Source organism: Aedes albopictus, chromosome 2 (genome assembly GCF_035046485.1).
Source record: "Aedes albopictus strain Foshan chromosome 2, AalbF5, whole genome shotgun sequence".
Lineage (NCBI taxonomy): Eukaryota > Metazoa > Arthropoda > Insecta > Diptera > Culicidae > Aedes > Aedes albopictus.
In genome coordinates, this window is record NC_085137.1 from 263,066,552 (window position 1) to 263,305,118 (window position 238,567).

Below are 238,567 nucleotides of genomic sequence, written 5' to 3' on the forward strand. Positions count from 1 at the left end.
CCAGTATAATCTTAATTTGATTCTATAATTGCCCACTTCCACTTTAAATCAACCTTAAGTTTGCATGTAAAGTAATGATTGCACTAAATACACCGTATATCTGCATGCAATAAGGCTTCATCACCGTGGTTACTTGGGGTGGCATCATTAATTGATTTTTTTTTTGTTATTCTATCCATATAGAAATTAACTAGCAAAGATTAAAAAAAAAGCTAGCTCTCTTGACAAGCTTCGTATTGCCTATTGATTTTTTTTAAAGATATTCTACACAAAATGTTGAGTTATATTTTTGCGTTTCACGCGTCCTCTCTGATCCATGTAAAGAATTGTGAGGGATGTCGATTTCAACTTCATAGACCCTGAAAAATCGAGATTTTTTATCACAATCCGACTGGTTTTCTCTGAAATAAAGAAACACAGTCAGCCACACAGAACTATAAACCATATTCCAATGTTTTTGTTCAGCCAGAGTGAACTGAGTGCGAAGTAGGATAAATGTACCAATAGTGGTGTTATTAGTAGCTTCTTGTAGTAAAATAATTAAATAAAATTGATAATACCACAAAATAATAAGTCTGAAATAGGTAATCTGTAGTTTTCCACTTGAATTTGCTAGGAAAAATGTAAAAACCATTGTTTATTTCCGTTTTTGCTAATAAATCACTTGCACCAACTATAGGTACACGGTTCCTAATATGGAGGTAAAATTTAACATTGGTTCCTATAGTGGCGCATCCCATTGAATACTTATGGGACCCACCACTATAGGAACACTACCACCACTATAGGTGCAAAGGAGCAAAAATATTAAGGAAAATGATTGTTTAAAATAGGTTTTCAGCAAATTCTGAACACAAAACTGATTTAATGTTATTAATTAAGTATGATGCATCTACTAAAAATATCATTTGCGAGCTTTTTGATCGAATTAGTGTTAATTTGCCACTAACACCACTATATTGGTACTACCTCCACTTGGGGAGCTTTTACCCTACTGAGAAATTAAATGTAATTATATCAATGATTTCAAATAATTTACATGTATTCTTCATCTCTGATGGTTAATAAAGGCTTGTAAGTTACATGCGTGCGAAAAAGTTTAAAATAATCTTAGCCGTTGTTTATTTCTGAGTGTTTGAACTTTAGGCTTAATTATCTCGGAATAAACTTTTTGGCGCTTAGTCCGGTTTAGCAGAAACCCGGCCATATATCGTACAATAAATTTAAATCATGGTCATAAACGAAATCAAATGCACATTGGGCAAAATCAAGCCCAAAGCTGGAAAAAAATTAATAACTTTCTTAATACAAGAACCTATGTGTCCATCGATGGCTTATTCGAAAGCAAATTTTCTCAAAAAATGGTTGGTGGATGATTCATGTACGGGTAACTACACTGAAATTAATTTTGTTGTTGTTTCCACCGAATCCATGGTAAAATTAAGAACTGTACCAACAATTTTCAACCGAATGCAAAATTCTGTTAATTGTACTGAAACATTGTCAATATTACCATGCGTGAAGTACCATTGACTAAAAACATTCTTGATGTTACTATTTTGACATTGTATTTTTGACCATGTTTATCTAAGACGCGCAACATTCAAGTCTGCATGGTCGAAATTACAATGCCCAAATACTAGAACCAAGAATGTTTTTAGTCAACAGTAATACACGCATGGTAATATTGACAATGTTTCAGTACAATTAACAGAATTTTGCATTCGGTTGAAAATTGTTGGTACAGTTCTTAATTCTACCATGGATTCGGTGGAAACGGCAACAAAATTTATTTCAGTTATAGAGCCCGTTTTACCCCAGTTCCCTCTAAAATTTTAGAATTTCTGTTATTTTCCGGCATTTGTTACGGTTAAATGATTATTTCGCTGGGATACCATCGCCCCAATTCCATAGAGTAACGTTACTTTCAAAACGTCATTAAAATGTTAGAATTTTAGGGTATTGTGGGGTCTATTAGGCAATGGTATATTTGCAAGGTAGAAATTTATTTTTTTTTTATTTTTATTTATGATTTTTTTACGTTAGCCTTATAGACGGCAGCATATAGTTTTAGAGCTTAGTTTACCAAACTCCCCTATAAACTATTTTTGGAAATTTAGGGAACCATGAGATTAAATGAGAAAATATAACAATCCATAGGCTTGAATGATTTATAAGTTGACAAATAGCTTGTTTGATAGATAATTTCCAAACGAATGATTTTTGCGACATCTCTTTTTTTTCCTGTTGGGGACATAATACCACTGCGACCATTAATTTGATCTATTGTGATGTCATCCTCTTTACTTTTGCCGTACTGGAAAAACTCATCATTATGGAGAAATGATCATCCTCACAGCTATTGGCGTGTTTCCCATTCAGGTACTGCATTTCGTATGAAATCCAATACCTGTTTGGGATGAGAGGCCCAGATTTCCCAAGGCTCCATCAAGCCCTTATCAAGGTAACCGCCACGCTTTTGATGAAGTGCAGCACACTCACACAATAAGTGCTCAGAGCTTTCGCTCTCAAATTTACAGAAACGACATTTGTTATCTTGTAGTTTCTTTTGTATCACTTTCTGAGCATGGACCATTCAGTGGTTCGCGATAAAAATCCACACACTGAAAAATAGACATGAAATGATGTGCCGCACTCTATATTAAGCTGACTTAATTGAAAATAGCCTGGTGCGGAACCCGGAAAACCAGGTTCGGGACCTAAAAGTGGCCAAAGAGGCCACTTCCCGTCACCTGCCGGTCACGAGACCATCACCAATCGATTTAGCATGGTTTTTTCCTTTGGGATGCATACACTCAGTGAAAAAAACTAGCGAAATTCATCGAAATACCTTATGAAAATTTGCTATAACTAATTCTTATGGATGACATAAGAATACCTTATGAAAATTGATCGTGCTTGCTATGACAAATTTCATAAGATAGACTTATGAAAAGAACAAAAAAATCTTAAAATGATGAAGACTGGATTCGATCCATGAACGTCGGGATCTTCGAGCCCGTGTTTTATCCACACGGCTACCGACGCTTGAGAATACCATGTTGCTAAACATGAATAAAAGCCAAGCTGTGAGACGATTTTACGTCATAGAGTGACCTTATGAAATTCATCCGCATCATTATGAATTATTTAAAGGCCGTTTCATAAGTTGGGCCTTATGGAAACCTTAAGGTTATTTGGCTGAGTGTACTTTTTATTGCTTCAAATCAGCGGCAAAAATAAGTTCCGTTTTTTGGATCGATTTTGTCCACTGTGCGCTGCTTTGACAAAGCGAACTGGAGCACATTCGCTCGAAAAGTCGATCTGGAAATTGACCTTTCTGCAGACTGGATCAACGATCTGGACCGCCCGGAGAAAATCGACGATGCAATAGGCAAAATCACATCGATAGTAAAGGCGGCTGAAGAGGCTGCTGTCCCTACGCGAAGAATCCTCCCAAAAAAGAAGGAAATTCCCGACGAGCTGAAGCTGCTGATTCGTCTAAGGAATGTTCGGCGCAGGCAGTTTATTCGTAGATGTGACCCGCTGATTGGAGCGGTTTTACACCACCTGAACAACGTTATCAGCACCAGAAGCGCAGAACACCGATACAGGAACTTTGGTTCGATGCTGAAGAATCTGAATAATGGCAGCAACCAATTTTGGAAGCTGACGCGCAGCCTCCGGAACACGGTCAAGTACAGCCCCCCGCTGAACATCACCGGTAACCTCGAAGCGTTCGCAGCAACGTTTGCTGCCGCTCATAACAATGAAGAGCAAGGCGATCCGGAAACTTCGGCGGCGGTGGACACTGCAATCCATCAAATTCGCGGTGCAAGACCACCCGTTCCTAATGCAGCCCTGGTTAAACCGAAAGAGGTGAAATCAATCATCCGCACGATGAAAAACCGGAAATCTCCCGGACAGGATGGAATCCGGAACACCTGCCTCAAGCACCTACCAAGAAAAGGATTGGTTGTTTTGACCAAAATCTTCAACGCGTGCTTGGCCTTAGGCTATTTTCCGACCGGATGGAAACACGCCAATGTGATAGCCATCCAAAGATATCACCAATCCAGGTAATTACCGACCGATAAGTCTCCTGAGTAGCCTTAGTTAAGTCCTGGAAAGGGTAATCCTCGCACGGTTAAACCGTCACCTGGAGACGGAAGAAGTTGTTCCAGCGGAACAGTTCGGCTTCAAAACGGGGCACTCAACGGTGCACCAACTTGCTCGCATCACACAAAAGGTGAAACAAGGATTTCGAACGGGCAAATCGACTGGCATGATTCTTCTCGATGTGGAAAAAGCCTACGACTCCGTGTGGCAAGACGCCGTCGTGTACAAGCTCTTCCGTTCGAATCTCCAACTCTACCTGGTCAAGATTGTGCAATCGTTCCTTTCAAATCGGATTTTCTTGGTTGCTGTGAATGGTGAAAGCTCCAGCGCCCACAACATCCCCTTTGGCGTGCCCCAAGGATCAGTCCTGAGTCCGATCCTCTACAACGTCCTAACCTCGGACGTACTGATGGTAGATGGAGTATCGTACGCATTCTTTGCGGACGACACGGCTTTCCTGGTGTCGGACAAAGATCCGCAAGTCGTCGTTACTCACCTCCAAGGGGCAACTGCGCCAAATCTCATGGCAAGAGGTTGCAAGTCAAACAGAACAAGCTGCTCAAGATGGTTCTCAACTTGAACCCCTGGTACCCGACCGATGATCTCCACAAGCTGGCCGGTCCTCACCATTGATGCAAGCATCGAACGGGCCTCGAGATCCTTCAGGACGTCCTGTGAGATGTCAGCAAACCCGCTCATCGAAGCACTTTCCCTCAACATCTGTGATATTAGTTTCAAGTCATTCTGAAATCTAGGGTTTTTTTTTTGAACTCTTTTCCCTACTTATGTATCTTAAATGAATTTGAATTGTTCTCAGCTGAAAGGTAAACCAAATCTCTGAAATGTAAATGTAAATATTAAATGTAGTAACGCTGAATTCCAGAAAAATAAATTAATTTGAAAATAAAATTGAAATAGCACGGTTTTGCTTGGTTCTAGTTTCGTAATCATCATGTTGGAGCACGTGGCTGCTCTCACTGAAACAACGCGAAGTACGATGGTAGTAGTACTTTTCGGCACTGTTGTTTGAATGGTAAATTTGATTATTTATTTACACTCTTTTGTACTACAAACTAAGTAAGTTTGCCGGAAGTATATCTCCTTTATGTTCAAGCACGGATTGAAGTTCATTTTCGGCATTTTTTCTTGCAGAAGTTGAAGGAAAAGTGCCAGACCGAACTGAACGGGAGCTTGAAAATTTCTGACAGTCATCTCGGTCTGTCCTGATCAGCCGGCCTACTGAAACGCCTACTTGATTGGATAAAGGCTCAAACACGTGGAAGCCCGTTGCAACTCTAGTCTAGTCTAGTCTAGTCTACACATACACAGCCATTCAATGAAAGAATCCTGGAAAATGATAGAACCGACTACTTCTACCATTTTTCTTGTCATGATTAATGCTTGCAGTACAGGTATCGCGTACCCTCGATATTTTTTTTTTAAGAGACTTTACCGCAATGCGGCATTCGCCTCTAAGTCCCTCGATATAGCGAATTCGATATAACGTACATTTTGCTTCGATATAACGTACAACATTGAAAAATTCTATTTTTCTCACGAATAACCCTTAGATAAACTACGAAATCACTCAAATCAATGTTTTGTTGCAGCATTAGCCTTGTTACCCAGAATTAGCGCAATTTTGGGAAAAAATAGTGTAGGGTGGGGCGGGGCAAGATGGGTCACCTAAGGACGGATCATCATAACTTTGTAAATACAAATCGTTTTGGTTTGTATTCGTCCTCTACTGTTCAATACACTAAAAGTTCATTGAATACAAAATATGATATTAAACAAGCAGTTTAAAAAAGTGACCGTTTTTGCACCGTGAAAAAAGTGCGGGGCAAGATGAGTCACCTTTTAAATAATTAACATTTTCTCAACGAAAAACGGCTATATGAAAGATTTGTTCCGTATTCATATCTGCTCCATACCCATACTGAGTAAACAAGAGCTACTAGTAAACATTTTATAAATTTATTTAGAAAATAGAAAACTTTATGATTTGAGTGGTTCTAAGACGACTTGAAAATCAATGTTCTCACTAAAAAATTATCATAATTTTATGTTATAATTTTAGGCGTTCATTCCGTTTGATTGAAGTGAGTTATGAGATAGTCTTGTAATAAAAAATAAGTAATTTTTTAAATGATCCAAGCTTACGCTCAAAATCGAAGGTGACCCATCTTGCCCCGCGGTGGTTTATATGGAGAATATATGGAATGTACCGCATAAGAAAAATGGGTCAAAAACCGTTTTATTTTTTATTTCTAATGAGAGTGAATAATTTTTCAACCAATACCCTAAACTTTTGTATATTCATGCTGGTCACCTGACAAAATTATGAACATAATGAAAACATAATGCGCTCGAAAATGGCACTGACCCATCTTGCCCCGCCCCACCCTACGTTATATCGAAGCAAAATGTACGTTATATCGAAGCACAAAAAATGAAATGATTTTTTCGTCAAAACTCAAGATTTTCATTATTGGTTTTGTGAATTTCACCGAAATCATTATTTGGAATTAATTTCACGTCGAATACATCAATACTAGCATAAACAATATTAAATTCTTCTCTGCTTCGATATAACGTACACTTCGATATAACGTACAAAGAGAAAACTTTTTTGTACGTTATATCGAAGAGTACCTGGTACATCAAAAATGCATTACAAGCATCAAAGCGGCCAGGCCTACTGTGCAGCGCTATTGATTCTACAATAAAACCATTAAAGCGGGGACATCTCGTACCAACCGCTCAGTTTTATAGAGAAAGCTAACGACGTGAAAAATCGGTGGAGGTGACGTTGCTAAGAAGGTTAATGTCACCCCTTAGTCCTTGGAATCCTGGGATGGAACACAGGTATTTGGTCCGTGTCCTGGCCCTTGTGCCTAGGTTTAAGCGCCTTTGCTCGCTCTCTGAAATGAAACAAGACACTGATTTCTAGCTGAGACGAGACTCGCGAAGACGGTCTTCTTTTTCTCCCCTTTGTTATTTTTTCTTCTTCCTATCTGTGTTGACACTATGTTTTGGGCAGGTGGTTCAAACACGTACGTGACCACATCACCTCACATGCAGTGTGACTGAATCCCATTCACGCACAAAATCATGTTGAGGTGAAATTTTGCATCGCCAACAATCGCCAAGCAAAGTAATCATTGGAATATTTTGTTTTCAATTTATTTTTGATAGTACAGGAGAAGAAAATGCCGCTCGGAGTAAATTTTGGCTTCAGAATTTATCTCGGATAGCAATACTATCCTCGTTTTAGGTAACGTAATCAAACGGGCTACAACTGACAGCTCAGTTGGGCTGCACTTGACGTTGCTTTTTTTCCTCTTCGCGAGTCTCGTCTCAGATTTCTAGGAGTTGAGGAGCTGTGACGTAACAAAAACAAGTTCCTTAATGGTTTATGAACGTCGCCCCGAAAAAAAGGAAAGAAAATAAAATAATATGTGCCTGAAACGATCTCACCAATTCGCCAAAAAAACTCCGTGGAAAATCGCCATTAATGCAACACCGTCCTCCAGAAAATTCCAAGATTTTCACTAGTATCAAGTAAAGTAGCGCACGACGTCACTGCTGTCATAGCGGCATGCCTTTCCCTACTCAGTTTTTCCTCCACAGGGCTCTTATTCCCTTTCCAAGCCAGCACAAACTAACAAAATCGAGAACACCGATTGGACTTCTAACTTCGAAAACACTTTCACGGCTTTGCTATAGGTTCTCGGCGTCTGCGTAATAGATCTGTATCCTAGCCGGGAACGATTCGCGTTCCTTGCACTGGAATGCGCCACACTCGTGACGGCCACTGGACCACGAACTGTTTTTTCATTTCATTTCCGCAGCTTGAATCCACTCGCGGCACAAACTTTAGGAACGTAAAATGCTTCACTTTACACGGCTTTCCTTAATCCTCAGATCCCAATTGTTGTGATATCCACTAAACTCGTGAAAGAATTTCACCCGAATCACTTTCCGGATGGCGTAGCGCAATAGTTAGTTCATTTATCACTGTTCGAATTGGAGGTTACGCGGAATGGAAAAAAAAACGTGACAGAAATCACAAAAAAAAACTTTGTATGCAACTCGTTGCAAAACTCGATTTTTTCAGCACTCGTTGAATTTAGAGTCAGTTTAGTTAAAGTTTGGCGGACTGTCACTTTCGATCGGAGCCAATCGAGCATGACGTCACGGTGTATCATTTATCGGTGAGAACACTATGACGTCATGCTCGATTGGCTTAGGTCGAAAGTGACAGTCCGCCAGACTCTAATTATAGGGACTCTAGTTGTATTTATCCAACTCGGCAAGCCTCGTTGGAAAAATGTACAACTCGTGCTGAAAAAAATCATCATTTTGCAACTTGTTGCATAAATAACTATTTCCCAGTGTATCGATGCGTTCGTCGCGAATGTGTTTGATAACAGAAAAGAGATGGTTGGCTGTAGCGTTGATGGAGGAAGAAGGGAAATGTTGATATTGCGCCTTTTTGGTGTTAAGAAGATGATGATGGTGCACAAGACTGGTCATGACAAAATAAAAAAAAAAAATGTTCGAGTTGTCGCAATTTTTATTGATCCAGCTAATCCTTACAACTGACTAACAGTAATAACTCCTCCTGATAAAGATCAATTTTTATTTGATGACGTTCTTATTCAGTTCCTTTAATAATGCATTGAATAATAAACTGGGTAAAATTGCAAGCAAAACTATATTGTTATTTCATTATCATAATGATTATAATGGTGTATTAAATTATATCAGTTCCAATAATCATTTCTTTTAAAAAATCATCATTTAGGAATAAACAACCAAGCAAAAGGTATAGTTATCCTGTTTCTTATTTTAGTATCAACATATTTGATTATCAACCTATGCGTAGACGTAATGATAGCTCAGCCATTTTTTTTGCAATCTTTCTGCTTTTCCAGTCTAAGTTTCTCTGATTTTTTGTCCGTGATTGATTGTTCGATTTGGGTTATGTTTTTGTCGGAATTTTTTTACACAAACGGATAATTATTGGTGATTTATTTTACCATTGTTTTGGGTGATTCAATATGTTAGCTACCTGTATGAATTGGTCGGTACGTTGTATATTAGTAGGTATGTAATTGCAGTTCTTTTATTAGCTCAACGAATAAAACAGTAACATTAATGACTTCCTAGCAACAAAATAGGCGCAAATGATTTGCCAAAAATGCGATTTATTATTTAATCATCATTAAAATTAACGTTAGCTGATTTTTATGATGCGAATTTCCTTTGAATAAATCGTGTGAGTGTAGACATTGTGTTTGATTTTAGCCGTATTATTTTGTAATGCGAAATATTATAATTATTATGTTTTAGCATTGCTGGATAGCTCCTAAATCGTTGGACACTGTAACCATACCCTATATGCCTTAAATATAAGCAAAATATATTTCAGAAATGGCATGAATGGTGTTGTTAGTTTCCGTTTCACGATGCAGCATCATTCACGTGTTTGCTTTTTTTGTGCGTTATTCGTATATAAATAGACATTGCAAGACTAGCTGACAAGTTGTTGTGTCATGATCATTCTTCTTTACTATCAATCAACTTTGACGATGAATTGAATATAGAACATTTCATAGGGTTGCGGCGAACCATTATTTTTTTTTGATAAGTATGATTATTATCATGAAAAATAAATTACTAGCAAATGAATATAAATAAGGAATAGCTCACTGGAGTAGTATTATTGCGAACCATTGTTTTCTACGGTACGAGGATTTCGTTGTGTTTTTTTCCTTTGTCGAATGGTTAACAACTATAAGTATATGGTGAATAGTTTACGATGAGTGCAATTCAGGCTTTTTGTTAGATTCTCATCATATAGAATGCTGTCACATTTGATCTACAATCAATATTCTCACTTGCATTGCAGGACAAAATTAATATTGTGCTCTAAGAATGAAAAAAATAGCCAGTTGGTGAAATAATCGTTGCTGTATAGAATTGTAATTGGTAACGACAATAAATTCATTTGGCCAATGCGATTTTTGCAAGAAAATAAAGATGAAATGAAGAAAACCATAAGCTAATTGTGCAATTAATATACTCATTGATTTTGCCATAATGCACGCCATTTTTATAGAGTTACAAAAGAGGCTGAATTAAAACGTTTTTGAACTCATTAGTAAAAGATATTCGTTATAGGTTATCAAAATAGTTATTTATGTAACGAGTTGCAAAAACTTGATTTTATTCAGCACGACTCATACATTTAAAGAATTGTCGAGTCAGAATCCGGACGTAAAGTGAAATTTATTATAACGCTCTAAATTATCATAATCATCATTCTTTATGAATATTATCGAAGACTACTTCATCAAGAAGACATGCAACTCTGTTGTTTTCCCATACTAACGGCACTGCCGCCTGTTGAGTTAAGGTGGTACCTTTGTATAAAAGTGTAAGAGTGTATTGGTGCGAGTATGAAGATTTACTCACACTATCATAAAAAGTTCCACCTTTATCCGTGGTGGCGCTGGTAACAGTGACTCCCGATCTTCGGCAGTGTTGCAAGTCTTCTTGATAAAGTGGTCTTCGATATTATGCAACTCAAATGAGTTGCATCATGAAAAATATCATTGCATAACTCAAATGAGTTGCATTATGAAAAAAATCATTGCATAAAATATCGTATGGGACTCGTTACAAAATTTGATTTTTCAGCACTCTTTGTATTTGTCCAACACGACAAGTCTCGTTGGATAAATGTATGACACTTTCTGAAAAAAAACTTTTTGCAACTCGTTACATAAATAACTATTTCAGCACGAATCGTACATTTTTCCAGCAAGGCTTGCCGAGCAACTCTTTTTCATAATGCAACTCATTTCAGTTCAGTTGCATGAACCATTCGGAAAAGTAGGCCATTGTGATACTGACACGCAGACCAATCTGGAATCAATAAAATTCCAATCCTGATTGGAAATGCCCATAAGACTCAAAAGCAGCAGCAGAATCGACAAAAGACATGATGAGACCTACTCCTGCTTAGCAACGCGGCGGATGCACGAAAACTTGTTACAGTCTGCTATGTCACAGCCTACCTGATCAAACCTGATGGCACAGACAAACAGACGTCTCACTCTACTCATTTTTCATCGTTACAATTTTTAACGGTTACTTCAAAAATTAGAATAACTAGCCACAGAAGTCTATTGTCGCGACTGTTCGTGTGACTAACATCTAGTTTGCCACGCCCTTACAGCGTCAGTAGCGGTACTAGAAGTGTCAAATCAAATTTGTTTCCCAAAACAAAAGGTCCTCCTGGACACTTGAAAATAGTCAATTAGAACAATTAAAGTTATTAAAATAATTAAATGTTAAAAATGACTACAGCGACATTGAAGTTCTTGTGTATTTCTATTGTTCAAACATTTTGTAGTTCGCTAATCACTCGATCACGGCGCTCGCATCGTTTTTACTCTTGTTTGACGTTTGCTCACTACCGCCACCTACTACTGAGTAGTTTGCGTAACATAGCTTAGTTAGCATTGGTGATACATCTGTTTATCTGTGCTGATGGTTTGTGCGGTCTGATGTTTACACGTGGGTACCCTATTGCCCTATGCTTGTGAATCTACAATTACACTCAACAGATCTTTTTTGTAATGGCATAAAAAAATGAATGCAACTCGTTACAAAACTCAATATTTCAGCACTCTTCGTATTTATCCAACTCGGCAAACCTTGTTGGACGACTCATGCTAAAAAATGTAACTTGTTGCATTAATAACTATAATAAAAAGAATAGCGGAGATGATTTTTTTTTTCAGCACTAGCACTTACTGATTTCAGCAGCATTATGGACATTATGTTACTCAAATTATTTGTATAACGAAAAAAACATTGTATTTTTTTGCAACTTGGCACTATAACTTCAATTTTATATTTGCCATTTTAGTATTACAACGACCTACTTTTCCTAACTATACAGACCAGTTGAATTATGCTTTCATAACGCAATTGTTTGATCAACAATCTATTTCCACGGTAAGCGCTTCAAAATCTGTTACGGTTATAGTACGGCTTGCTTGATTATAATTTCGTGTCTAACATGATGTAAAGCATGGGTGTTGAACCATCGAGAAGCACGATGATAAAGATGGGAATGATCATATTACAGGGACTATTACTTGGCATTGCAAAGAAATTTGTATGAAACTCGTTACAAAACTCGATTTGCGTTTTGTTCATATTTATTATGTAAAAATCACGATAGAAAATTTATTTCTGACACTCATTGCATAAATATTAGAAACAATGAAAAGAATTTTTATTTCCAGTATAATGTGAGTTGACGATGTACAATCAATTGAATAGTTACCAAAAATTTCAGTAATTTTCAATATATGAATAGTAGGCGCAATATGACCATACGGGGCAATATGAGTCACCCTGAATTTAGTTTTATGATCAAGTTTTGTTTTGTTATAGCTTTAGGATCTAGGTATCTTAGGATCTAGAATGCTTCAACCATGTCTCACTGTAAAAACAGTACCAAAATTTTGAAATGCATTTTTTTTTAAAGTGTAATTTTTTGCTACCAACGCAAAAATGTTATAAGATTTGAAATTTCAAAATAAGTTTCTAATAGATAACTCCCTACTGTTCAGGTAAATATTCTACACAATTGATACTTCCAGTATTACTTCCACGTTCCACTATTACCAGTGAAAAGAATTGTCTGACAAAAGAACACAAAACAATCAACAAGGAAGGCGCGGCGATTACTCTTCATCCCACCTGGTAACAGATAATGACATGATCTCGATTTTTGTTTTTTTTTTTATCTGTATTAACGAGATTTTAAGCCCTAGACTAGTTCATCTCGGGACCCACGCTTTACTTCCCTTTCGAAGGAAGAACTCACATTTTTTTTGTGAGTTTGTCGGGAGTGGGATTCGATCCCAAGTCCTCAGCGTGATACTCAAGTGTTCTAACCATCACACCAGGTCCGCTCCTCACGATTTTTGTTGTTGTGGAAGCTGAATTTATTGCGTACTTTTCAACTCGTGAATATTCAATTATTACCAACCCAAAATCGAAACTTTTTGATGATTCAGCAGCGTTGCAGTGTTTACCGAGTCGAAGTTGCAGTTCGAAAATCACAATGCAAGACTTAAAAGTCTCTAAACTCGTGGTGCACGATCTTTATCCTATTCTGTTCAAATTGGGACAAACCTACGACGCATTGGGTAGAATGTCGCACGCTGTGTCCAAAGGCAATTATTATGAAAATCAAATGTACCTCAATGTTTTTTCCATAGAATCGTAGCTTTTGACCTCTAGTTTCATAATCTGTGCGTTTTAAAATATTTCATCTTGGGTTTTTTGATATTTTTTCATTTTTTCCTATTTTCCCATACAAATATCGAAAAAAGTCATTTTAAGGTCAATTTCGTCCCATATAAAATGTATGGAAAAAAAAACAAGATGGACTTAGCGTGTGTCGCAACAAATTCAGGTTGCGACATTATCGTTATTGTTGCACGATGGTTGAAATGTGATTCAGTGACTATTACTGAGCATTTTGTGAACACATCTGCATTTATTCGAAACTGAAATTACAATAAAACAAAAATTTTCCAAAACTAGTCTCTACAGGGCAATATGGTCATACCATCGGTTTTGTTTTGTAACCTAACCTAACAATTTTGCTGCCAAAACATTAACATTATCTGGTTCATTACGGGTGCGAGTTTACTGGAGTTTACAAGCGGCGATCGGAACGAAAAATTTGCCACAGAGCAGCCTGAACACTGCCTATCACAGGCGCCACCACAGATTACACCCAATCCGAAACGTTCAATTAAACCGGATATTTGCGATCATCGCCTGGAACGGTATCCTCCTTGATGGCAACGTCTAAGGAAGGTTGTTTTAGGAACCGACCATAAAAATGGTGTAGCATTTTAGGGTGGAGGGGGAGTCCTCGAAATTGCTACGAGCCAAGCTACGAGGGTGAAGGGGGTATTGATTGAAAATTGGTCAAAAAATGCTACGTGATTTGTAGATGCTCCCTTACTGTGTCTCCCTTCTGGCTTCGCCCGTTCATTATCAGAGGGTGAAGGATGGAACCAACGCCATGAAATATTGAAATAAAATGAAGGATGAAATCTGCTTGTGTTTTTTTTTTAATTCTTTTGAAACGAAAACAATCCAAATTGTATAGTATACACTGAACAGGTGTAGAAGAATCATATTTTTCCATGTTTCATTCTTTCATAAAAACAAAAATGTTTTAAATGGTGGCACATATTGCCCCACATAGCTGGGAAACGTATGAAAATCAATTAGAGGATTCACTCCAAACAGATTGAATAACTGCGTAAGCCATGATTATTTATTACAGAAATGTTTCATGAAATTTCGAATAAAATAATCCAAGATTGCCTTGATGATCGCGACGTTTAATCAGGATAATAATTACTTAGCGGTTTACACTGTTAAGTGAATCTTCCTAATGGTATTCATAAGTATTTCATAACAATTCAGAAAGAATTTTTCATAATTTATCGACGCAATATGAAGCGGAACACTCCTAAGCATGTTTTATTACATTTAAATAATAGGAATATTCACTAAACAGATTAAATAACTGCGTAAGCCATGATTATCTGGTTATTGAAATATTTCATTAAATTTCGCATGAAATAATAAAAGATTGCTGTGGTGATTGCGACATTTAATCAGTTTACGCTGTTTAGTGAATCCCCTGAGGGCCGATTTCTTCACCCTTGCTTAAGCGTTAAACCTAGTTTAACTATATGGGTAAGCCTGGCTTACCGGTTAAGCCGAGGTGAAGAAATCGACCCTAAATGATTTATTGAGTTGTTCTGTGCATTTCAGACCGATTTTCTTAGGAGGCCCATATTGACCCCTACGTGCGTCTCTATAGGGCTCTGCACGAAATTCCCACCCTCTCTTTCACTCTCATTGAGATTTAGTAAACAACAAGGCCAGGAAATGTCAAAATCCCATACAAAATCAAAACAGTGCAGTGCCCTATAGGGCAATGCATGAAATTATCTCCTTCTCTTTTACTCTTACAGAAATTTTGTAAACAACAAGGCCACGAAACGTCAAAATCCCATACAAAATCAAAACAGTGCAGTGCCCTATAGTGGTTTCTGCTTTTTGTGGTGTTGCGTGTGCGTACACGTTGCATTACACGAACACTACCTGAGTTACTGGTTGAAAATAGTAAACAAAAATCAGCAGATTTGCATTAGTGTTCGTGACGGCGCGCTGCGAAACCACTATAAATCACAATTTTAAGAATAAATGTTGAAACAGACACTGTTTTGTTTTTAGCGTAGAATACCCAATGGAATTATCAAGCAAGTAGTATGACAATTACCTAATCATAAATATTTGGCTTATTAGTCAGACCAATTACTTTCTAGTATCATCATCATTATCTTCATCATCATCTACTACATAACATTAAAATTTGCGATATTAATGATCTTTTACTAATCGTCTTTTACCATAGAAAAAGGAACATAATCTGAACCACTAAGCCATATTTTGTAGGCAGTTTAAAACTTGTAAATTTTGATCTTTTTCACTCCTTAGAGCAGCATTTGTTTTCATTGTGAATCAATGCCGTCGCTGTGAATTAGGCTTTACCTCATTTGACATAAACATGATTTTCCTTCATGTAGAGAACAACTATGCCAAACGAGGTAGAACCATCTGACCTTTGGCAGTATGGTAAGAACCATCCTAACTGACAAAATATTCAAATCACTTCAATTGATTGTATTTCTATCAAAGACAATATTATCTTATTTTGCCAACATGCACTAGTTAAGGGGGCATCCATAAAGTACGTCACGCTTAGAAGAGGGAGGGGGGGGGGCGTTCGTAAAAGTGTGACAAGCAATGTATTAAGTATAGGAAAAAAACCGTACGAAGGGGGGAGGGGGTTGAAAATTCCCATTTTTAGCGTGACGTACTAAATGGATGCCCCCTAAGCCGAATCATACGACAACTACTACACATCAACTGTGTGTTTGTGTGTTCTATGTAATCATAATGAAGATTCTATTTAGTTCCTTTCGAACATATATATATATAATAGTGTGATTGCCAGTTACACATGCTAACATGTTGTCACAAAATAAAAATAAATGTATAAAAATGGTATCTAATAAAATCGAAGGAACAATAATTTAGTCAGCGGCTGAATCGATTACCATCATTTGTGAGTCGATGCCATTCTTTGTGATGAGTTGGTTGTTATCGTTCTTCAGCTGTTTGTCCAAATTCAACAGATCGCTGGAGATTGAATCTTCAATGAGTGGATCTTTAACGTCATTGGCGTGACTGGAAACGACCGTTTTCGTCGATGTAATTGTTTTGCCAGTTGAAGTTGATGTTTTGGTGCTAGTTTTTGAGGCAGGCGATGAAACCGCTTTCTTCGCTGGCGATGCTGCCGTAGCTTTCCGCACAGTTGAGGTGGCACTGCTACTGCTCAACTTAGAAACCGTGGATGTTCGACTAGTAACGGAACTAGCCTTGGTTGCAGTTGTCGCGGTCTTAGATGCAGTAGTTGTTCTGGTTGTTGCCACAGTCTAAAAGAAAAGAGAAATTCAGTTTTTGTCCAAAATGTTTTCATACCGGTTTTTGAAATTACCACAGCAGTGCTGACTCTTTTGGTGACGGCGCTAGATGATCCCTGACTGGTCTTACTCGTCATCGTGGATGTTGAAGTAGCTGACGCAGTCTTGCTAGCAGTTGATGGTGCTATTCGTGGCTTAGCTGCAAGGGCTGTCGCTGGAGTACGGGTTGCGGCTGAGCTTGGTTTTGCAGGTGCGGATGTTGAAGTCCTAATACAAATGTTAAAAAGGAAACGTACATTTAATATTCCGCAATTAACAAGGGTCCACTATACCAGAAGGCCAGCTTCAGAAGCACGTTATCCTCCATTTGGGACATTTGAGCTCTAAAACAGACACATATTAGATAGAGGATCCCCAGTGAGGAGTCTAGGATAAATGTGTTAACACACCCAGATAATCGAAAACGGGGACCGGTAAATAACAAAAACAACAACATTTTTCAGCACCAGTGCTGAAAATGTCATTTCGACATATCTAGATTCAATCACTCATTTCAGAAGTTGGACCTGAAAATATGATATACAAAAAACTTGTGCGGTAAAACCAGTTCTACAATAAAGTCACGGAAAACTCGCTTTATCTTTAATTTTTAAGACAAATGACATCGACTATCTTTCGTCTAGCCGCTCAAGTTTTTCATATGCCATATTTTCAGGTTCAGCTTCTGAAATGAGTTGTAGGTGATTGAATCTAGATATCTCAAAACAACATTTTCAGCATTGGGTCAGCACACTTAATTTTTAGTTTTTTTTTATGAAAGGTTCAGAATGATACATTGGGTAAATGTGCCCATCATTGTGGTGATAGTGCAAATTAATTTAAAAAATAATCGATCGTACCACCTAATGAAGGGTTTCAAAACGTTAGTCGGTAGGTTTCCATCCAAATTTGGTTGGAAAAATATAAAAACTATCGTTTTTCTGTTTTCGATAAGAAATCGCTTGCACCAACATTAGACATTTTATGGAGGTAAAATTTAATTTTGATTCCTAATATTGCGGTATCCCATTGAATTTTTATGAACCAGTATCATACTGGGACTAGCCGTCCTGGCAAAGGTCGTACTGCCTGCCTACTGTGTTTTGGCATACAGCTTCCCCCGCAATCTCATTTGTATGGTAGCTCCCCTTACTAAAGATCGGAGAAGTCTCACACTATGTTAAGAACCTTCCCCGGCTCCAGGAACTTCCGCATACGAATTTTTACACCAATCGATCCACTTCTTGTATTTCGCTACTGGTCGCTCCTCCACCTCCTCCATTTCCTCTGCATCCATCGCATTCAATGATGTTGTCTCATTTTGTCCAACATCCCCATATGAATTGAGAATATTTAATAATTTCAGATGAATTTCAATAAACAACCATACAAAGTCGTTCAAAATTCTGATATTTTTTGTCTTTTTTATTTATTTATTTTTTGATTATTTTTATGTATTTTTTAATTTTTAGGGAAAAAGGACAGAATGAGACATCATTTCTGAATATAATAAACAAGAGATGATCTGTTTGGGGTTTTACCATTAAGTAGCACGACTTTTGAACGACTTTGCATTTTTTTTTATGAAATTCATCTGAAATTCTCAAATATTCTTAATTTATAGGGGGTAGGGGTAGGCGGGGCATTATGGACACCCGGGGCAGAATGGACACCCTCAATATTTTCAAATATGCGAACTTTTTTGAACTTTTAATGAATGGAGAATATAGTCCATTTGTCTAAAACGTAGTTTCAGGAAAGAAACATTCAAAATTAAAATTATATTTGATTTTACACGAAAAAGTTGCGTCCTCCGTTTTTTGTGCATGGAAATTATAATTTTTACACCATCTAAAATAAGATTTAGTGATTAATTTATTGCAGGTCGATTAAAACCTGATATTTCTAGAACACATGCAAGTAGTTTTGCTGTATCTACATGCTTAACATGTTTATATTTTCTTCTTTATTATATCAAAAATCAAGTTTGGAAATATCTTCTGCTGCCGGGGCAAAATGGACACTCACCTTTTTGAAAGAAACGGCAAGGGAAAAATATAATCTAAATCACAAACCAACCAAATTCTTCGATTTCAGTATATTTTCGGTTAAATGTTCACTATAGTAGACATAGGGTGAAACAAATTGGTCAAAAAACGACAGCAGTGGAAAATAGTTGCTCTAGGCACAGCTGTACATGCCGACAAAAACGAAGCTTTATCCAAAACAGCCTGAATTTAAATAAACTGAACAAAAATGAACTACTTCGGCGTATTATTCATCCATAATAGTTGTTTTGTAATGAAATGACTTTATAGGTGTAAAAAATGTACAAAATTCGTAAAAGTCTCATGGTGTCCATATTGCCCCATGGGGGTGTCCATTCTGACCCCGTATGCTTGAAGACGGTCATGAAAAACTAACATTTTCCAAAACATTTTTTGAAGTGGATAAATCATTTTTCTTCGTGAGCAGTCTTATGCAATAGATGCTTAATAGACTTTAAAAGGATACATGTATCAAAAAACTAAACTTTTTTGACATCTTGCCAGGTAAAGTTGGCAAAAACCTTAGGGTGTCCATATTGCCCCGCCTACCCCTATCTTCTATTTTTTCTCTATACATCTAAGCTTCACAGACGTACAGATTACCTGAAAAAATTGTTGAAACATATCGGTAGATTATTCTCAGAACTAGAAGATTTTTGTTCAGGTAGCCAAGAACGGACTTTGAAAACTTATATTTTTTGTAGGAAAATTTCAAAAATAGTTTCACAAACTCTCAGTGTCTGATTGCTTCGATAATGTAGGTCACAGAATAGCCTTTCAATGAAGAATAAAACATTTTCAAAAACTATGCAGACATACCGAAAAATTAGGGTGACCCATCTTGCCCCGTCTACACAATACACGTAGTTATATGGAATGTATAGCATAAGGAGTATAACGAAAAAATATTTTATTTTTTTCTGTGCAAGGAACGTAAAGAATTTTTTAAACAATATATCACTTTTTTGTGTGTCCACTTCGTTCATCTGGGAAAATTATTGAAAGATTCAAACAATATAAAGTACGGTTGAAAACGGTACTGACCCATCTTGCCCCCTGACCCATCTTGCCCCCACATACCATATAATTTTTATTTTTTTAGTCTTTTGTCTCGTCCCTAGCTTATAACACATAGGGTAGAAGCTCCAGTTTTGGCCAGCCCGGAGTTTTGGCCATAGTGCGGTATTCAGCCTGTAACGATCTAAATTGACATAAATTTATTTTTTACTAGTAGATTCTAATATAATAATATGATTGCAGCTGTTAAAACCATACATTTTGATTAAAAACCGGAAGAAAAAAAAATTTCCTTAACCGTTATGTGTCCGACAAATTTTTTGCTTTTTTCTACACCGTGCTTTTTGAATGGGCGCTGGGTACCCGGGTACCCTGTCGGCCACATAAGGGTTAAAAAATTAGATCCCATATATCTATTTTAGCCAGGGTGCTTCTAATTTGCCAGTCCCATAAGAAATACACGTGATTGGCCAAAATAGAAACCAAAGCTGAGAATATGGCCAAAACTGCGGCAAGACTTCTATTTTGGCCAGTGCCACTTTTAATACAAAAATCAAGTATTAGCTTGATTTTAGATTTTTTTTTTCACCGTGTATGTCAGATAGGAACATTTTTGAAATCCCAGTGCGAAAAATGTTGAGCTCAGTCGCACAAGGTTGACCCCAAATGTCAAAGTAGAACTATTTACCATTTTACTTATTTCGAATTTTCTCATTATTCCTCTGTTTTTCAAGTTCGAGTAAAGTACAATTCCGATTAGAATACCATGCTGGATCGTATTATTCAATATAAGCGAGATTTCGTCTTTAATTTTAGGACCCTATTGCAACAACATTTCATCTTTTTTTACCGTTACGTAATTTTTAAACGTTCCCTGCCTCAACAAATTATTGGAAAAGATGTAAACTTCACGTAGTTTTAACTATTTTTAAATTTTTGCTGAAGTGGCTTTCATTTCATCAATCAATTTAAGTTTAAATTGGTGGTCCAAAATAAAATCAGGTGGTTCAAAATAGAAGCCCGAGATCCTTCAGGAGTTTTGATACTTCTTGTATTTACTACAACAATTGTGAGCTCTGTTTGGCCTTTTTCGACAGAAAACATGTTGCTCTACGTAATTATCCATATTTTCCAATTCCGCGCCAAATCCGCGCGAGGACCAAATTTCATGAGTAAATCCGCACCAAATCCGCGAAAATCGCGAAATCCGCAAAATTCGCGCTGTTGTAACAACCCTGAGATTTGCGTCCACTAACAGTGCACGTCGGACCTCTGTTCGAACAGTGAAAGAATTGTTGAAATCCAAAAACCCGTTCGCACAGGAAATCGTGACGGGAGCGGTACATTTGGCATAAAGTCATTTGGTATAAGGTCGTTTGGCATAAAGTCACTTAGCATAAAGACATTTGACATAACGGTCATTTGGCATAATGCACACTTGGCATAACCGAAATGCACCCTTCTTTAGTATGCCAAGTGTACATTATGCCAAATGACCGTTATGCCAGGTGACCTTATGCCAAACGGCCTTATGCCAAGTGACACGGACCCAATCGTGACATACAAACACGATTTCATTAAATTAAATGAATTTTTTAGTTATATAGATATGTACTCACTTTGTAGTAGCTGTCAATGGTTTCGCCAATGTTGACTTTACAGATGTTCCAGATAATCGAGCGTTGGGAACACTGGTACTGCTGCTAGGTGTGGTAGTGATTTTTGTGGCTGCAGTTGTTTTCAAAGTAGATGATGTCAATGGTTTTCTCGCGATAGTCGTTTTGACGTCACCGTTTACAGCGGTTGTGACTGGTTTTTTAGCCAGTAGCGGCGCCTTTTTCTCGGTTACCATACTCTTATTCGTTGAGGTTCCTGTCAAACTTGTACGAGTGATCGATGAAGCTGTTGAAGGTTTGGCAGTTCCTACTGTTCTGCTAGAAGTGGCAGTAGAAGCGTGACTGACTGTCGTAGTTTTCTTCATAGTGCTAGCGGCAGTTGAAGGCTTTGGTGCAATTGACGATTTGGCGGGTATGGATTTCGATGGTGCTTTAGCAGAAACAGATGCCTTTTTGTCAGTCGTTAGAGCAGACGGTTTCGAAGCAGTTTTCATTGCTGTGTGCTTGGTAGTCGCTGCAGATTTGCTAGTTGCTGTCGTTTTGTGTGTTGCTGATTTGGGTGCTATCACAGCAAGTTTAGGCTCTTCTGATAGTTTAACTTCCCGCTCTGAAGCAGGAATAACCGTATCTGACAAATTAGTAGCTGCAGGCTCAATTGAAGGTACGGAATTTTCGTTTCCCGTTGGTACACTGTCCACGACAGTTGGTGTAGCTAATTCCTTGGCGGGTTCCTCTACAAGTGATTCATAATCAACAGGAGCTTCAGCCGAGAACACGCGTTGTGAAGGTGACAGTTCATTCAGCACGCTTTCATCTGTAATAAACTCATTTTCGGCCACAATCTCATGCTGCACAAATTCCACTAGTGGCGAAACAAGTTCGTCGGTCTCCGCAGTATGTATATTGGCGTCGTTATCTGCTGTAGTTATGTGAGGTGATTCAGTATGCTCTTCGACAACAGCATCCTCCAATGGCTTAGATTCACTCTGGTTTTCCAAACGTATCAAGATGTCATTACTCTGTTCCATCGTCACATCTTCAGTTTCAGGTAGTATATTTTCTAATTCCACAGTTTCATCTTCTTTCGTTTCTAAATCGTGATAGGCATTTAAAATGGGCGTTTCAATTTGCATTTGATCGACTAATGCAGCAACATCGTTGACAACTTGAGACGCCACTGCAAATATAGGCGCAGATAGCTCTTCATGCGCGGTTGGTTTTGACTCGTCATATTGCTCTTCCTCCAGTGTAGTGTGTGATGCAGTCTCTGGTTCTACAATTTCACCTTTATCGTCTGACGGCTTACCATCGTGTGCGGATACTACACAATCATCTGCCTGAATTTTATCGTCGTCTTCGTTTGGTTGCTCATCGTCTTCTTCTTCTGGTAGCACATGGACCTTATTCAACTCATCGGAGTTGCCCAAAAGTGCTTCATCTCGACCTTCGTAGAATGACATGTTCATCGGGTCTTGCTCCTTGTTCAAAACGTGCAAAATATTTTGTTCATTAGAAAGCTCAGATGGGCTGTCTTCGGGGACGACTTGCTTCTCATCGTTGTAATCATGTTCCAATTTTTCATCAGCTTGCATCGCCTCTTTGAGATTGAGTTCCTGGTAAGATGGTTCGCTGGCAGGTGAATGCGACCGTGCCGAAATCTCTGCACTTCCATTGACGTATTCCGACGGCTTTTCTAGCTCATGTGGCCGATTGTTCATTTCATGTTGAAAAGCGTCTTCTTCTGGAACATCGATGTTATCCATCGTGGTAGAACATTTCTTCGGACTTTGGGCAACTACGGTATCATCGTCGAGCATTAGATATGAGTTAGGTACCATGCTTGGAGCATTGGCCACTGGACTTGTCGGATTAGATCTGGTTGGTGAACTGACCGGAACAAATTCTTTTGCCTCTGGATTTAGTTTAGAAGCCATTTCTAAGCTAAGGCTATCTGGACGTACACGCTCTACGTCGGCACTTGTTTTTGATTCAATAGTCAATTGTAGTTCTTTATCTATCTGTTTGGTAACAGGCTCTTCGTTATCAAGAAGTGCTATCGTTTGCTCCACGTTTTCAGGCTCTTGTTCTAGCTCAACATCCGTAGATAATGTGTCTCCTGTCAAAACTTCCAAAGAAGAGGTGTCTTTGGCCAAAAGCTCTACTGACGGTTCCGTTGCAATTTGCACAATGTTTTTGTCCTCAGATAAGAATTCTGTAACCTTCTCCTCCGACAGATTTTGCTCGACTTCTACGGAAGGATCCTCGCTGAGCGGTGTGTGATGAATGTCCTCCAGTGGGTCTAGTGTTACCGCACTGGGAGTGGCTATCGGGGGTCCAATTTCTATATCTGCAAGTTCCTGCAATATAAGAGAATACGATCTATGTAACACTTGTTTTCATTATATTTATATCGTTCTCGTTTTTGCTAAACATTGAACAAAATTAGCGTTGATGTCTGCACTGATAGCTACTGTATGTAATCAAAAAGACTTGGACATCTACAATCCATTTTTGTTTAAGGTGTCACTGTGTAGTACTCGATCGCAAAAACAAAAACGACATTAGTTATTATTGAAGTGTCTATGATCCACTGCACGAATTTATGCTGGCCTGCTTAAATACTCTCACAGAAAATTTGTCGTTTGAGAGGTGCCGAAACGTCAAATTTCGTGTAAGCAGGCCAGTATAAATTCGTGCAGTAATCCATAATGGCATAATAAACTGCTATGCAGTGAGGTTGTTATTTGTTCATTCGTAGCCAAATTTTCTTGTCGGTGCTCGTACACTCCTTGCATAGACGCCATTTATTTGACCAGTTGACAGATAAATTTAGCAAGTTGTTTGGATCTGTTTTGTCTGTCGAATGTCGAAATAAGTGATCAAATATTTGGCATTGGTCAAATAGTAAAATGTGAGCTTTAAGATTCCAGTACACAGGGTCAAATATTTGCCCAAAAAGAAATACATGCTCAAACATCTTGTTAAGGTGCATTTAGACTGTTTGTCATGATGCCAAATATTTGCCTTTGAAGTCCGACATTTATCCAAGGTTGCTTTGATTCCCGTTGCATTGGCTTGTTTGGCCAAATATTTATTACGTCTAATGAGACCAAAAGTGCAGATAACTTTGATTAGGAAAAAGATACATCTCTAATTTTTAGTGCCAACATGGTGAAAACAAAGTTTTGGTATCCAGCTTTACGCTGGCCATAAAACAACGAGGGGTGAATTAATAGATTCAATAGTTAAATCTTAGCAGGCTGAAAATATAGGATTACTTTGAAGTAAAGTATGCTCTCCCAAAATTCTAGAAAATATAAACTTTTATGCTCCCATTCGATCATTAAGGAATAGAAACTTATTTTCTATAAACAGTCATCAAACAAATTATGCCTTGAATGGGCCTTAAAACATGATAATGTCTTGTTATAATGAACATAGCGATAGAATCGATGTAACTATGAGTAGGAACATGCTTAAAAAAGCTTTTTATGCAAGAAGTCAGGCGCAATTAGATTAATGCAAGTATAATATTACTGTAACTATTAGTATATACACAATTTTAACATTTTATGAATTACCCTGGCCAAGTTCGCAGGGGTTGACGGTATTAAAGTGAAGGAGTTTCATTTTGATTATTGTAATGTAGTGTTCTTTATATGTTTATATGTTTATTTATTTCATCAACAGGCTGGGTGTAGCCCCAATGATGGTTTAGTATGATGCAATAACATGGTCAAGAAACTAATGAAAAAAATAATACAGAAACAACATTCAACGAAACAAAACTTGGTCAGGAGTTAAAACTAAAGTAAGGGAGCATCCATTTAGTTCGTCACGCTAACAATGAGAATTTTTAACAGACCCCCCCCCCCCTTTGTACGGGTTTTTCCTATACTCAATACATTGCTTGTCACACTTTTCAGAACCCCGAGCAGACGATTGGCTGCTTCTTACGGGAGAACGTTATAACGGAACACTTGGCGGGATTAGTGAAACATATCACCTTTTTAACACGCATTAAACTCCAACGGTTCACCACGAACCGGCTGCTGCAGATGGAGTATGGCTGATCATATGCATCGGACATGCTCGATAAACACGGAGGAACCACTAGCGCTTAGTAGAGTCTGTTCCCAAGCAATAGTTCAAAGTTGGTTGGATTTGAGAAGGTTTTAATGATCGTTGCAAATCCTAATAAAGGTATTATAGGATTTGTGACAGGTTTTGGAACCTTTTACAGCCAGCTGACTTCAAAATGTTGTTTGGGCTTTCTTTCCCACGTTTCACGGTTGATTTTGATTAGTAATTAGTAATTATTGATGACATAGTCGCTTTTTTGAATTTTTACAATGTTAGTTGGTCATATTTTCTTCAAATTAAGCACTTGAAATCGACCGAAGAACTAATAGTGGGAAGGAGAGTTGCAGCACTTAAGGCGAAACTGGAAGCATTTTCTCATTTTTTTGGTTTTTGATTTTTTATTAAATAACGAAGTAATATTTTCAAAATCGGTTTTCGTGCACATGTAGAGTATGGATCAAGGTAGCTCCTGATTTTTTTTCCAGGTGGAAAATGTTTTTCGTTTTTGCAGAAACCATTTTTTGTGATATTTTGTTTAGAAATGGTTTCTGCAAAAACTAAAAACATTTTCAATCTGGAAAAAAAAACAGGAGATACCTTGATCCATACTCTACATGTGCACGAAAACCGATTTTGAAAATATTGCTTCGTTATTTAATAAAAAATCGAAAACCAAAAAGTGAGGAAATGGATCCAGTTTCGCCTTAAGTGTGCTGATAGATTCGAAGCTAACGTGCGAACACTTAAACGCATTGTTGACGTCAATGCGTTCAACGTTGGACAAAACTGACTGCTTTTATTAACTGAACAACTTGTGTATGACTAGGTTGACATTTCTAGGCTAAACTTGAGAAAATGACATGGTTTATCTAGGTAGGACCGAATTTGAATATTTTTCACAGTATTTGTAGTGGGATGAATACATAACACTAGTTTACAAAATAAAACGAAAGTCGTGAACTTCTGTCAACGACCAAAATTTTTAAAGCACAATTTAGCGCTGATTTCGAAACCGTGTTTCAAAAATTTAAAGTAGAGCAGTTTTTGAGTATTAGCTCAATATCAAGTTTTACAACTTTTCAAAATATGGAATTTAATAAAATTCAAACATCTTGCGTTTTGTTCAACCAATTTTAAATCTTTTTCTATAAAGTAAAAGCTGAATATAATACCATTTCGATAATCTCAATGTAGGTTTTGCGTCAGATTGATGAAACTCAAGATATTGAAGTGTTTTGGGACGATCTCCTTAAATTTTAGCAAAATTTCCAAAAATATTTGAAGAAATGTATTTTTTTCAATAAAAAAAAAAACAATTTAAAAATTCTTTTTCATCTTGTATTTGACATATCATACGTAGGCGAGTTACAGTAAAAAAAATTAGCTGAATCGGAGCATTCAATACGGAGAACGAAATGTGTGAAGTGATGGACTTTGCTTAAAAATAGAACAAAAATTTTAAATCATCAACCTTGTATGGAAAATCGAAAACAGAATCCGCTCTACTGTAATTTTTTCCTTCGCGTTTTCGAACTCAGGGCATGATTCTACACCAAAAACGATCATCAGATTACCGAGTTCAAAAATGCTGTAAACAAGTGTAATAGACAAGCAATCTTTATTATTTTAAAATTGTATTGCAATCAACTGACCAACTTGGCGTATTTTTGTTTATCTCTTAGATGGTATTATCAAATATACCATATTAACAATATAGGTTCCTTCGCGTTTTCACATATACAACGACATGGAGACAAAGTTGACGAATGATAACAGCACCACCTGTTGTCAGAAAATGTCATTAATTGTATTTTGATCAATTTTAGTTTACCGTGCAATGCGACATTTCTCGAAAATGATGTTACGGGTGTCCGAGTTTTTTGTTCTCAAATAATCGATTAATAATCGATTTACAATAAGGACTGTATCGGAAATTAACTATGTACAAACGTTCACAATAGCCTGAAAATAATCTGTTCGAAATAAACATAACTTTATTTTTGGAGATACTATATAAATCTCTTAAATAAAGAATGGCAGTTTTGATTTTCAAAAACTAATCATTTAGCTTGGACTTTTATCTCAAATATTGCACATATGTTTCTAAAATTTTGGACACCTCCTAAAATTTTAAAATTGCGAAAACTGTGAGAAAATATTCAATTTTTTCTCTTATTTTTGCGCAAATAGGGTGACAATGGGTATTATCGGCAGGTTTGTTCTCTTCGTCATGGGGGGTTTTTGTCAGCCAAATTGCCTTAAACTTGGCCGTATAATTCAGCTTAGTTGGGAAGGATTTGAGACCAACTCTGAGTTCAATAGGTTTCAAAAAAACCCCCAAAGACGAAGAGAACAAAACGGCCGAGAATAGGTAATTTCCCCTATATTCTTTTCCAGAATGCTCATGATAAAGGAAAATTATTTTTATCAGGAAAAATTCCCTCCGAAGTTCAGGACAATTCTTAAAAATGAAAAAAAGCCATTTTTCGAGGAACTCTTTTTTTATGCGTCTTCAAAGAACGATTACGCAAATAAAAAATACCGTGACCGGCCCTAATTCTGCGCAGTCCCTAATTCGGCGCACTTTCTCGAATATACCACAATATCACGGACGCTAGTTCAATATTAGCTTCAAATATATTTTTTGAATATTGCTTCAATAGTAATGAAAAAGTTTGTGAAGAAAAAAATTTCAAATCAACGATCATTATTTTGTAAAAAAATAAAATGATGTCGCAAGTACTGTAAATTGCCTGAAATCTATGAGCTGAAGCATTTTGCGAAATAAATAATGAAGAGAATGTCTGCTTTTCCATGCGCATTCTGTACTGCTGTCTTCGAGGAATCAGAATCGGCAAAAAACAACTGAGTTTTCTTCTTCTTTTTTTAATCTTCTTGTTCTTCTTAGGTGCGCAGAATTAGGAACCGGTATTAAATGGTGGTCCTAATTCTGCGCAGACATTTCAACACTAAGTTTTGAACATGAATTAATAAACAAACATCATATAAATGCCACCATAGTTATAACTAGGATATTCTATGTTTCTAGCAATCCGGTGAATGTAATTACGGCTCAACAAGTTAGTTTATGAACTTTGAAGGATAATTTACGATTTTTGAGTATTTGATCTGATAGTTTGACCGGACTAACCACTTGTCTTGTTTTAAACATTTGCCATCAACCTCGGGGGAAATTTTATGTATTCATGCAAGCATTCGTCAAATGCGAGATATGATGTTAGTTTACATGGAATTTTCTTAAACAGTGGAAACCCTGGAGTTAGACAAGAAAGAAGTCTCAGTTTGCAAACAAAGATTGTGCTACCTTGTCGTGGCGAAAAAGTTTATATTGCCTTTAGAAATGAAAGTAAATTTTACAAAAATGTGCATATGCGAATAACTAAAAAGCTTTACGTAGTAGTATTCGATAATGCTACAAAATCCTTTTGTGTATTATGATTAAAATTCCCTTTGCTTAGTAATCAAAGTAGGTAGTATCAATGTTGAGGACATGCAAAGTTCCAATATGGTCGTAATGTCGTATAAAAGTTGAAAATGAAGAATTCAATTGAATTTCATCTATGAATCATGTTCTCATTACAATATGTTATCTTTTTAGAGTTTTCCCCATGTGCGCAGAATTAGGAACATTAGTGCGCAGAATAAGGAACATTCCAAAAATGGGTGCGCAGAATTAGGAACAGAGACACACTTTGGAATTTTCATGATTTTACATATAAATTGAGTGTTTTGTATAAGAATTATATTTTTCCCTCATTTACAAAGCTAATATCTATGTGCAGTCAAAAATTCAGCCAAATCGGTTCGATTTGGAATTTGTTACAGCTGATTGAAATTGAAAAACTCTTAGATGCGCAGAATATGGGCCCTCCACGGTACATAAAGTTGAAAATTTGCATTTTTTTCGATTGGGTATGTATTTAAATCTATTGAAGAGGTAGTTTTACCAGAGAACGGAATTTTATAACATCTGAAGATATTTAAAACAGACCGTCAAAGTTCGACCAAAAAGTAGGTGTTTTTTGGGATAGACCATATTCTTAATGTTGGAGGTTTTTCTATCCAAAATAAGAATTTTAAAGTCGGTTTTGAGTGATATGTTATGTGTACATAACTGCTAGTAATAATCATTATTTTCCAGATTTTTCCCCGTACAAATTTTTTTCGCTACAAATGTTTGAAACGTGAAAAATTTAAAAAAAATGCATTTTGTACAGATTGTTATTTTGTGTGATAAACTTATTGTTGCTGACAGGTAGGGCTAGTGGTCATGGATTTAAATTCTTTCAGCAAATCTTAACGTCCCAGATTATTGATGGATAGGCTAAAGCTACGAAGGGGTTTTTATAACTTCAATTGCAATACGTTTCATTACCTATTTCTTACAAATTTTCAGTGAGACCAACATCCAAGCCCTATCATCCAGTTCAGCAAGCATCCACTGGCATCGGCATTTGCTATTGCCGGATCTTCTATGTGCTAGCTGCGATAGATGAAGGCTTTTGATTAGCTCAATTCACATATGAGTTTAAAAAAGAACTTACTTGCTAACTTCTAGTGAACACCACAATTCAACTTTATTCGAAATTAATTCATCCTAGTTATGTGCTCTATGGCAGTATTCTTTCTCAACTAGACTTCTTGTTTACCTTTTCTCAATCTTATTCTCAAAACCATCGCAAAATTTGTTCTCACTTGGCAATTTAACGTAACGCATTATAGTTACGAAATGCTATCGCAACACTCATACAACCATGTTTTCAATAATACTAAACATTTTCCAAATTTCTTCAAGCTGTTCTAAACTTTACTGTATTGTGAAGATTTCATAGAAGAACCGGAATGAAAAGACCAACCGTGCGTCGAGATAGAGCATTTTGAATGTTTATAGTTAATTTCCGATACAGTCCTTATACACAAACAAAATAATATTTCAGTAGATGTCATCTACGAATACATCTATAGAATAATTCGAGTGACTCCCAATTGTAGAGCCGCTAAGTGAGATAAGGAGAAAATCGTTTGTTTACATAAAAAATCAACTTTTTGTCTTCAAAATTAACTCATATTGTGCCTTGGTAGTTGCTATTTTCCATTATCATCATTCTTGATGCCCACGCCGACAGACACCGTATTGGCCAGCTAACAAAAAATCCGGAAGATCGCCCGTCGGAGGCATAGCAAGAGCTCCTTAAATTAATCACATAAATTGTTCGTACGTACCTACCGGATCTTAGCGCATCTGAAAGAGAATTAAATTTTCTTCCCAAAAATTGCTCGTTTGTTTCTCTACGATTCGGAATTCGACAATAAAAAGTGAAAAAAAAAGTGCACTTTGCCTATGCTACGCCATGGCAAATTTGGCGGAGTCACTCTTTCAATAGGGTTCTCATTCTTGCCACCAGAGAAAAGAGTGATCGTTAGAGAAAATCGAAATTTGTGTCAGCCTAAATTGGTATTATATTAGAAAAATAAACTAATCGAAATAGTTTTCTTTCGTGTGAATAATTTTAAGCTTAGTCAAATGTTTTTAAAAGCTCATTGTATAAGTCATAAATGATCAAAATTTCATTGCATTCGGTTCATTGAATCCGCAGATATAACAGCTCAAAGTTGGCTATCGGAATTTTTTGAAAAGTGAAAATTTTACCTGTCCCAGTTATTTTGAGTATCCCCTGTACATACTGAACGCCATACCATACCACAAAATCAAACAAGAAGACAAACACAAATTGTGTGATCATAACACTACATAGGCAAATCCTGACTGACTGATCAATTGAAAACTTTCCAATCTTCTACCGTAACTTTTTGAGTCAGTTTGCAACAGTGTCTTAATGGATATCATTTTCCGCGTACGGTGGCAAACTGCTTCTGAAAGATTACGTACTCTTTTCTATCTTCGGGTCTAGTGTAGAGGTTTCAACTCTATTTAGAGTGCAGCTAGCAACCTAGCAAAAAAATGTAACGGTCTACGAATTGATTGACGACAATAAATAAATAAATTGATTCATCTGTCAAAAATATTCAACGCTTGTGTTTGGAAAATGCCAATTATTTCTATCATTTTGTATCCATATCGTGTATTAGGGGTAAGCCCACCTGCTCATTGAAGGTGGGGCATAATGCGCACCTTGAAACATTTGTCAAAAAACCGTTTGCTTTGAAAAAATAGTCAAAATGCGTGACTGGGGGAATATTATGAGAATGAGCTGACCTAAAATAAGGTTTTTGGAATCGAAACAACAACGTAGTGGGTATCTATCAAGTTTCTTGATATTTTCTGGATCAATGAAATGCATTTGTAACACTTTCAAAATATTTGTATAAATATTTAGTTAAAAAAATATACTTTAAAAAGTTGATAGTAAGGTTGATAGTATGGTGAAAATGGTTAACATCCGAAACTAACGAATTTCACTTTTGGTTTTCTCCGTCACGACGCATATAGAAAGGTTGTGTCATTAATTTTCAATTTATTAGCTTGAAAAAATCAGTATATCTGTATACTATCACCGTTTAAAAATGCCTTAATAGTAAACCCCATAGAACCCCACAGTTCCCTACAAATTAAACCCCTAATCCCCTCAAATTCTCATTGGTTGTTGCCGGTAAGCTTTATAATTTACAAGAATAGTGAATTTTGCCTTTTATTGTGTACAAAACAGGGATTGATCATCCTGCCCCATCTAGGGTGCTCATTATGCCCCACCCCCAAAACGCAATCCACGATTTTATACGTTTTTAAAAACATTTAATTTTGCTACATACTCTATTAAAAATGTGATAGATAGATATAGATATAAATAGATAGATAGATAGATTTACCTGTTGAATTCTCGATTGCTCAACCGATGTGTATCCCGCTGAATAGCTTTCTTCTGGAACAATGTTATCGGATATTTCGTCCACAGGAGCAGATACTCCAACTATTTTTTCGTCCTTTTCCTCTTCCAAAGTGTCTTTTTTCTCCACACTGTCAACTAACGGCGAATCGGGCAATTGTGAATCGTATGCGATGTTCAACTCCGGCAATTCCGCTAGCACTGGCACAGATTCACTTCGTTCACTTCCTTGAGATGATTGTTTTCTAGCGAGTTCTGCTTCATCTGAACTGTGACTGTCCAGTATTTCGGAACGCTGTAGATTTTCTTCAGATTTCTTGTCCGCTTTTATGTAGTTCCATTCGTCTTCTTCCTCTTCCGTATCTTCACCAACACTTTCTTCTACACATGCTGTATCAGCCAAAAGCCATGTGTCAGCCATAAATATAAATAGATAAATATAGAAAAAATACAGTGTTAGTAATTAATATATCAGGCGCAGGCCGTTTAATATGTCAACTATTGAACGGAAAGACTGAAATTTATGATTTTAGCACTAAATTAAATCTTATCATACCCTACAAAAATCGTTCATACATACTTATACAGTTCGAGCAATAACACAGCGAAACAAAAATTAACTACTGGTCTGTCTCAAGAGCAAACTTATGTGTTTCAGACGGATTTTGGGTAGCTGAATCCGAATCCGGGCGCAGATTTGCCCCAGCACGTCACAATTTTGAGCTATACCTCAATGCTCAATTTATAGGGTAAAATATACGATTTTGGGCTTTTTTTACTGCAAGCCATTAAGCATGGAGATATTAAAAAGAAAATCGGGTTAAGTACTGTTCCTTTTAATTCCACTAATAATTTGCCTCCTTTGACAGATACGTATTTCGACCTCATAATTCTCATAATTTTCAATAGCTTTTTTTTTTCTTTTTTATTTATTTAATACTTATTTATTTTATCAGATTGTTCAAAGGCTTTGACGAAGGACGAAAATATCGACAATTTTGATTTTTTGCCCAAAAAGTTTTATATAAGACACATTCCACGCGTTACGTTTTGCGCGAGAATCAAACTTTTGCTTCCAAAAATGGTTATGTTGTTAAATACTTGCCAACCAGTATATCAAACGATCAGATTTGATTAGAAGATTCATTTAATGCTTTGCAAATGTGAATTGGAACTTTTTACTTCAAGAAACACCAAGAAATAGAGCGTAACGGGACACCATCGCAAAAAACGGTAAATTTTGACTTAACGACAAGAAATTTGCTACTTTCTCGGAACATTTATCAAAGTTTCAAATGCTACAAGAAAAATAGAAGCAATAATCTTCATTTTGGTGCAAAAAGATTAAAAATCGATAGCTGTAGCACTAAAATATCGTTCAACGAAGTTCAAAAAGCACGGTGTAGAAGTGCGTGGGATGTGTCATAAGCTTGGTAACCCAAATTGCCGTGACACCTAGGCCTGAGAGATCGTAGAGCTGTCTACATTTTTCATAGGTGTCCAAAACAAACCATCTTTTCCCATCCTTCAGCAGTCGCAAGGACGTGGCCAGGACAGTGCTCGACCATTGCGTCAGTCTTGTCTAAGAGTCAGAGATTAGTCTCAAATCTTTGTGCTTATCCACAAAGCACTTTTTACTTTTTCTTAACTGATTGAAGAAATCATATTTATAAGATAAAATATACAATGTCTGCCACACTATCAAAGTTATTCGCATTATCAAACATATTCCGTTGACCCGATGTCAATGGGAAATTTTGAATCCTGGGTTGTCGGTAATATTGGCTATGGTTGCTATTTAAGTTGCCTTTGGTGACACTGTGTTACCGCGTTTGAAACGCATTTGGACACCGTTTGCATCTTGAACGTTGTAACGTGAGAATACATCATGCGAACCCCTGCTCATCAGCCTATTTTATTTGCTGTCTCTTTGTGTGATTTTTTGTGCTCATTGCTATCAATCACGTCAGAAATAGTGAAAACAGTGGACAGACTGCACGCATCGGAATCAATGTTTCCCTGATGAAAATAAATCACCGAAGTTGTAAGTGTCCTTTAAATGTATGTACTATTTTTATGTTTACCTAATAAAGTATTTTAGCTTTGTAGCATGTGGTTAAATATGCTGCGTTTTATTGATCCTGCTGAAAGAGCGGTGTTCCTGTCCTGTTTTCAACACTACAAAGAACTTCGAGGTTCACTATCATCGCGCCGAAGATAACTTCAACTAGGAAGTCGGGATAGGTAGAGAATGGTTTTCGCGAAGCTGTGGATCAATGCAACCGCAGACATCGGGCGGGTGCTATCACTGAAAGCAGGACGCCGCTAAGGATCTTCTGTGGGCTATCACTATTGCATGTCCCATATGTTTTCAATCAAGTGCACCATTCCGGGTTGTTAGTTGTATTCCACTTCAAGCGAAACAATAGCCATGCTACGATGCCATCCTGTAGGCGCGAACCTCGATCAATAATTTATTTGAGCTGAGAATGGTTTGACCTTTAAAGCAGCAATAAAAGACTCATCACAATAATGCGCTCTGCAGAAACTGGACGACGCGGTACTAGTGTAGCACACCGTTTACATACCAACCAACTCGTGCTGTATGATCGTTTGCATACTAGTGAAAATGCATGTCCCAAGCGGTTCTGTGGAAAGCACCATGTTGATGAATTTGAGTGTTTCTTTGCTGCTGTTAGCCACGGATTCTCACATAGCTCATCGGTTCTAAACGACGAGAAGGGGTAAAACTTCGTTCACGTTTTGGCACGAAGTGTTACGGGGGGGAGTGTAACGTGAGAATACATCATGCGAACCCCTGCTCATCAGCCTATTTTATTTGCTGTCTCTTTGTGTGATTTTTTGTGCTCATTGCTATCAATCACGTCAGAAATAGTGAAAACAGTGAACAGACTGCACGCATCGGAATCAATGTTTCCCTGATGAAAATAAATCACCGAAGTTGTAAGTGTCCTTTAAATGTATGTACTATTTTTATGTTTACCTAATAAAGTATTTTAGCTTTGTAGCATGTGGTTAAATATGGTGCGTTTTATTGATCCTGCTGAAAGAGCGGTGTTCCTGTCCTGTTTTCAACAAACGTACATAGCAATATCTGCGAACTGCTGAAGAAATTTTAATGCGAAATCATTACTTTTTTAAGACACGGACACGTTCAATGTTTCGAGTTAGTTATATGCTATTTGAAGGAAGAATGACACTAGACAATACGGATAGAGCATGCCCTATCCTTTTGTACAGTACCTACTCGCGAAGTGGAAAATAGTCATTACTAGTGAAAGAAACATCGTCTACCCACGTTGGTTTGAACGACACCTCATGCCAACAAACAAGGTTCCTTTTTAATTTGAGCTTCTAATAACCACATGGACATCAAAAAGTACTCACACAACCATATGGACATCAAAAAAAAGAGGACACAAATGATGCAATATCATAATATAAGCAAAATACATCTATTAAAAATGCCTTTCACGCAGAGAAATTTCGTCTCATTGAATCAAAAAAAAAAATGTTTTGTTCAACAGTTTTGTTTCAAATTGATTTATTTTTAAATTTTACAAATTTATTTTGTACATATTTTCAAACAATTAATAATAACAATCAAACAATTAATAAGATATTTTTTTGTTTGCAATAATATTTTATTTTTGATTTTACAAAAAAATTGTCAAATCCATAAATTCATCTAGGCAGCTGTCTGAACCGTAAACAACCTTTTGTTTTGCCAGCGTATGTGTTTTGATAGAATGCAACTTCGCAAGTATGAATGGGTGCCAAATATTCACAACATTTTGGGCGCTGTTGGCAATTCTTTCAAAACATGCTCATCACATAGTGCTACAGATCATGATTGATGATTTATGATCATGTTTGGTAATACCGAAAAGCGTCAAAGGCCCACAACGTAGAAAGTACTCCACATTTATTACCTAGTTTTCAAGAACAGACGTGGTCGTGAACAATAACACGCAATCATCCATTACCATGCTATATAGAAATGAGTTCAATCCCCACTTGGCATGTTTTTGCCACATCATACAAAATATTGTAAGTTCAACAAAATATTTCTGTGGTTGATGTTGACAGCTGGATTTTTGAAAACAACAATAGTTTTTATTGAGACAATATTTATTTTTAAAATAAAAAAGTAAAACTATTAGCCGGGAAAGAATAATTATTTTTGTTGTTTTTACACAGGATTTTTTTGCGTGAATATGTACGTTAGGCCTGTCCACCTTTTCAAAAATGTTCTCTGATGCTCAAGTCCACCCCCATATTTTGATTGGCATCCTAAAAGAAGTAACTGGTCAAAATTTCAGCCAAATCCATTGAAATTAACAGGTGCATCAAATCAATTTTGTGTTTTTCGACTATTTTTGAACTTCAAAAAATCATAACTACACTAAAACTTGTCAAAACTTAATTCTTTTGGCAGAAATTGAAAGCTACACACTTAATTCGGAATATCGTATTCGGTAAATTTTTGACGAAAATAGAACAGCTGAATACAGCTATACTGTTTACCTTTTGCTCCCGGTTTTGACAGGTGGTGTACTGAGCCTCAGTAAAATCGATTATCGAAGCTACCGAAATAGTTCTGCTGTTCTATTTTCGTCAAAAAAGTGCTGAACGGGCAATTCAGGATTGAGTGTGTATACTTGTTTGAAGAAAACATGTGTAATTATCACATTTGTGATAAGAAAAACCTTAAAAAGTTGATTTTTGATAGATTTCGTTCTGGAACACCCTAATATACGTAATAAGTTTGATATTTTAGAACGGCATCATATTCTCTTATGTTTTTTGGTTACTTGCTTCTTTGACACCAATGCTGTAGGAGTTGTACACTGAATTTACTACAGCTTTCGATAGGGTCGACATAAAACTATTGCTTTTTAAACTACAGCGCGCGGAATTCTCAAGTGAACTCCTCCTGACATGGATTGAATCCTATTTGACAAACAGGATACAGTCAGTTCGGTTTGAAGGAAATATATCTAATCACGTTAATGTTACATCTGGCGTTCCACAAGGCTCACATTTAGGACCTTTACTTTTCATTTTATTTGTTATTGATGTAGCCCTCATATTGAAACGACTAAAAGTTCTTATTTATGCTGACGATATGAAATTGTACATGGAAATAAAGAACAATGCAGATTTTATAGAATTCCAACGCGAAGTTGATGCATTTCATAATTTGTGTCTAAAAAGCTTGCTTGATATAAATGTTCAAAAGTGTTACATTATATCATTTACAAGGAAACACGAGTAATCGAACTTCAACTGTTTGCTGGGTAATGAACCAGTTGTAAGATGTACCAAAGTACGAGACTTAGGTGTATTACTCAACCCGGGAGCTTCTTGACAGCTGCCGAACAACGTCAGCGTACCTTCTTCTTCTTCTTCTTTTTTCTGGCCAACTAGCACCGTTCGGCGCCAGTTGTGTTTTGCGTCGGCTGGGTCTAGGAGCTAAGCCTTAAATTCCGACGCCCCAGGGAGACAGCCACCACACCTGAGGACCCTACATATCGAACCCATCAACACATGGGCCGGGACCTACGGCTTTACTTCCTATCCGAGGGAAGACGTGATCACGGATTTTATGTCTCAGAAAATCCCATCGGCGTCGACGGGAATTGAACCCCGACCGACTGGGGTGAGAGGCAACCACGCTTACCACTACACCACCGACGCCGACGTCAGCGTAAAATTTTGGTCCGGGTGGTACTGTCAGATTCAAAGCGGCAAGCGTTACTTTTTAAAAGGACGAAAACCGACAATAACAAACCGCACAAAAAATATTGAAACATTAAACAAAAACCTTAATTTGTTGTTTCCGCTTTGTTTTTGTGGTAGATAAATGCAAATTAAGTTCGGCATGATGAATTTTGTTTACTAGAAGCGAAAATTTTATCTATAAAACGGATAAAGGCAAAATAGTCGGCTTTCATAAAATGGATAAGAAACTCATGTTTTCTTCTAGTGCGGTTATCAAGCACCAGCAAGTAATAAATTAGGTTACTTATGCTGACATTTTACAGCTACATATCTGGTGGCAAAGCCAAAATGGAAGTTAAAAATAATCATTTGTTGATGTTTTTTTCGAGTTTGATCTTCGGTTTGGTCTAGCATGCGCAGTCACCAATTAATATGGAAGACCGTTTAAACATGTGCTTTTATTACATTTCTTACAACAAATAAAAAAGAAAAATCAAAATAATTTCAATTTATTGAACATTAATTTTTGCGCTTCTGTTGAATACGTCCTTTTGATACGAAACGCTAGCCTCTTGTTGGCTTCCACTCACCACGAAACAAAAAGATGTTTTCGCATGGACAAAAATTGTTGCGTCAGTGAAGGATGGACCCGTTGTTTACGAACAGTAGCGACATCTGCGATTTGCAAGTAGGTACGCGAAACTGAGCTCATCTGTCAAGTTACGGGGGGGTTGGTATTACTGGACTCAAAGCTTTCATTTGTAGATCATTACAACTCAATCATTCATAAATCACAAAATATGCTTGGGTTTATTAAAAGATTCAGCTACCATTTTAAAGATCCTTACACAATCAAGACTCCATATGTATCCTATGTCAGATCAATACTAGAATATTGTAGCGTTGTTTGGTCTCCATATCAAGATGTTCATTCAATCCGTATCGAGTCTGTACAGAAACAATTTTTACTTTTTGCTCTTAGAAAACTAGGATGGGCATCCTATCCTCTTCCGTCGTACGAGTCCCGATGCTTGCTTATCAATTTAGAAACTCTTAAGAAAAGAAGGGAAATAGCATGTATAGCTTATGCTTATATTAACGATCTCATCTCACAGCGCACTCAATCGGAAAATTTATTAGCAAGCTTAAATTTTTACGCTCCAATTCGCTCTTTAAGATCACGAAACATATTTCAGCTCAAACCGCTACGAATATCATATGCTATAAACGGTCCAATGAGCTTATTAATGAATGTTTATAACAAATACTGCGAAATAATTGATTTAACTATGTCAAGACCATTATTAAGAAAGATTCTGTTGACGAACAAGATAGCTACCCTACACATTACTCAGCCAAGCACGATAATCTGTCGGACAAGGCGAGTCACTCGATTGGTCGCTCAACGGTTGGAACGATCTCACCAATTTGGATGACCAGTCGACCGATGATGACCAGGAGATGCTGGGAAGAGATCGCGAGAGTTTAGTTGTCCACTACCACTGCTCGCGATCGGTCACCGGAGGGCGAACCTCCGTCCGTTTAAATGTTGTTTAAATGTTCGTGAATCGTAGTTTAAGAATAAATGTTAGAAGTAAGAATAAAGTGTAGTTTTGAAAGTCCTGTGAATAAAGTGTCGTTATTATGTAAACCCTGTGTGTGTGCTGGTGTATCGAGAAGAAAGTCCTTAGTGATACGAGGACTGGAGAATCCCTGAAGCCCGGAAATACAGTACACCGATTAGAAGCAGCAAATGCAACCGGTGAAGGTCACACAGAGGACGACGAAGGCGAAGAATTCGAAAGGTATCCCAACATAAACTGGTCCTTCGAGCCGGATTCTATCGACCGGCAATTCGTTGGTTGGGACCTGGAAGCTAATTCCGCCATCGCGCTGGCACTGAAGAGCCCTTTGTGCCAGCTGAAAGGATTCGCGCCATCGTAGAGGGCTGAAAGGATCTGCGCCATCATAGGACGACCTCAAAAGGATTCGCGCCATCTAAGAAGACTTCAAAGGGATCTACGCCATCATAGGAGAGTCTGAATACCTCAGCCGCCATCCCGACTGGCTGATTCCACTCCTAGGCATTGCCCATCGGTCAGCTGCGCCATTGCGAGATTCGGAAGGACAACACAATCGTTTTGGAGAATCGATATCTAGTTGCAGCCCAAGCAAACCGACATCGATAGCTTTCAACGTAGAATTTCGAGTGCCTTTTGGACGGATTGAGGATTTTAGGACTACGTAGGCGGCCTTAGTGCTGTTCTACCACCGGTCAGGTAGGTTTGAACACGTATATGTCTGGCCGAAGCCTTCTTTCAGTGTCCTAACACGATCATTTCGATCTACTCTCGTCCTTCTACACTACGATATCGATCGACGACCGGTGTTCCAACCGGTGTGTGAGCGAGCTAGCTGATCATCACGGGATTTGCACGACGACGTGCAGTGACGATTCGTGGCCGAGGTCTGGCCAGACGTACGCCAAACGAGTTAGAGGGAACCTACGAGGCATCGACGACACCATTCGAGCTTGGGCAGTGCTGCACAATCCTGTCTCCCAGGTAAACTTATATATAGATATATGCCCAGCCGAAGCTGGTTTCTTGTTGATGCTCCACAACAATAAATTTTACCCTTTTCGACGAAATTTGGCTCAAATTTCTTACGGACGCAATCCCTATACTCAAGTGCTTCAGTGGTCGAAGCCTTGAGGTACATCTGGCGCCATCTTTAGTTCTCCAGGTGAGACTAAGAGTATATGCCCTGCCGTAGCAGGCCTCCTTTCGATATTACATTGCTGTTTTCCTCCTCTGATGCACTGGATTTCTGGTTTCGAGACGAATTGGAATTGCGCTTTGAGAACGAATGCGAACGTGTGATGCGAGTGTGGCTGTTGGCGTAATCTGTAGTTCCATAGGTGAGCTTTACAGTATATGTACAGCCGAAGTTGACGTTTTTTGAATACTACATCCGTCCTTTTTCTGCCTTTTGATTGTTCACTGGATCGCCTTGGAGTCTGTGCTACTGAATTACCCGTTTGTGTGGAGAGACGCGACAAATTTCAAATTTGGTTTCGATCGGCTTCGGGAGCGACACTGCTTTCTCTCATAGGTGAGGTGAACAGTATATGTCCAGCCGAAGCGGACAAATTCTTGAAACTACATCCACATATCTTTCGCTTCTCGGAATTCAACTACCGTGAGACTCCATCATGGCATCCAAGGACTTGAAAACATTGAAGGCAAGGCTTAGAGGACTACGTGCAACTTTTAGTAACATCCGTCGGTTCGTAAGTGATTTCAAATCAGATGTGACAACAAATCAAATCAATGTTCGGGTTTCGCGTCTGGATGAGTTGTGGCAATCAATCAACGAGACTTGTTGGGATATGTTTTGAGGTTATGGCTTTCAGTCTTGGAAGAAAAACTCAAAAACGGATTGTTAAGTCTTCATCCGACGTTTCGGTCACTATATTGTGCCTTTCTCAAGGATTCTGTGGACAATGATTTTCTTATGTTGTGTTTATGATTTTATGTGTATGTTACTCACTAACTATGCTCCGTTCTCTCGTAACATAGGCCCACAGCATAGGCCAAATTTGTCCCAGACGAACGTATCGCTGCAACAAGAATCGTGAGTATCAGGCGAACATGCTGTGTAGGCGAACAGTTTATCGTCCGGTTTACTTACTCTGCCGCCTGCGGCGGTGGTTCGGTAGAGGGGAATTCCGAAAACGATCCGGGTCGCAGAACTACGATGCAGTTGCCTGTTTGGCGCCACTTTTACTCTGATTGTATTGATTCTTGTTGTAACGATTCGTCTGTCTGTCGGACAGCCTCGCTTCGTGTATTGTTTCTCAGTGTGTGCAGTACGCCGGCATACGTATTGCTGAGGTTGTCTGTATCTGTGCGCTTGTTGACCGTGTTGTGTGTGTTTACAATATGGCATGTTTCGAGTATGTGTAGGTTCTGTTGCTTAAAACTAGAATCCACTATTCGTGTACGATCGAATGCGAAGACATGATGGTTGGCTGCCGAATGGTCTAGCAGCGCCGTCCGTTCTCGCAGCTGTGCAACCTCCACGTCCTCCGTCGTCTTGCCCTGGTCCCACAAGCTTTGTAGCCGGTTGGAACAGGAGCGGTGACTAGAGATCCTCGTTTGCAGCTTGTTCGTCGTCATGCCTACGTAACACGCAGGACAGTCTGCGCATGGGATATTATAAATCACGTTCGATCTACTGTTTTTGTCCTCGACGTCTTTCACCGGAGGCAGCATGTTACCGACGGTTTTGGCATTTTTTGAGCTAATGGTCACATTTGGGTAGTCTTTCTTCAAGATTTTCTGAATGTTTCCCGATAACTGCCCAACCTGTACCATAGAACGGTAGATCGTTTCCTCGCTGTCTGTGACGTCTTCGTTGGTAGGGTTAACCTGTCGTTCTCTCGATCGATCGATGAGGCGGTTGATCATCGTGGTGGGGTAATCGTTCAGTTTGAGCTGGGTGGTGATGATGTCACGTGTTGTGGCTGTATCGACGTTGGTTGAGAAGGTTTGGACGCGGCGGATGAAATTTTTCGCCACGTTTACCTTCTGTTTGATGCTGTGCGCCGAGTGGTAATTCAGAAACCGTCCTGAGGCGATTGGCTTCATGTACCACTCGGTTTTGATCGTTTGGTCGGGTTGTCGAACCAGTAGCAGGTCGAGAAAGGGAATTTTCCCGTTTTCTTCAACCTCCACTGTGAACTGGATTTTCTCGTTGTATTCATTGAAGATTTTCCTCACCTCCTCGATCTTGTCCTTGGGGACTGCCAGCATCAGGTCGTCCACATACTTCTTCAACACGGGGAACGGGAAATCGATTCTCGCAACGACGTTGTCTAGTAATGCCTCCATCACTAGATCCGCGATGGTGGGTGATAGCGGATTACCCATCGCTGTGCCGAAAACTTGTCGATAGAACTGTCCCTTGAACCGGAAGTAGCTACAATCGATGCAGAACTCGGTCATCTCCAGGAACAAGTCTAAGTTTATGTCGGTGTGTTGCTTGATGTTTTCCCAGTTGTGGATGACGTCACGTATCACCAGGTTCTTGGGGATACACGTGAACAACGACACGACGTCCAAGGAAATAAGGACGTAGTCCGGTGGCAGTTGCACGCTGTTAATGTACTCGCAGAACGTGTACGAGTCCGTCGCATTGTACTTGCCGGTGATGGATTTTTGGATGATTTTGCCTACGAACTGTGACAGTGTGTACGACGGTGACGTCATGCACGGTACCACCGGTCTCAGTGGTAGTCCCTCCACTCGGTACCACTCGGCGCACAGCATCAAACAGAAGGTAAACGTGGCGAAAAATTTCATCCGCCGCGTCCAAACCTTCTCAACCAACGTCGATACAGCCACAACACGTGACATCATCACCACCCAGCTCAAACTGAACGATTACCCCACCACGATGATCAACCGCCTCATCGATCGATCGAGAGAACGACAGGTTAACCCTACCAACGAAGACGTCACAGACAGCGAGGAAACGATCTACCGTTCTATGGTACAGGTTGGGCAGTTATCGGGAAACATTCAGAAAATCTTGAAGAAAGACTACCCAAATGTGACCATTAGCTCAAAAAATGCCAAAACCGTCGGTAACATGCTGCCTCCGGTGAAAGACGTCGAGGACAAAAACAGTAGATCGAACGTGATTTATAATATCCCATGCGCAGACTGTCCTGCGTGTTACGTAGGCATGACGACGAACAAGCTGCAAACGAGGATCTCTAGTCACCGCTCCTGTTCCAACCGGCTACAAAGCTTGTGGGACCAGGGCAAGACGACGGAGGACGTGGAGGTTGCACAGCTGCGAGAACGGACGGCGCTGCTAGACCATTCGGCAGCCAACCATCATGTCTTCGCATTCGATCGTACACGAATAGTGGATTCTAGTTTTAAGCAACAGAACCTACACATACTCGAAACATGCCATATTGTAAACACACACAACACGGTCAACAAGCGCACAGATACAGACAACCTCAGCAATACGTATGCCGGCGTACTGCACACACTGAGAAACAATACACGAAGCGAGGCTGTCCGACAGACAGACGAATCGTTACAACAAGAATCAATACAATCAGAGTAAAAGTGGCGCCAAACAGGCAACTGCATCGTAGTTCTGCGACCCGGATCGTTTTCGGAATTCCCCTCTACCGAACCACCGCCGCAGGCGGCAGAGTAAGTAAACCGGACGATAAACTGTTCGCCTACACAGCATGTTCGCCTGATACTCACGATTCTTGTTGCAGCGATACGTTCGTCTGGGACAAATTTGGCCTATGCTGTGGGCCTATGTTACGAGAGAACGGAGCATAGTTAGTGAGTAACATACACATAAAATCATAAACACAACATAAGAAAATCATTGTCCACAGAATCCTTGAGAAAGGCACAATATAGTGACCGAAACGTCGGATGAAGACTTAACAATCCGTTTTTGAGTTTTTCTTCCAAGACTGAAAGCCATAACCTCAAAACATAAGATCAACAGTCGATTCCTTAAGAAACTTGTTGGGATATTCAAGCGCAGGAGGAATTTGAGGAAAGTGAAGTTTTCTTGAAGGAGCAAGCGGACTTCGAATCCAACTTTTATGACGTCAAATCATTCTTGTTGGATAAGTTGAACGAACTGAGCGGTGTCGATCCTCAAAATCAAACCGTTCGAGTAGATGATGGTTCGTTTCATGGTGTGGTGGATCATGTTCGTCTGCCGCAAATTAAGCTACAGTGTTTCGATGGCAATATTGACGAGTGGCTCAGCTTCAGGGACATCTACACATCCCTGATTCACCATAAGGCAGATCTACCTCCTGTTGAGAAGTTCCACTATCTCAAGGGCTGCCTTGGCGGAGAGGCAAAGGCGCTTCTCGACCCTCTGAAGATCACTGCGGCTAACTACCAAATTGCGTGGGATACGTTGCTTAAACGTTACAATAACAGCAAACTTTTGAGGAAAAGGCAAGTGCAGGCGTTGCTAAAACTGCCATCTCTTGCTAAGGAATCTGTCGGGGAACTACAACGACTGGTAGAAGGTTTCGATAGGGCTGTCCAAAACCTGGATCAGGTAGTTGAGGCTGCTGAATACAAGGATTTGTTGTTAGTAGAACTCCTCAGCTCTCGTTTAGATCCTACAACCCGGCGTGGTTGGGAGGAACACGCCTCTGCTAAAGACAAGGACACCGTCAAGGAATTACTCGACTTTCTTCAACGGCGTATCCAGATTTTGGAATCATTGCCAGCGAAACCAGAGATGAAACGGGACTCTACGTCACAGGAAAAACGAAAACCTTTCTTCCAAAGAACGAGCCATAATGCGATACAGTCCAACAGTGCGAAATGTCCATCCTGTTCAGAAGTCCACGGATTGCACATCTGCCCCGACTTCCTGAAGTTACCGATGTCCAACAGGGAATCTTTTCTGCGTAGCTATTCTCTATGTCGAAACTGCTTGAAGGGAGGTCACATTGCGAGAGATTGTTCTTCGAAATACAGTTGTCGAAGGTGCAGAGCCAGGCACCATACCGTAATGTGCTTCAAATCCGACGAACGTAGTTCGAACCACAGTTCAACTGAAGCTGGAAACTCGACTGAAGGCGCTAAGCAAGGTCCACCAGCTTCAGATCCACAGACGTCATCGAGAACAATGTCTTCTAACATGGCTAAGGTGTCGTCCTCTCAAATACTCCTAGCAACGGCAATTGTTCTTGTTGAAGACGACCAAGGATCACGCTATCCTGCTCGCGCACTACTAGACTCGGGTTCCGAGTGCAATTTCATTTCGGAAAGTCTGAGTAGGTTGATGAAGATCTCTGCGAAGAAGGTCGACATTTCAATCCAAGGAGTTGGTCAAACAAATACGAGAGTTACACGGAAGATTGAAGCTACAGTCAAGTCTCGAACCTCGGAATATTCAAGGTCTATGGAGTTCCTGATCCTGCCGAACGTTACAGCTTGTTTGCCTACAGCTACTGTCAGGATCAACGGGTGGAATCTACCACAAGAAGTCGAGCTAGCGGATCCGGAGTTCTTCCGCTCTCGAAAGGTGGATATCGTTCTGGGAATCCAAGCTTTCTTTAGTTTCTTCCAGTCGGGGAAGGAAATATCGCTGGGCCAGGGACTGCCCACACTCACCGAATCAGTTTTCGGGTGGATCGTTTCCGGAGAAATCTTCGCACCGGTGGATGGTGCCGTTCAAAGTCGACTCTCGTGCAATATTGCTATTTCGGAAAACTTGGTGGAAATATTGACACGGTTTTGGTCCTGTGAGGAAGTAGGAACCGTCAATAGCTATTCGCCGGAGGAAACGCGCTGCGAGGAGCAGTTTGGGCGTACAGTGCGAAGGGAAGCAGATGGTCGCTACACCGTTACTCTTCCCAAAGACGAGCAGATCTTGCGACAGCTCGGAGAATCAAGGGAAATAGCAGAGAAACGACTGCGGAGTGTGGAACGACGGTTGTCAAGAAACCCGGAACTTCAAGGGCAGTATAACGATTTCATGGCCGAATACTTGGAACTTGGCCATATGCGGATGGTTGAGGACAGCAACGACGCAGTCCAACGAGTCTACTTACCACATCATCCGGTAATCAAGGAATCAAGCACCACAACCAAGGTCAGAGTGGTGTTCGACGCGTCCTGCAAGACGTCTACAGGCATCTCGCTAAACGATGCACTGTTTGCAGGACCTATAGTGCAACAGGATCTACGATCGATCATCCTACGGAGTCGAATACGACAGGTTATGGTAGTCTCCGACGTGGAAAAGATGTTTCGCCAAATTTGGGTCAACGAACGCGACACACCTCTACAGTGTATTCTATGGTTTGGACCGGACAAAGAAATAGTCACCTACGAGCTAATCACGGTCACATATGGTACGAAATCTGCACCGTTTCTAGCTACTCGCACCCTCAAACAGTTGGCGGAAGATGAACGAGGGAACTTTCCATTGGCTGCGAAAGCCATTGACGAGGATGTCTACATGGATGATGTCATTTCCGGTGCAGACGACGTGGAGTCTGCTATCGTTCTACGTTGCCAGTTCGATGCCATGCTGCTAAGCGGAGGATTTCGATTGAGGAAATGGGCGTCGAATCGTCCAGAAGTTTTGAAGGATATCCCCAAGGAGGACTTGGCCCTACCTACTGCTGATGGAATCGATTGGGACCAAGACGCTGAAGTCAAAACGTTGGGACTGACTTGGCTTCCCAACGCAGACTGTTTCAAGTTTCAATTCACCATTCCACCGTTCGTTGAAGGACAACATTTAACAAAACGAAACGTGCTAAGTATCGTTGCGAAACTATTCGATCCTCTAGGGCTGCTGGGTGCGACTATCACGACTGCGAAGGTCTTTATGCAGCGCCTATGGACTCTGGAAAATGAGAAGGATCGAAAACTAGCCTGGGATGACCAACTGCCTCAAACGGTGGGCGAGGAATGGCGAAAATACCACGAACAACTTTCGCTTTTGAATACGATCCAAGTTCCGCGATGCGTTATTACACCTGGAGCTCGATCAGTAGAGTTCCACTGTTTCTGTGACGCGTCAATGGTAGCCTACGGTGCAACAGTCTACGTGCGCAGCGAGGACCAATATGGCACAGTTTCCGTCCATCTACTTACTTCGAAATCGAAGATTGCACCCCTAAAGACCCAGTCTCTACCGCGGTTGGAATTGTGTGGAGCACTCCTGTCTGCGCAGCTCTGGGAAAAGGTGTCGAACGCTGTGAAATTGGATGTCAACGTTTACTTCTGGACAGATTCAACATGCGTGCTGCAGTGGATTAAATCTGCACCTGGAACCTGGACTACGTTCGTAGCGAATAGGGTCGCCAAAATCCAAGCCATAACGGAAGGTCGCAGCTGGGCTCACGTGTCTGGTAAAACTAATCCAGCAGATCTCATTTCTCGTGGAATCCTTCCAAACGAAATCCTAGAAAACGAACTTTGGTGGAGTGGACCCAACTGGCTTAAAACACCCAAGCATCAATGGAAGGCAAGTCCGATCCCGGATCAAACCCCTCTGGAAATGCGGAAAACGTTCGCTACTTGCACCGCTAAGGAGAATTCGTTCGTTTCGGATTTTGTAGAAGGGTTTTCGGATTACAACAAACTTATTCGAACTACTGCTTACTGGCTACGACTAATTGCGAAACTGAATCACGACAATACATGCAAGGAAGGTTTTCTAACCACTGGAGAGCTGCAACAGGCAGAGGCGTTGCTCATAAGGAAGGTTCAGGACGAATACTTCTCCAAGGAAATCAAGGCGTTGAACGAAGGTTGCGCAGTAGGTCGGAATTCGCCGTTGCGATGGTTCTATCCCCGAATCACTGAAGACGGCGTCCTGCGTGTTGGTGGGCGGCTAAATCACTCCAACAGCTCGGAGTCAGCGAAGCATCCGATGATCTTACCGGCGAAACACCATCTAACCGAGCTGATCTTTCAATGTTATCACCTAAAGATGCTTCACGCCGGGCCACAGCTCCTTCTCGCTACCGTACGACAACGTTTTTGGCCTCTTGGTGGTAGGAACGGTGCTAGGAAGATTGTTCATCGTTGTCAACGTTGTTTCCGGGCAAAACCTTCTCGTCTCGAACAACAAATGGGTGAACTTCCATCTGCCAGAGTAACCGTTGCAAGACCTTTCTCCAGGACTGGGGTCGATTACTTCGGTCCTGTTTACATCAAGGCTGGAAGACGTCGAGCGGCAATCAAGTCATATGTTGCAGTCTTTGTATGTATGGCCACGAAGGCCGTCCACTTGGAGCATGTCTCTGATTTGTCGACCGAATGTTTCCTACAAGCACTGCGACGGTTCTTCGCACGACGTGGAAGGTGTACCGATATTTACTCGGACAATGGTACTAATTTCGTGGGAGCTAAAAATAGAATGATCGAATTATACGATTTGCTACGAAATCAAGCCCACCGTGAAACCGTTACCAACGAATGCTGCGGAGAAGGCGTACAGTGGCACTTCATACCACCCGGAGCGCCCCACTTTGGCGGCTTATGGGAGGCGGCTGTTCGATCGACCAAATATCACCTTCTTCGTGTTCTTGGCGAAAATGCGGTGTCTGCTGAAGATTTCCGCACCTTGCTGGTCCAGGTCGAAGGATGCCTGAATTCTCGGCCACTAACACCCATCACCGATGACCCAACAGATCTTGAACCGTTGACACCAGCTCATTTCCTCACTGGTGGGCCACTACAAGCATTACCAGACCCAGATCTTGCATCAATCCAGCTTAACCGTCTAAATCGTTGGCAGCTAGTTCAACGTCAGCTGCAAGATTTCTGGAGACGATGGAGTACGGAATATTTATCACAGTTGCAGGCACGGAACAAGAATTGGAAGCCTGCTGTTGACATCGCTGCAGGTAGTCTTTGTGTCATCGTTGACAGCCTACAACCACCAATGAAATGGAAGATGGGGCGAATAATCCAGCTTCATCCAGGAGCCGATGGTGTGACTAGGGTAGTTACACTGAAGACCGCCACTGGAACCATGAAACGAGCAGTCACCAAAATTTGTCTATTGCCAAATCAGGATTGAAAACTACAATGAAGCGCTGCAGTAAGGATTTCATGTGAGGGTATCCAGTGCGTCGAAAAGGGGTATGTTTGTATCTTTTCAGAAGTTCCCGAGTCACTTCAGGGTGGGCGAGGATGTTGACGAACAAGATAGCTACCCTACACATTACTCAGCCAAGCACGATAATCTGTCGGACAAGGCGAGTCACTCGATTGGTCGCTCAACGGTTGGAACGATCTCACCAATTTGGATGACCAGTCGACCGATGATGACCAGGAGATGCTGGGAAGAGATCGCGAGAGTTTAGTTGTCCACTACCACTGCTCGCGATCGGTCACCGGAGGGCGAACCTCCGTCCGTTTAAATGTTGTTTAAATGTTCGTGAATCGTAGTTTAAGAATAAATGTTAGAAGTAAGAATAAAGTGTAGTTTTGAAAGTCCTGTGAATAAAGTGTCGTTATTATGTAAACCCTGTGTGTGTGCTGGTGTATCGAGAAGAAAGTCCTTAGTGATACGAGGACTGGAGAATCCCTGAAGCCCGGAAATACAGTACACCGATTAGAAGCAGCAAATGCAACCGGTGAAGGTCACACAGAGGACGACGAAGGCGAAGAATTCGAAAGGTATCCCAACAGATTCTAAATGGTAGATCTAACGACACCTAGAATAACACTCGTATATAAGTATCTATACATTAAGTATGTAGTCTACAATGTTTGACGAAATAAATAAATAAATAAATAGATAGAAACAGGAGTTGAGCAAAAAATATTAAAATTCGGGAAAGCCAAATGTGGCGTAAAAACTAGCTTTTTGGAGGCAATCCCGCTGTGGCGCGAAATTGTACTGAACGTAGTAGCTTTGCTTCCTTGTAGTTTGCCTTGGCTACCCCCTACCACGGGTGATAACAAACAAGCGTGATGACAGGTGTTGGCTATCATATCAGTGCCAAACATCGATATTTCGGATAACGGTGTTCGTTTGCGTGGGTGGGCTGCTGTTAGGCCCTACGAAGCGTTTTCAAAAAAAAGACACTAGACCTGCTGGGCCCTTTTCAAATGTTACTCCAGAATTTGCAAACTACAGAATATTTGGTTTAAATATTCTTTAAAAAAAGAACGATAAGAAATGACTAGAGGGAGACCGGAGACGTCTGCTTGTCTGTGACGAAATGTTAGAAGTGGTACGTGTGCTTGTCATTTCGTCATATCTAAATAGGACAGATAGGTGAAGTACTAGATTTGTAGTAATGAGCTGAATTTTAGTATGGTGAGAAGGTCAATTCTCCGTTTCTGCAATGAAATGGTGCAAAAAGCGTGGGTATTATGATTCCTAGCCTAATTTGATGCTGTTTGAGCAAAACTTTGGGTAACAGTGTTGTTGTTTTCTCCATTTCTTGCAACATAAACAACATAGTTATCCAAAGTTTTGCTCAAACAGCATCAAATTAGGCAAGGAATCATAATACCCACGCTTTTTGCACCATTTCTTTGCAGAAATGGAGAAATGACCATCTCACCATACTAACATTCTGCTCATTACTACAATTCTAGTACTACACCGAACGTGCCCCATTCAATAGGAAGCAATCAGTGAAGTACTAGATTGAAAGTAGTGAGCTGGATTTTTGTATGGTGAGATGATCAGTTCTCCATTTCTGCAATGAAATGATGCAAACAGCATGGGTTATATGGATTCTTGCCTAATTTAATGCTATTTGAGCAAAAGTTTGGGTAACTGTGTTGTTGAAGTTGCAAGAAATAAGTAATATAACAACAGAGTTACCCAAACTTTTGCTCAAATAGCATCAAATTAGTCAAGAAATCATACAGGGGATAGACAAAATGATCGGGACAGGCAAAATTTTCACTTTCCAAAAAATGTTCAACTAGCTGTAACTTTTCGAAAAGTGCATCAAATATTCTCAAATTTTTACTGTGAGTTCTTCAACTAGTTGTGTATCAGTGGACAAAGTTTGGAAAAGATCGAACAATTCTTAATTCTTCACGAAGTTATAAAGATTTGAGCCAACTTTGAGCTGTTATATCTCCGGATTCAATGAACCGATTGCAATGAAATTTTGACCATGCATGACTTATATAATGAACTCTGGAAAACATTTGACTTAACTTGAAATTTTTAACAAGCGAAAAAGTTATAGCGATTTTTTTTCACGATTTTTTAGTAAATTGGTCTATTTTTAATATGCATCCCATTACTTTTTCAATTTATTGGCGGCTATGTTGTTACTTTCCTTCAAAACGCATTTATATAAAAGTCAATTAGAGGGAAACTAAATGAGCTATAATTTGCATCTTGAATTTTGAAACGATGTTGATGTTTTGGATAATTTGGTGTTTTATTAGAAAAATAATCTAATCGTTATAATTTTCTTCCGTGTTAAGAATATTAAGTTAGGTCAATGGTTTTTCATAGCTCATTATATAAGTCATAAATGGTCAAAATTTCATTGCATTCGGTTAATTGGATCCAGAGATATAACAGCTCAAAGTTGGCTATCGGATAATTTTACCTTTTTCAAAAATCTTTAAAACTTCGTGAAGAATAGGACAGATCGATGAAGTACTAGATTTGTAGTAATGAGCTGAATTTTTGTATGGTGAGAAGGTCAGTTCTCCGTTTCTGCAATAAAATGGTGCAAAACGCGTGGGTATTATGATTCCTTGTCTAATTTGATGCTGTTTGAGCAAAACTTTGGGCAACAGTGTTGTTGTTTTCTCCATTTATCGCAACATAAACAACATAGTTATCCAAAGTTTTGCTCAAACAGCATCAAATTAAGCAAGGAATCATAAAACCCACGCTTTTTGCACCATTTCATTGCAGAAACGGAGAACTGACCTTCTCACCATACAAAAATTCAGCTCATTACTACAAATCTAGTACTACACCGAACGTGCCCTATTGTCCGATCTTTTCCAAATTTTGTCCACTGATACACAACTAGTTGAAAAACTTACAGTAAAAATTTGAGAATATTTGATGCACTTTTCGAAAAGTTACAGCTAATTGAACATTTTTTGAAAAGTGAAAATTTTGCCTGTCCCGATCATTTTGTCTATCCCCTGTATAACCCATGCTGTTTGTACCATTTCATTACAGATATGGAGAACTGATCATCTCACCATACAAAAATCCAGCTCACTACTTTCAATCTAGTACTTCACTGATTGTATTATTTATTTCTTACAACTTCAACAACACAGTTACCCAAACTTTTGCTCAAACAGCATCAAATTAGGCAAGAAATCATATAACCCACGCTGTTTGCACCATTTCATTGCAGAAACGGAGAATTGATCATCTCACCATACATAAATCCAGCTCACTACTTCCAATCTAGTACTTCACTGATTGCTTCCTATAGGAAGCAATCAGTGAAGTACTAGATTGAAAGTAGTGAGCTGGATTTTTGTATGGTGAGATGATCAATTCTCCATTTCTGCAATGAAATGGCGAATGTTCCCGAGAGGGAAACCAGGATTTTAGAGCGGCTCAAGTTTTTTGTAGCAACGCTTAAACTGTAATTTTATTAACAAAAACTCATTTATAATTTTATATTACATAACTTAACAATAAACTACTTACAATTAATAGGACAGATCGGTGAAGTACTAGATTCGTAGTAATGAGCTGAATTTTAGTATGGTGAGAAGGTCAATTCTCCGTTTCTGCAATGAAATGGTGGAAAAAGCGTGGGTATTATGATTCCTTGACTAATTTGATGCTGTTTGAGCAAAACTTTGGGTAACAGTGTTGTTGTTTTCTCCATTTCTTGCAACATAAACAACATAGTTATCCAAAGTTTTGCTCAAACAGCATCAAATTAGGCAAGGAATCATAATACCCACGCTTTTTGCATCATTTCATTGCAGAAACGGAGAATTGACCTTCTCACCATACAAAAATTCAGCTCATTACTACAAATCTAGTACTACACCGAACGTGCCCCATTGGTTTCCTCTGCCTTGACTTCTTTTGTAACTTCTAATCAAAGTGGTCCAATCTGAGTGACGTTACCCTAAATTGGTAGCTTTTGCACGGGTGATACAGTCCACTGACACGGTAGGTTTGTTTGGTAAATTTCCTTGTTTCAGGAATCACCCGGTACCAGAATTCGCGCAGCTTACGGACTTTCTGTTAATTTACACCGCACCTCGCGCCGCACTCTGAACTTAAACTCAAAGGCACTCACAAGTTAATTAAATTGTTAATTCCGAAACACCTACAGAACTATTTTCTTTGCTATTCTTACGATGGCGAAATTCTCCTGTTTTTATTTATTTCCCTCTTCCACATCAGTTATCTAGTCTCATTTCGCCTACCACTACCACTGCGCGCGAGAACTGTCATGTTGCGTTATGCTGCGGTTAGACGGGTCCAATATTAGACCGGCCCAGAAAACTTATTTTGTTGTGCACCATGTTGCGGCGTTGCAACACCCCAGCCCGTAATATCCTGCATTCCTGGATTTACCTTACCTTTTAACGCCGCAACCTTTATTACGCCTCGTCTCAGTACCTTACCATCTGTGTCCTCACGTTGGCTTGTGAGGCATGTCCAGGACCTATGGTTCTTGCCTTCGACCACGAATACAAGTCGCCCTCTCGAAGCGGTTGTTGATCGTCGAACCATTTCGACCGCTGGTTGACCATCGGAAGGTATATCGACGACAGTGCTTCGGTTTCGATCATGCCAGCCGCTTCTGCTTGTTGTAGCTTGCACCTCGTCCGACAACTTACGCCCCTCATCAGGCGCGCGAATCGCCCAACACTTTTTCTTCTGCAGATCGATCGTGACTTCGTCCGGACTTGTTCCATTTGCGACGAGCCTTCTCGACGGCCGCTTTTCCTCGTCCAGCTGCGGCAACAACTCGCTGCGGTGCCTCGTCAAAAACCGAGTCGAAAACGCTGGTCTCCACTTGGATTCCTGATCGCTCCCAAGACTTTCTCCTTTGCCATCTGCAGGATGACACAGCTCCAATGCGCCGGTGTCACCGGCTTCGCCTCTTCTAGGCTCCGTAGAGCTTCCAGCGAGTTGGTCATCCCGTTTCGGATTTCGAACCCACCTATTTTGCTGTTCAACCTGTCTTCTTGCGTTCGGGACCATGTTCGTGGTGGTTCTTCTGTGACTGTCCGGCTTAGGAAACGTTTTAACTTTTTGTCCGCGGGCCTTCGACAGCAACCCGGTTGTGCAGCGGTCGCCGACGAGTTGGGTGGTTCGCTCTCGTATTTCCTGGCTCCGTTTCTTCTTTGCGGTTCCCCGTGGAATTGCCACCACCAATTCTTCCAACGCATGGTTGCTCTTAAATAGCTCGGGCGGCAGACCCACGTTTGTTATCTGCCGGTGGTAACCGAGATAGTTGTCGGCCGTCGCCGAGGTTTCCTGTCGCGGCCCATACACCGTCCATCCTAGTTTGGTTCGAACCGCAATCGGTTCCACGGGCGTACCCACCTTTGCTTCTATCGGCGCAAACGCGTGGATGTTGTTTACCCCTATCAGCAACTGCGGCTGTCCGTCGTACGATTCGATGGGCAGCCCTCGCATGTGCTCGTACTGTGCTGCAAGCTCCTCCAAATCCAACTTTTGATGTGGCAGCATCAACTTGTCTACCGTGTGCACTGTGTGTAACAGCATTTTGCCGCCGGCTGCAGCGCCTGTTCCCGACGCCCAAAGACTCATTCTTCGGGAATCCTCCTCTCTCGACGTGTTTCCCGTCCACTGGATGGTCAATCGCTCTTGTACTCCGACCGCGCCCAGACGGTCGGCGAGCTTTTTCTCCACCAGCGTGACGGAAGCACCTTCGTCCAGGAACGCCAGCACTGACACCGTTTTTCCACCGTAGTGCAGCTGCACCGGAACGATCCGGAACAATACCGTGCAGTTTGTCCGGATGTGTGCACTCAGCCCGACCGTATTTTCGACCGGATGCATGAGCGGGTTGGGTCCAGCCTCATCCGAACCCTCCTCTTCGGATTGGGAATCTGCTTCGGACGGCGGCGGTGGATTGAACTCCACGAAGTCCACGTCAACGTTAGCTTCGCAGGCGTCTGCCACGATGTCCATCAGGAAATCCGTCAGCGTCCGCAACGTTGTTTCCCCTCGACCTCGCCGGTAATGGACCCACTCACGCTTTTCCCGATCCGGCAGCTTGGCGACCAGCGACTTTATCAGCAGCGGGTTGACGAGGTGTTGCCGTAGATCCGCTGCCTCTAGATGGCCGCAGAGTTGCTCCACCGTGTTTCCGAATGGAACAAAACTCCTCAGATTGTCCGGCCTCGGGGGTTCCAGCCGGTTCACCTTGTCCAGCAGGCATTGAAGCAGTTGTTCCGGGCGGCCGAAGTGCCGGCGCAGCTTCTCGATTACTTGCGGGATGGATTCGGGAAGAAGCAACTGCCCGGAAGCAACCGAAACTGCACCGCGCTCGCACTGTATACGAAAAGCGAGGTTTTTTGGAAGTGTTGTACTTTTTACAACAGCGCACGCGCTGAAGGGTTAAAGGATTTGGCAGAAATATATGAAGAGTTCCACTAAGAATGTCACCAGAATCCGTCCAAAAACTGACACATTTTATTTTTCAAACGTGAAAATCTCTTCGCCGTAAGTAACTTCTGCAGGTTTACTGAATTCGCCAGGAATTCCGATTTTCCTAAAAAGACTCAAAAAGTCCATCGTGAAATCTTGCAGAAATCTGAAAATTTCGCCTAAGAAGTATATTCTGATTTCTTTTACATGAATTTATCAAGATCCAACAGAAACTACTAAAATTTCTGAGAGGCTGTCTTTCTAAAAAACATATTCAACCGGCAACTCTGTTAATGTTGCTATCATTCTATTCAAGACTTGCTTGACACTTATGAAGTACAGATATACACCATAAAGATTTTTCCCGGTGCCTTTTACAATTTCCCGTGTTTTTCCCGTATTTTTCACGGTGATTTCCAATGGGGCACGTTCGGTGTAGTACTAGATTTGTAGTAATGAGCTGAATTTTAGTATGGTGCGAAGGTCAATTCTCCGTTTCTGCAATGAAATGGTGCAAAAAGCGTGGGTATTATAATTCCTTGCCTAATTTGATGCTGTTTGAGCAAAACTTTGGATAACTATCCTATAGGACAGATAGGTGAAGTACTAAATTTGTAGTAATGAGCTGAATTTTAGTATGGTGAGAAGGTCAATTCTCCGTTTCTGCAATAGGAAGCAATCAGTGAAGTACTAGATTGAAAGTAGTGAGCTGGATTTTTGTATGGTGAGATGATCAGTTCTCCGTTTCTTCAATAAAATGGTGCAAACAGCTTGGGTTATATGATTTCTTGCCTAATTTAATGCTATTTGAGCAAAAGTTTGGGTAACTGTGTTGTTGTATTATTTATTTCTTGCAACTTCAACAACACAGTTACCCAAACTTTTGCTCAAACAGCATCAAATTAGGCAAGGAATCATATAACCCACGCTGTTTGCACCATTTCATTTCAAAAACGGAGAACTGATCATCTCACCATAAAAAATCCAGCTCACTACTTTCAATCTAGTACTTCACTGATTGCTTCCTATTAAATGGTGCAAAAAGCGTGGGTATTATGATTCCTTGCCTAATTTGATGCTGTTTGAGCAAAACATTGGGCAAAGGTGTTGTTGTTTTCTCCATTTCTTGCAACATAAACAATATAGTTATCGAAAGTTTTGCTCAAACAGCATCAAATTATGCAAGGAATCATATTACCCAAGCTTTTTGCATCATTTCATTGCAGAAACGGAGAATTGACCTTCTCACCATACTAAAGTTCAGCTCATTACTACAAATCTAGTACTGCACCAAACGTGCCCCATTAGATAATATTAGATACTACGCATCGTCGGGCAACTGGTAGCTCAGATTTCAGTATTTTTATTTTTCATTCAAAGGTTCAACTCCTTATAAAAATCTCTGTAAAGATATCTTATGATTGATTTTTACGGCAGTGTTTCCAAGTATGCTAGTATATCGCGGAAACGCAAACAATAGGTGCGGGATGCTTAGTATTGCGTTTACTCTTACTGTGAATGCATCACCCCTATGAGGGGATCGCAGAATAATAGATCATGTCCTTTATTGTCCCGGGCAGAGAAGTGAAGAACAGTGTTGAGCAGGCTTGCCCGCACTGAGCGCATGAAAATTCTGAAATCTTTTCATCTTATCAGATAGAAGGATGTTGAAATATTTTAAATTTCATTTCGAACTGTCAAAAAAACGCACCGCAGCGCCGCACGGGCCGTTCAAAGTGAAATTCACCAGAGTGTTTTCACCCGGGTGAAAATCTCTTTGCGCGCTCCGTGTGGCTCTGCGGTGCGGTTTTTTGACAGTTCGAAATGACATTTACAATGGGGCACGTTCGATGTAGTACTAGATTTGTAGTAATGAGCTGAATTTTTGTATGGTGAGAAGGTCAGTTCTCTGTTTCTACAATGAAATGGTACAAAAAGCGTGGGTATTATGATTCCTTGCCTAATTTGATGCTGTTTGAGCAAAACTTTGGATAACTATATTGTTTATGTTGCAAGAAATTGAGAAAACAACAACAATGTTGCCCAAAGTTTTGCTCAAACAGCATCAAATAAGGCAAGGAATCATAATACCCACGCTTTTGGATTCATTTCACTGCAGAAACGGAGAATTGACCTTCTCACCATACTAAAATTCAGCTCATTACTACAAATCTAGTACTTCACCGATCTGTACTATATTTCAACATCCTTCTATCTGATAAGATGAAAAGATTTCTTATTTATGATGTGCTTGATGGTGTAAATCTAAAGAGCAGAATTTTCATGCCTGGTGTTGAGTATTGTGTTGTCTATTGATGTGATTGCATATGGTATGAGTTTTTGTTTGTTCTTCGTGGCGAAGAATCAACTAAAATTTCTGAGTGAAATGGATTAGTGGCGTTTGCTACCTAGAGGGGTGATAACTACTTTTCTTATGCTTTTTTGCATGGAAAAGAGATCGATTGTACGCGAAGGTTAATTCCGATAAATCAAATCGATTGTTCGATCAATGGGGCACGTTCGGTGTAGTACTAGATTTGTAGTAATGAGCTGAATTTTAGTATGGTGACAAGGTCAGTTCTCTGTTTCTGCAACGAAATGGTACAAAACGCGTGGGTATTATGATTCCTTGCCTAATTTGATGCTGTTTGAGCAAACCTTTAAATAACTTTGTTGTTCATGTTGCAAGAAATGGAGAAAACAACAACACTGTTGCCCAAAGTTTTGCTCAAACAGCATCAAATTAGGCAAGGAATCATAATACCCACGCTTTTTGCACCATTTCATTGCAGAAACGGAAAACTGACCTTCTCACCATACTAAAATTCAGCTCATCACTACAAATCTAGTACTTCACCGATCTGTCCTATTATAGGTGACTCCCAGATCGACAATGTATACATACGGAAAATCCAAACTACCTAATATTTGGGTCGATTTTACTCAAAATTGAGTATATCACGGCGTGTGTATGGGAAAAGTTTATAACAAAAAAATAGGCATCGTCAAATTTTTCGCTATTCAAAAATAGAGGCTTTCAGCTTTCATTTGCAGGGTCCCTCAAAAAAATCCACCGAGGGATCCCGAACAACTTTTTCAGAATACTGTTTTTCCCCATACAAAATGCACGGTTCCAAATTAATCCCTATTTCTACTTAACAAACATACCCAATTTTTGTATGAAAAAGTTCCCCCGATGGAATATTTCGATGTTGGGCTTGAATGAAAGCTGGTAGCGTCAACTTTCACGTAGCGTAAAAATTAGCGATGCCCATTTTTTTGTAATAAATTTGTTCTACCAGACACACCGTGATATCGAATAAACTCGGTACCCAAAATTAGGTTGTTTTCCCTCTCTGGCTCTCCGATGATGTCAAAAACAAACAGATATGCATCTATCCAAAAGGGGTCCTTGACCCCAATAAGCCAATTTTGGGTAAATGTCGGTTTACTCAAAATTGTGTTGAATGAGGGGGGTCTCAGGTTGAATTTATCTACTCTTGAGTATATTTTTTCAGCTGGGGGTAAAGGCAATCTACCTAGCGTGAGTTTTATCGATTTACTCAAATTTTGGCTTATTGGACCGAACTATGGAGTTCCATCAAAAGAACTCAATTTTCGGTAGTTTGGCGGTTCCGTATATAGTATCATATTAAGGATAGGTATATTCGCTTCACTCCATTCATATTCACTCCTCTTTGTGGGAGGCCATGCGCAAGTTGCTTGACATGGATCACGGCGTGTGTATGGGAAAAGTTTATAACAAAAAAAATAGGCATCGTCAAATTTTTCGCTATTCAAAAATAGAGGCTTTCAGCTTTCATTTGCAGGGTCCCTCAAAAAAATCCACCGAGGGATCCCGAACAACTTTTTCAGAATACTGTTTTTCCCCATACAAAATGCACGGTTCCAAATTAATCCCTATTTCTACTTAACAAACATACCCAATTTTTGTATGAAAAAGTTCCCCCGATGGAATATTTCGATGTTGGGCTTGAATGAAAGCTGGTAGCGTCAACTTTCACGTAGCGTAAAAATTAGCGATGCCCATTTTTTTGTAATAAATTTGTTCTACCAGACACACCGTGGGATATTCGTTGCCGTTCGTCGCAGTTTTCATCGCAAGTGAATGAATGAATGGCGAATGGTGAAGAATGCTGGTGAGTGACCGAAGTGGCTGCTGTTGTCGCTGACAAGCAAACACACAAACTAAAGCGACAATCGTTCGCTGCGATTAACCATGGAGTAGCAATCATGAATTGTGTTGCCATCTATGCTCATACTCATGCAGTGTTGCTAAATGTGCTCGATATGTATAAAAAACAGACATCATTTGTTTTTATTTTATGTTATCTATTTACGCAAGCTTTCGTGTAAATTAGATGTTTACAATATACATTACATGTGTGGCAACACTTCCATCTGCAACATCGTTGAATTGAATAAAATGACAATTGAAATGCTCATCTTTTCCAATAAACCATTTTTTTTATTGCTAACTATCAAACTAACAATAACTGTCAATAGGAAGCAATCAGTGAAGTACTAGATTGAAAGTAGTGAGCTGGATTTTTGTATGGTGAGATGATCAGTTTGGGTAACTATGTTGTAGTATTATTTATTTCTTGCAACTTTAACAACACAGTTACCCAAACATTTGCTCAAACAGCATTAAATTAGGAAAGAATCCATATAACCCACGCTGTTTGCACCATTTCATTGCAGAAATGGAGAACTGATCATCTCACCATACAAAAATCCAGCTCACTACTTTCAATCTAGTACTTCACTGATTGCGTCCTATAGGACGCAATCAGTGAAGTACTAGATTGAAAGTAGTGAGCTGGATTTTTGTATGGTGAGATGATCAGTTCTCCATTTCTGCGATAAAGTGGTGCAAACAGCGTGGGTTATATGGTTTCTTGCCTAATTTAATGCTGTTTGAGCAAAAGTTTGGGTAACTGTGTTGTTGAAGTTGCAAGAAATAAATAATACAACAACATAGTTACCCAAACTTTTGCTCAAATAGAATCAAATTAGTCAAGAAATCATATAACCCACGCTGTTTGTACCATTTCATTACAGAAATGGAGAACTGATCATCTCACCATACAAAAATCCAGCTCACTACTTTCAATCTAGTACTTCACTGATTGCTTCCTATTATCGGGTCATTTTGTCAGATAGGACCATAAACAAGAAAACACAGACAAACAGACGTAAAATTGGAGAAATTTCCACCGACCACGGTTTTATTGATGGCCAAATTTTGATCTACGTGGTTTAGGAACAGCCCCTTACGTCTGTTTGTCTGTGAAGAAAAGGTCAACAACAAGGTCGTTAGAGCTCTAACTAGAAGATGTGTATTGTTTTTATCTTGCTCACACATCTTGCAACACACATGGTGCGATTTTTCAGAGTAACCTGTACATTAGCGTGCGACACACAAAGACATTTTACTCCTGTACACTTTTTGAGCCCCATTTTGGTCCTATATCAACTGTGCAAAATTTCAGATCGATCGGAGAAACTATATTTTAGCGCCAGCCATTTTAAGTTTTCATACGATTTAGTATGGGGAAAATCACTTTTTCAAAAAAAATCGCGACAGATTGCCCCTCAACCTCTAAAAATAAATCGATGAATGATTTATGTTGGAAATTTTACGAGGAACCAACCCTCCGAAGACCGCAAAGCGATCTGAGGCATGTGAAAAAAGTTATTGACTGAAAACCGAATGACATGCAAACGCTGTTTAACATGTAAGGAATAACAATAAATAATAAAATCTCGTTATTTTATCGATCGCGTGAGGCCTAATAACTTTTTCCAGGAACGTCGCATCGATTTTATGTCTTCAGAGGTCTGATTCTTAGTGAAGTTTTCTACAGAAATCATTCGTCGACTTATTTTTAGGGATCTAGGGGTGACTCCTAGCGATTTTTCTTTGCAGGAGTAAAGTTTCCTCATAGTAAATCGTATGAAAAACTAAGAATGGCGGGCGCTAAAATATAGTTTTTCCGATCGATCTGAAATTTTGCACATTTGATATGGGACCAAAGTGAAACTCAAAAAGTATACAGGAACTTGAGTTTTTCCATTTTTTGTATTTTCCCATATAAACCGTGTACCAGGCTACTGTACATTGTCAAACACTAGAAGGTTAGGTTTCATGGTATAATAAAAAAGGTAAACTGGCAACACTGTCACATTTTTTTAAATCCTTTTTATACTCGATATTGTTTAAATCAGCACAAAACGTCTTTATATGGCATCGAACAATGTTTTTTTACGAAATTTATAAACTGCACCTGATTTTATATGATACTTCTAGATGGAGTTTAAATAAGGGCGAAAGTAACATGAGAGAGTTCTCTCCATCGACTCTCTCTTCTTCAAATTAAAGTGACAAGATGCAAGTATGGTTCCACTTTTTGGTCATAAATCGCTAGGTTGTGATGCAATCTAGCGTCTAAGGTGGTCTAAGTGTAAAAAAGTTCGATTGAATTTGCATCTTGTCACTTTAGTTTGCAGAAGAGAGAGTCGATGAAGAGAACTCTCTCATGTTACTTTCGCACTTATTTATACTCAATCTAGACTTTATATGAAAAAAAAATTAATATTTTTTCTTAAAAACGCTATATTTCAGGAATGACGCAAATTACCTTGGGAGTTAAGCTTTTTCAATCGAAAAACGTCTGATAAACACGATGGAATCGAAATTTTTCGTTTTTCGTTTCAATGATAAAAAAAAAGAAAGAGAAAATAATTTTCATATCGGCCAAAAGTTGAAGTTGAAAGAAATAAATAATACAACAACACAGTTAACCAAACTTTTGCTCAAACAGCATCAAATTAGGCAAGAAATCATATAACCCACGCTGTTTGCACCATTTCATTGCAGAAACGAAGAATTGATTATCTCACCATACAAAATCCAGCTCACTACTTTCAATTTAGTACTTCACTGATTGCTTCCTATTGACCTTCTCACCATACAAAAATTCAGCTCATTACTACAAATCTAGTACTTTGCGTGAGAAGAGGTGAGAAGATCAATTCTCCGTTTCTACAATAAAATGGTGCAAAAAGCGTGGGTATTATGATTCCTTACCTAATTTGATGCTGTTTGAGCAAAACTTTGGATAACTATGTTGTTTATGTTGCAAGAAATGGAGAAACCAACATCATTGTTGCCCAAACTTTTGCTCAAACAGCATCAAATTAGGCAAGGAATCATAATAGGACAGATCGGTGAAGTACTAGATTTGTAGTAATGAGCTGGATTTTAGTATGGTGAGAAAGCCAATTCTCCGTTTCTGCAATGAAATGGTGCAAAAAGCGTGGGTATTATGATTCCTTGCCTAATTTGATGCTGTTTGAGCAAAACTTTGGGTAACTGTATAGTTGTTTTCTCCATTTCTTGCAACATAAACAACATAGTTATCCAAAGTTTTGCTCAAACAGCATCAATTTAGGCAAGGAATCATAATACCCACACTTTTTCCACCATTCCATTGCAGAAACGGAGAATTGACCTTCTCACCATACAAAAATTCAGCTCATTACTACAAATCTAGTACTACACCGAACGTGCCCCATACCCACGCTTTTTGCACCATTTCATTGCAGAAATTTTTGACACGAATGCCACTCTAGTGGTAAAGTGTCTTTAATAAACTAATACTAATAATAACAATTGCAGAAACGGAACGTGCCGTACTAGATTTGCACCGAACGTGCCGTACTAGATTTGTAGTAATGAGCTGAATTTTAGTATGGTGAGAAGGTCAGTTCTCTATTTCTGTAATGAAATGGTGCAAAAAGCGTGGGTATTATGTTTTCTTGCCTAATTTGATGCTGATTGAGCAAAACTTTGAATAACTATGTTGTTTATATTGCAAGAAATGGAGAAAACAACAACACTGTTGCCCAAAGTTTTGCTCAAACAGCATTAAATTAGGCAAGGAATCATAATACCCACGCTTTTTGCGCCATTTCACCGCAGAAACGGAGAATTGACCTTCTCACCATACTAAAATTCAGCTCATTACTACAAATCTAGTACTTCACCGATCTGTCCTATTGACCTTCTCACCATACTAAAATTCAGCTCATTACTACAAATCTAATTGGGTTGTTTAGTGAATAAAATACTGCCATTTTCTATAGCCTAATCGAAAGAGCTCATTTTTCTGAGTATAACGTGTTTTGATTGGATTCCAATACCTTTGTTTTGATGGTTAAATCAACAAAACAGTTTTAATTTTCGTGGATAGAATGGCAGTTCAATCGATAAAGTGACAGTTCGACCCGAACAACAATATTTCCCCATACAAACTTTAAATGAATTTTAAAAATAGTTCCCGGACTCCAAAAATTATGAAATTTTGGATTTCGACTAATTTTTGGGCGGAGAATCCGATTATGAAATAATCCTGATACCCCTAAAGAACCCAATTCAGGCCGAACATTTCAATAGGTCCTATCTGCATTTGAGAGGCTCTCTTTGTTTACTTTCTCTTTCAATTACTGCAATTTAATGGTATACTTTTCTACTATTTTTGCAGTACAAATCGAAAGGCGATTGTTTTGACCATCGTTCAATGCAAGGAGGCAATCAAAATACAAATTAATAGCTGAGATACTAACGGAAGAGAGAGAAACCAAAGAGAGCCTCTCTTCTGCAGATAGGACCTTTAGACATGTTTGGCCTGAATGGGGCACGTTTGGTGTAGTACTAGATTTGTAGTAATGAGCTGAATTTTTATATGGTGAGAAGGTCAATTCTCCGTTTCTGCAATAAAATGGTGCAAAAAGCGTGGGTATTATGATTCCTTGCCTAATTTGATGCTGTTTGAGCAAAACTTTGGATAAATATGTTGTTTATGTTGCAAGAAATGGAGAAAACAACAACACTGTTGCCCAAAGTTTTGAACAAGTAGCATCAAATTAGGCAAGGAATCATAATACCCACGCTTTTTGCACCATTTTATTGCAGAAACGGAGAATTGACCTTCTCACCATACTAAAATTCAGCTCATTACTACAAATCTAGTACTTCACCAATCTGTCCTATAGGAGGCAATCAGTGAAGTACTAGATTGAAAGTAGTGAGCTGGATTTTTGTATGGTGAGATGATCAATTCTCCATTTCTGCAATGAAATGGTGCAAACAGCGTAGGTTATATGATTTATTGGCTAATTTGATGCTATTTGAGCAAAAGTTTGAATATCTGTGTTGTTGTATTATTTTTTCCTGCAACTTCAGCAACACAGTTATCCAAACTTTTGCTCAAACAGCATCAAATTAGTCAATAAATCATATAACCTACGCTGGCGCTGTTTGCACCATTTCATTGCAGAAATGGAGAATTGATCATCTCACCATACAAAAATCCAGCTCACTACTTTCAATCTAGTACTTCACTGATTGCCTCCTATAGGAAGCAATCAGTGAAGTACTAGATTGAAAGTAGTGAGCTGGATTTTTGTATGGTGAGATGATCAATTCTCCATTTCTGCAATGAAATGGTGCAAACAGCGTGGGTTATTGAGGGATTTGCTCAAAAATGCACGCGGCCTATCGCTTCCGAAAGCTACAGCCACGATTTTCATTCCCAGTTTACTTCATCCTTATGGGAAATAACATTGCGGCGTTTCCTACGGTGCGGCTGTTCCTTTCGAAAACGATAGACCGCGTGAACTTTTGTGCAAAGCCCCTTTTTGAAACATTTCAACAACCGCGCGGTGTTTACGTTTCAAGAAATCTGACAATATATGATTTCTTGCCTAATTTGATGATGTTTGAGCAAAAGTTTGGTTAACTGTGTTGTTGTATTATTTATTTCTTACAACTTCAACAACACACTTACGCAAACTTTTGCTCAAACAGCATCAAATTTGGCAAGAAATCATATAACCCACGCTGTTTGCACCATTTCATTGCAGAAATGGAGAATGGGAGGCAATCAGTGAAGTACTAGATTGAAAGTAGTGAGCTGGATTTTTGTATGGTGAGATGTTCAATTCTCCATTTTTGCAATGAATTGGTGCAAACAGCGTGGGTTATATGATTTCTTGGCTAATTTGATGCTGTTTGAGCAAAAGTTTGGGTAACTTTGTTGTTGTATTATTTATTTCATGCAACTTCAACAACACAGTTTCCCAAAGTTTTGCTCAAACAGCATAAAATTAGCCAAGAAATCATATAACCCACGCTGTTTGAATCATTTCATTGCAGAAATGGAGAATTAAACATCTCACCATACAAAAATCCAGCTCACTACTTTCAATCTAGTACTTCACTGATTGCCTCCTATTGTAATGTAATTTATTATCATAAACGTAAGCCTGGCGCTATAACCATTATTTAGTACTACACCGAACGTGCCCCATTGGAAAATCACATAACTTAGTAAAATCCTATGTGATATTGTAGTATCATGCACATGGAAACAATCCATGTAAAAATCGGATGGAAACAATGTGAAAACTTTTTTCATTGTACCTATAGTCGTTCAATCAAAACGTTTAGCAACCACTGATGTTTCTAACACATCAAAAGAAGAGCTCGTGTAAATATAACCGGCTTCTCGCCTTATGCTGCAACAGAAACGAACGCAAGAAAAAGACCAATGAATATTACTAGAATATATGCGCAAATGGGAGCAGACGGACAAACCTATGGGGAGGTCATGTAGAACGCAGTGCAGAACTATCGACGTGGTTCCTTTTCTAAGTCTAACCTCACTCATTGTTCTTTCTAACCGAGAACCGGCTTCTTCATAGGCAACCATGCATGTTGAAGGCACCGGCCGGTATAGTTAGTAGATCAATGCATTTTCGTGGTTTTCACAAATATGAACAACTCTTTTCTACCGATATCATACTTTTCAAGAGCTGTTGCTTTTTCTAAACACAGCCACGAAGGGGGAGAGGAAGCCTGAATTGCGTTGACGTAAAGCTGGAACATTTACCTTGCTGGATTCTCCACTGTTTCAATTGATAATTTAGTTCTCCTTTAAACAGATTTTACGCAACCGAATACACCTATTGTTAGACAAAAATGAAACAAAAACTTTTCACTAAAAATAACACCACTAAAGAATAAAAATCGAAGCCGATGATTCACTGGGCAAGCAAAATTCAACAGTAAGCTGCTGGCCGATTTACGACTGTTTTTCTTTTTTTTCGCTTTTGCTCTGCTGCTGGCTAATGTCAATCTTGCATCTCTCCAACGATCGTGATGTGTGAGACGGGATTGTGTGAGATGAGAAAAAATGAAGTGTATATATACATTTGTATTTGTATAAGCGGCGTTATTCTGGTATTTGGCGTTGTCGGAGGCTCTCTGAGAGAATTGCGCTGTGCGTGATAAATAACAAATAAAATTCTAGATTGAGTTTAAATAAGGGCGGAAATAACATGAGCGATGATCGAAAAAAGTTTGATCATAGTTTGATAGTGTATTTAATCAATTACGCGAACCTGTTACATTAAATGTTTAGGAGAGGTGATCATAGCAGGTTGTGCCGTTCAGTTGTCACAAATTCTCAAACCTACGTCCAGAAAGCATCAAAAAGATGATCAAAACTGAAACCAGTGCTGTAATGGTTCATTACGAAACGCAAATCAGTGCTGTAATGAACCATTAACAACACTAAATTTGGTGTGGGAAAGTACGCCTTTTCAGGCGGATTTGCGTGAAACAGTTACGATGAGAAAATTAAAAAGAAAACAGTTCTTTTTTTTGTTGAAAATCGAGTTTTACAATGTTTCAAAATATGGAATTTACTGAAATTCATATAGGGGAACCGGGGGTAAAATTAACACCTTAAGCGTTTGGCGTCGTTTTCAATGGAAATATTTCAAATCTAATTTGTGAATAGACTATTGGGCGTTCAAGTCTTCTGGTCTCTAAACAGATTGCTGGGCAGTAATTAATAAAGTACGTGCAATTTATCAATCTACAGCTAGGGTAGTGGAGGTATTTTGGCCCACCTAGGAAGTTTTATGATACATATTAAATTTTCCTCTTCTTCAGCCACTTCTTCAGAACCGGCACGTAATTAATCAATTTCACCGAAACCCATCAGTGTGGAATCCTTCACACAACTGTTTGAGTTAGCAGCTAAGTAAATATCTTAGTTGATTATTCTCAATCGAAATAAATTTACGCGCACTGATAACGGAACGATAATAGAGGCTTGCATCAAAAACATAACCTCATCGAATTCCCATACGATTTGTAAACATTGCCCTCAAATTTTTTTTGAGGGCAAGGACGGCTTTATGGACGGACGCCGAAGGAAAGAAAGAGAAGGAGATGATGATAACGTCAGCGTGCAAGCGCTCATCAAATTATGTCAGCTAAACAACACTGACTAGAAGACCGAAAAACTGCAAAACACATGTGGGGATGGAAATAATCCTTCACACTGCTACGTGGAAAGAACTTCATGTACAGTTATAGCACAATCATGGGTCACCCACAGTTATGGGACAATTCCATTTGAATTGCATAGTGAACTGACTGACTAATAATTGTGACAGAGTGACCCATAATTGTGCAATGACTGTAACACGAAAAATAAAATTCTGCTCGAAAAACACCAAAAGCAAAGAAGGTAACAAATTTGTAGTCAGCTTCGAAGAGGTATTCAATTTTATAAATACATGTTTATTTCATGTGAATGTATTGTCGGGCCGCCACCAAACCGGACTTCGCACAATCAAGTGGCGACGCGACCCAACTCTCGACGTTTTTAAATCATGTCAAAGGTAGTGCGCATCCTTCCCGTTGTTGTCAGCAACACAGCGCACTAGATGCAAACCAGTTGCGACACTTGTGGACCAAGAAAATGGCAATTTTTGATTAAATGTCGGTCTTGATTCCAACCGGATAGACAATAGTTAGGGCCTTGTAAGAACTCAAAATAAATTGTTCTTAAGCTCGGTAGAGCGATAATATTTACTAAAATAGTGGTTTGAGGTATGGCCAACATATGTTCAACATAATCAGGTGTGGACATACTTTTGGCCCACCTGCCAGATTAATCTCTCCAGTTCCTTGTAAAGGGAGAAAACATTCATGCCAACGTAATGTACTCTGAAAACAGATAAATAGAATCAGTTGGGACCTTCCGTGATCTGGCTTGTAATACGTTTATTGTTTCATGAGATTGTAATGGGTTCGATTTGTTATAACAACTTTTCGCCTAGTTGAAAATCTCAGGTGTTCAGTTATCCAGTACATATATAACAGTTATCTTTCTCGACAATTAGTTGATGACTGAGACAATGTGTTATCCTTATGCATGTTTGACAAATTACGTACCATTCTTCATTACACCAACAAAGCTAGCCATGAAAATTTTTGACAATTCAGGCCAAACATTTCAATAAGTCCTATCTGCATTTGAGAGACTCTCTTTGTTCACTTTCTCTTTCAATTATTGCAATGTAATGGTACAATTTTCAAATACTTTTGTAGTACAAATCAAAAGACGATTGTTTTGACCATCGTTCAATGCAAGGAGTCAATCATAATTATTAGAAAGAAATTATTAATTAATTATTAAAGAATTATTAAAGAACTAGCTGTCCCGGTAAACTTCGTCTTGCCAAGCTGCGGTGATTTGACAACTGTTAAGGGCATCGCAGCAACGCACTCTAGATTGTTTTAATTTTTATCACGCAGAATTTGTTCCCGGTTCAATAAAAACCACCATTTTCACTATTTTCATACTTTTTTAAATGATTTCCGTAACTTTTTCTGAATATAAACACAGCCACCATGAATACGAATCAAACCCTGCATAAGTCATCCTGATTGGTTCACCCGTTCGTGAGTTGTGTTGCCTCAAAGGGACTTCAAACTCATTTTTATATATATAGATTATTCTCAGGTCATTTTGACAGACCACACACATGCATGAAAAAGACGGATCATATATTCTACTTTATCGATCTTGTTGCCGTCCTTTTCATGCTCATGTTACATCTGTCAAAATGACCTGTGAATTGTCAGTCATTTTGAGGTTAGATTCGTTGGTGTAATAAAGAATTGTAATTATTATATTTTTGATGGCCTTTCCACTCAATACTATATGGGTGGAATGCCCTCTTATATTTACCAAAATCACTAGAATTTCACACTTCCTTTGAAGCGTTACGTAATTTATGATTGGTGACTGACGTCATGCAATAGTTAATGAATTTACGTTTTGCATAACATTTTTTTATGAAACATGATACTACAATGTTGAAAAACTGGCGATTGCAACAACATTTATTCATTATTTAACGTTACGTAATTTTTACACATTCCCTGCCTCAATAAGTGAATAAAAAGTTGTAATACTCACGTAGTTTTAACTATGTGTAATGTTTTGCTGAGGTGCCTTCATTTCATCATCCAATTAAAATTTAATGAGGTGGGCCAAAATATGTTCACTTGGTGGTCCAAAATAAAGTCAGGTGGTCCAAAATAGAAGCCCTTCAGATCCTTCAGGAGATATTTCTTGTATATACTACAACAATTTTGAGTTCTGGTTGGCCTTTTTCGACAGAATACATGTTGCCAAGCATGTTGCTCTAAGTAATGCCTACTGAAATTATCCTTGTTTTATAGGTAGTGAAAACCTTATTTTTTCGCTGAATTGTTCATCCATTTCCTAAAGGGGTCCAAAATACCTCCCTTACCCTATTTTGAATGAAACCGATCAACCAGGAGGTCGGCTCCAGAGGAGTAGAGGATGAAAACAAACCAATACGATTTGCAAAGTTATGATGATCCATCCTTAGGTAACCCATCTTGCTTCACCCCATCCTAGTAATACTTTGAATGACATGTGATTCTATTCCAGTCTGAGCTTAGCACACACACGTCGTGCATCGTAAATTCCAGTTTTCAACCGTGCTTATATACCCAATATAGTTGGGACATGATCAACCTACCTTGTTCAAAAAGTGCCGCTTCTTCATTCACAGGTTGGTTGAAAGGATTCTCGGGATGTTCTCCGAATGCGTCATCAAGTGTGAATGAGGTTTTCTCGTGCATAAGATCAACTTTCTCCGTAACATCTAGTATTTCTGAAGTTTTTTGGCTAGCGTCAAGTGTTGTCTCCATTTGTTTCTCACTATCAAGTTCATACTGTTCTTGATCTCCGTTACTGACAGCTGACTCCAACGCGTCAATAATTTTGTTGTCAACAACTTCCGAAGGACTATGGTTATTCTCGATGGTATCCTCCAACATAAGATGATCATCACTGAATTGATCAAAATGATCATTTTTAAACGGGTTGCTATCACTTAAAAAGTCTCGATTTTGCTCTGATAGTTGCTGGATGATTTTGTTTTCTAGCGAGAAGGGTTTCACCCCATTGCATAAGTTATATTCGTTGATACTGTCGTTTGCTTGTTGTTCCATTGGAGACTTGATGGTATTAGGGTCGTCCATGGCATCTACATCTGTCTCTGGGCCAAAATCATCCACAAATCGTTGATGGTGATCCACGACGTCTGTTGATTTGTCGCTGATAAGAACGTGATTGGATTCGTTGTAATTATTTTTCGTAATTGTTGGAGAAGATATCACCTGTAAAACATAATAGAAACATAAAACGGTACTATTTATTCGACATATTTGGTAGGGTGAATAACTTGATCGTTTTCTTAGACGAGACCAAAGGCTTTCGTTTCCATTTCGGTTCCTGAACAACTGCGAACTCAACTGCGATCGATTATGTCTACGTTTTACCAAAGACGGCTAATAACAAGACAGTCATTTACCCTCTTTTTCCATATACGCTGGGAACTTCAAGAGCACACTAGCGCCGCGAGCGACTTCAGGGTATATCTGCATGAATGAGTGTGCGTGAGATGCTACAGCCTCCGTGTACTTGCATGTACACCAACAATCATGTTTAAGGTTGAAGGATTCATCATCGATATAATCGTCATCATTGAAAATGCGAAAGCAGTTTTCTCGGTCAAATCTGAAATTTTCGCAGTGAAAATGCATTCACTGTGTTGCGGTTGGAGCATAGAGTACATAGTGTGAACGAGAAAACTGCTTTTGCATTTTCAATGATGACAATTATATCAATGACGAATTCTTTCTGTGAATCTTTTAGGCTTTACGGGGCGTCACCAGAATCATCAATCATTGCTCTCAAACTTTGAGGATACAAATCTTGAGTTCTACTGCATGAAATGGGCTGGAAAATTGATCGTTTGTTTGTTTACATGTGATGAAAAATCGACTAAACTTGCATCATTCCACCATCAAAATTTTTAGGATAATTATGATGAAAGAGACGGAAGATAGCAAAATTAACAGTGTCCCGTAATACCTTAATGGCGTTTCGACTATAGAGCTACAGGGGATGGCCAAAATGTTTGGGATAGGCAACTTTTTTTCTCTCACAAAAAAGTTCAACATGCTGTAACTTTTCATAGAGCGCATCAAAAAATCTCAAATTTTGACTGTTTGTCAACCTATTATATGTGCATCATTGGTACAAATTTGGGCTCGATTGATTAATATTTCGCAAAGTTAGAACCGTTCGGGTAAAACACCTTTTTTTAGACAACTCATTTTTGAGCTGTCATATCTCGGAAACCAGTGAACCGAATTGAATGAAATTTTGAACGTACACTAACAATATGTAAATGCTTCACAAACTATTAAAACATAGGTACTTTTTAAACGTTGAAAAAATTTATCATGGATTGACACTTTTTGGACTTTTCTCGAAAAAATGTAATTTTTTTACATCAATGTCAATAAATTTTAGTATTGATATCCAAAGATTTTCCACTTCTGTTTTCAAATTATCTCTAATCAGATATGTTAGAGCCTATTTAGATTGAAGGAAGAACACATTTATTATTTTTTGTGTGGTATTGTAAATTTGACTTATTTTTCTCTATATGGGTAAAAATTTCATCCCGATATAACTTTATTCTCCGTGAGAAAATATTACATTTTATAACGTCGTATTAAGTATCAATATATTGTTGGTAAACGGTAAAAAAATCATTCAATTCGGTTCACTGGTTTCCGAGATATGACAGTTAAAAAAAATAGTTGTCTAAAAAATAGTGTTTTACGTGAACGGTTCTAACTTCGCGAAAAATGAATCAATCGAGCCCAAATTTGTACCAATGATGCACACATAATAGGTTGACCAACAGTCAAAATTTGAGATTTTTTGATGCACTCTATAAAAAGTTACAGCATGTTGAATTTTTTTGTGGGAGAAAAAAAGTTGCCTATCCCAAACATTTTGGCCATCCCCTGTATATATAGATACCAGCGTGGTTCAAAAAATCGTTTTTGCTCCACACCGCGTATTCGATTCCTAATTATATTCTATGCCTTCTCCCAAAATTTGAGCTCATTTGGTTGGAAATTGAGACTGCACAAGCCCTTCAAAGTTTGTATGGGAATTACCATGGGAATATATACCATAGTGGAAATCAAGTTCAAATGTATGCGTGTTTTTTTTTGTAGATGTATATATACAGATACTGTATACAGAGAAAGATGCACACTCCTGGTGCCAACAGGAACCGATACTTTACGTGATCAAACAAAGAAGCATCACGGTCCTTTTTGTTGTTTGTGATATACAGGGAGTTAGATTCCTGAGTGCAAACTTTTACCATAAATGGCGAAAAAAAATGTTCTACGCATATGGTCATGCTTCGTTCTTGAGTTATGATTTTTCAAAGTAGGTGGTGTCTGTAGAAAATGTTTGTTTTCCACTGGAGTTTTCCGGAAAATTAGGCGGCCCTGATTTTTTTCAATATAGTTTTTGTTCATATATACCTATATGAACCCTACCTACTTATGCAAAAAAAATCATTAAATTCCGAGAACCTACGTACAAATTTGTACGATAATAAAAAAAATCCCCAAGGCGGGCTTGTAGATACAAAATAAGTGGATTTTGTTACGTAAACAACATATAGAGCTGAAAATGCTACTCATTGCTTGTTCACTCATCGAATAGCATTATCAGTTTTGTGCTCTTAAAAATGCGAATCAAAACATGTGAATGCACGAGCTTTCATGCTTTCATGTTTTAATTTAAATTTGTGTCAGCCTAGTAATAAAAATAAAAATAAGAAATGGGGGACGTATTTATATGTGTTTCCCTAATAATTTTGAATGAAATTTTGCACAAGAATAAGAAAGACCTTGATTGGATAAATCGATTGCAATGACACACGTAATTTTATTACATATATAGGGTCGGGGACCATTTGGGCAGGAGGGCCTATTTTGGGCATTTGTCGCTATAACTAAGTCAGTTTCAATCAGAATCGAAATAAAATCTACTTTGGTGACTACTTTTAGCCGCAGTCGAAGAGATAGTCACCTAAGGAAACAGATCTAGTTTTTAAATTTTCCATCATAGTGCTCTTTAATATTCCATGGAAAAGGTCACCACATGACTGGATGATGTAATGACTGCTGTGACTACACATGTTATTTGCACTGTAATTGAATTTCGACCATCATATATATAAGATCTGGAAAAGTAGTCAGCATAACTGTGTTTTTTATGCAACGCACAATATACTTAATTCATGCTTTCTCAAGACATTCTATGCCAAGAAAGCGTTTCCTAAAAAAAGTGAAAGTGACTTAGTTATAGCGGCAAGAGCCCAAAATAGGTCCTCCTGCCCAAATGGTGTCAGACTAAGTTTCACATTTTTGTTAGCTGTTTAGGTGCTCTACAAATGTTAAGTTCACTGTGTAAAAGTAAATTGTATATCACTTGTATTACCTGTTGTTCTTCTAACTCGTTGCCTTCTAGCATATCTGACGACAAATTGAGTCCACCATCCATATTGCTTAATTTGAAATGTGCTGACTGAAAATAACAACAAAAACATAAATGAGTATTTTACGTTGAGCCTGTAGTTACATAAAAATCGATGTTTCAAATTTATGATGAATGTATTTTTAACCACCTTATTTTTTTACACATCACATATTTTAATTTCTACTCATAATTAAGCTGTTAGTACACATGGTAAAGTATTTGACCAAAAAGAAGCTTAAATATCTTGTTTGACTCGATCGAATTTTCATTAGGGGTAGGCGGGCAATATGGACACCCGGGGCAGAATGGACACCCTCAATATTTTGAAACATGCGAACTTTTTTGAGCTTTTAATGAATGGGGAATATAGTCCATTTATCTAAAACGTAATTTCAGGAAAGAAACACTCGAAATTAAAATTATACCGTGAAGTCGCCATTCACCGCTCATTTAACGGCATTTTCGTAAAGCATATGACATTAAAAATCGACGTTTGCGAATATTGAACTTTAATTTACGTTAACAACAATTGAGTTTTTAAATTAAGAAAAATGTATTGATTTTTTGATTTTATACAAAAGAGCACCTTTTTCTGAACCACCATGATTTTTTTCAGATTTTTAGAACTTCATTTTGGTACCTAAAATCGCTTTCGAAGAGATTTTTCGAAATCACCTTTTGACAGCTGGCCAACTGCTTGACAGCTCCGCCCAGTACAAAATGCGACGAGGGGTGATTCGACAAATCGCTCCCAAACAAACTTCAAACTGATTTTTAAGTAGGTTCCCGGGCACCAAAATTCATGAAAATTTGGATTTCGGCTCAGTTTTGCATGCAGATTCTGAATATAGAATTATCTCAACACCGCTAAAGAAGCCAATTATGTAATGTAATGTAATCATAGAAAAAATATAAAACGATTGCTAAATATGTTTACAACCGAAAAAATAAAACTTCAAATGTGTTATCTCTTGGCTCCTATTACCGCTCATGCATCCATTCACCGCTCATAATGGATCCATTCACCGCTCACTGGATTATTTTTTCGTGGAATCACAGAAACTATTCATTTATAAAAACGAAATAACTTTTATTTACCAAAGTATTGATGATTCATGACGTTCAGTTCATAAAGTTTTGTCAACATGGAATCTTTAACAGGTTTTATCTGTTGGATATTTCTTCCGCTGTTTGCCCTGAACAGTTTCCATGTGGTCTTGCAGCGCAGTGTGAGAAATATTTTTTGAGAACGTGATTTCAGGTAAACCCATATATAAACTTGGTGAAATGAAAGTTTTCTATAGTGGCAGCATGTTACATTCACTTTTGTTACGATACTTTACTAACATTTGATCATTTTTGTATGATTGACTCACAATGAGCGGTGAATGGGACATGAGCGGTGAACGGCGACCTCACGGTACTTGATTTTACACGAAAAAGTTGCGTCCTCCGTTTTTTGTGCATGGAAATTATAATTTTCACACCATCTAAAATAAGATTTAATGATTAATTTATTGCAAGTCGATTAAAACCTGATATTTCTAGAACACATGCAAGTAGTTCTGTTGTATCTACATGCTTAACATGTTTATATTTTCTTCTTTATTATATCAAAAATCAAGTTTGGAAATATGCTGTCGGGACAAAATGGACACTCACCTTTTTGCAAGAAGCGGCAAGGGAAAAATAAAACCTAAATCACAAACCAACCAAATTCTTCGATTTCAGTATATTTTCGGTTAAATGTTCACTAAAGTAGACATAGGGTGAAACAAATTGGTCAAAAACGACAGCAGTGGAAAATAGTTGTTCTAGGCACAGCTGTACATGCCGACAAAAACGAAGCTTTATCCAAAACAGCCTGAATTTAAATTAACTGAACAAAAATGAACTACTTCGGCGTATTATTCATTCATAGTAGTTGTTTCTTAATGAAATGACTTTATATGTGTAAATAATGTACGAAATTCGTAAAAGTCTCATGGTGTCCATATTGCCCCATGGGGGTGTCCATTCTGCCCCGTATGCTTAAAGACGGTCATGAAAAACTAACATTTTTCAAATATTTTTTGAAGTGGATAAATCATTTTTCTTCGTGAGCATTCTTTTGCAATAGATGCTAAATAGACTTTAAAAGGATACATGTATCAAAAAACTAAACTTTTTTGACATCTTGCCAGTTAAAGTTGGCAAAAACCTTAGGGTGTCCATATTGCCCCGCCTACCCCTAGTGTCAAACTGATGTTGTTTCTTGAGTTCTTTCCTCACGCTAGTTCGCAAATACCCATTAAATGGGTCTGAAATATCCATTTTTTGCAACAGTACTGAGCTGTCAAAAAATGGGGCTTTTTCTTACTTCAAATAATGGGTATTTAAACCACATTACGAAGTTCTCTTTCTGCGGAAAATAATGGGTAAATAGTATGCATGATTGTTTGTCATTTTCAGAACCGCCATCGTTGGTCTTGTGATTTTCAAAAGAAACATATTTAGTTTATAGTGATTCATTGTACCGGCAAAACGACATCGCACAAACGACATGGTATCATGTGAGTATAGCGATACTGATAATTCTGAAGATATTGAAACATATATTTTATTCATTGCAGTTGGATGAAAAAGTCCCCGAAAGGATGGGTTCCCGATGCTGTGATTCTATGAACTTGGAAAGCCGGATCCGCTTAAAAATTAAGGATAATTCAATAATTAGATAATAAGATATATATAGCTAACTGTCCTTTATATTACATAATAAATATACACTTTAAATATGTACTACAGTGTCATCTTTTCTGCTTTTCCATTTTTAAAAGTCTTGCCGAATACCCTAACCTCAATCTGCAATATTGCCCTCGAAATAATGGGGTTTTATTACCCATTTTTTAATTGGAGATCAGGTGTAAAAAATACCCATTTTATGAAGTTCGTGGCCAATACCCATTAATGGGTAAACGGCAAATACCCATTAAATGGGTTAAGCCACTTTAGTTTGAAATGGGTACTAAAGTACCCATTAATGGGTATCTTCAAACTAGCGTGCTTGTCAAATATTTGACCCTGTGTACTTCAGGCCTTACTGAGCATTTTGATTTGGAAACGGTATACACATAATTTGAATTTATCTCATCTGTTTTACTCACTTTGAAAAAGTTATACTAACTTGCTACTATCTCAGTTCGGAATGATGCTATCAAAAAAAAGGTGTATGAAGTCCGTTGTAGTTTAACCTAAAAGATGCAGGGTCATTAGGCCGAATGGTCACTAGGCCGAATGGTCACTAGGCCGAATGGTCACTAAGCCGAATTGTCATCAGGATGAATTGCAATTCAGCAGAAAACTGGAAACGGATCTGTGATTTTTATCTTTTTTAACAGTTATTGCCAAAAACTATTTTAACAATAAAACTAGAAAGAATACAGTCCGGATTCGCTGGTTGGGTCACGACTGCGCCCCGATTAGCGAATCGTGTTCGTTCGTTGGGGCAACTGACAACTGATCAAAATGCACTAGACACACGCAAGTGACGAGAAATACGTCACGGAACACTCACATACACTCAGCCAAATAACCTTAAGATTTCCACAAGGCCCAACTTATGAAACGGCCGTTAAATAATTCATAATGATTCGGATGAATTTCATAAGGTCACTCTATGACGAAAAATCGTCTCACAGTTTGGCTTTTATTCATGTTTAGCAACATGATATTCTCAAGCGTCGGTAGCCGTGTGGATAAAACACGGGCTCGGTGATCCCGACGTTCGTGAATCGAATCCAGTCTGCGTCATTTTAAGATTTTGTTTGTTCTTTTCATGACATAGGTATTTTTATGGCATCCATAAGAATTAGTTATAGCTAATTTTCATAAGGTATTTCGATGAATTTCGATAGTTTTTTTCGCTGAGTGTACTTGCGTAAACGTTCTGTATACAGGAGCTGTGATGCGACGGTGGTCAGACGTCAAACTCGTTATGACATCTATTTTGACATTGACAGTGCTTTTTAGTTGGGTTTTGCCCCAACCAGTGATCATTCAACCATCGAGACAGCCCATCTAACGAGTTCTCAACGAACGAATCGTCATTGTAGCCTATGTATAAAAGAAGGAAAAATTTATGATTTAAATATCAGCAGTTTCAGTGCTAAAAACTATTTTGACAATTATACTAGAAAGAACGATATATGTTCAGAAGAAGGAAAAATCATGCTGAGGTTGGGCACTTGGTTCAATTTTCCGGTCCAGTAACTTTCCGTAAAGGAAATTCCCTTGACTTTTTTATTATAGTTTATCTTCGTGCCTGCCGTACGATATACACATACAACATGGTCATTGGAAGCGGAAGCTCTCAGCTAATAACTGTGGACGTACTCATAGAACATAGAAGTTGAGAAGCAGGAATTGTCTCAGTGGGGACGTAACGGCAAAAAATAAGACCCAATGATCATTCGGCCTAATGACCATTCGACCTAATGGTCATTCGGCCTGATGACCATTTTATGGCTTTCGTGTGCATGTGCGACTTTGATTAATTCGGCAAATTTTTAGAAAAAAAACTACAGTGTGAAAGTTCTTCATACAGCGTTTTTTTTTTTATAGCATGCTTCTGAACTGAAATAGTAGCAAGTGAGTACTGAGTACAACTATTTGCGAGTGAGTATTCCCAACCCTGGAGTGCGGACGCCATGAACACCATCGGATGCTATTGTTCGTGCAGTTGAAAATCGGAATTATTGACACGCGAAAATCGATTTTTCTCCTAAACCGTGCGTTGAACGTACCTCGGGCAAAGTGCGCTGGATAGAAGGCGGCCACATCCGCTGCCCAGCGCATTTCGTCCGACGTTAGGTTTCACTAGAAATCTTCTACATAGAGATTAGCGGAAGTTACATAAGTTACACTTACCAGCAGCTGGATGTTCAAAATTTGTGCGTGACTTTGTTGTGGTTCAAGTTGTTTTATTTACGTTTGTTTATTGTGTTCTTTAGGGGTATTCGGATAATTTTATTATCGGATTCTCCATCCAAAAATTAGTCGAAATCCAAAATTTCATAATTTTTAGAGTGCGGGAACTATTTTTAAAGTGCATTTAAAGTTTGTATGGGATTTTTTTTTGTTCGGGTCGAACTGTCATTTTATCTATCCACGAAAATTAAAACTGTTTTATTATTTTAACCATCACAACAAAGCTATTGGAATCCAATAAAATCACGTTATACTCAGAAAAATCAGCACTATCGATTAGGCTATAGAAAATAGCAATTATAGCCGAACTTTTTCCCCCAAAATAATGAATAAAAATATCAGCGCAATCGAAGAAATCTGAAATGCATTGCAAAATGTTGCGATAATAATAACAACGGCAGAAGTGAAGCAAGCAGCAGCAATTAAAGTTTTTTCGGGAAGAGCAGCGACAGAAGCTTCTTCATGAGCATGAGCTCTATAAAGCAGAATTCAAGCCTAACTTTACCAAACACCGTATGTAACATATGTAAACAAAAAAGAGTTTTTCACATAAGGTGCTGAATCTCGTTAAGGACTTCTTGTGTCACTCACCTTTGGGGCTGATTTGTGAAAAAATACCCGGATATTTCACGTTCCTAAAATGCTCAATGTATGAGTTGCTATGGGAACAGTGAACTTCCCTTTAGTTTTTCTTCTTTCGTGAATTTTGTTAGATACGGTGTTTGGTAAAGTTAGGCTTGAATTAATTAAATATTATTTTTCTACCAAATTTACATATGCCATCAATTTCTTGATAATGAAAAATAGAATAGATTGATCCATGACCAAAGATTGTCATTTTGGTTTAAAATCGGTAATTAATAAATAAGGAGTAATTCTCGCTGAAACCGGCCCATTATTTACACCTTGTCTTTAAAAATGCTTAAGGTGAAGATTTTCTAAAAGTACACTCATTGCACAATTTAATTTATGGGTCACACACAATTATTAGTCACTTTCCACTTTAATAGATAAATACTAATTAATTGCAAGCTTTTGTTAGCCATAATCATTTTTCGTACATAAGTTGATTTGTTTTGTGTCACTATACGTATGGCACACAGGCTTAAACGTCAAAACACCCATATTTTTAATATTGAGCGGTTCCATAAATAGAGTTAATAAACTATAGAGGACGAATGTCGCTGCTGTTCCCTTTGTTCTCGCTCGCAAACATGTCGGGTATCTATCTGTCAAACTGCATACTTTTTCGCTTTGACACTTATAGCCCGGCCTATCTCCGCCAGCAAGAGATGTTTCGGCAGCGACGCCAGCGACATTCTTCCTCTATAGTTTATTACCTCTATTGTTCCATATCATTTCAGCAAAGAGTAATTTTCATATATGTTTATTTGGATGAAACCTTGCATACAAGTCTTTGGGGGAGAAAAACGCCGTTTTGCATACTTGGTTCGCCATTTTGAATCTGGCGTTACTTATGGGAAGGGCCTATTAAAAATGCACATGACATCTTCAAAAAAATGTATCTCGAAAACGGTTTGTCCGATCGGTTTGGTGTCTTCGGCGAAGTTTTAGACAATTGTTGGTGCTATATGGAGAAAATATGCACGGTAAAAAAAATGTTTGGTTTTTGTGATTTGAACTAAAATATAGATTTTCCCTCAAAAGTGACATGTCAATATTTTTTTAATTATCCTTATATTATAGCTGACTTAAAATGCTATCTAGTGCACAGTAGGTTGTTCTGGAGAAAAATAGGTTACAATGAAAAAAAAAAAATGTTTTAAAAAATTACGGTTTTCAAAAAAAGCTATTAAGAAAAGTCAAAAAAATTTGTCGCCCTAATTTTATGAAAGTACATCGAATTTGCAAGAAAAAAGTACTTCGGTAACATTTTTCTAAGATGCACCGTTTAGAAGATATTACTAATTTAATATTTATTTTTTTGATAACTTAATAAGTTTTAGCCCTTTTCGGATGTACTCCGTGTTTCTCCAGTTTCAAAAGTATTTTTTTCGGAAAGATTGGAAAATTTTGAGTTAAAATGACACTGACAGCTTAAAGATTTGAGTGAAATTCTCTGCCTTAAAAACAAGTTACAAAATCCCACTATCAGGAACAATGATTTCTTCCAGTGGTTTTTGGTGCCTTCTGCTGAAAACGTGCTAAAAGGAATAAGATACAGGTAATTAGATACCAGTTAGCTGTACTACGTACAGTTGGTGATTGTAAACATGGTCTTTGTTGGAACTAGTCCACCATGGCCACGCTGGCCCAGGCTTGTAAACATTCGACACTTTTCACTACCTTCGTTTCGTTGTCGCGGTCGGGTGTCAGCTTGCTTTGTTTCATTCGAGCGCGACCGCTACCTCTTACACACAACACAAGCGGCAGAACAAAGATCAATAAACAAAAAAGTGGATCAAATCAACGTCGTCTGACACGATGACATTAGTCTAATTCCAGCTTTTCGCAAGATTTCAGCCAATTTTGATTAAGATTGGTATAATATTAGTTTATTCGTGTGTGATAAATCGATTACGACACATACATTTATCCAAAACAGCTCTCTTTATGGGAAAGACAGGAATAACAAAAACCGAACCATCTCCCGAAGACGCAATCGTGGTCAAGCGCATTCATTCGACATTTTTGTTTCGTACAGTAGTTTGATTGCTTGTGTTGCGAATGTTGGAGACAAAGGCAGCCGAATATCGACAAAATGGTGTCAAAGACTGTGATCGCTAACCAGAATGCGCTGGCCATAACGAGGCTAGTTCCGTCGATGACCGTTTCTTAATAATAAATAAAAATAACGCAGTAATCACCTTCCATCAAACTAGACGGCTGCCGACTGATACCTCAATCAACAACCGCCGCACTCTTTATTCATTCCAGGTATATACAATTTACAATCTTCTTCAATTTTTAGAAAGTTTGATTCCGCATGATTTTCTAAAAACCGAACAATCCAATTTTTTGAAAACTACAAAACAAAACTTGCAAGATGGTGAATTTTTAGCTATTTGTGACTTTTCTGAAAATTACAGCTTCGTTTTGCAGGATGAAGTTCAATCACACCATTGGAACGTGCAACATGCCACAATCCATCCTTTCTTAATATATTATAATGAAAATATGCAAATTAAACATTTTAGCTTCATTATAATTTCAGAAGAACTAAGACATGATTCAGTCGCTGTTAATTTGTTTATTGATAAAATGATAAACTTTTTACAAATTGATCAAAATAAAAACATGAAAAAAAATATTTTATGTCAGATGGTGCTGCTTCACAGTATAAAAACCGAAAAAACTTTTCTAGCCTTTGTATGTAAAGTATGGTATTGACGCTGAATGGCATTTCTTCGCAACATCGCACGGAAAAGGTCCATGCGATGCTATTGGAGGTACGATAAAACGCATGGCTACCAGAGCAAGTTTAGCCAAAGAACGCGAACACTCGATAAAGACTGCAAGAGAGTTGTTTAATTGGGCAAACAAACGAAAAGAAGAAGAACTTACAAAGTTGTCATTTTGTTTTTCTACTACAGAAGAATACGAAAATATATCTTTGCAGCTAAATAATCAATATAATAATGCAAAAACAATTCAAGGAATTCAAAAATTCCACTCATTTCTTCCTCTATCAGAAAATACAATAAAGGCAAAGCTTTATTCAAACTGTCCTGACAATGATGCCAAAATATTCGATATTGTTAAGAAAGTTGTGTAAACAATAATTTGATAAAAATACAGGAATAAAAATAAATTGATGTACAAAATATAGCGCATTTAGTTCACCACTGGACTATCGCACTAGTTTTCACGAGTGCGAAAACGCTAATAAAAGTGCGCGATTGCATCAAATCAACTCGGTGTCTTCAGAGCACTTGTTCACCATAGATTGAAGAAATAGTGCGCCGAAAACATCAACCTGATTTGATGCAAACGCACACTTTTATTTACGTTTTCGCACTTATGAAGTCGCAGTTCGCAGTCCAGTGGTGAACTAAATTAGGTATATAATGTTATTTTTTATTGCGCACAAATACCACCCCTGAAAAATAAGCCTTATTCGCTCTTTTGAATCTTGCTAATTGAGGAGCTTGCGATATGCAAGAGTTGAATGCACATTTTCAACACAATACACCAAAAACCACTGGAAGAAATCATTGTTCCTGATAGTGGGATTTTGTAACTTGTTTTTTCAAAATACTTTTAAGGCAGAGAATTTCACTCAAATATTTAAGCTGTCAGTGTCATTTTAACTCAAAATTTTCCAATCTTTCCGAAAAAAAATACTTTTGAAACTGGAGAAACATGGAGTACATCCGAAAAGGGCTAAAACTTATTAAGTTATCAAAAAAATCAATATTAAATTAGTAATATCTTCTAAACGGTGCATCTTAGAAAAATGTTACCGAAGTACTTTTTTCTTGCAAATTTGATGTACTTTAATAAAATTAGGGCGACAAACTTTTTTGACTTTACTTAATAGCTTTTTCTGAAAACCGAATTTTTTTAAAACCATTTTGTTTCATTGTAACCTATTTTTCTCCAGAACAACCCACTGTGCACTAGATAGCATTTTCAGTTAGCTATAACATAAGGATAATAAAAAAAAATTGACATGTCACTTTTGAGGGAAAATTTATATTTTAGTTCAAATCACAAAAACCAAACATTTTTTTTCACCGTGCATATTTTCTCCATATAGCACCAACAATTGCCTAAAACTTCGCCGAAGACACCAAACCGATCGGACAATTCGTTTTCGAGATACAATTTTTTGAAGATATCATGTGCATTTTTCATAGACCCTTCTCATAAGTAAGGCTAGATTCAAAATGGCGAACCAAGTATGCAAAACGGCGTTTTTCTTCCCCAAAAACTTGTATGCAAGGTTTCATGCAAATCAAAAAATACAAAAAATAAAAACTGGAAAAATTTCCCACTTGTTCGTGGAATCGCTCTATTTTTTTGTTCGGCACAAAACCATCTGTCAAAGTACCGTGCCATGCCCTAACACCGTGTGCCTCCTAATACCGTGTATTTGACAAAAACCTCAAATATTTTACTAAGTGTATTATTTTTTTAACAAAGTAACTATTTCAATCATTAGCATATTAAACCTTCTCAAGTTAGGCGTGATAAATTTGGCACATCCTTACAAAGAATAAGCAATTAAAAATATTTACAGAATATGAGTGCAAAGTACCAATACACGGTATTAGGGCATGGTTCATTTTGTGTTCCAAATACCGTGTTTCGGCTAAAACTTACAAACTGAAAATATTATTGATACTTTTTACTTTATGAATCAATTGCACAAATCTCTAGGCAACTTTTGACGCACAGGTTCTTTTAAGTATGAACTTAGTATGATTGATATAGTGATGATTCAACGGACCACCAATGTATGCGGGTCACATACACGGTATTAGGAAAAGTAAAGTATGGTATTGACGCTGAATGGCATTTCTTCGCAACATCGCACGGAAAAGGTCCATGCGATGCTATTGGAGGTACGATAAAACGCATGGCTACCAGAGCAAGTTTAGCCAAAGAACGCGAACACTCGATAAAGACTGCAAGAGAGTTGTTTAATTGGGCAAACAAACGAAAAGAAGAAGAACTTACAAAGTTGTCATTTTGTTTTTCTACTACAGAAGAATACGAAAATATATCTTTGCAGCTAAATAATCAATATAATAATGCAAAAACAATTCAAGGAATTCAAAAATTCCACTCATTTCTTCCTCTATCAGAAAATACAATAAAGGCAAAGCTTTATTCAAACTGTCCTGACAATGATGCCAAAATATTCGATATTGTTAAGAAAGTTGTGTAAACAATAATTTGATAAAAATACAGGAATAAAAATAAATTGATGTACAAAATATAGCGCATTTAGTTCACCACTGGACTATCGCACTAGTTTTCACGAGTGCGAAAACGCTAATAAAAGTGCGCGATTGCATCAAATCAACTCGGTGTCTTCAGAGCACTTGTTCACCATAGATTGAAGAAATAGTGCGCCGAAAACATCAACCTGATTTGATGCAAACGCACACTTTTATTTACGTTTTCGCACTTATGAAGTCGCAGTTCGCAGTCCAGTGGTGAACTAAATGAGGTATATAATGTTATTTTTTATTGCGCACAAATACCACCCCTGAAAAATAAGCCTTATTCGCTCTTTTGAATCTTGCTAATTGAGGAGCTTGCGATATGCAAGAGTTGAATGCACATTTTCAACACAATACACCAAAAACCACTGGAAGAAATCATTGTTCCTGATAGTGGGATTTTGTAACTTGTTTTTTCAAAATACTTTTAAGGCAGAGAATTTCACTCAAATATTTAAGCTGTCAGTGTCATTTTAACTCAAAATTTTCCAATCTTTCCGAAAAAAAAATACTTTTGAAACTGGAGAAACATGGAGTACATCCGAAAAGGGCTAAAACTTATTAAGTTATCAAAAAAATCAATATTAAATTAGTAATATCTTCTAAACGGTGCATCTTAGAAAAATGTTACCGAAGTACTTTTTTCTTGCAAATTTGATGTACTTTAATAAAATTAGGGCGACAAACTTTTTTGACTTTACTTAATAGCTTTTTCTGAAAACCGAATTTTTTTAAAACCATTTTGTTTCATTGTAACCTATTTTTCTCCAGAACAACCCACTGTGCACTAGATAGCATTTTCAGTTAGCTATAACATAAGGATAATAAAAAAAAATTGACATGTCACTTTTGAGGGAAAATTTATATTTTAGTTCAAATCACAAAAACCAAACATTTTTTTTCACCGTGCATATTTTCTCCATATAGCACCAACAATTGCCTAAAACTTCGCCGAAGACACCAAACCGATCGGACAAACCGTTTTCGAGATACAATTTTTTGAAGATATCATGTGCATTTTTCATAGACCCTTCTCATAAGTAAGGCTAGATTCAAAATGGCGAACCAAGTATGCAAAACGGCGTTTTTCTTCCCCAAAAACTTGTATGCAAGGTTTCATGCAAATCAAAAAATACAAAAAATAAAAACTGGAAAAATTTCCCACTTGTTCGTGGAATCGCTCTATTTTTTTGTTCGGCACAAAACCATCTGTCAAAGTACCGTGCCATGCCCTAACACCGTGTGCCTCCTAATACCGTGTATTTGACAAAAACCTCAAATATTTTACTAAGTGTATTATTTTTTTAACAAAGTAACTATTTCAATCATTAGCATATTAAACCTTCTCAAGTTAGGCGTGATAAATTTGGCACATCCTTACAAAGAATAAGCAATTAAAAATATTTACAGAATATGAGTGCAAAGTACCAATACACGGTATTAGGGCATGGTTCATTTTGTGTTCCAAATACCGTGTTTCGGCTAAAACTTACAAACTGAAAATATTATTGATACTTTTTACTTTATGAATCAATTGCACAAATCTCTAGGCAACTTTTGACGCACAGGTTCTTTTAAGTATGAACTTAGTATGATTGATATAGTGATGATTCAACGGACCACCAATGTATGCGGGTCACATACACGGTATTAGGAACAATGCTATGTTTTACGATTCTGATTTTAACCTTCCGTTAATCGCGCTGTTGTACTTTGTACAACACATGAGAATTATCGACTGTTACTTTGAAACCATCTTTTCTATCGATGTCAACCCCAAATGTATTCTACAGGAATCTTATTTGGAATATTATAAGACCTTTTTTGAAAACTGTATAACTCCTTATAATGCGGAAAATTGAAAATCGCAATATGAAGAACGTACTTTATTTAAGATAAGATAGACAGTTGAATGTGAATTAGTGTATTTTAAAATCTAAATGATCTAGAAATATGGTGTCTTCGGCAAAGTTACTTGGGATATCAAGGGCCTTCGCGATGTGATCTGAGAAATTCAGATTTCAACCGATAGGCGGCGCTAGTGAGCATGTAATTTTTATATCCCATATAACTCAGGATCCGGAGTACTTAGAAAGATGGTGTCTTCGGCAAAGTTGTTTGGTTGGTTAAACACTAACTGATGGAGAGCCGTTTGGTTTGAAACTCCACATCTAGGTGGCGCTAGTGGGCATTCAAATTTTATAACTCATACATCTCAGGACCCTGATTACATAGAAAGATGGTGTCTTCTGAAAAGTTGTTTAGTAGATCAAACACTAACTGATGAAGACAAGTATGATGTGGAATTCCACATCCAGGTGGCGCAAGTGAGTACTCAAATATTATAACTCATATATCTCGAGATCCTGATTACTTAGAAAGATGATGACTTCATCAAAGTTGTTTAGTAGATCGAACACTAACTGATGGAGAGCCGTATGATTTAAAACTCCATATCTAGGTGGCGCTAGTGGGTATTCAAATTTTATAACTCATATGTCTCAGGACCCTGATCACTTAGAAAAATGGTGTCTTCTGATCTACCAACCAACCTTGCCAAAGATATCAACTTCCCAGGTAATCAGACTCGGAGATATATAAGATATAAAATTTGCATACTCATTAGCACCACTTACTGGCGAAATATTGATTTCAACAACCCATCAACCAAATGCACTTAACCTATTTGACAACTTTGCCGAAACCACCATCTCTCTTCTAGTAACCAGGATCCTGAGCAGGGAGTGAAATTATCAGCAAATTGAGACGAAAAACAGCGTTTATCGAGCAACCGATTTTTTCTGTTTTTACTTTTCCTGTGAGAAATGTTTATCGGTCGTTGCTGTTTGTCCCCGATCAAAGATAGCCGAAAACTGGAAATCGATCTTTTCATTTTTGCTATCCAACTTTATCGCCTCTGCAAAGTTATCGCGATAATTATCAGAAGGCAAATAACAAAAATTTGCCGCTAACGGGATTCGAACCTAGACCCTCCACAAAAATGTGTATGAGCGCGCACCATAACCACTCGACCACACTAGCTGCACGAGAGAGGACAGAAATTTTATACATAAAAGCTACAGCCGGTGACGACGGGACTACGGAAAGGCAAACAAAGAGCAAAAAGCAAACCAGTCAACTTTTCATTGCTGATGATAATCGATTTTCGGCGCTGCGGAACGAGCGAAAATACATTCTCGGGAGAAACCCGGGTCTGAATTTATCGCACGTCTTTTTTCGCCGATAATGCGTGTGGGAGAGTTTTCAACTATCGCGATCGTGATCGATAATTTCATTCCCTGATCCTGAGAACTATTGCATATACATTTTTTATGTTCACTAGCGTCATCTAGTGGTGAAACTACGATTCAAACGGACAACTATCTGTAAGTTTTCGATCTTTTAGAAAGTCGGCACGAGAGGTAACTTTTCCTCCATTTGGTCTTTGATCTACCAAACAACTTTGCCGAAGACACCATCTTTCTGAGCAAAGTGGAGCTTCGTGGCCGTTCGGTTAGCGTTACCAAGTGTGTAACCGCACCATGCTATCCACTGGTGCATGTAATGTATGTCGTGTCCATGGTCTAGTGTTGAGTTCTGTTCAGTCTGTACAGCCTCTGGCTGAAGACGGTGTCCCGTGCCTTTTTAACGGGATTCTGAGCTACATGAGATTAAAAATTTACATGCTCACTAGCGCCTCCTAGTGGTGGCATTTGAAATCAAACTGTCACTCATCTATAAGCCCTTGATATACCAAACATCTTTGCCGAAGACACTATCTTTCTTAGTAATGAGGGTCCAGAGATACATAATATATAATATTTACGTGCTCACTAGCGCCGCCAAGTGATGAAATTTCAAATTAAACTGCGAATCATCCGTAAGTACTTAACCTACCAAACAACTTTGTCGAAGACACCATCATTCTAAGTTATCAGGTTCCCGAGATACATACGATATAAAGTTTATTTGCTCACTACCGCCGCCTAGTGGTGGAATTTCCAATTAAACGGCCAATAATCTGTAAGCCGTTTACCTACTAAACAACTTTGCCGAAGACACCATCTTTCTAAGACATCAGGATCGTGAGATATAAGATATAACATGAAATTGCTCACTAGCGCCGCCTAGTGGACGTATTACGAATCAACTTTGTCAGCATCAAGTAGCCCATGAAATTTACAACAACTTTGCCGAAGACAGTCCTTTTCTGAACAATCAGGATCCTTAGATATTTCAGAATGTATGGGTGTTGTACAAAGTACAACGCGCGACTGCTCGCGTAACAAAAATTGGCGCGAGTACTGAAAGGTTAACAATGGATTAAACATTTGGAATTCAATTAATCATATTTATTATACATAATATACACAATAAGCAATAATATAGCGTTTGAAAAATCAAGAATAATGAATTATTGATTTTTGCAGGGCTCTTTGAAGTGAAGAGCGTCCTTAAGGTCACGGTATTAGGGCATGGCACGGTAACGCTTCGATTGTGCATATCGGAAAGTGCGTGCCCTGCCTTTGTAAGCTCTGTAAAAGCGAGCTATAGTGGTTTTCAAGTGCGAAATGGTATCGCCACCAGAACAAGGGTATAATTTACGTTCTAAATGTAGAAATGCATGTGACTGCAGCTAATTAAAGCATATTTCAGGCAAAATTTAAGTGACTCATTATTGTGCCAAGGAACACCGAAAATCACACAATTATGGGTCACTGTTTTGTGCAGTATAATATTGAGTGTTCTGTGTGCATGGGCATTGCATACGTTTAGGCGTTTATCGGTGGTTGTGTTGGAGATTTTATCCCAATTTTGAAAAATTGATTCCGAAACGTGGAAACACGCTTCGTTAAGAGGTTTGAGACCAGTTTTAGATTCTACTATAGTTGATCTATCGAAAATAAGCGAAAATTGAAAAAATAGAAAAAACATTATTGTTGAGACGATTCCTCTTGAGTGACCCATAATAGGCAACAAATTGACCCATAATTGTTACACAGCCAATTTTGACCCATTATTGTGGTTTTCATTATTCACCAACATTTTAGTAATTTTCATCGTTTAGAGTGAATTTTACAAGCAGATTTTTATATAAAACGATAAAAAGGAGTTTCAATGAAGAGAATATAAAATAAAAATAATGAAAGTGTTATTTTTGTATGAAAAACGATTCATATTATGAAATGATTGTTCCTTGAGTGACCCATAATTGTGCAATGAGTGTACTAGCCGAAGAAGTAAGGAAAATGAATTTGGTTACTCAAATTAATGGACCCTTCGTTAGTTGGAGCCACAACAATTTTTGATCAAATTTGGTCAAATGTTGGCTCATTTGAACTGTTATACCTCAACAGTTTCTTCTAAAACTCCCTCAAAAAGAAACGCTGTTGAAAAAAGAGGAAAGATAGAGCTACTATTTACAATTATAAAAAGTTGGGTCGGCCATATTGGGGTTGGCCGCCATCTTGGATTTTAATACCAAAACTTTTTTTTTACCATGTTGGCAACCACCGATTTTCATTTTTTTTTTTGCATGAATTGAAAGCTGAGACATTTATTCACAACATATCAAAAAATTGGAGATGTCTTTTTCTTTTTTCAAAAGTTATCTGCTGTTTTGTTAGCCACCGCCACTAGCACCACGCTTATGTTACAATACAAATACAACAGCGCGATCGCTCGAGGATTATGTTTCATTTGTGGGGTGGTTTTTCCATATGAAGGAGGGGTCTCGCACCGCAACAGAAATTTCTTGTCTTTAAAAAGCTCTACATACAAAATTTGGTCCCATTAGTTCTCAAGTCACAGATACAGATAGCTCGACTGTTGCGATTTACAGAGCTACTAATTTTGACACTGCTGTCTTGGTGTTAGAGTCTTCTTCAGGGGATAATTTTGGATATTCGTTTTTCGTTTGGGGTGACATATATTGTCGGTACCTGAACTATTAATAGATACGTTTTAAATTTTGACTATTGATTCTTATCCATTACACATAATAGAAAAACTGGCATCACTATCACATTTTTAAACACAACTTTCTGCTTATCTTGGTCTAAATCATCTCAAATCACTTTTAAATTGCATCCATTGATGTTTTCTTTGCAAAACTTGTAAGTTGGACAAATTTGATAAAAATAAAAAAAACGTTTTCCAAGCTTTAAAAAGCCGTATCTCTGTAACGGCCTAAAAGACTCTTCGAGGCAACACTTCCGTCAATATTAATGTTTGCATAGGTACAATGTCAGTTGGAATAAGGATCATCTATGTATATAAATGAGTTTGAAGTCCCTTTGAGGCAACAAAAGTCATAAACGGCTGAACTGATCAGCATGAATCTTGCACGGTTCGATTCGTATTCGTGGTGCAAACTTTTTAAAGGGTGATAGAGGACCATAAATGGTGAAAAAAATTGTTCTACGCATATGGTCAAATCTCAACCGTTACGTAGTTATTGAACTTCCCATGTTTTTGACTCTTATTGCCTTAACTGGCAATAACTTGAAAATGGTTAAATTTATCGAAGTTTTTTTTACCCTTATTAGAAAGATTATTGAATTTTCTATCAAATGGCATCTTTGAATTGATTGGTTTAGTTAAATAGCTAAGTTTTCTAGTACAAAATAGCTAAAAATAGTGTATTTTTATTGGTTTTTGTCAATTATCTTTGAAACATGCGTAATAAATTAAAATTCTTTCTTTGGAAAAGTTGTGGCCCCTATTACAATCTACAATTCGTTCTTTGACACCAAACTTCTAGCTCTTATCGTTTTCTTGCAATTTTGATTTAAATGTGCGGCACAATGCGCAAAAAAGTGCTTTCCATGACAGTTGCTAATTTATGATCTGAAATGCGATGTTAAAATCGAAATTGCAAGAAAACGATAAGAGATAGAAGTTTGATGTCAAGGAACGAATTGTAGAGTGGAACAAGGGCCACAACTTTGCCAAAGAAAGAATTTTAAATTATTACGCATTTTTCAAAGATAATTGACAAAAACTAATTAAAATACACAACTTTTAAGCTATTTGCTCTAGAAAACTTAGTTATTTAACTAAACTAATCGGTTCAAAAATGCCATTTGATAGAAAATTCAATAATCTTTCGAATTAGGGTAAAAAAACTTCGATAAGTTTGACCATTTTTAAGTTATAGCCAGTTAAGGCAATAAGTGTCAAAAACATGGGGAGTTCAATAACTACGTAACGGTTGAGATTTGACCATATGCGTAGAACAATTTTTTCACCATTTATGGTCCTCTATCACCCTTTAAAAAGTTTGCACTCAGGATCAATAAAAAGTTACGAAAATCAACTAAAAAGTAGAAAAACTGTGAAAGTAATGATTTTTTATGAATCGAGAAGAAATTCAACAGGATCGAAATGAAACCAATATAGAGTGCTGTGCTAAAATGACCTCCACAGTTGTCAAACCACTGCAATCTTGCAAGACAAAGTTTGCCGGGACAGCTAGTAATATATACATTTTGAATTTTAACAATTTCCAGTAATCCATTCCAATAAATCCACTATTGATAAACTGGCAACACTGCCATTTTTAAATCAGCCCAAATCACCTTTAAAATGCATCGAATAATGTTTTCTTAGCGAAACATGTAAGTTGGATCAATATGATATATTAAAGAAAAACTTTTCCAAGCTTAAAAACGCTATATCTCTGGAACGGCCCAAAAGACCTAGGGGAGTTAAGCTTTTTCGATTGGAAAATGCCTGAGAAACACGATAAAAAAAATCAAAATATACTCATTCGACGAAAAATCGATTTTAAATTTTAAAATAGAAAAATAACATATTTGGCAACACTGTATCCAAAAATAATATTTTTCCTGAATTCCTCTGATAATTTTCTTCGAAAAAACGAAGGTCAAAAAAATATATATGTTACAGTTTCAAAGCTATAAATTAAGGAAAGGAAGGGAAAACTTGGATTTTTCTTGTATTGGCAAAGACGAGGGGTGCTGCTGCCACGGGCCGAGGGGTGATCCGATCGGCATCAAAATTTGATTTTTTTTCTCCCTCCATTTAAACAAACATTCCAACAAAATTTGATCAAAATCCGCGATGGTGGAAAACACGTTTCCACTTTTTCTCGGCCACTTCATATGGAATGACCCCTATTTGGATATTAAGTGAAACGAAGCGTTTTTACTTTTTGATTTTACTTAATGAAGCAATTGATTCCTTTGCACTACACTTCTGGTGGAGGTAACCATTGGTTTGAACAATCTAAAACTTTCTTTTTAATTCCCCAAGACTGCAGTGCCGAAATTAGTAGCACTATAATTCTTAACCCAAGTAACTACGCTGTTGAAGCTGCACGTATTGCATGCACATATATTGGCATGCATTACTCTACACTCAGGAATATTGCCTCATACTTAATGGCAAATATCCATGTGCCAAACCACATCCAAAGTATATGCAACCAATACCCGATTCCTCAGGCAAATTAGCGCATGAATAGTATGTGCTCTAAATTGTACGAGTCGCTGCTGTATGTTGCCTCATTAAAAGTATGAATCACACTAATGGAAAACATTTGTTTACCCCCATTGCAAAAATCCATGTCCCGGACACATAGAAGGAATACAGACATTTTTCCCAGTGTATATAAACCATTAAAGTAGAATTAAAGTGGGAAGTGACACCACTATTTTTGAATAATGATTATTATACCAGTAAAATCGTAAGTCAGCAGTAGTGGCGCCACTTGCCACTTTATTTGAACATTAATGGTTAATATAGGGCAATGCATGCCAATATATGCGCTTTATATATGCAATACGTACAACTTCAACAGCATGGTTACTTGGGAAGTTATGTAGAATTTTTCTATTCATTTGTATGAGAGCCCCCCATTTCCGTTCCATTTTAAGAACCTTCCCTGCCCAAGCAACACGCATGTTCAGGGATGCCAGATGATTTTTTGAAAAATCTGTATCGCTCTTTCCAAAAATCTGTATCCTATACAAAATTTGGGTGAAAAATTTATATCCCATACAGTGAAGAGAATTGTCAGACAAAAGAGGCACAAAACAAGCAACAAAAAAGGCGCGACATTACTCTTTATCCCTACTGCTAACAGACAATGGCATGATCTCGAATTTTTTTGTTGCAGACAAAACGGAAGCTGAATTTTTTGCGTACTTTTCAACTCGTAAATATGTAATCAATAATTGGTGATTTGATGTTGCATGAAGAAGAAGAAGAAAAGCGATGATGTTTTGAAAAATCGCTATCCCTGTAACACAGGGGAAGATTTTAAAATGCTTCTGTAAAATCTAAAACAAAATCTAATTAAAAACGGTTTGATGTACGGTGTTAGACTTTGGACGGACGGTGTTAGACTTTGGAGCGGACCTGGTGTGATGGTTAGAACACTTGACTATCACGCCGAGGACCTGGGATCAAATCCCACTCCCGACAAACTCACAAATGTGGGTTCTTCCTTCGGAAGGGAAGTAAAGCGTGGGTCCCGAGATGAACTAGCCAAGGGCTCGTTAATACAGATAAAAAAAAACATCACTTCCCTCCTTGTAATATTTTTTTACAGCTCCGCACTATGAAACTACTTTTATATTTACTTGTTAGTGTAGTGATACCACCGACGAACCGACGTGACAGCTAGAACAAACAAATTCAAATTTGTTGTCCGCGACGCCATGATGAAAAATAGCCGAACACTATCGCCACCTCTATAAACGGTTCGCGTTGGTTTGCTTTGATCCCAAACCCCCGTGTGTTCATATAGGAAGAGGTGCGCGTCTGCGCTTATTTGACAGAAGGGTTCGCTCGCTTTGCTGGTCGACCGTTAAATTGAGGGGCGACAGTTTTGAAACACCACTGTCACGTTGGTACGTCGGTGGTGATACAACAGCTTCCTATGCTTCCTATATTCCACTAAATCAATCAGTCGCATAGGGCACTGCACTGTTTTGATTTTGTATGGAATTTTGACGTTTCTTGGCCTTGTCGTTTACAAACTTTCTGTAAGAGTCCACTGCACGAATTTATGCTGGCCTGCTTACTCTCACAGAAAATTTGACGTTTTAGCGGTGCCGACACCTCTCAAACGTCAAATTTCGTGTGAGAGTAAGCAGGCCAGTATAAATTCGTGAAGTGATCCATTATGATTCATGATGCAGCTAATTTTGGTTGCATTAGCCTGTGCAGCCTTCGATGCTGTCTTGCTCTCTCCCACAGGAATTTTGACGTTTACTGAGGTCCCCGTTTTCAAAAATTAAGAAGGAGTGAGGAAGATAGTAGAAACTGGTACAAAGGCTAATTATGAACCATGGTCCACTGCACGAATTTGTGCTGGCCTGCTTACTCCCACACGAAATTTGACGTTTGAGCGGTGTCGGCACCGCTCAAACGTCAAATCTCCTGTGGGAGAAAGCAGGCCAGCACGAATTCGTGCAGTGGACCATAATACGATTGTTTGATTGACAATCCGAGTTTCCACGGACTTGGAAAATTGTGACGATTATAGCACGGCTTGCTTGACCCTAATTTTATGCCTAGCATGATGGAGCACGTGGGTGGTCTCACTCAACCATACGCCAGCGCTTGAATCTCAATGAAAAACACGACCTGTAATATCAGCGCCAGCGACCACTACGAACGAATACGCAAAAGGAGCGAAGAGAAACCGAACTAACTGCGACTGCTGTTCCTCATCAGTTGGTTCGCTCATGAAGCAAACTGACTGATGATCGTTCATGCTCAGTTACTGCGGTGAGTGTTGATGGAGAAATGATTCAGTGGTTTTATTTGTTGCTCAAAACTTGTAAAAACAATCATTGTGTTGATATGGGAATGCAGTTCGTGACTATTGTAATCGAATTTTTTTTCAGTTTATGATATTTGCACAGTAATAACGGGATGAAAACTAAGTATATTCATTGCCGTATGCGCTGGCAAAGAGAAAGATTAAGAGAGCCACCACGCATATGAACCATTGTTTCTCACTCTCAGTAATAAATGTGATTGCTCATGCTCCCACTTGCTTCTAAAGCATGTTAGCCAATGAAGGTATACATCTCAGTGTTGCCACATTTAAATCTGTATTTTGCCTTTCAAAAATCTTTATAATCTGTATCACCACTTTTTGTCATAAATCTGTTAGAAATCTGTAATATTTCGCGAAAAATCTGTTTAAAATTCTGTAATTTTCTTAAAAATCTGTATAATCTGTATCATTTCCAAAAATCTGTAATATTGCACTCTTAAAAAATTAGGAATTTACACGCGACGTAAACCATCAACGTACGTAAACATTTCATGATTGAATGGCAAATTTTACTCAATTTTACATCCATCATGTAAGTTTGAGTTGGTTGCACAAGATCACAAACCTATCTGACCAGATTGGTAGAAACAGTTTTACATTTATCGTTTGTCTCACAACTTGGTGATACAGCCGAGAGGTAAAGTACATGCCTCTCAATCAGCAAACCAGAGTTCGAATCCAGCTAATTATTTTACTTGCATATGTTTTATCACTCGCTTCGGCTCTAGCGATTGCTAGCTCGACTTTATTTGTGATACAGGGTTGTTACGAGAAGGGTGGAAAAAAATCCGCGCCAAATCCGCGCGAGCCAAATTTGAATCCGCGCCAAATCCGCGCGATTCTGGAATCAAATTCGCGCCAAATCCGCGAGAGTGTGAAGATAAATTTGTGTTTTTTTGCTTTACGTTATTGAAGAAATCCATTAAACTGGAATGGATCAGTTGATTGATTGATTGATTTGTCTTTATTAAAGAGACTTTCAGCCCTTGGCTGGTTGGATCAGTTGAGTTGAGAAGAATGAACTTTTGATTTGTAAATCAACGGAACTCATCTCGATTATTGTAAGCTTTCTGCTGGAAACTAAGGACATTTCTGCAAAACTCCCGTTCTGTTTATTTCAAAGTTTTTTTTTTACAGAAATAAATTTATTTCAATTTCTCCAGTTTTTTATATTTTTTCCACGAATCCAGTACCTAGTTCTGGGCAGCTTTCTCCTGAGATTTTGTCTAACGATTTTTTTTGCTAAAACATCCCTTAAATATATGTTAAACAATTTTTGATAAGAATTCGTTACACGCCGAGGACCTGGGATCGAATCCCACTCCCGACAAACTCGCAAAATGTGAGTTCTTCCTTCGGAAGGGAAGTAAAGCGTGGGTCCCGAGATGAACTAGCCTAGGGCTAAAAATCTCGTTAATACAGATAAAAAAAATAATAATAAAAAAAAAAGAATTCGTTAGACAAAATCTCAGGAGAAAGATGCCCAGAACTAGGTACTGGATTCGTGGGAGAATATAAAAAAACTGGAGAAATTTAAATAAATATATTTCTGTAAAAAAAAAACTTTGAAATAAACAGAACGTGGAGACTTTCTTTAAGTATTTCTGAATATTTTTGGAGACAGTACCCAAATATAAAACTTTTAAAAGAATTTTTAAAACCAATTAGAGAATTTGAATTTGAGAGTATCCTCATAACAAATTCTTAAAAGATCACTTCGATTGTTTTGCCTTTTTCAAAAGTTTTCTCTAGGATTCCCCTCAACTGATTTTTCCCGAAATAAACTAGGTATTTATCTAGAAATCTCTTTTAAAATTGTACCGGTAATTCGGGCAGATTTTCTCGGAACTAGTCTTTCGGCTTCTGATGAATGGAATTTCTGGGAACAAATTTGATTTTTTGAGAAACTTGTTTTCTTTGACAGTTGCATTTAGATACATAACATACCCACAGAGAAACAGACGTCACAGTCTGCTCGCTTCTCATCGATCATCTTTTTAACAGTTGATTCAAATATTCAGTAGTAGGTCGATTAGCCACTCGCGGCGCTGGCATCGTTTTTGCTCCTGTTTGACGTTTGCTCACTACCGCCACCTAGTGGTGGCCCGGCCAAGCACAGTATATTTAGCATTGGGCGATTGCTTTTTCGCGATGATCTTTTTTAATGAAATTTGTTCTAATTGTACGTCTGTTTTTCTGTGACATAGCCGTAATGGAAATATTGTAGGATTGTTGCACAACTTCTTCAGATAAATATTTTGAAGAACTGATGAAAATCGTAAAAAAATGTTGTAAACCAAAATGAAAACTTGCTCTAAATTCTTCACTAGCACACAGCGCCTTCTCAAGCACATTCGTCCGCTCCAAAATCCGCCAGAAGAAAAACGAGAAAACAGAAACCAGTCCCAAAGTTTCGCTTGCTTTGTGTTTTTTTTTTGTTCGGATTAAACAATAAGACCACCGGTCCTATTTCATACAAAATGGCCAAGTTTGACAATATGGTACTCGGTTTTTAGTGAGCCGATTGGGCTGAAATTTTGGCAACCGACATGAATTTACGGGAAATTTGAATTGTATTGAATTGATTGAGTTCTGTTCACTACTTCTAAAGTTACAGATATACGGTGCGACAAAACAATAACACCAGACTTTTTAGGATGGTTATGTGTGGTCAATTCAATAAAAATGTCCTCAAGTTTAAATGACATGCTTAATTATAGTACTAATATATCAATCATCGAGCATCAGATACTCTGATATATCCTTTGGTAAAGGCAACCTAAAAGTGGTCCTATTGTTTTGTAGTTTGCGTTGGCCATTTTGTATAAAAAATAACAGGTGGTCGTATTGTGTTGTAAGACACTGTATATATAAATACAATAGCATACGTAGGACCACGCATAACTCGTAAACGAAACGTCCGATTCATCGACTTTTTGACTTGGACTTGAAACGTTAAAAAACGCAAAGTTTGCCGGAGACAGCTGGTTTAACATATTTCTGAAATATATCGACTACCCACTACTATATCCAACCCTGGTAATTTAAACAAACACATTTCATATTTTTTTTTATCAAGTGTCGATAATCTTTCAATTATATCGCTATACATACACACTACAAAAATCAATTTCGCGCCAAATCCGCGCGAAGGCCAAATTCCATGGGTAAATCCGCGCCAAATCCGCGAAATCCGCGAAATCCGCGAAATTCGCGAAATCCGCGCTGTTGTAACAACCCTGGATAGTAGACGTAAATTTGTGTCAAACGGGCCGCTCCTTTTATGTGCATCCAAGTGAACTTAAATTTACAAGATTTTTTCTAAGAGTGGTATACAGAATTCTGTATGAAAAGCAGCAAGAAAATCTGCATGATTACAGAAAAATCTGTATATGTGGCATCTGTGATACATCTACCGCTCTGGTTGAAAAGCGTCAGTCAAAGAGAAGAAAATTTTGCTTCGTTCGGGGGGAAACACTTCATTTTGCGAGCACTACATACCGCGAAGCACGATGATACTGATGAGTATGATCATATCTCAGTGAATAGTTTTTGGCATTGCAAAAAATGTTGTATGCAGTGCAGATTTCACTCCAAATTGGACTATCACACTTTTATTAAGACGCCTAAAAATGTGATAAAAGTGCACATTTACCTCGTATCATCTCGACGTCTTCGGTGCACTTATTCCTTCATTTACAAGGAATAAGTGTACCGTAAACCTCAACTCGATCCGACGTGGTCCTGCGCTGCAATCACACTTTGAACGTGCGTGCACACTATTGTGTCAGTCCAATTTGGTGTGCAGTCAGCAATATGCAAAACTCGATTTTTACAGCACTCGTCATTGATTTGATTGATTTGTCTTTATTAAAGAGACTTTCAGCCCTTGGCTGGTTCGTCTCTAAAACACTCGTCATAATTATCCAACTCGGCAAGCCTCGTTGGCTCGTGCTGTAAAAATCTTCATTTTCCACCTCGTTGTATAAATAACTATTGTATGAAACTGCAACTATTTTTGTATGGCACGTAAGATTTTTCAAACTACTCCCCCTCCCTTATAAACCCTTACGTAGTTAATGGACGGCCCCATACTAGGCCCCATAGCAAACCTGGTCCTCTTACCACCCGATGTACGCCCCACGCACGATTTAGGAGAAAAATTGACTTTCACGTGTCAAATTCCGTTTTTCAACTTACGAACAATAGCGAAAGAAAGAATCGACGAACGCCAGTTGGGCCTTGGAAAACATTATTTTCGATTAGACATGTAGCCTTAAAGTGGCCAACGCTGTGCGGGCACTTGAGCAAGCAGACTAGAGTTTAACTTTTCTCATAAGTGTTGGGTCACTGTGGACAATTTTTGCAAAGATGTTTTGGATGAAATAAGGAATCGAAAAGCTTTGTAGAAAAAAACACCAATTTGGTTCCGTACACACTCAATCCTGAATTGGCTGTTCGGTACTTGACGAAATTAGAACAGCAGTACGATTTCGGTAGTTTCGGTAATTGATTTTACTGAGGTTCAGTACACCAACTGTTAAAAACGGGTGCAAAAGATAAACAATCCCAAGAACAATCCATTATTGCTGTATTCAGCTGTTTTAATTTCGTCGAAAAATTACCGAACACGGTACTCAAATTTAAGTGTGTATATTAGATAGACTATCAAAAAAGTTTTATGTAAGTTAATATTAAAATCAATACTCACATCATTGTCAAAAGTACTGTTGGTATTATTTTTATCATACGTTGCTTCCATTTTATTTAGCCAGGATGATTTTGCTATTAGATGAGGGTCCTTAAAGAATACTACCACAACAGTGATATTATCCGACGTACCCTTTCTAGCACGTTCGACTAGTTGCTCGGCGATTGAATCTGCACACTCTGTAGAAAAGAAACAGAAAATCCACAAGTGAATTAGATAACATGTAGAAATTAAACAGTAAATCATTAAAAAGGCATACAAAATGAGTCAGAGGATGCGCGATTTCCGTTCACATGAGAAGAGAAGAAGCGCTCCAGAGTTATTCAGTATTACATTCTCAATTTAAAACTATAACCATGCCTTAAAAAACTAAAAGCTGTCCATTTATAACCACTCTACTGGTATTTTTTTATATTTAACCCTAATATTTTTGTATAATGATTTCGCAAACCTTCACACTTATTTTAGAGTCGCTTGTTCACTTAAAACAATAAATCCTATCAAGAAATGAGTTATGATGTTTCTACCACTTTCTGTATGAATACAATACAAAAAATGTGGGAAATCATAATCAACTCGCTGTACATATTACGAAGCGCGTAGGTTCTATACAACGACACGCGTCTAAAATAACGCTATATTTTAGAAACAACGCGCTGGGCTTCATGAGCTAATGTCTGCTGATATTTTCCCGCTTACAAACATCCAGTGGTGTAGCCGTGCTGGTAAGAACACAGAGTGCTGGTAAATTAAAGTAACGTTCTTATTTCGGTAAAAGTTCATAATAACCTAATTTTCAGTAAAACATTACCGAAAATCGGAAAAAATGCCGAACGTTCGGCAAACTCTACCGAATTATCCGTAATGTTCGCCGAACATTCGGTGCAAAATAACTGAACTTCGGTAAGACTGTGCTGAAGTTCGATAATCCGGATTCGATTTACCGGAAATAGAACAGCCAAACAAGCGGCTCAAAAATAAGTAAAAGTTGGCCATAATGATACTGAAATGAGTTATATAAAATGAAAATTATGACACTTAATTGCAGAAATATACACCCGATTCTTTTTTTTTTGCGCGAGGGAAGCGTACCGTGCAATAGTTATTTATGTAACGAGTTGCAAAAAGTTATTTTTTTTTCAGTACGAGTCGTACATTTATCCAGAGCTGCCACATTATCTGTATTTCGTACACGAAAAAAGTTGACACCCTCTCGTTTATTTTACTATCTCAAAGTATTTCACTAGGACTGTAAGCTTATAAAATAGTTTCAAAAATATACTATTTTTGGAGTTAGCAAACTTGTTCCACTGCCTTGCGGTTTAAAAATAAACGAGGGGGTGCCAACAATTTTATCGTTTACAACCCTGTGATGTGACAGCTCTGCATTTATCCAACGAGGCTTGCCGAGAATCGAGAATCGGGTGTAGTTATTTATACAACGTGTTGCAAAAAGATGATTTTTTTTTCAGCACGAGCCGTACATTTATGCAATGAGGCTTGCCGAATTGGATAAATACGAAGAGTGCTAAAAAATCGAGTTATGCAACGAGTTATAACTCGTATGTTGCATGTAATGTATACATACAACATTTAATAAACGATTAAAAACATTTTTGTTGAAAACAGTTGTATTATTAAAAGTGGAATTTTTGCCCTACCATGTATTGTTTTCCCAGTTTAAACATTATTGAAAAAAAAACATTAGTCTAAAATAAATAAATTATTTTCATCGGCCTCAACACACGTGATTATGATTAGACATCGACACGCTGATCGAAGAAACCTCTATTGTGAAAATATGAGCGCATTATTTATTGATTAGGTTGATGCTTTTTGTTGAAAAGCTTATGCGAAATAACACAGGCGGGGTGCATCTATGGTTGCCATACAAGCGTCAACAAGATTCAATCTGGAATGTAGATCTATTTATTTTTAGAACTGTGACTAAAGTCTTCTCGGCATCTAGTATTCGTGTGGCAGTTAAAACAGTACCAAAACAGTACCATGTGGTAAAAATCCTACTTAATTTAATGCGTTTATTTGCACACATTGATGTAGCAGATAACGTCTTCGTAAATGGGCATAGTATTAATTCCAAAAATAGAACCAATGACAGCAAAAATTTGTGTTTCAGGTTCCAGTCAAACACAAGGTTCCAGTCAAACAGAAAGTAAGAGTATTCAGAAGAAAAAAAATTTTGATACCTATTTAATGTTTAAACATATTTTGTGGGATAACGTCACCCACATTCCACGCATTCGATAATAATAGTAGATCAGGATGAAAGCGTTGTTATATGCACAGACTTAAACCATTTTTTTGTGTTTAGCCCCAGACTGCCCCAGGGCAAAATATCCAAATTAGTTGAACGAAAATTAAGCACTTTTATGCAACTCGTTATAAAGCCAAATCTAACTTAACAAGCCACGTTTGGAAGCACCCATAAAAATTCGCTCTGCTTTGGGGAGGAATTCTAAAGGTACCATTACTAAATTCGACAAACACACAGCGAGCATTACTACTTCGGATTAATGTTGCCTTACTATGGCGAATATTTATCCATGTGTAATGGATTTTTTTTTGCAATTTCTCATCGTAAACCTGCTAGAAAAAGGCCTACTTTCCCACACCAAATTAGCAGTGCTGGAGTGGTTCATTACAGCACTAATTTGTGTTGCGTAATGCACCATTACAGCACTGTTTTCAGCTTTGATCAACTTCTTGATGTTTCTGGGCGCAGTTTTGAAAAAAAATGTGAAAACTGCACAGTTTAACCTGCTTTGATCAGACTTTCTTAAACATGGCTATGAACATCAGTATGCAGTTTGATGAACAAGTTTTGTTAAAAACTATCTTCAAGCGGTAATTTATGAAATTGCAAAAAACGTTATACGCAACTCGGTGCAGAACTCGACTTTTAAAGCACTCGTAGTAATTATCCAACTCGACAAACCTCGTTGAATAAATGTACGACTCGTGCTGTAAAAATCTTCATTATCTCGCGTAACTCGAGTAACTCGCGCGGTTGGCCACCACCACGCCAATTCTGAATACAAAAAGCGAGATTTTTCAACGTGTTGTATAAAATACAACAGCGCGTTCGCTCGAGGGTTAAGATTTTTTGTATGGCATCCTCAATACTGTCGTATGGCATGTACAATTTTCCAAGAGCCTTCCTCCATAATCTCTTACCCAATTAATGAATGGCGCCATAACACAAATGTACTAAAATATGCAGTAACAAACATGATTTTGTTAACCATGATTTTATTTGCTTAGTTGTTGAAATAAGACTTTTATAATATATAGGGTCTGGGACCATTTGGGCAGGAGCACCTATTTTGGACACTTGCTGCTATAACTCAGCCAATTTCAAACCGATTGACTTGTATTTTTGCACATGGATAAATAGGGGTAGTCGGGGTAATTTGGCCAATGGGGCAATTTGAGCACCACTGGAAAATCACCTAAAATCTATAATTTTTTGAAAATCCATCTAGGAGCTCCAATACTGGCCTGATATTCTTCTTCTTCTTTTTCTTCTTAATGGCTCGACGTCTCCACTGGGACTTGGCCTGCCTCACTTCAACTTAGTGTTCTTTGAACACTTCCACAGTTATTAATTGAAGGACTTTCTTTGCCTGCCATTGCATGAATTTGTATATTGTGAGGCAAGTACAATGATACACTATGCCCAGGGAGTCGAGAAAATTTTCCCGACCGGAACGGGAATCGAACCCGCCGTCTCCGGATTGGCGATCCATAGCCTTAACCACTAGGCTAACTGGAGACCCTGATATTGAAGCAATTGAAACATTAGAACGAAGTAATTTAGTCTCATAGTAAATTAGAAAAATAAAATAAATTATTGGCCAAATTACCCCGACGAGGGCTGAACAAAAACACCTCATAAGACTTCTTCTGTTTAAATACCTTAGATAACTTTCGAATTAGTTTGTTTTCTGTACACTTCAAGTTGATACTATATCGCAGACTGTGCTATATAATTCAACATCAAGCGAAGCATATTAAGTTTGTATTGCATTAGGCGATATAAATTCTACATTGAAAATAGGGTGCTCATTAAGGTGGCCCACACTTACATGAAAAACAAAAATTTCGAAAAATGCCAAGTCTTACCTCCAAAATCAGTTGTTTTGGACTCCCAGAAGCTACGTTCAAAATTTGAGCAAAATCAGTTAAGCCTAAGGGGGCGCTCAAAACGCTTGAAGTTTGAATGGGAAAACTTGGCCAAATGTATGGAGAAATTTTAAGTTTTCGAATTTTGCCGCTAGGTGGCGCTGTAAGCGTTCAATAAATAAACCCTTTGGTATTATTGTAGGTGACTATATGCCAAACAAGTTTGTCGAAGACCGCAAAGTGATCCAACGTCTGTGAAAAAAGTTATATCATAGGTAAAGTGAGGATAAACTTTATTGTTGTTTTTCCAATACATGTAAAGGAATAATATCAATAATGAAATTTCAATACTTTGCCTCACTTTGCCTAGGGTATAACTTTTTTCACAGCTGTCGGATCACTTCGCGGTTTTCGATAAAGTTGTTTGGCATATAGTCACCTACAATAAAACCAAAGGGTTTATTTATTGAACTGTGAAAAAATTCGAAAACTTAAAATTTCTCCATACATTTGGCCAAGTTTTCCCATACAAACTTCAAGCGTTTTGAGCGCCCCCTTAGGCTTAATTGATTTTGCCAAAATTTTGAACGTAGTTTCTGGGAGTCCAAAACAACTGATTTTGGAGGTAAGACTTGGCTCTACGGTGCTCATATTACCCCGACGGTTCAAAATCGACCCAAAAACAATACTTTTTTCAAAAATCATTTTTTGGCACTTGAACATGATTAGACTATGATATTTTTATGCAACTAGTATAGTATTGTCAGAAACATTCCGACCATACGATGTACGAGAGATTCAACGTTGTTTTCTGCATCTTCAATTGACTTTTGCTTAAGGTGGCCAAATTACCCCGATTTACCCTACTGTGCGTAGCTGATCCTGTCTCAAAAATCAAGTCAATCGGTTCAAAATTGACTGAGTTATAACAGCAAGTGCCCAAAATAGGCGCTCCTGCCCAAATGGTCCCAGACCCTAGTTGTTTGACGGTGCAGTCTACCGCCAGCGTGATTACGACGTTTTTCTGGCATTATCACGTTTTTCAAATTTCTATCATTCGACACATTCCTTTCACGCTTTTCTTCCAAATAAGCCATATTTTTGCTGCGCTGTTGGCGCTTTCACTCATTTCTCTTGTATCATTCAGCCACTGTGCGTTTTCCACTGGAACAATTCACCCGCAATCTTCAAAGCCAAAATATACACTTTTTGGGGCACACAGCAGCACAGTGCAAAAGTAATTTAGCCACGGACTTTCTATTAATTTGCCGCATCGGCGACCTGTCGGATTGAACGTATTTGTGATCATGTTCGGTGAGATGAAAGATTTTATTAGCCCTGATTTTGCCAACCACGGTTATCATATTGAATATAAGTTGACTCATAAACCAATAAATGCCCCAAACTATATTAAATACGTACGTACAAGTATTTAAAACCAGCGGTTGACCATCAGACCTCGACATTGAAAAAAACATGAGTGGCGTGCAAGACGTTTTCCAGCTGGTCATTCATCCGCGTGCTTTATGGTGAACGTGAATGAAACTACAGATAGGGTAGAAGGATGTTTTGACCATAATACGTTATTCAGCCTGTTGCGATCTAAACCAGCAAACATTTGATGCTTACTGCTAGATCCTAATATACTATGATGATTAAAGCTGTGAAAAACATTGAATTTGATGAAAAAATGCGAAATAAAAATAAAACCATAACCAGCTCCCATGTTGACCAGTGCCACTTTTAATGCAAAAATCAAGTATTAGCTTTATTGCTGCATTTTTCCTATAAAATATAGTGAACTTCACATTTGACACATTGGTAGTTTTCATAGGAGTATTGATTATTCTATTATATTATATTCTTGTGCTTGCACAGACAGTATTGAAAAGCATTCTGGATTATTGGTTATTTTTATAAAAATTATTTCCCTTAGAATGGCCAAATCCGGTGGCTGTACCCTATGTGATTAGTAGATAAGAAACCGTTTTGCAATAATTAGACTTTTTGCCGATGGTTTCAATAGTGTGTCTGTATGAGCATATATTTTTAGATCATCGCAAAGCAAATCACTCTTCGGAACATGATTGGCCATTTACAGCAAACGGAAGGGGTGGTTTGGTAATGATCATTTTTGAGAGTTTCTCTTTTGTAAAAATGCATATGCTTGCCGGAAATTGACAGGTGTTCAAATGATTGCAATAGATATCAAAAGTGTGTTGAATTAAATAGATTATTAGGGGTTCTCACTAAACAGATTAAATTGCATCGTAAGCCATGATTTTCTGATTATTTGAAATGTTTCATGATTTTGCGAATGAAATAATCAAAGATTGCCTTGGTGATCGCGACGTTTAATCAGTTTATTCGGTTTACGCTGTTCAGTGAATCCCCCTATTATCTTTATTAGGAAAGTGTTTGGTAAACTGGATACATGCCGTACTTTCTTCCATACTCAATTAGAATTATTAATATGAGTATTAGCATTGAAATGAAAATAGACGATTCACGGCATATTAGGGACTCTGTAAACGTCAATTCGATAAGTCAATTTGTTTTAGTTATCGTGCATCAACCGGCCATAAAATAATCCACCTATAAACCCTTCTTACACTTATTAAAATTATTGTTGTATATATATATATATATATATATATATATATATAAAGTCTGCACACTTTAGAATCGGTACACTTTAAACCGGCTGCAGATCAAAAACGGTGTCACTTGGAAAAAAGTTTTGTTAGAAGCAGTTGAAGCTTATCTATTGTAGTTTATAGGAAAATTATAAAATTTGCTGTTTTTATTTGTTTAGATGAATCATTGATCTGACTTCGTAAATAGTGCCAGTTTTTTTTGCACAAATTGAACAAAAACTAATCATTGTCAGATTCAAGATTTGTGTGAGGGCCCATATAGCCGAGGCGGTAAACGCACGGGTATTCAGCATGACCATGCTGAGGGTGACGGGTTCGATTCCCGGTCGGTCCAGGATCTTTTCGTAAAGGAAATTTTCTTGACTTCCTTGGGCATAGAGTATCTTCGTGCCTGCCACACGATATACGCATGCAAAATGGTCATTGGCAGAGGAAGACTTCCACAGTTATTAACTGAGAGCTCATAGAACACTAAGCTGAGAAGCAGGCTTTGTCCCAATGAGGACGTTACGCCAAGGAGAAAGAGAGAGAGTAGGAATATAAAATTGCCGAACCCACCAATTACGTAGTATAGAATCGTTTTAGGTATTATGATTGTTGATTAAAGGAGGTAAAATATTCCATGGGTGTTTTAAAAGTACCAATATTGCTACACTGAGGATACTGCAACTCCGAAAATCATACGATTCAACTATGATTTTTTGCCACAAGAATTTCTTGCGAAAATCATAGTTACGAACTATGATTTTGGATTCAAAGCGCCAACTATTATTGTCATACTGTTACTGTATAAATTTCATTACACTCACGTATGAAAATCATATTGATAACGTATACAAACTGAAACTATATCGTATGACTATCATACATATTTTTATGAAATATTTTGCACAAATTAAAAAAATCGCAACCTGGAATCGAACCAGGAACGTCAAGGTTGGCGAGTGCGTGCTTTACTCATACGCCCATCGACGCTTCGGAAGTTGAAGTGGTTAGAAGCCAATAAAAGGTTTTGTTGTTTTCTAGCAATGGTGTTTCATAACACATCTTATGATTTTCATACGATGCTTCTTATAAGATTTTTCATACGACAAGTCTTATGGATTTCGCTTTTCAATGTATGAAAAACATACGAGAACTATGAAATGATGAAAAAAATAAAAATGATTGATTCATAAGATGTAAACTATGAAAATCATACGAACAGTATCCTCAGTGTATGGTAAGCCTTTGAAGGGTTTTATGGAAAATCATAGGCTGTCATAGATATTTAAGGTCAAAAAATTGTTTTCGCATAAACTTTAATTCGGCAAATGCGCATACGGGAAGGATACTATAAGAATAGTATTGGTATACAAGAAACCCATGTTTTGACGCAGAACAATATGAATAATCGTGGCTCGAAAGGACGATTGCTGACGACATTCGTTGGATGTGTTTTAATGGCGTGATATATCTAACGAAATTGTTTAATAAAACTGAATCAACAGTGAAGTTTTTTTTGTGATCATAGAAATACATCTATAGTTTCATAATCTGGTTTTCAGTGTTTTATCCATGAAAACTTTCTTATTTTAGGTTTATAAGGTTTCGCTATGAATTATGTTAGGCCACTTGAATCAGGGAATTGTAGATCCAAAACATGATCTCAGGAAATATTTTTTCATAAAAAAGGACTATGAATAAAATAATGCTTTGAATATAGCGCGAATGGACAAAAAGACTATAAGTTTATTATGGTCTTGTGAACCATATTTGTCAAGAGTTTAATGTCGTAACTTGTTTCGAGCATATCTTTGATGATGATCTTTGAAAATAATTTTGTTTCTTGTGGAAATACCAGCCCGTAAACTGTGAAATTCGCAAGTGTTGAGGATCATTGGTTTGTGCAGAATAAAATGGCATGAATTTCACAATCAGATCAATATTTTCTTTTAAAGAAGTAAAAACTGCATTTTTCATATTTTTCCTACAAAATACAATAGATAAGCTTCATTTGCTTCATACAACATTGTTTTTCTAGGTCAAACCGTTTTTGATCTGCGACTGATTCAAAGTGTACCGATTCTAAAGTGTGCAGGCTTTATATTGTGTTATTGACCAACAGTTCTAGAAAATATTGTGGATTTGGCATCTAGTGGATTGGTTTCCACTCCATTTGGTGCTAAGAGAACTCAAATCGGTTCTCGGCTGAGATATTTATTATGATACACTTGGTCAAAAATCTCTCATAAAGTTAACCTGTATTACTCCCAAGTACTCTTTGAAAGATATCTCGGTAACCAAATGTCCAATCCTAATAAAATTGTATGGGGTTCTGCTAGGATATTTTAGCTTTCATTTGGTGCAAGGAGAACCGAAATCGGTTGACAGACGGCTGATATAATTATCATGATACACTTAGTAAAAAATCTCAAAAAGTTTAGTTGTATAAATCCTAAGTACTCTTCGAAAGATATCTCTGTAACTAAAAGTCCAATCGAAATAAAATTTCAGAGCGTTTTACTGGGATGTTGTAGCTTTCATTTGGTGTTAAGAGAACCCAAATCGGTTGACAAACGGCTGAGATATTCATCAATATGCTTTATGTCAAAAATCTCTCAAAAAGCTAACCTATATTACTTAAAAAAGCTCTTCGGAAGATATCTCGGTAAACAAATGTCTGAAAATTTAATAGGGTTATACTAGGATGTTGTAGCTTTCACAAATGGATAAATACGATTAATGGTAAAAAAAAATCGAGTTTTGCAACGAGATGCATAATTTTTTTTGTCATTACGAATGAGGTTTGAATAGTATTTTTTCTAGGTTACATACTTCTGTAGAGTGAGGTACGACCAAGTATCATGTTCAATCAACCTTATTTAATATGTAGTTCATCCTACTATTGATTACACATACAAAAATGAAACAAAAATTTATGTTGGCAAAAGTTCCGGAAAGTGATATTATGATTTCGGTTGGAAATCAAAAAACTTTTTTTAAGAAAAATATGTTTGCTAATTTTGGGTTGTTTACAACATACGTCGGAAGTGACGTATATGATAGTACATCATTGAATGCACACAGCGCACTGCACCCGGTACTGGAAAAAAGTGTCGCTAGTCGAAAAGTGTCGCTAGTCAAAACGTCGCTATTCGGTTTGGTGCTGGCCCCATAATACTTTTCAGCACAAGTGTCGAAAAGTAGTACTTTCGGCACTTTTGTTTTAATGAAAAAAGTAGGCCGTTTAAGCGCTCTTTTGCTCAGTGAGAAGTTGATGTTTGCGCAACGTAATGACAAAAAATTTTCTTTCCCTCTTCCTTCATTCTTCATTAACTCCTCGAGAGAAACGTATCTAAAGGGGACCCCACACGAGCATCAATACTTCATCAATATTGGTACTTTTTGTCGGAGTTTTCACACGAGCATCAATACTTCATCAATATCGGTACTTTTTGTCGGAATTTTTCGAGCTGTGCAGTTTGCTCTGTTTGCGTTTTCGTTTACTACGTATAGTAGGTATTCTTTGGGCAAGCCGAGCACATTAGTGTTCGGTTGTGCGTCTTCGCGTCGTTACGCGCGGCAGCACGAGTGAAGTCGCCAATCGGATCAGAGACAGAGCACGCTCGGCTTCACCGTTTGCATTTTCGCCGCTCAGTATTTATTCTTTGACATGCAAAGCGCGGGCGGTGGTTGTTGACGGTTGTGCGTCGTCATACACGGCGCGCGACAGAACCATGACTATAGCAGAAGTTTTCACGAGTGCGGAAATGCAAATAAAATTGCGTGATTGCATGGAATCTACCCGATGTCCTCAGAGCACTTATTCATCGTAGTTTGCAGAAATAATGGACTGAAGACACCAAAGTGATTTGTTGCGATCGCGTACTTTTATCCAGCGTACTTTTGTAAGTACGCAGTCCAGTGGCGAACTAAATGTGCTATATAAATCCACAAATGGTGTGTAAGTAGAACGGAAATGTGCAAAAAAAAAAAAAATCAAAAAATGCGTTTGATGAAAAATTGAAACTGTTGCCAAATGGCAATGTGTGTTATCGCAACCGGTTCAATTGGTAGATATTCCATATTAAATATTACAAATTTGGTCCACCCAGTCCACCAATTTCAAAAGTTTAACCCTTTATAAGGCCGAGAAAACTAGAAGAGTTGTCAACGCATACTATTATGGAAATGATTATATACATGATTACATGTACAAAACAATTTTTGTTTGAAAGAAACTTTCAAAAATCTAGGTGGCAAAATAGTTGCCACTGCCCGCTAAGGCGAAACTGGAAGCATTTCCTCACTTTTGGGTTTTTGATTTGTTTATTTAATAACGAAGCAATATTTTCAAAATCGGTTTTCGTACACATGTAGAGTATGGATCAAGGTATCTTCTGATTTTTTTTGTGGTGGAAAATATTTTTCGTTTTTGCAGAAACCATTTTTAAACAAAATTTCACAAACAAAATGGTTTCTGCAAAAATGGAAAATATTCTCCACCACAACAAAATTCAGAAGATACCTTGATCCATACTCTACATGTGTACGAAAACCGATTTTGAAAATATTGCTTCGTTCTTGTACCGACTTTTCTAACCCTCTAAGCAGAATACCCTCTTCGAATGAGTGTAATCAGTTTCGTACCTTTAGGGCGGAATTAAAAGGTACGAAACTGATTACACTCATTCGAAAATTGCTTCATTATTTAATGAAAAATCAAAAACCAAAAAAAAAATGAGGAAATGCTTCCAGTTTCGCCTTAAGCCCAAAACGCTGGTGGCGAAATAGTTGTCACTGCCCGTTTACCCCAAAAACGATCTTTTGAGGTGGCAATATAGTTGTCACTGCCCGTTTAGACCACCAACGCTGGTGGCAATATTCTTGCCACTGCCCGTTTAGGGTACTTTTCTTCTTTTGGCTTCGACAAAAAGCCGGAAAAGAGAATTTAGAGTGGATTAGGTCTTAACCCATAATATAAACTGCGTAGTTCAGCTCATGTCAACCCATAATTTGATTATTTCTTAAAATATTTACAATAATCTATAATCTATATATGTTATTGTATGTCTATAATGTTACAATCAGTTTGAGCTAATTTTCTTCACGCGGTCAAATTTAGCCATTTTTGAGACTACAAATGGCTCCCATATTGTTTTAAAGCTTTTTTAGTACCAAAAAAATACCAGGCGTTGTTAGTAATCCCAATTTTACGTAAACCAAAACAAAGTTCGAAATAAATTGTTATAAAACAGAAAAAAATACAAACAGTAGGTGACAATATAGTTGGCATTGCCTTATAAAGGGTTAATGAATAATGTATCCGATTGAAATAAGTGAACATTTCGCAAAATTTGTTTAATTTCCAATTAATTATTCATGGCCTCACTGATTTTTACCCTCACTTATCCGATTGGTCGGAGTTCTATTCGAGTTCCATTTGTTGACGATTGGAAAGGTATGACGCGACCCATTTAAGAAGACCTGGACCAAACCCTATTTTTTTCTAGTTTAAAAATAATCAACATTGGTACGTCAATTCGACCAAAAGCTTTACTGAAACCTGTATAGAGAACTTCCACGTGATTGCCATTGTCCATGGCCGTTAACGAAAAATGTATGAATTCGAGCAAGTATCAAGTATGTGCATGTTCAACGTTCTTTGAAAAACACGTGTTGCGTGTGAATTAATCTGTTTTTAACCATGTCGAATAAAGTTTTATTGATTATTGCCTCAAAGATCTTCGAAATTCAAGAGATTATAGCTACTCCACAGTAATTACGTACCTACGTCGGAATTTTTACCGCTTTTAAAAATCATCACTAATAAACTTTTCCACGTTTCAGGGAAACTACCTGATTCCAGTGACATGTTATAAAATCAGTATAACGGGGATGTAAGATCTACTGATACATTTTTCAAGAATACTGGTGGAATCCCATCCGGACCAGCACCTTTGGAGGCATCTAGACTTTGATGAACGTTGATGTCTTTAGATAGCTCAGGAAGAAATGAAAAATATTCATGATCCCGATTTTCCTCCGAATGTGTGGTGTAGACTTCTTAAAATAATGTTGCAAATAACTATAGATTGGTTCTTTCACCCGTGCTGTTGTTTGTTCGCATTGTTTATTCTTCTAACAAACATTTCACACGCACGAATAAAGCAGAAACACCAAAAATTGACAACACAAAAGGAACTCCGATGCATGTTGTCGGGTTTGAAACAGGGGTTCACAAGCCTATTCTCACGGCCTATGTTAGACAAAATCTGTATAACAAGATAACATATTTTGATATAATTTTGTTATGATCCCCTAGTCGGTATGTCAGTGCAATTCAGTGCTGTTTGAGCAAAAGTTTGGGTAAATGTGTTGTTGAAGGAGCAAGAAATAAATAATACAACAATTTTGCAATTTGCTCAAACAGTATCAAATTAGTCAAGAACTCATTTCATTGCAGAATAAACGAATAATTAATCATCTCATACAAAAATCCAGCTCACTACTTTCAATCTAATACTTCACCGATTACTTTATATAGGATATTTTTTTTCCTTCTAAACCATAGGGGGATAATCTGCTCAACAGACACCCTAACAGAAGGTTAGGGTAGTGTAGGTCTGACAGGCCGTCTTCTACAACAAAAGTAAAATCCAGGACTACTCTCTCCTCGTACCCACTAAACCATTCCTATGGTCGCCAAACCCTACGTCTCTCCGGAACCACCAAGAAGGGGGCTAGTGCACCAAGAGAGGGGCTAGTGCACATCGCACCCACAAGGTTAGCTGCGTAGCCTGCAGCAACGAACATCGATGACTCGCTTTGGAGAGTCCATCACGGTAGCATGCTGGCGCTTAGCCAGTTTCCCGAGTGGTCCTCGCCACTCCCTTTGTCCTCGGAAGGCGGGCAGGGTCAACCCCGCCCGCGCCCTACTGCTGAGCGGACATCAAGAACTGATGCCCACGTGCAACCCGATCTGACCTGCCCGTAAGGAAGGGTATCACTACCCTTCAGGCCCTATCAGATGCACCCGTAGGTTGCAGACAGCAGGATCTCACCTACCCCGACCCTTGCCGGGGACCCCTTTCCAACCGCGGGCTCGGATCCAACCCAGTAGACCGACGCCACGACAGCACCGCTACCGGGACTTCCTCTCCGCGGCCACTTAATCGTTGTAAGGGTCGATCTCGACCGCAGGGCACCGGTATGACCTACGAAGCCGACTCCGAACCCCTGGACCACCTCTTATATAGGATATAGGAAGTAACCAGTGTAGTAGGGTGGGGCGGGGCAAGATTGGTCAGTGCCATTTTTGAACGCATTTTTTATGTTTTGATAATGTTGATAATTTTGTTAAGTGACCAGCATGAATCTAAAAAAGTTAAGTTTATTGAAAAATTATCCACTCTCATCGGACATGACAAATAAAATGTTTTTTTTTTTTAATTCTTAACCACAACCTATTTCACAGCTCTTTTGTCCACTAGGGCACTACGTGAGCGATTCCAAATGGCGGCTGCACTTACATTTTGTACAGCACCTAAATGTATTCTATTATATTCTTCTTTGTGCTACTTTCTCTTTTCTACCCTGTCCTTGATAGAATGATGAGCACGATGATGAAAAAATGTGTGGCCTAGTGTGTGGCTGTTGTTGTTTTCCAGTCCGATTGGGGGTTCATTATGGGTTGCCGTTCGCCGATATCCAATTAACCGGGTCCGTTTAAGCTATGAGAGCTCAGAAGAATGTCAAGTGCCAGCTGCTCTCGGGGGGAAGAGCAAATGACGAAGTGCCGGGGCTGGGATCGAACCCATGACCATCCGCTTATGAAGCGAACGTGTAGCCACTGCGCCACGGGCCCCGGCATAAAATGGTCTTGGCCATATAATCTCCATATAAACAACCGCGAGGCTTTTAAAGTTTTTTTTTATTACAACTTAGTTCAAGCAAGCGGAATGATTTATGATATTTTTTTGCGAAAACATTGATTTACAAATTATCTATTATCCACTAAATCCGCAAACTTTTTTTTTTAATTTTCCAAATAATATATTAAAATGTTTACAGGTAGCTCTTGCTTATTCAGTATGGATATGGAGCATAACCGAATACAGAAAAAATAATGTATTATGCCGTTTTTCGTTGAAAAACTATTAATTACTCAAAAGGTGACCCATTTTAGAAGTGTTTGTTCAATACTTGTTTTCTATTTTATTATGTTTTTATCGACTTTCAGCATATTACATCAAAAAACAACTTTCGTAGCGTGAAAAAAACCACCAACAGTTATCACTTGGAATTCCCAGAATGTGTTACACCTTGGAACCAAGGTTTAGTAATCGACATATGGAGAGAAAATGTAGAACTAAAACGAACGAGATCACTCCATCAAGAAAAAGAGAGATGTAGAGATGTAAAATGTATACAGATTGAAGGGACTAACTAAACTATTATAATAGGGAGAGATCTAGAAATAAAGCATATCAGAACATCTCCTTTCATCCTCCTAAGATGTTAGGCTAGGCACACCACGACAGCGTACAAAACTGAATTTCACTACTGAATTTCAGTTATATGAATAGATAAAGGTCTGAACTAGCATTGGGAAAAATTGGCTAAAATATTGATTTTTGTGAATCGATTCGAATCGGGCTGCAGAATAAATCGAGTGCTTTAATATTATTCGATATTATTAAATTTTACAAAATTATAAAATGATCAGTTTGCATCATGGTGTACAAGTTCAAGGGATGTTTTATATTTCTAAATAAATGCAATATCATAATTTGAGATTGTACATCGAATATTTCACGACCCTGGTTTGTAAACGGATATAACGTTGAGATAGTGCATTCTAAAAAAAAATAATATTTATGAATCGAACGAAAAACCGAATGTAAAACATCGATTCGGTCGATTTCGTAAGGCTTCAACACCGATTAAAAAAATCGAATAATCGGAACAAAAACATCGATTCAAAATTGCTCAACGCTAGTCCAAACTCCAAACCCAGGATGCTAAGGTTTCATTATTGCTATAGGCCTTTTCAGGTGACAGGTCCGTGTATGCCACTGTTTACAACTGCCGAACAAAGGCGCAAACGCTGAATTGTCAGTTTCATAGGAGAACTGTCAAACACCCCCAAAATCAGCTGATTTTAGACGTCAAATCAAAAGGCCCATTGGTCCATCAGTCAATCCAGCAATCGTATTGTTCGTGCAGTTGAAAATCGGAATTTTTGACACGCGAAAATCGATTTTTCTCCTGAACCGTGTGTCGGACGTACGTCGGGCACAGTGCGCTGGATAGAGGGCCAGGTCCGCTGTCCAGCGCACTACGTCCGACGTTAGGTTTTACGTATGAATTTTGAGATAATTCGATTGTCGGGTGTGGGGAAACTTCGGGTTTCAACCGCGACGACAATACTGGCAGTTGCCTTTTGTTTGCAACGTTAGTTGCTTACATAGCTTGTTTTAGCAGCCTGAGCGCTACAAATGTTTAATTAGCGATCGGGAACATATTTACAAACGAAGGTATAATGTATAATACAGAATAAATAAACGTTCAGGACTAATCCGAAATTTGCACCCATTTGGACTCGACCAGAATTCATTATTAACAGTCGAAATTCGCACACGACTTCGCAGTGGCTAACATACACACATCGTCACACATTTGTTACAGGGTCGATACCTATTTTACAAACGTAACAACGTGTATTCAAAATAAGGAGAAGAAAATCTCCAAACGAAATTACCGTGCCATGCCCTAATACCGTGAATGCTCTTCATTTCAAACAGCCTCGTTCAAATGAATTTTTCACGTATAGTATCATACGGGCGTATCTACGGTGCTCAATTTCTCTTCATCGATTTACTCTTCGGAATATTCCGGGCAAAAGGATCAGTATTCGGACAATCTCATTGTGCGTTTTAGTGAAATAATAACTAGATAAACAACTGAAAATGATTTACAGACCACGTTATTAACCAAAATAGTTATTTATGTAACGAGTGGCATAAAGTTGATTTTTTCAGCACGAGTCGCATTTATCCAACGAGGTTGGATAAATACGAAGAGTGCTGAAAAAAAAACGAGTTTGGCAACGAGTTCCATACAAAATTGTATGCAATGATTTTTTTCATAATGCAACCCATTTGGTATACAACTATTTTTCATTATGCAACTCATTTCAGTTGTTCGGAAAAACTGGCCATTATGATACCAAAATGAGTTATATAAAATGTAAATTATAATACTGAATTGCATAGAGAAAAATCTATCACTAAGCGCGAGATTTACAATGTTTCTTAATTTTTCAAACGCTATATTGCTTATTACATGTATTATGTATAATAATTATGATTAGTGGAATACCGAATGTTTAAGCCATGATTAATCAAACTTATAAAACGCAGCATTATTCGTAATACCGTATATACTGCCCATATTCGCATAATAGTTCCATGTTTGCTGGGTTTCCTATTCACATGGGGCTGTTGTGCGAATGGGGTAGTATATGACCCGCATACAATGGAGGTTCTTTGGGTCAAACATACTAAGTCGACGAAACGACAACAGTGGTGATATTGATATTCACAATCACGGGCTTGGACGCAATCTCCAGTCAATTTTTCATTCATGAAATGAGCGATCAGCTGATACGAAACGTCTCGTAAAATGGCTTCAATTTGCAGTTTTAGCTGAAACACGGTATTTGGAATACAAAACGAATCATGCCCTAATACCGTGCATTGGTACTCTGCATCCACATTCTGTCAATATTTTTAATTGCTTGTGTTTGTCAAATGTACCACGCCTAACTTACACTGCAAATTTTGTTTGCTGGTATTCAGCAACTGAGTATCAGCAATTATTTTTCAACTTGCTGAACCATCCAACAATTTTGACAGCAATTTATTTTTCTGTTTTTTTTTGTGCTGGAAGCATTAAAAAAAAAAAGAATGGTGTGTAAGATGGCTTAATATGCTATCATTTGAGACTAGCTCGTGTAGTAAACAAAATAATACGCTTAGTAAAATATTTGAGTTTTTTTTACAAATACGCGGTATTAGGGCATGGCACGGTACCATTACTTAAAAAAACATTACATTTTATTTTCGAAATTTTCTTTTTGTACGACCGATTGAAGTTGTGTTTTTGAATAATAAATTAAAAGCTCGCATTAGGTAGGGAGGAAACAAATAAATGAAGGTTTGGTTTGCCAGCTAGGCTGCCTAATCATGAATTGTTATGACTATCATCCTAATTTGCCAAGAGAAAACACTTCTTCACAATTCGGTAACAGCTTTGAACGAATCGCGTGTTGGAAAATTCAGAGCTGCCTAATGGTACGAGTAGATATAAAGGAGAGAAAGCGGCAAACGGAAAAGAGGTTATTCGGCAATAATGGCTCAAGCGAAAACTGATCATAATGAAATTCCAGTGGATCTGCACAATAACAAAAACCTTAATGCTTCACGTCCCAACTCTACAAAGATTGGACTGATACACGCTATGTCCAAAGGGAAGTATTATGAAAATCGAATGTACATCAAATGTATTTCCCTAGGATCGTAGCTTTGGACCTCTAGTTTCAGAATCTGTGCTTTTTGAAATATTTCATTTTGTTTTTTTTTTCTACATATTTTTCTTTTTTTTCCTATTTTCCCATACAAATATCGAAAAAAGTAATTTTAAGGTGAATTCCGTCCTATATAAAAATGTACGAAAAAAAAAAAAATCAAGATGGATTATTTCAAACCACACATTTTTGGAATCTAGAGGTCTAAAAATATGGTTCAAGCGAATAATTTTTGAGGTACATTCACTTTTTATAATACTTTCCTTTGGACATAGCGTGTGATATACGATTACAGTCACAATTTGACAATTCAATTTATGATCGGTGAGATACACGTAGTTGAGGATTCAATAAAAAGATTAAATAACAGCGTAAAATTTGGTCATCTCAGAACCTTCCCCTGCCCCCTCGTAGACTTGTGTCCATACAAAAAAATGTATGGAGCGTACACTTTGGCAAGACCTACCTCCCCTCCCCCCCCAAAAAGTCTACGTGGTTAATGAACGGCCCTTTATTGAAATGTTTCATGAAATTGCAAATGAAATAATTAAAGATTACCTTGATTATCGCGACGTTTAATCAGGGTGATATTTAATCAGCGGTATACGGTGTTTCTTGAATCCTCCTAGTATTTAACCAAAAAAATCATTTCATTTATTTTAAAAATGTCTTAGAAATAATAAAAATGTACCCCAACCAGATTCGCTGGGCTGGTGGTCCCACACCCTGTGTTCGAATGGGTATTCAATCTGGTTGAGCTATGAGCTTACCTTACTTTGTGATTTCAGTTGTTAGGTTGAACTGGGTTAAATTAATCACTATTTAAATGCTTAAATGGCGAGAGGGGGTTTTTTTGTTAACTATGACTCATAGTTTATTTTATTTTTTCTTAAAAGTCGTTTGACGTATTGCATTGTGTATCTAGCCATATTTATTCTTGACAGCCATTTGGCTGGCCTACTATGACTTGATTATATATGAAGTCCTCACTCATAAGTCTCATAGTTGGTAGTGAGTGCCATACGCAGTAAACCATATATAGCTTTCGTTTTTTTTTTTGGAATCTAGCACTGAAGGCGTGAAATTCGGTGGGCGAACAACACCACTAGTGCAGCAGGCAGAACCCAAAGTATGAGGTAATCATTTATTTATAATTTCTCTACCAAACTCATTGCGGCTGAAAACTCCAACCGAGATGACACGCCGCAAGTGTAAGGCAATAGACCGGAAAGGTCAATAAAATTTTAAATTATGACTACCCTGCCCAGCTTACCTTCTCACTGGATTATCTCACTCAACAAAACTCCAATTGTGTTTGCACGTTATTTTTTTTTATTCTGGTTGTTATGGTAAAAAAACTGGAAACGCCCGATTTTTGCACTCCTTTGGTATCCTTTGTAATGCGATGACCTGTGTTGTTTTATTCACAGCCCTTGGTGGATTCTTTTCGCTTTTTAACACTTTTATTACAATTTTATCACAATCACAAGTGCAGCAATTTTAGGCACAGCGATGCACACTCACTTTCCAGCTCCAGAATTTTAAATTCGATCTACGATTCTATTTCACACAATTGCACTGATCAAAGCACCGGTACATTCCAAGTGGGTAGTATTTTTTTTCTAGTTGTCCAACATTGAATTTGCTTTCGAACAACCAATTGGAACTATACAATTGATCTTTAGTTAGAATCCATTTATTTGTAATGGACAATTGGAGTTCAACGATTATCCGGTAAGAGTAGCTACTTTCAAAATGTGTTAACTGTACAAAATTTCAGGACAGACTGAATAAAGTAGAGTTTTTTGATTAACAATAGTTGCACTACAGTCTTTAGAGGCAAACGCCGTATGCTTCAGAGTAAATTTTGCTCACGTTCGGCTCTGAGTCATTCGAACACACAGTTGTATGGAATTCAGTTAACCGGAACCAACCCACAGAGAGAACGAGCGAGAGTAGAGAGATACTTGAGTGGTAAAGTTAAAGAGGAAGAGAACGTAAGCGGAAGAGAGTGGGAGCGATGAAAGAGAGAACCATGAATCATCGTTGCAAAAAAAATCGCACATTTGTGCATACACGCCGACAATCCCTCTTTAGTATAAGCGATGAAATAAAAAAAAAACTAAAAATCACCAACATGCATATTCTTAACATTTTGAAGCTGTATGGATTAACTTGTTACAAATGAGAGTTTTTGATACAGTGGTTAAACGAGAGGGATAACACGTATAAACTAAACAGCTTTAACCCGCTGCTTGAATATTATCCTGATTAAATGTCGCGATCGCCAACGCAATCTTTGAGTATTTCATTCGAAACATTTCAATAATCAGATAATCATGGCTTACGCTGTTATCCCCCTTAATAAAGTATTCCGACTGTCGGTGCCATCGTATACCAATGATTGGTAAAACATTCGGGAGAATTGGAAAGTCTTGCTAAAATGATTAGCAACGAACACTCCCATACGATAGAGCGGTAGATGACATCATGATTCTACATTTGGTGCAAATATTTTTTGGGATGGCGTGTGCTCATACCTAGAGTGTTGTGTGTTGCATTTTAATTATTATTAAGTACCGCCACAAAGTATATTAAATATCTTCAGAAACCATTGTGATATTCGTCGTAATAGGTCAACGATATACAGGAACAGTGGGGGCCTGAAAAATAAACCTGAGAAGTCACGGTTCGCTACAAAATTTAGACAAGAATCACCACATGTGAAGCCGACAACGTTTGCCTATTGCGACTCAATCATGAACTTGATTAGATTGAGGTTTGCGTTAATTGAGCCTGTACGAGTGAACTGGATTTGATCAAACAATTGAGAATGTGAAAATGTTAAATGAAATGACTAAAAAATGACGTAATCGTTTCACATGTGTAGGTTAGGCCTCAAAATAAAATTGAATAATTTGAAAACTTATTACACATAAGAATTGAATATTTATTCAAACAAGAAGTTAGCATGAATCAATGAATATAGGGGTAGGTGGGGCAGTATGGACACCAGGGGCAGAATGGACACTCTCAATTTTTTTTTTTAATAATGCGAACTCTTTTGCATTTTTAACCATATAGGGTATCGGGATGCTTCGTTGGCATAGTCCTCTCGTTCGGCCTATCTCAACGTAAACCAAAAACTCAAACAAACACGCATAACTAGATATCGGAAAAGCTATGCGCCAAACAACTGTAACATTTCGTTTCAATTTTAACACTTTGGAGCATTAAAATTGAATGAAAATGTCACTTTGTATAGCTTTTGTAGACGCCATGATTTATCGGCTTAGTGGGTAGTCTATACACATGATCATAAATGACATGATTCTGGAACATTTCGAATTGAATTTTCAAAAACTGAACATTTGATGCGACGGCCAAAGACGCTATTTTGAACTTGTAAATTTGTTTTCAACTAATAATAACTATTTTACAAATTGAATGTGGGTCGAATATTGAGGACATTTTTTTTACTATGTACCCAAATCTTGGCCCATCAGTAAAGTGACGTCAAAAACACCGATAAAGTGACGTCAACAACATTGCTTGCGAAAAACCAGAAAGAACGAACAGGAAGAAAGATTTTGTGTGTGGTGACTGTAAAAATATAACACAATAAAAGGGTTGCGTTGTTCTCGTTACTAAATTAAGAAAGATTTAAAAATTTAAAAATTTAGAATTAAAACTATACTTGATTTTACACGAAAAGCTGCGCACTGTTTTTTTTTGTGCATGGAAATTATAATTTTAACACCATCTAAAATCAGGTTTAATGGGTAAATAATGGACTACCCGCTTGGCGCACACCCACAGTTGATCAGCAGGAGTAAATCAATTTTATTTTGTATGGTGAAAAGCATCTAAACTTGAATTACTTGAAATAGAAAGCTTTTACTGAAAAAATATTTGGTAGGCTTAATAGTACAGTCATACCTCGATATAACGTAACCTCGATATAACGTAACCTCGATATAACGTAACTCGATATAACGTAACTTTTACCTCGATATAACGTAACTTTTTTTTGGTTCCAACTTTTCACTATTTAAATAATTAGAGTGATTTATAAAATTTTCTGTATGATATTACACCCCTCCTGGAACCAAGCCTGCTATCCAGTTATAGGTTATACGGCCAATTTCAAAGTTTTATAAGAATTTTCGGTGTCACTGTTGATGACAGCTCTTCACGGAACAAACATTACATCTTCTACTTATTATTGACATTACATCCCTACTGGAACATAGCCTTTAAACTCCAAGCGTTACCATTTAAACCTTTAAACACCAAGTAGTTACCATTGTGCACAACCACTACCAAATATTTTTTCGAATAATGTACTCCACTTCGATAAATTTGCCTTTAGATGCTATTCGCCATACAATATTTTTGCGGTTTACTTTTAGCGATTTTTTGCGCATAGAAGCTAGCGCCACATTGGTCGATGCGGAGAGTAGGAAAACAGCCGATGTAGTTAATTCATATATATATATATATATATATATATATATATATATATATATATATATATATATATATATATATATATTAGAGTGGGTCAACGTTGTATGGAGAAACTTTAAATTTGATCGTATCAACCCGGAACAAAGCTGCTTCAATCTATATTAGCGCCCAAAACAACTGTGCAAAATTTGGGAGCGATTGGTTGCGTCCCCGTATTCCGCATTGCGATTGAAATTTGTATGGAAATTAGTATGGGAAAACGTCTTTTTTTGCATTTTACTCATAACTTCTTTTTTTGCATTTCACTCATAACTTACTCATACTGTTACATGTAAAAATAATGAGAAAATTCGCTGAAAAACTATCAAAGTTACCCCATTTTACGGTACGTATAATATTATTTTTTTCCGGCTGAACTCCATTCAAAAAAAATTCAGTCCTTGTTTTCAAACATTCCAATTTTAATCACTTCACTTTTCTAAAAGCTGAATCAAATTGATAAGAACACTATTGAAGTTATAATTAGTAGATTCGCACAATCCCAAAACATGTTTGTTCTGCGTAGGCGTTGATTGTCATAATCTATATTATTATGCTGTTATCAATAATTTTCTAGCTAGACTGATATTCAAGATAAAGTATTAATAACTCACCCTTCTTTCCATGTTCTGTCAGCTCATTGTTATTTTTCTTACAGCCTTTAGATCAGTCCAGTCTGCTATATTGTGACGACATGCTATTCATTTTTCGTTAAATCATCAAATCCATAGTGGTTCCTCTCTCCGATGATTGTAATATCGGCATTGAATCCATTCGCTTCGGTCTTGACTTCGCTGCTATGCCTTCCATATAAAAATAAAGTCAATAGTCTACTAGAGATTTTCAATGGATTGATCTCGCTACCTGTACAGGGTGCGGCAGGAAAAAATGCGAAAATTTCAAGGCACTAGTACACGCTAAATATGGGATATATATGACTTTTTTTTTTCATGACGGTGTATCAGTCAATGTCTATACTCTAGCACTGAAAAATAAAAATGAACATAGGGAATCGCGCTACTTGGGCGGTGGCTTCTATATTCGTCTGTTTTCCACTATAACTCAGTCAATCTTGAACCAATTGACACAATTCTTGGAATGCGGTGAGATAGGTATAGTATCTACCCGTGTACAAAATTTCAAGTCAATCGGTTCAAAATTGACCGAGTTACAGTGGAAAACAGACGAAAATAACAGACGAAGAAAACCACCGCCCAAGTAGCGCGATACCCTATTTGATGTTTACCATGTGATAATGTAAGCCTAATAAGCGGGTGTTTTTTTTTTGCTGGCCACACTACGGTTAATCGGAGAACGACTGGTTGTACAGATCGCCGCTAGTTTGGCCTTATCCACTACCCACTTCCCGAATCAGACCTCTGAAGACCGCAAAGCGATGCAACATTCGTGGAAAGAGTTATTAAGCGTTACCCGATCGATAAAATGACGAGATTTTATTATTTATTGTTATTCCTTACATGTTAAACAGCGTTGGCATGCCATTCGGTTTTCAGTTAATAACTTTTTCCACATGCCTTAGATCGCTTTGCGGTCTTCAGAGGGTTTGTTCCTCGCAAAATTTCCAACAGAAATCACTTATCGATATATTTTTAGGGGTTAAGGGGCAACCTGCGGCGATTTTTCTTTTAAAAAGTGATTTTCCCCATAGTAAATCGTATGAAAACTTAAAACGGCTGGTGCTAAAATATAGTTTCTCCGATCGAGCTGAAATTTTGATCAGTTGATATGGGGCCAAAATGGAATTCAAAAAGTGTACAGGAGTAAAATGTCTTTTCGTGTGTCCCACGCTAGTGCCCAGTTAAAACGTAGCCCACCTAAACGTAGCCCAACGACCGAAAGTTGACTGTAAATGAATCGTGATACCACAGATAAACAGACGTAACACTTGCGAAATTACCATCGACCACGCTTTTAACGATCATTTTAAGACTTCGTAGTTGTTGCATTCACAACCAGAGGCGCGCGCATATTTTTTCTATACGTTTGCGTTTCACACTAGCGCCTTATGTTGACGACATTGCACAACGCTGTATTTCGTGAAACATTTCCACCAGGTGATGGTTGTGTGAACTGGGGGATGGATTTTCACGAAAATAGTTGTAGGTGTTACGTCCGTTTGTCTGTGGTGATATGATTCTTCCCATGCCTGCCGCTTACTTTGTTTTTTGACATACAGCCCCATAGACGAGGGCACCGCCTCCTGAAAGTTTGTTCATTCGGTCAGCGAATTTTGACACCACAGGCTGGTCCACAGCGGTTTCGACTCTCAGCAACTTCTACCCAGCTAAAAATTTGTTTAATCTATTTCATCTTGTTTTCGCGATGAAGTTGCAAAAATATGGACTAGTGTATTAATTACATGCATATACGTTACTTCAAATGAGTATTCATGCTAGAATTCAAAGAAAAAAAAAACTATCAGCAAATTTTGATAATGCATGTCTGTATAGAAGTTGTTAAAAGTCGACCCCGCTGTGGTGTCAAAAATTTTCAGGCTCAGTGAACTCATTGTTAATCGGTGCACTCATCTATAGAGAAGTGCTCCGCAAATTCATCTGTATGAAAGCCATTCTTTCCAGAAGGGGAGGTGTCTCAGCCTCAAAAACAGCTGCATGCAAATTTTCACGCCAATCGGTCCAGTAGTTTCCAGGCAGGCAGACAGCCTGTAATTCTTTTATACACGGGTAAAATTCTACTACCAGAACCAGAAAAAAGAATCACGATTTCATTACCCTAGTGCATTTTCTTTTCATGAATATACACCATGATTTATGATCATGATATTATGATCCATTTGTCATATAAGTTAAGTAAAGTTAAGTATTTAAATTAAATATAGCTGTCCCCGGCAAACTTTGTCTTGCCTACTGCGTTTTTTAACGTTTCAAGTCTTAGCCAAGCGCCCAAGTCCCTGTTCAAAATGTATGAAAACCCAATTTTCAAAAACTTGCAATTTTCCCATGTTTTAGGCCCCATAAACCAACAGAACAAAACTTTAGTCGGACCATCCGTCCTCAAGTTATGCGCGGTCCCACGTATGCCACTGTATTCATATATATTAGACTGGGTCAACAAAGTCGATTTTTTGGAACAAAGCTTTTTCGATTCGTTTCAGCGTCCAAAGCAACTGTGCAAAATTTGGGAGTGATTGGTTGCTTCCCCGTATTCCGCATTGCGATTGAAATTTGTATGGAATTTAGTATGGGAAAACGTGCTTTTTTGCATTTTTCTCATAAATTGAAATTTTTCGTCTAAAACAGTCTAACCAATGACGGTAAAGTATAGCCTAGGATATGCCGAAAAACTTTGCCGAAGACCACAAAGTGATCCGACACTTGTGAAAAAAGTTATAACTTACAGATTGCCCAGTGGTGCTTAACATTTAACATGTAAAGGAATAACATCAATAATAAAATCTCAATTTTTGGTCTAAGTTACCAGGCAAATAACTTTTTCCACAAGCGTCGGATCACTTTGCGGTCTTCGGAAAAGTTTTTCGGCATATCTTAGGCTATACTTTAACGTCATTAGTTACATGGTATTAGACAAAGGAATTCAAGTTATGAGTAAAATGCAAAAAAAGACGTTTTCCCATACTAATTTCCATACAAATTTCAATCGCAATGCGGAATACGGGGACGCAACCAATCGCTCCCAAATTTTGCACAGTTGTTTTGGGCGCTAATATAGATTGAAGCAGCTTTGTTCCGGGTTGATACGATCAAATTTAAAGTTTCTCCATACAACGTTGACCCACTCTAATATATATATTTATATATATATATATATATATATATATATGAATACAGTGGCATACGTGGGACCGCGCATAACTTGAGGACGGATGGTCCGACTAAAGTTTTGTTCTGTTGGTTTATGGGGCCTAAAACATGGGAAAATTGCAAGTTTTTGAAAATTGGGTTTTCATACATTTTGAACAGGGACTTGGGCGCTTGGCTAAGACTTGAAACGTTAAAAAACGCAGTAGGCAAGACAAAGTTTGCCGGGGACAGCTATATTTAATTTAAATACTTAACTTTACTTAACTTATATGACAAATGGATCATAATATCATGATCATAAATCATGGTGTATATTCATGAAAAGAAAATGCACTAGGGTAATGAAATCGTGATTCTTTTTTCTGGTTCTGGTAGTAGAATTTTACCCGTGTATAAAAGAATTACAGGCTGTCTGCCTGCCTGGAAACTACTGGACCGATTGGCGTGAAAATTTGCATGCAGCTGTTTTTGAGGCTGAGACACCTCCCCTTCTGGAAAGAATGGCTTTCATACAGATGAATTTGCGGAGCACTTCTCTATAGATGAGTGCACCGATTAACAATGAGTTCACTGAGCCTGAAAATTTTTGACACCACAGCGGGGTCGACTTTTAACAACTTCTATACAGACATGCATTATCAAAATTTGCTGATAGTTTTTTTTTTCTTTGAATTCTAGCATGAATACTCATTTGAAGTAACGTATATGCATGTAATTAATACACTAGTCCATATTTTTGCAACTTCATCGCGAAAACAAGATGAAATAGATTAAACAAATTTTTAGCTGGGTAGAAGTTGCTGAGAGTCGAAACCGCTGTGGACCAGCCTGTGGTGTCAAAATTCGCTGACCGAATGAACAAACTTTCAGGAGGCGGTGCCCTCGTCTATGGGGCTGTATGTCAAAAAACAAAGTAAGCGGCAGGCATGGGAAGAATCATATCACCACAGACAAACGGACGTAACACCTACAACTATTTTCGTGAAAATCCATCCCCCAGTTCACACAACCATCACCTGGTGGAAATGTTTCACGAAATACAGCGTTGTGCAATGTCGTCAACATAAGGCGCTAGTGTGAAACGCAAACGTATAGAAAAAATATGCGCGCGCCTCTGGTTGTGAATGCAACAACTACGAAGTCTTAAAATGATCGTTAAAAGCGTGGTCGATGGTAATTTCGCAAGTGTTACGTCTGTTTATCTGTGGTATCACGATTCATTTACAGTCAACTTTCGGTCGTTGGGCTACGTTTAGGTGGGCTACGTTTTAACTGGGCACTAGCGTGGGACACACGAAAAGACATTTTACTCCTGTACACTTTTTGAATTCCATTTTGGCCCCATATCAACTGATCAAAATTTCAGCTCGATCGGAGAAACTATATTTTAGCACCAGCCGTTTTAAGTTTTCATACGATTTACTATGGGGAAAATCACTTTTTAAAAGAAAAATCGCCGCAGGTTGCCCCTTAACCCCTAAAAATATATCGATAAGTGATTTCTGTTGGAAATTTTGCGAGGAACAAACCCTCTGAAGACCGCAAAGCGATCTAAGGCATGTGGAAAAAGTTATTAACTGAAAACCGAATGGCATGCCAACGCTGTTTAACATGTAAGGAATAACAATAAATAATAAAATCTCGTCATTTTATCGATCGGGTAACGCTTAATAACTCTTTCCACGAATGTTGCATCGCTTTGCGGTCTTCAGAGGTCTGATTCGGGAAGTGGGTAGTGGATAAGGCCAAACTAGCGGCGATCTGTACAACCAGTCGTTCTCCGATTAACCGTAGTGTGGCCAGCAAAAAAAAAACACCCGCTTATTAGGCTTACATTATCACATGGTAAACATCAAATAGGGTATCGCGCTACTTGGGCGGTGGTTTTCTTCGTCTGTTATTTTCGTCTGTTTTCCACTGTAACTCGGTCAATTTTGAACCGATTGACTTGAAATTTTGTACACGGGTAGATACTATACCTATCTCACCGCATTCCAAGAATTGTGTCAATTGGTTCAAGATTGACTGAGTTATAGTGGAAAACAGACGAATATAGAAGCCACCGCCCAAGTAGCGCGATTCCCTATGTTCATTTTTATTTTTCAGTGCTAGAGTATAGACATTGACTGATACACCGTCATGAAAAAAAAAAGTCATATATATCCCATATTTAGCGTGTACTAGTGCCTTGAAATTTTCGCATTTTTTCCTGCCGCACCCTGTACAGGTAGCGAGATCAATCCATTGAAAATCTCTAGTAGACTATTGACTTTATTTTTATATGGAAGGCATAGCAGCGAAGTCAAGACCGAAGCGAATGGATTCAATGCCGATATTACAATCATCGGAGAGAGGAACCACTATGGATTTGATGATTTAACGAAAAATGAATAGCATGTCGTCACAATATAGCAGACTGGACTGATCTAAAGGCTGTAAGAAAAATAACAATGAGCTGACAGAACATGGAAAGAAGGGTGAGTTATTAATACTTTATCTTGAATATCAGTCTAGCTAGAAAATTATTGATAACAGCATAATAATATAGATTATGACAATCAACGCCTACGCAGAACAAACATGTTTTGGGATTGTGCGAATCTACTAATTATAACTTCAATAGTGTTCTTATCAATTTGATTCAGCTTTTAGAAAAGTGAAGTGATTAAAATTGGAATGTTTGAAAACAAGGACTGAATTTTTTTTGAATGGAGTTCAGCCGGAAAAAAATAATATTATACGTACCGTAAAATGGGGTAACTTTGATAGTTTTTCAGCGAATTTTCTCATTATTTTTACATGTAACAGTATTTCCCCGAGCTTTATATTTTTAAAACAAGTACTGGGGCATCAGTTATCAACTGCAATTAAAAGATTCGACCATCTGAAATATTTTGGATAAATTTTAGTTTTTCATAAAACCGAAAATCAGATTTTCATTTTGGGGTAACTTTGATAATGCCCTAAAAACACATCAAATCTAAAAAAATAATCACAGATTTAAATCTTAGGAGTATGATCATGATGAGAGAAGGCTATCAAAACATTGATTTTTTTACTAAATTCTACATATAAAAATGAATTTGTGGAGTATTGAGTGCAAAACACAATAAATTTAGCTATCAAAAATCATTATCTTCGTAATAATAAATGCTTAACGGTACATTAACATATGATTACATGCTATCCATGGTTAGTCTTCTTCTTTTGGGTAGTTTTTTAATGTTTTATTAATAAATTTTGAACAACACAGATTTATCTACATGAAATTACAAGGGCATTGCATACTTTTAGGCGTTTATCAATGTATGGAGATTAATATCCCAATTTACAAAATTGCTTCCAATTCGTAAAAACACACTTCGTTAAGAGATTCAAGGCCAGATTTGGAATCTACTATGATGAATCTATCGAGAATAAGAGTCCATTCATTGAAAAAATAATTGTAACGAAGTCGTATAGCAGATTGTTTGAAGGGGTTGATAAATGACAAAAATATCAACAATTTTTATTTTTTGTCCAAAAAGTTGTATATAAACTAGATTTTAATGAAAATACGTCTAAGATGAACTTTCATATGTATAGAGTTGATTTACATTTACCTTTTTTTTAACTGGTTGAAGGAATCATAGTTATAAGATAAATTACACAATGCCAGCCGAACTATCAAAGTTACCCGCATTATCAAAGATACCCCGTTTTACGGTATCATGAACAATTCTGCTCCCGGAAATTGTGCATTGTGAATTCAATTCTATAGCGCTGTTTGCAGTTCAGAAGGAATTTCTCTGCCTATGTTGATGCATGGGAAATTCCTTGCCTTAATCGCACAAGGAACCGTTTTTCTTCGATCGCAGTACGCAGTTGCGAAGAAATGACAATTCAAATGGGAACCACAGTAGACAATTTCTGCCAGGAATCGGTCAAGAAATTTCTTGAGCGATTTCTTTTGAGCTCGAAACTAGGCTTATACCTTAAAACTTATGGTATTCATTGCAGTAAAATATAAATTTGTCACACTACACATATTACAATGATTCAACCATTTTATTCAACTTTTCCAAGAAGTTTGGAGATGCTTCTCATCACTATGCAGTGTAAAATTATGTAGATTACAAACGTGATCAATGATCGAATAAGAAAAGTTGATGGAAAATTGAAAAGTAAGAAATGTTATACAGCAATCAAATAATTGATTCGGTTATTATGGAGATTAGTTGACGTATATTAACAACCCTCAAAACTCTCAAAACCCTTAAAAATTTCTCAATCAACTTTTCTTTTTGTTCAGTAGACAATAAGTAAAAAAAATAAAAATAAAAACGAGCTGTAAATATCGCTTTACATGGTAATATACAGTACTTGTACTTTAGTCTGCCACACACGCATTTATTGCTTAGCGAAAATCTCATTAGTTATGAGATTGAAATATCATTCTCAGAAAGTCATGATGATTTACTATGTATTTCTATACTTTGTTGAGATACAACTCAGATGATTTTGCTTCTATCATCAAAATTTCTATGAAGACTAAAATAATAAAAGGAAATATTTTGGAATGATCGACATCAAACCTATGTATTCAAATATGCAATTGTAAATTAGGATGTTCGTACAACAGTGAAAGTTGATGATATAATATATGGTTCTATTTTTGTATCGTAAAAGTTTATGTTCAGATCACTTCTACATTTTATCCGCCATTTCAGATATTGACTAGTATCGAGGCCTCGGCAGAAATAACCGGAAGGTCAAAGAACTGGAATACGATCATCTTACTGGAAGGCTGCTAGAATTGTTTTACGGACGCATTTCATACTCTGACCAGAGGGAAGCCTTTGGCACATAGAAACATGGGTTGCAAATTAGAAGAAACTTTTTTCAATGGACTACCCGCTTTGCGCGCAGCCACAGTTGATCAGCAGGAGTAAATCAATTTAATTTTGTATGGCGAAATGCATCTAAACTTGAATTACTTGAAATAGAAAGCTTTTCCCGAAAAAATATTTGGTAGGCTTAATAGCGGTCACCATTGTGCACAACCACTACCAAATATTTTTTCGAATAATGTGTTCCACTTTGAAGAATTGGCCTTTAGATGGTATTCGCCATACAATATTTTTGCGATTTACTTTTAGCGATTTTTCGCGCATAGAAGCTAGCGCCACATAGGTCGATGCGGAGAGTAGGAAAACAGCCGATGTAGTTAATTCATTGCTGACGATGTGGGTAAAGTAGATTTTTACTATTTTGGTCGATAAAATAGCTCAAAATGATAACTAAATGTAATGTTGAACAAAATATTGTATAACACAATTAGTTATCAACTTGAACTCAATGACTTCTTATCATTTTGGTATTCGAGGAGTAAATTTGAGTTATCATTTTTGTTATGTTGGCTCTTAATTCAACCTAAACGATAACAAACTCTATTATCAAAAGAATGATAACCCGGTAACAGAACTTGTTATCATTTTGTTATCCGTCTTTGCTCGGTCCTTATCTCTCCGAGCAGAGATATTGAATTTATTCGCGTTTTATACCTATTTTTTCCATTGTGCAACGGCTCAACTGAAGACACAATTCCAAAACAAAACCGTTGCTAGAAGACTTCATGGTATCCTTGAACGGTCAGTAGGGGAGACTGGGGAGACTTGATCCCTTTTTCTTAATTTACCTGAAACTTAAATAAAAAAAACCAAAACTAGATCCGATTTCCGTACAAAATGGTAGGTAAACATCTATTGCAAGTTAATACACAACAGAAGGCCTTTAAATTATTGTTAAAGTTTTCAAAACTGTGTTTTTATGGAGGCATGTCTTATGATGTATTTTTCAAAAATGGATGACACTTGATCCCCCTTTGAGCACATGGTTTATTTAAAGGGAAAATAATTCCAGAGTCTTCCTATTCATTTTCTTTTCGAGTTTTATTGTATTTTCGATGAATTTGGAGTGTTTGAAATTGTAAGATTTCCTTAAATTTTTAAGGATATGCCGTATTTTCAAAACGGGGAGACTTGATCCCCCTTTTCTTAGTTTGTACTAAAGTTATAATTATCTGACACATTTTATCGTTGAATAGACTAGAACTCCAAGTAAATAGAGGCTTCCGAATAGAATTTTATTTTTCACATGTATAATGTGTGTGTAATCCTCGAGGGATCAAGTCTCCCCATGTCACTGTTGTGTATACTAAGCTGAATTAATTAAAATATGTTAACAACAGCCTTATTTGGATAAATAAGTTTGAAAGTATTCTATTTAAACTATGTGCTGTGAAATTTTGACACGATTTGGTTCAATTTTCACAAAGTTATTGAGATTTTTCGGAATCGTCCAAAAGATTTCTGAAGAACTGAAAACAAACCATCAGCCGTTAAAAAATAATACAATGCACAATCGAAATCACTTGTAGCCAAAACATAGTCGTTTGTCCAGGAGTAGTTTTGGAAAAAATATGCTAGAAGAAAAATGTTTTTGATTCCGAGCAAATATGGGGGGAACAAGTCTCCCCAGGGATCAAGTCTCCTCAGTCTCCCCTATAGCAAAAACGGGTTTATTTTGCGAATGAAAATGTTTCTTATTAAAAAAAAAATCTTTAAAAAAATGAAAAAAATCATAACCCTGATATGCAAATTTTAATAAAAAATAATAATCGTAAGCATAATAGCGAACACTCAAAAAAATGGTTAATCAGTTGAGAACTGTTTCCGCAATCGTATTCACCACACTGACGTTTTCTGAAAAACAAGATTCCGAAGTAATCGCTTTCAAAGTATCATGCCCGTAAGGGAGCGCATAACGCTATATCTTTGCTTCTACTGCTTGAATATTCATGGACATTTGATACAGAATTTGTAAAAACCAATACCAATGATAAAGAATAAAAAAAACGATTTGAGCCCGACCTCAACATTGTACATATAACCCCTTAAGTCTAAATCTTTTTCATTATAAAAGTTTATGAGTAAAACCGAACAGAACAAAAAAGAACAAACATAACGGCTTAAATTTGTTGTTTCTACATAATTATTGGTTGGAAATTTGCTATCAGTACAAATACAAAACGTTTACTGAGGTTTGGCCTTATGTTATATCAAACAATTGTGCCATACATTCATCCAGTAATTATTGGCATTCTATCGTACAGTGAGATGCATGAAAACAAATCTAATGATGAAACGATAGCCTGTGTGTATTAATAGTAATTGGATATTGAGTTGGCCACACTTGGCTGCTCACTTGCTTTTGCGAATGATCAATATGATGTAAGCAAGCAAAAAAATTGGAAGGCCATTCAACTGGATCAGCAGTGGTAGACATAACGAAAATCATTCAGGTTTTTTTAAAGCGGTTGATCATGGCTTTTCCCCGGACGTTACATTGCATGTTTCTTTATGCTAATTCTTATCAGGCTTTCAGAGGGTCTATGGAATGCATGTCTGAATTTGGATGCTTTCTTTTGATTTGATACATCGTACATCATGTGGAACTTTTCCGCATTGGAAGCGCAGTTAAAATACATATTTTTCTCATGTTTTAAAATTGAATACTGACAAAGTTATTTTTGCAACAAGTTGCAAAAAGATGCTTTTCCAGCACGAGTCGTACATTTATTCAACGAGGCTTGTATGTCTTACTACGACACGCTATCTTAAAATCCTAGAACATAGTTTTAATAAAATATCCATTTCCTTATGCCCGCTTATTCCCGCGTTCGATTAGGAGCGAAATACGATCATTTTTGAGTGCTCTATCGAATCAAGCATATAACATCACCTTGGTTTGGGTCCCTTCGCATTGCTCGATCTTGGGTAATGAGCAAGCGGACTTGCTCGCCAAGGTGGGCGCTATGGAAGGCGATATTTATGACCGTCATATCGCCTTTAATGATTTTTTTCGATTGCTCGTCAGCATGCCTTGGTCAGTTGGCAACAAAAATGGGATGAAGGGGAAATTGGTATTCAATTCTCCCACAGGTATCGAAGATTCAAGATAATGTGTCGACTTATGTCCATGTCCAATCACTACTTCCTGGGCTCACACTTCTATCGAATAGGGCTCACAGATAACAATCGCTTCTGTGCTGTGGTGTAGGCTATCAAGATATCAACCATGTTGTGTGGGAATGCTCCGAATACGGTATTGCCAGATCCGATTTATGTGCATCCCTCAGGGCCCGAGGGAAACCCGCAAAGGAAGACATTAGAGATGTGTTGGGTAAACTAGATCTTGAGTACATGAAGCTTGTGTAAGACTTCTTGAAGCAAGCTGAAGTATTCGTTTGATATCCCCGTCTTACTGTTCCACTTGTCCCCCTCGTGTCTTTGTTTGATATCCCAGTCTTGTTCCTCCGCTTGTTCACCTCGTGTCCCTTCGAAAATCGTCTGTTTGTATCGTTACAGGTTGTTTGTCCACTCTACGTTTGACCAGCAGCAATACGCCACACCATGCTGTTACGTGTCATCGAAAAGCCCCATCACCCTACCCTTTCCTCAAATATTTTTGTTCGCCCCAACCTCGACCAAACCGCGAGTTTTTCGGTTCCCCAAAACTAACAAAGTTTATAAGTCAAAACATGAAATTGTAAATAGTTTTAACTGAATTCGGCTCCGTTATGCTTGGTGGCGCATGAGCCTAAAATAAACGTTTAAGTAAAAAAAACCTGTATCCGCAATAATTGGGACACAGAAGTACGGCTGTAGCTCCGTAACGAATCGGTAAAATTGCCCAAGTAATTGACTGAGAACTCGTTGGTAGCATAGCATAGCATAGCATGAATACTTGCACAAATCTTGGATGGAGATGCAAAGTTGAATATTTCCATTGACATTGCTGATGTCGTTACTATCTACAATGTCATAGATTCACTCAGCTCCACACACCTGGCCAAGTCCTTGCAAGCATTTATAAACCCCTTCATCAACTTAGAAAGAGCCCAGAACTGAAGCATCTTCCAATAGATGAAAGGATGTTGAAAATAGCGAATTTTCAACTTATATGCAGTTATAAAGTATATATACTGAAGTAGAATTATTTATAAATAAATAATATTGGAAAGATCTCACCAACTGTTGTGGGGTTTTTGTGGTTCAATGCCGATCATCTAATTGTCTTGATTAATGTTCTTTTCTGTAAAGAACAACACAACACTCAGCAAAGAACAACACAATACTGAACACTAAACACCCGCGTATCTATTGTTTTGATTTTCACTCGAGACAATAGCGAACGCGATCGATTATGCTGCCATACTCACCCCTTACAGGAGTGATGCATGCACAGCAAAGAACAACACAATACTCAATGAATTAACTACATCGGCTGTTTTCCTACTCTCCGCATCGAACAATGTGGCGCTAGCTTCTATGCGCGAAAAATCGCTAAAAGTAAATCGCAAAAATATTGTATGGCAAATAGCATCTAAAGGCAAATTTATCGAAGTGGAATACATTATTTGAAAAAAAATATTTGGTAGTGGTTGTGTACAATGGTGACTGCTATTAAGCCTACCAAATATTTAAAGCTTTCTATTTCAAGTAATTCACCATACAAAATAAAATGGGATTTACTCCTGCTGATCAACTGTGGGTGTGCGCCAAGCGGGTAGTCCATTGACTGAGAACTCGTTGGTGTATATTTATTATTTGTGCCAAATTTCATAAAAATCGATGCATTACTTTCAACTGTGGATGAAAAACAAAGACACGTGGTTTTAAGCATTTTGTACAATCATGACCAATTTTCATTCGCAAATATAGATGGTTCTTTTACACTACAGTTCAAAGTTCTGTGATGATAATTATGAAATTTCGTTAGCAGTTATGATACTTACAGATTCAGTTTCTTGCAAAATTTCATTAACTTTGATCAATTGGTTTGAAAGCTACTGGTGTTTGTAGGGGTGAGTGTTAGTTCAATTTTTTCGTGGTTTTCATGTGCGATGTTTGTCTAATCATAACTTTTGAATTTATTTGTCAATTTTCATAAAATTTTCACAGAAGGTAGTTGATTATGTGTTTATTATGCATGCAAAATTTGAGGATTATTGGTATAGTACTTTCAATAGTACAATCGAAACAATAAAGGGTGCTGACTAGTTGGGGCCTGTCCATAAACTACGAGGGGGACGTGGGGGGTCTGGACAAAGTCGACGGTCCTTACAAATTTCGAAAATTTTGTATGAACGAAAGTCTACGAGGGGGGAGGGGGTCTGAGATTGGCAAAATTGAGTCTACGTAGTTTATAAACAGCTCCTTGTTATCGGAGGGGCTAGAATCACATTCAGTATCAATACATGTTTCGACTATAAAACTGATGATAGTACATCGATTTTTTTTTAAATTTTGCCTATGCAACAAATGTAGATTGAGCGGTTTATGTTCAAAATTTCAGTCATTTCTTTTGCCAAGTTCAAAAGTTACAGCGCTGACGAGCAAAACTAGGGGCTGTACAAAATTCAATGGCGCACATTCTACTCTTTCATAGGTACAAAAAAAGTACTGCACCGATTCACATGAAATTTTGTAGGTGAAATGAACTCATTTTAAGATGTTTTTAGGCCAAATTGGAGCAATTTAAATGTATATATTGCAGAGTTACAGCTGTATTCCTGTGCCCCGATTATTGCGGATACCGGCTTTAGAAACCAAGAAGTAGACACAAAATTTGGCTTGGATTCAATGAGAAATACTGTAAAAAGTTTAACCAAAAAGTTATTACAAAAAAGTTTCGGAGATTATGTGAATGGGGGATTTTCAGAAGGAAACAAATGTTTTTCCGGTGTTGTGGGACCCCTCCTTTCTTTGAACAGGGAGGCTCCCTCATATATGAAATGGACATTTCTGAATAACTCGAGAATTCATCAAGCAAATGAAAACAAATTTGCTACGCGGAGGTTTTAGAAAGCAATAAATGTTCCGATGGTAGAGTGAGACTCCTCCGCCTCCCCCTCGAAAAGAGGGTTTCCATACATATGTAACGGAAATTATTGCTGTGTGTGTTCAAGATGCAAACGATGCCCAAATGCGCTTCAAGCGCGGTAACACAGTGCTACCAAAGGCAACTAAGCAACCATGGTCAATATCACCGCCAACCTAGGATTCATAAGCTCCCATTGACATCGAGTTACTTGTTAGAACATCTTACCGCATTTGGTGTCCCCGCATTTGATATTTGCATTTTGAATGCACACAACAATACTGCATAACTTGAGTTTTGGAAGCCAAAATACGTTACTATGGTAGGGTCTTTGGAAAGGGGGGGGAGCTCCCATTCAAATGCAAACTCGACAATTAATCAGCCATATTTGACATGTAAAGGGTTTAGATGGTAAGAAATGCTTTCATGATAACTTGAGACCCCTCCACCTTTTGGAAAGAGGGGGCTGTCAAACAAATGAATCGAAAAATTCTTCATCACTTAAAAGCCAATTAAACAAACCGAACCTAATTTGCCATGTGCAGATTTAAGAGAACAATGATTGATTTTATGATAGCTTGAGACCCTTCCCCGCGCTGTTAGGACATATCGTATACACAGACGCGCCAACTTTGGGGGGAGGGGGGCGAAACCATGCTTGCAACCCCCCAGCCCCCCCCCCCCCCCCCTAAATTGGCGCCTATGCCAATACAAATGAATCAACACTTTTCTGAATATTTTTAGAACAAATCAACCTAATAGAAAGGCAAGAAATGTTTCTTTGTTAGCGTGAGACCCCTTCTTTTTTTGGAAAGGGAGCTCCTACACAAATGAAACAGAAACTTTCGCATAAATGAAGACCAAAGCAAATGGAACTAAATTATGAATGTCGTGGGTTTTGAAGGCAAGACATGTTTGAAAAGTCGTGTGCGACCCCCATCTCGCAGGACCCTCCTCCTATTCAACCAAAAAAAAAGAAGGGCGGCTGTACCAGTTATAACACTACCTAAGGAAAACTATTTCTACATAAATAAGAAAAAACCTACGAAAGTCAACAATATGTCAAATCATAGCTTAGTTTCCATACTTTAGAGGAAAATATAGAAACGGAGCCAAAACTGCTTTTGATATTTATTACGGCGTGTGCCAATGATAGGAACCCTGTACCTGTTATGGATACATTTGTTAATTTTGGTTCCACTTCGTACTATTTGCTTGCATTCCTTATGAGACTTGCCATAACTGGTACTCTATGGCAAAATAAGGTGCAATGGAGCTGAAATTTTAAGAAAAATGATTTATTTTTACTATAATTTTAGCAAATGTTGATGTTTTAATGAGCTTATCCATCTTATGTGAATATGACCTTTTGTTCACAAATTTTTTAGTGTTGATTTGCATCTTTAAATGTTGAAAATCAACTATGGCCAATTTGAGGTACAATAGCCATAACTGGTACACTGAGCCTGGCATAACATGAGCAGTAAAATGCAAAGGAAACGAAATTTAGCATCTGGTGGATTTTAAAGGCTAAAAATGTCCGTAATATCCATTCCTGGAAAGAGAAAAGGTATATTTTGGAAGTGATGTCCGTCCGACGGTTATTAGGCCGAACGTCGTCCAGCCGAATGCACAATGTTCCGAATAAACATTATGTAGAATGATCATTATGCCCTCATTGTCACACAGGTTGTTCTTCCTGCTCCTTATACTGCCACTCAGTCACACTGTTACATTTTTTTCGTGGCCCAACTGCTGAGAATGACAACAGAAATGTTTTCTTCTTTTAATCAAAGTTTTTCTTTCGAGTGGCATTGTTGTGTAGCTTATTAAAGTTAAACTGTTAACTCTATGGTAGATTTTCTATTTTAAGGCGAATCTTGACCCTTATGCATTCGCAAACTACTGAATCGATTGGTGTGAAATTTTGTATGTGAGTAATTTTGGGGCCGGAGAAGGTTCTTAGCTTGGTGTGAAACCTCCCCGGTTTCTGAAACGGGGGGCTTCTATACAGATGATTTTGCGGGAACGCCCCTATAGAGCTGTATTTCAAAAAAAAAACACAGTAGACGGGCAATACGACGTTTGCCGGGACAGCTAGTATATATTAGCGTGGTTCAAAAAATCGTTTTTGCGATTATTCGATTTGTAATCGGATTCTATGCCTTCTCCCAAAATTTGAGCTCATTTGGTTGAAAATTGAGAGTGCACAAGCCCTTCAAAGTTTGTATGAGAATTACTATGGGAAAACGATGTTTTTCATTCAATCGACCGTAGCATTTCCCCAAGTGCCCTATAGGGTTAGTTCACCCTTGGTAATCCTAGGCTATTCTATCAGCTACAACTTTGCCGAAAACCGCATTCACATTGCACGCCTCATTCATTAGTTATCGATTTGTATCCAACTGGACAAACTATAACAGTGATCCACCAGCTTCCCAGCAGTCATCATTGCTGCATATGCCAAAATAGCACACTGAAATTATGGCTGCTATGTTTCACTGCAAAATGCAGTGATGCCCACCGATTAGTTTAACCATCATGAGTAAAGATTTCGATTCTGGATAAAAATCGGTAACTAATTAATGAGGCATGCGATTTGAATGCAGTCTTCAGCAAAGTTGTAGCTGATAGAGTAGCCAAGTCGTAACAAGGGTCAACAAACGCTCCAGGACACTTGGCAAAATACTACGGTCGATTGAATGAAAAACATCGTTTTCCCATAACAATTCCCATACAAACTTTAAAGGGCTTGTGCAGTCTCAATTTTCAACCAAATGAGCTCAAATTTTGGGAGAAGGCATAGAATCTGGTTACTAATCGAATTTTTTGAACTACGAATATATATATATATATATATATATATATATATATATATATATATATATATATATATATATATATATATATATATATATATATATATATATATATATATATATATATATATATATATATATATATATATATATATATATATATATATATACAGTATGCGGCAGGAAAAAATGCGAAAGTGTTTTTCAACTTCAAACCTCATTTTCGTCCATTTGACATTAACCAATCTATGTTTCAACGTTCCATGATCTATAATAGGCTAGTTTTCTGAAAAGTTAATTAAAAATTTTCCCATTTTAGTCACTAACCTTTACAGGGCGGCGCCTGAAGATGAAGACAACCAGAATTTTCAAACCGCAGAAAATCACACAGGTCGCTAAATTTCGTGTCTGATAAAACAAATTTTTTGATTTTCTCTACAATATCATCAAATATATGTACTTATTTCATCTAGTATGTGAAACTACATGGCTCTGGATCAGTGTGGTCTGGTTGTTTATCGAATTTAAGCTATTTTTTTACTGTTATAGTCATTTTGTTTAATGACCATTGGGCGCGCATTTTATTGATACCCGCTTATTAGGCCTACATTAACACATGTTAAACATCAAATATGTTCATTTTTATTTTTCAGTGCTAGAATATAGACATTGACTGATACACTGTCATGAAAAAATAGTCATATATATCCCATATTTAGCGTGTCATAGAGCCTTGAACTTTTCGCATTTTTTCCTGCCGCACCCTGTATATATATATATATATATATATATATATATATATATATATATATATATATATATATATATATATATATATATATATATATATATATATATATATATATATATATATATATAATATATATATATACGAAAATATATGTATATATTTTATATATATACAGTAGGCCTGTCCACATTTTCAAAAATGTTCTCTGATGCTCAAGTCCACCCCCATATTTTGATTGGCATCCTAAAAGAAGTAACTGGTCAAAAATTCAGCAAAATCCATTGAAAGTAAGAGGTGCATCAAATCAGTTTTGCGTTTTTCGAATATTTTTGAACTTCAAAAAATCATAACTAACTAAATCTAGTCAACTGGGCAGACAACTGATTCGAAGCAGTCTAACAATGGTGTGCCTGAACGTTAACCAAGCGTATCCTTTGGAGTTTACCCTTCCACTAACAACACCCAAACTCCCGTGACACCTAGGCCTGAGAGATCGTAAGTTGTCTACATTTTTCATAGGTGTCCAAAACTAACCATCCTTTCCCATTCCTCAGCAATCGCAAGGACGTGGCCAGGACAGTGCTCGACCATTGGAGAATTGCGTCAGTCTTGTCTAAGAGTCAGAGATTATTCCCAAATCTTTGTGCTTTGGTTCGGACGGGAAGGAGGCAACCCTCAACAGCGGTCTAGGACTGTAATGTAATTTTTGAACTTCAAAAAATCATAATTAACTACATCTAGTCAAAACTTAATTCTTTCAGCACAAATTGAAAGATATACTTGTTTGCTACAACTTCTCCGAACAACGTGTGCCAATAAAATTGAAGGAAACATGTGTAATAGGCCTGTCTAGCTTTTCAAAAATGTTCTCTGATTCTCAAGTCCACCCCCGTATTTTGATTGGCATCCTGAAAGAAGTGACTGGTCAAAATTTCAGCCAAATCCATTGAAATTAAGAGGTGCATCAAATTCATTTTGTGTTTTTCGAATATTTTCGAACTTCAAAAAATCATAACTATACAAAAACTTGTCAAAAATTATTTCTTTTGTCACAAATTGAAAGATATACTTGTTTGCTACAAGTTCTCCGAACAACGCATGCCAATAAAATTGGAGGAAACATGTGTAATGTGTAATGTTTTATGGTTATTTGCATCTTCGACATCAATCCTGTAGGAATTGAGCAACAATTATTAAAATTCGTGAAAACCAATTGGGTCCTGAAAACTAGCTTTTCGGGGGCAATCATGCTTGGGCGCGCAGAAAGTGGCATCGCGTCAGCATTGATATTGATGGCCAACACGCTTGTTTGTTGACACCCACGATAGGGCACTGCATGAAACTCTCTCCCTCTCTTTTACTCTTACAGAAATTTTGTAAACAACAAGGCCAAGAAACATCAAAATCCCATACAAAATCATAACAATGCAGTGCCCTATAAGGGGTAGCCAAGGTAAACTGCAAGGAAGCAAAGCTACTACGTTCAGTACAATTTCGCGCCACAGCGTGATTGCCCCCGAAAAGCTAGTTTTTGGAACGAAATTTAAAGAATTTTAATATTTTTTGCTCAATTCCTACAGCATTGGTATCAAAGAAGCAAATAAACAAAAAACATTATCGAATAGGTATGATGCCGTTTTAAAAAATTCAACTTATCAAGTATATTAGGGTGTTCCAGAACAAAATCTATCAAAAAATCATCTTTTTAAGGTTTTTCTGATACAAATGTGATAATTACACATTCCTTCACTTTTATTAGCAAACGTTGTTCGGAGAACCTGTAGCAAACAAGAATTATGTTTTGAGAAGTTATAGTGTAGTTATGATTTTTTGAAGTGTAAAGCTTGAGTTACAAAACCCCGATTTATCAGCAAGCGGAGTATAGTTTGTAAATCTCTAGAAATTATAGTTTTAATTTATCTCCGTTCCCTCCAATGCACATTGCTGCATAACCTTAATACCCACATTGATTTCATATTTACTGGTACATCAGGCGCTCGAGATTCGTAGGCGTTTCGTGTCTCAAGGGTACTGACAGACAGAGCAAGGGACAACCCAGACAGAAGAAAGTGAGCAACTTTGAAGCAAACCAGGTGGGTTGAACAAGTTAAAAGGCGTTCATTGCATTTTGATTTTTGCAACATTCAGTACCTCCAACATTGAGTATAACAACTACTTATACAACGAGTGGTGAAGAAATGTGTGAATTTAAACTGTTCGGATTCCTATTGCCTTTTATCATTCGTCTGATTCAGAAACAAACGAGGGTGCACACTCACTTATAAAAATACTTCCATAAGAGAAAAAAACAACAGAATTTTACTTCGTTACTTTGAGTAGGATTATAACACTGGTTAGTCGGAATGATATTCCTAACAATTTGTGGTAAAATCGCAAAAAATCAAATCAATCTTGGAATAGCTACACACTTAGAAAATTATACCGAACTCGGTTAAATTTGAACCGAGTTTTTATCTGCTGAGCTCTCGGTTGGCTGTTCGGTTGAAAATGAATGAACCGAGTGTTCGTTACAAATTTAAACCCTAAACGTCAAACTTACCGAAGTGGTCGGTTTGAGCTAAAGCAAAAAAAGAAACCGAAGATCGGTTGTTTTGGAATATCTTCGGAGTTTTTGAACCGAGAAGTCGAATAAAAATAAAACCAATTTAATTTCTTTGCATATTTTATTAATCACTCATTTGAATCCATTAAAAGGTTGCATTTTGTTTAAAGCGATACGGATTCCAATACATTTTCGTTCGAAATGTTGGCTGGTTCCATATTACCGGAGGAGTTCGCTCGCATCCGGATGTTGCGCGGGTATCAACTGGAACAAAGTAGGAAAAATAGAATCAAGCACACGTTATTTTGAATATAGATGGTAATATTCAAATTATAAAACCACTTACCGTCATTCTCAAGCGGACTCCTTCTGTATTCGCAAACATCGAGACTAGTTAATCCACAAATCACTGGAAAATTTCAGCGTGACAAACGTTGAGTAAAACAAACATGGCTGACCGAACGTTGAGCTCGCCAGCACAGTGAACCGAGTTTTCTCGGTATCTGTTCACCGAATTTGTATATTCTCCAGAAGAACCGAGCTTTTCGGTAGTTATGACATATGAATCTGTCATTTCTAACGAACACTCGGTTCCAATCAACAAAATATCACAAACATACCGAATCCCTCGGTTCATCAGTGGCAACCGATTAAGTTCGTTTAAAAATTAAACCGAGTTCGGTATTAAAAACTAAGTGTGTATGCATTTATTTAGTTAAAAGTTAGTGTTGCATAGTTATATAGGATGGCAGTACCAGTTATGGATGTAGTGAATCGCAACTTTTTCGTTCTGATAACTTTTTCGGTGTTTGGTATCAATTGTAGGAACGTAGTCCGGGACGGGCAGAGTTTGACAAACATGAATAATACATTTTTTTAGGGGATTCACTAAACAGCGTAAATCGCTGATTAAACGTCATGGTCGCCAAGGCAATAATTGATTACAGTGAGGACCCGATTTTGTCAGCCCCATTTTATGACAAACTTTTCCTTCTCATTGTCTTACGGTAAAGTGACCAGACGTCCCGGAAACGTCCCGGATTTAAACAATTAAGCAATTATATTCATGTTAAACATTTTTAAAATAAACTTCTATCTTTCCTAGCTGATTGAAAAAATAAATAGTTTATCATAGAATTCTGCTTAAGATATTATATTATGTTTTTTTTATTTGCCATGTAAAAAAATCATTTCCATTCCGATTTGTTTAATGTATTTTATAAAGTTGTTGTTATTTTAAAGTCCTTCCTGCCTGATCATAAGCATTATTCTGTGAATTTTGAAAAATATGAAACTTCTGGAATTTTTGGGATGTTTCGAAATTGATACAATGGTGTTGTTTCCCGCGTAATGGTGCAACATTTACTCTTGTGAACACATCAAAAGGCTGTGCAAAAGGTGTACTGAAAATATTTGAAAAACATAATTGCTATGATATTTTTGAAAAGTATTTGTAATCAATTATTTTATTCTGAGTGTCAATAAATGTAGCACTCCAATTGTTGGTTTTGTACAGTGTCTTTTTTTTTTCATTACATCCTTGTAGTTACGTAGTCAGGGGGAGGGGGTTTCGAGCTATGCCTGTGGAACAAATTTTTAGTTTGAAACACTTTCTAACTAAAACATTTCGCGATAGCACTGATATATATGGCTGCATCATTCGTTGCTGTTAACGCAATGTGATTACATATTAAATTTAAAAAAATGTACCATTAGACATCGAAAACCAGTCCCAAATTTAGTCCTTACTGGAAGAAACTTACGTAAGGTTTAATGATTAACATGTTGTCCCGCATTTAAGCAAAATACAGGGGATGGCCAAAATGTTTGGGATAGGCAACTTTTTTTTCTCTCACGAAAACATTCAACATGCTATAACTTTTCATAGAGTGCATCAAAAAATCTCAAATTTTGACTGTTTGTCAACCTATTATATGTGCATCATTGGTAAAAATTTGGGCTCGATTGATTAATATTTCGCTAAGTTAGAACCGTTCGGGTAAAACACTATTTTTCAGACATCTCATTTTTGAGCTGTCATATCTCGGAAACCAGTTAACCGAATTGAATGAAATTTTGAACGTACACTAACAAGATATAAATGCTTCACAAACTATTAAAACATGAGTACTTTTTAAACGTTGAAAAAAGTTATCATGGATTGACACTTTTTGGATTTTTCTTGAAAAAATGTAATTTTTTTACATCAATGTCAATAAATTTTAGTGTTGATATTTAAAGATTTTCCACTTCTGTTCTCAAATTATTCCTAATTAGATATATTAGAGCCTATTTAGATTGAAGGAAGAACACATTTAATAATTTTTGTGTGGTATTGTAAATTTGACTTATTTTCCTCTATATGGGTAAAAATTTCAACCCGGTATAACTTAATTCGTCGTGAGAAAATATTACATTTTATAACGTCGTATTAAGTATCAATATATTGTAGATAATCGTTAAAAAAATCATTCAATTCGCTTCACTGGTGTTCGAGATATGACAGTTCAAAAATTAGTTGTCTAAAAAATAGTGTTTCACCCGAACGGTTCTAACTTCGCGAAAAATTAATCAATCGAGCCCAAATTTGTACCAATGATGCACATATAATAGGTTGACAAACAGTCAAAATTTGAGATTTTTTGATGCATTCTATGAAAAGTTACAGTATGTTGAATTTTTTTGTGGGAGAAAAAAAGTTGCCTATCCCAAACATTTTGGCCATCCCCTGTATATCTGGTCACTTTATCTTACGGTGAAACTTTGAACAATTAATTTATGTTTATCATCAAACCACAGCTTCAATGCAGAACATAGAGGAATAAAAAGTTTGAAAAACTGTTCAGGTTTTAAAGGAGAGCAAAAAATGTGTTCTGAAAAGGGGCTGACAAAATCGGGTCACTTATGTATTTCATTCGCAATCCAGCTTTCCACGCTCTCCATAATTTGACAATATCTGGCTCCACATTGAGAAAATTTTGTAAGGAAACTTTGACTATTGGAAGAATGGTTGATAACCGAAAAAAGGTACAAGGAATCAAAAAAACATTTCAATACATTGTTTTAAATTTTTGATTAAGTTTTCTAAATTTTAGGTCTTATTTTGCGAATCTTTTTGCAACATAGTGACATAAAAACATATGATAGAAAAAAGCCGCAGAAAATCCTTGTTTTTCGAGACCATAAGTTACCTAAGATCCCAACTTGTGATTTCCAAAATCTTGGGAAAATTTGCCAGACAAATATTTGGCCAAATAAGCTCAACAAATGACCAACACAACGTGAATCATAGCAACCTTGGATAAATGTAGGGACTTCAATGGCAAATAATTAGCATAATGACAAACAGTCTACTGGCACATTCAAACGTTAAAATTCCACGACCTAATGCTTTCGAGGTACCGTAAAACGGGGTATCTTTGATAATGCGGATAACTTTGATAGTGTGCCAGGCATTGTACAATTTATCTTTTAGCTATTATTATTTCAATCAGTTAAGAAAAAGGCAAACGTAGATCAATCTATAAATATATATGAAAGTTCATCTTATACGTATTTTCATTAAAACCTAGTTTATATACAATTTTTTGGGCAAAAAATAAAAATTGTTGGTATTTTTGTCATTTGTCAACCTTTTCAAACAATCTGCTATGTAAACCTTTTCGTTTCAACTATTTTTTAAATGAATAGACTCTTATTCTCGATAGATCCATCATAATACTCTCCAAATCTGGCCTTGAATCTCTAAACGAAGTGTGTTTTTACAAAATGGAAGCAATTTTGTAAATCTCCATACACCGATAAACGCCTAAAAGTATGCAATGACATTTTAATTTCATGTAGTTAAATTTGTGTTGTTCAAATTTTGTAAATAAAACATTCAAAAACTAACAAAAAAAACTAATCATGAATAGCATGTAATCATATGTTCATGTACCGGTAAACATATATGTTTACAAAGAAAATAATTTATGACGGCTCTAAATTAACTGTGTTTTGACTCAGTACAAATTCATTTTTATATCTAGAAATAAGTAAAAAATCAAGGTTTTGAAATAAACAATTCTATCTGATATATTCCACAAGCCTTCTCTCATCATGTTCGTACTCCTAAGATTTCAATCTGTGATTATTTCTTAAGATTTGATGTGTTTTACAGGGCACTATCAAAGTTACCCCAAGATGAAAATCTGATTCTCGCCCATATGAAAAACTAAAAGTCACCCAAAATATTTAAGATTATCGGATCTTTCAATTGCAATTGATAAACTGATACCCCAGTATTTATTTTAAAAGTATAAAACTAGGAAAAATACTGTTACATGGAAAAAAATAGGAAAATTCGCTGAAAAACTATCAAAGTTACCCATTTTACGGTATTTGAGAAAAATGGATGGAATATGTTTCCTGGTTGTACATTTGTTAATAAATGAAAATTGATGCGGGTTTAGTTTACGCGATTTAAGATGAAACAAACTTAGATTCAGGCTTATAGACTAAACTCCTCTGAAGCCGATGAGCCTGTTTGGGGCTGTGGGAGGTAATTGAAGCCGATGGATTCGCCATATGGCGACGCTGCGAGAAGCGGCACATATTAATAAAAAATATAAACTACACAGTCATCGACTTTTCAAGCGAAAAAAAATCACACGATCACAAAATGCACGCAAGTCATCCATGACACGCCTTTCACAGAAAAACCGAATTAAAAATGCAGTGTACCATCACCGTCTTTTCAAACTTTTACCAATCGACGAACGAAGTCTTCCTCTATTCGGTGTTCTCGCGTTGGCCGCTGATTTAGATTGCGCTCAGCGGAGGGGAAAATAATAATTGTATCAGAAAACGGTTGCAGTTATAATGAAAGCAAAATCATTCGAAAGTTTAACGAGTATATAAGCAAGAAAGGTGAAAAGGAAAGAAAAAATAGGAGAAAGCCAAATAGGGTATGTGTGCCATCAGTAATCTCATGCTCCCATTTTCATCCTATTCGAAAACAAGCGATTACGGCACCGATTGATTCCGTTCTTTTTGTTTTCATGGGTGCTCACTTCTAACAAAAAATACAAAAATAAGAAACAAAACAAACAGCGCTTCAATCCTTTGTTTTTCGTAGGATGAAAATGGGAGCCACATGCTTAATAAGGGAACCAATACCCTAGGTAGATCACCATAGTGTAGCGTTTCGATTCACCGAATTAAAAACTAACCACACTCACGCTCCTATGCACAAAAAGCAGCGTGTAGGTACCGTTCACCGTGAACACTTGATTCTGCAATCAAGTGACTCGGTTTGGTGCATTCCATTCGTGGGAATTGGAATTTTCATCCGAAAAAAAATAAAGTCCTCCTACTTTATCTTTGAGATGAGATTATATTGAGACGACTACTCATGCAGCCGTCTTTTGCATACATACATACAAGAACAACCAACGAAGAGCATGCAGTCTATAGAGCCGATCCGCGTGGTTGCAAGCAGCGTGAACATTTGCGGGTTTAGATTTTCTGCGCATTCGGGCATAACATAGGAGGTACCTGGTTCCAAAAACAAATTCCGCGTTGCCTTAACCTTACTCTTCTTAGGTACACCCTGAGACGGTATACCGTAAAGTGTCTTGCACTGTTTATTTTGTATTAAACATTGAAAATATATGTGGGTCATATAATGTCAAATGAACAAAATGTGAAATGGTGTATGTTAGCTTTTTCCAACCCTAAATTAAATACATGGCATAAACTGGAACTGGAATAAGAATACAAGCCTAACTTTGCCAAACACCGTATCTAATAAAATCCACGAATGGAGAAAATCGAAGGCATCCAACACTATAAGGACGCAGGGTTTCAAATTTTTATAACGTATGGTAGTATTCAAGATAAATACCTTGATATGTTATTCACTTGTTATTTTCTTCTGCTTGGGTAGTGGTATCACTCAACCTCCTACAAAACTAGCAGAGGGGCATTTTTTTTATTATCGTACAAATTGGGCCGAAGGGTCTCAGATTTTCATGAAACTTTTTCCACAGGCAGGGATCATGGATATATGAACAATAAAAAATTGAGGAAAATTCAGGGTAGCCTATTTTCCCGGAAAACTCAGGTGAAAATTTTTTGTTTTCACCTGACAGTATTTACTTTGAAAAATCATAACTCAAGAACGAAGCATCGTAGAAACAAAGTTTTTTTTTAAGAAAATGAAAGCAAATTTTCTCAGAAATCCAAAAAAATATGAACTGGAAAAAGTTTCCCACAATATTTTCCACAGTTGAGAAAATTCGTAAAGAAAAGCCGGAAAAACTATGCCCGAACTCGTGGAAAATTTTCGAAAAAATATTTTTGAGAAGCTTATTTCATAAGCTTTAATCGCTGAAATTTTTGCAATGCACTTTTTTTTTCGTTTTTGAGTTATGGCCAATTTTGTTGAAAAATGTCCAAATGTGCCCTAAAAGCCTTTTCTTTGAAAAATCATAACTCAAGAACGAAGCATCGTAGAAACAAACTTTTTTAATGAAAATGAAAGCAAATTTTCTCAGGAATCAAAAACAAAATATGAAGTGGAAAAAGTTTTCCACAAAATTTTCCACCGTTGAAAAAAATCATGAAGAAAAGCCGGAAAAAACTATGTCCGAACTCGTGGAAAATTTTCAAAAAAAATATTTTTGGGAATGTAATTTTATAAGCTTTGATCGCTGAAATTTTTGGAATGTACTTTTTTTTCGTTACTGAGTTATGGTCAATTAGGGGTGTGGATTGTGGAACCATCTCGGTAGGGGTCCTATTTTGGGCACTTTTTTGCTAAAACTCAGCTAATTTTGAACCAATTGACTCAATTTTTGGAACGCGGTGAGATACGTATAGTATCGTATACGTATAGTGTACGTATAGTGTACAAAATTTCAAGTCAATTGGTTTGGAATTGACTGATTCATAGTGCAAAGTGCCCAAAATAACAGCCACAGCCCAAGTGGTTCGCTACACTATGTGAAAATGACCATGTAAGCCTATATTAGCGAAGGCTGAGTTAGCACTTTTGGAAGTCTGTAAGTTGATCCAATTATATTATTAAATCGCAAATGAATGTATTCCCTTCTATGATTACTAGGCTAACACTCGCCAATAGCGCCAACGGTACAGATCTAGGTTGTTCAATTTAGTTCAGGGTGTAAAGAAGGGCGATCAAATTGGACAGATCAGTGAAGTACTAGATTTGTAGTAATGAGCTGAATTTTAGTATGGTGAGAAGGTCAATTCTCCGTTTCTTAAAAGTCCACAATGATGGGCTCCTTGCTGCCCTGTTGGCAGATGGCCAGTTTCTGTCAATAATTCGCTGCTTCTTTGTCCTAGGTGGTGCGGTCCGAAAGGATACGTTAAGGTGACGAAGGAGAACATCGACAAGTACCTCGACCTGGCGCTGGACAACTGGTTTCAGTATTGCTGGCGGTCCGTAATAGGAACGCGGAGCAGCACCTGGATAGGTAGCAGAATAGAATGTGGAGAATGAGAAGTAGCTGGTTCCAGTGAGAAACCGTTTTATAATAAATGGTTTTACAACACTTCTTATTTGCTGGTTGTACCTTTACTTTTTATTAAGCATTGCATTCACTACTGGATTGCGCAGTCAGTCATCTTAAGTACGGAAATGCTAATAAAAATGCAGGATTGTATCAAATCGACGTCTTCGATGCACTTCTTCGGTTTAGGAAGAATAATTGCGGTGAGGACACCGGAATGAGTTGATGTAATCGTGCAGTTCTAATTGCGTTTCCACACTTTTGAAACTTCTGCGATAATTCAGTAGTGGATTTAATGCGCAATTACTTCTTTATTACCTCAATCATAGTACAGAATTTTTTTAACGAATTGAAAGGCGGCCATCTTTGGTTTCTAACAACCTTGTCCTTAGGGTTCATTTACAAATTTCATAACGCCAGAATTGGCCTTTCCTGACACCCCTTGGTACACTGAACAGCGGCATGCGGTGAAAATTACTATTCTGAGGGTTAATTTAAATACACAACGCCACTAAATTTGTGCAGACTGAGTTTCGTTTCAATTCAACAGAATTATGTTTTCAATTTTACCATGGACTCGATTTTCAATTAAAAAAAGTTTCTGTTGGCAACCGGATTCGAACCAAGAACCTTGAGATCACCAGGCTCGCACGCTACCACTCGGCTATCGAACAGGTTGATGTGTGAAGAGACAAAACGCACACAAGAAGCGTTGGTGGGTCGATGATCATGTTTTGCCATGGTAAATTTAAGCAGAGGTTCACAAAAAAAAATACCGAGTGCTCAGCAATTTCTCTTTTTTGACGAATATATCCGCTTAAAAAAGTATCGAATATCGAGTATGGAATTGCGTGAAAGTTGACTATTTTGTCTGAAAATTGGCTTTCATTGTTATTTTTATGAACGCACTTGCAACTTGCAAATGGTATATAATTTCGTTTTGATCGTAAGCAGCGCGGCGAAGAAAAGTAATTTTTATCTAATATCTAACAGACCTATGTTTATTGAACTTTTTTTATAGAATTCAATTTAAAATTTATTGATCACCTTTCAACCATCCATTGAGTGCGATCTGATAAAATGTGTCATTCAAAATGCACTTTCTTTTGGCCCCAATTTCGTAAGCCCAATTATCAGCCAGTTACTGAACCAAAAATGAAAGATATGATTGGGCTAGAAATGGATCATTGAGAGAAAATGCACCTTTTACTTCGACGTATGTCATGTTAAGCTGAACGGCCAACGGACCATGTACATGGCCAGCGTTCAGACGTTTAGATATAGGGTACCGAGCCACTTGGGCCGTGGCTGGTGTTTTAATCACTTTTCGCTATAACCAAACCATTGGCTTGAAATTTGGTACACGGCTAGATACTATGCACGGAGAAACGAAAGTACCCAAAAGCGAGTTCTTTTCACCAAACTTCGAGGTTGCGTGCGGGAAGCCAATTTTGAGTTGATGGAATCGATGTTGAGGTAGGTAATTTGCATTTAGGCGTATACGGTCAAACTACCTAGAGTCGAAGTTCTTTTAACTCAACCGTCAGTTAAAATTACTCAACTTTCGATACTATATCGCTTACTCAATTTTGGATCGTGGAGACACTGGGATTTCCGGTCTCCATAACAAGAGGCCGTCCATAAACCACGCGGTCAGTGTAGGGGGGGTTATGTCAAAGACCATGGCCCGTAGAAAATTATTTTTGTATGAACAAGACCACGCGGGGAGAGGGGGGATTGTTTCGAAATTCCCAGAAAAATGACCACGTGGTTTATGGACAGCCCCCAACGGTTGTCTTACTAACAATCCCTTCCCGATGGACACGTCCTTACGCCAGCGCCAGTAAGGTAGTCCCAAGACCTATTCATTAATTACTTGTACAATTTCGATTGCTCTGGTCAATCACGGAGTAACAACTACGAATTGTGCAGTCATCTATGCTCATGCTCATGCATGCTCATATATCACTTACTCAGTTTTGGCTTCCCGCATCGAACTCTCAAAGTTGTGTTGTTTTGCTATTCATTCTCTGACAACAATAAAAAGAGCGAATGAAAGAGGATGCCGAAAAGAACTCAAAAGTGAGTTTAAAAATACTCAAATTTGGGTTCTCTTGTTTTTCAGTGTACGTATCTCACCACGTTTCAAAAATTGTGTCAATTGATTCAAAACTGATTGAGTCATAGCAGAAAAGTGCCCAAAATAGAAGCTCTGCCGAGATGGTTCCACTTCCCTAGATACATGTTTGCTGTACAACTTTGTCTATCGTCTGTGTAGTGTTGTGATTACTGGTTATCTTGAATACCGTAAATCCAGGAGAAGTTGACCATTTTTCAACTGTTCTGTTTGATATGCATATTATCTACAGCAGATGTTGTCGAAACCACCGTACGAACGGTTCTTACTAGTGTGAGTACCGAGGTAACACAATTTGACGTCTGTCATATAAGAAGAGGTCCAGCATAGCCTAATGTCATGTGGAGCAGACAAACGTGGTAAACCTAAGTACGGACCCGATTTTTTCAGCCCCATTTTGCGACGAGCTTTTTGCTCTCATTATCTAACGGTCAAACTTTGACCAATTCATTTAAGATCATCATCAAACCACTGCTGAAAGGCAGAACATAGAGGGATAAAAAGTGTGAATATCTGTTTAGATTTTTGAGGGGAGCAAAAAATGTGTTCCGGACAGGGGCTGACAAAATCGGGTCACTTATGTATTTAACTCGAACTGGATTACGGATTACGATCTAGAAGCTTAGTTAAACAACTTAACTGTTTATGCGAATAAGGGGAGCAGTTTAGTTAATGCGTTGTGTAACACTACTTTATCATAAGGTGAATTTTGATTAAAAATACTGTTTACCTATAGTGTTTAAGGGGTTATAGGGTTTTTGACTCCTTTCCCGGCACTACATGTAAACAAAATTGTGCATTACCTAAATTCACAACGAAACGACCGTTTTCGTCCACTTCTTTCATCTGAATCAGATATCTTATTGCGCGAATTTGTTTTAAACAGTGATTGATGTTAAGATTTGCTACCGGAAAGTTGATTTTGAACAAGTTTACTGCACCTAGCAGCAATTTTCGGCATCAGTGCCGGTTCCGTACAATTCGTACGGAATGAGCGTAAACCTAAACAAATGTAGCATCTGTAAATAGTTCCTATTTAATTACCGAACGTAGCCAACGCGATCCACGAATGCGAAACACTTACCGATTTGCCACCCCCAACACGACCCACCCTGCAAAACGGTGAGTCGATAAGGAGAGTGTCCAACATAGCTCTGGTCCTCACAAGTTCCTACCTTATGCTTCCACGGGTCAAGCGATGATAAAGACCTCCAGCTAAGAATAGGAGGCAATAAGTGAAGTACTAGATTGAAAGTAGTGAGCTGGATTTTTGTATGGTGAGATGTCCAGTTCTCCATTTTTGCAATGAATTGGTGCAAACAGCGTGGGTTATATGATTTCTTGGCTAATTTGATGCTGTTTGAGCAAAAGTTTGGGTAACTTTGTTGTTGTATTGTTTATTTCATGCAACTTGAACAACACAGTTACCCAAACTTTTGCTCAAACAGCATCAAATTAGTCAAGAAATCATAATACCCACGCTGTTTGAACCATTTCATTGCAGAAATGGAGAATTGAACATCTCACCATACAAAAATCCAGCTCACTACTTTCAATCTAGTACTTCACTGATTGCCTCCTATTGTGTGCTTAGCTGGTAGTGCAGCCTGGGCACTGTTGTCCTTCTGACTTCAGCTAGATTGAGAAGGTACGATTCGAGCATTTGTTCATCAAGGAGGTGCGGCTCAAACAGCGTATGTTCTGGCATCCAGCGGCTGAGTAAGAAACGCTGCACCACGCCCAGCTAGATCTAAGGTGGTAGCCCCATCAGCGTGGTCGTCCTAGTGTTGGTTGGGACGTTAAACAGAACTGGCACGATGGCCCTCCGGCGAGACAGGAGTGTTGGCGTAGGCCCAATAAGCCACCCGTAAAAATCCCCATTGCGAATAACATAGGAGAAAATACGACTCGATACAATCGGCAACAACACACGCGACGAAATAAGGACTACGATTGGAAACTTGGAACATGGAATTGCAAGTCACTAGGTTTCGCAGGATGTGATAGGATAATCTACGACGAACTACATCCCCGCAACTTCGACATCGAGCGGCTACCTTCTACCAAAGCTGTGGCACCACCAATGAACTGGGAACAGGGTTTATAGTGTTGGGCAAGATGCGACAACGTGTGATCGGGTGGCAGCCGATCAACGCAAGGATGTGCATGTTGAGAGTTAAGGGCCGTTTCTTCAACGACAGCACCATTAACGTCCACTGCCCACACGAAGGGAAACCCGATGACGAAAGAAGCGTTCTACGCGCAGTTAGAGCAAACATACGATGGTTGCTCGCCGCGTGTCGTGAAAATCGTTGTCGGCGACATGAACGCGCAGGTAGGAAGGGAGGAAATGTACAGACCGGTAATCGGGCGAAACAGCCTGCACGCCGTATCGAATGATAACGGCCAGCGATGCGTAAACTTTGCAGCCTCCCGTGGAATGGTAGTCCGGAGCACCTTCTTCCCCCGCAAAGATATCCACAAAGCCACCTGGAGATCACCCGACCAACAAACAGAAAATCAAATCGACCACGTTCTAATCGACGGTAAATTCTTCTCGGATATAACCAATGTCCGCACATACCGCAGTGCGAATATAAATTCGGATCACTACTTAGTCGCTGTATGCATGCGCTCAAAACTTTCGACAGTTATCACCACGCGTCGAAGTCGAACGCCGCGGCTCAACATCCCGGCAACACTGTTTGTTCAACAAGCCACTCTTGAACTGCTGATAGTTATTTTTACGAAAACAAGTGTTTTTGCTGTAAATATTCGTAAATCAATCATTAAGTGATACAATAAAACGAAACTATTTAAGGGAGGCATTAGTCTCGAACTAAGTTTTGCACCAAGTACTGTAATCGTGATTCGTGTTATTGGTTATTTAGAAGATCGATAGACGAGTGCACCGATGAACTGAATTCATCGCGGTCCGAGAATTTTGACACTACAGCGGGGTCGCTTCCAATCAGAAGTGAAAGATTTCCAATCAGAATTGAACAATTCTGATTGGGAACGACCCCGCTGTAGTGTCAAAATTCTCGGACCGCGATGAATTCAGTTCATCGGTGCACTCGTCTATTGTGTGAACAAACAATAACTCGTGATCGAAGAGCTGGAGATGTAAGCAGACATGCTGTATGATTCCTCGTCAGTCACACTATGATATGATTGTGTAAACAATAAGCCTGATCCACCGTTAGCACCGCTCGTTTTTCGTGGCTGAGGAAAATGATGCTGCCCGCTTGATTTGCAATCGAATTATTTGATTGAAATAGCTGCTGTTGCTGTTGTTGTTACTGGGACATCTGCTGCTGTTGTTGGACTTGTTAGCTGCTGCTGTTTAGGAATCATGGAGGGTGAAGAGACATACACCTGTGGGATTTGCGAACGCTCCGAAACAGCATCGAACCTCAATTCTATGGTCGTATGTGATTGTTGCTTCAACAGTTACCATTTGAAGTGCAAGAAAATTAGCAAAGAAGCTCTGAATAAGCTATCTGGAACACCGTATTTTTGTTCCTCAGAATGCAGCGAAATATTCCGCAGATTTACGACTTTTACTGCGAACAAAAAACTGTGTGATGCTGACAAGGAGTACATCACATCGACCATAAAAGATGCATTGGCGGAGAAAGTAGATGCTGTACTCGGAGAAATTCGCCACCTTCAACACGGTCACGATGAGATTGTCAAGGAGCAGGATGGTCTCAAAGAACGATGTTCACAACTAGAAAATATGGTCAGCAATCTGGAGGACGAAGTAGAATTTTTGCATCGTGATAGGATCTCAAACAACGTAATGTTTTTTGGAGTTCCTATGATGACCGGCGAAAACACCACTGATGTCGTTCAAGCTACAATCAACCGTTTAACTTACGCGCAGCCCCAACTAATCACCAGAAACGATATCCTCTCCGTGTTTCGATTCCCTCCGAAGAATAAGAGTTCCTTGGTGCCACCTATATTCAAGAGTTGTGACTGTAAAGGGAAATTCATGCAAATCGTTCGACTGATGCAGAACCTGAAATCGACGGACGTGGACCCAGCGTGGATAGTGAATGGCGTCGGATCCAGAATCTTTATTCGAGACGAAGCAACAAAACTGAGTCAGCACATCTACAAGGAGCTGAAGTCTAAACAGAAAGATTGGGGGATACAGTATGTATGGATCGGCCGCAACAGTGTAGCACTGATAAAAAAAAAGATGATGCATCATCTGCTGTGACAGTTAAAAACTGGGATGATTTCGCCAAACTTCAGGAATTAATGTCTAAAGAAAAAACTAAAAGAATCAGATCAGTCCTCAGCAGGATCAAATATCTAAAAAATATTGCTCGTAAATGATTAATTATGTCTCCTTGCAAGTTTTGTAAGTTTTTGTTTTTTATAGTTTTAATGTTTTTTTCCTCTCAACGCTTTATTAAAAAAAAACGGTAGGATTAAGTTTGTAATTTAGAAATTTGCTATCAATGAACTCAAAAATATGTAATTTCAAATATACTGATGTAGATGAATTCAACTTAACTTCAAATTTAGCCTTACAAGCGAACCAGGACAGTTGTATAACAATCCTGCAACAAAATATGCAAGGAATGAATGATTTTACAAAGTTTGATGACTTTTCTCTTTTTTTAAATGAACTGCAATCTAGTGTTGATGTTATTGTATTATCTGAAACATGGATAACTAATGAAAAAGAAAAATATTATAACATTCCTGGATTCAAAAAGATCAACTCTAGTAGTGTAGGTAGGCTTGGTGGTGGGCTAATGATATTTTTTCAATCCAAATTTGATGTATAGAAAATATTGAAAAAGATAACTCTCAATTAAATTTTCAGTTTATTCGTATAAGCATAAAATTGTCACAAGTTGAGCGTTTACATATTTGTGCCGTATACCGTCCACCAGTAGCAGATATGAATGAATTTCGGAATTTCCTCGAATCTGTTATGGAAAATACTGCTAGATCGCCTACTATCATACTTGGCGATATAAACATTGCTATAAATAAATCCAACACAATTGTCACTGATTACAAAAACCTTTTAGCTTCATCTTCATGCGAAGTAACCAATACATTTGAAACTAGACCAGCCAGTAAACATATTTTAGACCACGTAATTTGTAATACTAGTAACTTTCTTGAAATAACAAATTCTACCATCTTCAACGATATTAGTGATCACATACTTATCTTATCAAAGTTTACCGTCAAATCCAAAATACAAAAGCTAAAATTATCGAGGAATATACTCAATCATACACATTTTCATCAGGAGTTCTCCAGATTTTTAGAAAATTTAACCCTGGAAGCAGATCCGAATGACATACTTATTAGCATTGTGAATAAATATAATGAACTACGTAGAGAGCATACTAGAACTGTTGAAATACACGCAAAAGTTAAAGATAATGCTTCTCCATGGATTTCATTTGATGTTTGGAAGCTAATGCAGATAAAAAACAAACTTTTTCGGAAGCTAAAACGTTGCCCGAGTGATGACCACACAAAGGTTCTACTCAAGTATGTAAATAAAAAATTGCAATCTAAATTTTATGCAGCATTGCGAAATCTAAATTTTATGCAGCACTGTTCAGCGATGGTGACTCCAAAAAAATGTGGAACAACATAAATAAATTACTTGGAAAATGCGGTAAAGTATTTTACTAAGGTTGGTAGTGATTAAGCAAGAAACTTAAGTAGTGAAAGAAACTTTAACAAATATAGAACCATATCTCGAAATGAACATTCTATATTCTTGGAACCAATATCTGCAAATGAAATAAAAAATTTGATTGCCGGATTATCACCACATAAATGCGCAGGCCCTGATAACGTTTCGATCTCAGATGTAAAAAAATATCGTGATATTTTTGCTCAAATTTTATCTAGAATTTATAATACAGTGCTATCGAACGGAGAGTATCCCAGTTGCCTGAAAGTATCCAGAGTAATTCCTGTATTTAAGGGTGGAGATCTACATGAAATTAGCAATTACAGACCAATCTCGACAATTTCGGTGTTCAGTAAACTGCTAGAAAAGCTTTTAACCACGCGTATTACAAATTTCATAAATCATAACAAAATCTTTTACAGTAACCAGTTTGGTTTCCGGGAAGGTTCCAGTACCGAAACTGCTAGCATGGAATCTGTTGATGAGATCCTGGGTGCCTTTGATTCAAAAAACATTGTAGATGGTTTATTTATAGATCTCCGAAAAGCTTTTGACACACTCGATCATAACATTCTAATATCTAAACTAGAGCTTCTAGGAATCCGTGGAATTGCTGGAGATCTTATACACAGTTACTTGAGTAGTAGGTTTCAATTTGTTGAAATTTGTAGTCAGCGCAGTACATTATGTCCTATTGTCGTTGGTGTACCTCAGGGAAGTAGTTTGGGCCCGTTGCTGTTTTTGTTATATATAAATGATATGGGAAATCTTCCTTTAAAAGGCAAATTTAGATTATTTGCCGGTGATGCAGCTTCCTTTTATGTCAGAAAAAATGTTGCAAATATTAGTGGCCCAATGCAGTCGGATTTGAATATCCTCAATGATTATTTCACTCAAAATGTTCTCTCAATGAATATAACTAAAACCAAGTCCATTGTGTTTAAATCTCAAAACAGTCGTACTCCGACAAATCTACAACTAAGTTTAGGTAACACACAAGTAGAACAAGTAACGGAATACAAATATCTTGGCTTGATTCTGGATGAAACGTTATCGTGGCGTATGCATATAGCTAGTTTAATTAAAAAGTTGTCACCACTCTGCGGTAATATTTTAGACGGAATAAGACAGTTTACGCAGCACATAAACTGTCTTATTCCGTCTAAAATATTATTGAAGATATATTTTTCACACTTCCACTCTAGAATACAATACTTGATAAGCATATGGGGATCTGCTCCAAAAACAGTTTTACAAAAACTACAAATGTTACAAAACAAAAGTTTGCGGAACGTTTACAAGCTACCATTTAGTTTTCCAAAATCTCAATTGTACATGGAGAAAGCAAAAAATATTTTTCATTTGCTAGGTCTACACGTGTAGGGGAAGACGGGGTAAGACGGCCACCCTAAGCCAAAAAAATCATAACCTAACACTGACAATGAATTACACTAGTTTCAACACAGCATATCATTTTTCAAAGTGTTGGGCATGCAAGAAAATTATTTTTCGATTCGTGCAGTTGAAACTTTTATAATTTTGAGCCATTTGAAAATGTGATTAAAAAGCACATTATTTTTTGACGACGGGGTAAGACGGCCCACCAGCGGGGTAAGAAGGACCATAACTATTTTTTTAAATAATAGTGATTAGAAATGTTTGAGTTCCATACGTTGAAATAAGATATGACTCCTTTAAGTCCCTCACATGGAAAATTGGTTAACATAATTGTCCGGGGGTTACCATTTATTATTTTTATTGGGGTATCGTAAATATGGATACTCAAACACCCATTTACATCACAAAAATGTTCTTTCTGCTTACGTCCAGCGCAAACAACGCAAATATGAGTTTATTTATTTGAAATGGCATATTTTCAACAAACAATTTTTGATAAATTGGGTGCAGCCATATTATTCTATGATCTGGGGGTGGCCGCCTTACCCCGTTCGAGGTGGTCGCTTTTACCCCGCTTGAGCAGATTTTACTTATGAAGCTAGTTCATAAGGATTTTTGTTTTCAATCTCAATCTTATTCCTCTTATGTTTTGTTAACATTCCTGGTAAGTTATGAACGGGTTACTTTTTTGGTTTGAAAACGTTATTCCGAATCAAAATCCTTAAAGTTATATGCGACAAAATTAGATCAAATACATCATCATGGAGCAAAATCTTTGCTTTGTTTATTTGTTTTGAAAATCTCGATATAAACATTGCACAAAATGGCTCAAAATGACAAATATTTTTTACTTGAACAGAGTACTAGGTGAAAGCTTATAGAAAACGGTATTTTCATGGTGAACTGCAGGTGGTCCGTCTTACCCCGGCGGGCCTTCTTACCCCGTCTTCCCCTATAGGAAAATAATTTACATTCACAAAATAACCAAAGTCACAGGAACGCACTCTAATCAAATAATTTCAAGACCTGATCACCAGCATAATACTAGGCGGTCTAGCAACTATCAAATACATAGAATTAATACCGAATATGGAAGGAAACGAATAACGTTTGCAGGAATAGTACTATACAACAATCTGCCGGATGGTATAAAAAACATGACTAATTTAAGTTTGTTCACCAGAAAACTAAAAGCTTCTTAAGTGACAATTTATTGCAGTACGTACAGTAAAAATCGTTATACAAAAATGCAATGCATATGCTTTTCACAATCAGTGTTTGCCACATATTAAAGAAAACATTAGCCTACCCTTCAAAGAACGAAATGTTCATTGGGTTAGCTAGTAGGATAAAATATGATACGATTCTTTTTGATCCAGGTCTTTATCTGCTCGGCCCCAGACGGGAACCTGCCAAAGCCCCAAGCTGCTGGTCTTGAGCCGACGGCTGCTTCCGGGGTGGGCACTCAAGGCCTCTTACGGTGACCTGGATCTCAGGGTCGTTATTTTGAGCTTGGAAAGCTAGCGGACTCACTTCCCACGCTCTTGGCTCCAGTCGGACAAACAACTTGTAGATGGCGGAACAGGAATACGTGGTTAAATAAAAAGAATAATTTAGGGGTAGGCGGGGCAATATGGACACCCTAAGGTTTTTGCCAACTTTACCTGGCAAGATGTCAAAAAAGTTTAGTTTTTTGATACATGTATCCTTTTAAAGTCTATTTAGCATCTATTGCATAAGAATGCTCACGAAGAAAAATGATTTATCCACTTCAAAAAATGTTTTGAAAAATGTTAGTTTTTCATGACCGTCTTCAAGCATACGGGGCAGAATGGACACCCCCATGGGGCAATATGGACACTATGAGACTTTTACGAATTTCGTACATTATTTACACATATAAAGTCATTTCATTAAGAAACAACTACTATGAATGAATAATACGCCGAAGTAGTTCATTTTTGTTCAGTTAATTTAAATTCAGGCTGTTTTGGATAAAGCTTCGTTTTTGTCGGCATGTACAGCTGTGCCTAGAACAACTACTTTCCACTTCTGTTGTTTTTTGACCAATTTGTTTCACCCTATGTCTACTATAGTGAACATTTAACCGAAAATATACACAGATCGAAAAAAGAGTGTAAAATTCTGTGACATATGATGCACATGATTGGAGCGTGGGATATCACAGAAGTTTACATGACATATCATGTAAAAGTCATAAAATGTCATGTAAACTTCCATTATATGTCATGTAATTCAGCATGACTCTAAGTATTTACATGACATATAACACAAATTTACATGATATATCATGTAAACCATCAAAATATTAAGTTTACATGACTAAAATGAAGTTTACATGACGTGTAAATCTCAATATTTTTATCTGTGTACTGAAATCGAAGAATTTGGTTGGTTTGTGATTTAGGTTATATTTTTCCCTTGCCGCTTCTTTCAAAAAGGTGAGTGTCCATTTTGCCCCGGCAGCAGAAGATATTTCCAAACTTGATTTTTGATATAATAAAGAATAAAATATAAACCTGTTAAGCATGTAGATACAGCAAAACTACTTGCATGTGTTCTAGAAATATCAGGTTTTAATCGACCTGCAATAAATTAATCACTAAATCTTATTTTAGATGGTGTGAAAATTATAATTTCCATGCACAAAAAACGGAGGACGCAACTTTTTCGTGTAAAATCAAGTATAATTTTAATTTCGAATGTTTATTTGCTGAAACTACGTTTAAGACAAATGGACTATATTCTCCATTCATTAAAAGTTCAAAAAAGTTCGCATATTTCAAAATACTGAGGGTGTCCATTCTGCCCCGGGTGTCCATAATGCCCCGCCTACCCCTACTCTAATCCAAAAATTTAATATTTAATCTAATTCAAAGAAATTCAATAATTTAAGCTTTATTCAAGGAGATTTTGTAGAAGGGAAAAATTGAATTGACACACCTTTTTGCTCGGGTACCGTACCACTTTGCAGCTCGGGGATGGTTAGACGCCGGGCTTCGACGCTCGCTGTGGGCTCGGATTGGCGCGCACTTGTTTCGGCCAATCACGGCGGGCTCACCAGCGTCCGAGACGTCCTTTTGGTTGGCGCCGGGACGTTCGCTCGTTACCTTCTTGCTCGCAATGGTAGTCCGCGCACTCACTCAGTCCGGTCGACTATCACCCACGTGGCACAGTCGTCAGGCACGCGATGGTTACTTTCACTGCCGGGAATCAAACTCGCACCACACGGAAACTTTCTGAGTTGAATCGTCGGAAACTCGTACGGACACTTGGTACTTCTGTTACTGGAGTGGAAATCAATGATAAAATCGCGGACTACAATATGCTTTGGTAATTTCTGTTACCGAATAAGAGCCCTGAACCAAAACTCAGGCGGTTTTATTGCAGCTGATGTTCGTGATCGAAATCAGCCTCCTCATCAACGGGCATTTTAACGACCAATGCAGCCGTTGAAAGATGGTCGTTCGGTGTCAGGGGGTATTGGATGGAGTGGAATAATTTTGAATTCAAAGTTCAATAGGGTTGTAGAGGACATCTGACACCAAGGAAAAAGGAGTAGGAATTGTGGTAGGATTTTTTAAACTAAATTATTCAGTTCATTATTTTTAAATTCATTATTCTATTTTAAATAACCACGAATTTATTTCTTATTTACAAAATATATACAATTTAATTATCTACAATATTGGAACCTAAAAAGCAGGTTACAAATATATTTGTATGATTTTGTAGTAAAGGTAACCTAATAAATCAGTTGAATATTAAAAAAAAACATCGAGCAGCTGCGTTACGTAGAAGTGGCTCAAGACTACGCGCAGCAGTTAGCAGTGGCCCTACCAACGGAAGAGCAGCTTGGCGCAGCTACACTTGAAGATGGCTGGAGGGACATCCAATCCACCATAGGTAGTACCTCGGCTACAGCACTAGGCTTCGCGTCTCCGAATCACAGAAACGACTGGTACTACGGCGAATGTGAACAGTTGAAAAACGAGAAGAATGCAGCATGGGCGAGAATGCTGCAACACCGTACGAGAGCAAATGAGGTACGTTACAGACAGGCGCGTAACAGGCAGAACTCAGTCTTCCGGATAGCAGTAGATTTCAAGGCTTTTCCTTCTTCTTGCTTCCGGGCTTCACACTTTCTTTTCCATTCATCCAGGAGCTTTCCTTTGACGTAATCCAATTTGAGGTCCTCTTCCGGGCGACCTTCTAGAACTGTTACGAGCGGACTATACGATTCCGGCAGGCTCGACAGCATAATCGCCACAACCAGATGCTCCTTTAACGATTCTCCCATCCTAGCCAAACGGTAGACTAACTCCGAAGCCTCCACAAGATGATCGGACATACTTCCATCTTCGTTCATGCGCATTGAACATAATTTTCGTAGGACGTGGATCTTATTGGACAATGATCCTCGCTCGTGGTAGCCACTGAGCTTGTCCCACATCTCTTTCGCACTTTCAGCATCCATGATGTGGCTCAATTGGTTATCCTCCAAAGCTAACCCAATCAACGCGCGAACCTTTTCATCTCTTCTCGTCCACGCTGACGTGATATCCGCCGGATCAGGCTTCGGGTCCTTCACCATCGACCAGAGATCATCCCTCATGAGCATCAATTGGCTTCTTTAACGCTGTTGAGATAATTCGATATTCTGAATCTGCATGTCAAACTGAGCCGAAATCCAAATTTTCATGAATTTCGGAGCCCGGGAACCTATTTAAAAATCAATTTGAAGTTTGTATGGGAGCGATTTGTCGAATCACCCCTTGTCGCAGTTTATACTGGGCGGAGCTGTCAAACAGTGGCCCAGCTGTCAAAAGGTGATTTCAAAAAATTTCTTTGAAATTGATTTTAGGTACCAAAATAAGGTTCTAAAAATCTGAAAAAAATCATAGTGGCTCAGAAAAAGGTGCTCTTTCGTATAAAATCGAAAAATCAGTATAATTTTCTTAATTTAAAAACCCAATTCCATCCGGAATCTCCATGTCGGCCAGTTGAAATCATTCAACCGTTCGAATGTAATCTTCACCTCGCTCTTTTAAAAACTTTTTGTTGCTCACAAATTGTCCAAAAAAATGCCGTTTTGAACCGCTGTGACACTGTTCTTCAAAATGATTCCACACCACAACAATGTTTCCAAATAATTCTCGGCGCAACAACAGCTACCACCCAGGTAACCACTAAGCATTTGAATAAGCCGTACAGTAGACCGTAATAAGCAATTTAACTGCTTCCTGCCCTACAAAAGTAGTTCGAATGCATTGCTGCCTTGAATTAGCATAAGCTGTGCTACTCAAAAGCTTTTGGCCGTTAATTAGCATTCCAACTGCTTGAGGTGTTTTTGCTCGAAAGCATTCAGAATGCCTTTCAACTGCTCTTCAAATGCTAAGAGCAAAGAGTATGGGCAATATGTTATGTGTTTGACAGCTCATGCTGTCTCTCTTTCACAGGGTTCATACCTCTGTTGACAAGTTAACACATATGAGCTGCTTATTCGTTTTTCCCTTACTCACTCAAAGGCGCAGCAGAAAACATTGCTGCAGCTGGTTTGGTTTGGAAACATGGCCATCATCATTTCTCATTTCGTCGGAACATACGTACCGAATTGGTGGATGCTTTGGCAGATTATAAGATTATTCGCAAGAGGAAATCATATGCTATAGATCGGAGAGGGAACGAAAGTGCTGTTTACAAAATGGAATATCTATTTGTTTGAAAACAAGTTTTGGGTGTTGAAACTGAAGCTATTTTCAGTTTCAGATCCTTCTTTATATTGGGGATAAAATCAGCGCACGACATCGGAACAGCGGTAGCATATCCTGGAGCGTGGAGCAGAAACTTGAGCAGCAAACATGATTGAGTAATCTCCGGATCGTAAGTTCAAACACCAATAACTGCTAAAACATGCAAAAAGTATCACCTAACATCAGCTGGAGTGTGCAAGGACCAGGAAGCGGGAACGCTGAGAGAGCGAGAAGCAGACGTAAATCTATTTTTGTTTTGTTTTGCTCGACGAGGCGTTACGCTTTTTTGACATTTTGATACGACGTTCCTGAAGGTGCTGCACTCAGACAGCCCGTTATTTTGCCAAAACCTGCTGTGGGGTAGCACTATAGACGCATATACGGTCAATCAGCATTAAATGCCTTGTCCTAAGGACTACTATAATGCTGAAGGAATGCTTTTTTAAATGCTTACTGGTTACTTGGGCACTGCTCCTCAAACAAAACGCACACACTGCCCGTATTTGTTTATTCAGTTCCGTAGTTGGCCTAATTCTCCCGCCAACGGAACGGCACTTCTTCCCTACACACTAAGATTCAGATGTTCCAGCTCAGTAATTTTTTCACTGAGTTCAGCATTTTTTTCATCTTTTTACCGAGTTTTCAACAGCAGATTTATCTCGGTACGCTCGGTTATCGTATTTACCGTATACCAGTAACGATATTTACCGTACATCAGTAAATTTTGACAGTTTATTATCTGAGCTCGGTAACTCATTTACAGAATATCCGCAAAAGAAATAACCGAGCGTACCGAGTTAAATCTGCTGTTGAGAACTCAGTAAAAAGATGGGAAAAATACCGAGCTGATCTTAGTGTGTATGTTCCGAACGTTTATTTTGTTTTGTATTGTTTGTTTTTTGACCATTTTTTTGTTATGTTTGACCCACTATGTATGTAAATGCCCAAACAGCAATTCTTCCCTTCATTCCCCTTCCCATTTGACCCATGTTCCCCCTTCATTGTAATTTGTCTTGTAAAATAGTTTGTTATCAATACCTTTCCCCAATTACCAAGGGGTAGTCGCTTGGAACATTGTGCCAAGATGTACCAAGCACACCGCCATAAATGCTGTGTGGCACACCGAGGCACATCAAGGCACAGTTTTGGCACTTGGATTAGAATGAAAAATCGAAGCAGTCTTGTGCAAATGGTCCTGCAAAATCAAAACAAACGGCTGGTTGCCTTGGTGGTTGCCAAGTAAAATCAAAACCACATTAGACAGTCAGCTACGGCACCGCAGTGGCACACCGAGGCACACTGCGGCACAATTCGATGCTTATTGGCACACTAAGAAAAGTTGGCACAAGTGAAGGAGTGCTAAGCGACTAGCCCCTTGCCAATTACACAAGTTTACAAAATAAAACGAAAGTCGTGAACTTCTGTCAACGATCAAAATTTTTAAAGCACAATTTAGTGCTGATTTCCAAACCGACCTTCAAAAAATTTAAAGTAGAACAGTTTTTGAGTTTTAGCTCAATATCGAGTTTTGCAACTTTTCAAAATATGTAATTTACTAAAATTCAAATATATTGCGTTTTGTTCAACCAATTTAAAATCTTTTCCCATAAATTAAAAGCTGAATACAATACTATTCGATCATCTGAATACAGGTTTTGCGTCAGATTGATGAAATTCAAGATATTGGCGAGTTTTAGGGACGATCTTCTTAAATTTTAGCAAAATTCCCAAAAATTTTTGAAGAAATCTGGAGCTCGATTTGAATAGGTCGTATGTGCTTTTGTCGATATAAAATTCGATCAGTTTATTTTAGGCATTGTAGCAATATGGCAGATATTTTGCAAACTTTTAATGAAGGAACAGAAAGCCTGTTTTGTGAGGGTTCTGCTGTATGTATAAACTTTGCTCAATTTCAACGGTTTTCGCTATAATAAGCGAATCCAACTGATCGAATTTTTGATCGACAAAAGCACATACGACCTATTCAAATCGAGCTCCAGAAATGTATTTTTTTCAATAAGAAAAAACCAACTTAAAAATTCTTTCTCGACGTTTATTTGACATATCATATGTAGGCGAGTTACAGTAAAAATTTCAGCTCAATCGGAGCATTGATTACGGAGAATGAGATGTTTGAAGTGAGCGACTTTGCTTAAAAATAGAACAAAAATCGATTTCAAATCATCAACCTTGTATGGAAAGTCGAAAAAATTTCCGCTCTACTGTAATTTTTTTCCTTCGCGTTTTCGAACTCAGGGCATGATTCTACACCAAAAATGATCATCAGCTTACCGAGTTCAAAAATGCTGTAAACTAGTGTTAGCATTAAGAAAAGTAACGACAGTTCTAGAAGCTTCTCCCGATTTCCAGACCATCCATTTTTTGTTGTTTTTGTTTTACCTTGTCATTCCCATTGAAAGGGGAGGAGCCTATTTGTAACACTTGCTGTCACACATCACTGAACTATGTAGTATATAAGTAACGCACATCGCGCAGAGCGCATCAGTTTTATTTTACACGTCGCGGAATAAACATCGCTAAGGAGAATCGAAGCACCGGAGTTTTCTTTCCCACCGACAAGCCATCAGTCCTGCCTCCACTGTCGAAGCGAAGCGACCGCTCACTGCTGCTGCCTACGAGATACAGTCCACCGCTCAACCGAGCAAATCCCGGAGCATTAGCGCTGTCCCTTCAGACCGCTCCACAACTCGACCCCACCAGTGGTAATCGATTGTGGATACCGGTTTGACTGCACACGGACAGACTAGTACTCCAGAAGGTGCCTACCAAACAGTCGTTGCTGGAGCACCAACAAGGAATTTTCAGTGCCCCATCGGTCCGCTCCACGATCAGAGCTTTCCGGTAACCTGTAGTGGATACCGGACCGACTTGCACACGGGTTCAACTGAACTTTCCTGGCCTGTTGGTGTTAGCCAGTGGCAAATTTCGGATGCCCTTCTTTGGTTCCGTTCCCCGTCCGGATCTGCCCACATTGTGCACCGCACAGTGTATCTTCTCCCGACAACAAAACTTTCTTCAGCTGCTAAGTCATCTCAGCACTCAATCCGCCGGGGAAGCTAATTAGAACGTTCACATGAAACACAAATATAAACCGCAGATCGTTCACACACAATGTCTCGAGTACACTTTCAACGTAATTTCTTCTCGAAACCGGAGCCCATTACCTGTGGGTTTATCCGGGCGCAGCAGATACTATCGAAAACTCCCGAACCGATCGAATATCAATTACCGTCCCGGAATTCGCATGATGGAAGAAATTAAATCAACCGAGCTACGTTTTAATTTTTTTATTGCTCAACGAGCTAGTACGGACTGAACAAAATATATATTATAATCAAAACAATAATCAGCATTTATGCTTTGTCGACAAACACATACACTCAAACATTTACATTCTTCATCTGTTGTTGTCGCTACCAGGGGCTGCCACTAGTGTTCTCCAACACTCCTCCTTAGTGCAGCCCACCTAACCTTCACCAAAATTGATGAAAATTTGGATTTCGGCTCAGTTTGGCATGCAGATTCAGAATATGGAATTAACTCAACACCACTGAAGAAGCCAATTCCCCTAGTATAAAGAGGATAGAGTTTTTATAGCGCGACCCGCCCAAAATAAAATAGTACCTACAAAATAATAACTTATAAGTATTGAAAATTAAAAATGACCAATTTTAATTGTCAACCCTTACACTCAGCGAAGTTCATCAAAATACCTCATGAAATTTATACATAACTATAAAGTTTGGATGGATGCCATAAGAATACCTTATGAAAATTGAACATGTTTATTATGACATAATCCTGGGCGAGCCCTCTGCACTGTGTCCCAAAAAAAAATTGGACAGTTTCGCTTCGTTGGGGACTACAGACAGCTCAACAAGGCCACAGCACCAGACCGCTACCTAGTACCCCATATACACGATCTGCTACATTCGTTGAATGGTAAGTGCATATTTACAACATTAGACTTAGAACGAGCTTACCATCAGATTCCCGTCGAAGAATCTGATATTTCGAAAACTGCAGTAATAACTCCCTTTGGATTATTCGAGTTTACTCGCATTCAGTTTGGTTTGACAAACGCTAGTCAAACTTTTCAACGATTCATGGATCAACTATTTGCAGATCTCGCTTTTGTGGTGGCATTCATTGACGATATAGCATAGCATCGACGTCCATAGAAGAGCATCGCCGTCACGTCCGAATAGTCCTCGAGCGACTGAGAGCAAACAGATTGGTACTGAACGTGCCAAAAAGCAGGCTTATTTGAAACAAAATGAATGATACTTACTGCATAGACATTGAACCACACATATTTGTTGAAATTTACATACTTAAACTTAACTTAAAGTTCCTCATTTTTGAAGTGTGGTGAAATGTGTTAACTTTACATAACATTTTTATATGCAAAAATCGTTAAGTTAAAGTTAAGTTAAAGACATCAAACGTAAATTTAGTTAATTATCTTTGAAATGAGTCAAAAAGAATTAAAATTGAACTATAGATGACGAAGATATCACCAAATCACTTTTCCATGTTTCACGAAAGCGACCCCAAACTTTTGGCTGATACATCATATTAAGGGGTGACCCCAAACTTTTGGTCGATGACATGAAGATTTAATTCACTTAATAACTTTTTTTCTAGTTTTTTAAGCTAAGTTCTGTAAAAAGCAGTTGAAAGCTAATAGAAAATAGGTCATATTACCGCTCTCATCTTAAAATCTGGTCGACCCAATTTCCAGCAACACTGTCATAAATTTATATTCATTTTTTAGAAAATTTGGCAACTTTGAGTTAAGTTTACATACAATTTTTTTTGAAAAAGTTTCTTTTAAATCGTGTTTAAAGTTTCTTTGACTTATTATCTTTTGAATGAAACCTAGGGTTTTGGAAATCGGACGCAAATTGGCGAAGATATGTGCCTAAAAAAAATGGCATGTTTTTGAGGGGGTTACCCCAAACTTTTGATCGGGAGTGTACCTCTACTTCGCTACAACTACAGAAACGGAATCTGCAACCTGCAACATTGCCGAATGCCTGTTTACTGCGACACGTCGATTCCAGGCCATTTGCGTCCATTCGTTCCTTTGAAGCATCGTGGCGCAATTATGGAAAAGCTGCATGGATTATCCCATTCCGGCGTACGTTCAACGAAGAAACTGATTTCTGATCGATTTGTCTGGCCGTCAATGAAGAAAGATATCGGTAAGTTTGTCAAGACCTGCTTAGATTGCCAACGTTCAAAAGTGTCTCGCCATACTATTTCGCCGCTTGGCAGTTTCGAATTCCCCAAATCACGATTTCGCCATGTGCATATAGATTTAGTGGGCCCGCTGCCACCGTCCAGATGCTACCGGTATCTGTTAACGATGATCGATCGATTCACTCGGTGGCCAGCAGCAGTTCCATTGGAGAATATGACCGCCAATTCAGTAGCAGAGGCTCATTGTTCCACGTGAATTGCGCGATTCGGGACACCTGAGTCAATAACTAGCGACCAGGGCAGGCATTTTGGATCAGAACTTTTTGCTGAGCTAAATCGGATTTTGAGAGAACGAATCACATTCGTACCACAGCATATCACCCTGAAGCAAATGCTATGGTGGAAAGATTCCATCGTACATTGAAAGCGGCAATCATGAGTACCAACCCCAAACGGGTCTGGTACGTTTGGCATAAGGACATTTGGCATAAGGACGTTTGGCATAAAGGACATTTGGCATAAAGGACGTTTGGCATAAAGTACATTTGGCATAAGGGATGTTTGGCATAAAGAATATGTGAAATATATTTTCCCTCTGGAGAAACATTAAAGAACAGCCTTCAAGGGAAAGAAGGCAAACTTGTTGTTGGTGCATTATATTGGATCTCTTATTTTCGAAATAACCTTTTGCTTCCATGAATTTGATTTTTTTCCGGAAGGGGAATGTTCTTTCTTTTGTATATAGGCTGTTCTTCATCGATACAAGCAATTTAGATTCCGGTAATGGTTCTTTCCAGCTAATCACAAGGCAAATCATCCTTGTCTGCATATTATATCCATAAAAATTAATGCATTATAATGTATTATCCTTCTTTAGAATACTTATCCTTCTTTTACGTTAAGTATGTAGTTCACTTTTTACTGAAATCATTTTATACCAAACGTACTTTATGCCAAATGTCTTTTATGCCAAGTGTCCTGTATGCCAAACGTCCTTATGCCAAATGGCATTATGCCAAACGGCCTTATGCCAAACGTACCAGACCCCCCCCAAACAGTGGTATGACCATCTTCCGTTGGTTCTTTTGGGATTGCGAGTAGCGTATAGAGAAGACTTGAAATGTAGTTCTGCGGATCTAGTTTACGGCCAAAACTTAAGAATTCCAGGTGAATTTTTCGATGAAGTTCGTCCCCATGCTAATCGAACTGAATTTGCCCAACAGCTACAACGGGCATTTGCGAATGTGAAGGCTCCCAGTACATCAAATCATGGAAAGCGGAATGCATTTGTTAGCAGTGACTTGAAGTCTTGCTCACACGTGTTCGTGAGAGTTGGTTCTGTCAAGAAACCGTTGCAACATCCATACGAGGGTCCATTTGAGGTTTTAAAACGACAGGAAAAGTCATTTGAGGTGCTGATTGGAGGTAAACGCCAATGAATTTCAATCGATCGGCTGAAGCCAGCGTTTTTATGCAGTCCAGAGATTAACTAGTATCTTCCTGATGATAAAAAAGTCAAAATTACACCATCCGGACTCCGTGTACGCTTCCTGGTGTAAATGGAGGGAGGCTGTGGATGCGCACCCCTATATGCAACCGTGGAGAAAGCCGAGTCGGCAGACATCTGCAAATTGAATCGCGACGAGTGCGGTATCATGATATTGCGCACCTCTGGTTAAGATTGATTATTTTTGACAATTTATTGCAGCACGTACCTACAGTAAAAATAGTTAGGGTAATTCGCCAATTGTTGAACGGTTAGTACTGGCATTTTTGTTTTCGTTTGTTTTTCCGTGCATAATTCCACTTTAGTAAAAAAATATCCAGTGAACGTCTAGATCTATTTATTGTTTATACTGCCCATTGGATTTGTATTCCCTTAAATTCAATTTTCTAAGAGAAAATAGACCATTTGTATGGGAAGTCTGTAACCCAAATGTTGAACGCTTCCTTAAGCTTGCTCATCCTAATGTTGGACGGTTCTTGCTAATTGTTGAACGATTGAAGCTTTGTTTGTAATTGATGACGTATAACCCGACATAAACCTATCATTCACCTGTTTTTATTTTGGGCACCAAACCCAACATAGACTCAACAGTTATCCGATGTGGGTCGAACAGTGGTCCAACATTTGATTAAATTTGATCCGACTTTGACCCGACATCCAATATTTTTTCACTCTGGCGGAATTTTTTCCGGGTTTTTCTAGTAATCCTACATTATAGAGATCTGCGGAGGCGGCCATTGTGAGCCAATCGTGCAGAGAGAACTGTCAAAGTGTGAGCCAAATGAACATGCTTATCGTTCGTAGGAAGGCGTCGTTTGAATGGTATTGCAATCGGAACTAAATAAATTAAAATTATTTATTTTTAATATCGAGAAATTGGCGGCATATGTATGTTTAGTAAAAAGATAAAAATTTATTGATTCTGCTTTCAAAAGCTCATGCTTATGACGACACTTTTGTTGCTGAACTTGTCGAAAAAACTTCCATTGCTGCTTCTTGCTTCACTTCTGCCGATATGATTAGCGTAACACTTGTGCAATGAATTCCAAATTTAAAATAGCGGAGCAATATTTCAAAAAAATTTTGGAAAAAAAATCTACCATAGTTAGAAAATGTAAACAAAACAACATGAACCACAACGAAGTCACGCACAAAGTTCGAACATCTAGCTTTGTAGCAAGTGTTGGCAGCTGTTGTAAACAAAACAAACAGCGTTGCCGAATCGACGTATGCAACTTCCGCTCATCTCTATGTAGAGGATTTCTAGGTTTTTCGTACTTTGCGCCCAGTTTGTCATTTGAGTGACAATTCATTCAAATAAGGAAGAGTTCATAAAATACGTCACGCAATAATTGTCCATTGTAACCCCCCCTCCTCCTATGTCACACTTTTTGTATGGGACCTCTGATTTTTTTGTACGGGTCGTCCCACTTTGCTGAACTCCTCTCACCTCAATCCCCCCCCCCTCAAAGCTTGACGTAATTGATGGACGTTCCCAAGGAATCGCTTCCCATTTGAAGTGAGCTCTAGTGGACTGAAAATCGTTTTAAACAGAACCAAATGCAAAAAATGGCTGAAAAGATTTGACTAATAGCAAATATGACAGAAGAAAAGAACGCCTTCGAAAGCCCCTGAAATACCACTGAAAACCCATGGGACCCAGTCAACTCCCTACAATACCCCTGGAACGACTCTGAAATACATTGACAACCCGTGGATCGCTCCTGAAAAAGGTAAAGTGAAAAAAATATCTGGCAGTCATGCTAACATCGTAGGTTATGGTAGTGTTCAACAATTGGATCTTAGCTGCATAATGATAGTGTGATGAGTAAAATATTTTTTTCAAATGAAATTACAATGCAAATGTGATTTTAAACAATGTTAAACTCTTAAGGACATCCTTCCAGTTATTGTAACTATAGTGTGACTTTGATATTTGTGGTCAATTTGCCAGCAAAGCTTATTTCGTAACAGAAATTTCTTAAAATTAATCTTAAGAATTGTGCAGTTTTCGTGTCATCAGCGGTACAAAATTTTCAATCGATATTTTTGACGTAAAATATGTATAATTTTGTAACTTTATTGGAGCAATATTATGACACACATGTATACGCATCTAGATCATACGTTTACGTTGATGGAAAATTACTTAAGTTAAATTTACAATAACATTTTCAAAAACTGTTCAACATTTGGGTAGTGTTCAACAATTGGCGAATTACCCTATACAAAAATGCAATGCATATGCTTTTCGCAATCAGTGTTTGCCACATATTGAAGAGATCATTAGCCCACCCTTCAAAACACGAAATGTTCATTGGGTTAGCTAGTAGGATAAAATATCTTTGTATGATTTTGTAGAAAAGACAAGTAGGTTTTGTACCTCAAGGAGAAGTAACGTCAAGTTAGTTACACTCCTTCGGGCTTTTACCTGCTTCAACTAATAAAGAAATACTAAAATTAAAAAAAAAAAAATATTCCCGTTCATTGGAATGGTCCACTGCACGAATTTATGCTGGCCTGCTTACTCTCACTGAAAATTTTACGTTTGAGCGGTGCCGACACCTCTTAAATGTAAAATTTCGTGTGAGAGTAAGCAGACCAGTATAAATTCGTGCAGTGATCCATTGGCTTTTTTTAGCGGTGTTGAGATAATTTCTGAATGAAATTCTGAAATTCTGAATGCCAAACTGGACCGAAATATAAATTTTCATGATTTTAGGTGCCCGGGAACCTATTTAAAAATCAATATGAAGTTTGTATGGGAGCGATTTGTTGAATCATCCCTCATCGGATTTTGTACTGGGTGGGGCTGTCAAGCAGTTACCCAGCTGTCAAAAAGTGATTTAAAATAATCTTTTTGAAAATAGTTTCAGGTATCAAAATAAAGTTCTAAAAATCTAACAAAAATCCCAGTGGCTCAGAAAAAGGTGGTCTGATTTCGTGTAAAATTAATAAATCAATAAATGTTCCTAGACTTAAAAACCCAATTCAAACCTTTACCAACCACTGCTTGTAGCTTGAGCTTGATTGACCGCCCGTAGATGCTACTCCGTTATTGCTAGATCAGCTGAATTTACACAGAGAACCAACAGATAATATTTGGGGATAATATTTATCATCAATGTGTAACTTCTGGAGATCTGACATTTTAAGCAATACCGGCGCCGGCCACGTCCGAATGCAGGTCAATTTAGGGAACGGGGAGGAACTGCTGTTGTGATAGTCGCTTGGCCCCCTCAACCGCATCACCGCCCATCCGACCCAAATAGAACAAAGTATACGATTCGGGTCAACGCGACAGTAATGCAAAAGGACGGCCAGAAAAGCCGAATATACCTCTGCACTTCCGTATCGAGTATCACGGAGTTTGGAATGATGTGGGAAAGGATTTTATGATCTGGATGCACTTTGGTAAGTGATTTCGACCGGCGGTAGGGTAGCACACTCGCGATGAAAACACTCGAACACACGATACTCTGCGCGAATAGTTTCTTCTGTTTCTATAGGCAATAACTAGACCTCTGTCTTCCCGTGATGTTTGGTGCACTTAAGGCCCCTTAGCGTGTCATCTCAAATTTTGCTCTTCTTATTTGATTTTTATTCCAAACAATCATTAAGCATGATAGTAGTTGTGTAGCCTTTCTATACCAATTCCATAAACAAACAAACAAAAATAGCAGTAGCACCTCTTTGTCTCGGTACCTTCAATGTAAACATTTCGAGAATATGAATCATTTGAAAGTAACTCAAGCAGTAAACTACTCTACTTCAATGAACAACAAGGAAACATATCCAAAGTCACGAAAAATGTTAGAAATTATAGGTATGTAACAAGCTAGAAATGATCGAATTATTTTGGTACGCTCTCCCACTGTTTATGCCAGCAGTGCTGGCGGACCGCTTGGTGAAGATTTCGTAAATTATAATGCTTTGCTTATTTCACTAACAATTGTGATAGAAAAGTAAAAAAATAATCACCCCATAAATTATTTTTTATTTTATGACGCATAACCAATGGGTTTGACTTGACTTTTTGATTGATTTCGATCAATTTTATAGATGCTTTGGCTCGCAGGATTGACATCACTGCGTGCAATGATCGATGATTGTGTGCGCCAAAAGACATCACCGCGCTGCCGCCGTCGTCGTTGGGACTGCGGTGGGTGGTAAACACCGCCAACCACATTTTGAGTGCGGTCGAAACAAATCGTTAAAAATTTCTACTTTCGAGTGAAATAATGCTTATGTATGCTTATGGAAAGAGGCTTGTATTTGAAGTAGTGTGAATACATTTTTATGCCAGATATCTTGCATGAACTTGATTATTTTATAGAATTAGATAAGCGTCGATTTTTTTACAAATATGTATTGGTGCAATGTTGTGTAAAGTTGATTTTGGTCAATGATTTTGAAGAAGCCATTTTGCGATGACACGCTAAGGGGCCTTAAAAGCCTTCCGACCTTTTATGATTCACCATAAAAATATCAAGAAATACTGTTATTTATAATCTGAAAAAAGCGGCCATTCGACTTTGGCTCCATAAACACACTAAACCGCCCCGTACGAAGATGAGCACTGTCAAATAGATGACGACGACGACGACGCGCTCGCGGCCGATCCGAATGAAAAAAGCGGCATTTCGATTTTGCCTCCAAAAACACACTAAACCGCCCCGTACGAAGATGAGCACTATTAAATAGACGACGACGACGCGCTCGCGGCCGATCCGAATGAAAAAAGCGGCATTTCGATTTTGCCTACAAAAATACACTAAACCGCCCCGTACTAAGATGAGCACTGTGAAATAGACGACGACGACGACGACGACGCGCTTGCGGTCGGTCCGAATGAAACTTTACCAAATACTGCTTGTAACATGTAAACTAAAGTATGTAAACTAAAAAGAGATTTTCACTTCACATGAGGCGCTGAATTTCGTTAAGGGCTACTTGTATCACTCACATTTAGGGATTATTTGTAAAAAAAATCCCGTATTTTTCACGTTTCTGACGTGCTTAATGTATGAGTTGCTATGGAAACAGCGAACTTACCCTTCGATTTTCTCCGTTCGTGGATTTTGTTAGATACGGTGTTTGGTAAAGTTTGGCCCTGAAGTGTAGGCAATGGATATTACGAAAAAAATAATGAAGCACTACAAATGCACATTAAAAGATACCATGTGTAGTAGAACCTTACAAATGCGTAATAAATTATGACATCACACTTGGACAAACATAACACAAAACATATATTTTGCCCTGTTACCCTAGTGGATAACAATTTCCAATCACATGATGACGAGGTGTCATAAATGTTGTTGGTCCATCAGTCAATCCTGTAATCGTATTTTCTCTGGCGGTTGCCTTTCGTTCGCAGCATTAGTTGCTTTCATAGCTTGAGTTTTATCTAGGAATTTCTAATCCTAACCCTCCATCAGTCGCATCAAAAAAAGTAACACGAGCGGTCGCGTCGTGTACTCAGTACACGGCATACGCTTTCAATTATGGTTGATATGCTTTACTAGATACAATGTTGGTGTCTTCAGCAAAAATGTCCAACTGGATAATGCGCGTCTGATAGTGGACATGTGGAACCGGTCAACACGATCTGGTCCTGTCCCGGGTGTCGGAATGGCCCTCGCGGGAACCTGTTTCGAGGACATTTCAGTTATGGCACCAAAACTAGACATGCAACGGCTCTACCTTCATGATTTTACATATCCATTATTTTAGTAACCATGAAAATGATCAGTGACCTCCCTGGCCAACCCCTGGCCACCGGAATGTGCCCTGGAGGAACCTGTTTCGAGGACATTTTGACCATGACACCAAAACTAGGCTTGCGACGGCTTTATCTTCATGATTTTCCATATCCATTATTTTAGTAACCATGAAAATGACCAGTGACCTCCCTGACTAACCCTTGGCCACCGGAATGTGCCCTGGAGGAACCTGTTTCGAGGACATTTTGACCATGACACCAAAACTAGGCATGCGACGGCTTTATCTTCATGATTTTTCATAACCATCATCTTAGTAACCATGAAAATGACCAGTGACCTCCCTGGCTAAATCGTGGCCACTGGAATGTGCTCTGGAGGAACCTGTTTCGAGGACATTTTGGCTTTGACGCCAAAACTAGTCATGTGACGTCTTTATCTTCCTGATTTTTCATATCCATCATCTTAGTAACCATGAAAAGGACCAGTGACCTCCCTGGCCAACCCGTGGCCATCGGAATGTGCCCTGGAGGAACCTGTTTCGTGGACATTTTGGCTTTGACGCCAAAACTAGGCATGCGACAGCTCTATCTTCATGATTTTCCATATCCATCATCTAGGGAAAATCGCCAATTGTTACACACCTTAAAAACTCGCCAATTGTAGCACACCTCATAAGAAGAGCATGGAGTGTGCAACAATTAGCGAGTTTCCAAGGTGTGCAATAATTGGCGATTTACCCTAAGTAACCGTGAAAAAGACCTCACGATTCCTACTCTGTATGAGGGCGGTCATGCATAAAATTTTCGCTTATAGCATGGTGAATCCGTTAATTTGATACATATTTACTTCCCAAAAGCGTTTTTTGTATTGTATAAAAATATGTCCAATCTAGTTTTGTAATTTTCGAATAGAAAGAAATAAAAAATAGTTTTTTTGCTTCACGGAGCCGAAATTTTTTGTTTTGTGAATTTGGTTACCAACTGATTTGTATACAGTCATACCTCGGTATAACGAAGCCTCTATATTACATAACTCAGTATAACGTAACTTTTACCTCGATATAACGTAACTTTTTTATGGTTCCAATGTTTTGCTATTTAAATAAAAAGCGTGATTCAAGGAATAGTCTTTATGATATTACGCTCCTCCTGGAACCAAGTCTGCTAACCAGTTTAGCGTGATACGTTTCGCAGTTATATGATAGTTTTCAGTGTCAGATTTTTTTTAGCTGCTAAACTGCAACATGTCTACGTTTCACTTTACGAATGAAATTGAGTAACTGCAACGCCTGACAGATGTTATAAAGTCATCAATTGACGTAAAATGAACGTGAACTTCATGCGACTGTTCATAGGCCAGAGGAACTTATTCACCTAGCGTGAAAGAGGATGAAGCATCAGTTACTTCTGCATTTTGTTATATGAAGATCCGTTCGTTTAATTCATCCACATTCATTCAATTCCTCCAGCCTATTAGAGCAAACATGGCACATCTTTTTGACGTTTGGCAGTGCAATAACTCCAAATTTGTTTACAGGTACAGGTAAAAAGCATTGCAGTTAAACCATTTGCACCGACCGAACGTCTACCGTACTTATTCTTGACATATCATTCCTACTGAAACATAACCTTCCAGCTCCAAAAGACATGACAGTAGACAGCAGTGGAAGCAAATTTGGTTTCATGCGATACTGCGAGTTATAACGCCGGGGCAAGTCCGCCTAGTCTTAGAATAACCCTGCAGAAAATCGCTCAAGAAATTCTCTGATAAATCCCTAGAGAAATTTCTTGATAAATTTCAGGCGAAATTTTGTGATATATCCCACGGATGAATTATTTCGGTGGAAATATTGCAAAGGTATTCTTGGTATAATTCGCAATGGAATTCATGGAATTATCAGGGAGGGAATTTCTGGAGGGATTCAAAACAAACTTCTAGAGGAATCACAGCGAGCATCTATGGAAAAGGGGAAATTCCTGAAGGAATCATTAAAAGAAATGCGTTGAAAGAAAATGAGGCATCCCTGGAGTAATTCAACCGGGTTCCTGGAACCAGCAATTTTTGATTGGATCTCTGAAGAAATTCCTGGTGGTTTTTGCCGATATCCTAGCATGAGCTTTCGGAAGAATTACCGGTGAAATCCTTGAAAAAAAAAATAGAAAAGAGTTCAAATTGTGCATAATAAGTTCCAGCAGGAATTACTGGGTGAATATCAGCAAATACTTATTGAGCAGGAATAGTTGAGGTATTAGAGCATTGCAAGTATGACTGGGAGAATCCCAGTAGAAATTTTAAAGGGAATGACAGGATGAATCCTTGCAAAAATCTCTGGAATCCCATGGGGAATCCTAGAGACGTCATAGGGGAAATTCCTGGAGGTATCATATCGAGAGCTTTTGGAGTAATAGGACAGATCGGTGAAGTACTAGATATGTAGTAATGAGCTGAATTTTTGTATGGTGAGAAGTTCAATTCTCATCTCTGCAATGAAATGGTGCAAAAAGCGTGGGTACTATTACACTGTTCGACAAAAAAAAAAACTTTTGCCGTGATCAGAGACCCCATTAGTAGGGCATAAAAGCGCATGGAAAATGTGGAAAAATGCCATTTTCAAATCTGTTGGAGCACCCCTAGAAACTTTTTGAGATGAGTTTGAATTTTATTCGTTTTTGAAGGTTCGACAAGAGCTTTAGAAATCATCATAAACACATTTGAAATACAATATCTTTGTAATGTAGTTTTGTGCACCGCTGAAATTTTCACAGATCTGAGAAGCGACTTTGATAAATAACCAGCCAAAATTTCTACCTATTACAACATTCCGTTTCATTGATACATATCCGTGAAGGCTTAACTCTGACTTATATAGTGAAAATCTTTTAGGTTTTTGTAATCTAATCCCATAAAGCACGCCAATATTCATATCCATTTAAAAAACTTCTATGCGGTAATGCCGTGCAGCGTCAGTCTTTCGGATACATCGAACGCCTCGGAATATTGGATGGATTTCCGCTCCAGTAGGAGAAAACGTTTCTTTGCAAGTTTTCCACTAGATCACTAGATGTGACGTCCGTTTTCTAGTGTTAATGTATTTTTCAGTCTCTGACGGAAGAAGATGAAAATTGTATTTCATCTGGTTTAACAAAGTATGATTCTGGAAAGCTATACGAAAAATTTTAGGATATGATTACAAAGGATTCACAGGAAGAAAGTTAGATTAATTCATTGAGGTCAGCATGAATGTTTTAAGGAAAAACTTTTCCAAATAAATTTTATGTTCTAATTGCAGTTTTCAAAAACTTTTTTGTCGCTTATGAAAATGAACAAAGTTTATTGTAACATTTGACATCAAATGTTACTTTCATAATCATGTTTAAATACCAATAAACTGCAATTTTGAATGCGATAGATGAGGATCACAATTCAAGCAAAATACACTTCGTCCACTTAAGGCGAAACTGGAAGCATTTCCTCATTTTTTTTGGTTTTTGATTTTTTATTAAATAACTAGCTGTACCCGGCAAACTTTGTCTTGCCTACTGCGTTTTTTGACGTTTCAAGTTTCTAGCCAAGACCCAAGCCCCCGGTCAAAATGTATGGAAAACCGATTTTCAAAAACTCTCAAATTTTCCATGTTTTTTGCCTCATAAACCTTCCTTGGGTGAAAACTAACAGAACAAAACTAAGACGATCAGAATCGGACCTTCCGTTCGCAAGTTATGCGCGGTCCCACGTATGCCACTGCATTTTTATATTATTAAATAATGAAGCAATATTTTCAAAATCGGTTTTCGTGCAAATGTAGAGCATGGATCAAGGTATCTTCTGATTTTTTTGGGGTGGAAAAAGTTTTCCATTTTTGCAGAAACCATTTTTTTGTGAAATTGTATTCAAAAATGGTTTCTGCAAAAACGAAAAACATTTTCCACCACGAAAAAAATCAGGAGATACCTTGATCCATACTCTACATGTGCACGAAAACCGATTTTGAAAATATTGCTTCGTTATTTTATAAAAAATCAAAAACCAAAAAGTGAGGAAATGGATCCAGTTTCGCCTTAATTCAAGGAGGTATTTTGTTTTGATCGAATTTCGAGTCGTGCCCATCCATATATCACATATGGATGAGAATGCTTTTCAATGATTTGGTGTGTACCTAAGTAGGGTCTGGGACCATTTGGGCAGGAGCACCTATTTTGGGCACTTGCTGCTATAACTTAGTCAATTTCAAATTGATTGACTTGAATGTGAGAACGTGGCTAGATACTGTGCCCATCTGATCGTGTCTCAAAAATCAAGAAAATCGGAGCTAAATTGACTGAGTTAGAGCAGCGAGTGCCCAAAATAGGTGCTGCTGCCCAAATGGTCCCAGACCCTAACCGTTCCATATTGCTTGACCTGGTGGATATTAAGCAATTCCATGTTCTTAAAAATTTAAATACCATGCGGAAAATATATTCAAATTCCAACGACCTCTGCATTGAAACAAATTTAGACTATTTGGACTTAATAAATTATATTAACTCGCCTTAGTGCTCCTGGATGGATAGTATTTAACACTATATTAACAAATAGGGTCTAGGACCATTTAGGCAGGAGCATCTATTTTGAGCACTTGCTGCTATAACTCAGTCAATTCCAAATCGATTGACTTGAATTGTTGTACATAGCTAGATACTATGCGTATCTGATCGTGTCTCAAAAATCAAGTCAATCGGTTCTAAATTGACTGAGTCATAGACACAAGTGCCCAAAATAGGTGATCCTGCCCAAATGGTTCCAGACCCTATGCCGCTGGAACTTATAAAGAAATTTTACAATCGTGGAGGACATTATTGAGCTTGAAATTAAGATTGGAAATCTTTTACTACATAACAAATTCAATTAATTTCATAAAAGTGTCTTCAATGGTAATGCCCGAACATACACATTCTGTATTGTGACACTAACTAAAATGTGATGAAAACAACAGTGCAATACTAATAGTAAATGGAGAATGTTCTCATTCTTGGCTTGCATTTTTTAGGGTTGTATTGTTTTGAACAGTCGTGAACTTAAACCACGTTTTCTGCACAATGCCAACGTCAATTCATTGTATTGAAATAGGTTTGTTTTATTCAATAAAATTATCGATTTTATCACCTTGATATGGCTAGGAGGTACTTCGAAACATTAAGTGAATATATACAACCCACGAAAACACTGGAAACCTTATTTTTTGTACTGATCGCAAAATATAAATATATTAGATTTTATTTTTATTTTTACACAGGCTTACCACGTTAGTAATATGAAAAATCGACCGCATTTTCTTCTCGAAAATTTGAATTCAATTATTTAGATCATAAATGTTGCATTTCGAAGTCAAATCAAAGTAAAATAGTTATTTTGTTATGGGTAGATAAGGATAGGGGCTTGCTTTTTGTGATTGAATTAAGAGAAAACTTCAAGTATTTGTATTATATAAGTCATATTTGATTCTTCCCGGATATATATCAATGAAATGGAATGTCGTTATAGGCTGAAATTTTGACTAGTTATTTATCAAAGTTACTTCTCAGATCTGTGAAAATTTCAGCGGTGCACAAAATTGCATTTCAAAGATATTGTATTTCAAAAGTGTTTATGATAGTTTTTAAAGCTCTTGTCAAACCTTCAAAAATGAATAAAATTCAAACTCATCTCAAAAAGTTTCTAGGGGTGCTCCAACGGATTTGAAAATGGCATTTTTCTACATTTTCCATGCGCTTTTATGCCCTACTAATGGAGTCTCTGATCACGGCAAAAGTTTTTTTTTTGTCGAACAGTGTTATTACTTGCCTAATTTGATGCTGTTTGAGCAAAAATTTGGGCAACTGTGTTGTTGTTTTCTCCATTTCTTGCAACATAAACAACATAGTTATCCATAGTGTTGCTCAAACAGCATCAAATTAGGCAAGAAATAATTATACTGCACGCCATTTCATGGTCAAAATGTCCTCGAAACAGGATCCTCTAGGGCACATTCAGGGTTATTCAGGGAGGTCACTGATCAATTTCATGGTTACTAATATGATGGATAAGAAAAATCATGAAGATAGAGTCATCGCAAGCCTAGTTTTGGTGTCATGGTCAAAATGTCCTCGAAACAGGTTCCTCCAGGGCACATTCCGATGGCCGAGGGGTGGGCCAGAGAGGTCACTGGTCCTTTTCATGGTTACTAAAATAATGGATATGGAAAATCATGAAAATAGAGCCGTCGCATGCCTAGCTTTGGTGTCAAGGTCAAAATGTCCTCGAAATAGGTTCCTCCAGGGCACATTCCGGTGGCCACAGGTTAGCCAGGGAGGTCACTGGTCATTTTCATGGTTACTAAGATGATGGTTATGAAAAATCATGACGATAGAGCCGTCGCATGCCTAGTTTTGGTGTCATGGTCAAAATGTCCTCGAAACAGGTTCCTCCAGGGCACATTCCGGTGGCCACGGGTTGGCCAGGGAGGTCATTGGTCATTTTCATGGTTACTAAAATAATGGATATGGAAAATCATTAAAAAAAAAAGAGCCGTCGCAAGCCTAGTTTTGGTGTCATGGTCAAAATGTCCTCGAAACAGGTTCCTCCAGGGCACATTCCAGTGGCCACGGGTTAGCCAGGGAGGTCACTGGTCATTTTCATGGTTATTAAAATAATGGATATGGAAAATCATGAAGATAAAGCCGTCGTCGCAAGCCTAGTTTTGGTGTCATGGTCAAAATGTCCTCGAAACAGGTTCCTCCAGGGCACATTCCGGTGGCCACGGGTTGGCCAGGGAGGTCACTGGTCATTTTCATGGTTACTAAGATGATGGTTATGAAAAATCATGAAGATAGAGCCGTCGCATGCCTAGTTTTGGTGTCATGGTCAAAATGTCCTCGAAACAGGTTCCTCCAGGGCACATTCCGGTGGCCACGGGTTAGCCAGGGAGGTCACTGGTCATTTTCATGGTTATTAAAATAATGGATATGGAAAATCATGAAGATAAAGCCGTCGTCGCAAGCCTAGTTTTGGTGTCATGGTCAAAATGTCCTCGAAACAGGTTCCTCCAGGGCACATTCCGGTGGCCACGGGTTGGCCAGGGAGGTCACTGGTCATTTTCATGGTTACTAAGATGATGGTTATGAAAAATCATGAAGATAGAGCCGTCGCATGCCTAGTTTTGGTGTCATGGTCAAAATATCCTCGAAACAGGTTCCTCTAGGGCACATTCCGGTGGCCACGGGTAAGTCAGGGAGGTGTAGCAGGCGATATAAGGACAACACGTCTTATCTGTTTTAACGTTTATTACAGAATGATGTAAATGTTCCCTACGTCAATCTATTAAAGTCAATGACTACTGTGTTCAGTGTAATGTTGGGAGTGGCCTAGTTTTGGCCTAGTTTTGGTGTCATGGTCAAAATGTCCTCGAAACAGGTTCCTTCAGGGCACATTCCGGTGGCCACGGGTTGGCCAGGGAGGTCACTGATTATTTTCATGGTTACTAAAATAATGGATATGGAAAATCATGAAAATATAGCCGTCGCAAGCCTAGTTTTAGTGTCATGGTCAAAATGTCCTCGAAACAGATTCCTCCAGGGCACATTCCGGTGGCCACGGGTTGGCCAGGGAGGTCACTGGTCATTTTCATGATTACTAAAATAATGGATATGGAAAATCATGAAAATAGAGCCGTCGCAAGCCTAATTTTAGTGTCATTGACAAAATGTCCTCGAAACAGGTTCCTCCAGGGCACATTCCGGTGGCCACGGGTTAGTCAGGGAGGTCACTGGTCATTTTCATGGTTACCAAAATAATGGATATGGAAAATCATGAAGATAGAGCCGTCGCATGCCTAGTTTTGGTGCCATAACTGAAATGTCCACGAAACAGGTTCCCGGGGGGCCATTCCGACACCCGGGACAGGACCAGATCGTGTTGACCGGTTCCACATGTCCACTATCAGACGCGCATTATCCAGTTGGACTTTTTTGCTGAAGACACCAACATTGTATCTAGTAAAGCATATAAACCATAATTGAAAGCGTATGGCGTGTACTGAGTACACGACGCGACCGCTCGTGTAACGGTCTGGTTCACAAAAAAGTCACACCAGCGGTCGCGCCGGTGTACTGAGTACACATTTGAAATGTGAGGTTAGAATTACGTATTTTTCGAGTACTTTCCGTGCATTTTTTCATTTTTTTTCTTTCTTACTAACAAGAAGAAGAGTGGATCTTGGAATAGGACCAACACCCGGTTCAATTTGGTGCGAATTTCGATTATTTTTTTGCATTTTTCTGAGACGCGTGTACTCAGTACACGCAAGCGACTGATGGTGGGCTAAGGGGGGCATCAACCAATGTCCATCGCATCTCAATTGTGACAGGATATTTGATAAGCACTAAAGCAAACATGGGTCATGCCACAATATTCCTACATAATGGAAGCAGTGGCTCAAAGGCTCTACAGATAAGGGATAAAAAAAAAGATAAAAAAAAGGGGGGCATCCCGATTCGGTTTTCATCACTAGAGTTCTATAACTTGAAGTCTGTGTCAGGGAAAGGTTTACATCTCTAGTACTTAATCACGGCCCGAAATGGCCTGAATGTTGGCAATCGAAATAGGATTGCGGGTCTCTATTCTGCCAGAGCCCTATAAATGTGCATTAATACTAGGGGATTATTTACAAGTTAAAATAGCACATTTAACACGAAAATAAAACTTGTAATATGGAGTGTACAGTACAACTACATAGGGTAATCAATGGCGATCTGGTTTTTCGGGGCGTCGACAATGCGATACATATTTGCTATCCAACAGCATAACTTCACGTTTGTCACGATTTCTCATCATTTTAAATCTTAGCCGATATGTATTATTCGCGGAACCAATTGACCGTGCATATAAAACCGAGCTTGGACTGAAGGAATAAACATAAATAATTTTTACTATTCAAAATGTTTATAGTGTAGATAAAATCAAAACCAAAAGGTATCTCGCTCTTTAGCTGATCTGCAGTTATCGGCATATGTCAGTGCCGGACATGACTTTGATTCAGTCATATTTGTAAAGCAAAACTAGTATCTTTGTAAATGCATGTGATGAACTGAGTGTCGCGGACTGACTCAATATGCTCTCTCAGCGGGAGCCAAACATTGGGAGCCAAACATTGAAGATGGAGGTTATGTTAAAGCTTGTTGAACCAGTGTGATTGATTGAAGAGTATTGTTATCTAGGTGCTGCGGATATAATCAAAGCTGTTGTCACGATATCCTCATTTGCCGCTGCCAAGCCGTTGGAAAGCGAGGAGAAGGATAAACATTGTTTTGAGCCTATTTTAGCTAATTTTGTCACAATTATCCATCAAAATTTCCATCGCGAATGCAAAATAATAAACTTTGAACACGAGAGAAAAATCGGAATGATGGTGGATTGATCATGTTTACCATTTCCGAACAGCGTCGCGACGGCGTGTTTGACAACCGCGCTGAGAGAGGTGGTTGCAAGAAAATAGAACGCTCGTGCGTGTTCACAAGCTGTGTGCCGGGATTGTGTAGGTGTGTGTTAGCTAGCTTGAAAAATAAAACCGTTTCTATTCGCACCACCTAGGTGATGAATAATCACTAACCTGAGTTCTCAGCAATCATTCGGTATACGAATAGTGCAATAAAATCTTCAGTGAGCGATTCCCACAAACCATCACTAGCGATAATCAGAAAATCTTCTTTGCCTTCCAGAGTAATCGATGATATATCAGGTTCACCAGTTATGTACGGCTTCATTGGAGCATCACCTGGAATAATAAATTAATATATATGTATTAGCATGGCTCAAGTTTGTATGGAAAAAACACATTTCAAAAAGTTCGCATCCTTCTCATTTCGAACTATATGACACCACGATGATCTGATCAATTTTTTTGTCTTGAAATGCTCTAATTTTTCTTTAAAACCGCGAGATCGATTATATAGAAATATAGCCTAGGATATGCTAAAAACCTTTTCTAAAGACCGCAACGTGATCAGACACTTGTACAAAAAGCTAAAATCTTATACATACCCAATCAGTAAGATTTTATTGTTATTTCTTTACATGTTACATGCTACGCTAACGGGTAACCATAAGATCAACCTTTCAACACAACCCAACCCAACATTCGGTTCTTCAGATTTGTGCTCTTGAAAATTAGAGGTGTGGCTTCGTCATACAATTAGTGGCCAAAATGTTTGTGATAGGCAAATGACAGATATTTTTTTGCTTTTTTATTGATTTTTCTTGGTGAGACAATGAAAACTACTGTCTCTCCTCAGAACCTAAAATTATTACACGCAGAAAAATAACTAGGAATATTTTCACTTTACTTTGGTGCACTCTAACGTGAGAATTATTACTTAATTGACGAAACTACTATTTTTCTCGGGATAAAGCCGGATAGAAATCACACATTGTCCACTTATTTTCCGCGTGCGGTTTCTTCTCGATGCCGGACTTCAATAATCTCTATTCCAAAAATCATCATCCGATCCTCACCTCCTTTCTTTCCAAAAAACTTCCTTTCCATTCTCCCATTCCCATCGTTCCTCCATTCCCTTCCTCTAAATACTCCATCCGGATTTGAAGTTGTTGTATGATAAATTTGCTCCCATTTTCGATGCATTTTCAAACGAGGGGCAATGAATAGATTTTAATACAATTTTTAAATTTAACCATCCAGAGGTTCTCAACCCCCTTTTTTAATATTTAATCAATCTAATAGTAATAACAATATTCTAAGGTTTTTATTTACATTGTTTTTTTTTTAATATTTTTTTACTAACAATAGTTTTGGGACAAATTTAAAGCTTTATATAGCAATATAAGTTAAATTATGATTATGATTATGATGAGCTGATGATCGTTTTAGGTGTAGAATCATGCCATAAGTTCAAAAACGCGAAGGAAAAAAATACAGTAGAGCGGAAATTTATTCGAATTTTCATACAAGGTTGATGATTTGAAATCGATTTTTGTTCTATTTTTAAAGCAAAGTCGCTAACTTCACACATCTCTTTCTCCGTAACCAATGCTCAGATTGGGCTGAATTTTTTACAGTAACTCGCCTACATATGATATGTCGAATGAACATTAAGAAAGCGTTTTTAATTTTTTTTTCTTATTGACTACGCGCCGGCTGTAGATTATCATTTTCTTTATCATCATCCTCCATCCGTATCCAAAGGTTTTACTATTGTTTCGTTCCTAAGTGTACATGCTTTATTAAAAATATTATCTGATGCTTCAAAAATGTATCCATGAAGCAGGTGAAGAAACCCAAACTCTGCAATTTGCGGCTTAAGCCTGGCTTAGCGCTGCTAAGCCACCTCAGAGCACCGCTTAAAATGAGCCATACTTAACGTAAACCATAGCTTTATTAACCACTAAAGCCGAGGTGAAAAAATCGAAAAAAAGTTAAGCCCGGCTCAAAATTTCGCTAAGCCTGGTTTAAAATTTAAGCCCGGGTGAAGAAATCGGCCCTAACACTCTCTGAAATGTCTGTAAAGCTTTCTCTCATAGGTTCTAGATAAGTTGTTGAAAGTACTAGCGGAAAATGGGAAATACTTGAGCGCTCTAATTGGGTTGTTTAGTGAGTAAAATATTGCTATTTTCTATTCTATAGCGTAATCGATAGAGCTAATTTTTCTGAGCATAACGTGATTTTATTGGATTTCAATACATTTGTTTTGATGGTTAAATTAACAAAACAGTTTTAATTTTCGTAGATAGAATGACAGTTCAATCGATAAAGTGACAGTTCGACCCGAACAAAGTTTCCCCCATACAAACTAGAAATGCATTTTAAAAATAGTTCCCGAACTTCAAAAATTATGAAATTTTGGATATCATTTTCATTTTGCAGCATTTGGTGGGACAATAAGAGCGCAAGTCAGTCCAAAGCCGATGATAAGGAGGGGTAATGGCTGAATAGTCTTTGCTGACCACATAAACGCCATGGGATAGGAAAAGGGTATTTTGGTTTGGGATTAGGGCGTTGGTACAGACTTGACAATATCAATGCTATTCAGATGCAAAATAATTTTAAAGCTCAATAGTGAATCGCAACCTTCCAAAACCAAAAAAAAAAACAAAAATCCACAAAATGCCAAGCAAGTCAGCCAACTAAAAAGCACCTGGATATAATAATTCAATGTTAAACTGAAAATGACAACCAAGCTGTAACTGAAAATGACAACCAAGCTAATGAGTTTTTCATTTCTTAAACTTTACTGATAATCGAGATCAATTTCTATTTCACAATTCTTAAAAAAAAACAATATGTACAATTACTTCGATTCGAAACAAATGCAAAACATCGGCAATCTTTATTTTGTCGATCATTGAAAGCGTTTTGTGCTTACACTTTGGTCCGGGTGGTTTCACAATCATCTATTGATTGATGCACCAAGCGAAAAGAAGAAGAAGTTTTGACATCCAAGCGGTGTGCCGTCGCTTAGATCCTCGTCGCTGATTGGTCGATGGATGTAAACGGCACACCGCTTGGATGTCAAAACTCTTCTTCTTACCGCTTGGTGCATCAATCAATATGTATTTTCACTTCACCACCGACTAAAAATGGGTGAAAATAATTATTTCTCGCATTGGCCATATATCGTCGGTTTCCTGCAATAGGGGCACAACTCAAAATTTGTCATTTTTGAGATTTCGATGGCAAATGATGGAAAACTATTTAAACTTTCATCTCACAAAGACCCGTTCCGAAATTCGTTGAAAAACGCGAGATTTTTGCATTTTCACCAATTTTCCGCAGTAGAGGCACAACTCAAAATCAGTCAACTTTTTCAATAGTTTTTGAAAAATAGTAATCGAAAATTCATGAAATAGATAGTCCTTCAGACCCTTGCCATGACACAACAATCAAAATTTGTTAGCTCTTGTCAAAAGATGAGAGAAATAAGTGAACTTGTTGGAGGTGCTTCAAGATTGCCAATTTTCAAACGCTCATCCTGAAAATTCACATTTTTTGAGTTGTGCCCCTATTGCAGGAAACCGACGATATGTACCGTCTACCCCCGTTGGTTTGAACGACACCTCATGCAAACCAACGGGGTTTATTTTTTAATTTGAACTTCTTATTGACCCTGTGGGCATTGAAAAACACAGTGATGGTAACCCTTTTCGCTGTTTTGTTTTGATTCTGCGTTCCGTTTCACCCCGTTCCATGAGCAGAATAACATTTGAACCATTTTTATTGTACGTGGATTTGCTAACTGAACACGACGAATCAGAACCGTCGTTTTTGGAATCGCCGTTCGAATCGCCGTTGGAATCGTCGTTCGATTGCAGAGCGAGACAGCAACCAAACTGACACATCGCTTTGACATATTTAACGTAGGAGCAACACGTGCGTGAGATTCTCTCTCTCGGTTGGTGTGGTTTGTTTTGATTCAATCTGACATTTCTTTTATGCTGCTCATGCTGCTGATGCTGCCAGCTGATGGTGGCAAGGATGGAGGAGCATAGTCGGAGGGGTGCTCCAATGTGTTTTCGGAAGAATTTGTCGAGATAAAAAGTTTTCGTTATAAAAAAAATATGGAAAATTCTAGTTTAAAAGTTCAGCATTAAACTTTTCAATGCGTGTTACATATATTATTTTACAGAGAATCAGTCTAGAGGTCGTTTAACGTAATAAGAGCATTAACATAAAAGTCTATAATTTTACAAGAACGCATTGAAACGCCCCTTGTGTGGGGGATATAATGAGTGCAATTAAACGGCGATTCCCAACCAGCTCAAACAAATTCCCTTGGAATTCATCTTCGAAGTAAAATCACAATAGTTTGAACGATGTGCAGATTAGAGGGGGTAAAAAAAAATGGTCCAATTAGATGAGGTCAAACCATCGGGGGTTGACGGTATCTTCAAAATATTTCAGTTTTGCTCTAAATGTGAAACAAATTGATTTTTTTTTACTTATTACTTCCAACCTAAACATGTCTTGAAAAAAACAATGCACACGCCCCTTGTGCTGCTGTCACTTCACCCAACTAACGAATCGAATTCGTTGGTTGGGTGGAGGTTGTGGCTCAACGAACGGGTGTCGACTGTACCACGTATCGGTATTATCAGCATTTCATTTACATAAGAATCTTCTGTTTTGTGAAAAAGAAACTAGTATGGAAAAAAAGCCATTTTTTGTATTGTTACGATACTTAACAACGTATACAATTCAATGTGAAATGCTCATTTACAATGGATCATTGAAGCCGACTTTTCCGCTACTCACCGCATCAAAAGAAAAGCGCCACCGTATATGGACGGTAACACAGTGACAGCAGTCGAGTTACGTCAAACACACAAGGCTATGGTGGCGCTATCTGTTCATTTCATAGCGGCTGTTTTAGTTATTTTAGTGATCCATTTGTTGAGTGGCAATGAGCACACCACAGACAAACAGACGTATCATTTGGAACAAAATGCGATAAAAATCATCGTCATGCAAACATAATCGCCCAATGCTAATTATGCTGTAGTACGCAAACCCACTGAGTAGATGGCGGTAGTGAGCAGACGTCAAACAGGAGCAAAAGCGATGCGAGCGCCATGAGCGAGCGGTTTGCGAACTACGGAATATTTTAATAATACGTTAAAAAGGGAAACGATGGGAAGTGAGTAGAGTGAGACGTCTGTTTGTCTGTGAGCACACCTTCATCTGAATTACATTGGCTCACCCCTCGGCATCATACCTCTATGAGCGAAAACCTTGTGCGACTGACAGCAGAAAGCGGAACGACGACCAACCCCATCAGAATCAAACGAACGGTCGTCGCGTTAACAAGTTTCTTTGTAATCGTTATAGAATAAAAGTTTCCCACTCGAAAGTAGTTTTCCCCACGTGTGAATTCTCTTCCTTTCAGCCTATTTCCGAAAATCCTGACGCTGTGTGTCCACTGTCCGCCCAATCCGCCGTCAGGTTATGGGCCCAGTTGGGATCGGAAGAGCTGGAAATTGATTTTTCGGGAGTGCGCGTCGGTTTTTTCGATTCCGCTGCAGCAGCGAAGTTCGGCCGGGAGAGCCGAAAACGTGCGCGTCGCTTGGCTCCGAAAAGTGTGGTTAGGATCACCAGCCGCGGGAAGACAAAAGTGAAGAATACCCAGAGAGGTGTGTGCGTACGAAGAACACGACAACTTTTTTTTTCGAGTGAGTGTATGTGTGACAATGGTTGACGCAAAGTTTGCCGTCCCGAAACTGAACGGGCAAAATTGGCAAACATGGAAGGTGAAGATAGAAATGTTGCTTTGCCGAGAAGACTTGTGGAGTGTCGTTGAAGAAGATGTTCCGGAAGAAGAAGACCGCAACGCTGCGTGGAACAGTGCGGACAGAAGGGCAAAGGCAACAATAGTGCTCCTTTTGGAAGATAGCCAATTGGCTTTAGTGAAAAATTGCGAACATGCGCGGGATGCTTACGTAGCATTGAAAAACTATCATCAGAAGACGACGCGTTCAGTGCGGGTGTCGCTTCTAAAGCGATTGGGTGCGTTCAATCTCGCGGAGAGTGGAAATTTGGAGCACCATTTGATGGAGATCGATGACCTTTTCGATAGGCTCGATGCCGCCGGCACGGAATTAGATACGGACACTAAAATATGTATGCTGTTGCGGAGCTTGCCGGCGTCGTTCGACCATTTGGTGTCGGCTCTCGATAGCCGGTCGGACGATGACATTTCCATCGACGTCGTCAAGGCCAAGTTAATGGACGAGTATCATCGGCGACTCGAACGTGACGGTAGTGGTTCCGGTAAAGTGAAGGTGGAGAAAGCGATGCATTCGTCCGAGGGCAAGCATAAGGAAACCCATGTGTGCCATTTTTACAAACAACAAGGGCACCTGCGCCGCAATAGCAGAAAGTTTTTGGCAGCGAACAAGGAAGGTGGAAATTCTGCGCCGGCTGCCAGCAGGGAAGCGGGTGGCGGTGCAAAGGCGAAAGCGGCACACGGTGAGGCACGGAATGTGGCGTTCACTGTCGAAGGGGAAGAACGGCTCGCTTGGATCATCGATAGCGGGGCGAGTGCCCACATGACGAACGACAAGGCGGTCTTCACTTCGCTGAAAGAGTTCGCCGGTGGGTGGATTACACTGGCGGACGGGAAGCGAACCCAGGTGCTTGGCGAGGGAAGTGGAGTGTTGTTCGGCCTAGATGGCGAAGATGAACTAGTGCGAATTGACATGAGGGACGTTAAATATGTGCCTGGACTGTCGACGAGCCTAGTGTCGGTCGGAAGATTGGCTCAGAAGAATCTAAAAGTGTGTTTTGAAAGGGTTGCCAAATCGTCGATGCGAAGAATGCCGTTGTAGCGACTGGTGGTCGTTACGGCGGCCTGTATCATCTGAAGCTGATTGGTGTGTCGATGAAGGTTTCCATGGATCAGCACAAGGAAAACTGCCAGCACCAGTGGCATCGCCGGATGGGCCACCGTGACTGGGTGGCGGTTGAACGGATTAACAAGGAGCAACTAGGAACCGGCATGAAGGTAAGCGACTGTGGGCTGAAGCTGGTGTGCGAGTGCTGCTAAGAAGGGAAAGCTGCCAGGGCTCCCTTCCCGGCGGTGATCGAGCGCAAATCCTCCCAAGTCCTTGACATCGTTCACACTGATCTATGCACTCAGCCAAATAACCTTAAGATTTCCATAAGGCCCAACTTATGAAACGGCCTTTAAATAATTCATAATGATTCGGATGAATTTCATAAGGTCACTCTATGACGTAAAATCGTCTCACAGCTTGGCTTTTATTCATGTTTAGCAACATGGTATTCTCAAGCGTCGGTAGCCGTGTGGATAAAACACGGGCTCGGTGATCCCGACGTTCATGGATCGAATCCAGTCTGCATCATTTTAAGATTTTTTTTGTTATTTTCATAAGTCTATCTTATGAAATTTGTCATAGCAAGCACGATCAATTTTCATAAGGTATTTTTATGCCATCCATAAGAATTAGTTATAGCAAATTTGCATAAGGTATTTCGATGATTTTCGCTAGTTTTTTTCGCTGAGTGTGTGGCCCGATGAAGACTACCACGCCCAGCGGGAACAGGTACACTGAGGATACTGTTCGTATGTTTTTCAAAGTTTACATCTTATGAATCAGTTATTTTTATTTTTTTCATCATTTCATAGTTCTCGTATGCTTTTCATACATTGAAGAGCGAAATCCATCGCCGTATGAAAAATCTCATAAGAAGCATCGTATGAAAATCATAAGATATGCTACGAAACACCATTGCTAAAAAACAACAAAACCTTTTATTGGCTTCTAACTATTTCAACTTCCGAAGCGTCGATGGGCGTATGAGTAAAGCGAGCACTCGCCAACCTTGACGTTCCTGGTTCGATTCCAGGTTGCGATTTTTTTAAATTTGTGCAAAATATTTCATAAAAATATGTATGATTGTCATAAGACATAGTTTCAGTTTTTATACGTTATTCGTATGATTTTCATACGTGAGTGTTATGGAATTTGTACAGTAACAGTATGACAATAATAGTTGGTGCTTTGAATCTAAAATCATAGTTCGTAACTATGATTTTCGCAAGAAATTCTTGTGGCAAAAAATCGTAGTTGATTCGTATGATTTTCAGAGTTGCAGTATCCTCAGTGTACGTAATGAACCTTGTAGATGATTTCAGTGGCTTTACTGTGACTTACCTACTAAAGAATAAGTGGGAGGCTACCGAAATAATCCGGGAATATGTACGATGGGTAGGGAACTTGTTCGGCCGTAAGCCTAGGGTCATTCCATAGACTTAATACTAAGACATAAATGTCAGGAACAAATTCAGTTCGATTTCTGACGCCAGTTTTTCCCCCATGTTTCCCCCAGTAAAATCGCCCAATACTGGTTCTCTTAAAGCGACGCTTTGAATGTCAGTTGGCTCCGCCCGTTTTCTTCAAAGCAAGACTGAGTTCGCCAATTTAGTGACCATGACAACGAGAAAGATTGCCCAATGAGCCATTTTACGAGATGTTTCGGATCAGCTGATCGCTTATTTCATGAATGAAAATTTGACAGGAGGTTGCGCCCAAGCCCGTGAGTGTTAATATCAATATCAACACTGTTTTCGTTTCGTAAAATAGACTATGACGCAGTGTCAACAATAGAGTTAATAAACTATAGAGGACGAATGTCGCTGCTGTTCCCTTTGTTCTCGCTCGCAAACATGTCGGGTATCTATCTGTCAAACTGCATACTTTTTCGCTTTGACACTTATAGCCCGGCCTATCTCCGCCAGCAAGAGATGTTTCGGCAGCGACGCCAGCGACATTCTTCCTCTATAGTTTATTAACTCTATTGTGTCAACTGACAGATTGATTTTTATACATATTTAGCAACACCATATCTTCAACCGTTGATAACCGTGTGGGTTAAACAAGAGCTCAGTGATCTCGACGTTTATGGTTCGATTCCAGTCTGCATAGTTGTACAATCTTTTTGCACGGATCATTTTGATAAGTTGTCTTCTCCTTATGGAATTCATATACATAGGTAGACGATTTATGATATTTTTTTTTTTAATTTTGGATGTACTCCGATAATTTACTTCGCTAATTGTAACATAGGGTCCACGGCTAGCGACGGTAATGGACGGATATAAGCGGATTTTTTTGATTAGAAAATGAAATGTCATTCCCCCTGGAACAGCCACACATGCCCGCTGGTTCCCGTTGGCCGAGTACCGGTCCAAACCCACCGGTCCCAAGAAGCCTCGGCGGAAAGATTCCAACCACAACGTAGTGTGGGTTAAGCCGTAAGGGCCAATGTTAACAGGAAAAGTCTGCAGCGCAATAAGCATCAATAAAAAATGTCAAATCCACACTCACTCACACACACACACACACACACACACATACACACACACACACACACACACACACACACACACACACACACACACACACACACACACACACACACACATAATTTAACAAAATTATAACAAATTGTGTTTTAATTCCTTGCCATCCTTTTAGGGTAAAAACTATTTCTATACTCATTTTTTGGGTAAATATTTTTCAATGTGTTATTCTATTTTTAGAAAAAGTAGGTGACATAAAAAAAAGTTTTCAGTACGTTATAAAATTTTCGGATCCGAACGGGATTTGAACCGAGACACCTACCTTCGGTAGCAATCTGGCGCCTCTGCCAATGAGGCCATCACAACACTTGAAGAGGTTGGTGATAGAAGCTTTACTGGTTCTACGTATTGCCAGTTTCCTCATTCAAATGCTTGTATGTCAGACGCACACGAGCGGGGTAGTATGACGTCATATTGAACTCGTTGACGTATAAAAGACTTGATTTTGTCGTGAGTGATTTTGTTTTAATCTATCACAATTATATCATATGCAGATAGTATCGACCGCGCAGAGCTATGGAGAATCATGGACGAAAACGGCTTTCCTGGGAAGCTGACTAGTTTGATTAAAGCAACGATGGACGGTGTGCAAAACTGCGTAAGGGTTTCGGGTGAACTATCCAGTTCATTCGTATCTCGCCGGGGACTGCGACAAGGTGACGGACTCTAATGTCTACTCTTCAACATCGCGCTGGAAGGTGTTATGCGACGAGCCGGGCTCAACAGCCGGGGTACGATCTTCACGAAATCCGGCCAATTTATCTGTTTTGCGGATGACATGGATATTATTGCTAGAACATTTGGAATGGTGGCAGAACCGTACACCCGCCTAAAACGCGAAGCAGCAAAGGTCGGACTGGTGGTGAATGCCTCAAAAACAAAGTACATGCTGGTAGGCGGAACCGAAAACGACCGGATCCGTCTGGGTAGTAATGTTACGATAGACGGGGATACTTTCGAGGTGGTGGAGGAATTCGTCTACCTCGGATCCTTACTGACGGCTGACAACAACGTGAGCCGTGAAATTCGGAGGCGCATCATCAGCGGAAGTCGGGCCTACTACGGGCTCCAGAAGAAAATGCGGTCGAAAAAGATTCACCCACGCACCAAATGCACCATGTACAAAACGCTAATAAGATCGGTGATCCTCTACGGGCACGAGACATGGACCATGCTCGAGGATGACCTACAAGCACTCGGAGTTTTCGAGCGACGCGTGCTAAGAACGATCTTCGGCGGTGTGCAGGAGAACGGTGTGTGGCGGAGAAGGATGAACCACGAGCTCGCTGCACTTTACGGCGAACCCAGCATCCAGAAGGTGGCCAAAGCCGGAAGGATACGGTGGGCAGGGCATGTTGCAAGAATGCCGGACAACAACCCTGCAAAGCTGGTGTTTGCAACTGATCCGGTAGGCACAAGAAGGCGTGGAGTGCAGAGAGCACGATGGGCGGACCAGGTGGAGCGTGACTTGGCGAGCATCGGGCGCGATCGAGGATGGAGAGCGGCAGCCACGAACCGAGTATTGTGGCGTACTATTAATGATTATGTCTTGTCTTAATGATGTTGAACAAATAAATGTATGTATGCCTACGTCCACGTACCTTCAGTGAAACGGAGCAAGATGGAAAGCAAGGCACAGAAGCTGATTTTTGTCGGGTATTCGAACGAGCACAAAGGCTATCGGTTCGTTGACCCGGAGACCGACGTGATCACAGTCAGCCGAGATGCTAAGTTCGTAGAGCTTGGCAATGGGACGTCGTCTGTGGAGGTACCTTTCAGGACGAGTGGACCAGCGCGGTCCGGCGAGCTAGCTGAAGAGCAAGTGGACAAGAACAATGAAAATCGTGACAACGTTGAATCCGACGAAGAAGCAGCCTCGGACTCGACACATGAGGAGTTCTACGAAGCTGAGGAAGAAGGCAACGAGGCCGCTGGAGAGCTCCGGCGTTCGCAAAGGAAGAATCGTGGCAATCTGCCACGGTACCTGGAAGATTACGTGTTGCAAGAAGTCGTCGGATTTGCAGCCAGCGCCAACGAAGAACCGGACAACTATAGAGAAGCCATGAAGGATCCGACGTGGCGAAACGCGATGACGGACGAGCTAGAGTCTCATCGACGCAATGGGACGTGGGAGCTAGTGCAGCGGACGGAAGGTTGTCGGCTCGAAGTTAGTACTGAAGTTTAAGCGGAACGAGAAGGACGAGATAGTGAAGCATAAAGCACGAGTGGTAGCACAGGGCTTCACCCAGAAGCCGGTAATAGATTTTGAGGAGGTGTTCGCGCCTGTGGCTCGGATGGCGACCCTGCGGACATTTCTTGCGGTAGCTGCCAAACGAAACTTGCCGGTTCACCACTTCGACGTCAAGATGGCTTACCTCTACGGCGTGCTCGACGAAGAGATATTCATGAGGCAGCCGCCCGGGTTGGAAGTGCCAGGCAAGGAGGAGCTCGTCTGCAAGCTTAAAAGAAGTATTTACGGACTACGCCAATCAGCACGGTGTTGGAATCGCAGGCTGAGGCAAGCACTAACGAAGCTGAGATTTGTGGCGTCCACCGCAGATCCGTGTTTATTCGTAAGAGGATCAGGGCAAACCAGTCGTTCCTGCTGGTTTATGTCGATGATTTCCTCATCGCCGCTACGAAAGCAGAGTTGGAGGAGATCAGCAAAGGCTTGCAGGAGGAGTTCGAGCTGACGTCTTTAGGTGAAGTTCGCCACTTCCTCGGGATGGAAATCACGCGGGAGGCGGGAGTGTTCAAGGTCTGCTTGCGGAGCTACATCAACAGGCTACTTGTGAAGCATGGGATGGATCAGGCGAAATCATCCAAGTCTCCGATGGATCCGATGTACCTGAAAGCAGCCGGCAACGAAGAAGTCTTCGAAGATTCGACCAAGTACCGCAGTCTGGTCGGAAGCCTACTCTACCTCTCCGTGTTGGCTCGACCCGATATCGCCGCCTGTACAGCAATCCTAGGAAGACAGTGTGACTGGACTGCTGCGAAACGTTTGCTGCGTTATCTCAAATCGACTATGAACTGGTGTCTACAACTTGGAGGCGATGCAGACCAACCGCTGATCGGGCATTCGGATGCCAATTGGGCGGGCGACCCGGAAAGCAGGAGGAGTACGTCGGGATTTGTATTCTCGTTCGGAGGCGGCGTCATCTCTTGGGTGAGTCGTCGCCAATCCTGCGTGACACTGTCGTCCATGGAGGCGGAATTCGTCGCCCTTAGCGAGACCTGCCAAGAAGCCATCTGGCTGAGGCAGTTGCTCAGCGACCTCGGAGAGCAACAAGTCGGCCCTACGCTACTGAACGAGGACAACCAGGGTTGTCTGCCTTCGTACGGACGGAGAGGTGCAGCCGTAGATCGAAGCACATTGAGACTCGGGAGCGCTTCGTCCACGAGCTGTGTGAAAGAAAGCAGATAGTATTGGAGTATTGCCCAACGGAATCGATGGTGGCGGACCTGTTCACGAAACCCCTTGGTCCGCAGAAGCACGAGCGTTTCTGCCAAATGCTCGGTTTGAGGAACAGCGAATGAAGCCGCGACTCATTGAGGAGGAGTGTTGAGTGGCAATGAGCACACCTTCATCTGAATTACATTGGCTCACCCCTCGGCATCATACCTCTATGAGCGAAAACCTTGTGCGACTGACAGCAGAAAGCGGAACAACGACCAACCCCATCAGAATCAAACGAACGGTCTTCGCGTTAACAAGTTTCTTTGTAATCGTTATACCGTCTACCCCCGTTGGTTTGAACGACACCTCATGCAAACCAACGGGGTTCATTTTTAATTTGAACGTCTAGCAACTCTGTTAGCATCCAAAAATACACTACTGGCAACCTGATTTGGTGTTTTGTTTTGGTTTTGCATTCCGTTTCACACCGTTCCATTAGCAGAATGACATTTGAACCATTTTTAGTTTGAATGATGTGCAGATTAGAGGGGGTCAAACTAAAAAGTGTTCAGATTACCGTCTACCCCCGTTGGTTTGAATGACATCTCATGCAAACCAACGGGGTTCATTTTTAGTTTGAACTTCTAGCAACCCTGTGGGCGACGGAAAACACATTGCTGGCAGCCTTATTTGATGCTTTGTTTTGAATCTGCGTTCCGTTTCACCCCGTTCCATTAGCAAAATGACCTTTGAACCATTTTTAATTTGAACGATGTGCAAATTAGAGGGGGTCAAATTAAAAAGTTTTCAGATTAGATGCGGTCAAACCAACGGGGGTAGACGGTACATGCGGTCAAACCAACGAGGGTAGACGGTAGAATAAAAGTTTCCCACTCGAAAGTAGATTTCCCCGCGTGTGAATTCTCTTCCTTTCAGCCTATTTCCAAAAATCCTGACGCTGTGTGTCCACTGTCCGCCCAATCCGCCGTCACCATTGATTCTAATGTTAGAAACGTTTGATTCTATTGTTATTTTAACATTGAACTCTATTGTGAAAACATAGTTTTCAATAGTAATCCTACATTACAGAGATATGCGGAGGCGACCATTGTGAGCCAACCGAACATGTTTATCGTTTGTAGGAAGGCGTTGTTTGAACGGTATTGCAATCGAAAATAAACGAAATATAAATTTTTATTTTTATTATCAAGAAATTGAAGCAACAGGTAAATTTTGTAGGAAGATAACACAGTGTAACAAAAATTAACTTTTGGTCTGTCTCAAGAACAAACTTATGTGTCTCTGACAGATTTTGGGCCGCTGAATCCGATTCCGGGTTCAGATTTGCTCCAGCACGTCACAATTTTGAGCTGTACCTAAATTTATAGGGGCAAAATATGCGATTTTGAGCTTTTTTGACTGTCAGCCATTAAGCATGGGAATTTTTATTCTCGAGCAATCAAAAGGTAAATTAGTCAATTTACATCTATATTAACGACTTATGCAAAATATTTCATTCTTGCTTAAAGATAGTTTCTGGAGTTTAGGGAAAGTTTTACCTATTATATTAACCATGAAAAATAAACTCGCCGCATATCACACTAAAATTGATAAAACTCATGTCAAAATAAATTTCACAAGTCAAAAACATCACAACAGCATAAACCAAGAAGCAAAAATTGTGAAAATTTGGCGAAATTTTGAAGTTTCAGAATTAATTGCTAAGTGGATCTTTTTTTCTGTCATACCCAATTTTTAAGCAATTTTCCCAATCTTATCAGAAATCATTTTATTCCTCAAGAACCAAATATTTTTCAACACAGATCACTAAAACAATGTAAAATGGATGAAGTGCATTCATTGAAAGATATATTTTATCATTTTAGCATGTATTTTTCACTGGAAACAGCAATCACTATATGGTGGATCTTTTTTTGTGCCGGTCACTGTACATCAGAGTCAGCAAAGCAAGCTGTTCTAGTCTAATGGAGAATACCGCCAACTAAGTTAAGAACTTAAGTCTATGATACCGCATAGCTGTCTAGAGTCTAAAAGGAAGATTCGTTGACGTGATGATGAGATAAGAACGACTAACTTAACATTCAATTTTTAAGATGCAATCCATGTACGGAGAAGTTCATTGACAGCTGATGCCATCAGTTCAATAATCAATCCATTCTGTCATATCCTATTTGAAAACAAAGTGTTTTTAATTTGTAACAAAAGGAGATGTGGTAGATTAGATGACTAGTAGTAGGCCGGGGGATGCCGGATGGCAGAGTGAAAAGTGCTGTCAATAAATACAGTTGCCACCTTGGTACCCACCCACCACAAGTTGAAAATTGCTGAAAATAGTGACTTTTTAGTGGCTTACACGAAAATAGTGACCAAGTCACTAAATAGTGACTCGCTACCAGGCCTGATTGCTGCTGCTTGCTTCACTTCTGCCGATATTATTGTCTATCCGGTTGGAATCAAGACCGACATTCAATCAAAAATTGCCATTTTCTTGGTCCACAAATGTCGCAACTGTTTCGCATCTAGTGCGCTATGTTGCTGACAACAACGGGAAGGATGCGCACTACATTTGACATGATTAAAAAACGTCGCGAGTTGGGTCGCGTCGCGACTTGATTGTGCGAAGTCCGGTTTGGTGGCGGCCCGACAATATTAGCGCAACATTTTGCAATGCATTTCAGATTTATTCGGGTGCGCTGTTATTTTTTCATAATTTTGGGGAAAAAAGTTCGGCTATAATTAACAAACGTAAATTAAACACACCACAAAGTTACGCACAAATTTTTAACATCTAGCTGCTGGCAAGTGTAAGCAGCTGTTGTAAACAAAACAAACAGGATTGCCGAATCGACATATGTACAGGACCTCTGCTGTTGTCTTCGCAGCACCCTCACGATTTCGGCATGCTTGTTCGACCCCTACTTTATTCGGCAAAGTTTTAGATAAAACCACAAAGCAAAAGTCGTCCATACATCGTTTCTTGGTCGCACGCTTCTGAGCTGAGAAAATAGCAAGTGAGTGTAACTCTTTGCAAGTGAGTGTTCCCATCCTTGCAGAGGTCAACAGAATTTTAGAAAATAGGTATTGATTCAGAGCATAAGATTTTTCTTATAACTTTTTTATTATGTATATTTACCGATTGCCCTGGATACAGCCAGCTGTCCATTAACACGGTAGGAGCCATTCCAGTTCAGAACAACTCCACCGAGCTGTTCGATTCGGGTGCATTCGCTCTACAAATGGTATTGTACTATTAACATCATCAGTCATATACACTCTAAGAAACTTACCTCAACAGATGGGACGTGTGGAGACACAATTTGACAGACCTTTCCTTCACACACCAGCAGAGCTTGTGAGTCACCGACCCAGCCAACGAACAGGCGTTTCTCGATTGCTCGGTATACGCAAACCAGAGCGGTGGTTCCGCAGTTTAGTGCCTGTTGGATAAGATAAGTCTAATAAATTGCCATGATTGAATCGTTTACTCATCGCATGAATGCTTCGATACATCTATATCTTCTATCTTCTATATATATAAAAATGAGTTTAAATTTCCTTTGAGGCAACAAAACTCAAGAACGGGTGAACCGATCAGCATGACCCTTGCACGGTTCGATTCGTATTCGTGGTGGCTGTGTTTATATGCAGAAAAAGTAACGAAAATCATTTATAAAGATATAAAAATTGTGAAAATACTGATTTTTTGTGAGCCGGGAACAAATTCAGCATGATCAAAATTTAATCAATCTAGAGTGCAGTGACGTTATGAGCTCAACAGTTGTCAAACCACCACAGCTTGACAAGACAACGTTTGCCGTGACAGCTAGGCTATATATATATATATATATATATATATATATATATATATATATATATATATATATATATATATATATATATATATATATATCTATATATATATATATATATATATATATATATATATATATATATATATATATATATATATATATCTATATATATAAAAATGAGTTTGAAGTCCCTTTGAGGCAACAAAACTCGAAAACGGATGAACCGATCACCATGACTCTTGCACGGCTCGATTTGTATGGTGGCTGTGTTTATATGTAGAAAAAATTATGAAAATCAGCTAGAAAAGTAACAAAATTAAAAAAGAACCGATTTTCTATGAGCTGGGAAGGAAATCAACACGACTGAAATGGAATCAATCTAGAGTGCGGTGCTATTTTGAACTTAACAGTTGTCAAACCACCACAAGACGGCAATACAAAGTTTGCCGGGACAGCTAGTTCTTAATACATTCCCGATCTTAAGGACAAACGTCTTGAAATCCCAGCTATATGTTGCACCAGAATTCCAATGCACAAATTCCAATGCACAAATCTCAAGAATAGAACTTCTAACGATAATGTAATTTTTATTTTGTTCTTGCTTACTTGTAATAAGCTTAAAAAAGAGAATACGAATCGCTGGTTTAGTGTTCAATGAGATTGCGCTCGAAATCGTGAGTAGGTGCAAACGTCGGCCATTGTCCTAGGCCAAATCGAGCCAAAGTCACCCGAACACATGATTTGATTCAACATAAACATCCGTAAGCAACATTTCATAACAGTTCATGTTTACGAAATTTGGTATATTGTGTATGGTTTTGTTCTTATTATTACGCAAAAAAAATGGATTGTACGCGCAGGCGCAGTCGACATATGAATGACACTAACGAGTGGAGCTTTTTTGTCGATCATATTTAAAGCTTTCAACAGTGTTCGACATTCGATGAGAAAATCTTATTGGAATCTTATTGGAATCGTAAACAACAGCTTTTCCCATTAAATTCTCATTGACTGAAATTCAATTTAACCGTTATTTTGTAGTTGAAAATATGATTTTTTTTTGTCACGCGAAAATCGTTTTTTTTCGTAAACCGTGGGATGGACGTACTTCGGACATATTGCGCTGGATAGAGGGCCAGATCTGCTGTCCAATGCATTACGTCCGCGTTATGTTTCACATATTTATTTGAAGAAAAAATTATTGTTTCAACCGTGACGACAATAGACTAACGTGAAGGTAAGTAATACATCAACGATTATCATTAGTTACATGAAAAAATAATTTGAGATCAAATTAGATTAGAATTAACAGAATTAATTAGAAACAATTACGGCAAGTATAACACTATAACAATAGCTGGAAAGTCAATCCTTTTTTGTCGTTAATTCAATGCAAAACTGCAAACTAGAACGGTGATTTTTTTTCAACGGTTGGAAGTTTAATTTACTTATTTATTTATTGTTATGACCTCCATCTAACAAAATCCCATCAAATAATTAATTAATATGGGGATTCACTTGACAGCGTAAACCACTTATTAAAGTATATTCTGATTAAAGGTCGCGATCGCCAAGGCAATCTTTGATTATTTCATGAAACATTTCAAATAACAGAAAATCATGGCTTACGCAGCAATTTAAACTGTTTAGTGAGTCCTCTTAATAATTAATTAGTTTTGTACTGTTAATTTTAATTCCGCCCTCTAATGTTTATCTTTTGACTGATACGCGTATTTAGACTACTACCTATAATCTTCCTCAGTGTCTCCTCTAAGCAGAATATCCCCTTCGAATGAGTGTATTGTGGATTTAGCACCAAATCGGTGTCGGAAATAACTTCATTGACTTCCGCTGCCTTTCTTATGCGTTAAACATAACGTCGGAAGTAGTGCGCTGTATAGCAAATCTGATGCTCTATTCAGCGCACTACTTCCGACGTTATGTTTAACGCACAGGAAAAGCAGCGGAAGTCAATGAAGTTACTTCCGACACCAATTTGGTGCAAAATCCACTATACACTCATTCGAAGAGGATATTCTGCTTAGAGGAGACACTGAGGAAGATTATAAGTAGTAGTCTAAATACGCGTATCAGTCAAAAGATAAACATTAGAGGGCGGAATCAAAATGAACAGTACAAAACTAATTAATTATTAAGAGGACTCACGGAACAGTTTAAATTGCTGCGTAAGCCATGATTTTCTGTTATTTGAAATGTTTCATGAAATTGTGAATGAAATAATCAAAGATTGCCTTGGCGATCGCGACCTTTAATCAGAATATACTTTAATAAGTGGTTTGTGCTGTCAAGTGAATCCCCTTATTAATTAATTAATTGATTACATTTTGTTGGATGGAGGTCATAACAATAAATAAATAAGTAAATTAAACTTCCAACCGTTGAAAAAAATCACCGTTCTAGTTTGCAGTTTTGCATTGAATTAACGACAAAAAGGATTGAATTTCCAGCTATTGTTATACTTGCCGTAATTGTTTCTAATTAATTCTGTTAATTCTAATCTAATTTGATCTTAAATTATTTTTTCATGTAACTAATGATAATCGTTGATGTATTACTTACCTTCGCGTTAGTCTATTGTCGTCACGGTTGAAACAATATTTTTTTCTTCAAATAAATATGTGAAACATAACGCGGACGTAATGCATTGGACAGCAGATCTGGTCCTCTATCCAGCGCAATATGCCCGAAGTACGTCCATCCCACGGTTTACGAAAAAAAAAACGATTTTCGCGTGACAAAAAAAAATCATATTTTCAACTACAAAATAACGGTTAAATTGAATTTCAGTCAATGAGAAAAGCTGTTGTTTACGATTCCAATAAGATTTTCTCATCGAATGTCGAACACTGTTGAAAGCTTTAAATGATCGACAAAAAAGCTCCACTCGTTAGTGTCATTCATATGTCGACTACGCCTGCGCGCACAGGCTAATTAGCCCCATTAACCTGTGCACGCCGGCAGGACCGACATACCAATGACACTAATGAGTGGAGCTTTTTTGTCGACCATTTAAAGCTTTCAACAGCGTTCGACATTCGATAAGAAAATCTTATTGGAATCGTATGTTGTTTACGATTCCAATAAGATTCCAATAAGATTTTCTCATTGAACCCTCATTGACTGAAATTCAATTCAACCGTTATTTTGAAGTTCAAAATTTGATTCTTTGTCACGCGAAAATCGATTTTTTCGTAAACCGTGTGTTGGACGTACCTCGGAAATATTGCTCTGGAGAGAGGGCCAGATTTGCTGTCCAGCGCAATATGTTTCATATATTTATTTGAAAAAAAAAATGTTTCAGCCGCGACGATAATAGACTGACGTGAAGGTAAGTAATACTTCAAAGATTATTATTCGTTAAATGAAAAAAATAATGGAAGATCAAATTAGCTTAGAACTAACAAAATTAATTAGAAACAGTTACTGCAAATATAACAACAGCTGGAAATTCAATCCTTCTTAATACATTTTTTCGTTAAATTAATGCAAAACTACAAACTAGAAAGGTGATTTTTTCAACGGTTGGAAGTTTAATTTGATTATTTATTCATTGTAACGACCTCTACCTAACAAAATGTCTTAAATTAATTAAATAATGAATTGGTTTTGTACTGTATATTTCGATTCCGCCTTCTAATGCTTATCCTTTGACTGATACGCGTATTTCAACTAAATCTTCCTCAGCATCTCCTCTAAGCAGAATATCCTTTTCGAATGAGTGTATTCCATTTTAATGGATCATTAAAATAACTAAAACGGTCGCTATGAAATGAACAGATAGCATCACCGTAGCCTTGTGTGTTTGACATAACTCGACTGCTGTCACAATGCACTGAAGGCCAGGATAGCAATCTAGCGGGACAATAGTAATAGTCTATTTTACGAAACGACAACAGTGTTGATATTGATATTAACACTCACGGGCTTGGGCGCAACCTCCTGTCAAATTTTCATTCATGAAATGAGCGATCAGCTGATCCGAAACGTCTCGTAAAATGGCTCATTACTCCGAAAAGAAGCATTTGCGGCACATAGTGTCTTCGACAACATTTTTTTTTTGCAATAATTAGGAGCACTAATGAAGAAAAAATATTGATTTTTCAATTTCATATGAAAGACCATGTTTTTCTAAACCAGTATGATTTTTTTTCAGATTTTTAGAATAAATTTCAAAGCGAATTTTCAAAATCGCCTTTTGACAGCTCGGCAACTGCTTGACAGATCCGCCCAGTATCCGACGAGGGGTGATTCATCAAATCGCTCCCATACAAACTTCAGAATGATTTTTAAATAGGTTCCCGGGAACCAAAATTCATGAAAATTTGGATCTCGGCCCAGTTTAGCGTGCAGATTCAGAATATGGAATTATCTCAACACCGCTAAAGAAGCCAATTGTGAAGAAATTAGTAGTTCGTTACTAATCCGCCACGGCGCCACCATCTAACTTTTTAGTTTTAGTTTTAGTTGTGGCTGCGCGCAAAGTGGGTTGTCCATTGCAAGTGATTGCAAGATTCTTATTTATTCGCAGACGCGCCAACTTGGTCAAATTATTGGGGGGCAAAGCCTGGTTTTTCGGATTTTTTGTATGGGAAAATCGAAAAATCATTAAAAATCGTCAAATATTGGGGGGAGGGTGGGGGGGGGGGCAAAACCATGCTTGCCCCCCCCTAAGTTGGCGCCTATGTTTATTCGCAATAATATTTCGGGATGCCGCTTTCTAAAATCAGCTAACCAGTCTGGTCCAGCGAGTTCCGTAGATGTATTGAACGGGTGGTGAATGTTATTCTTTTCCGCAAGATCGTAGGCAAATTTACGGATTTCCGTGGTTGTCATCCCATAGAAGGACTTTTCGAAATCTAGAACATGTTGAATTAGTTCCTGCTCCTGCTGTTCGGAGAAGACGGTAGCATATCGGACCAAGTGCTGCACCTCATGATTGTGCTTCAAATGCCGAGCCAGAGTTTATCTCGGAACAGCATTGAATCAGCCCTTTTCACGGAACATTTTCCCACTTCTACTGCCGCAGCACGAATGTTATCGTTTCCGCACTTTTTCCGGTCGGAAATATGTTCATGTCCGAACCATTTAACTGACGAACAACTTTCAAAACCAACACGAAAACTGACAGACGCTGGTTTGAGGTTATGATTCATTTTATTGTGTGTTTATTGTGTTGTTCCGTTAAAGAGTGCTCGTTTCACCCCGTGAGAAATGATTTTTTCAAAATTCCGATTATATTACGCAATTACATTCTCCGTTATCAAATTTTGAAATACACACTCGATACATAACACTAGTTTACAAAATAAAACGAAAGTCGTAAAGTTCAGTTAACGACCAAAATTTTTGAAGCATAATTTAGCGCTGATTTCGAAACCGTGCTTCAAAAAATTAAAGTAGAACAGTTTTTGAGTTTTAGCTCAATATCGAGTTTTACAACTTTTTTAAAATATGGCATTAAATAAAATTGAAATATCTTGCATTTTGTTCAACCAATTTTAAATCTTTCTCCATAAAATAAAAGCTGAATATAATACCATTCGATCATCTGAATGCAGGTTATGCGTCAGATTGAAGAAATTCATGACATTGACGAATTTTGGGGGCGATATTCTTAAATTTTAGCAAAATTTCCAAAAATTTATGAAGAAATGTATTTTTTTCAATAAGAAAAAAAAAAACAATTTAAAAATTCTTTCTCAACGTTTATTTGATATGTCATATGTAGGCGAGTTACAGTAAAAAATTCAGCTCAATCGGTGCATTGATTACGGAGAATGAGATTTGTGAAGTGAGCGACTTTGTTTAAAAATAGAACAAAAATCGATTTCAAACAATCAACCTTGTATGGAAAGTCGAAAAATTTTTCGCTCTACTGTAATTTTTTTCCTTCGCGTTTTCGAACTCAGGGCATGATTCTACACCAAAAACGATCATCAGCTTACCGAGTTCAAAAATGCTGTAAACTAGTGTAATTGATACTCAGTACTATGGGCAGTGGCCAAATGAATGTATTAATCCAATATATTATCCCAAAGCTTATTTAGTGTCTCCTAAATATTTTGACGATTGTTGTTTTCTCTCTTTTGTTTTGTGATTTGGTTTTATTTTTGTATGCATTTTTTTTACTTCATTAAGAGCCGATTTCTTCACCTCGGTTTAACCGGTAAGCCAGGATTACCCATATAGTTAAACCTGGTTTAACGCATAAGCCAGGGTGAAGAAATCGGTCCTAAGACGTAGTCAGATGAAGATTGGTGTTAAATAAATAAATAAATAAATGAATAAATCTTATAACAAAAGAACAAGTTTTCAACGGCGACCAAATCAGTTGCAATTTTTCATGTTTTTGAGGTAATTACTGCCTTATTTTCTCAATACTTCATGGTTTTGAGTCTGCCTTCGAGTACCTTTCAGCGACATATTTCTTAAAGGGGCTGTTCATAAACCACGTGGTCATTTTTTTGGGACTTTTCAAACACCCCCCCCCCCCTCATGATCACGTGGTTTATGGACAGCCCCAAACATCGGTGTGATATCGAGATACGACATATAGGTGGCCATGAGTATACTGCCGTTCTACCATTAAATCTATGGTATATACAGGGGATGGCCAAAATGTTTGGGATAGGCAACTTTTTTTCTCCCACAAAAAAATTTAACATGCTGTAACTTTTCATAGAGTGCATCAAAAAACCTCAAATTTTGACTGTTTGTCAAACTACTATATGTGCATCATTGGTATAAATTTGGGCTCTATTGATTAATTTTTCGCGAAGTTAGAACCGTTCGGGTAAAACACTATTATTTAGACAACTAATTTTTGAACTATCAAATCTTGGAAACCAATGAACCGAATTGAATGAATTTTTTAACGTTTATCAACAATATATTGATACTTAATACGACGTTATAAAATGTTATATTTTCTCACGGCGAATTAAGTTATACCGGATTGAAATTTTTACCCATATAGATGAAAATAAGTCAAATTTACAATACAACACAATAATTACTAAATGTGTTCTTCCTTCAATCTAAATAGGCTCTAATATATCTTATTAGAGATAACTTGAGAACAGAAGTGGAAAATCTTTGGATATCAACACTTAAATTTATTGACATTGATGTAAAAAAATCACATTTTTTCGAGAAAAATCCAAACAGTGTCAATCCAAGATAACTTTTTTCAACGTTTAAAAAGTACCTATGTTTTAATAGTTTGTAAAGCATTTACATATTGTTAGTGTACGTTCAAAATTTCATTCTATTCGGTTCACTGGTTTCCGAGATATGACACCTCAAAAATGAGTTGTCGGAAAAATAGTGTTTTACGCGAACGGTTCTAACTTGGCGAAAAATTAACCAATCGAGCCCAAATTTGTACCAATGATGCACACATAATAGGTTGACAAACAGTCAAAATTTGAGATTTTTTGATGCGCTCTATGAAAAGTTATAGCTTGTTGAACTTTTTTGTGAGAGAAAAAAAAGTTGCCTATCCCAAACATTTTGGCCATCCCCTGTATATCTATATATCTATATAAATGAGTTTGAAATTCCTTTGAGGCAACAAAACTCACGAACGGATGAACCGATCAGCATGACTCTTGCACGGTTCGATTCGTATTCATGGTGGCTGTGTTCTTTTTTTATTATCTGTACATATTAACGAGATTTTTAGTCTGAGGCTAGTTCATCTCGGGACCCACGCTTTACTTCCTTTCCGAAGAACTCACATTTTGCGAGTTTGTCGGGAGTGGGATTCGATCCCAGGTCCTCGGCGTGATAGTCAAGTGTTCTAACCATCACACCAGGTGCACTCCAGGTGGCTGTGTTTATATACACAAAAAGTTACGAAAATCATTTAAAATATAGAAAAACTAGCTGTACTCGGCAAACTTTGTCTTGCCTACTGCGTTTTTTGACGTTTCAAGTTTCTAGCCAAGACCAAGTCCCCGGTCAAAATGTATGGAAGATCGCTTTTCAAAAACTCTCAATTTTTCCATGTTTTTTGCCTCATAAACCTTGGGTAAACACTAAGTGAACAAAACTAAGACGACCAAAATCGGACCTTCCGTTCGCAAGTTATGCGCGGTCCCATGTATGCCACTGCATTTTTATATACAGGGTGTTAGCTTCCTGAGTGCAAACTTTTTAAAGGGTGATAGAGGACCATAAATGGTGAAAAAATTGTTCTACGCATATGGTCAAATCTCAACCGTTACGTAGTTATTGAACTTCCCATGTTTTTGACTCTCATTGCCTTAACTGGCTATAACTTGAAAATGGTCAAACTTATCGCAATTTTTTTACCCTTATTCGAAAGATTATTGAATTTTCTATCAAATGGCATCTTTGAATCGATTGGTTTAGTTAAATAACTAGGTTTTCTAGAGCAAAATAGCTCAAAATAGTGTGTTTTAATTTGTTTTTGTCAATTATCTTTGAAACATGCGTAATAAATTAAAATTCTTTTTTTGGCAAAGTTGTGGCCCCTATTCCACTCTACAATTCGTTCCTTGGCACCAAACTTCTAGCTCTTATCGGATTCTTGCTAATTCAATTTAAATGTTCGGCACAGTGATCAAAAAAGTGTTTACCTTGATAGTTGCAAATTTATGACCTTAAATGCGATGTTTAAATCAAAATTGCAAGAAAACGATAAGAGATAGACGATTGATGTCAAAGAACGAATTGCAGAGTGGAACAGGGGCCACAACTTTGCCAAAGAAAGAATTTCAATTTATTACGCATGTTTCAAAGATAATTGACAAAAACAAATTAAAACGCACTATTTTGAGCTATTTTGCTCTACAAAACTTAGTTATTTAACTAAACCAATCGATTCAAAGATGCCATTTGATAGAAAATTCAATAATCTTTCGAATAAGGGTAAAAAAAATTGCGATAAGTTTGACCATTTTCAAGTTATAGCCAGTTAAGGCAATGAGAGTCAAAAACATGGGAAGTTCAATAACTACGTAACGGTTGAGATTTGACCATATCACAATGGTCGGAAAAAGATAAAGTTCGGCCAAAACTCTTTTTATGTGTTTAATCGAAGTTATAGGTTGCCTAGATATGTTATTTAGTATTTTTAGTGTTTAAAAAGGGGTATTCAAAAATTACGTAATTTCAATAATTTCAAAAAACGGTGAAAATCAGTAAACCCCATATTTTTTGCGTTTTTTGTTAGAAAATCAATTCGAATTTAAATAAATGATCATCTTTCGATCAAATCCAATCAAGTATGTTCAAAACGTGTGAAAAATGTGGAAAGATAAATTTTATTTGAGTATAAAATGGAAAAAATAACGTAAAATATATGAAAAAACATGGCTTTTTTAAATAGCTCTAATTTGAAAAACTGCAAATTTCTGCAAAATATTTAAACGTTTTTAGACAGCTCTAAGCATGATGTTTAAGATGTACTATTCGAAATTGCGCCGACACGTGACGACACGAACCGTTTTTTAACTTAAAAATTACCAAAATTTCTAAGGTACAATATGTGAAAATTTGAATAGTTTTGTAACATATTAATTTTGCACCATACGTGCATTCAAACAGTCCAATAACAAGCTTTCATATGCTGGATAACTTAAAACATATATTCCAATCTCAAAATATTATTATTTTACTTTTTTCGAACAATTCATTTTTCAATTTTATGACTTAGGCCACTTTGGCAGTGAAAATGCCATTGAAATACAAAAGCTGGTATGCTTTTAATTAAGAATCATAAAAGTACAATACATTAACTTTGTTATAAGGTGAAATAAAGTTTAAAAATATCAATTTCGTTTTTTGAGAGTTTTGGCCGCCCCTTTGTATGGAGCCCGACCAATGTGCATATGTGTAGAACAATTTTTTTCACCATTTATGGTCCTCTATCACCCTTTAAAAAGTTTGCACTCAGGAACCTAACACCCTGTATATATATATATAGATAGATAGATGGTGAAGCTACTATAGTTTGCATGAACGTTACCTTCTAATCTTACATTATACGCCAACGTCATGCTTAAGAAAAGTGAAGTACGTAAAAACATCGAAATAAACGTGGTGAAATCAGATTCTAACGTTGAACCTCAAATATATCAATCGATAACGAACTTGGTTTTCCTATCATCTAAAGGGAAGTGTCGGCTCGTGTATTGCGCATGTCAAAAATTCTGATGTGCATTTTTTGAAGAGGGTTACCGGACCACATGGTGACCCTCTTTGGGCCTAATAGAGCTTGCTGACGTTTATTCACCTCTCTCTTTCAAGCATGCAGGCGGGATAGGATTTGTTTTCATCGGGCAACCTTTCCTGATGACAACAAATCCTGTTCCGCCTGCATGTTTGAAAGAGAAAAGTGAATAAACGTCAGCAAGCTCTATGTGCCCGTTTAGCAAACGGTAGAGATAACACTTAAAAATTCAAGTTAACATCTGAAGACATCAGAAAAACGTCGGAATATAATGTTTCTGTACATGAACAAACATTTGAAAACGACTAGATGTTACGTTTTTTACATAGAAAAACATTACAATACCGTTCGAATTTAACGTTTACATATATCAAAATACATCAGAAAACATTTAAATCAAAAGTTTTTTCACATCTAGGTAAAAACATCTGAAAACAGCAAGTTCTGATGTTCTGGGTAATATTCTTGACATCAAAAAACGATTGGTTTCCTGATGTATACATCATATTACCTTGCATAAACACATCTAAATCGCAATGTATTCTAACGTTCAACTACAGAAAACATTCTAAACATCTGAGAACATCAAAAATACATGCGAATCAAATGTTTCTATGCGTCAAAAAAAAAACATAAAAACGTCTAGATTTAACTTTTTATACATTGTAAAACACCAGAAAAAACGTTGGAATGTAACGTTTTCATACATCAATATACATCAGGGAACGTCTGAATCCAATGTTTTTTACATCAACATACATCAGAAAAACGTTTGAATCTCACGTTTTTGTAAATCAAAAAACATCTGAAAACGTCAGGTTTTGATGTTCTGTATAATATTCTTGACATCATAAAACATTTGATTTCCTGATGTATACATTATGTTACCTTGCATAAACACATCTAAATCGTAGTGTTTTCTAATGTTCAACGACAGTAGTACAATGAAACTTGATGTTGATGTACACATCAAAATTAAATGTCAGGCTAATGCAAATTTTTATTCGGGAGTTCATCACCTTGTCACAGTCCCTAGCGAGATTCGAATGAACTGGATCGTTCACCCGAAACGCAGTTTTGCACACCGTCCATCTTTGCTTTAATCAGTCTAGTCAGCCTCGCAGGAAAGCCGTTTTCGTCCATGAGTCTCCATAGCTCTGCGCGGTCGATACTGTTGTATGCCGCCTTGAAGTCGATAAACAGGTAATGCGTTGGGACCTGGTATTCACGGCATTTCTGGAGGATTTGTCGTACTGTGAAGATCTGGTTCGTTGTCGACCGGCCGTCGATAATACCAGCTTGATAACATCCCATGAACTCATTCGTTTTAGGTGGATATTTTCTATTAAATACAAGTTAATTTGTTGAGAAAATATAAGAATTTGCACTTGTTGGACAGGTAGATTTAAGGTTAGGGAAGCGCCACTGTTTTGTACTGCCCATAATCGCATAGTTGATGTAACCACCATTGACAATGGTAGCACTCACAAGCTAATATCTATCAAATGTGCATAATTGTGGCCAGTTTTATTCAATAGAGCATAGGATCTTATCCCTAGCAAGATATCATCATGAAAAATAAGCAAACTTTTCATTTATCATTGTTAAAATTTCAAAAGTGCGTTGAAAACTACAGTGGCGCTTACGTCAACTATGCGATTATGGGCAGTGCAGGCGGCATTCAAAATAGTGATCGCCCTGAAGTTCTCACAATCCAAATGGTCACCTTTCTTGTGAATGGGGCAGATTACCCCTTCCTTCCACTCTTCCGGTTGCTGTTCGGTTTCCCAGAGCCTGACTGTCAGCCGATGCAGACAGGTGGCCAACTTTTCTGGGCCCATCTTTATGAGTTCAGTTGCGATACCATCCTTAGCAGCTGCTTTGTTGGTTTTGAGCTGGTGAATGGCATCCTTAACTTCCTTCAGTAGCGGAGTTGGTTCATTTCCGTCCTCCGCTGCACTGTCGTCGTTTTCTCCGTTGCCGTGGTCTCCCGTGCTTACGTTTTCCACGCCATTCAAGTGCTGATCGAAGTGCTGCTTCCACCTTTCGGTCACCTCACGTCCGTCCGTCAAGAGGCCTCCGTCTTTATACTTGCATATTTCGGCTCGCGGCACGAAGCCGTTGCGGGATGCGATGAGCTTCTGATAGAACTTCCGTGTTTGTTGGGAACGGCACAGCAGTTCCATTTCTTCACACTCCGCTTCTTCCAGGCGGCGCTTTTTCTCCCGAAAGAGGCGGGTCTGCTGTTTCCGCTTCTGTTTGTAACGTTCCACGTTCTGTCGGGTCCCTTGCTGCAGCATTATTGCCCTCGCTACGTTCTTCTCCTCCAAAACCGTTCTGCACTCTTCGTCGAAACATTCGTTCCGTCGATTCCGTTCCACGTACCCGATGGTGCTCTCGGCTGCGTCGTTGATGGCTGCTTTCACTGTACTCCAGCAGTCCTCTAGAGGGGCTCATCGAGCTAGCCCTCGTCGGAGTTGCACTATATTGTTTTTCTATGGAATGGCTGTATATGTATAGGGGAACTTACGTATTTTCGGCAGAACTCAAAGTTGGCATCAAATATTTCCCAACCAAGCTGAATTAGACGACTAAGTTTCAGGCCATTTGGCCTACGATAACTCCCCGTGACGAAGAAAACAAACTTGCCGATAATATCCCATAGAGCGACGGGTGTCCTACGTTAGGCGGAAACACGAAAGGCGGAATCACAAAAGGCGAAAATACAAAAGGCGGAATCATCGAAAGGCGGAAAGTCAAAAAAGGCATAATCACGAAAGGCGGAATCACAAAAGGCTGAATCACATAAGGCTAATTAAAATTTGCCGTACTTTTTGAACCAGCAGAGCAAACGGCCGGCCGTTTGCTCTGCTGGTTCAAAAAGTACGGCAAATTTTAATTAGCCTTATGTGATTCTAAAACTCATGCCACAGCTAGAGGCACGTCAGAGAGAGACAGCGAGAGTAACTTTGTTATCGAAGTGTTGCTCAGAATTCCTCTGGATAGCTCTGGATCACACTGGTTTTCCCAAAGTGTTGCCTGATACCAGTGAAAAATCGCTTGCCCGATTTCCCGCTTCGTAGAGAGGTTTTCGAATGAATTCGAACAAAAAGATTTATTCAGGATTGCTCAGAGTTGCTGTGGATTTCACAGTGTCCTGCCTCTAGTGCCACAGTTAGTGGAATCGACATTAGAATTCTTGCTTTGATGTCATCGGACACAATCCGCTGTACCTGATTAATGATTCGTTTACAAACTGGGCACGTGCCACACGTTTGGAAGGTATCTTTGGTGATTCCTATTCAAAAAGTTGCTGGAACGATTAAAGCCGAAGAGTTTCGTCCCATCAACATGTTGCACACATTAGAGAAAATTTTAGAACTTGTTGTAAAAGGCCAGCTATTAGCATATTTAAATAGTTTTAATTTGCTAGTACCAGAGCAATCGGGATATCGGGAAGGTCATTCCTGTGAAACCGCATTGAATCTGGTGCTAGCGAAATGGAAAGAAAAACTAGAGCGTAAAGATACGATTGTTGCTGTTTTTTTGGATCTGAAACGCGCTTTTGAAACAATTTCTCGGCCCTTGTTGTTGAAAACAATAAAGCGCTTTGGATTTGCGGGTTCTGCATATAGATGGTTCGAAAGCTATTTGTGTGACGGACTACTTTCAATGATTCAATTTCGAGCCCCGTGACGAACAGCCTTGGCGTACCACAGGGGAGTGTATTAGGACCCGTTTTATTCATTATGTATATAAAGCATTGTCCAGTTAGAATCCGGACGCAGATAATCACTTATATCTCAGAGGTGGAATAACAAACAGAAAAGATGAAGCCCTCAAAACAAAGATAATTTACAATAGTTTCATGGAAAAATATCATTAAAATTATTTTATTTAATTTTTAATACATTTTCTCATTTTTTCCGTGATTACTTCCTTAAAAATCTGCACAATGGTAGTAAATTTTAACATCAACCCCTTCGGCGGATTTGTTTAACAATCAGGTCATCTCTGTAGTGTCCTGAGACCCTCTACCAATCTGATTAGGATTCCAAAGAAACTTTGCCAAATATTTCTCTTCTTGCGAAACTAAGGGCTATTCAGTGAATTCCAAAGAAGCGAAATTTGAGTGTTTTTTCGTTAATAAACACTATCCAACAGTGATGACACCACTACACATCTCAGGCTGTCGTGATAGCTCACCAAATTAGCTCAAACCTCTACAGATCCCTTGTGTGCATTTTTGAAAAGCAGCACGCGATTCTTGAGGTTATCATCTTTGTACACATTTGGTGTCAAAATCGTGATGTGAGAAAACGATGTCCAGAGCTCGAACTTCCTGGCAAATCTTGGAATTCCAAGCAGATTTATCCATGAACATAAACTTCAATCTTCCTTGGGCACTTCCTCATGGCATGGTTAACAACATCTGTGCACATCACACATAATGGTTATGGAGACATTAACATTTTTCGCGACTGTCGTACCTGACCACGCTTAATTTTCAGCGTGTTTGTGCAAGATTTTTTTTCTTCACTTGTCTTCAATCTGAAATAACTTTTCACTCGTAGCAAGAAAATCGATGAAATTTCCACCATCAATAGAGGACTTGTTTATGATCAGACTGCTGTAAAAAAAATATGATTATGATCATTGAGAGCGTCACAATAAATTATCCTTTGCGTCCGGATTCTAACTGGACAATGCTTTAAATGACATGCGCGAGTCTTACGATTTTGCGATATCAATCTTTTTGCTGATGATACCGTTATATTCATTGCAGCCAAAGATCTAGGGGAAGCCGTTTCACAGATGAATGCAGATTTACGTTCTCTGAGTAAATGGTTGAAGTACAAACAGTTGAAATTGAACATAAGTAAAACTAAATGCATGGTCATTTCGCGGAATCGAGTAAACTATGAAGTCTCTGTAGAAATTGACAGTGAGACAATTGATCGCGTGCGCGAAATTGAATATCTTGGCGTGATTATTGATGACAAACTAAAGTTTGACGCTCACATCGGCAATGTCATCAAGAAAATAGCCAAAAAGTATGGTATTCTATGTCGATTAAAAAACGATTTGACTATTGCTAGTAAAATACAGTTGTACAAATCAATCATTTCTCCACACATTGAGTTCTGCCCGTCCATTTTGTTCTTAGCTAATGAAACACAAATATCAAGGCTACAGCGTTTGCAAAATAAAATAATGCGGTTGATTTTAAGATGTAACAGATTCACTTCCTCAACTTTTTTGTTGGACGCCCTTCAGTGGTTGTCAGTGAAGCAAAGAATTGTGTATTTAACGTTGGTGTTCATTTTTACATTAAAGAATGGTATGCTACCTAGATATTTGTGTGACCGAATTGAAAGAGGAAGTGACATTCATAGTTATAACACTAGAAACGCGGATCAAATACGAACACCCTACTTTTTGCATGTTGCTTCACAAAATTCCTTGTATACCGCATTTAGTTCACCACTGGACTGCGAACTGCGACTTCATAAGTGCGAAAAAGTAAATAAAAGTGCGCGATTGCATCAAATCAGGTTGATGTCTTCGGCGCACTATTTCTTCAATCTATGGTGAACAAGTGCTCTGAAGACACCGAGTTGATTTGATGCAATCGCGCACTTTTATTAGCGTTTTCGCACTCGTGAAAACTAGTGCGATAGTCCAGTGGTGAACTAAATGCGCTATATTATAAAGGTATAAATGTTTTCAATTCAATGCCTGACCACATCACGAATGCAGTAACTCTACCACAGTTTAAGAGACTATATATTTCACACGTAAAAGCAGCTTTTTGAACAGCTACTCTGTTGACTTTTTATTTTTGACTAGATTTTGTATCTTGACGAAGTTTACCAACGGATATTTTGTGTGGACAATTTATATTTTTGTAATAGGAGGCACGAACAAACTATAATGGTCGTCCCGATGATGATGATGGATTTTATATTTTTTGACGTAGTATTATTAACTGAACTTATTTTGTGTAGTCTACAAAAGTTTGAGTCTAGCGCGCGGTGACAAGTATAAATGACATTTTTGTATTTATTTATTATGTGGAATATTTGTACTGTTGAAGGATTCTGTAGATTAGAAGTCAGTTGTCTAGTTGAATGTCGGGAATTTCTTGAGAATGAGAATATTGCCGACTGTTTTGACATCGCGCGAACGTTATCAATCCTCGCAATATTTTTGATTTTCTGATCTTTCATGATCACTAGTAACGCTTGCAAACATCTGTAGTTGAGAGCAGTAGTATTTTGAAATTTATGTTTTTGCTGTATAGTATGACAAATTATAATGTTGTGTATATCTGTAAAAAGAATCAGACCGTATTTAGTTTGCAAATCTGATTTCATTGATCATAGTCAATAATTATCTTAAAGATACATCGTCTAGCTCAAACCTTTGTAGGGGCACAGAGAACAGACATCCAAGTCCAGTTCCAAAACTGTGTAAGGAATTTAACGACCATATGAAATCGGCAACACAAGTGGCAATAGCGTGGCGCTGCAATCGGTTAATTTTCTATACTAATTTAATTCACCACATGAAATGTTTCAATTCACCACTGACTGTGGCAATATGGTGTTTGATGGCGTTAGTGTTGTCATCGTGTATTGGTTTGCAACCTTACTCAAGTAAAGATTCAAATCCTTACACGGGTGTCCTACGTTAGGCGGAAACACGAAAGGCGGAATCACAAAAGGCGAAAATACAAAAGGCGGAATCATCGAAAGGCGGAAAGGCAAAAAAGGCATAATCACGAAAGGCGGAATCACAAAAGGCTGAATCACATAAGGCTAATTAAAATTTGCCGTACTTTTTGAACCAGCAGAGCAAACGGCCGGCCGTTTGCTCTGCTGGTTCAAAAAGTACGGCAAATTTTAATTAGCCTTATGTGATTCTAAAACTCATGCCACAGCTAGAGGCACGTCAGAGAGAGACAGCGAGAGTAACTTTGTTATCGAAGTGTTGCTCAGAATTCCTTTGGATAGCTCTGGATCACACTGGTTTTCCCAAAGTGTTGCCTGATACCAGTGAAAAATCGCTTGCCCGATTTCCCGCTTCGTAGAGAGGTTTTTGAATGAATTCGAACAAAAAGATTTATTCATGAATGCAGGATTGCTCAGAGTTGCTGTGGATTTCACAGTGTCCTGCCCCTAGTGCCACAGTTAGTGGAATCGACATTAGAATTCTATATATAGCAAACACGTATGAATGTATTTCTCACATGGTTGTTCAAATTGGAAGTCTGACATGCTCGCATTCTGCCAATAAAATGTAGTTACGCATTGCTAACACTAAGATACTCTAAACTCATGGCTGAGGACATTCCCAACCCAGAAATTTTCTGAACCGCATTATCGGGAATTGAACCGAGACACATTCAGCATGGTCCTGCTTTGTAACCGCGTACCTTAGAAAGGATTCTTTACAGGTGGCAGCTTCAAATTTCTTTAAATTAAACTATTTCGGATCCGTGTTATTTGGCCGAGTCCCGTTTGACCGAAAAAGGAATTGTGAAATTTAGTAATTAAATCATTACTCTTTGCATCAGTATAACTCGAAAGAACTATGATTTAAAGAAGGAAAAATTTATGATTATAGTTTCAAAGTTTTCAAAGTTAAGTAATCCCAAATGGTTAAACTAGAAAGAATAGCTAAGATTAAAAGAAGGAAATATTTCTGATGATCGTATTGGTAGCCGTGTCAAAAAGCTCCTAATAAATATAACTAGAAAGAACAGAAGCCAAGGCTGAAAGCCTCTTTAATAAAGACAAATCAATCAATCAGAAAGAACAGCGTATGTTGAAAGAAGATAAAATCCTTGCTGAAAATTTGAGCTATCACTTACACGGAGAAACAAAAGTACCCAAAAGTGAGTTCAATCCACCCAACTTCGAGGTTGCGTGCGGGAAGCCAATTTTGAGTTGATGGAGTTGATGTTGAGGTAGTTAGTTTGCATTTAGGCGTATTCGGCCAAAGTACCTAAAGGCGAAGTTTTTTTTACTCAACCGTCAGTTAAATTTACTCAACTTTCGGTTCTATGTCACTTACTCAATTTTGGCTTCCCGCATCGAACTCTCAAAGTTGGGTTGTTTTGCTATTCACTCTTTGACAACAACAAAGAGAGCGAATGAAAGAGAATGCAAAAAAGAACTCAAAAGTGAGTTTAAAAATACTCAAATTTGGGTTTTCTTGTTTTTCAGTGTACTGTTGGCACAGAGAACAGACATCCAGGCTAGAACAAATTTCATTCAGAAAGTTGTAAAAGGATTTGAATCTTTACTTGAGTAAGGTTGAAAACCAATACACGATGACAACACTAACGCCACCAAACACCATATTGCCACAGGCAGTGGTGAATTGAAACATTTCAAGTGGTGAATTAAATTAGTATGGGAAACTAACCGATTGCAGCGCCACGCTATTGCCACTTGTGTTGCCGATTTCAAATGGCCGTTAAATTCCTTACACAGTTTCGGAACTGGACTTGGATGTCTGTTCTCTGTGCTGTTGGTTCACTGGAGTTTGTCCGCAGCTCTAAACTCTTTTGATCAAAATTCGGCCAAATGGCCGGACACCAACTATTTCTACGGGATGAATGACCCATAAAAGGTTAAAATCCCTGGTAATAAACAAACAACAACAACAACCAACTATTTCTTGTGCTCGATTTAAAAAGGTCGTCGGTTTCCATTAGTAATCCTACATTATAGAGATCTGCGGAGGCGGCCATTGTGAGCCAATCGTGCAGAGAGAACTGTCAAAGTGTGAGCCAAATGAACATGCTTATCGTTCGTAGGAAGGCGTCGTTTGAACGGTATTGCAATCGGAACTAAATAAATTAAAAATATTTATTTTTAATATCGAGATATTGGCGGCATAGGGTATGCGTGCCATCAGTAATCTCACGCTCCCATATTCATCTTATGCGAAAACAAGCGATTACGGCACCGATTGATTCCGTTCTTTTTGTTTTCATGGGTGCTCACTTCTAACAAAAAATACAAAAATAAGAAACAAAACAAACAGCGCTTCAATCCTTTGTTTTTCGTAGGATGAAAATGGGAGCCACATGCTTAATAAGGGAACCAATACCCTATGTATGTTTAGTAAAAAGATAAAAAAATATTAATTCTGCTTTCAAAAGCTCATGCTTATGACGACACTTTTGTTGCTGAACTTGTCGAAAAAACTTCCATTGCTGCTTCTTGCTTCACTTCTGCCGATATGATTAGCGTAACACTTTTGCAATGAATTTCAGATTTCTTAGATTGCTCCGCTATTTCAACAAAATTTAAAAAAAAAATCTACCATAATTAGAAAATGTAAACAAAACAACTTGAACCACAACGAAGTCACGCACAAAGTTTGAACATCTAGCTTTGTAGCAAGTGTTGGCAGCTGCTGTAAACAAAACAAACAGCGTTGCCGAATCGACGTATGTAACTTCCGCTCATCTCTATGTAGAGGATTTCTAGTTTCCATATAATCCCACATAAACAGGCCCGTGCACAGAACAGGCTACAAGGGAATTTATGGAAATCGGCAATGGAAGAGTAATAACCCCCATAACCCATCCTTTGTATAAGGGCTTGCATACAGGTATGAACTATTGAAATCGAATGCCAAATCCGAATGCTATTTATTTATTATTCGGCCGCGTTGAATCAACTAATGCCTGAAGTACAAAGGGTCAAATATTTGACAAGGAAAGAACTCAAGAAACAACATCAGTTTGACACTAATGAAAATTCGATCGAGTCAAACAAGATGTTTGAGCATTGGTTTCTTTTTGGACAAATATTTGATCCTGTGTACTAACAACTTAAAAATTAAGAAGTTCAACAAACATGACTGAAACTAAAAAATTTAACTGTCTGAACAAAAAACATAGAATTATAACGGCTTTTTACTGATTCCGCCTTTTCAAAATTACGCCTTACGTAATTTTCCGCCTTTCGTTACAGTTTTAAGGTGGTCTGCCTTTCGAATTTCTGCCTTTCGTGATTCCGCCTTTTGATAGGGTCCCTAGACGACTAAGTTTCAGGCCATTTGGCCTACGAAAACTCCCCGTGACGAAGAAAACAAACTTGCCGATAATATCCAATGTCGCTCTATATTATGTTATTGCACACCATGTACTCTATACAGCGCGTCTTTTCCGACATTGTGTTTAACGTAAGGCAAAAGCAGCTGAAGTGAAAGAAAAAATGTCGCTAATTCGGTTCTGAACCGAAAATATAATATGGTTTTAATAATAACGGCAAATGAAACACCGCGACACTGTTTTGCACAATCCCAGGCAACCTGAAAGGTTGATACATCATACTTACATGCTTTTCTGATTTATCTATGAAGGCCACATCGGTTTTCAGGAATGCTTCTTTGATAGCTCCTTCGATATTTTGCGGATACTTTGAACTCTTTGCAATATTGTAGCACAGGTGGGCTGCTGTGAAAAAGGCGGCATCTTGTCCTCCGTGTCCGTCGAATACTCCGTAGAAGCTGGTAGGTTCTTGATCTTTAACGGCAAACATCCCGTTGAAATCGCTGATGCAGACATGCCTGTCTTCCATTTTTCGGCGCGTATTCTTGATAGCTTTCATGCAGTGTCGCGGCGCTTGCGATAATACTGAAGCGGAACTCTTGGCCAAAATATCATTGAGCTCGGCGTTATCGAGTAACCGTTCACAAACGCCATTCGTGTGTGATATAACTATTGTGCTTAATTTTAACGGATTATACGCTAAAGGGGAAACATTTAATTTTATTGAATAAAATCAGAAACGTCAAATCCTACCGTATCCATCAAAACCGCACTGTTTGGGAATTTTCATATAAGACTTTCTTGTTTCTTGAACCACTTCGTTTACGATGGGTGCCAGTAAACTTTGAGGACATTTCCTGTAGGGCAAAAAAAAAGTCAAATATTAAACGAAGAGAACTTTTAATTGGGTCCGATAAGATCAGACTGACAGGCTGAAACGAATTTTCATTAATCTAAAATAACATGCAAATTCAGGCCAAACATTTCTTCCAATCTGCAGAAGAGAGGCTCTCTTTGGTTTTCCTCTCTTTCGTTAATATCTCAGCTGTTTATTTTAATTATGATTGTTTCCTTGCATAGAACGATGGTCTAACCAATCGTCTTTTGATTTGTACTGCAAAAGTAGTTGAAAAGTGTATTATTACATTGTAATAATTGAAAGAGAAAGTGAACAAAGAGAGCCTCTCAAATGCAGATAGGACCTATTGAAATGTTTGGCCTGAATTGTTTCGATCAAAATTTGCGTAATTCTTAGACTCGGTGCACACGTGTATGCCTCGATGAATACGCGGGGCAAAGAAAGCATGTCTAAGTGCCGTTGCGTCACCGTTTTTTTCTGCAAAGTGACGTACACCGACATTGAAAATTTGGGTACATTTTGGTTATTATTTATCAAATGCTTGATCGTTCGCAATGTTTTTTTTCCATAGTTGCTGGATTACCACAAAATCTTGCATGCTAGCATAGTAGACATACTACAGTGTTATTATTTCATCAGATATATACCAAAAGACGCCGACATTTGAAATGGCGCTTACGCCACTTTGCAGAATTACGGCAGGGTCCTGTGGTGAGTGAGCTTGCTTATGTGCACTACACTGAAAGGCGGCTGGCGATTGAAATTACTATTCTGAGGGTCAATTTAAATACACAACGCCACTAAATTTGTGCAGACTGATTTTCGTTTCATTTCAACAGACTAATGTTTTCAATTTTACCATGGACCCGATTTAGGGGTAGGCGGGGCATAATGAGCAGCCTAAGCATTTTGCTACCAAATCCAGTAAATTAAATGCAACCAATGTGTAATTTTAACGTTCAATCCTCATTTGAACCTTAACTGACGAAAGCTAATCGTTGAAATTCCGAATAAAGTTATAATGTTGTAGAATTTTATGTTTTTAAAAACGTATAAAATCGCGAGTTGCGTTTTGTGGGTGGGGCATAATGAGCACCCTAAGTGAGGCAGGATGATCAATATCAGTTTTGTACACAATCAAATGCTAATTGACTATTCTTGTCAATGATAAAGCATACCGGCAACAATCAATGAGAATTTGAAGAGATTACGGGGTTTAATTTGTAGGGAACTGTGGGGTTTCAATGAGTCTTCTATTGAGTGTTATAGTGAGTTTAACGTGTTATAGTGAGTTTAACGTGTAGCCGATGCTTTGTTATGAGCGTTGATCTGAAGGCCTTAACCATAAAAACCATAAAATATAAAAAATGATGCTTCAGATATCGCTGAAATAAAACGCGGAATCGAATGAAAAACAAGTGGTGTACACTACATTTGCAGCTATATCTCCAAAATGTTCTAGCATAACATAATCTTCATATATGCGTATGATAGCACAACTAATTCCCTTGATAAAAACATTTTGGTTTTGAAAATCCACCCACTAGGTCAAAAGCTATAAGTAAAACTATGCAAAAAAAGTTGTCCACATCTTTTAAGGGTTTCACTATTATACACTGACACTCCTACTGAAAAGGAAAAACCAATTGTAAATACATAGAGTTGCGAAAAATATTGCACTTTTCCGGAAAAGTCTATTTAAAAGATGACATACATTTGTTCGTGACCGGAATAGGACAGATCGGTGAAGTACTAGATTTGTAGTAATGAGCTGAATTTTACACAGTTAGGAAAAATCACCGACTTCGGTAATGTTTTACCGAAATCTCAACCGTTAAGTTTGTTTTACAGAAAAACTTCAGTAAAAGTAGCAACATTTACCGAAGTTCGTTAGAGTTTAACAGATAAACGATAACATTTTACCGAAATTTGTTATGTTTTTACAGAATTTCGTTAAAAATCCATTATCGAACGCTCAGCGGTTGAGATTCCGGTAAAAATTACCGATCGCGATTAGCTGTGTAGTATGGTGAGAAGATCAATTCTTTGTTTCTGCAATAAAATGGTGCAAAAAGCGTGGGTATTATGATTCCTTGCCTTATTTGGTGCTGTTTGAGCAGAACTTTGGGTAACAGTGTTGTTGTTTTCTCCATTTCTTGCAACATAAACAACATAGTTATCCAAAGTTTTGCTCAAACAGCATTAATTTAGGCAAGAAATTATAATACCCACGCTGTTTGCACCATTTCGTTGCAGAAGCGGAGAATTGACCTTCTCACCATACAAAAATTCAGCTCATTACTACATATCTAGTACTACACCGAACGTGCCCCATTAAGACCACTTTGGTCTCACACCAATAGGAAGCAATCAGTGAAGTACTAGATTGGAAGTAGTGAGCTTGATTTTTGTATGGTGAGATGATCAATTCTCCATTTTTTTTTTTTTTTCAGAGTGACCAGGTGGAGCTGCAGGACAGCTAATGGCAAAGCCTGGACCCTTTCCCAACTTTCCCCCTACTAGGACCAATACTCACGATGGACTAGACGATGTCGTCAACTTGAGCAAAGTGTGTAGTAATTAGTATTGGGTCGTAGTAGTTTTTAAAAATACTGTGTTTTCACTATTCCCATCGCACTAGTGTTTTGACCGAATGGAAGCTCCAAAGATGAATTGATAATCGAGCAATATCTCAATAATCGAAAATCTCCGTGGTCACTGGACATTCAGAGAGAAAAAAGACTGTCTATGTTAACGCCTTCAAAGAACTATTTCCAAGAAATATTACAAAGAAGAGCAAAAAAAAAATGTCATAGCTAATTTTTAAAGATTTGATATTTCTGAAAATTATTCGGAGGCAGCTACCAGAGCTAGCGTTTTTAGCCGATATGGGCAACTAGTTTTTCTGACAGCTTCTCCAAACAATAATCAAATAATATCCTAAGTTATTTTATAATACATTCTGAAAATTATTTAAAGCTGATTACCAATAATGTCAATAACCGATGTTGGTCATTAACAGCACCAGCATCATCTCCAAATAACTCTCATATTAGTGTTAGATAATATTTTTTGAGCTTCCATTCGATGTTGTAAATCAATCAACCCCTATACGTCAAAATACCGTCTATAAGGTGTCAAATTGTGTTATTAATTTCGCTATTCGTCTTCTGATCATCTCAGTCCGAAGTATTCTTATACATATCCACCGTAACCCTTCACATTGTCAACCGTCCTAATTCCTAAAGAAACATGTAACTTAATTCCTGCTTTCTTTTTAGTCAATAACACTGACTACCGTCTAGTATATAAAAACAAAAAAGTTCAGACAGCTGATCTCTGTGTCAAAAATAAATAGGACAGATCGGTGAAGTACTAGATTTGTAGTAATGAGCTGAATTTTAGTATGGTGAGAAGGTCAATTCTTCGTTTCTGCACTGAAATGGTGCAAAAAGCGTGGGTATTATGATTCCTTGCCTAATTTGATGCTGTTTGAGCAAAACTTTGGGCAACAGTGTTGTTGTTTTCTCCATTCCTTGCAACATAAACAACATAGTTATCCAAAGTTTTGCTCAAACAGCATCAAATTAGGCAACGGATCATAATACCCACGCTTTTTGTACTATTTCATTGCAGAAACAGAGAACTGACCTTCTCACCATACTAAAATTCAGCTCATTACTACAAATCTAGTACTACACCGAACGTGCCCCATTGATAAAGATTATTTGTTAACTTTTATATATTCATCCCTACAAAACCTATAAAAAAATACAAATATAAACTCATTTCTAAAATCAACAGTTTAATCTTTACTTAATCAGTCCATAATTTTCCAATGGTAATGAATTTAATTGTTCACATAACCTAATCTGTAATGCTGTAAGTCAACTTATCCTAGCGTCTCCTGTCCTGTGTACTCTCGATTTCAAGTGATGAATGATGAGTGTAACGCAGAGACCTCCCCTACCCACTCTTGCGTTACATAAAATTTAACAATTATTGTTAAATTTGAGAAAATTCAAAGAATGCCAATGCAAGCTGAATTATAACTTGTATTTGACTTGTGATAAATGCACAACGGATACTCCTTTGGTTCCCATTAGCACTTACGGCCGATTCCTTCCCTTGCGCTCAACTCGTAAACTAGATATATGTAGCTCAAAGTCCAAGCGATGGTGAATAAACTGGCGCTAAAGTGCTAATAGGACGCAATCAGTGAAGTACTAGATTGAAAGTAGTGAGCTGGATTTTTGTATGGTGAGATGATCAAATCTCCATTTCTGCAATGAAATGGTGCAAACAGCGTGGGTTATATGATTTCTTGACTAATTTGATGCTGTTTGAGCAAAAGTTTGGTGCCTGTGTTGTCCAAAGTTTTGCTCAAACAGCATCAAATTAGGCAAGGAATCATAATACCCACGCTTTTTGTGCAATTTCATTGCAGAAACAGAGAACTGACCTTCTCACCATACTAAAATTCAGCTCATTACTACAAATCTAGTACTACACCGAACGTGCCCCATTGATTAAGCCCTCCCATCGCGTCAAGATCGAATATCCAGGGGGAGGGGAGATGATCAATTCTCCATTTCTTCAATGAAATGGCGCAAACAGCGTGGGTTATATGATTTATTGACTAATTTGATGCTGTTTGAGCAAAAGTTTGGGTACTGTGTTGTTGAAGTTGCAAGAAATAAATAATACAACAATGCAGTTACCCAAACTTTTGCTCAAACAGCATCAAATTAGTCAAGAAATCATATAACCCACGCTGTTTGCGCCATTTCATTGCAGAAATGGAGAATTGATCATCTCACCATACAAAAATCCAGCTCACTACTTTCAATCTAGTACTTCACTGATTGCTTCCTATAGGAGGCAATCAGTGAAGTACTAGATTGAAAGTAGTGAGCTGGATTTTTGTATGGTGAGATGATCAATAGGACAGATAGGTGAAGTACTAGATTTGTAGTAATGAGCTGAATTTTAGTATGGTGAGAAGGTTAATTCTCCGTTTCTGCAAAGTGTTGTTGTTTTCTCCGTTTCTTGCAACATAAACAACATAGTTATCCAAAGTCTTGCTCAAACAGCATCAAATTAGGCAAGGAATCATAATACCCACGCTTTTTGCACCATTTCATTGCAGAAACGGAGAATTGACCTTCTCACCATACTAAAATTCAGCTCATTACTACAAATCTAGTACTACACCGAACGTGCCCCATTCTCCATTTCTACAATGAAATGGTGCAAACAGCATGGGTTATATGGTTTCATGTCCAATTTTATGCTGTTTGAGCAAAAGTTTGGGTAACTGTGTTGTTGAAGTTGCAAGAAATAAATAATACAACATCACAGTTACCCAAACTTTTGCTCAAATAGCATCAAATTAGTCAAGAAATCATATAACCCACGTTGTTTGCTCCATTTCATTGCAGAAATGGAGAATTGATCATCTCACCATACAAAAATCCAGCTCACTACTTTCAATCTAGTACTTCACTGATTGCCTCCTATATAGGACAGATCGGTGAAGTACTAGATTTGTAGTAATGAGCTGAATTTTAGTATGGTGAGAAGGTTAATTCTTCATTTCTGCAATGAAATGATGCAGAAAAGCGTGGGTATTATGATTCCTTGCCTAATTTGATGCTGTTTGAGCAAAACTTTGGGCAACAGTGTTGTTGTTTTTTTCCATTTTTCCATTGCAACATAAACAACATAGTTATCCAAATTTTTGCTCAAACAGCATCAAATTAGGCAAGGAATCATTAATAGCCACGCTTTTTGCACCATTTCATTGCAGAAACCTTCTCACCATACTAAAATTCAGCTCATTACTACAAATCTAGTACTGCATCGAACGTGCCCCATAGGACAAATCGGTGAAGTACTAGATTTGTAGTAATGAGCTGAATTTTAGTATGGTGAGAAGGTCAATTCTCCGTTTCTGCAATGAAATGGTGCAAAAAGTGTGGGTATTATGATTCCTTGCCTAATTTGATGCTGTATGAGCAAAATTTTGGGCAACAGTGTTGTTGTTTCCTCCATTTCTTGCAACATAAACAACATAGTTATCCAAAGTTTTACTCAAACATCATCAAATTAGGCAAGGAATCATAATACCCACGCTGTTTGCACCATTTCATTGCAGAATCAGAGAAATGACCTTCTCACCATACCAAAATTCGACTCATTACTACAAATCTAGTACCACACCGAACGTGCCCCATTGTAATAAAAAGAATAAAAATAATGATAATAATAATAATTAATCTATTTATGTATTAATGAAAAAAGTGTACCATCGCACATTTTTAGATGATTTAAGATAACAATGTTGTAATCGTTGCGTGACGAAACAAAAACAACTTTTCTTATTAGTATGATTTATAACTAGGTGGTTCTTTTGCCGCCTTTATCTCGTTATACGTATGCACAATGACATCATAGAAGGAAATGGGATGGGTACTTACATTTGGAACAAATACTGCAGTACCCAGTTGATTACTTCTCCGTCGATTTCCGACTCCAATAGATGGTAGCCGGGAACTCGTACCGGAAGCTGATCCGTCGGATCGACGTGCGCCTTGAAATACTCCAGAAACTCGCGGTGCTCTTCGATGTAAGTCATGCTTTCCATATTGCAACAAACGGATTCTTCTGCTATGGATTTGCTTGTTTACTGTTAGTTCCAACAAATTGGTTTTCCTTCGTAGTATTTTTTGCTGCTTCCCTTTTCCGCTAGATGTTAGCACTCCTTGTAAACACCATAGTAAAACATTGACATATAACGAGTTGTTTTGCACGGTATCGATATATTTGGAATATTTGCACTTATTACTGTTTTCCTATAATAATCACTGATCGAAACTAAACGGACTATTTATTTAAAGTTTTATTATTGATCAATAAAAAAAATTACTGAGCTTGATCGTGGTTGAACTTTGCATTTGATGAGATTTGAGAAACTGACTGATAGCAAAACATGAATTTTGACACGTTAATGCAAAGGGCCTCGACGATTCTATTTACTGGGAAGCGTCACGAGCGACACCCAACCGTTACGTTCACGCCAGTTCGGGATAAAGACCCTATAATACTTATGACACACATGTGATACAGGAATCACTGTAAATTTGCGCTTGAAATGAGTGTCACACTGATAATTCTCTCCGTTCAAGTCAGTCTTGTCAGAATTTTCTTGACAGTGAGTTCCGTTGTACGTGTATCACACTCGTATCACATGTCTGTCCGTGGTATAAAGCAAAGATACGAAATGTTCCAATTCAGTCACAAATTTTGAAAACGACGTATAATTAATGGTGTAGCATTGTTTATACCGTCAAGGCGCCATTCACCGTGGGGGCTCCATTCACACACTAAGATCAGCTCGGTATTTTCCCCATCTTTTTACTGAGTTCTCAACAGCAGATTTAACTCGGTACGCTCGGTTATTTATTTTGCGGATATTCTGTAAATGAGTTACCGAGCTCAGCTCACCACGGTGTGTCTGGTAGAACAAAATAATTTAAAAAAAATCGGTATCGCTAAAACACCCACCAAACGAAAGCTGAAGGTCCCCCCTTTCATTTGAGGCTAAAACAAGAAAGTTCTATCGGCGGTCCTAGAACAATTTTTTTTTTTCAAAAATTTATTACTATAAGGACACATTCCACGCACTTCTACACCGCGGGTTTTGAACTTCATTTAACGATACCCAGGTAACCACTAAGCACTGTTCTGAGCATTATAACGGCCATTAAACAGCTTTTCAGTGCTAAAAAGCTCTATATAAGCATTCCTAATGCTTATAGGCACTATAACCAGTAAGAACTAAATTAAGCCCTGTAAGCCTATATAAAGCCTACAAGCTGTAAAGAAGTTTGTCAGTGCTGTCACAGGGCTTGGAGCACATGACGTTTATATCAATCAAAATAGATTTCGACCAAAACAGACTCGAGTCGGTTATGATCAATACATTTTAAACATCCATGTCGGACGGGATTGACGAAACGGGATTATTTTTGTTGTTGGCATGTTTATCGGAATGATGTTGTTAAATAGATAATGGAATTTGATTATCTTGATTATTCCATTTTTTTTTCAATCAAGACAAACTCCAGCTTGTTTCCCTCTTCTTGTGAAACGTTTCCCGACCATTTATATAAACATTGCTTCTCCTGCATCAATTCCTGCGTTCATCACCACCAACCTTACCACTGAATCATCCTCATCCCATATCATTTTCAACCCTCGAAATGCCCAAACTATTTTGTTTTTCATGGTTTAAATACTAGTTTGATCACACCATTCCCATGGTGCATTGGTGGAGCAGATGAAAAAGGCAACGGACTTGGACTTGATCAGGAACTCGGAGGACAACAGCTAGAATCTGGATGAAGTAGCAAAAAAGCAACTTCAATGGAAGCAAAGGAAGTTAGAAAAGAACAGAAGATAAACATTTTTTTTTCTTTTTTCTTTGTCTCACTTTTGACAACTTTCGCTCCAGAGACTTGGTACGATATTAAAGTTGGCCGTATATCAGCCGAATAATTCGCCAAAAGTGGCTTTTGAGCAGCTCTATAAGAGGATATAGAACCAATTAGCTCTGTTAGCCAGGTTCTACATTCGACTATAGAGCCGACTTAATGCCATTTTTACGGCTTAATGGTTACTTGGGTATTTATAACAATTTATTTACAATATAATGTATGGTTTTGCAAAAAAATATATGTGGAGAAAAATATTTTTTTATATTGTTACGATACTTAACCACCCGTATAGTATATTGTAAAAATCTTATTTAAAGACACTACACCGTCTTCAGCCAGAGGCTGCACAGACTGAACATTACATACACGAGACAACGGACAACACACATAACACCCAGTGGCCCAATGGAGAATTTTCCGTTTGACGAAAAGTTTTCCCCGACTGGAGCGGGAATCGAACCCGCACTCCGAGGCTTACGAAACGCCTAGACGACTGACGCCGCTAACCGCACGGCCACGAAGCCCACAAAAATCTTATTTACAATTTACTGTATGGTGTTTACATTACATTTTATTGTTTTTATATTTTTATTTTTACAGTAGTGTATATTGTAAAAATATGGTTTTAAATAGTACTGTTACAATACAACGTTCGGTTTTTCCACTGTATTTTTTATTCGGGTAGTTACTCTCGAAAAGGGTACTTTTTCACTCTTTAAAGAGTACTTTGAGCTCTCAGCCCAACTAACAATCATTCATTTTACAAGCACCTTTACGGCGAATTGATTCAGCATGATGCTGAATAACATTTGGATAATTTTCAGGCACAACCTTTGTTCGGGTTTTGTACACACAAATTTGGAGAAACTATAAAGCATAGTGTTGTGTACCAACTGAACTGTTTGTTGTTAAATGATTTTACAACTATATAGTAAAGCTGTTATTCAGCATAGCAAAAATGATTAAAACTAAATAAAATGCAAAATTTTTCAATTTCCACGAGATTTTATGATTGGAGCTTAATGCTGTGAACAATTGTGAAATAATAACTACACATAAATTTACCTAAATCCAGATTCGAACTCGAGAGACCCGTCGATTGCCAGCCGCATGCCTTCCTATCTGCGCCATCCTAGATATGATGAATTGCAGCGCTCAAACCAAAACATAAACTTCCCATGGTTTAATAACGATCAGACTTCGACTCCTATTCAGCAATGGTGAATTAGTACAACATTATGGTTAACGACTGAACAACAGATTACTTCAGCTGTTGTTCAGTAAAAAAACACGTGTTTTTCATCATGTACTCTGAGTCGAAGTATGATGAAACGAAAGCGCTTATGTGACTTGTGCAAAACCCATTACAGTAGACGTTCGATAACTGCAACATGTTTACGTTTCACTTAGCGAACGAAAATTCGATAACTGCAACGCCTGACAGTGTCAACAAGCCGTCAATTGACGTAAAATGAACGAAAAATTCATTCGACTGTTCATTAGGGCTAACATGGCGCACCATTTTGACGTTTGGCGGTGCGATAACTGCAAATTTGTTGCACTTACCGGACTTGCAGTTAAAAAGCATTGCAGTTAAACCGTTTGCACCGACCGAACGTCTACTGTATACAGATACATGTCCTAATTTGTACATGAACTTAACAAGAAGCAGGAAAAAGTCTTGTTAAACTATGTTGTAAAGGAATTACTGCGAATCGAATAAAAATCTTATTAAACGCTTGAAAAGTGTTTTAAATTATCATTGTTAATACCAATACGAAAAGTTGAACATTGGCTACTTTTTCATTTGAAATAGCATTTGTACAGTAATGTGTACAGCATAATTTTAGTTCAGCTATAATTATTTACTATTATAAAGCAACAATTCAGCATGCATGCTTGTTTGCGGCTGGCGATTGTTAGTTGGGAGTGTACTTCCGTTTTTCATTCCATGTATTTCTTCTCTTGAATAAACACGTTTTTCTTTTGTTAAGCATAACTTTCGTCGGTCTTGTCGGGTTTCCTTGTTGGGCCATCCGAATACCACTTCAGGTTGTGGGCCCGGAATAAGTTTCGTCGGTTCCGTCGCGTAATCGAGTGGAAGTGATAGTGATGGAGGAGGAAAATCAAGAACGAGTTTTTCTGCCGGTTTTCGACGGCTCCAACTTTTCCGCATGGAAGTTCAGAATGCTCGTTCTGTTGGAGGAGCATGAACTGGTGGAGTGCGTTTAGTGCTACGCCGCGGATGTTGATGCGCTGAAGGATGATCCGGACGACACTCCGGAGCAGAAGAATAGGAAAGTGAAGGAACGTGAGAAAAGAGCGAAGAAGGACCGCAGGTGTAAATCCCTGCTAGTGGGACGAATTCATGATTCGCAGTTAGAATACGTTCGCGATAAACAACATCCGAAAGATGTGTGGGATGCATTGCATCTAGTGTTTGAGAGGCATAGTGTAGCTAGTAGAATGCATCTGAAACGGCAGATGCTCACGCTCCGTTATGACAGTGGCAATTTGCAAACCCATTTTCTGCAGT

General features: G+C 38.2%; 1 protein-coding gene and 1 long non-coding RNA gene across 3 annotated transcripts; one reads left to right on the plus strand and one right to left on the minus strand.

The window, feature by feature from the left end:
* Positions 1–8,680: 8,680 nt before the first annotated feature.
* On the minus strand, positions 8,681–234,513 carry LOC109411545 (serine-rich adhesin for platelets). Of its 2 annotated transcripts, XM_029854066.2 has the most exons (13): positions 234,013–234,513; positions 227,428–227,531; positions 226,961–227,373; positions 205,856–206,005; positions 205,702–205,798; positions 189,868–190,032; positions 101,541–101,719; positions 75,098–75,184; positions 71,253–71,895; positions 32,383–32,789; positions 21,454–23,807; positions 16,805–16,997; positions 8,681–16,742 (listed from the first exon to the last, which is right to left on the minus strand). In XM_029854066.2, exons 1-13 carry the CDS (start codon positions 234,177–234,179, stop codon positions 16,341–16,343), a joined length of 5,361 nt encoding a protein of 1,786 aa, XP_029709926.2. In that variant the 5' UTR covers positions 234,180–234,513; the 3' UTR covers positions 8,681–16,340. The 2 variants fall into 2 exon arrangements, with proteins under 2 accessions (XP_029709926.2, XP_029709927.2); XM_029854067.2 differs by lacking the exon at positions 75,098–75,184.
* LOC134288049 (uncharacterized) lies at positions 109,565–113,927 on the plus strand. Its single transcript, XR_009997728.1, has 2 exons — positions 109,565–113,104; positions 113,155–113,927. It is a non-coding gene; the product is annotated as an uncharacterized LOC134288049 (long non-coding RNA).
* Positions 234,514–238,567: the final 4,054 nt, after the last annotated feature.

Bases quoted from the DNA above. Each gene is read 5' to 3' on its own strand.
- LOC109411545 (XM_029854066.2), bottom strand. From the start codon at position 234,179: ATGGAAAGCATGACTTACATCGAAGAGCACCGCGAGTTTCTGGAGTAT. The intron at 227,374-227,427 runs GTAGGATTTGAC...TTTCCCCTTTAG, and splicing joins GTGCGGTTTTGATGGATACG to CGTATAATCCGTTAAAATTA. The intron at 101,720-189,867 runs GTTAGTGATTAT...TCTTTTCTACAG, and splicing joins AATGATTGCTGAGAACTCAG to AGTGTGCAGATTCAATCGCC.